We start from the raw sequence: 288,358 nt of genomic DNA on the forward strand, positions 1-288,358 counted from the left end.
GGGGTGACTAATGGCAAATGCTATGTTATGCTATATAAACTGGGTGACTTTAAACCAGAAAATGTATTCCTCCCAGTTATGAAAACAAGAAGTCCTAGAGTAAGGTGCTGCAGCATTAGTTCTTTCTGCACACTCAGAGAGAGAACCTGTTCCATGTCTGTCCCCTTGTTTCTGGTGATGGCCAGCAACCCTTGGCATTCCTTGGCTTGTAGGTGCCTCACTGGAATCTCTGCCTCCATCTTCACGTGGCCTTCTCCCTGTGTCTATGCCTTTACACGGCTATCTTCTTATAAGAATACCAGGCATAATGGAGTAGGGGCCTGTTCTAATTCAGAATGACCTCATATTAGATCAGCGAATTACATCTGCAATGACCCTATTTCCAAATCTGAGGTCCTAGGAGTTAGGATATCAACATATCTTTATTTGGGGGGGGGAGGGGCATAGGAGGAGGGTGGAGAGGAACAGACACAATTCAACATATAATATCTTGTAACCAGCTGCGTTAAGATCTTAAATATCTCATTACTTGAAGTAGTTTAAAGAAGATATTAGACCCTAAAATAGGACATTGGAATCAAAAGTGTAGGATATGTAAATAATGCAGGTGTTTTCTTTAAATCTGTTATTATTTGATTTAAAAATGATGGAAATTCAGAGATACTTGATAGTTGAGGGGAAATGGTTAGTAATTATCTACTGCAAAAGCATTTGCTGTCCGAGTAATATGTGTTCTGTTCAATGTTTTACACTGTTATTGAGTGGGACCCTTATTCTTTATAACTATTCTTCAGAGATAGCAAGGGAGAATGGTATTTTTAAAATCAGAAAGTAAACCTCAGAGAAGCATGCACTTAAATATTTATAACTAGAGACCAAAATTTGTGTTCCATGCTTGCCAGTCCTCCTACTTCCATCCCTTAATTGAACAGATGGATTTTATATTGTGCCTAAAAAAACAGCTAACTTGATTACTTTTTGTTGATTTTTTTAACCTCAAGTGTGGAAATGAATTTAGAAGAATTGGCCCTCTGTGAAATATGTCCTGCTTCTATTAAGATAAACAGAAATTGAGTAACACGACTGTATTCATTTCTTTGGGCTGCGGTAACAAATTACCATAAACTGTGCGGCTTAAAACAACGGATACTTCTTCTCTCACAGTTCTGAAATCTTGAAGTCCAAAATCAAGGTGTTGACAATGCCACACTCCCTCTGAAGGATCTAGAAGAGGATTTATTTTATGCCTCTCTCCTGGATTCTGTTGTTGCTAGCAATTAATGGTGTTCCTTGGCTTGTAGACATTATCATTCCAGTCTGAGTCTCTGTCTCCACATCACTTTCTTCCCTGTGTTTGTACACCTCCCAATCTCCCTGTTTTTATAAAGACACCAGCTATTAGGTATAGGGACCACCCTAATACAATATGATCTTATCTCAATTGCAGCTGCAAAAACCCTATTACCAAATAGGGTAATAGTACGAGGAGTTAGGACATCAATATATCTTTTAGGGGACACAATTTAACTCATTACAATTATTTTACTTTTTTCAATGAGGAAAATAATAGATGTCTGTAAATTTTTAGAGTTCAGTCATTATAATATGCTATAATAAACAAAGCAGTGTCTTTCTCTGTTTCAATATTCTACCTATTGTGTTCTGTTGAGACAAGAATGTTCAATCACTCTTTCTAGTTGTTCCTGGTAATATTTAGCTCCATATTATTAACTCACATCTCAATTTTAGATATCATTTATTAATATTTTACTGTGAAAGATGAAAACTTAGCTTTCTAATACCACCCAAACAAACACACTTTTCATCATCTTCAACCCCACTATATAGTTAGTATAACACCATATTGTTAAATCAATATTCAGGGCCTTTGTTACTGTAAATAAGCAGCTATTTCTAGAATAGCCATATGATGCATGATAATTATATTTATTTTTCTTTTCAACTTTTTTCCTTCATGTTAGTAATTGAATCTTTCTTTGAGCTTAATATTCCATATTGCTATATAAGAAATGTATTATATTACTATATAATTTATTATATTACTACTTAATAAACTTATTCCCAAACTCTGCCAGAGCTTCTCTCACTATGTTCAGTCTCCTCAGGTCATCTCTTAGTTCCACTTTCATCTCAGAGCCCCTACGCTTCTGCTCCCATATGGCCTGGTTTCTCTGCAGGTCTTCTTTGTGGCTCTGACCTAGGGACTATCATTCTGGGGTTTCCCTTTCTCTCTCCCTCTCCTGTGTCAAAGCTTCCATTCACTGGATCCCAATATTTCCCTCGCTTGGTTTCCTCCCTCCTTTTTCTAGAGCACATCCTTTAATAATCATTTCCTGAAAAAAGGTGCGCGAGCTAAATATTTGAGTTCTTCAGTGTATGAAAAATATTTTTATTCTACTCCTCCTACAGTAAATTGACATATGACCAGGTATACAGCTTCCTGAAAAATTAAATTCTTTCACAATTTTGAAAGCTTTATATCATTGTCTCCTGGTTCTAAGTGTTTTCACCATAAATACCTTTTCTGCAAGCATTTTTGCTTCAAACATTTTCACAGTACAGCTAAATGGGCATAAGGCAATTTCTCCATAAAAAATAAAAAAATAATCTGGTTGACAATTTGGTTTACATTTGGCAGGCTTAATGTATTGGTTGTCAGTTTGCTTTTATTTCCCCAATGACAAAGTTCTATCATAAATCTTAGCCCTCATAATGGTCTATACAGTGAGGACTAGACATGGTGATCTTAAAACAGTGGATGATAATAACTACATATAAAGTCAGATTCCAAAGCTACATGTAAAGCTAGGAAATACTAACATATCAGTTTGCAAATCCTTCTCTGAGCACATTCATTCTGCTCTCTATCAAAACCAAAAGTTGACAAAGTTATGGCAAATATAAAATAGTTAGCTACAATCACAACAGTCTTCAAGAGCATTAATTATTGATTCTTTAGTCAGAAACTAATACCTCTTTCAATGAAGAAAGATATTGTAGCAATAAAGAAAAAAAGGGCTATGCCAAAAGGGCTATGAAAAAAATTGAAGGGAAGAAATAACTTAAGAAAATGTAATAGAACTGAAGGGCACACATTTCCAGATAGTTCCAAAACTATTTATTTGCAAATAAATCAAAACAAAGAAAAACTATAATACTATCAACAAAAGACTTCTAAGACAATGTATTTTCAATTTTTGCAATAAAGCCTTTTATTTATTGTTAATTTTTCATGTTTCATTATGTCCTTTTTAAACGTTCCTCTTTTATTTTTTATTATTTTATCTTTTGTGATGAAATTGCCTTCAGGACAATTAGTTATGAGGGAAAAATGCTTGAGGCAAAAGTGGTTGATTGCTATGCAGAGATGCTTATGGAGAAAATACCGGAGATGGGTTTTCTACCTTCTAATTTGTTGTCGAGACTGCCTTTGCCATTCTGATCCACTGTTCTTTATACATGACCTGTGTTTATTTTCACTCTGGCAGATTTTAAGTTCTTATTTTTGTCTCCATTATCCTGAAATTTTATGATATGTCTTGGTTTAGTTCTTTTCTTGCTCCATTATTCTAGGACAAAGTTGGCTATCTCTATCTAGAAATGTGTGACCTTCAGTTCTTTTAAATTTTCTTAAGTTATTTCTTCCCTTCAATTTTTTCCATTTTTTCTTTCTCAAATAATCCTTACTTGGATGTTAAACTGCCTACACCAAAATTCCAATTTTACTATCATTTCTCACATTACCTGTAGCTTTAATTTTTTCATTTTGCTCTTCGGAAGATATCCTCAATTTTCTTTTTTTTATTTTAGAAATTTTTTAAATATTTTATTTATTTATTTTTAGAGAGAGGGGAAAGGGAAGGAGAAAGAGAAGGAGAGAAACATCAGTGTGTGGTTGCTTCTCTTTAGCAGAACCACAGGCATGTGATCCCCTTTACTGGGGACCTGCCCTACAACCCAGGCACGTGCCCTGACTGGAAATCGAACCAGCGACCCTTTGGTTTGCAGGTCAGCACTCAATCCACTGAGCCACACCAGCAAGGGCCTCAATTTTATTTTATAACCCAACCATTAAACATTTAATTTTAGCTATTACAGTTTTACATTTAAAAAACTTTTATTTCTTCTTTTCGTATCATTCTGGTCATCTGTAACTTCTCTTTCTAAGGACATTATTGGACTTTTTGGAAGAGGGTGTTCTCAGTATTTGTTTCTCCTTGTTTTTTCTCTTCCTGTCTTCTCTCATGCTATGAGATTTATTTCATTTATTTTGGTAATGCTCGATTGATTGTTCTTTTATACTTAAGAATGAGATACTGGTATGCTATTTGTGAGCTCTATGTACATGGGTAGGACTTATCTTAGAATTTTGTGGAGACCCACTTATTTGGTTGAAGAAATCCAAACTGATAGCACCTGAAAACTTGACTTGGGCTGGTCCAGTTTGCTAAAAGAGGAATCTTCCAACTTCTTGTCTCAAGGGTATAAACTTGACCATCAACAGTAGTCAGATTCTCATTTATCCCACTACTTTTCATATGGTACTCTAAACCCACCCTGAGCTCTGCCTGGTGAATCCAAGCCAGAGCCTGTTTGCTTCAAACCAGCCAATCTTTTTCTGAGGCAAAGGAAGAGTGAGTCCCCTCTCTGTACCTGGTTGGGAGGAAATCTGGGGTTCTAACCACTTGTTTTAAAAAACTTCAATTAATCCTTTTCTTATTTTGGCCCACTTGCATCCTTGCCTTCCGAAACAGCTGGGATCTCTGATTTCAGAGATTATTCTGAGTCTTTGAAGCAGAAATTGGCCAGAGGTAGTCCTCCCTATTTTTAAGCTTAGGTTTCAGCTTTCTGTTCTGCTAAGACATGTACAACTTGTTCATTCACCTTCAGTTGTAAAAGATGAACTTGTCAGTTTTTGTTTCCCTTCTCTCTTTGTCCTTCTGAGTTTATGCCTTATTTTCTTCTTGCAGTGTCATTTAGTATGGTTTGGGGAGGAGATGTTGATGAATGTCAGTTATGTAATCCATTGTGTTTAGCTGGAAGTCCTCTGGCTGTCAGTGTATCACCATAGAAGGTGCTTGTCAGTTAGTATTGTATTACTAGTCTCAAGCAACCTACCCTCTGGTGAAATTTTCCTTCAATTGCCCTTTATTTCATTAAATATTCATCATTGTCATTGCATTATAAACATTTTACCTTTAGTCATAGTTTATATCTTTAAGATAAATATTGTTATAAAATATGTTCACCTTAAAAAAAGTGGCAAACAGTCCTGATACACCACCGTTGCAGGTTTTACCCTTGGTCAGGGCATATACAGGAAGCAACCAATAATGCATAAGTAAGTGGAACAACAAGTTGGTGTTTCTCCCCCCCAACCCCACCTCTCTCTTCCTCTCTAAAAATCAATAAATAAAACAATAAAAAGAGAAAAAAATGTGGCAAATAGAATAGTATATGCCTATCTTAGAAAAATTGGCAAATTATTTTAGAAGAAAAACTACAATCCCACCACTTCTAACATTTGGGTAATATAATTTAGGGGCTACTTTTGGGGAATATATAGAGCCTACTTGATAAGCTATATATCAAGTAAAAAGGTTGAATTAACATTTTAAAATCTTCCACAAAGAAAAGCCCTAGTCCAGAGAGTTTTACTGGTGAATCCTATCAAACATTTATGGAGGGAAGAATACTACTTTATGCAAACTGTTCCAGAAAATAGAAGTGTAAGGATTATTTCCCAACTCATTTTATGAGACCAATATTACCCTAACACAAAGCCAAACAAAGAAAATTCTTAAAAAGGAAACTATAAGCCAGATGGAGCTAACCAGAGCTTATTTTTCAACATTTTAACCTACCGAGACTGCCTGAAGTCTGTTTTGTCTAACTTGGCTCTCAGTGGGTGCTGCTCTGGAAAATTGAAGGGAGGCTGATTCACAGACACCTGGAGTAAGATTAAGGGTGGAGACTGCAAGGAGAGACACTTTGGGTTATCAAGACCATTAAAAACAGCCACATACACAGGGAAATCAACAAAGACATACACAGACCCAGCAAGATGTGTATTTAGTCAAGATTTAAAAAGACCTTAAAATTTCTTCTTGGGCTGACCCTAAAGTTTAGAACCAAGGCTCAGCTAATTAATAAAGAACTTCCTGGGCACAGGACCATCTAGAAAGACTGGGAAAGGTGGCTGTTTTCTCAAATGCACAATGTTTAATAACAACAACAAAAATCATAAGGTGTACGAAGAAACAGAAAACATGACCCATTCAAAGGAAGAAAACAAAGGGGCAGAAGCCAGCCCAAAGTAACACAGGCATCTCACTTAACAGGCAAAGACTTTAAAACAACTATCTTTATCTTAATCTTTTTATATTAATATATAATATTAATTATTTAGTCACCATCATAATTCCACACAGCATTGCTTTTAACTAACTCATTTTACAGGAAATAAAGGCAGCAATGGATTCATGCTCATGGGATTCACTGGTCTAATTATGTTGCCTGGAACCCTGAAGTAGCTAATCTGACAGGATGATCAAATGGCTTTTTTCTTTTTATTGTGGTAAAAATGTACTTTAAAAATTTTGCATATTCTTTGAGATAGAAGAATTTTATTTTAGTTTTAGCACTCACCAAGAATGAAACTACATGGAAAAATATTGTTTCTTGACTATGAAACGATATGAAAGTCCCTAGCCTCATTTCCTCTGCCTCTGCCATTTTGGCTTCCTGCTTGTTGGGTTCGGGATTTATATTCGCAAGTGTGGTGCCATGACAGTTCCCAGACTGGTCAAGCCTGGAGGCTGAATATGCCAAAGACCCTTAGCATAGGCTGATCCCTCCTTCACTAAACTGAGTATCATGTCACTACCTGTAGGCCGACAGCCATTTTTACATATTCTTTCAATAAGCATCTAATGTGCCAGGTTCTGAGCCACACTATGGGCAGAGGTAGAATCCTGTTTTGTGTGACCTGAAGTGTATAAAATTTGGGATACTCTTTAAGAAAAAAAATGCTAAGTTACAAAAAAATGGGTATGAAAATGAATGGAGAAAAGAAATAATAACAAATTTACATTTTAAAAATCTGATAAATACTGCAGAAGTAATAAAATCTAGAAAAATATAATATTTTTGTTAATTGCCTGATAAAACTCTATATTTTTTAAAAAATTAATTTACTTTTAAGTTATATTTTATTGATTATGTTATTATAGTGGTCCAAATTTTCCCTCTTGGCACCCCTCTACCCAGCACCCCCCACTCCCTCCAATGAACACCACACCATTGTTCATATCCACAGGTCATGTGTACAAGTCCTCTGGCCACTCCATTTCCTATACTGTACTTTACACCCCTATAGATATTTTGTAACTACCTATTTGTACTTCTTAATCCCCTCACCTCTTCACTCATTTCCCCACAACCCCTCCTATCTGACAACCATCAAAACCCTCTCCATATCCATAATTCTGTCTCTATTCTTCTTGTTCATTTAGTTTGTTTTTTAGATTCAATTTAGATACTTATCTATCAATAATGGTCCTAATTGCCATTTTATATTTTGTAGTTTTGATCTTCTTTTTCTTAAATAAGTCCCTTTAACATTTCATATAACAATGGTTTCGTGATGATGAATTTCTTTACTTTTTTCTTATCTGGAAGCTCTTTATCTGCCCTCTGATTATAAATGGTAGCTTTGCTGGGTAGAGCAATATTGGCTGTAGGTCCTTGCTTTTCATGACTTTGAATATTTCTTGCCAATCCCTTCTATCCTGAAAAGTTTGTTTTGAGAAATCGGTTGACAGTCTTATGGGAACTCCTCAGTATGTAATCAATTGCTTTTGTCTTGCTGCTTTTAAGATTCTCTCTTTATCTTTAACCTTTGGCATTTTAATTATGATGTGTCTGAGAAAGGGTCTCTTTGCATCCATCTTGTTTGGGACTTTCTGTGCTTCCTGGACTTCCATGTCTATTTCCTTCACCAAATTAGGGAAGTTTTCCTTCATTATTTTTTCAAATAGATTTCCAATTTCTTGCTCTCTTCTCACCCTGGCACCCTTATGATGTGACTGTTGGAATGTTTGAAGTTGTCACACAGGCTGCTTATACTATCCTTTTCTTTGGATTCTTTTTTCTTCTTGTTTTGTTCTGATTAGTTGTTTTTTGCTTCCTTACATTCCAAACCATTGATTTGATTCTTGGCTTCATCCACTCTACTGTTGCTTCCCTGTAAATTGTTCTTCATTTCAGTTAGTGTATCCTTTGTGTCAGACTGAACCTTTATTAAGCTGTTGAGGTATTCACTAAGTTCCTTGAGCATCCTTATAACCAGTGTTTTGAACTCTGCATCTGATAGATTGCTTATCTCCGTTTTGTTTCATTCTTTTCCTAGAGTTCTGATCTGTTCTTTCATTTGGGCCATGTTTCTTTGTCTCCTCATTTTGACAGCTTCCCTGTGTTTGTTTCTATGTATTAGGTAGAGCTGCTATTACTCCCTGTCTTGGTAGCATGGCCTACTGCAGTAGGCATTTTATAAGGTCCAGTGGCACAGCCTCCCCTCTCTCCCAAGCTGGGAACTCAAGGTACGCCTTTAGTGTGGGCCGAGTACTCCATGCTCTTGTAGTTGAGCCTTGGTTATTGTTGGGGTCATGGGAGGGATTTACCCAGGCCAGTCAGCTGCAAGGATTAGCTGTCCACTGGGTGCACCACCCCTGGGGTTTCCTAGGTGGTGCAGGCCAAAGTCAGCCCCCACTTGTGTTTTGCCCAGGGCCACCCAGCATGAGTTATGGCTGCGATTTGTGCTGAGTTTGGAGATTCCCAGGTGAAGCTACACTGTGGCTGCTGCTAGTGCCCTGCATGGGACCACTTAGCAAGAGGTAGAGTGGTTAGGAGATTACCAAGGCTGGCTGTTGCTTGTTTGGAAGGATTTAGGAATTTGTGAAGCATGAGCTAAGACCAGCCATTCATACGGAAATCCACTGTTAATATCTGTAAGGCGGGTCAGAAGGAGTCTCAGGGGATCTCCAGGGCTGGGTAAACAGTGTCAGCCAGGTTGATAGTCTCAGATAGGGCACATGCCTGCCTGCTCTGTGGCTCTGTGGGAGGAGGGTTCAGAAAAGGGACAATAGCTTCTGCCCACCTTTCTGCATAGGACACAGGTGGCAAACACAAGGCCCGCAGGCTGAACCTGGCCCTCCACCTTGTTTTATCCGGCTCACACCTTGTTTTCACCTGGTGGAAGTGCCGAGCTCCTTACCCCTAGTTAAGGAGTAGTTACATTTAAACAGTCCTAAAATTGTATTTGGCCCTTTGAAGGCAACCTTGAGGCTGATGTGGCCACTGGTGAAAATGAGTTTGACACCCCTGATCTAGGAGACTGCTGTCCATCAGCTCCCACCTTGATGCAGGACACTTCAGTTCCTCCCTGTATGCTACCCCAGTGCTGGAGCTCGGAGGGAATGAGTCTGAGTGAGGTCATATGTAGGTTGTTTAAGGAGAGCTTCTTGGGACTCCAAACGTTTTTAAAAATTTTTCATTTAATTATTGTTCAAGTACAGTTTTCTGTCTCTTACTCCCATCCCAGCCCCCCTCCATCAAAAGTTTCTTCCACTGATACAATTCCTGCTGTTTTTTGCAGCCAGAAGCTGTCCATATGTCCATTTGTTATGGGGACATATCTTTCTGGCATTGGAATGCTAGCCTGGGGGCTCCTGGTGTGTGACTGGGACTTGTCACTCCCAAGATATCCATCTCAAATATTTATCCACCACATGTGGATGTGGGACCAGCCTGTTCCATGCCTCTGCCCCTCCTACCAACCTGAATGGATGCAGTTTCTTTAATTCCATGGTTGTCAAGACTTCATTCAACTCAATTTCTGACAGCTGTGAATGATGGTTGGTCTATAATTTAGCTGTAATTTTGATGTGGTTGTGAGAGGAGGCAAGCCATGTTTACCTGTGCTGCCATTTTGACAGGAAGTAAAAATGTGCTATTTTAACCATTTAAAAGTGTGCACTTCAGTGGCAATAAGTACATTCACAATGTTGTTTAACCATCATCATTATTTAGTTCAAGAAGTTTTTCATTATTTGAAAACGAAACCCTATACTCATTAAGCAGTCATTCCCCATTCTTCCCTCTCCCTTGGCAACCAGTGATTGGCTTATTGTCTCTATGGTTTGCCTATTCTGTATATTTCATATAAACAAAATCATACAGTGTGTAACCTTTTGTATCTGACTTCTTTTACTTAGCTTTTTTTCATGGATCATCCATGTTATAGCATTGGAATGCCCTTTTAAAAATTCAGTAATTGCTCCATCTGGGTGGCAACACCTTGTGTGGCAAGGATAATATTTCCCAAGTTTTGACATAAGTTCTAAATCTAAATATATATCCATACACCTTGATGAGGAATCAAGGTGTATGACTGAGAGTGGATCCTCTCACTTTTACCCCTAGTGAATCCCATGCAAAATTTTGCTTACCATTCCTGCAACTTTGGGCTCTCAAGGTCCAGAGTTCTTAGTCCTCCCAAAGAATGTTTCCACCAGGTTACATTACAAGAGTTCAATTAAACTGGAAGTTGAGACTGCCACTTGGCCATTTGGGGATCCTCCTGCTATTTAACCAACATGCAAAGAAGAGGGCTTCTCTAGTGCCTGGGGTGACTGATCTTGACTATTAAGCATTTTTTGAGCTACTGCAACACAATGGGAGAAGGGAGGAATATGCCTACATTGCAGGAAATAATGTAGGGGCACCCCTTAATACTTAGTACTCACATATTCTGTGATGTGAGTTAATGGAAAACTACAGCCCAACAGAAGTAGAACCTTTAATGGCCCGGATCCTAAAGCAATAAGGGTTTGGGTTGCCCCACAAGGCAAGGAACCACTATCAGCAGAGATGCTTGCTGAAGGCAAAACAGATATGAAACAGGTAATCAAAGAGGAAGTAGTTATAAATAGCAATTGTGATCATGTTGCCATTTGCAGATACAAACATTGTAATAGTTATGAGCATTTTCCCCTCATTTTGCTATGAATATATTTGTGCATTGTATATTAACTAATTATTCCTTTCCTCATTCCCCCAAAATGTGTTAATAGTGGGTAACCTTTTATCTTGGTATTTAAGTTACAGGCCATCGAAAGGGTACAGTGACTCATCAGAAAGAGGAATGAACATCCCTTAAAGACTCTATTGTCTTTTGAGAAGGAGCTGTTTTGGGTTGTATGAGAGAGTTGCCTCATATGGACATAAACATATTTTGCTATGGACTTTTTTGAAAATTAAATACAACTGAAAGAACTCTGTACAGATGTCAAGTTCATAAGAGTTGGACTGGGGTGGTTTTGTACCGTCAACTTAGCTAAGCTGTAACTACATTTCCCAGAATTCTCTTTCTTCTATGATTTTGATTTTTGTTGGCTATGATAGAAATTTTCAGATTTAAATGGAAGTGAAGCACCAGCCATTATACTTGGAAGGTCAATGCAGGGTCCTAGGCACCACTGTAATTTTGTATATGATCTGCTGACTCCTCACTGGCAAGGGGCAGCAGCAGGGCCTATAGATCCTCCAGCAGCTATGTTTTGGACTAGGCATATGTGCAGCAAACCTCTCTCTCTCTCTCTCCCTCTCTCTCTCTCTCTATATATATATATATATATATACACATACATACATATACATATTCATATTCTGTTTTTCTGGACAACACTAGCACTAGTACATTTCCCTGTAAAGAACACTGAAAACAGTTGAAGTTCTGGTCTTGAGATATTTGAGATATCCCATATTGTGGTGGAAATGCATGCCTCTGAGATCACACAGAACAGAGTTTGGTGGCATAAATGATTTATGGTCTTGGAACCTGATTACTCATCTGTGGAATTAGGATCAAATGTATGCTTATGTGGCTGTTATGTAGGGTTAAGTTAAACATTGTATATGAAATACCTATTACAGCTCACAGAGGGTGCACAGCAAATATTCTCTCCCCACTCTGCTGAGGGGAAATACATTGTTTAGTTAGTGCCCTGGATCTTATTAAATGATTTAATTGAACTGAGTCTCTTAGATATTAAATGAGATAGTTATTTAGTATATATTGTCTGATATAACATCAATACTACTCTGGGTTGTTAGTTGTACCACAGAATCCGAACATTATCTGAGGTCAGTTCTGCCACTTACCTGTGTAAGATCTAGAGCAAGGTGTGTTTCCTTGAGCCTAGTTTCAATTTAAGTACTATTGTCTCAGGACTTTCTTGTTTGTTAGAATAAGAGACAGTGCTCAGCTTAATCTTAAGCATACAGTAGATGCTCAATACATCTACTAGAATTGTGGGAGTTATTAGGTTTTCAAAGATGAGCTGGATCAATTGTTGCACTAAAGGAGAGGTTACTATTTAGTGAAGACAAAAATCCATGAAACTATATTGAAAGTTGTATTTCTTTTAATAGTAGAGAGCAAATAGTCAAATACCAACGGAGGAGATAGAAAGTTTTAAGTGATATTCAAAGAATCAAATGCCATGGAAAAATGATAAAACTTCTTGCAGGCGTTTGTTGATTTATGCGATCATGAGGATTTAACACTTGATCTCATTTGTAAGGGCTATGCAGTACTTTCCCCCTTGCCAGTGGCTAGTCATAGCAAATAAGTGGAAGGGTGGGTGCCCTGAGAACAGAACCAAATTAACAATTTTTGCCATCAAGGGAGAGGTTGTTCATGCTGACATCCCTAGAGGCTGGAATGTATTTGGAACAATGGGTTGCCGTTGAAAAGCTTTGACAGTTTAAGGAGAAATGTGACAAAAGGAACCTGCCAACTTACATATCCAGCTTACAAACCAGGTCAAGAGTTCTTTAGATTCTCATGCTTTCTAAAAATCAAAGCCAACAAACACTTTTGGTAAAAGGGCAAGCAGTGTCCTTTTTTCCTTTGTTTTCTTAATATATAATCTTTACTCATTTTTTCCAGTGCACTCTTCATCAGTGTAGGTGTTTTCCCTCCACCTCTTCTCCCCCTCCTCATTCTCAGGTCCCCAATTCTCCACTAAGGCCGGGACTGCCCCGGGGCCCCGCACCTGCCAGGGAAACTCTCCAGCCCCGGCCCCACCGGGGGGCTGGGAGTGACGTAGTCGGGAGCATAGCGCCCGCGCGGCCTGCTGACGTCACTGCCGCAGCGGTCCGGAGCAAAGCTCAGAATGGGAATTCGAGGAGGGAAACACAGTAGTGACTCCGAGGTCTGGGCTGAACGGTGCGACTGCGCTGGATGCTTTGGATGTCGAGTCGCGAGGCTGGAGTCGCGCCTCTCGCACGGGCTGAACCCACCCCACATCCTCAGCTCTCTAGAACGCTAGAGTTTAGTGATAAGGGGAATGTCCCCACTCGGCGGGGCCTCGTGCGCACGCGCCTTGAGTGGGGAGCATATTGGGGAGACAGCTGGAGTAGGTGCGGATTGAGGTTAGTAGGGAAGGAGGGCGGTATGTGCCGCGAGGGAAGGTGACACAGCTCCAAACTGCAGAACAGAAGGAGGACGGTTCCCAACCTCCGCCGCTAACCCGTCTCCACTGGCGCTGCGGCGGCTCGGGGCGCGGGGCTTGCGCCGCGGCGTCGTGACGTCACGGAGGTGGCGGCCGTGGTTGGCGCAGGGTCCGCGGCTGCAAAGTGTGAATTACGCTGGGCTCGCGCCACTGGAGGAGTGAAGCCAGGCTCCAGGGGAGGGGAGGGGCAGAACGGCGGCGGCGGCGACCTGAGCTGGTGCTGCTCTTGATCCTGGCGCACCCTGGATCTTGACGCTGGTTCCAGCTCTCTTTTCTTGCAGCGCTCCCGCTCTACTCCTCCCCGCATTAGAGCCCTGGGGCGGTGGGGTTACCTTTCCGACTTTGCCGGTGCTACCCCCGCGGGCACCCCGGATCCGGGCGTTCGCGGGTCCTGTTAACTGTCGCTGCGACCGCCTAAGCGCACTCCCGCCGGCTGTCCGGGCGCTGTGCTCTGGTGGCGGAGGCGTGAGTGCGGCTTCCTGGCCCGGAGTCGGTACCCTCCAGCCCTGCCCCCGCCTCGGCCCGGTGCCCCGCAGCCGCGGCCCCTTCCCAGCGCAGGGGCCGGCGGCCGGGGCAGGGCGGACGTATTCAATGGAAGTATGTTACCAACTGCCGGTGCTGCCCCTGGACAGGCCGGTCCCCCAGCACGTCCTCAGCCGCCGAGGAGCCATCAGCTTCAGCTCCAGCTCCGCGCTCTTCGGCTGCCCCAATCCCCGGCAGCTTTCACAGGTAAATTGCAGACGCCGTGGGGGCTCACACTTGGGGGTTCTCTCTTTGTTTCCCTTTTCCCACCCGGCTTCACCCCCCGCGACAACCCCTGTCCTCGCCGTTCACCCAGACCTATCGTTGCTCATTGTTTGGGCTTTCTGGGCTTCCCCTTCGATATGATAACTCTTTCTTTTATACTCAGGACTGTCCACTCTCAGTTTCTGGCCTCCACTGGGGTGGGCTCCGGGAACCTTTGATTCTCCCCAGTACCCCCCCTCCCCATCCTTGCTTAGAGGTTTAAGCCTCAGTAATGACTTTGTTTCCCTCCCTTTCTTGATGTCTCGGTCTGGAACTTGGGCCTCTCCTCCTTAGTTGTGGCCCTAGCACACCTGTGTCCCCCTACACGCGCTCACATACACACACACCTGTGCCGAGTTCGCGCCTCACCTCCCCCAACTCCCGCGCGCCCGGTGGTGCTCAATTGGTGCTTCGGTTCTCTGAACAATAGACCGGTTCCCCGTTGCCCTACTCCCGACTCCTTCGATTCTGTAGATGGACCGTAAGTGATATCAGAGAAACAAACATCAAGAGTGTTTCCCTGAAGCTTCGGTTTCTGCAGAGTTGGTAGCCAGGAATCAGTTGTTTTTAATTTGATGAGATTTTAGGAGAGGAACTATGATGAGCACTCACAGACTTTGTTTTGAGTGGTCCAATACCAGTTTCTCCTGAGAATTTCGTGGGTTTTTTTTTCTGTTGGCCCACTTCTTAGTTCTTGCTGCTTTTGATTTCCAGATTTAAAATAGGGAGGCAAAAAGAATTTTGTTTTTGTTTACATTTGAACTGAGTGCTCTCCGTTTCTGCTGCCAGAATGTTACATGTTCATGATCATTTAATTCACATATATTTATTTTTCCTATTGGTTAATATTAATTTCTTTTAATATCTTTTCTCGCTATAATGTAAATGTCTGTGTGTTGGGTTTTTTTTTTTTTTAAACAGGTGGTGCGGAGCACCTGGTAGAGACTTTGCTAATAACAGGTGTGTCTGGTAAATATTTGTCATATGCTTCTCTGCCTAAGTTGCTTGTACAGAGAGCTGGAGCCTATATTTCGGTTTCTCTCTGAATTGTTTTTATTTGAAATCAGACTTCTTTCATAGGTGGTGTACTATTGAGGTCAGTGTCAACTTGTAAAAAGTGCTAAGTGACATTTTGAATAGCAGTACATTGTTATTTTGAAAGTTTTTGCAGTATCTACCTTTATAGTGCTGCTCAAAGCATTTTTAGGTTGCAAAATGAATGTTGAAAAGATACTAACACACTGCTGAAAAAAGTTTTTAATGGTAGTAACTTTTTTCACTTCTAAATATTAATTTTACTTTCTCAGTTCAGCAGGCACATGATTGATACCCATTTTCTGGTCCAGAAAATAAAATAATAAAAGCAATAACTAATAAATTACAAAATCTAAAATGTTAATAGTTACTTATGCTCCCTGAAGAGAATGTGAATGAGAAGGGAGATTTCAGGGGAATGAAAACAAGTAAAGCTGATGCCAGGGGTTTTACCTGATGTCTTAATTAATCCATAGAGACCAATTTTAAGTTGAACTCCTTCTGGACTCATTTCCTAATCTTAGGTTTTAATGGGTAATGGAATGTAAGAAATATGATTGTGGCAGTTAAAGCAAATCATGTAGAGTCATACCATATTTAACCCACTCTTAATTAAAACTTTTAAGAAAAATTTCTGTACCCCTAAGTCAAGTTTATTGGAATTTCTGGAAATTTGGACAGAAACGTTCCTGAATGAACAGTTTTTTTCTAGTTAGTGTTGTTTGACATTAAAATGATGGTAAACTTACTATGATGCTGAAATGGGCATGCTTATCATTACCAAGACTGTCATTTAATATCAAACATATGTTGGTAGTGATTTCTTTAGCTAGATGGGAATTTGTACTAGAAGAGGAAAGGTAAAAAATCTTGGAATCTTATTCAGAGCTCCTTTAACTAAAATATTTAGTTAAAAATTTTCTGCCCTGCCTGGTGTGGCTCAGTGGACTGAGTGCTGGCCTGTGAACCAAAGGGTCTCTGGTTCCATTCCCAGTCAGGGCATGTGCCTGGGTTGCAGGCCAGGCCCCCAGTAGGGGGTGCTTGAGAGGCAACTACACACTGCTATATCCCTTCATCTCTTTCTCTCTCTCTTCCCCTCTCTCTAAAAATAAATAAAATCTTTTTTTAAAAAAAGCTTTCTTTGTCCTTTGTTACTAAGTCTGAAGAAAGCTACAGATATTATAAAAAGTTTAGGTGGGGTGTAGTTTCATTTAAAGGACTTTAAAAAACACTTTTTTTTTTGTTTTTGTAGGCACTAAGTATAAGTGTTTTGTATTAGAGGGGTTTTTTTTTGTTTTAAATATGTTCAAAACTAGTAGTTTTTTCAGTTCACCATGATATTGGAGCCTAGCTCATGGTGATATACTTTAGCAGTTGTTGAATGAGTGAATAGGTAATGGGGTTATCTCTGAGCGTCAGTTTTAAATATGAAACAACGTAAGTTAAGCAACTTTCATCAAGATATAGCAGTAACTTATTTATCTAAAACTTGGTTTGGAACTTGTAACTATAGATTTTAACAGATTCAGGAGTTAGAAGACGATGAGCAACCAAAAATAGATTTGGCAATCTTCTTAAACCTGTGTGTTTTAAGCAGAATTCTGACGAACTTGTTTTCCAAGTAGTAGCAAATTTGAGGTGGGTAGGAGGCTGCTAAAGTCAGGTTCACTAGTAGTAGCAAAACTTGACAGCTGACACACCAAAAGCCAGGGATCAGGGGGAAAAAAGGCAGGAACTTTTACAAAGGCATGCTGGGTGCATATAGTGTCCAACCTTTTGGCATCTCTGGGCCACACTAGAAGAAAAAGAGTTGTCTTGGGCCACACATTAAACACATTGTGACATGTAATTACAAAAAAAAATCTGATAGCATTTTAAGTAAATTTATGATTTTGCGTTGGGCTGCATGCATTGGGCCTCAGGTTGGATGGACTTCCCTGGAGAGGCTTGAGTGTTGTACAATGTAATAATCAAAGTAATGTAAATAGAGCCTATTTCTTAAAATTTAAAGATTTGTACTTTTTTAAAAAAATGAAAGATTTCCATGCTAAACAATTCAAGTGTTGATTACTAAATGGACTAGTGTGAATTATCTGGAAGATTTATTTAAGTGGAACATCAGCTCTCCCAAGGATGCCAGGTAAATGAGGCATTAACTTTTTGTTGTAAACCAGGTCATGTACTACTTTCTCAAATGGTTAATAAGAGTTTTTTAATTATTTGGAAAATAGAGATAATAAAAGAAACTTGTTTTTGCCACTTTGGGATATCTTGTTGATAGCTGGGTTTAAAGATTTATCTTGCAGAATAAAGTTCTTATTTGGAAAAAATGTTGCGAGAACAGAACTTGTGTTGTTCACCATTGTGTCCACAGTGCTTTTCCTACATAGGTGCTTAGCAAAGTGTGGAGGTTGGGTTAGTGTATAATGGCAAACCAATGCGCTGCACCTGGGGTTATTGCGGTCAGATTTTCCATACACAGGAAACAAGTCTTACTTGGGTTAGAAGTTTGGGCTTAATTTTTAAAATTTATTATAAGTCTGCAATATGTATTATTACTGAACAAAATATTGGGATCTAACATGTGTTTACATGTGCATTTAATGCCAGAGTAAGCTAAATTTGACTTCTAATTTAGCATCTATGTGTTTTTTTTCTAATAGCCCGTGATTTTTTTAGAGTAGTTTGAAGCTTACGGCACAAGTGGGTGGAAGGTACAAAGGTTTTCCAGATACCCCAAACATGCATAGCTTCTGTCATAATCAGCATCCTCCACCGGAGTGGCACATCATTACAACTGCTGTACCCACATTGACATGTCGGTATCACCCGCAGTCCAAAGTTTACATTAGGGTTCACCTTCGGTGTCTTTTTAAAGCAAATATTCCACAGGTATTTACTGAACACTGTCTGTAAACGAGGCTCCTTGAGTTAGGTAACTGAGAGAGGTAAAGAATGGGCAGTTTTTTAAAAAATCACTTGTGAGTCCACCAACCTAACCAAGTTTTTTTTTATTCATAAAGATTTTCATGTGTAGTTATAGTGTACATTTGTGTTGTCTTCAGCAGTGTTCTTAGTATATGACAAATCACGAAATTCCTCTATGTGCAGAATAGTTCAAAGCCCCTGGATAAGAGGTGGTTCCTCCTTTAAGAACCTTACAGGATTGTGGTGGGGAAAATGGTATGATCATATGCGATGTAATTATTGTATTGGAGTTATCAAGGTGTGATGAGACTACACAGGTATACCTAAATTTCCTGGGTAAATTAGAGGAAGGTTCACATAGTTGAAGCTGAAGGTTATTGTAAGTGTTTCTGTTGGGTTGGTCAGAAGTCCATTATGTTTTTCCCTGTACTATACGATGGCCTCAGTAGTGCTTAGTACTTCATTTGAAACAAATTTGTTGTTGTATTGTGACAGCTGTCATATCAGTGTGCATTTTAAAAATAAAAGTCAAAATTGATGAATTTTTGTGCAGCTGTTTTAATATTGAAGGTGAAAAAATAACATTTTGAGCATGTTATGCTTCATTATTTCAATAAAGGTAAAAATGCAACTGAAACACACACACACACACACACACACACACAAGATTTGTGCAGTGTTCAAAGTGGTTTGCGAAGTGTCTTGGTACTATTGACTTTTTGGCCATATAATTCTTAGCTGTATGTCTGTTTTATGCATTGAAAGATGTTTAGCAGCATGGCCTCTACCCACTGAAAGCCAATATCGGGGGAAAACTACATTTGTAGATGAGCCTTCTAAGCTTTCAGAGCTTCCTTTTGGCTACTGGCAGGTACCCTTCCTAAGGAACCTGTGCACTGATCTTGTGGTGGACATCAGAAATGTTTCCTGCTTAGTGTTGAATAGGCATTTTGATTTACTGCTCTATGCCTCCACCTACTGGTAGGATGGCTCTTTGTTTTTTGAAGATAATGGCTAGAGGGAGGAGAGGATGAAATAGTACAGGGCAGCATTTGGGGGAAAAATAAGTTGTTAATTGGATAACTTAGTTTCAGAGGAGCCTACTGTGTTCCTCGAAGTTTTGAGCAGACCAGACTCTAGCTCGGGACCATATAGAGTACTTGGCAGAAGATTCTTAGTAAAGATGCAGCAGTCTTGGCTTCAGTAATAATATGTTTCCATTTATTGAGTACCTCCTACATGCCAAATGCTGTAATTGATGTTTTTAACCTTTAAGAAACTCTATAAGTGATATTACTCAACTCTCTCAGTGATACTACACAAGAAAGGCCTCATGTTTCACAGCCTCCCTTTAAAACTGGCTTGCTTCCTCCCTGAAGGTGAGTAGAATACAGTTAGACTTTTAGGTTTATGGGTTATAGATCTTGTTAGCTTATGGGTCTGGATTAAAAATGTAAATTTGATGATTAGAGGTGATTATTTGAAGTGATAACCTTCACTCTGGTCGTTTCAAATTATATTGGAGTACTTGTTTTCAATGTCATGTTCTAGGAGGACCAGCAGCTAAATCATACTCTGAAGAGAGTGACTAGGGTGGGGAGGTGATTTGAAACACATCGTTGATATGTAACTGAAGAAATTGGAAACATTTGTAATCTGGGGAAAAGAAGACTAAGGATTTGGGCCAGGAGGTTTGGGAATGGAGGTGGGGTAGTGGCTGGTGAGAGAGGATAGAGCTTTGCTGTCTTCCAGTATCTGAAGGACTGCCCAGGGAATGAGAGGAAGGAGAGGATTAGTTAAGATTTTGATTGGTTGTGTGTTGTTTTTTTCCTAGCACAAGAGGAGTTTATTAAGCATGTAAAGTGAAAATACAATCTAAGAGAAGATTAGAGTGGGCTGCTCAGAGAGCTGTCTTGGCCTAAATTTTAGAAAGAGTGTCATACAGGCAGAAGAAATGAGCCAGCTGGGCTGCACGGACTCAGGAAACAAGTTACAGAGGCAAAAGCAGGGCCCTTGGAGACAGATGCAGTGGGATAGTCCAGGATGAGCTGTTGCTGCTCCCCTGGTCGCTGCTTCTCCTGAGAACCTTAAAGCTTAGGAAAAAGAGCAAATGCACACACCTGAGGAAAGAAGAGGGGAGGGCACCTGCGAGCTCCAGGGAGAGCATGCCGTTGTGTGTGTTCTCAATTGCTATATCCACTTCCTGTTTTGTGAGGGCAGTTGCTGATGTACAGGAGAAGCTATAAGCTTAAAGTTGTTACTTATCCCAGGTAACACAAGTAGGTAGTAGAAGTGAATTAAACTCGGGTCATTCTCACCTCCAAGCCTGTGCATTCTCTTCTACTTCCTTTTACTGCATGGGAAAAGGATGTTACCTCAGATGATAGTATAAGGACCAATAGGTAGAAACAGTAAAGAAATCGAAAAGGAGATCTTGAGTTTAATTAACCATACTACTAATCAAAGAAATTCATATAAAAGGATGATAATCATTTTTGCTCTCGGCAAAATGATACATTTTTTAAAAGTGTATAGTTTGAAGAGTATACTTATGCAATGCTAGTGGGAATATAAATTGAAAGTTTTCTGAAAAGCAATATGGGAATTGAATAAAAATATTAATACTTAGAAAATTAGTACTTTTGCCTGATAACTTATTTTTGGGAGTTTCCTGAACAAATAACTAGAAATGTAGATAAAGATTAATCTTCAGGGCTATTCATCACTTATTTATCACTGTGAAAAATTAGAAACAATAATTTACAAATGTTTAAATTATAGTTTTATTGTGAGTACATAGTATTTATTTCTATATTAATCACAAAAATGCTTTGAAGAATTTAAAGAATACGTAAGAACATAGTTTACAAGTGACTAAATACATTTTAATATTTCTTAATATTTCTATTTTATATATTCACTAAATACTTTGAAGTATTTGAAGACTAATTGTATGGGGAATTGCTTACAACATAAACAGAAAAACAAAAATTGTGTTTAAAAATGATCACAAATGTGTACATATCTATACATCATATATGCTTGCAAAAAGAAAAAGCCAGATGTAATTCAGAATGCTAACTGAAGCTATCTTTGGATGGTGAAATTACGAGTAACTTTTAACTTTCTGTTTAAAATTTTGTGTAACTTTAGTTTTTTTTGTTTTTTTTTTAACATGAACTTCTTTTTAAGCCACAATAATCCTAGAAAAAGTCAGGCAATTTGATTTTGGGCCCAGATCTCTGACGGAAATGTCCAGAGAGAAAATGGATTTGCATCATGAGATTATAAATTCCTAATCAGTGGTTGAGTCAACAGCTTGAAAGATATTTGGAGAAGGATATTGACAAGGGCATGAACTCTTGTGGTTCCTTCCAACTCCATGATTCTGTAATTGTTTGGACTGAATTACATGCATGAAAGGCATTTTTGTATACCTCTGATAATTATAAAGATGTTGGGAAGTGCATTTAAGTACAGTTGTATTGCAGAAGAGCTATTTGATGACAGCTGGTAAAGAGATTTTGAATAATGGGAGCAGTAGAAGGAAAAGAGAAAGTTAGGAGCGGGTCCTAGGAATTGATTTCATTTGGGAGGGAAAAAATTGTCACTTTAATTTGGGAGACCAGTTAGATCATTAAGCTAGTAACAAAAGTGTATATAGGAAGAGCAGGTGGGTTTTGGTTTTCTTTTTGTGTATGTGGAAGGAGAGGGAGGAGTAGATAATACATTTACTTTAAATATGTTGAGTTCGAGTGTCTGGGGAACATCCAGGTCTGGATGTCCAGTAGCCACTATCTTAGAAGGAAGGTTAGGACTGATGATGTGTTCTGACTTTTACTATAAGGGTTTTCATATATCCTGACTTCTAGTACAAGGGTTCTCAAACATTTTTGCTCATATATCCTTTCCAAGAACTTGAAAACCAAACAAATAGAAAACTATATACTTTCTCATACATCTAGAATTTTTCCTTTCATTTTTAGTATTTGTAAACAGTGTAATGTTTGGTATACAACTTAAATCATGATTTAAAAGATACCCAAGAAAATTTTAACAATGTAATATCTTCCTTTACTTTTTTAAACATGTGAAAAGCTTTTAAGTTTAACAGAATTTTTACATTCCTTGTTTTTCTCGTTGAACTCTTTTTTTCCTATTTTGCTATCTCTATTATCCTAACGTGTCCTAATATGTTATACTGGAAAGCATTTTATCAGTTACACTATCATACTTTTCTATAAAAAATGTGACTTCATGAATTTAATCAATGGGAATAAATAGTGCTTTATTTCAGCAGTGTCACTTAGTTCTTCTGAGTTTGGGACAAAAAACAATTATAATTTAAAGTATTTAAAATTTCTTATGTCCATAAGGCTGTGTCAAATTTATTTTGTACTGAGTTATCAATACAGTGATAAAAATAATTGTCAGTAGACAATCAAAACAACATGTGAGTTATACAATTTAATAAGTATTAGATAAAACTAACACTTTACTGGAAATGCATTTATTGTAAATTATTTTCTAAAGATTTTACTTATAAATATTATTAGAAAATATGGGGTTCTGCATTTTCCTTTTTAACTTTGATAGTGAAAGTATTGAAAAATCTCATTCACAGATTTAGTAGATGGTAATAAAAAGTGTTTTGTTTTAGAAATATCACCCATTCTTCTGAGTTGACAACAAAGTGATCCACAGTTGAAATTATTTTTAAAGCTTTCTCAGGCAGCATTTGGATTTGGTTCTCCCTCAGTTTTCATGGCAGTAAGAGTTGGTGGCTCCTTGATGTGAAAAAAATGTGGTGCCCAGTCTGCAGGATGAACTCTCCTTTCAGCTCCTCAGATGTTAGTAGATCCCAGTTCCCCAGTAACTTTCAAGAATTATTGAGAATTGCAGTTTTCTTTTATGAAGTGCCAGAGGGGGAGAGATGAAATGGGAGAGCAGAGAAATGAAAACTGACTTGTGTCAGCAGAATGGTTTTAGAAAAGTGTGCGTGTGGAAGTTGAGAACCCGTTAATCAATTCTCTTTGAACTCTCCGTTCATGTATGGTTCCCAGGGTACAGACACGTGACCCACTTTGTGGACCATTGGTTTACTGTACCACCTCATGTGTTAAAAGGTAACAAAGTGTTGCTGCAGTTTACCGTTCTCCATACACACACAGAAATGATACCTTATACATCCATTATTTTTCTGGTTTTTGATTGTGTCTAATCCCAGATCTCCATACTGTAGGGCTTCTTTGGGAACATAATGATAATATTAATGCTTGAAAGGGACCTTATCAGTAGTTTAATTCATCTTCAACATTTTAAAGATTTAATGGTTGAGACTCAGTAAGATTAAGTGATTTCTCTAAAATCTCACAGTTAGAAAGTGGTTACAGCTTTAAACCTAGTTCTTCCAACTGTGAATCTGTTGCTTTTTAAAAATATAGTTCCTGCTTCCTTATAAAAGAATTGCTCTAAGGGGCAGTCTTTTCTTTACTGAACATTATGTCTTCGAGTAGCAGATCTTTAATTCTTTTACACATCTTTTTATTTATTTATTTATTTATTTATTTATTTAATATTTATTTTCAGAAAGAGGGGAAGGGAAGGAGAGAGGGAGAGAAACATCAATGTGTGGTTGCCTCTCATGTGTCCCCCACTGGGAACTGGCCTGCAACCTAGGCATGTGCCCTGACTGGGAATCGAACCGCCATCCTTTGCTTCAAAGGCCCGCACTCAATCCACTGAGCTACACCAGCCAGAGCTACACATCTTTTTATAGACTAGTGATCATTTGAACTAGTTAGAGTACATATACACTCAATTTAAAAAATGTCTTGAGTTACTTCTACTTAAAGTATTGCGTTGTCCCAAAAGTCCATTTAGCATTTTCCCTAAAATAAAAGACACATTTTTCACCAGTAACTTCACTGATTTGGATATTTTGAGTATGTTGGCTATCTCCCATGTGGTATAACATGGAGAACTCCCATGTGTTCTCAAAGTCTCTATTTGATTTCTATCAACTTCAGCTGTCTACCCAATCATGGAGCACTGTCCAGTGAGAAATCTCTAGCACAATACTTTGCAATAATACAACATAATATGCCCAAAATGTTGCATATTCTCTTCCATCTTCAACATTAAAATGGCTACAAAAAAATTCACCAATTCTGATAATTTTTTTAATGCATGGTGATCTGACAGCTGTCACAGTACACTAACAAAATTGTTTCGAATGGAGTTAAAGACAACTAAGCACAACTAGAACCATCATATGGGAAAACCAAGTGCACTTTTGGCCAACCCAATAAAATCAGAGATCAAGGAAAACCGTTAATGAAAGTATAATAGGCCAGTTGGGAAGCTACCATTTTATTGGTTAAAATTTGATTTATGTGTAACTTAACAGAAATAACCTTTTATTTCACCTATACTTCAAAACGAACTTTCAGAACTCTCTCTCTCTTGGCCCCGCACCTTCCTCTCTCCTAAACTCCAGGGACCCTTCTTTTGCTTTGTCACTTGTTTCCTGAGCCCATTTCTTCTACCTCTTTGACTTTCTAAATAAACTTTCTCTTATCACTTGGAAAAAAATTAACTTTAAGAATAAAGTTTTTTTCATTTTGGGGAATAAAACAATATTCCTGATATACAAAGAATTTACTCTGTAGCCTTTTATATGTTTTACTAGGTATGAAAGGGCAGGTAGTGAAATTTTTTTGTAACATTTTAAACTTCATTTTACTTCTTGCTTGAATTATTTGTAGTGAACATATTATTTTAAAATATGAAGTTATTCTAAGAAGAAAACTTTTAAAAACTCTAATTTGTGGGAGCAGTTTTAGGGTCACAGCAAAATTTAGAGGAATGTACAGAGATTTCCCATATACCTCCTGCTCCCATAGTGCTCGTGCACAAGTGCACGCCAGACTGGTTTGCTTGTTACAATTGATGAACCTACACTGATACATCATAATCATGCAAACACATACGATACATTAGGCTTCACCCTTGTGTTGGACATTCTATGAGTTTGGATAGATGAATATGCAGCGATTTTCAACCTTTTTTTTTTGTCATGGCACACATAAACTAATTCCTAAGGGAAAAGAGGACAGTGGCCCTCTTTTTCCTTAGTAATTGCATGCTTTAAGAATTCTTGGTGTGCATGTATCTATCATTATAATATGATACAGAATATTTTCACTGCCCTAAAAATGCTCTGTGCTCCACCTAATTATTTCCTCCTTTCCTGCTCATCTCTAGCAACTACTGATTTTTTTTTTTTTACTGTCTCCACAGTTTTGTCTTTTCCAGAATGCCATATACTTGGAACCATACAGTTTATTGACTTTTCAGATTGGCTTCTTTCACTTAGTAATATGCATTGAAGATTCCTCCATGTTTTTTCATGGCTTGATAGCTCATTTGTTTTTAGAACTAAGTAACATTCTATTCTGCTTACCACACTTTATCCATTCACCTACTGAAGAGCATCTTGGTCACTTGCAAGTTTTGACAGTTATGAAAAACTACAACTATCTGCCCACAGGTTTTTGTATGGATGTATGTTTTCAGCTCCTTTGGGTAGATAGCAAAGGAGTGTGATTCTAGGATTGTGTGGGTAAAAGTGTGTTTAGTTTGATAAGAAACCACCACGAGTAAGAAACCACTCTTCCAGAGCAGCTGCATCGTTTTACATCTGCACCAGCGATGAATGAGGATTCCTGTTGGTCTGCGTTCTCACCAGCATTTGTTATTGTCTGTGTTCTGGATTTTAGTCATTCTAACAGGTGTATAGTTGTACCATTGTTTTAATTTGCCTTTACCTGTGACCTCTGATATGGAGCATCTTTTCATATGGTTATTTGCCATCTGTATCATCTTCTTTGAAGAGGTGTGTGTTAAGGTCTGTGGCCCACTTTTTAATTGAGTTGTTTGTATTCTTGTTTGAGAGTTCTTCTTTATATTTTGGATAACGGTGCCTTATCAGATAAGCCTTTTGCAAGTATTTTCTCTCAGCCTGTGGCCTGTCTTCTCATTCTCTTGATGTTGTCTTTCACAGAATGTAAGTTCCTAATCTTAATGAAATCCAGCTTATTATTTTTTTTTCCCATGGACAGCGCCTTTGGTGTTCTATCTAAAAAGTCATTGCCGTATGCCAGGTTATCTATACCTTTTGCTAATTTTTCTTCTAGGAGTTTAATAGTTTTGTATTTTAATTTTTTTTAATGCTCACCTGAGGACATTTCATTTGCTTTTTTTAGAAGAAAAGAGAGAGGAAGGGAGAGTGGAAGGAAGAGAGGAAGGGAGAGAGAAACATCGATGTGAGAGAAGCGTCAGTGGGTTGCCTTTGTGTGCACCCAGACCAGGGATCTGTGCCCAGACCAGGGTCACTTGCTCCTGCACCCAGACCCAGGATGAACCCACAACCTAGGTATGTGCCCTGTCTGGGAACTGACCCTGCAACCCTTCAGTTGCAGGACAGTGCTCCAACCACTTAGCTACACTGGCCTGTGCTAGTTTTGTATTTTAAATTTAGGTCTATGATCCATTTTGAGTTAATTTTTCAGAGGGATATAAGATCTGTTGTTTTAAGCCATCCTTTGCCCTTGGAAACTAACACAAATGGCTTTGATGGTTTAAAATGTATTTGTTCATTCTTTGAATCAGAAGACAGTTTACTGAGTGCTTTTTATGTACGAGATATTCTGCTGGGTACATATCAGAGATAAATAAGATATGTTTCCAGCCTTCATTCTTGAAGTTTGGTCCAGTGGGAAACAGTTATGTAAATTCATAAATTACCATACACTTGATACATGTTCTCATTAGGATAGTTCATCAGTGGCAGGTGGAGCTGGGAAAGCTAGGGGATACCTTTGTGCTTGGTTTCAAAGAACTGAGATGGAACTGGAATTCTGCTTGATTCTGCCACTACCAGTGCTATCGTTACGACCTAGTTACCTGCCATTAGGACTCTTAACAGATTCCACAAAGCAATTTTTAAAATGCAGTAAAGATTATGCCACCCTCTTGGAAACATCAGTGTGTTTTTATCACAGTGAAAATAAAATTCAAACTCCTTTTCATGGTACGATCCCGTGTAGTGTGACCCCTGCTAACTTTCTGGTGGTGTTCCCTTTCACAGTGGTCTTCCTGCCGTCTGTGAACATGCCAGGTTTGGGCCCCTCTTTGACTTGGCACTTGCTTTTCCCTGAGGCTCAAGATTTTTTAAAAAGATTTTATTTATTTATTTTTAGAAAGAGTGGAAGGGAAGGAGAAAGAGAGTTAGAGAAACATCAGTGTGTGGTTGCCTCTCATGTGGCCCCCACTGGGGACCTGGCCTGCAACCTAGGCATGTGCCCTGACTGAGAATCGAACCAGCGACCCTTTGGTTCACAGCCTGCGCTCAATCCACTGAGCTACACCAGCCAGGGTCAGGATTTACCCAAGGCTCCTTGTCCTTCAAGCCTCAGTCCACTCGTTGCAGAGGAACCTTCCTTGACCATCCTATTTATAATAGCGCCCCTCCCCCATCCCTGCTCTTGTTTCGTTTATGGCACCCACCACTAACTTGATTTTGTCGCTTCTGCCCTGCTTGCGCACTCCTTGCCCTCAGCCCTGCAGCCGTAGAATGTATGGTCAGGAAGTGTGGATCATGTTTGTCCTACTCACTGCTGTGTCCCTAGTGTGCATATGTAGGAGGTTTTCCATACCGAAAAATAAAGGAAAACTTACTCTTAGCTCCATGCTTATCACGTCTGATCATGTGTCACCGTAGCTCTTTGTTATGAATCCCAAATTGTTTCCTTATAATTTCATTTTATAGTCCCACTTACTCCCCACCACTGCACCAAAATTCCTCCTTAATCTTCATACCCTTCTGAGCTGCCTTCTGTGCTGTTGGAGCTATCTTAATCTCTAAATTTATGTAATCTTATTTAAGACTGCACTGAGGTTTAGAAAAGTTGCTCAAAGTAACAAAGTAAGTGGTGTTTCAGGGGGTTGCACTCAGATCTCTCTCTCTGACCTGAACTCCTCTCTGTTGTACTGGGGTGTGGGGCTGATGTTTTTGGTGAGTGGGAGGTAAAAATCCAGAATTAGAGTAGGAGCCCTGCCATTTGCAATAAAAATAGCAAACTCTTATTACGTGTTTCTATAAGAAGAACTAGGTGATATTTGTTAAAAGGAATTCTAAAAAGGAACACTTGAATTTTTTGAATTGATGGTAATACGTGTTTGTTAGAAAGTATATGAAATATACAAAAATATAAAGAATGAAAAAGAAAGTAAACACCGTCTGGAGTCCTAATACCCGGAGATAACCAGTTAACGTTTTATAACATCTCATCCAGTATTTTCCTGTGTAGAAATAAAATATTATGGTGTCATTTTCATACATAAATCTTTCTCTAAATTTGCAGGTCATTTTCTAATGTAATTACTAGATCAAAGCATATTATCAGATTTCATATTATCAGATTTCTTGCTAGAAAGGTGATATCAGTTTATATTTCCGGGAACAACATGTGAATGCCTTTTCATTCCTTGCTAATATTTTTAGTTCTATTTCTTTGATTTTTGCTGATACTAAACTTGAAATATGTTTATTGTCAATTATCTACTATCTTTTATGGCTTATCTGTATGCATTGCCTGTTTTTCTGTTGACAACTTAGATATTTTGAATCAGTTTTTTTTTATTGTTTTATACTGATAATGAACATTTTGTCCTATTTGTGGCAAACTTCCATTTTTTTGCCTTCTTTTTAGGGGTCTACCTGCATTGCTAAACCTTTACCCGGCAAGTGTTACCTCTTTAGTGCTGTAACCATGGGAGTAAATAATTTAAAATACTGAAAATTCTATTAATAAAATATTTCACATGTAAACTTTTTGTCTTCAACATACTAATTTGATAAAGATCCCTTTTCATTTTAATAAGTTGTGTGGAATATTGTCAATAACAAATTATCATCTATTATCTCACTATATATTTAATGTAGGGTAAAAGGAAAGCAATGGGGTAAATGTTATTCTAGACTGTAAATGTGGAATTGGAGGAAGAATTTCATGCTGGGAAACCCTGGAAAATGAATGACTTGAGAACCTCTGTGTGTCACCGCTAAACTGCGCTGACCCAGCGGTTGGCCCGGTCTCTCTCCCTCAAGCAAATGTTTTTATTTGTGTAATATTAACTCAAATTTCATAGTGAGAGAACTGGAAAATAGGTCCCATTTTAGACAGTTTTTCTAAAATCTTATTTTTAAAGAGAGTTCATATTTTACAAACATTTAAAAGGGTTTTTCTGGTGGCTTATAGTAACATAGAAGATGACAGTTTGAAGATAAAGGCAAAACATAGTTTACATGAAATGTATAGAGCCAACATTTTCATTTTCATTTGATCTTTAGTGAAAATACTTCAAATTCATTTTCAGAAAAACTTTCGGGAAGTGACTTCAAGGATTTTTGTGGGTGGCCACAGCTCATTTCCATTTGAGGTGACGATTCAGTAACATTGACAAGGCTTTCACCTCTCATTTTCCCATAACCAGTGTTTTTACATTTTGGTTTTTTCTTTTTAAGTGTTAGAATACCTTAGAGCAGGATTCAAGTGGGCTAATCAAGAAAAGCCATTAATGATATGAAAATAAAATTTAAAACTTTTATGTATATTTCTTTTTAACCTTACTGTTTTAGATCCTAGTTTTATCTATGTTGCATTGAGTGCCTAAAAGTTTATGTATGCACTCACCAATAAGACTTCACCAATCCATAGGTTCTTGGAACTGTGGCGAAACATCACATGATGAAATCCGTTCTGCCATAGGCTAATTGAGATAAAATATGGCATCCTGTGAATGTTATAGTGAAATGTTGTTGTTTGAGGACCTGCTATGATTATAAATACATGCATTACAAGTTCTGAGACCACTGCCTCAGAATATGTTGATGGCCGTGAGTGCTTTCACATATACAATGCAGAAACAGATACAGTTTCAAGGGGTTCTTTGTCATACTTCTGAAATTCCTGGAGTCCCATTTAACCTGTCTTGCCTCTTGATTTCAATTAGCTGCAGCATTTTGTCTACTGATTTGACTTTTTTAACCAGCTGTGATTTTGGCCCTTAAGATTACAGCCCAGGATTAACTCTTAGAACAGCTCGCCTTGTACACTGATCTGTCCTGACTTCAGTTTGATTTAGACTATGAGCTTTTAAAAAGTGGACGCTTTATCCGACTGAGCCCAGTGCTTCCTCTATTGGGCCCAGTGCTTCACACAAAGTAGATAATCCACAAGTGTAAAAAGTTCACCAGACCTTTATGAAGTCCTATCTGGGACCCCGTCCTACTGCGTCCCTCACACTCCCTCCGAGATCCTCCTCCTGTAGTGCCACCTCATGCTCTGCGTGGCATCACTTCTGTCTCAAAGTATCTTATGCCATCTAAGGACGGCCACTGCTGATTCTTTGATGACTAAAGGATTTTTGGAGAGCCTGTTGAAGTGGTACATATTTGTATTTAGTTCCCCTCATATGTCGTTGGTTAATGACGTGGTCAGAATGAGGGACAGGTTTCCAACCCTTCAGGACTGTATAACAGGTCTCTGGGTTTCTCCTGGGTGTTAGTTGTCCTAAACTCTGTGGGACATATTACTAGGTCTATGCACCCTCTTTATTTTTTGCAGAAAAATATGCACTTGAGAGCACTAAACCAAAAAAAAAAAAGGTTATAAAATTTTGCTTGATAGAAACTGGACTGGCTTTTCAGCTATAACATCAGTGATACCCAATTGAAATATAGTGGGAGCTACATATGTAACTTAAATTTCATTGTGGCCACATTTTAAGTAGTTAGAATAAAGCAGGTGGAATTAGTTTAAATATATTTTATTTAACTAGCTATATCTGAAATATTTAACATGCAATTAATACTTTAAAAATGTTAATGATATATTTCATATATATTTTTTACCCTCACCTGAGGTTTTTTTTATTGCTTGGGACGGGAGAGCGGGAGAAACATACATAGATGTGAGAGAGACATCAATTGGTTGACTTCTCATAAGTGCCCTGATTAGGGATTGAACCCCTGACCTTTTGGTTATGGGATGACCCACCAACCAACTGAGCCTTACTGGCCAGGACTATTTAATCTGTTTTTGGAGAGCACATCTCCATTCTGACCAGCATCATTTCAAGTACTATGTAGTCATAAGTGGCTAGAGATTCTTTCATTGGACGGCATAGCTCTAGAAATAATGGTACTTTATTAGAGGAGTCACCTCTTATGTGTGTGGGGGGTTTTTTTAAAACATTTTTAGACAGACTTGTAGTTGTATATTATGGGTTCTATATATTTCCTTTCGTCAAACCTCTAATTTCTAAGAGAATTGGAAATATCAGTATACTGTATAAATTAGCTACATTTTTAGAGAGGTTATATGGTTTTGGATATGAGAAAACAGCAAAGGTTTTAGCAGCTCTATTTTTTGTTGTTTTGTTGTTTGGACTGGGCTGTTTTAGTTTCTTGTTTTTTTGTGGGGTGGGAACTTTAATTGTGAAAGCTGTGCTTTTCATTATGGGGCCAGCTCTCATTCTTCTTAAAGATTTTAGAAGGAGGGACGTTTTTGGGTGAGAAAAAGCATAAGGCTTCTTGTTAGGTCAGGTTCTAGTACATGTGCTTGCATTGAGGCTTTCTCTAAAAATACATATTTTTTTTGCATTGAGGCTTTCTCTAAAAATACATATATAACATAAGCAAAAAGGTGTTGTTTTTTTTTTAAGTAGAACAAGTTTATTCAGTTATATGGAACCAGTCTTATTTGCTTAAGGCTGCTGGCTAGTGCCCTTCAGTAACACAAATAGATAATTCTTCGTTTGTTAAAGAAAGAGTACAATTGCCAGATTATAGACTGAGTACTTTGGATTGGCCAGAGGATCCATGTTTTACGCCAGTATGAAAGTGGACTGGATAAAATTCTTAAAGTTGCATTTAATTTAATTCAACAATTTCAACTTTAAACAATAGTATTGAAAGTTTGAAAAGGAGTAATTGTTCATAATCATACAATCATGACAGTGTTTTTATGTATTTGCCATGTTTTATAACATTTTAAGATAGTTGTGATAAATGGGCACATTTAATTTTGCAGCTTTTTGGAATGTGTAACTTAAAACAGGGAATTATAATGTTACTTACAAATTAGATAACATTTTATTTTGTTGTCATACAATGGCCTGGAAACAGGCACCAGCTGGTGAAGTGATTCCATTCTACAGCATGAGACAAAGATCCACCTGCCGTGGCTGTTTGTGAATGCTACCAAGCCATACTCAGCCCATGGGAAGAGGAAAGAGGAAGTTCAGTCTGCTGTTAAGGAGGTGGTGGGAAGTGTGTGGTACCTCTTCACTCTCGTTGAGTTGGTAAGAACGTGGCTCTACCAACTGTAAGGAAGGCTGTAAGAGAGAAGTAACATTATAGGAACATGCCTTATACAGCTTCCTCCATATTTTGGGTTATCTCCTTAGGGTAGTTTTCATAGAACTGAGATTGCTGGTCCAAACAGTAGGAATATTTCAATAGAATTTTTATTTCTACATTATTTTTCTAGAGCAACCATTTCAGTACTCTGGAGATTGACTAAAGGCTGATAGAATAAAACTTGGAAAAGTGTCATGACTTTCTACCCTACTCTGTCCAGGTTTGGTTTGCATGGCGGCTCTGCCAGCAAGAAGTCGGCCATAAAGACCTCGGCTTGAAGATGGCTTAGCTCAGCTCTTTGGGTGGTGATGCCCAGTGGCATTGTCTGTGGATGCAAATTTTCACAGGTGCGAGGGAAGGCCTGTAGCTCATCTCAAGGAGCTTGGGATTGCAGTACAGTTTGGGGCAAACATATTCTTGGATGACATTACACATAAGCACAGGAATGACCCAAGAAGGCCCAAGGTATTTATATAATTTTGCCCTACCCTGGAGTTGTGTGCATGCACCTAGTAGACTTGAAAGGGCCCTGTGGAAAGATAAGCCTGGGGCAAACTTGAAAACAGACTGAAGTTCAAGTGAGCTGGCTCCCCTACCCACATACATATCTGTTGACAGAGGTCAGGGCCTTCCTGGCTTGAGATGTTTGAGCATAACCTTCATCTGATTACAAGTTGATCATTAAGTTATGCAAATGATCTTTAAGCCCTAAGAAGCCAGGCTTAAAAATAAAAACCAGAATATATTTAAAACAAAACTGAGCAGAGATAGTGACTGCATACGACAGGGAGACAGATTTCACATATGTAGCCCAGGCATGATGTTAACCAAAAACAGTGACAGTTATTTTAAGGGGGGAAAGAATAAGAATACAGAGTTGTCACAATACAGTATATAAAATCTATAGATTTAACAACAAAATTACAAGCAAGTAAGGAATTAGGAAAGGAATTAGGGGGGAAAGTAGTTAAAAAAAATTGTTTTTCAGTGTTCCCAAATGTTGGCTTTAGTAAAGACTTCAAATCAACTATTATAAGTATATTAAAAGAGCTAAAGGAAACCATGTTTAAATAATTAAAGGAAAGTGTAACAGCAGTAAGTCAACAAATGGAGATTCATAAAAATGACTAAACACAGTAAAAGAGTAACAACCACCACCAAAAGAACCACCCCTAGATATGATGTCATGAGAGGGTGCTTCACTTCTGCTATAGTATTCTTTCCCAGGACTTAAAACCAGAGTCTGAGCATGAGAAAACAACAAAGTGAAACTCGGGCTTATTCTACAAGAGCTCCCGACCAGTACTCTGGGAAGCTGTCAAGGTCAGGAAAAACAAGGAAGAACTGTGAGATTATTCCGGATCGTAGGAGACCAAGGAGAAATGAGGACTAAATGCAATATGGTATCCTGAATTGGATCCTGGAAAAGAAAAAGGACATTCATGGAGAAACTGATGGAATTTGAATGAAATAAATTATCGTTTTGTACTGAATGTTAATTTCTTTCTTCTGGCAGTTTTGTACCAATGTTAATTTCCTGCTTTTGAGAAATATACTATATAGTTATCTAATAAGATATTAACATTAGTAGAAGCTGGATAAAGTGTATACAGCAACTCTCTATATTGTTTTTGCAACTTTTCTGCAAATCTAAATTCATTCCAAAGTAAAATTAAAAAAATTAAATGGAAATTCTGGACTTGAAGGAAACAATACCTGAAGTGAAAAATACACTGGAATGACTCAACAGCAGTTTTGAGATGCTAATAAAAAGAATCAGTAAATGTAAAGATAGACCAATAGATGTGATTCAGTTTGAAAAACATAGAAAAATGATCGAAGAAAAACGAGCAGAGCCTCAGAGAAAACATCAAGCATATACGTATGTATAATGGGAGTCCCAAAAGAGAGAGAGAGGTAAAGACAGTAGTCTTTTGAGAAACTTTTCAAATTTGATGGAAAACTTTAAACTGCGCATCCAGAAGTTCAGTGAACCTCTGTAGGATAGCACGAAGAAACCCACACCTGCATAGTCTCTCTGTTAAAAGAGAAAATCTCGGATGCAGCAAGAGAAACAGAACTCTGTCCTATGTATAGGGGAGCATCCATGTAATTAATGGCCGCCTTCTCATCAGAGTCACTGGAGGCCAGAATGTAATGGAATGGCATACCCAAAGTTCTGAAAGAAAAACAACTTTGTCTGAATAATTGTGTGTTTACCAAAGCTATCATTCAAAAAAAATGATGGTGAAATAAATACATTTCTATGCAAAGACAGAGAATGTGTAGAAAGCAGACCTGTCTTGCAAGAAATACCAAAAGAAATTCTTAAGGGTGTCAGGAAATGAACCAGATGGTAACTCAGATTCACAGGAAGAAATGAAGATATTGGAAAGTAAATATGTAGGTTAGTCTAAAAACTTTAAATACCACATTTCTTCTCAATTATTAACTTTTATAAAAAGCATGGAATTCTATCCAAAACCAAATTTAGCATCTGTAGCATTTCACTCCCTCCCCACCCTCACCGTGTTACACTTCACTCACCTAGTTGGAAACACATGTTCCCACTGTTTGCCTTTTGGCTTCTAGCATCTCTCAAGTTTTGGTTTTAGGGTTCCTTTCTACTCTAAAATATTTTTGAAGACCCCAAAGAGCTTTTGCTTATATGGTTTATGTATTGCTATTTTTCTGTATTAGAAAATAAAAGAATTCAAATACTATTCATTTAAAAATAATAATACCAAGTCCATGTTACCATAAATTTTTTTAATGAAAAAGTATATGTTACCCAGCAAAAGAGTTAGTGAGGAGAATGTCATTGATTTACCCTTTTCAAGTCTCATTAGTAGAAGACAGCTGGGTTCTCATATAGTTTCCGCATTGACTTTGCTTCCATATTTTGTATGGCTGAAGTATATGAAGTAAATCTGACCTGACTCGGATTTAGTTGAAAAAAGGGAGGTGTATTTTAGTAGCCTTTCCTTATAATTGTGAATATTTTTCTTTGATACCAGAACTCAAGAAGTGGTAGTTTCATAAAGGTTGTTGCAACTTGGAATCTGAAACATATCAGTGAATTTTTAAGTTCATTGTTATATTAAGCCATATATTTTCTTACATTAAAACTCATTGTTCCTGTTTATTCGCCATGGCCAGTGTGGCTCAGTTGGTTGGAGCGTTGTCCTGTAAACCAAAAAGGTCACCAGTTCTGTGCCCAGTCAGGGCATGTCCCTGGTCAGGGTGCGGACAAGAGGCCACCGATTGATGTTTTTCTCCAATATAACCCTCTCTCCCTTCTCCTCACTCTGAAACTCAGTAAGCATATCCTCAGGTGTAAGCATTTAACAAAAACAAAAACATTGTTCCTGTTTATTTCTACAGGATAATGGGATAAACAGAAATTTTCTGTCTGAAGTAATTACATTGGGAAAGAAACTATTAGGGTAATGTCTTTCAAAATGGATTTTTAATTAATTAGTCCTCAAGATTTCTGAATTTAATGCCTCCTATAAATTGGGACTTAGTTTAAATTCCTGGAAGCTAGAATCACAGCTTATCTTTATTTTTACTATGTACTTAATTTAAAACTTAGTTATTTCATCATGATATAGTTGGTCCGAAGGTTGTGGGCTGCTGTTAAGCTCACCATGATCGTTATTATTATAATTGTAAAAGTTATACCTTCTTGTGATAAAATTAAATAATTCAGAGGGATGTAAATTAAAATTAAAGTCATTCTCTCCCTATCAATTCCCCATAGATAATCCATGTTTATAGTTTTTTTAATGCTTTTCCTGAAAGTTTGCTCACATATCGACAGCTTGATCTGTATTGTGCAGTATGTAAACATAATCTTTTTGAAGCAAATTGAGTCATACACGTTCTATAAATATGTATATTTTGAACATCTTTGTATCAGTATAATTCTCTTTTCAATTATTTATGTTACTAGTTTGGTTAGCAGAAGAAAAAATGTTAGTAATAAAGTACCTATTTTAAATTAGTTTCTCCTCAAATAGTGTTCCTGATCCTTTGTTAATAACACTTTCATTAGTCAAATACAATAAAATAAGTTGTAAGCCAAAACTGCATACTGTAGAGTATGCCGGTTTTTGTGAAGTTCATGAGTGTGACATTAGAGAACTCAAAGCTATTGATGGTTAGACTGACATTTGAAGAGAGAAAAGTATCAGGGGTAACGACTACTAGATGCTTTCCTCCCCTACCCGACCTCGTATGCGAGTGTGTTATTCAAAAGAACTTACCATTGTCAAAAACTCCCCTCTTTCCTCATTGGGATTTTTACTGGAATTATTTGAATTTGTAGTTTGGGCAAATTGGCATTATTAGTATTAATCTACATAAAGTGGTTAGAGCAATGCCTGGCACAGAGTAAACAGTCAGAAGAGACAAGCTGCTATGCTGGATATTCTTTTCGCCTCCTCAGATATATTCTTCCTTCTCTCCGTCTTGCTCTGTGCATCAGGAGACTGATGTCTGTGGAATGCGACATCTGGGCTCTCTAGCCTCTGCCTTCTTGTTGGATTTGGTCAGTAGAAGGTCTGGTAGGAGAGAGAAGACTGGGAAGAAAGAGAAGTTAGGGTATATTTCCCAGCTCTTCACCTCGTAGGGCTGTGTTTGTCTACCTAAGGCCACAACTTCTGCCAGATGGTTCTTCCATAGTGAGAGTCCTTGTTACAGGGTCTGGTAGTTAGGTGGGAACAGCTTCCTGCTGTTCCTAGGCCCTGGGAGCTTCACCCACCCAGACCTTAGTAAGTAGTTCTTCATTAATTTCTCTTCAGTTCCTCCTTTGAGTGTGCCATCAGTTTCCTGCTGGGAGCCTGGCTGATAAAGCTGCTCTCATCCTAGTATTGAATCTTGCTATTCAGTATTCTTTGAGATCCTTCAATAGAAATTAAAATTATCTTCATAGAATCCTTTATCAATGTTGTTGTTTATACCCAGGTTTGTTTTTCCCCTAGGTTTATTTTTATTTGGTTGCAATTTCAAGTGGAATCTTTTTTTTTTCAGTATCTTTTCTAATTGTTTGTAGATAAAATATTGATTTTTGTATGTTAATTTTGCAATGGGCTGCATACTGAATTTTCTTATTGTTTCTGATATTTAGTACCTTGTTTATTTCATAATCACCTGCAAATTCATTACTTGCAAATAATAATTTTTCCTTTCTATCTTTATTTTATTAAGAGTATCTACTTGGGTGATAAAAATGCAGACAACTGTAATTGAACAACAATAAAATAATTTTAAAAAAGTATTTGGGAATGGTTAGTTATTTTATTCAAATGCATTTATTCAAAAGTTTTTCACCTTTCATCTACGTATTGAAAATTATCTTAGTGAATATTCTAATATTAAATTACCCTTATATTTCTAGAATGATTCTTACCTGGTTAAGATACATTATTTTCTTAATTGTTTTAATCATTAACATTTTGTTTAGGACTTTTGCAGAAATCTTCCTTCCAGAAAAAGGTCTATAGCTTTCTCTCTCCCCATCCAGTGTCACAGTGTGGTGATAGTACTCTGTTGCTACCATCCTTGTATTTTTCGAAGCAAGTTAATAACAGTTAAGCAGAAAAGAGATTTTTTTTTAAAATACAAAGACTTTTAAAGCAGTGAGGAAATTAACTTGTTACCAGGGAAACTGGCATCATACATTGCTGGTTATAAGGCTGTGTTTTTTAGAAAGTTTAATGAAGTATAGTTGGTAAAAATTTAAGATATGTGTGTAATCTTAAGATGTATTAGGTTGGCTGAAAAGTTTGTTTAGTTTTTTCCCTACTGGCTTTGTGGTACTTAGTTGTCTTTAACTTCATTTGAAACAATTTTATTAGATTGTATTGTGGCAGCTGTCATATCAGTGTGCATTTAAAAAAACCAAAATTGGTGAATTTTTGTGCAGCAATTTTAATATTGAAGATAGAAGATAAGCAACATTTTTGGCATGTTATGCCTTATTATTTCAAGAAAGGTAAAAATGCAACTGAAACGAAAACAAAACTTGTGCAGTATATGGAGAAGGTGCTGTCGCTGATCGAATATGTCAGAAGTGGTTTGTAAAGTTTCTTGGTATTATTGACATTTTGGCCAAGTAAGTCTTTGCTGTGGGGCTGTCTTATGCATTGGAAGATGTTTAGCAGTACCCCTGGCCTCTACCCACTAGAAGCCAATAGTGGGAGATAGCCAAGGTATTCAAAATACTCAAATTAATGAAGTTATTGGTGAAAATGAAAAATGTGTCTTTTATTTTATGGAAAAAAATAAATGGACTTTTTGGCCAACCCAATATATGTCAGATATGAAGTGGTGATATAAAATAACATCTTTCACTCAATAGTCCTTTCATCTGCTTTATCTCATCCTGTGAAAGGAAATGAGTAGGTATTACCCCATTTAACAAATGTCAAGGTTTATGTTTAAAGGGAATGTTACTTGTTAGAGGTTATGTGGCTAAGAGGTTTACCTCTAGCCCTAGAAACCAAATCTTCAGACTGATGGTTAGTGGTCCTTCACTTCATTATCTCTAGTAATAGAGTTAATACAATTTCATGAATGGGATCCCATGTGTATTTCAAAATAGGCTCATTTTTTTCTCTCACAGCGATCATTTGTGAAGTATTCAGCACTCTTCATGTTATGGGTATTATAATTTATTTAATGCCTACAACATCTTCTTAGGTAGAGAACAGGGTTGTAACCTCATGTGAGAGATGGTAGCACAGTTTAAAAACTGGAGCAACTTTCCTATGTACAAAGGATTGTGTAGGCTCTTCCTAGACACAGATGGAAGAGAAGCAGCGTCGTCGTGCTCATGTACAGGAAACGCTAACTTTCTCCTTTTAAAAGCATGAATTGTGGTGAAACATATTCACGATGGAAAATTCAGAGAAAAAATAAACAAAAATATAAGAACCATCTACAACCCTACTACGTAGAGATAACAGTGTGAACATATGGTGTGTAGCTTGACGATCCTAATCTATCCATCTAAATACATTCTCTCTCTCACTACACATAATGTTTTATAATCAGTAGTTTTTAAAATTTACAGTATATTAGTGTTTTCCATATTATGAAATATTTTATGGCAGTATTTTAGATACTGAAGAATTTATAAAGTCTTATTAGAAATCCAAACATATGCAGTATTTTATTGGTAAAAAATTTATATTAACTTATAATTGTGGGAATTAAAAGGTTAGTTTGATGAACAGAAATGTTTTGTCTCAATATATTTTTTTCATTTTTCATTTGTGCTATTATAATTGTCCCAATTTTTCCCCATGTTCCCCTCTACCCTGGCCCCCCCATCCCACAGTCAATCCCTACACCGTTGTTCATGTCTGTGGGGAATGCATATACATTCTTTGTCTAATCCCTTCACCTTTTTTCACCCAGTCCCAACCTCCCCTCTTACAGCTATCAGTTCTGGTGAGCAGAAAAATTTGAAATAGTGTTATCCAGTGGGGTGCTGGTAAATGCTTATAGCAGCTGGATCGCTGAAGAAGAAATCCCTGATTTGTGGTGTTTGCCAGTTTCTGTCGTGTACTTACTATGAAACTGACAATGCATTGTCACTGAGTGAGTTATCGGGAAGAGTTGTACAGAATTGGCTGTCTTGAGCCAGTGTTAGCAGGCTCCACAACACCGCTAGTTATACAGCTAGACTGTTTTTAGTTGCAGGTGGCAAAAAATTTATGCTGATTTCCTCAAACAAGACTTACCAAAAAGACTCAAGTTTGAGTGGCTCCAGGTTTGGTGAATTCTGCAGTGCAGTGTTATCTCTTCCATCTTCGCTGACCAACGTTCTTTCTGTCTTTCTGTTTTGCTGTCATCGGTGTGTTCAAGAGTTGTCCTCATGCTGGCTTTCATCACGGTTGCAGAGTGGCTTTAATGGTTCTGAGTATCCAGACATGACCGCTTCCAGATGAAGAGAAAGGCTGTCTCTTCCATTTTGCATCATTTTAGGTGTAAAGAAATCCATCCCTTGAGTCTCTTCCAGCGGACTTCCCACCACACCCAATTCTTTCACAAGGCCGTTTCTAAATCAGTCTCTGACCAGAAAAATGAAACTATTATGATTGGCTCGGACCAGGCAGGGCCTCCTCTTCAGATGTGAGGCTGCAGCCACGTACCCATGAAGCACATGGCTTGCCCAGACACCTAAACAAAGTTTTGTTTCTTTTAGGAAGGAGACAAGGAGGGGTGGATGTTGCTTATACAACCAGTAGTGTCTTTTGCCTAGGGGTTGTAGATGGCACTTCCAATTATATTATCAGCTTCAATATTTAATTAATTTTTCTATTTTGATTGGTAAAAGTCATCATTCATCTAGAAAAGTTGCAAATGTTAACAGTATTCTTCTAAACTTATACCTTGAGGCTGGTATTACCCTTATACATGCTACATGTTAAATGGAATAGACTAAACACAAGAGGTCATATTGTCTGTGATTCATATGAGATATCCAGGAAATATATTTTCTAAAGGGCGAAGAGCAAACTGGTGGTTGCTCGGGATTGGGAGGAAGGAGAATCGGGAAAACTGCTCTGGGTATGCAGTTTCCTTACTGTTGATGAAAATACAAAATTAACAGTGGTAATGGTTGGACATGTCTGTATTTATGAATATACTACAAAAGATTGTGTGGTTATCTACATGGGTGAATTGTATGGCTTGTGAACTGTTTTTTCCCCCCAAATAAGAAGCTTTATTTTTAAGACCAAATAACAAAAACATATCCAAATGCAAATGAGAAAATTCACTGGATTATTTAAAAAGAGAAAGCTGTACTCAAGTGTCCATTAAAGCCAGAACCATCCAAGAAATGCTCGTTGCTTGTGGCAGCACAGGTGCAGTATCCCTGTCCGAGAAGTCCTTCCGTGGGAACCGTGTCTCAAGCTGTTTAAAAATGTTATCGGTATTTAAGCCTCCCCTTGCAGTTTCAGATACTTCTAAGTTAGTGGCCGATAAGTTTGAAGGAAAATAGTTGAAAATGTAATAAATAATATCTAAAATACTATTTATGTTGTTTGTCATAAATATAAAAGTCAGAAAAGTACTCTGAAGTTAAATTAAGCATTAAAATTGTAGTATCCTGTTGCATTTTTACATGTTCATTTGTACAAAACTACTTTGTTTTAATGAAAATATATATGCTGAACAGATGCATCTGAACTTTATGTTGCATTTGTGTATGGAGCTTAGTTGCTTTAGCAGAGCACAAGGAGTCAGGTACAGATCCCAGTGACAAAAAGAGGTTGTTTTAGAGCCCAGACTTTGCTAATTAGTACACATTTATAAAACATTCAGATATATATACAGACATGCCAGAGGCTGGACTAATTTAAGATTTGAGTAAAAACATGTTAATCTAGCAGTATAAATTAATATTTGGGGAGGAGTCCCCAAAGAGTTCTATTTTTTAAATGTTTGAATATGTGCATTTTTCACACCTTTTAAATGAACAATGTGGTTTTTCGTATACTCCCAAAGTACAGTGTTGCACACCATCACCACCAATTTTGGGGCATTTTCATCACCTAAAAACAAAACCCTGCCCATTAGTAGTCACCCCAACTCCCTCGTCCCCCATCCCTGCAACTAGTAATGTAATTCTATCTCTGTATTTACACATGTGCCTTGTTTTCACCACAAATCTTAAACAGTTAAAAGGATCTAAGAATTAAATCCTAATCATTTGGAAAAGTTTGACCATTTATGTTTTACAGCATTCACTTTTAATGATCGTAGCTATTCCATACTTCTATTTTTATAACCAACTAGTCCCTTATGATAATTTCCTTAAGATTAATTTCTAGAAGTGATATGGCTAGTTAAAATGTTGTGTGGTTTTAAGCCTTTTGTTAAACATTGCCAGATTACCTCCCAGAAAGCTTGTATCTGTTTATACTCAGATAGTAAGTGTGGAACCAAATATCTAAAATGGAGCACTAATCAAATTGGTAGTTACAAAATAGTCACGGGGATATAAAGTACAGCATAGGAAGTATAGTCAATAATATTGCAATAATTATGTGGTGTCAAATGGATACTAGATTTATCCATGTGGTGACTTTGTAAGATATATGAATATCTAATGACTGTGTGTTCACCTGAAACTAATAGAATATTGTATATCACTTGTAATTGAAAAACAAAAAAATGTGAAGTAATAAAATGGGAGTAGTACTTTCAGGGGCCCTGCAGTGATGTTGGGAAATTGTTAGGGTGAAGGGATTAGTGGAAAAATGTACAGGGCCTGGCGCAAATAGCACCCCTCTTTTATTACAAAATCATAAGCATATAATTCTGTAACATCACAATATCACACCCATGCACACCATATGACATTTTAGGTGAAATGTTCAAATTAAAATTATAAATTATTACACCTATGTTATTATCCTACCAACCACACTCAAGCAGGCATTACTTCTGCATCTTGTATATGAAGGACCCGGAGGGCTCATGGACAAGGACAACGGGTGTGGGGATTGACTGTGGAAGTGAGGGACGGGCTCCGTGGAGGAGAGAAAGGGGGAGAACATTGGGACAACTGTAACGCCATAAACAACGATAAAAAGAAGATAGGGAAGTCAGAGTTTTGCAAGTCTGCAGCCAGATGAGGTTTGGCGTTAATGGACTTTAGTCCTTGCCCTGGAAGTACCTCCTGGAACCTCCCCTCACTCCCCCCGCCCCATGCCTGTGCTCTACACCAGAGTTTCAGTATCTGGACCTGACCTGTCCTTTTTCCCATCCAAGTACTAACCAGGCCCGACCCTGCTTAGCTTCCGAGATCAGACAAGATCGGGCGTGTTCAGGGTGGTATGGCCGTAGACCGACCTGTCCTTTTTGAACTAGCCATCACACCATGTTAAGTAGCCAGCAAGAAAGATTTCTTTGTTCCAGTTTGTGGTTTTTGCCTTTATAAGCTCCAGGTTTCTTTGTCTTCCTGGAGCACATTTCAGGTCTTACCCAGAGTCTGCGTCTCCTAGATTCGAATCCTTTAAAACCCCAAATAAACTTTTAATGTGTTTTATAGCCTCAGATCTTTATTTGTTGATACAGAGTCATGTAAATTATAAAATATAACAATAGAATAATAAAATTTTAAAATTATAGAGTGATATCTGCCTCCCAATGAAATGTTCACTTGTCTGATTTTCAAAGTTGTTTTCTGTACAGCACATTAGAAACTTTTCAGTGTACAGGAGCTGTAACTTCAAAATCAGCTATATTTGACAAAAAACATAGCCACTGTTGTTGCAGTTTGTATTTCACGTTCTAAATAAGAAACTCTTTAAATATTGGTTTGGCCAAAAAGTCTGTTTAGTTGTTTTTTAGTAAAGTAAAAGACGCATTTTTTCATCTTCACCAGTAACTTTACTGATTTGGCTATTTTGATCATGACGGCTATCTCCTGCTATTGGTGTCTAGTGGGTAGAGGCCAGGGCGCTGCTAAACATGCCAGTGCGTGAGACGGCCCCACAGCAGAGTTTGACCAAAATGTCAGTAGGACCAAGAAATGCCACAAACCACTTCTGACATGTTCGATCACAGCACCTTCTACATATACTGTACAAATCTGTGTGTTTTTTACCTTTCTTGAAATAATGCACAACACTTTTGCTGTATTATACTTTACCTTCGTCAGTCTTCAACATTAAAATGGCTGCACAAAAGTTGACCAATTTTGATAAGTTTTTTTAAATGCATGCTGATATGACAGCTGTCACAATACAATCTAACAAGATTGTTTTTAATGAAGTATGGAAAAAACCAAACATATTGGCCAACCCAATACCTTTTCTTCATCACTTGTAAATGACCTTTACTTTATCTAAGTGGTTCTAATCCATAGAATGAATTAAAGCTTACAGTTGTATCATGTTGCCTATTTCAGTGTGGTTTTCTTAAGCTGCCCCAGTAAATCTTCAAATAAGCCATTCCGATGACCAAAACTGAAACCAGAAAGCTGGTGTTTGGGCCACCTGTCACCTACCAGACCCAATAAGCAGAGACAGGGATCAAATCTTTATGGGTACCTTATTGAGATGGCCAGTGATCTGAGAAGACTGTGCATTTGTACCCTAACAGACTGTCTTAAATTCCATTTTTAAATGGCCCTTTTTATAAGGAGAACAAAGTGTAGGTAAGAGGTTTGGAATTCAGGGAAAAGTTAATTGGATTAAAAAAGTTCAGCAGTCTCACCCTGGGCAGTGGTCAGTGGCTCAGATAGCAGCCTGATTGCTTGCAGCCCTGCTGAGGCACAGAGGTAGAACTGCTCTTGGTCTCCTGGAGTCAAGGTGGGTCGTACCTTCAGTTCCTGAAACAGTAGCTTTTACATGCATTGACTACTAGGCTTATTAACTATTACCTTAAAATGTTCCTACTTTTGAGTTCTCTCATCAAAATGACTGAATTTTCTTTTTCTTTTTATACAGTCACATGTTGGAACTGTTAAAACTGGCATGACTTTCCCAAGGGGGAGGGAATTCATTTCAGGTTGGGCAGTTGAGTTGGGTACAGCTCTGGCAGTAGTAATGTTCAGGAAATTGTGATTAAAGTCTGGTTGGAATTAGGGTATACATAGGGTGTAAGTGAGATAGGGTTAAATTTGTGCCATGTGCCATAAAGGACAAAAAGTGAATGGTTTTCTATATTTCCTTGGTAATATATATTCCATAGGGTAGGGAAGAATGTACAGTGGGGTACTTTTGATGAGGGTTAAATATTTTGTGCTCTTTGGTGTGTACTTTTAACCTTGGTCTTACAGCTTTTTTCTTATCCTATCAGTTTTTCTTATATCAGCTTCCTCCCACATCCTACCCCCCTGTTTTATCAGCTTTTTAAAAGTGATATGATAGTGTAGAGAGCGGATATATCTCTAACAGAAGGGCGTGTGTGGTGAGGAAGAGGAAGGGTGTGCGAATACACGCATACCTTGCCTTATCCTCTGGCCGGTGGTTCCCAGTTGATAATAGCTAGTCCCAGGAGAACCTAGGAGTTGGGCAAGGGATTCATGAATCCACATGTATTTGTAATGAACTTGGAAAAATAAATCTCATACACGTTACTAGTGTTTTTGAAATACAAGTAGATTTCACTGTGATTGATGAATAAACTATTCATCAATAATTATATTTAAGTATAACTTTTGAACTCACAATGTTGTATTTTGTGTTTTCTTAATCAGTCCACATGATTTGTATTCTTTCATGAGATGGTCAGTCAGGTGAGGCCACAGAGGAGACAAAGGAGAGGCTCAGGAAAAAACCAAAGTTTATTGTACGCACAGGTCCTGGAGACAGGAGGCACGGCACACTGTACAGGGCCATGTGGGAGGACAGCACTGTGGTTGGGAGGCAGAAGACGGAGCCGGGGGGGAAGGCCTTAGGCTGTGACCTTGTTGGGGTTTCAGCAGAAAAGGCAGGGCAGGGTGAATGGTTTGGGGATTGAGTAATTTGAACAATATTGGTGGGTTTTGGGCAATAAAAGTGATCCTAGCTGCCTGGTACTGGGTGCTGGGGTGATTAAGGTTTCTTGGGGTGCCAGGGTCTGATAGAGGTCTGGCTCTAGATGGGTTAGTGTGTGTATCAAGGGTAGGCTCCTGGCTGGGCCCTTGGCTGTCTATAAGAATTGGCTAGCTCCGGAAAGGACAGTGTTTTTCCCAGCAAGAAGTTTTTTTTAAGACCTGGGTGGTGTGGCTCAGTGGATTTAGCCCTGGCCTATGAACCATAGGGTTGCCAGTTTGATTCCCAGTCAGGGCACGTGCCTGGGTTACAAGCCAAGTCATTGGTGGTGGGCGTGCGAGCAGCAACTATACATTGATATTTCCTTCCCTCTCTCTCTCCCCCTTCCTCTTTCTCTCTAAAAATAAGTAAATAAAATCTTTTTTTTAAAAAGAAGTGTTTTTTAAGATGTCAAACATTGTAGTACCATGTGGTAGTAATTTAAAACTACACACACAATACAGGGTATTAGAAGAACACCTCTTATGTGGGGTGTGCAAATTTTTGACACTTAAGGTTATTAACATCACCTATGCCAGCCATATCAGAACTCCTAAAAAAGTAAGATTGTGGTTTAGACCCTGAACCACTCAGGCAAATTTCTGCCTGGTTTAATGCTAAATGCATGCCTGTTATTGATGCAGAGGACTGAAAATAGACTATTACTCATTTGTGTAACAGCTGACAAAAATTTGAGAAGGGAAGCATTCTGGTCCAACTTAATGGGTCAGTTAATGAGTTTTTTGTTTTTAGATGCTGTGACTGTATCATACTGTAACTTAGAGAAACTAGCCATTTAAATGGGAGCTATTAGTGTCTGCTCTGTAGAGGGGGGAAGCCATCTTAAAGAATTTGAAATGTGTCTTTGATATGCCTGAATATATTATCAAAGCACTGCTTAAAAGGAGTTAGATGATTTTTAGAGGTTTGTACATTTTAGTTAATGGCTCTTCATTTAGATTGTGTCAGAAATGGATAAGAGCACATGATGCTGATCCTGGATTAGCTTCACGGGTACCGTCACTGTCTGTTTTAGTTCTCACTGTGTCTTCATGTGCAGCCGCTTCCCCATTATTGAGGTGGAGGAAACTGAGGCTTTTAGAGTGTAACTTGTATAAATATTCCACGGTTTTAAAGAATAAACCTCAGATTTGTTTCCTTGATTACGTGACCCAAAGCCTGTGTTCCCACGGTCCAATTTTAAGAGGATTATTTGTTTGCATGTATTTTAGACTTGAGGGAATTCCAAACTTGAAGGAAAATGAGATGAAAATGTTTTTCCTATGTATTTTTTATTGTGCTAAAGTAAACCTAACATGAATTTACATTGTAACCATTTCTTAGTGTGCAGTTCAGTGGCATTCAGCGCATTTACATTGCTGTACAGCCATCACCACTGTCTCTCAGACTGTTTCACGATGTCACCAGGAACCGGTGTCCTCCCTATCTCTGCCCAGCCTCTGGTCCTTTATTCTGCTTTCTGTCTCTATGAAGAAAATGGGATTTGCGGGGAGAGAGTTTTGTTGATGTAAAGTGATATAAATTAAGTTTTACATTTCTTTGTAGAGTGTTCATTATAAATGAATTTCTTTTGAACAAGAAGTACCATGTACTTCAATGCATATAAAAGGTTATTTTTTGCCTTTTTAATTCTTTGTCTTTTCTATTTTAAACAAAGCATTGTAACTATATATGCTAAGTACAGAATCCTTAATGTTCTCTTCGTTTTATGAAATGCAAACAAATGATGTTGATTTAAGTGAAAATAGTTCTTTTTACCAAACCTTAATAAACTGCTTTTTATACATTGTTCCAGTTAGAGCTCCTTAAAGTAGCATTAGTCTTAATTGCCTTTACGGTTAAGTTCATCAGAATGGTAGTGACTCCAAAAGATGCCAATCTTTTTGCCAGCCTGCATAAATTTGTATCATGTTCTGCTAGCTGATGGTTGTCAAATTGCACATAATTTGACTCAAGCTATTTTTTTCAAATGAGCATGGCATGTAATTATTACTGCTCATTGTATCCCAGTGGCAGGTGCTCTGACTTTGGTCTTTTTTTTGTTGTTGCATGTAACCCTGAGGTTGTGAAAAACTCAAAAGCTTAGGTTTACCCACTTTACTTTGACCTCGAAGTGAAAGACTCTGCTTACCTTTATGCATTCTTGCTTTTACTTAGTTTTTGCCTGAGTGTTCCTTAGTTTCTTACCAGCTCATGGAGTCATTTCAGTAGGTACTTTCCAGAATTTTTCGTTGTTTTCGGTGTAGGATTAGTTTTCTGCATTAGTCCACTGTTGGAAATGCAAGTGGTCTCAGAGTTACTCATGCCACCTAGTGAATAATCATAATAGTAATAGGAACACAGGTTTTGTCTTGGTTAGTTACAGTTTATTCTTCACTTTTTCCAAATCACTATGTGTGTTACAGGACTGGAGGAAAGAATTGTTACTATTATTTGCCATATCTTGCTTTCATCTTTTAAAGGAACTAAAGGAGCTTAGATTGGGGGAGGAGCTGAACCAAAACTTCTTTTCTCTAGGTCTGGAAGGAGCTTTAAGCCTAGAGGGAGATTCAGTTTGAGATTTGTTGAACACTGACCTTTTTATCACTTGCTCACTTGGTTTAAGATCATTACAGCTCTATAAGGGAAAGTAATTTCATTTGTATAAATGTGTGAGAAGGAAAAACAGATAGCATGGGACGTGTGCTGTTTAGTTTGAGTAGTTACCAATTGCGAGTTTTGGCCTTTTGTCCTTCAGACTTTTTCAGTTTGTGAGCCGAAAGATTTTAGTTTTAACCATCTTCTCTTTTCTCTGTGAGTAATCTTACTCACCATACGGTCTTTTATTTTTTCTAATTTTATTTATCTTCATCACCATTTATCCCCCCATACCCTCTTCCACCTCCCCTCTTCACGCTTCAGCAGTCACCACACTGTTGTCCATGTCCACAAGTTCCTTCTCTTTTTTCTTTTTTGTTCAACTCCTCCACCCCCAAGCCCTGCTACCCTGAGCTGTCATCCTGCTGTCTACCTATGAGTATGTCTCTATTTTGCTTGTTAGTTCAGTTTGTTCATTAGATTCCACATATGGTACCTGTCTTTCTCTGACCGGCCTGTTTTACTTTGCATAATGTTCTTTAAACCATCCATGCTGTTGCAAAGGGTACAATTTTCTTCTTTTTTTTTAAACCGAATAGTATTGCATTTTGTAAATGTACCATAGTGCTTTTATGACTCATCTACTGGTGGACACTTTGGCTACTTTTAAATCTTGGCTACTGTAAATCATGCTGCCAATGAACACTGGGGCACATATATTCTGATTAGTGCATCAGGTTTCTTCAGATAAATTTCCAGAAGTGGAATAACTGTATTATAAGGCAGTCATTTTTTATTTTTTTAAAGATTTTATTTATTAATTTTTTTAGGGAGAGGGTAAGAGAGGGAGAAAGAGAGGGAGAGAAACATCAATGTGAAAGAGAAACATCTATTGGTTGCCTTTTGTATGCACACCAGTGTTGGGGGGCTCTGCCTGCAGGGCCCCCCCGGCTGCCATGGATGAGAATAAGTCTACCAAGACATGATCTGCTTGGGGAGGAAAGGTGGCTGATCTCTTAGAGGAGAAGGGCCAAGAGCCTTTTCCTCAATGGGCTTTTATTGGGTTCATTTTGCACAGGAATACAGGTAAAGCTCATCAATCATTGTCAGGCAGTAAGGATCAAACAATAGCATACAAAGAACTACAAGGGCTTATTCTGAGTCAGGGTCTGTTAAAGGGCTACAAAACTTTGGGAAACAAGCTCATTTCCTGTTCAGACCCTTATCATTTAATTGAGGACATTCTTGGCAAAGCAGGTTTCACAGGATTTCATGCTTCTGTCTTAGGCCTGATCTCCTGGAGAACCACCCTTTGCAGCACAGGGCTGCACCACCCTCTATCATTGTTTGGGTTTAAGTCAGGCAGTAGAAGTAAGGCAGCCAAGAGATTAGGAGACTTCTCAAGACAGAATAAGGACTCAGGCTATGTCAAAGCCAAGGGGTGAGGGTCCATCATCCCCTTTTGCTATAGCCCCCCAAATCCTTCCCTGGGGCCTCCACGTGATCATGCCTGTCTTAGGTCCTCCCTCCCTTGAAGAATCTTACCCATCATTGGCTAACCGTTCATGCATTGGGAACCAGAGAGGGTGAAGTAAAAGGGCCCCTGCCAGGGAGATAAGCTTTATCTCCTTAGTGGCTTATGTATAGCTCGAAGGTTTCTCACTCAGCCTTAGCCATGGAGAGGTTACAGCTTCTGAAACCAAGCAGGACGGTTCCCAACACCCCAACTGGGGACCGAACCCGCAACCCAGGCATATGCCCTAAGCGAGAATCAAACCAGTGACCTTTTGCTCTGTGGGACGAGGCCCAACCACTAAGTCAGACTTAGGGCTCCATTTTTAATTTTTTGAAGCAATTCCATACTGCTTTATATAGTGGCTGCACCAATCCATACTAACAACAGAGCTTAAAAGTTCCCCTTTCTCCACATCTTCACCATCACTTGTTATGCGTTGATTTATTGATGATGGCCATTCTAAAAGGTGTGAAGTGTAAGTGGACTAGTTTCATATTTTTGCATGTATCTATCCAGTATTCACAGCACCATTTATTGACTAGACTATCTTTAGCCCCCTGTATAGAGGTTTGGGTTTATTTCTGGGCTCTATATGTCTGTTTTTATGCCATCCCATGCTGTTTTGATTACTATGGCTTTGTAGTATACTTGGACTGTAGGTAACATTGATTCTTCCAACTTTGTCTTTCTCAGTTTCTGTTACTATTTGGGGTATTTTGTGGTTCTGTATAAATTTTTGGAATATTCTAGTTTTGTGAAATATGCAATTGGTATCTTGACAGAAGGAGGCAAAAATATACAGTGGTTTAAAGATTGTTTAGTCAATAAATGGTGTTGGGAAAATTGGACAGATATGTGCAGGAAAATAAAACTATACCTCCTTCTTATACCACACACAAGAGTAAATGTAAAGTGGATTAAAGACTTAAATGTTAGACTCAAAGCCATCAAAATCCTAGAAGAAAACATAAGCAGTAAAATCTTGGACATTTCTTGTAGCAATATTTTCTCTAATATACCTCCTTGGGCAAGGGAAGCAAAAGAAAACATAAATGGGACTACATCAAACTAAAAAGTTTTTGCACAGCAAAGCAAACCGTCAACAAAATGAAAAGACAACCCACTGAATGAGAGGATATATTTATTCACTGATGCATCTGATAAGGGTTAATACCCAAATTTATAAATAACTTATAAACTCAACACCAAGAAAACAATCCAATTAAAAAAATGGGCAGAGGACTTAAAATGACGCCTCTCCATACGGTCTTGATTAGTAAAGGATTACTTCTAAATCCTTTCCAGTCCATCTTGATCTTTCAAGGCCTTGGGGACACAAGCCCAGCTACTGAGTAAACACTTCCTCTTAGTATCCCTGGAGCACTTAACCCTCTCCTGAAACGAAGAAAATCATCTCTTGGATCCCACATCACCTTTTTCCATTCCCATGACCACTAACCCTAATCTGGGCCAGATCTCCTGAAGACTGAAGTTTTCCACTGTGTTAATCTATTCCACCCATTGGGCCCAAAGTATTTCTTCCCAAATATAATTAATGTATCACTTTTCCTAAATAAAATTTCCACTGGTTTTTTTTTTTTTTTTGGTCTATGTATGCAATTCAGACTCGTTAAAACTGCTGACAAAGTCTTGATTACATCTGTAGTCTCAACCCCCTCACTACTCCCAACTTCACTTTACATTCTGTTACATTCTACTTCCTTTGTTGGGTAGAAGAGGATGGGTTTTGCTCTTTGAAATGTAACTTAAGTGTGTCAGTGACATGCCTTTGAGTCAGCTCCAACTCCTGGCAACTCTACGAATGAATGATGGTCCATCATATTCTGTCCTTAGTAGCCCTGCTGAGCTCTTGTAGACTGATGCCTGTGGTGTCTTTTGTGGAGTCGATGTACAGTGGATGTCAATGTACAATGTACAATTGATGAGTTTTAACAAATATGCACACCCTTATACTGTACACAGTTTTTCGGACCATAAGACGCACCTAGATTTTAGTGGGGGGAAATTTTTTTGAAGCAAAAGATGTGGTAAAATATTTAATAACATAAATAACAATATTTCACCACTGTAAATGTAAACAGAACTCAACAGCAGCATTAACAACCATTATTCCTCTCAAATTTGGGGGGTGGGGGGGGAAGACTTGTGTCTTATAGTCCGAAAAGTTACAGATAATTAATACGCCAATCAAGATACCATATTCTACAGTGACCCCAAAAAGTTCTCTGGGACCCGTTTGCAATGAGTTTCCCCCAGCCGCTGCCCCAGGCAACCACTATTGGTTAGTTTGGTCTTTCCCAGAACTTAATATAAATGGAATCATACAGAATGTATTGTTCCTGGTTTTTTTTCACTTAGTACAGTGTTTATTGAGATTATCCATATTGTTGCATGTGTCAGTAGTTTGTTTTATTTTATTGCTGAATTGTGTTTCATTGTAAGGATATACAACAATTTATCAGTTCATGCATGCTTGTCTTGTTTACCAGCTTTGATTATTATGAATAAAGCTGCTATGAACATTCATGTTCAGGTCATTTTTTTTTTTTGGACATGTTCCATTTCAGAGAGTTCTGATTGTACCATGTCCTTGTTAATACTAGATGTTACTGTCAGCCTTTTAAGTGTTATTCATTTTCGTGGGTGCATACTGGTATCTTGTTGTGGTTGTGAACATTTTTTCATATATGTTTAAGTAGATTCTGGGTACAAGTCTTTTGTCAGATTTATGATGCAAATACTTTGAGTCTGTAGGTTTTTTCATTTTAACATCGTCTTTGAAAGAGCAGAATTTTTTTTTTAAATTAATTAATTTATTTTTTAGAGAGAGGGGAAAGGAGGGTGAAAGAGAAAAACATCAATGTGTAGTTGCCTGTCACGGGGCCCCCTCTGGGGACCTGGCCCACAACCCAGACACGTGCCCTGACTGGGAATGGAACTGTTGACCCTTTGGCCTGCGCTTAATCCACTGAGCTACACCAGCCAGGGTGAACAGAAGCTTTGAATTGTAATTAAGTCCAAATAACATTTTTTTTCTTTTTATGATTGATGTTTTTGTATTTAGAAATCTATACTTAACCCAAGATCATGAATATATTCTCATTCTTTTTATTAGAAATTGTGTTATTTTAGCCTTTATGTTTAGATATAAGATCTGTGTTTTTTTGTAATAGTAAGAGATTGCATGTTGAGGTTTTTTTCCCTCCACGTGTTTATTTGTATAGTCTTTCCAGTGCCATTTGTTGAAAAGACTATACTTACCCTTGAATTGCTTTTGTACCTTTGTCAAACACCAATTGACCGCGTAAGTGTGGGTCTGTGTCTGAACTCTATTCAGCTCTACTGATCTGTGTCTGCCTTTATGTAAATGTCTGCCTTTATGTAAATAGCACACCATCTGCATTACTATAGCTTCACAACAAGTCTTGAAATCAGGTAGTATAAGTCCTCTAATCTTGTTTTCTTTTTTCCCCAGAAAAATCTTGGCTATTCTAAATCTTGGCTATTGTGTGTATGTCTTTCTATGTAAATTTAAAATTAATTTTAAACAAAACATGCTGGCATTTTAATTGGAGTTAAAGATTAACTTGGAAAAAAATTTACATCTTAACAGTATTGAACCTCACAGTCTATAATCATGTGTAATTGTTTCCTAGGGCTGCCAAAACAAACGAGGTGGCTTAAAGTACCAGATACTTATTCTCTCACAGTTGTAAAGGCTAGAAGTCAGAAATTAAAGTGTCAGGAGAGCCATGCTGTCTTTGAAAGCTGTAGAGAAGGAATCGTTCATTGTCTTTTCTGTTTTCTGGTGGTTGCCGACCACGTTTGGCATTCCTCGCCTTACAAATAGGTCACTCCAATCTCGGCTTTCATCTTCACACGGCCTTCTCCCCTGGGTAGTTGTGTGTCTGTGTCCGGATTTCCCTCTTCCCATAAGAACACCAGTTATATTGGATTTAGAGCTCATTCTAACCCTGTATACCTTCATCTTTTTTAAAAAATTAGTTAGTGATTTGAGAGAGAGAAAAAGACTGATTTGCTGTTCCACTTATTTATGCATTCATCGGTTGATTCTTGTTATGTGCCCTGGTTTATGCCCAGGAGAATTGAACCTGCTACCTTGGTGTCCTGGGACAATGCTCTAACCAATAAAGTTACCTGGTCATTGTACAAGGTCTGTCCAGAAGGTATCCAGCCATGTACTATGAAAAATAGAGACATTTATTGAAGAAGGTACAAGATACAAGAAACATTGTACATAGGAAAATGACACCTCAGCCCCCTTCAAGTAGGCACTTGAGGACCTCACACAGTTCTCCCAGTCACCATCAGCTGCCCTGCCCTATTTTCCTGAATCTTACTGACGGTCTGAAATCTCTTCCTTTTCAAAGGAGATTTTAGTTTTGAGAAAAGCCAGAAGTCACAGGGCACCAAATATGGGCTGTCAGGGGCTGAGTCCCCTGGGTGATTTGATGTTTCCCCAAAAATGTCTGCATGAGACTTGATGCATGAATGTACACATTGTTGTGATGAAGCCGCCAATCACCAGTTGCTTACAGCTGCAGCCTTCTGAATCATCTGAAAAGTTTCTACAGAGGAATGTTCAAGCTTAACACAAAATTTGATGCAGATTAGTTGCTCTGTTCACTCAGTCACTTTGAATGTAACGGCCACACAGTACATATGCTCATTGAACTGTGTCTGCTGCCGCCTCTGACTAGTACAATGAAGTCATCATCGTTCACTCATGCACATTCCAGTCCACTCTCCTTCGCTGCCAGATGTCACACAGACTGTTCTCTCTCTCTGTTTTTTAAAGATTTTGTTTATTTGTTTTTAGAGAGGGGAAGGGAGGGAGAAAGAGGGAAAGAAACATCAATGTGTGGTTGCCTCTCCCACACTCCCTGGGGATGTGGCCTGCAACCTAGGCGTGTGCCCTGCCTGGGAATTGAGCTGGTGATCCTTTGGTTTGCAGGCCAGCACTCAATCCACTGAGCCACACCAGCCAGGGCACAAAATGTTCTCATTATGTTAACAATGGCTGAAGTTTTTCTGGAGAGACCTTATAGATGTATTTACTTATACTATATCATATGTATCCTATATATGGATTTAATTTGCTAATATTTTCTTTCAAATCTTTGTGTCTGTGTTTATGAAGAATTTGGTCTTTGGTTTCCTTTTTTTTGGTAATACCTTTGCCTGGTTTGATAGCAGTTGGTTTTGAGCAGTTTTTATTGTGATATATTTTGATGTGGTTTTCTTTGTGTTTTTCCTATTTAGGGTTCATTGAGCTTCTTTGACATCTGGATTGATAGTTATCATCAGATTTGGAAAATGTTTAGGTGATATCTGTTGATCTCTTAATCTGTAGTGTTTAGTTTGATGCTAAGCCCAGCTGTGGTTCGTTATTTTAGATGCTGTATTTTTCTTTCTTTTTTTTTTTAATAAAGATTTTCTTTATATATTTTTAGAGAGAGGGAGAGGGAGGGAGAAAGAGAGGGAGAGAAACATCAGTGTGTGGTTGCCTCTCGTGCACCCCTTACTGGGGACCAGGCCTGCAACCCAGGCATGTGCCCTGACTGGGACTGGAACCAGCAACCCTTTGCTTCGCAGTCCAACGAGCAGTCCACTGAGCCACACCAGCCAGGGCTAGGTATTGTATTTTTCAACTGTAGGTGGATTCAAATGTCTTCCAAGTCCTGTATAATCGTTTTTTCTGTGGTAGTTGTTTTTTCCTGGCCTAATGGAATCTCATCCTACACATACCTACCCTTAGTAGTCAGCCTAAGATTCAGGGGACTCACTTTCAGACTTTGGAGCCCATTATCTTCACAGCTCCTCCCTCTCTGGTAACTCAGCCCTGCAGATTAGTGCCTCGGCCTCACTGAACTCCAGTATCTCTGCCCTCTGCTTGTGAAACGCTGTCTTCCTTGGTGTTACTCCACTCTGCTTCTGGGTTTGGAAACTCTTTTCAAGAAGAAACCTGGGCAGTTACAGGACTCACCTTGTTTTTTTCCTCCTCTGAGGGATCACTGTCCTGTACTGCTTACTTGTCTTATATCTGAAAACAGTGTTTCGTGTGTTTCACACATGAAGTCTAGCCTTCTAGTTCATGATGGGGCAGCTAGTCTAGTACCAGTTACCATATCATTTGTTGACCTTGTGTTTATATTTGTAATGGCCATGATTTTGCTTATTTATGATATTTGCACATACTGTTTTTTTTTGCTAGGAGCTCTTTTCCTTGCTCTTGTATGGCAAACTCTTAACACCATTGAAGGGTCGGTCAGATTGCATGTCACTTTCTCCCAGTAGTCTTCCTTGATGCTACCAAATCCTGTGTTAAGTGTCATAGTTGGTGCTCATAACGCCTTACATTTGCCTGTGGTTGTGATTATTTGCTATTGTAGTTGTTTGTGGCCCCCACTAAAACCTGAAATGTGTGAGGAGGGCAAGGACTATCTCAGTTACGTTATATCCCTTTTACCTAATAGAACAGAGATCTCAAAAGCTCTGTCTCTGTCCTTCGCAATACTGTATGTAGAGATGAAATAGTACTGCATGTAGAGATGAAGTAGTACTGTACGAGAAGATGAAATAGTGCTGTTCGATTCAGTGTGCTTCAAGTATACTTCAGAATTATTTTGTGCTTCTCCATCGATTGGTTCGAGAGGGAAGCAGTTATTGACACTTGCCATCCTTATTCAGAATTTTTCTTCCTAAATTTGTTCAGTCTCTTGATGTTATTTTTCTTCTTTAGTATCAATATTGCTGTTATAAATATTTTAGTGTATTTTACCACAAGTGGTGGTCTGTTCATACTATTTTTAGAGGTAAAGTTTTTTTCCTGACCTATAAATAGTTCTCATTTGAAAAGTACCTTTTACCAATGTCACCCCAATAAGAAAATACAAAGTAGAAAGAGAACAAGCAAGCAAAGAAAACTTTGAAGGAGCAGCCATTGGTACAGATGGGAACTCAGGAAAGGATGACGTATTGGAAGCTGTGAGAAGCTTATTCAAGGTGGAGAGAGCTCTTGATACTTCACAAGCTTCTGATACTTCACATCTTGCTGTACAGAAGCAACCAGTTATGCCTTGTGGGCAAAATCCAGAGCAATCAAATAGGAATCGTAGTGAAGATGATATAAAGAAAAATGAAAAATGGAGAGGAGAAAAAGAAGAAAAGGATATAAAAGAGAAACTGGAAGAGAAACAAGAGGAGGAGAAAAAAGAAAAAGTGGAAAATGAGGAAGAACATCCAGAGGAAATGTTAATCAGTAAAGCCCTCACGGACACTCCCTGGGCAAAGTTTAAGTTAAACAAACGCCCCACAAAAAGAGGTAATCTGTTGCTTGCATTTGAATTTAACATGACAGAAAAACAGGTAAATCAATGGTTTTTTGAAAAGAGGGAGAAGTTCAGTGAAGATAGGTATAAGCAGAAATATAAGAGAAATCTCAAGAGAACCTCATGCAATTGAAATTAAGAAAAGAACAGTATTTTTAATAGCACTAAAAAAGCACTAACTGTATATAGAATTTTTACATATTTGTTTATATACACATATTTATTTATTGCCTCACTTGATGATCACTCTAAACCAAAATGAGGAAACTGGATTGTGGAGACATAATGTGATCTCATCAACGAATGCGAGTGTCTAAGCTTGAATTTGTACGTTTCTCTCTCAGGCATTTTGATTCTAGGCTGTGTCAATTTGTGTTTCATATGTCTGTATACTCCTGATTTTCTCTAGTAAAGTTCTCGTGTGAAAATTAAAACTTTCAAAATAAAAAATAGAAAAAAAATCTTGTAAGGTAAACGGCAGTAACCACTTAGTTCTAAAAGCGTTGAGGGGTCAGTTTGCTAGGTCTGGGGAATGGTGGTAGGAGCATTCCCCACTGAAAGCCTCTAATAACAGCAGCGTTCTTAGAAAGACTTCTTTGATTCTTAGTGTTGGTTGTTAGAATTGGCAGAGAACTTGAGGGTCATTTGTTTTAGCTTGCCCCACAACCTCCTAGACAGAGGCTAGTTTGAGGCAGCTCCTTTTAATTTACATGGTTTTGATTGCAACAAAGTTCTTAGAAAATAATATTGAGTCATATTCTGTCAGACTTTTGCCCACTGGTCCTACTTCCAATCTGTAATTTCACAGAATAAAGCTAAACTTCTTGGGTTATTTTATTTTACTGCACTATAAACACCTATTGTGTCCCTCTTTTTATTTCTTTGCCGAAAGCATCTCAGTTTGTAAAACTACTTCTTATGTATTGTCTTTATCTGCATTTTCAAATGTGATGCATCCTCCAGTGTAATATTCAGAACTGAGCTCAGTCTTATAAATGTTGCCTGTATTGAGAACAGCGGAGCATTCTTGATCTGGACACTTCTCTGACTCGGTGCCTCCTAAGATTGCCTTTAGAGTGTAACCATTCTACCTCTCATCTGTTTTTTATTTTTTATTTTTTAAAGAAACTTTAAAGACCCATTTCATTGTTCTTCATGCATGCAGTTTATTTTATATCAAAATGCAGTTTTTACTTTTTATTTTGTAATTAAGCATGTTGGTTTACCCTTTGTGTTTTATGTGCAGATTTGATATGTGTTTGTTAGATCTGCACCTTATAAATGAATTGGAACAAGACAAGGTCAGAAGCAAGGTTCTATGAGTTACCGCTGGAATTCTTCCACTAGTTTGATATCAAGTACTTAATTTTGGGGTATGTTTGCTCAGTCAGCTAGGAGCCTGCCTACCTGTAGTGTGGGGCTCACGTTGCTCTGTGTTGTTCTTAAGGAGGTCACCAGAGACTGTGTGCAGCCTTGCTGAAATTCAGGCGTCCTGTGTCTGTGACATTCTCCTTGTGTATATATAACTAGAGCAGGGGTCCCCAACCTCCAGGCCATGAACCGGTACTGGTCTGGGCATGTTAGGAAGCAGGCCGCACAGCAGGAGGTGAGCTTGAATGTAATGCTCTTGAATCATCCCGAAACCATCCCCCACACCCTGCTCTGTGGAAAAATCGTCTTCCGCAAAACAAGTCCCTGGTGCCAAAAAAGGTTGGGGACTGCTGTGCTAGAGGCCTTTATGCTTACATTACATACAGCGCGTATGCGCTTTTCTAAGTCTGAACTCTCCACTACTGTTATTTTCCTTCTGAACATTGTGACCATTCTACTTTTTCATAATTTTAAAAGTATTATGAACAGTGGTTTTGATAAGCAAGTCTGTAGGTTCTTTTTAATATCACCAGATGTAGTTTTCTGGTCCAGAAGACTTGATCGTAGAATGTTAGGGTGGTTTTATTCTTTCCTTCCTACTAGAACTAACCACATATCTGTTGCCATCAAATACTGGGATGCTGTATAACAGAAAACCTAATTCAGGACTCTAAATCAGTATGACACAAAGATCCTAATTAACTTGTAAAACTCCCATTTTCCTTAGTTTTAAATTAATTTTTTGTTGTCAATTATAAACATTTTTTCAGTTTTATAGCTCTCGAAATTCATACCATCTGAAAAAGAAAAAGCCCTGACATGTGATTTTTAGTAAAAGGAACAAAAGGTCATTTATTATTTGTTATTAAAAGTGGTGGAATTCCGAATGATAAAAGCCCAGTTGGAGGGTTTTGGCTGTAGTGTTCACATTTTCTATTATGAATTTGTTTTCAGTTTTCTCAGGCACTGCATTTGTATAAAGAACTCTGGGATAGGCTGTCTCCGTCAACAAGATTCCAAAATCACAGGCGCTGATGTCAATGCAGATGAGGGCAGCCTAATTTGGCCGACAGAGGGGCATGAGTCTCTATATGGGTAGCTAAAGACTATTGCCAAGATTGACAGGTGTCCTGTGGGTTGCAGAAAGCCCCGGGGATGAAACTTGTGCTTGGATTTCTTCTCTAAGACACAATGATCAAAGTCATACCTTTCCTTTCTATCGATCACGCACACTCCTAAAATAGCGAGGTCTGCCTTTGATGCTTCAATTTTTAGGTATTAGTTTTATAGGCTCCAGAAAGGTAGAAGTTTTGTACTTTCTTCTTACAGTATCGAATTCTGTTTTGGAAAGTTTAGCTGTATCCTGTGCATTAATTTTTTTTAGTATTGTTGAGTGCTTTTTGTTGTTGTTACCCTATTACATATTTCACTAAGGCTTTGACAGGTGAAAAAAGTTAATATAAAAGAATACATTTGCCGTTGGTGTAAAAAGGTAATTATTTCTTGCCCTGGCCAGATTGCTGAGTTGGATAGAGCGTTGTCCTGATACACCAGGGTTGTGGATTTGATCTCTGGTCAGGGCACATACAAGACTCAGCCGATGACTAAGTGGAACAACAAATTGATGTCTTCTCTCTCCCCTCCCCCCTTCCTCTCTCTCTCTCTCTCAAGAAAAAAATCAATAAATTAAAAAAAATAAAATGCATATAAAAAGTTATTTCTTTATGGAATAAAAAATTACATAGATTCAATCTGGAAAGATTAATTTTTAGGAGAATTTTCCAATACACATAATGTTATAAAGTGGTGTTTATACTAATTGAATAACAACTTTTGTTTTTACTTCATCATACAGAATGTTTTTGTTATTCAGAGAAGCCTTGTAATTAATCAAGATAAATTAGTAGTATTTTATATCTCATCATAAGAGAAAGTTTTAAACCCATTAGATTCGTGCCATTAAGAGATTTAGGTCTATTTTTTAAAAACTGCCTGAGCTTTTTGTAAGATTTGAGTGATGGAAATGTGCCATTAGCGGTTAAGAATCTTTGATTTTAGGCATAATAAAATCCAGTAGCTATTTCTAGGATATTTTGTGATCTGGGAGGATTGTGTCTTGATCAGCTCTGTATTTCAAGCCTTAGAAATATAGTAAAAATTGAAGAAGAGGCTGCCCAGGGGGCCTGTTCACCATTGTGAAAAACAAAAGCCAAGACCTGGGCCCCACTGGGGCTCAGGAAAGATTTCTCAGAGCAAATTCCCCTCCTGGACCACCGTGATTGCAATTAAGCCTAGAGTTGGGGTGGAGCTAGTGTGGGTTAGGCCATTATTCTTAAGTTTTCAATATTTAATTGTGATTCAGTTCTAATTTATTGAGAGCTAGGTATTCTTTTATAGCTGTTATTTAACGCCTGTGAAGGGAAAGAAACTAAGGCCCAGAGAGTTGGTAACTTGCATAGGGTTACTCAGCTCTTGGCAGTAAAGCTAGGAAATAAACCCAGGCTCTTGATTGGTGGACACAGTCTCGACAGAAATTAATTTAAAAGAACTTACAGGATTGCTGTTCTTACCTTTTTCCCCTCCACGTCTCAGTTCTTATTCTTTGCCTCTTCTTCTGTTCAATCCTTTTTTTTTTAAACTAAAAGCACAGATTCTTGAGCTCAGCATTAACCAAAAAGTCATTTATAAAAATGTTTAAGTACTGTACCAAAAATAGGAACATTTGTGTTTGCTTCTCAAAACTTGACTTTTTAAGCATCTGAGTGAAAGGAAAATATTTCTGGACTAGGCATCATAGTGTGGTGGGTTAATTTGGAGTGTGCAATGCAGGACAGAGCAGCAGATAATGACCTTGAGCCCATTTTAGCCACTGGCCCAGGCTCCATGCCCCCTTGCACACAAGCCACTAGCATTTCTCCTGAGAACGGGGCTGACGGACACCCTGCCGGTCTGTCCTGTGTGGGGGCATCTTTTGAGTTTGGTTGCTGCAGCTTCACTGGAGTATGGAGAGTAATCACAGACCCTGACAATCTCATTTGTCACACCTAATTTCATGACAAAATTTAAGTTACCTCGATTTGTACAGGATTAACATGAATGGTTTCAATTTTGGAAAATTTTTATTTAGACCTATTAGTTTAATTTATGCTTCATTTTGACAGGTCTAGAATTAACTGTATTTTTAAAATATATTTTACTGATTATACTATTGCAGTTGTCCCATTTTTTCCTCCCCTTTATTCCCCTCTGCCTTGTACCCCCACTTCCACCAGCATTCCTTCTAATTAGTTCATGTACATGGGTCAAGATACATATAAGTTCTTTGGCTTCTACACTTCCTATGTTATTCTTAACCTCCCCCTATTTATTTTCTACCCACCATTTATGCTACTTATTCTCTGTACCTTTTCCCCCTTACTTCTTCCCCTCCCCGCTGACAACCCTCCATGTGATCTCCATTTCTGTGATCCTGTTCCTGTTCTAGTTGTTTGCTTAGTTTGTTGTGTGTGTGTGTGTGTGTGTGTGTGTGTGTGTGTTTTAGGTTTGGTTAATAGCTGTGAGTTTGTTGTCATTTTACTATTCATATTTTTCATGTTCTTTTTCTTAGATAAGTCCCTTTAACATTTCATATAACAAGAGCTGGATGATGATGAACTCCTTTAATTTGACCTTATCTGGGAAGCACTTTATCTGCCCTTCCATTCTAACTGATAGCTTTGCTCAGTAGAGTAATCTTGGATGTGTAGGTCCTTGCCTTTCATTACTTTGAATACTTCTTTCCAGCCCCTTCTTGCCTGCAAGGTTTCTTTTAAGAAATCAACTGATAGTCTAATGGGAACTTCTTTATAGGTAACTGTCTCCTTTTCTCTTGCTGCTTTTAAGATTCTCTCCTTATCCTTAATCTTGGGTAATGTAATTATGGTATGCCTTGGTATGATCCTCCTTGGGTCCAACTTCTTTGGGACTCTCTGAGTTTCCTGGACTTCCTGAAAAATCTATTTCCTTTGCCAGATTGGGGAAGTCCTCCTTTATTATTTGTTCAAATAAGTTTTCCACTTGTTGCTCTTCTTCTTCTCCTTCTGGTACCCCTATGATTCAGATGTTGGGATGTTTAAAGTTGTCCCGGAGGTTCCCTAAACCTTTCCTCATTTTTTTGAATTCTTGTTTCTTCACTATGTTCTGGTCAAATGTTTCTTTCTTCCTTTTGCTCCAGACCATTGATTTGAGTCCTGGTTTCCTTCCCAATACCTCCCTGTACATTTTTCTTTATTTCACTTTTCATAGCCTTCATTGTTTCCTCTAATTTGCAACCATATTCAACCAAATTCTGTGAGCATCCCGATTACCACTGTTTGAACTCCGCATCTGCTAGGTTGGCTAGCTCTTCGTGGCTTCGTTGTATTTTTTCTAAGCTTTGATCTGTTCTTTCACTGGAGCCATTGTTTTTGTCTTGGCACACCTGTTATGTAATAAGGGGTGGAGCAACCCACATGCCTGTATCATGGTGCCGTCTGTGGAAGAGGGATCTGAGAGGGAACAGTGCCGCTTGCTCCACTCCCTGCCAGTTTTCAGTCACTTCCCCTGCTACCCACAATCAAACTTGGCCCTTTTGGTGCTGATTCCGAGGCGGGTAGGCTTGTGTATGTTCTGGGACCCTGTGGGTCTCTCTATCGAACTCTCCTGTGAGGGTGGGAGTTTCTCCCGGCACCTCAACACCCACAGGTTTTTCAGTCAGAGGTTTTGAGGCTGTATTTCCCTTCACTGGAGCCCTGGGTTTCTCATGGTCTGTCTCGCTCCCCACTTGTTCCTCCTGGTTTATCTGCAGACCATTGTGGGACTGCCCGGTCCACAACATGCCGCTTTGCCCACCCTGGCCCTCCAGCTGCCACCTTGCCGAGAGTCCTCTCTACCCAGCTGCTTGCCTCTGCCCCTCCTACCGGTTTGGATGAATGTTTTTTCAAGTTTCTTCTTTAACTCCTTGGTTGTCAGACTTCCATACAGTTCGATTTTCTGTTGGTTTTGGTTGTTTTTCATTTTTAAATTTGTTACTGTCCTTTTTTTGGTTGTGCAAGGAGGCACAGTGTGTCTCTACTTACACCTCCATCTTGGCCAGAAGTGGTAAGTATTCTTTTAAATACTTCATACTGAATATTGGACAGTGAAATACCTTTACACTTGAACTATTTGGGCTATGTTCAGATATTAGAGAACCATCATTTGTGTACCATTGACATGCAGATGGGTTGGTCTTGTCATGGGCTACAGCCCACTTCTCTTCACTGTGCCACGCTGTGTGGGTGACCATCGCCTCTGCCCTGGGCCTCTCACAGCGGACTCCTACCTGCTACCCAGCTCCTAGCCCACAGAGCTGTACTTGACCAAAACCAAGTAAATTTTTCAGCAAGTTGGGATTAGCTTTCAGGGTGAAAACAAATCACCTTTATGGGGCCTCTGCTTCGGCTTTCTACTTTTCTGCATTCTAGTTGCTCTTCTAGTTTCTTCTATTCACTGTACTTGGTTTTGTCTGCTCCTTAGTCATGCCTTGCCCTTTTATTTCAGCTCAGGGGCATTTCAGAGTCCCTCACCTCTTAACTAGGACATAGCCAGGCTTTGTTGGCAGTTCTTTAGGTACTTTGCTGGCAACATCTCAGCTTCATTGCACTTGGTACAGTTGCAGATAATGTAGACTTGACTAAGGTGTAAGCTTCACAAGGGCAGGAGCTGTGTCTGTTTTACACAACTATGCTCCTGGCATCTACATCTGGCACGGGGGGTGGTGCCTAGTAGTGACTTAATAAATATTTGCTGAATACTTGAATAAACGTTTCATGAAAGGCTTTTTCTCTGCATTGTGAACATGAGTGAATATAGACCCACTTTGCTATTACAGAGCTCCCTCACAGCCAAGAGGAGACATGTACCAATAATATTGTAATATAAGCTAGATTGCAGTTAGGGTTTGGAAATAGTGTACTTTTAATTGCTGGAAAATGTACTGTTCAACTGGCCTTTGTTAATAAGTTCCAAATGAGTGAATGGTAATATTAAATAGTGCAGACAGTATTTAGGAAAGCCTCTAACATTCATACAGTAATCCTAGCTCTAAAGGAAATTAAAAAGTTGAACAAATTCAGTAATAAAGTTGAAAAGATAGAATAAAATGCATTAATACCTTTAAATTCCAGGGCATTAAGTCTGTGAAGCTGGTCTATGTGAAAGAAATGAGAAATTTTTTATTACTGCCAAACATTTTTTGAAAGTTGTTTCAAAGCCCTGTCTTAGTGTAGAAGTGTGTGAGGCCGGCCTGAGACCTGTTTTGTCTCCCTTTGTGAGGCTGTTAGGTCTGTCCTTAGCGCGGTTTCCCCCTTTCCTCTTCCACTGCTGCTGACGCTGTTCTCCCCCAGCCCTGGGTTGTGGCATTAAGCACGCGCTGGGTAAGTAGGCTGGCTGGCCGCGCATTCTCAGAGGAGTCAGGTGATTGCCGTTTGAAGGCAGCTGCTTGAGGTTCAAGGCAGTCAGTGTCCCCTCTCTTCTGCCCGAGGACAGCTGGTTATTCTCTAACTCCTGACAAGCCTTTCTTGCTCATTGCTCGCTGGGGGAAGAGGGAGATTATGCTGCCAGCTTTTGATTGACCCAATGGGAATTACATTGATCTGGTGTCTGGCCTTGGTTCTTATCAAGTGGATCACCTCTAAGGTAGGCCATCTTTATTTTAGGATTGTAACATTCAATCACTAGTGTTTATATTTGATAGAAATGAAATTACTAGTTGAGTTTCTTCTCCTTTTGCTTTGGTTTTTATTTCTCGAATTAAAAGAGCTATGAAGATTACTTCTCCACTGAAAAGCTGAAAATTACTGTGTGTGATGTTTATTCTTTTCCACCTTATTTCTCCCTGAGGGCTTTTTAATATGTCTTCCCTTGGTATCATTTCTTTAAAGAAGTTTTTCTGATGAAAGCAGTTCAACTTTTAAGAATAAAATTATTAAACAATTCAGATTCTTAGTGTAATTTTAAACATTCCCTTCCGGAGATAAATAATTTACTAATGTTTATAAATTTAAAGTGTAGTTGTTGAGGATTTCTAAACAATCATAGTTTTAAAACTTTTTAAAAAGTAAATACTGCCCCCTATCATGGTCTCTCTTAAGGTCTTGCTGTTGCTAAAATGTATGCCTTACTTATAATATATTAAAAACAATTAAAATTAATATATATATATATCTGTGTTTTTTTATTTGAAATCTAAATATCAGGCTTGAGTACTGCTTGTTAGCATGCTAGCCATTTACCACCTGGATGAGGGTCTGAAGTAGGATATATTTAAAATTATACTTTTCAAAAAAAATGTACTTGAAAAGTAACTAAATAAAATTTAATATAAAAAAAATTATACTATTCATATTACACTCATAATTTCATATGAAAGTGCGTTATGTCTTTCATCCATCATGCAGCTTTTGTCTTCCTGTATTAAGAAATTGAAGAGATTTAACTTAAAATTTACAGGGAATCACTATTTGCCAAGCAACACAGAAGTTCCTCTATAGTTAAAGGTTTTTTTTTTAGTATATTTTATTCATTATGTTATTACAGTTCTCCCCATATTTTCCCCCATTTGCTCCCCTCCACCAGTATCCTCCTTCCCTCTAGCAATTCCCCCCCTTAGCTCATGTTCATGGGTTGTGCATTTAAGTTCTTTGGCTTCTCCATTTCCTATACTATTCTTAACCTCCCCCTGTTTATTTTGTACCTACCAATTGTGCTTCTTAATCCTGCACTTTTTCCCTTATTCTCCCCTCTTCCCCTCCCCACTTGATATCCCTCCAAATGATCTCGATATCTATGATTCTGTTCCTGTTCTGGTTGTTTGTGTAGTTTGTTGGGTTTTATTTGTTTTTTAGGTTCAATTGTCGATAGTTGTGAATTTGTTGCCTTTTTTTAATGTTCATAGTTGTGATCTTTTCCTTAAATAAGACCCTATAACATGTCATGGCTTTAACATTTATAATGGCTTGGTGATGATGAACTCCTTTAGCTTTACCTTGTCTGAGAAGTACTCTTATCCTCCCTTCAATTCTAAATAATAGCTTTGCTGGATAGAGTAATCTAGGTTGTAGGTCCTTGCTTTTCATCACTTTGAATACTTCTTGCCAGTCCTTTCTAGCCTGCAAAACTTCTTTTGAGAAATCAGCTGATAGTCTTATGGGTACTCTGTTGTAGGTAACACTCTGCTTTTCTGTTGGTGCTTTTCAGATTATCTGTCTTTAACCTTTGGCATTTTAATTATGATGTGTCTTGGTGTGGTCCTCTTTGGTTCCAGCTTCTTTGGGACTTTGTGTGCTTCCTAAACTTGTATGTCTATTTTCTTTGCTAAATCAGGGAAGTTTTCTTTCATTATATTTTTCAAATAAGTTTTCAAATTCTTACTCTTCCTTTTCTCCTTCTGGCCCCCCTGCGATTTGGATGTTGGCACGTTTGAAGAAGTCTCAGAGTCTTATACTATCCTTGTTTTTTTGAATTCTAGTTTCTTCTTTCTGTTCTGGTTGAATGTTTATTTCTTCTTTATGTTCCAAATTATTGATTTGTATCCTGGTTTCCTTCCCTTTATTGTTAATACCCTGTAAGGTTTTTATTTCACTTAGTGTAACCTTCATTTCTTCCTTTATGTTGTTTTCATACTCAATGAGTTCTTTGAGCATCCTGATCACCAGTGTTTTGAACTCTGCATCTGGTAGGTTGGCACTCTCTGTTTTGTTTAGTTCTTTTGGGGGGCATATTCTGTTCTTTCATTTGGGCCATATTGCTTTGTCTCCTCAACTTGGCAGCTTCCTGGGGTTTGCCTTTGTATATTAGGTAGAGGTGCTTTGACTCCCTGTCTTAATAGCGTGGCCTATTGTAGAAAAGGCACCCATCTGCATGAATGTAGTTCTTTAAATTGTTGGTTGCCAGACTTCCATTCAGTTCAATTTTCTGACAGTTCTGGGTTTTGAGATTTGTTTTGAGATTGAGTTACTGAAGAACTTTCTTAAAGAAAAACAACATACTAATTTTTTAAAAATTCATATGTGTTCTAAATTAAGAATTGATTTTGTTGCACTGACAGCTATTTACTCATTGTTTGTAGGGGATTAGCTTACCAAGGTATTAAATAAAGGTTAAAATTAACTTAATTAAATTGTGGAGACTTTACTTTTTTTGTAACCATCAACAAATTAAAATTTTAAGTAAAATGAATGGTAATATTGTGATTTTTTAAAAGTATATTGTAAGGGATGAGAGTGGGTGAAGGATACTATTCAGTGGATCAGTGCAATCTTTGACTAGGTACTCAAACGTGAGCATGTTTTTTCTTGCATATATAAAATGCATATACTCTGAAAAAGCTCATTTTACTATGTCAGAGAAAACTGCTTTTGGAACTTCGGCTAGGCTTCATCCTTTGTAATATGTTACTATTTTTTGGTAATGCTACCAAAAAAGTTAATTTTGTGCTACTGCGTCTAAAGCTCTCTGACCTTCAGTTTACTGACCAGCAAATCTAGGGCAATATAACTGACATCAGAGGTTTTATGTGCATTGTGAGATTTTGTATGAATACAGCTGTAATTCTTTCTGGCACAGAGTAGGAGGGAGCTCAGCAAGTGTTAGGTAATGTTTTCTGTTTTTACCATGTAAGGGAAATGCACATGCTTTTTCACAATACATCATTTTAGGGGGAACTTGAACAAGATGAAAACAATAGCACTTAAAATACCTTTAATCAATTTTAAAACATGTTTGTCTTTAAAAGTTATTTATTAACTAAGCCCAGGACCAACTTTTATACCTTTTGCCATTTATCTTATAAGTCAGGTCTTGTGGAAGAGTGACTCACCCTGACTCAAGGTAGCTTAGAGTCTTCCTGGGGCCACTCAAAACTCCTGTTAGTGGCAGTGGATCATTTGGAACCTTAGTTTACTTTGTGCTGCGGCTGTCAGTTTCTGATTAGCTCAGCCTTGCCCGTGTTTTGACCTGGACTAATTTGCTTTACAAGTTGTTCCCGGGATGGCTAAATTAGAAAAGTCACGAGTAGAAGCCTCTCAGTTATTTCCATTCACTGGTGAGGTGGAGTGGGAATGTGGATGATAACTCGGAGTGTTTTATGACTGACAGTGTGACAGAGGAATTTGGTTAAGTTTGTTTTACTATTTGTATTAAAAAAGTATTAAAAATAGGATTTTACTAGAATAAGGCATTTAAAATGGTAACATTAAAGATTATGTTAAGTCTATGCTGCAGTGTTGGTGTATAAAGCACATACAAAGTTTTTTTAAAATACTAACATGGAAATCAAATTTTTATTGTTACAATTATAATTTATAGTATTTTTTCCAAAATTAGTTACTTTAGAATATTCTTAGATTGCTTAGAGAGAGTTTAATACTCATTTTAATCTTGGTCCATGAGGTGACGAATGAATGAACTGAATCATCACTCAGGATTTATTCATTAATGTGTTCGGATACATACCCTTTAAATCCATTCTTAAAAAAATATTTTTTCTCATTTGGATTTATTTTATAAGACTTGTGTCTTGTCGTTTAGTATATAGCATTTAAGCTAGGTATTTGCAGACCATAATTACTCAAATCAGTAATAAATAGAATAGTTTGAATATTTTGCAATCTCTGTATAACTTGTTGATATATGTTTAAAATTCTACCCTTTTTACCAAGTTTTTATTATGATTAATGCCAACCCTATCATTTTAATATCCAGATTAATGCCTCTATAAATAGACTAAAGTGATTATCCTAAAATAAATTTAGTATGTCATAGTTATAATCTATACTATGTTCATTACTCATTTTTTTTTTTACTTATAGTATTTTATTTAACAGAGCTGATGTTAGTCTTTCTCAAGCTGTAATACATGAAGTGATAAATAAGGCTTTACCTTCCTAATTTGTGGCTGTTTTAGTAAGTACCTATCTTCCATTAAAAAAATAATGTCAACTCATTTCTTAGGGAACGCTATTAGAGATAACAGGTTAAAATTTGTTTTAACAAGCTATTATCCAAGTTATTATTGGGCACTAGCAGGTTGATAGATGTTGACATGACAAGGTATTTATTACATAATACTATCTGTAGCCTTAGTAGTATGACCTAGCTGATAGAAATATTTGTTTCCACATAATATGCTTTCCAGGCTTCAAGGTTTTCCACTAATATGGTAGTATTAAGGGAGGCCTGTAATACAATATGCTAAATATCTTCGGAGTGAGGATTGGAACAGCAGGTGTGAGTGGTGTCTTTCCATACCAGTGATTAAAATGGCTGTTTGCTGCAGAGTAAATAGTTCACCATGAAACACTGCAGGAGGCTTCCTTAGGACATGGTGTTGGGGAAAGACGTGTTATGCACGATGCTGCCAGGAGTGTGTTCTGTATTGTTTAATCCCTTGGGGTTTGAGACCATGCTTTTCTTTGTATTTTTTGTAGTACATCCTTATTCGACTTTTTAATTTGATTTATTTAGTGAATATGTAACTATACATGCTGCAAAGTTCAAAAGCTACACACTGGAAAGTCCTCCTACCTCTGTGTCTCTTTGCTTCCTTCTTAGAGGCAGCCAATGTTAAAAATCAGATTTTTTTTTGAAACTTTTGTTTCTTTTTTATTTCATAAACTTTTTTGTGTATTTTTGTTTTAAGGATACATGGAATCCTATAAGAATTTAATTGGTAGTTTTCATTTAAATGATAAGAATTAAAGAGATAATAATGATTTGGGAGTTGTTTTGCATACTAAATCCAAGCAAGAGCTTTAAGTAAATTTTCTAGATGAACACTGACAAATTGTAAGTCTTACACCAGAGTTTTGTGAGTGAAGAAGTTCATTAGTCTAATATGTAAACTGCGATCTCACTGCTTTAATGTGTATTTCTTTTGTTAATAAAGTCAAACATTTTTTCTTGTTTACTGGCTATTCATTATTTACTAATTGATTTATGAGGCACTTTTTAGGCTATACTGAAGTTGGGGGAAATTAGCCCATTGCCATCTGTTGAACTCATTTTTCTTTTTTTTTTTAAAGATCTTATTTATTTGTTTATTTTTAAAGAGGTGAAGGGAAGTAGAAAGAGATGGAGAGAAACATTAATGTGTGGGTGCCTGTGGCACGCCCCCACTGGGGACCAGGTCTGCAACCCAGGCATGTGCCGTGACTGGGAATTGAACTGGTGATCCTTTGGTTTGCAGGCCGGTGCTCAATCCATTGAGACATACCAGCCAGGGCTGAATTTATTTTTCTTGGTTTGAGATTTGCCACTTTGTTTATGATACATTTTACCATATATAATTTAACTTTTTTTAAACCCCTCACCCAAAGATAAGGGGGGGGAGGAAAGAGAGGGAGAGAGAGAGAGACATAGAGAGAGAGAGAGACATTGCTGTGAGAGAGAAACATTAATCACTTACCTCCAGTTATGTGCTCCAACCCGGGATTGAATCCACAACCTAGGTACGTGCCCCAACCAGGGATTGAACCTGAAACCTTTTGGTATACAGGACCACACTCCAACCACGCCACCCAGCAAGGGCTAATTTAACTTGTAAGTGGCCAGAGTGATCCACTCTCACGACTTCTGGATTTTATAGGACAGTTAGCCTTTCCTATTTAAGAATTTTTAATGTGGTCATTTTTCTCTTTTTTAATATTAAAAAAATTTATTTACTGATTTAAGAGAGAGAGGAAATGGGGAGAGAGACAGAGACAGAGACAGACATTGATTTGTTGTTCTACTTGTTTATCCATTCATTGGTTGATTCTTGTATGTGCCCTGACTGGGCCTTGAACCTGAAACCTTGGTGTATTGGAATGGCACTCCAAACTGAGCTACCTGGTCAGGTCCATATATTTTTCTAATATTTTTATGCATTAATTTTTACATATAAGTTTTTATTCCATATATAATTTATTTTAGTGGGAGGGTAATAATAGAGCTTTATATTTTTCCAGGTAGCAACTACTTAATCTAACATTTTTTAAAATTAAATAATATTTTCCCCACAGACTTTAAATCCTATACGTATCATATGCAGAATTACTGTATATTTTTTTATTTGATCCTCGATTTTGTATCAACTGTTTTGTATATTTCTTTGTAGTGTCCACACTACTTTATTAATAGCACTTGGCACTAGTTCTGTTTATTACTATTTTTTAAAGAACTTGCTAACCTGTTTATTCAACAGTACTATCACTATTGGTGCACTAGACACTATCCTGAATGTTGGCATCTCTTCTAGGTCTGGGGCTGTGGCAGTGAACAAGGTCTCTGCCTCTACAGTGTGTAGTGGCTAGTGGGTGATTAGGTTAATTTTATCTTCTAGGTTTTTAATTTGTCTTTATATCAGTGCTGTTCATTAATTTGTTTGCAATGAAATCATTTAATCATTTACCAGATATTTATCCGATATTTATTTAGAATGTACTAAATAATTGCTAGTGTTTTGTGGGACCAGGAGTACAGTGGTGAATAATTCTTGCTCTTGTGGAGTTTTTAGTTTTGGAACAAAGAGACAAAGTAACATCAGCTCGGTGTATGAAGGTGTGCAGCTGTGGAAGAGGGTGACTCTTAGGTGACTTCAGATTTGGTCGTCTGGGCGTGCTGCTGTTGAAGAGATGACACCTCATGTAGAACCTGAGAGATGAGAAGAACAGGGATGTAGTGATCCCGGACAGGGGAAAGGACGAGTGCAGTGGCAGGACATTTGGTGAGGTTGGGGAAGAGCAGGAGGCCGAGGAGGCTGGGTGGTGGTGGTGAGAAGACCGTGAGAGGCGGGCAGACCGTGGAGGCCTTTGGAAGTCAGAGCTTGGTGTTGCCCTTATTCCAAGTGTAGCGGAGAGCCATCGGGGGGGTTTTGAGCAGTAGTTCAAATGGTCACGTTTGCTTCCGTGTACAGAGTGGACTAGGGACCAGGAGATGCATTAGGAAAACCAAGAGCAACCCACTGCAGGCGACCAGGTGAAGAAGGGTGATAAATGTGAAGATAGAGTTGGCAGAAGTTGCTGAGGGTGTTTCAGCTCCTATAACTTTTGGTTTTAGTAATTATATCTTAAATTTGCAGTATTCGCTTTTAGTTATAGTAGCTTCATTGATTTATAATTCTCGTACTATACAATTCACCCATCTAAAGTGTACAATTCAGTGATTTTGAGTATATTCAGATTTATGCAGTCATGACCACAATTAATTTTAGAATATTTTCATCACTGCAGATAGAAACCCTGTACCCATTCACTCTCCGTTTCCTGCCAGTTCTTCCAACTCTAGGCAACCATCAGTGTGCTTTCTGTTAGTATGGATTTGCCCGTTTTGGACATCTCATGTAAATGGAACCATATACTGTATGGTGGTTTGTGGCTGGCTCCTTATACTCAGCATAATGTTCTTAAGGCTCATCCGTGTTGTATCATGTATCAGCACTTCATCCCTTTTTATGTGTGGATAATACTCCAGTGTGTGGCTATACTACATTTTATCTATCCATTCATTAGTTCATGGACATTTGGTTGTTTCCAGTATGGAGCTGTTATGAATAATGTTGCAAGATACATTTTTATACCTGTTTATTTTTAAACATAAAATATATTTTAAAGTCTTTCTATCAGTGGCAACTTGTTTTTATTTTTTAATAAATTCAGTGTCTTTACAAATGTCTTTGAGTACAGACATTACTTTTTTAAATTCTCTTATTTCTTGCTAGCTTCTGGGCCATTTGGTTTTTTATTTTATTCCATTTATTTTTATCTAGTAACTTTCTTCAGATAACTGATGATTCTTATTCATCTGCTTATTCATTCATATTTAAAGGAAGGGAATGGTAAAGCAGTTGAGCCATATCTCTTCTTTAGTGCTGTTTACCTCTGAAGATCTCCCACCAAGCGGGCTTATCTGACATACTTTGCAGGGAATTTCCACCTACTGCGTGTTCCTCCCTCTGAATCCACTTCTATGGTAGTGCTTAACCATATTGTATTAGGGTTGTCTGTCTACCTTATGACTATAGGTTTCAGGAACAGATGCTATATCTAATTTCATTTTACCTATCCAGCTTTTTTTTCCACTATGCTTCACAAATAGTAAATACGTATTTGTTGAAATGAATTTTATGTACTGTGTGTTATACATTAAAATGTGTGTGTCTTTTTTTTAGAGACGTGGAGCTATTTCCTATGACAGTTCTGATCAGACTGCATTGTATATTCGTATGCTAGGTAAGCATTTTTATTTTGTGCCATTATCAGTTAATTTTATTATCATCTACTATTAATTGAAATAGAAAGGTATTTCATTAGGTAGCTTTTTACCACTGTTTGCAGCAGAACTAATCTATGACTGAAATTGAGTCTAGAAATGAATATTGAATGTGATGTTAATAAGACAGCATTTTAGTTATAGGTAATTGAGAAATCTGGCTTAATACCTGGGACTCCGTCACTAGTATCCAATTTTAAATTGCATCCTGAGTGTTCCTCATAAGGCACCCTTAGATTTGTAGAGATACTCAGTACCAAATAGATGTTCATGCTGGCATAGACACAGATGAGGCCATGAAGTACCCGATCAGATAGTCCTGTCACTGGGTGTACTTTGTTCTAAGTTGGTTAGTGAGGAAGACCGTTTGTCTTCTAATCTCACGTCTTAAATTTTTAACATATTAAGTCCAGAAAGTAAAATGAATTTTCACATATGAGGTCTGTCCAGAAGGTATCCAGCCATGTAATATGAAAAATAGAGACAATTCTTGCAGAAGATAACTTTGGACATAGGACAGTGATGCCTCAGTCCCCTTCAAAGTAGGCACCTTGGGACCTCACACAGTTCTCCCAGCATCTCTTCCACTGTTCAAAACACTGCAAAATCCTTTGTTGGACTCACCATCAGCTGCTCCATCATATTTTCCTGAATATCTCATCAGCAGTCTGAAATCTCTTCCTTTCAAAGGTCATTTTAGTTTTGGGAAAAGCCGGAAGTCATAGGGTGCCGAATCTGGGCTGTAGTGGGGCCGAGTCACCTGGGTGATTTGATGTTTCACCAAAAGACTCTGCATGAGCTGTAAGGCATGAGCAGGAGAGTTGTCGTGATGAAGCTGCCAATCACCAGTTGTGCATAGCTGTGTCTTCTGAATCATCCTTAATAGCTTCTACAGAGGAATGTTCAAGCTTAATGCAAAATTTGATGCAGATTTGTTGCTCTACTCACTCAGTCATTTTGAATCTGACAACCACACAGTACACATGCTCACTCAATGGCATCTACTGCCCCCACTGACTAGTCACAGTGAAGTTGTCATTGTTCACACATGTGCATTCCAGTCCACTCTCCTTGGCTACATCAGCGGCATACAAACTGTTCTTGTTATATTAACAATAGTTGGACTTTTTCTGGATAAACCTCATTTATGTGTATAATTTTCTTTCTTTTTTTCTCTCTTTTCTATATTATGTCTTTACCCACACACTCTTCATCCCTTTTGTGTTAAAAACTTACCATTAAGATCCAATAGGCAGATTTGTTCATCTTTTCCTAGAGGTATCTTCCATGATGACTTTCCTCATGCTTAGCATTCTTCCCTCAGTTCTATGATATTGAACATTTCTTATTCTTTGCCTACTTTTTTTGCCTTTTTCACTAATTTCTTATACTCTTAAGCCTAAATGTTCCCTAGTTCTGTTTTTGCTTTTATCCTTGTTTTCCTTTTTAATTTACCTTGTATATCCAGTCTTCCTCAGTTTTATTCTACTCTAGCACACATTTTATCACCATGAATGTTCACCCCTTTCCTCTTCACTGTCTCCATCTCTCTCGAATCCTATTCAGGATTATGCTCTCCTTAAAACAGAGCTTTAGACTCATATTTAAAAACTCTCTTGAACATCTCCACATGGGTATATGATAGGTACTTCCCATTTAATATGTCTGTTAAACAAAAGATTTGTGTTCCCAAGGCTGTTCATTTTGTAGTCTTGCTATCCCAAGAAGTAACTCCATTCTTTTGCAGTCATTCTTGACTCTTATTTCTTAAATACTCTGTGTTTTAGCAGCATGTCGTCTTATCTGATACCTCCAAAATAGAACCATAATTCTGCCACCCCAGTGGTGTTACCATCCGATCTCAGCCATAGATGATTTTTGACTCTAGTCACATTGCTGCACATGAGAGCTCCAGAACTTACCTTGCGTAACTGAAATGTTGTACCATTGACCAACATCTCCCCATAGCCTGTCCCTGCAAGTCATAGTTACTGCCTTTTGTTCATTGCACTCATGCCACTGGTCTCTTCATCTACCTATGATTCTACTCAAGTCTAGTCTACCCTGCCAGAGTGAGTCTTTAAGACATAAGTTAAATCACTCTCATTAGAATGTTCAGAATTCTTGAATGGTTTCGTGTGTTTTCTATTGTAGAGTAGCAGCCACAGCTTTTATAATGGCCCAGGAAGTCCCAGGGTGATTTGGCCCCGCTACCTCTCCAACCTCACGTCACTGGTCCTCTTCTCTCACCTCACTCCAGCCAATGTGACCTCTTTGCATGACCTTAAACGTGCTCCCATCTAAGGATATTTATACTTGCTCTTTTTTTTTTAAGAAGAGAAGGCGGCAGAGGTCGGAGGGTGGGAAAGAGAGAAATATTGATATGAGTGAGAAACAGCTATCAGTTGCTTCCCATATGTGCCCTGACTGAGGATCGAACCTAGGTATGTGCCCTGACCAGGAATCAAACCCATGACCTTTTGGTGCACAGGCTGATGCTTAAACCAGTTGAGCCACACAGCCCTGGGCAACACTTGATCTTTCTTACACCTGGAAACCTTTTCCTCCAGACAGCCACGTGGCTCACGGCCTCACTTCCTTCAGGTCTCTTCTGAAAGGCCTCCTTTCGGTTATGAGAGGCCTTTGAGAAGGCCTCTTCTCTGACCAGAACTATGAATCACCCTTCTTCTGCTTCTCCCTTCTGTCCATCTTGCCTTGCTTTAATTTTCTCCATGTTACTTATTGCCATCATTCATAGAATGAAATTGTTTGTTTTAGTATTTGCCTCACTCCATGAAAGGATAAGCTTCGTGAAGACAGGGACTTTATGTATTTGCTTACTGCTGTATTTCCTGAGCCTAAAGTGTGGTTGGGTGCTCAGTAAACATTTATTGTAGAGTGAAAGAATCACCATGTGAGAGAAGTGATTTATAGTTGTGGGATAGACTCGTGTAGATGACATGAACCTTGAAAGAAATGACGGCCTTACTGAGAGAAACAAAGAGTAGGCAGAAAGGCCTTTGACGCATGTAGAGTTGCGTGTAGGGATAGGCACTGATAGACTCAAAGGTTTTGAACCTGGAGGCTATGGAAGTATAGCGGGGCCCACAGAGTGAGGCTTAGATCCTGACTCACCCTTTATACTAGCTTTGTGGCATGGACTTGCTACTTCTCAAAATGTCAAGTTTCTGCATCTATAAAATAAGATAGAAATTCAGTCAGAGTTGGTTAGAGAATTAAGTAGAATAATGCCTATAAGGCACAAACAAGAGTACCAGACCTCTGGTTTGCACTGGTGCTGTGTAGAGAAAGTACATCTAAACGCCATAGGTCACATGTAGAAAAAGCACTGAGCTTGTAAAGGTCCAACTGTAAGAGCCAGGCAAAGGCCTTGGGAGGAGATTGATCCAATTAAACAAAGCAAAATCTTTAACATCTTAATTTTCTATATCTTTAAAGAAAATTGTAGGCTGCTTGACAATAGGTAATATATTTTGTCTTTGTTCATATTCCCTATAGCTATAGTATAGTGCCAGGTACAAAGTAGACACCTCCTAAATATTTGCTGCTTCTTGTGGCTTTTTAATATTTTGTGATGAGGATTCTTTTAACTCCTTGTGAGTAATAAGATACCAGGTTGAATTATCATATACTTGAGTCATCTTTCAAAAGGCTAACTTTAAAATATAGATCATAATCATCATTACCGTAGGAGTAGATTTAAAAAACTTCATGTAGCCTTACAACTCAGTACTGAAAATTTAGATAAATCAGCTTTTAACCACTTATTCCAGATATATTAATTGTGGACCATTACTTATGAATATGATACCACATAGACCCTTCTTGCATATGGGAGCGTCTACCCAGATGGCATTCTTCTAAACTTAAGTTTTTTTCTTATTCTGTCCAGGAGATGTACGTGTAAGGAGTCGAGCAGGATTTGAATCAGAAAGAAGAGGTTCTCATCCATATATTGATTTTCGTATTTTTCACAGTAAGTGTTGGCAGACATGATATTTTTCAGATGTTGAGTAGACTTCGGATCTTTATAAAATCTCATAATTTACCAAGGGAAAAAGAATATAAGAAAAAAACTATCATATTTGACATGTTTTAAAAACACTAGATCATGATAAATGACCCTTTATTTCATAATTAGAAATATAGAAATATGGAAGCTGATGTACTTTTTCTTCTTTTGAATTGAAATGTGAAATTACTTTGGTACTTTTTTCTTCTAAAAATACATTTTTTCTGATTTTTCAGAATTTTATTTTTCAATTACAGTTTACATTTAAATGATCTTGTATTAGTTTCAGCTGTACAGCGTAGTGGTTAAATAGTCATATACTTTACAACGTGATCCACCCTGTATTTCAAGCACCCCCCTGGAACCATACATAGTTATTACAGTATCATTGACTATATTCCCTATGTTGTATTTTACATCCCCGTGACTATTTGCTGTCTCTCAATTTGTACTTCTTAATCCCTTCTCCTGTTTCACTAAGTACCCAACTTCCCCCCCCGCTGTCAACCATCAGTCTGTTCTCTGTATCTGTGAGTCTGTTTCTAAAAAAATATATTTTTAAATTTTTCACTCCAAATGTTATGTCTTCATTACTACAGATGTTTTTGCGCAAATGACATTGTGTAAAGGTATTGCTTTTTTGTTTTGTTTTTTAATTATATTTTATTAATTCTACTATTACAGTTGTCCCAGTGTTGCCCCCTTTGCACCCCCTCCACCCAGCACCCCCCACTCCCTCAGGCAGTCCTCACACCTTGTTCATGTTTATGGGTCATGTGTATAATAAGTTCTTTGGCTACTCTGTTTCTGATACTGTACTTCCTATGGCTGTTCTCTAACTACCTATTTGTACTTCTTAATCCTCTTCTCTCTTCACCCATTTCCCCACACCCCCTCCCATGTGACACCATCAAAACTCTCTCTGTATTTATGACTGTTTCTGTTCTTGTTTGCATAAATTTTTTTAAGATTTAATTATTGATAGATATGTATTTTTGCCATTTTATGGTTCATAGTTTTGATCTTTTTATTAAATAAGTCCCTGAATGGTTCGATGATGATTAACTCCTAGTTTTTTCTTGTTTGGGAAGCTCTTTATCTGCTTTTCAATTCTAAATGCTATCTTTGCTAGGTAGAGCAATCTTGGCTGTAGGTCCCTGCTTTTCATGGCTTTGAATATGTCTTGCCAGTCCCTTCTATCCTGCAAAGTTTCTTTTGAGAAACCAACTAACTGCTCTTCGCTTGCTGCTTTTGAGATTCTCTCTTTATCTTTAACCTTTGGCATTTTAATGATGATGGTCGTGGTGTGGGCCTTTCTGGGTTCATCTTGTTTGGGACTTTCTGTGCTTCCTGGATTTTCATGTCTATTTCCTTCACCAAATTAGGGAAGCTTTCTTTCATTATATTTTCAAATAGATTTCCAATTTCTTGCTGTTTCTCTTCCCCTTCTGGCACCCCTTTGATGTGAATCTGGGACCTCTTGAAGTTGTCCCAGAGGCTGCTTATACTCTCCTCATTTTTGGGGACTCTCTTTTCTTCATGTTGCTTTGATTGGTTGTTTTTTGCTTTCTTATGGCCCAAATCATTGATTCCATTCTCACCTTCATCCACTGTACTGCTATTTCCCTATAAATTGTTCTTTATTTCAGTTAGAGTATCCTTAATTTCTGACTGGGTCTATTTTATACTGTTGACATCCTCGCTAAGTAAGTCCCTTGAGCATTCTTATAGCCAATGTTTTGAACTCAGCATCTGATAGATTGCTTATCTCCATTTTGTTTTGTTCTTTTTCTAGACTTTTGATCTGTTCTTTCTTTTGGGCCACGTTTCTTTGTCTCCTCATTTTGGCAGCCTCCCTGTGTTGTTTCTGTGTATTAGGTAGAGCTGCTTTGACTCTGGATCTTGGTAGTGAGGCCTAGTGTAGTAGGTGTCCCATAGGGTCCAGTGGCACAGCCTCCCCTCTTACCCAAGCTGGGTACTTGAGGTGTGCCCTCCTCTTGTTGTTGAGCCTTGGTTACAATTAGCAAGTAAATGAGAGGGATTTACCTTGGCCTGATAGCTGCAAGGATTGGCTGTGATCACTGACCACCAACCACCATTGTTTGTGGAGGGTCAGCTGTGCAGGGGCAGGGTGGTTATGCTCCACTGTGTTCTGTAGCTATCCATTGGGTAGCTTAGGGTTACCCACCAGCCTTAGGGTTTCCTGGGTGGTGCAGGCCAAGGTCAGCCTCCACCTGCATTTTGCCTTGGGCCTCTTTGCCTGAGCTATGAAGCAGTCTGAGATGGCTGCTACTCATGCTTAGCTTGGAGATTCCAGGCAAAGCGAATTTGTGAATCTGAGCTAGCTGCTGCTAGTGCTGTGCCTGGTACCACTTAATGAGAGGTTCAAGGGCTAGGGGCTCACTGAGGCCAGCTCTTGCTTGTTTGAAAGGATATATAGGAAGTTGTGAAGCAAAAGCCAAGACCATTCATTCCACTGGTCTTGGAAAAGTCACTGTTAACAGTTTGGATAGGACCATAAGGTAGGTGGGACGCGGGTTCAGGGGATCTCTAGGGCAGGGCAAACTGTGTTAGTCATGTTGATGGAATCTCAGATATACCACCTGCCTGCCTACTGGCTCTGTGGGGAGAGGGTTCAGAAAAGGGACAATGTCCTCTTGCTGGGACAAAGCTGTCTCCCATCTCTCTACCTGATGCCAAGACACTTCAGTTCCTCCCTGTATGTCACTGGTGCCTTTCAAGCTTCTGTGCCAGTGCTGGAACTCAGAAAGAGTGAGTTTTTTGCAGCCAGAAGTTACGGCTACTTACCATCCTTGCACTGTAACCCTTGGCAGGAGGGCCTGGTGTGGGGCTGGGACTCCTCGCTCCCGAGATATCCTTCCCAAATATTTATCCACCACACATGGATGTAGGACTACCCTTCCTACCAGTTCAGATGGATGTGGTTTCTTTTTCCATTGTTGTCAGATTTCCATTCAACTCAATTTCTGGAGGCTCTATAATTTAGTTTTAATTTTGATGTGGTTGTGCAAGGAGACAAGCCATGTTTACATAAACTGTTGCACAATTAACTAAAAGTATATCCTTTTGGTTTACTTGATAATACACGTCATCTTTAAAAATGTTTGGTAGAATGCTTATTTTAAAAGGAAGCATGTTATGTCTGGCCCAAATGGAGAAAATGAAAACACAGAATTTCTAAAACCTTTAAATATTAATCACATTAAATCTGTTTTTGGAGAAGTTCTACTTTTGTTAATGTTTGATAAGTTTGGATTAATAATCCAAATAAAAAACATTATAAATACTGGCAGAAGATGAAAGATGTGTTTGAGTATATCATAATGCTATTAAAACAGTTAGGTAAGTTGCTTTTTCAGGCAACTTTTCTGCTTAGCATCTGTTGATTCTGAGAAGGGTAGATGATAAGCTGAGCAGAAATTTTGATGAACACTTAAGGCTAGAAAAACAAAACAGGTGTTTATAGCCCACCAAGGTTTGGAGATTGTCAGTTCTTAAGTTGGGAACCCCAAGGTGCTGTACCTTAGAAATGAATCCCAGCATGGGAATATCTCCGTTGGTGATTAGATTAAGGTGATCTGTGACTTTAGTGCCTCCAGTCGCCTGCTAGAAGTAAATATTAGTCCTCTTTGGAGGAAAGTGACATGACCCTAAGTCTCAAATTACCTCTAAATTTTTCATATGCAGTATCAAACACTGAATTAAAAATAAAAAGGCATATGAGGGGAAGACAATGATCAAAAATGAATAGGGAATAATATAATAGAAATATCCTCAAGGGACCCTAATAATAGAATTATTATGCATGGATTTTAAAATAAATGTAATTACACTGCTAAAAAGAAAGATAGGATTGAGAACATCATTGGAGAACTGAAAATTTAAAAGAAGAACCAGATGGAAATTCTTAAACTGAAAAACATCATACCTTAAAAATGAACACATTAGAGACGGTTTAGCAGCAAATAAGACCAAAATGAAGAATTAGTGAATTGGAATACAGGTCAGAAGAAAATATTTAGAATGACACTCAATGAGGCAAAAAGTAAACACAGAAAAGACATGTGGTATATGTTCTAATTATGTATTGCTCTGTGCTGTCAAAATTGTGAAGGATCTGGAATTTTACCTTCCACGCTCACAAGTTTGCCTGTTACTACTTCATGGAGCTTGCAGAAGACAAGATTCCTGGGTCAGAGACTAAGGACTTAATATTATTCATGATGCAGCCACATGAACATCATATTATGTCACTTCCTCCAGCCTCTGCCTTATTTGTCTTACAGCGGCAACAGGGAAGGTTTTATTGTGGATATTTTATTGAGTTGGCCAAAAATTCCATTAATTTTTTCCTATAAAATAAAGGATATACTTTTCATTTTCACTAATAACTTTATTGATTTGGATATTTTGAGTATGTCAGCTATCTCCCACTAGTGGGTAGAGGCCAGGGGTGCTGCTAAATATCTTCCAATGCATAAGACAGCCCCACAGCAAAGAATTCTTTGGTCAGAATGTCAATAGTATCAGGAAACTTCGCAAACCACTTTTGACACATTCGGTGAGTCGCAGCACCTTCTCCATACACTGCACAAACCTTTTTTTTGCATTTCAGTTGTGTTTTTAACTTTCAGATAATAAAGCATAGCATGCCGAAAATGTTGCATATCTTCTTCCACCTTCAATATTAAAATGGCTGCACAAAAATTCACCAATTTTTATAAGTTTTTTTAATGCATTCTGATATGACAACTGTCACAATACAGTCTAACAAAATTGTTTTGGATGAAGTTAAAGACAACTAAGCACTACTAGAGCCATCATTCTGAGAAAACGTAATGGACTTTTTGGCTAACCCAATACAAATGATGAGTTTGCATCACATCTGAGGAATAATGAGCTTGAGGAGTTTACCCCTTTTACAGAGAAAGATACTACTCATCTCTCAAGGATCCTAGCTGCAAACAAAGCCCTGAGAAACGAGCCAGGTAAAGATTGGTCAGGGCTTGGCATTCTTGGTGTGCCCACCCAAAATGTGAACTGACATTTGGGGCCTTGGTGGAGGATTACCTCTTCCAATAGTAACAACAACTTTTCTGTTTATGATCGTGAGTCTGAGGGTTAATTATTCATTCTAGATTAGATTTGTCCTTGCTTCGCTATATCTTTATCTTTAGCTGGGGTAATTCAAACAGCTAGATGGCTGGGGTAGCTCTATTGGGTCCATATGTCAGGGGTCTTGGTTCTTCTTTACATGTTACCTGCTGGGGCAAGAACATCCAGGATGGTTTCTGCACGCTCATATCTTGTGCCAGGGCTCCGATGGCTAGAATTTCTGGGGCTGGCCAGGAATTCTCTTCCTCTATAAATGGTAGTCTCAGGGTAGTTAGTTGGCAGTTGCCTGCCCACTGGTGCAAGCATTCTAAGAGAGAGGAAGTATGAGAGCTTCTAGTCTCTAGCAGTTGGGCCCTGGACACTGGTACAATATCATGTTCTTATATTCTGTTGATCACTTATGTCACACAGCTTGCTCAGATTCATGCAGAGAGAACATAGACCCCACTTGTCAATAGGAGTAAGGTTAAAAAAACTGTCTTCTGTCTTTGTCAACACAAAATGTGCTGAAACGTGATCTGGGTCACAGGAGGGGAAAAGGAGAATATAGAAGAAGAATCTTTAAGAGGATAATGCCTGAACAATCTCTAAGGCTTAATGAAAGACATTGAAGTACAGATCCCAGAGGCACTGTGAATTTCAAGTACAGTAACATTCAAAGAAAACCACACTCAGGGACTTCCGGTCAAGATGGAGGCATAGGTTAATATAGCCTGCTTCCATACACAACCACAGAAAAAAACTGCAACAAAACTACAAAACAACGATCACATAGAATCAAAAGAAAATCAAGCTGCGGACATCCAGCAAGCAAGGAATTAAAGATGTCGTATTCATCCAGAAGGAAAGGAGGGGTGGAGATGTGGAATGGGTGGTCCCACACCCACCTGTGGTAGATAAAAATTGGGAGGGATACCTCGGGATCAAGGATTCCAGCCACACACCAGGCCACCCATCCCAGGGTTCCAATGACATGAAGATAAATCCCATAACTTCTGGCTGTTAAAACCAGTGGGGTTTGGGGTAGCAGAAGAAACTGCAGGATTCTCAGGAGTTTCCTCTTAAGGGGCCCACAACAGACTTAGAGTTTACACAGACTCACTCTCTCTGGGCTCTTGCCCAGGGGCGTATGAGGAGAAACTGAAGTGTCTGGCATCAGGGTGGGTGCCAGAGACAGCTTCCTCCTGGACCAAACTCCAGAGGCCAGGCAGTGGCCAGGGTCCCTTTTCTGAGCCCTCCACCATATAGAGCCACAGAGTGGCGACACCATATCTGAGACTCCCGTCAGCCTGGTACAGTCAGGTTACCTGGGCCTTGTGATTACTGAAGGCTCCACCGCATCCAGTGTATGGATGCATTTTTCTACAGTAGGTCATGCTACTAAGACAGGGAATCAAAGCAGCTTTACCTAATACATAGAAACAAAACAGGAAAAGTGCCAAAATGAGACAAAAAAAATATGGTTCAAATGAGAGAATAGAACAAAGCTCCAGAAAAAGGTCTAAACAAAATAGAGATAAGCAATCAGATGCAGAGTTTAAAACACTAATTATAAGGATGGTCAAGGAACTTAGTGCGGACCTCAACAGCATAAAAAAGATCCAATCAGAAATAAATGATACAGTAATTGATATAAAGGACAATTTGCAGGGAAACAACAGCAGAGTGGATGAAGCTGAGAATCAAATCAATGATTTGAAACACAAGGAAGCAAAAAACAACCAATCAAAACAACATGACAAAGAATCCCAAAAAACAAGGACAATATAAGCAGCTTCCGGAACAGCTTTAAGTGTTCCAACGTTCACATTGGCAGGGGGTGGGGTGGGGGGGGGGGGGGGGGGGGGGGGGGGGGAGGAGAAAAGAGCAAGAAATTAGAAATCTATTTGAAAAAATAATGAAAGAAAACTTTCCTAATTTGGTGAAGGAAATAGACATGCAAGTCCAGGAAGCAAAGAGAATCCCAAACAAGATGGGTGCAAAGAGGCCTGCTTCAAGACACATCATAATTAAAAGCCAAAGGTTAAAGATAAAGAGAGAATCTTAAAAGCAGCAAGACAAAAGCAGTTAGTTATCTACAGGGAAGTTTCCATAAGACTGTCAGCTAATTTCTCAAAAGAAACTTTGCAGGATAGAAGGGACTGGCAAGAAATATTCAAAGTGTTAAAAAGCAGGGATCTACAACATACCAGTAGATTATTCAGCAAAGCTATCATTTAGAATCAAAGATAAAGTACTTCCCACACATGAAATAAGGGGGGGGGGGCGATTGCCAGAGGGAATGGGGGATACCAGGTGGAAGGGAACAAACGGGGATAAACTGGGACAACTGTAATAGCATACTCAGTAAAATATATTTAAAGAAAGGACACCAGGTAAGAGCCTGACAATAGGAACTGGAATTTAGAATACACAAGATGGGGGAAGAGGTGCTGAAGGAAGAACGAGATGCTTGGTTTGAGCCTGGATGGAAAATGCTCTTACGAAATAGTACATTCTAGAAGATCAAAGAAGTTTGTTTTGACTACAAAACTGACTAGACAACTCACTATATTGCTTCAAAATGTATGAACCAAGAGAAAGCAAAGGGCCACCTAATGAATTAGGTGAAAACTCATCATTCTTTTTGTATGCATTTATTGAGATGACATTAGTTAATGAAATTATATAGGTTTCAAATATAAAAACACACCTAGATATAGCAAAGAATAACTTTAAACCAGAATCATAGAGAAAACATTTAAAAGGTAGTGAGAGAAAAAGAAAACTATCACCTTCTAAGGGGCAACTGTGACATTGCCTGAAACAGGTTGTTTCATTTTCAGCCACTAAAACTAGGGTATAATTTCAAAATGTTGGGAAAAAATTGTTATACTAAAATTTCATCATCAGATTCTCTTGAGGATGAGAGAGAAAAGAACACAACTATATAAGGCCAGCAGAATATAACAACAGAACATTTATAGCCATTATCACTGACCAATATAGATGAAACATCCTAGATAACATGCTATTAAATTAAATCAAGTCTGCAGTTTGTAGGAAGAATAATATATTTTGACTCAGTTTATTTTTTCAGAAATAGTTATTTTAACATTCAAAAATCAGTCATTGTAATTCACCACATTAATAAAATAATGGAGAAAAGTCATGGATCAAACTATGTATACCACAAAAGTGTTTGATAGCTAAAATTCAACATTCATTTCTTTTAAAAAAATTTGAGCAAGCTGGGAATGCAGAAAAACTGATTTAATGTGGAAAAGAGTTTTTACAGGACCTACAGCCAATGTGGAAAAGAGTTTTTACAGGACCTACAGCCTTTCTCAAATTTCTGCTTTCACTGAACTCTATAGGGATATCCTGGCAAATTACTCAATTTCCTTTCCTGCTTTTGAGTAGTTTGGCTCACTTTAAGTAGGCTGGGCTGGATTAAGAGCTCCAAATATATTACTACGCATACTTTCCTACATTTAATCGGTCATATACCTGGTGTCTTGAAATGTAATATTTTGAGTCTTAAAGTAAATAGGCTTTTAAATGAATTCCACATCAACTTTTTATCAAAACTCATGTTTGCTTAAATTTATGTCACTAAATTTATAAGTCATGTACATGACTTATCGTTACATGTTACTTTGAGCTTATATAATAATAAGTACTAATAGCTTTAAATATAGTAGAATTATTATAGTTCTAGTCCACACGTACATGTACAAAATATGCTGTGTGTTCTTTTGAAAGTTTCTGGCATAATTATTGAATAGTAATGGCACCGCCAGCGGGACAGTTACTTCTTTTGGTGGAATTCTCCAGAGCTCATTGACATCTCGCAGGCTGGAAGGCGTATGCTCTGTGCCAACAGTGGACAATACAGGGAATACGATTCTTTTTTAGTTTTTTTTTCATTCGACACAAATGCATTCCTGGCACATGGTAATGTTCCCTTACACATAAATGTATTTTGTCTATTATCTGGAGCTTTTTATTCATTTTAGCACATTATTTCATGCCATACTAGGGCAGGAAGAGAATCTTTTGGGCAGTTTACATTATAACTTAAAAGCACTTAACTTTAGGCTTTTGTCTTAGTCATCTTTTTGTTCCTGTTCTCTGGCAGTCTGTGGGTCATAGAGATTTAATATTCTTGTTGTATCAAATTGACTAAAACTGTATCTTCTGTAAGTTAGATTTTATAGGGTCCCATTTGTGCTTCTCTAAGTATAAGCTGTATTAACTATTAACCAAATTCGGTCTGGTTGCTGCCTTCCTGTTGAATCTCTCATATTTTTTATTATAATGTCTCACTATGAACACATACAAACTCTCCCTCAGCTATTTAATAAGGGAATTAGGAATATAATAAATAAGGAGCAATATTCAAGTCCTGAGTTTAACCATAAGAGGGGCTCAACATAACACATAACCCATAACTGAAGAGTGGAAATGTCTAATCCATAACAATAATGAGATTAATCCTTTAAAAGGGTTTTATATCAACTGTTTTATTAAATCCTGTCAAAATGAACATTGAATTCTGCAAACTAAGGTTATTAGAATTACTTAAGGGAAAGAATATCATTTTACAGTTTATTCTTATGTTAACATTGATCTAATTTTAGATTATGAATAACTCATTTATTTCTTTGATTTAAAATAAAGCTTAGACTGTCTGTATATTCATTTTAAAGTAATGAGTTTGTGCCCTGGCTGGTGTAGCTCAGTGGATTGAATGCTGGCCTGAACTTAAGTGTCACTGGTTCGATTCCCAGTTAGGGCACATGCTTGGGTTGTGGGCCAGGTCCCCAGTATGGGGAGAGTGAGAGGTGGCCACTCATTGATGTTCTTCTCCTTCTCTTTCTTCCTCCCTTCCCCTCTCTAAAAATAAATAAATAAAGTCGTTAAAAATAAACAAACAATGAGTTTATATGCACATTTTGAAAATTTTTAAATTTCTGCATTTATTTCTGTAGTACTTAAAAGTATGCAGTGGTCTTCATGTTGAAATTATGTTTCCATGAATAATAAATCTGGTTTTGTTAAATAATGTGAAGCTATGTGCATAAAAATATTTGAATCCAAAGTTAATTATGTCAGTTATACCTTATAAAAATGTTTAATATCTATAATGACTATAGCATTAAAGTTAAGTGTTTATTTTTTTACCCCCAAAGATATATTGCTATATTGCTTGTATTACCTCATTTAATTTTTACAGCAGCCCTCTGAGACTTATTTGATATAATGAGGAAACTGAGGGTCAGAACTAGTAAAAAAAATAGCAGAGCTTGGATTCATACTCAGCTGCATGACTCCAAGCCCAGGTCAGTATTCACTCCGCTGTGCTGCTTGTCCAGGCCAGCGTGGCTCCTCTGCCGGAAACTGCTGCTCCAGGCACCTTGCTACCCTCCCACCCACTTATCCATACATGGTAAATGTAAAACCCTTCCAAGAAAACTTATAAATAGGGATAAATGTACTTATTCCTTATTAACAATAGGCTTTCATTATGGCTCCTGTTATTGTTAAGGAAAATTAAAGGGGAGATTAGAAAGAAGGTCTTCAGATTTTTTATTCAGTTATTATTTAACATGACTTTACCCTAGGCTAGAGTTAAAACCTCATCAGAACAACAAGAGAAAAGAATCCAAATAAACAAAGATAGTGTAAGCAGCCTCTTTGACAATTTCAAGCGTTTCAACTTTGGCATCAGAGGGGCGCCAGAGGAGGAGAGAAAGAGCAAGAGATTGGAAGTCTATTTGAAAAAATAATGAAAACTTCCCTAATTTGGTGAAGGAAATAGACATGCAAGACCAGGAAGCACAGACAGTGCCAAACAAGGTGGATGCAAAGAGGTCAACTCCAAGACATGTCATAATTAAAATGCCAAAGGTTAAAGATAAAGAGAGAATCTTAAAAGCAGCAAGACAAAAGCAGGTAATTACCTACAGGGGAGTTTCCATAAGACTGTCCGCTGATTTCTCAAAAGAAACAGGCTGGAAGGGATTGGTAAGAAATATTCAAAGTCATGAAAAGCAAGGACCTACAGTGAAGATTGCTCTCCAGAAAAGTTACCATTTAGAATTGGAGGGCAGATAAAGAGCTTCCCAGACAAAAAAAAAAACTGAAGGAGTTCATCATAACCAAACCATTATTATATGAAATGTTAAAGGGACTTAATTAAGAAAAAGAAGATCAAAACTATGATCAATATAATGGCAAAAATAGGTATCTATCAACAATTTAATTTAAAAAACAAACTAAACAAGTAAGAAGAACAGAGACAGAATTGTGGGTAGAGAGCATTTTGATGGTTGCCAGATGGGATGGGGGTCTAGGGGAATGGATAAATTGATGAGGGGATTAAAAAGGACCAATAGGTAGTTACAGAATAGCCATGGGGATGTCAAGTACAGCATAGGGAACAGAGTAGCCAAAGAATGTATATGCATGACCCATGGACCTGAACAATGGTTTGGAGGTTGCCAGAGGGAGTGGGGCGTACAGGGTAGAGTAGGCAATTGTGGAAAGTTTGGACAGCTATAATAGAATAATAACATATAAATAAAGTAAGTAGGATATGTCCAGGAAAACAAAGGGATCATCCCTGGGAGAAAAAAAAAATCTGCAAGGGTAATTCTTGATTGTATTCATCTAAATGATTTTCATGGTTTTAAGGTGGCAGATACAGTGACCAGAGGGCTCCCTCTTCTGGACCATTAGAGCAAGTAACGTCAAGTCTCAAGACCCAAAGACTTATTGTTACAACCCTCTTTTGTCTAATAACTAACTGTTAGTGACATTTTCTGCCATGCCATTTGGATGATCAAGGAGACAGTGTGTGGGAGAGTTGGGAGGAATGCTACCTGAGATGTGTTGATTCTCTGGTCCTTTTGTTTTCTTAACCTATTGCCTGTGTTTCCTGTCCACTAATATGAGGGAAAAGCAAGAGAAAAACATTGCTTCTGAATTTGTGTGCTAGCCTACATTTCTTTTTTTCTTTTGGTCTTCTTTTTCTTTTTTCCTCAGAAGCTAAGAATGGGCAACTGGAAGTAATTCCCATGATCACTGAGTAACACCGCTCACTTAGTTTTGGTGGAGGCTGGTTAGTTTGTTCATGGTCACAGTGAGATACTGTGATATTTTTGAAGAGAACTAGCAGAGCCATCAGCTCTTTAATAGTAACTTGACTGATTCACTGAGCCCGTTGGCTTTCTAAGCTGGATTGGAATGTCAGTAACCATGTAAACTAGAACAAGCCTGGGACTTAAATAGTCCTAGCCTGTCAGAGGTGGGCTTTAATAAAGACAATTTTTATCTATTGTGTATTATGCTATGAAATAAAAAATGGTGTGTCTTGTGTTTTGAATTAACTCATGAGAATATTGGTAATATGGTCAGATTTTATGTATTATGGTCAGACAGTGAAGTTTCTAGTAACTGTCTAAATGAAAATACTAGTTAAGTTCTTGTAGTCACTGTTTTTTGTTTCAAGTTCCCTCTTTTTATGTACCTAATTCTTTACTCAACTTGATGCTCTTCTCCGTAGTGGCCTCTACTTGGCTTGTTACAATGCAAGGATTTTCTTTTCATCGTTACGGGTGTGTGTGTGTAGAGGGAAAGCATTGGGGTGAGGGACAAACTTGAAGGACCTAAAAATTTCCATCTTAAATGATCTTATGCTTCATCCTTGATTTATAGTCCTTGATTCCTTTTTCTTATATTTTGGGAGCTCTTCTAGAACAGTTCTAATTTTCTTTAGAAAAGTTAGCCTCCAATTTGGCATTGTCTGAGAAGTCATTGAAATGTGCTCCTATGTGCTTATTCTGCTTCTGAGGGTTTGTTTTGAAGGAATCCACTAAGATGTGTTCAAGGATTTAGTTACAAGAATGTCTGTTATAGAACTGTTTTTAAGGAGAATGAAGGTTAGAAACAGCCTAAGAGCACCATACAAACCCCATCAGTCCAATACAAAGGTAAATATTACTTGCCATACTTGGCCTCTGATATGGGCTGAGAGGAGAGGCGGGTGCAGCCCCCCTGGGCCCGGTGTGGAGAAATAGCAGTGGTGTATTTGTAAGAGGCAGTCTGCCTCTTTGGCAGAGCAGAGGAGAAGCCTTTTGGGTAGTAAAGCCCAGAGGACTCACCTGCCCTCTCCTAAGACTTCACTTTCATCCCAGTTAAGAACTTGGTACAAAAGGGTAGTGCAGCAAAATTCAGCCCATTCAATAATGCCACATCGGTTAATTGGGCAGAACAGTAGACAAGAGCAGCAGAACTTGACAGTGATTGAAAAACACTTCACAGAAAAATGTTACCATCATACTGATAAAAATTCTGGCCAAGTTTTCTCTCTTTAAAAACTAAATGAAGCAAATAACTTCATCGTAAAGTACAACTTCAAGAAATCAGGGAAAAGATAAGTACGACAACAAAAGTAGTTGAGACATGTGAATTCAGAATCAGGAAATAGTAGGAGCAAACATTTAATGTGTCTCAGAAATGAGGACATTTGGTAGGAATACAGCGTAGAACATACACTGAAGATAGTGAGCATAGTGGACAGAAACAGGAAAACAAATATAGTCAAACTTCGATTCTTGAACACCTTGGTTCTTGGACAATTTGGTTCTTAAATAATATGGTTCTCGACCAAGTTGCTTATGGATAAAATGTCCCCATTGTGTAACAAAGCTTCAGATCTCGATTTTCTGCCTGATGACCCTTCCCTGCTGACACCTGTATGATCAGTCACATGTCAGGTGACAAGCAAAGGAGATTCTGTTTTCAAACAAATTACTACTCAGTTTTCAGAACCAATTAAGTTCAAGAACCAAAGTTCCACTGCGTTGAACAGATTTGGGGAGAACATATGTGAGATATAGCGGACAGAGATGTGTCAGGATTACATTTTAGAGTCTCTGAATAGCACAGCCAAAATAGTAGAATAGAGTGAATATTTACAGATATAATTCAAGAAAACTTTTCAGAAATAACAGGAGATTTAAATGTACATGTTGAAAGAGCATACCATGTACCATGGGATAATGACCCACAATGTTTAACACGAGGTCTATCCTAGCAAAGTCATTGGACTTGAAAGAGTAAGAGATACAGTGTGGGTGTCCAGGCAAAAAGACCAAGTCATTTACGAGGGGGAAATAATGGGTTTGCCTCAGACTTTGCAACCTCAGGAAGAGAAGACAATGAACCAATACCTTCAAAATAAATTCAGGAAGAAAAATGGAAGCCATGAATTCTGTATTAAAGATCACATTCAGTCTGTCCTTCAAGTACAAAGATTACCAAGAAAAGTTTTAAACATTCAAGAATATATTGTTTATGAGTTATGTTGTTTGAGGAACAACATAACTCTTGATTGAAACTACGAGATTGCATGTCATTGAACTTTTTGAGGAAACTATTGAAAGATGAACCTGAACCTCAGCAAACAAAAGATAACTGGGGAAGCCACAGTAAAAGAATTCATATATTGAATATATTTAATTCTGGAGCCGAACCTGAAATTAAGGGGGGGGATTGGTGTGAAAGAAAAGGAAATTGCTCTGATAATTAACAAATGTTGGAAGAGGAAAAGAGAAAGAAGATGGAATATAAGGTGATTTCCTCATGCGTAGTAACAAAATTAAAGGATGATATCTAAACCTGTTGAACAATAGTAGAAATATACACATATTTAACAAAATGAAGGTACTTTTGCAAATTGTAAAATAGCAGTGCCCTTCGGTAGAGGTCTATTCGGTTGAATAGATTATGGTTTATCCATATGATGAAATATTTTAGACTTATAAGGAGGAAGGTACTAATAGGGAAATAGCTCCAACATAAATTAAAAAGCGAGATGCAGAACAGGTTGTACACTCTGCTGCCATTTATGTAAAATAAGTAGAAGAAGAATATATAATGGTGTTCCCATATATTTTATCCAAAAGCTGAGGGAGCATACACTAGAAACTTTAAGAAAAGATTGTCATTTTAGGGGTGTGCTTACAGTGAGTTGGGTGAGGGACCTGGTAGGGTGAGGTTTTTTATTGTGTCCTTTTCTTCCTCCCTCCTTCCCTTCTTGCTTTCATTTTATAAACATGTGAGTGCATTCTGTACTCAAAGATTAAAGTGGCAAAAAACATCAACTATACCTCCCTCCCCTCCAGGTTCTGGTCCTGTATTAAGTCTTAGGCAGTGCTTTGAGGTAATTTTAGTTGCCATCTCTGCAAAGCCTCATGGGATTTTCCACTTTTTCCAGAATGTAATCTTTTTAGGTGTAGGCTCCTCAGGCCATCTGGGTGAAGAAAACACTTCTCTAGATGATTTGCAGTTTCATCTGGACAGGTTCTCTTAGATTTCTTAGAGAAATCTAGAAACCTTTCTTAGATTGTGAAATAACCAGTAGTTGTTAAGGCTGGTTCTATCTTTGAGTGAAAGCCTGTCTGTTATCCTGTTGTGCGGGTTACTTTTTGAATTAGTCTTGTTGGAAGGATTGGGCTCCTATGATGACTTAGCATTTTCCTTTAGGTTGATGTCTAGTATTCATTCTCAAAACAGAGCCTTTAATAATGAGTTCCAACTTCAGGGTTCTGTGAAACAAGAAAAAGACATGAATTATGCTTGTTTGTTTTTTTTTTTCAGTGAAGGAAAATGAGACAGTAGGAAGTTGTGACTTGTCAGAGTCACCCAGAAAATAGGAGTAAGGCAGAGAGAGGGCACAGCCATGATCTTGTGGGAAGAGCTCCGTCTTCCAGACCGTGCCAGCTGTCTTAACCCCTGACAGGGTGGGTCCTGCCATGTTGGTACAGGGACTTGGCACCATGGACGAAGTCGTTGGGGTTTTCCCCTCAAATGAGGCTCATTCATTTTATGGATCTTATGCAGTTATCCTCCCAAAGAGATTTTCAAGTTTACTTGAGGATGCATTAGCTTGAACATATAATTCGAAAGCAGTGATCCTACTATTAGTTAATATGCACGTGTGTGATATAATTGCTAGTGATAAAATTCTTCTGTAAGATAAATCGAAGGGTTGCTCACGAAATCATGCTCATGACTTTGAGTTCTTTGAGGTTACTCTTCCGTGTGAGTAGACAGTGTATCCTCTGCAACATTTTGCGAAACTGTGAAGTCCCTTATAGATTCAGAGATGGTGGTGCTAGAATTATATACATTAGATCTCATCTGCTCCCCAAATATTCATGTCATTCCACACTGTCCCTTCCAGATCTGTTCTTTTCTTTCTTTTTTTCCAAAAGATTTTGTTTGTTTATTTTTAGAGAGGGAAAAGGAGAAAGAGAAGGAAACATCCATGTATGTCTGCCTCTTGAGCGCCCCCTACTGGGGACCTGGCCCACAACCCAGGCATGTGGCCCTTTTGACTGCATCCTGGCACTCAGTCCACTGAGCCACAGCAGCCAGGGCCAGATCTACTCTTTTCTTACGAGTGAGACTAAAAGGGTCACATTAAATATTTACATTCCTGTACATTAGCTTTTTCTGTTTCTTTTTATACATACTTTCATCTACGTAAGTACAATTTTAAAAGCATACACAGAATTTTTGTAATAAGCAGTTAAACAATACTGTAGGGATATAATAAAAATACTTATGAGTAATACTGTGGACACAGGCTTTGTAAACAGATCTGTGTTCTGAAATGTAGTTGTCATCCTATATGGGCTCCGTGATATTGGGCAGGTTTATTAACTTCTTGTAGAGTCAGCATTCTCATGTATTATGTGGAAGATAATATTTTGAGATTGTTGAGGGCTAAATGAGATACTGCTTTCATTTCCTCAGACATACTAATTCTAGTTCAAACATAATTGCTTGATATTAATAGCTTTATGTGTCTGTTCCAGACCTTTTAATGTGAGTTACATTGTTAAAGATCAAAATTTCACTCAGCAATTTTTCTAGATACTTTCAGTTTTAAACTCACTGGAATGAAGAATGAAGGAAGTAAACCATGTAACAGTGTGCATTCTTTTATTTTTGGCTTACGTTGAGTATACAGGAACCTCAGAACTCATCAGACATTTGAAAAATAGTATACATTTATTTAATATTTATTCAGTATATGTTACATATACCTACTTGGCACTGTTATTCAGCTTTGGAATACAGAGATGAAAAAAATAGCTTGTGCCTATATTGGAGGTCATCATTTGTTAAAGGAGACGTGTGAATAATCAATATGATATCCAAAGCACTTTGGTAAGGTGTGAGCACAGGGAACTTCGAGAATCCAGAGGAGGTTCTTCCCGTCTCTCTTAGGAGGGGAGTGCTTATGGGTAGGCGTTCAGGTGTGCTTCCCAAGTAAGGTGACACATGAGTCAAGTCTGGAGCAAGCCAGACCCTGGAACATGTATTCTGTTCTTCCAGGCTAAAATGGAGTTCATTTTCAGATAATTAGGAGCCAAGGGATAATTTTATTTAGAGCAACGGGGTCAGATTTGGAACTCAGTCTGGTTACTTAGAAGCATAGCCGGCAGCAGTGGTATCGGCACCTGTTTTATCACCTGCATTGCCCCTGAATTCAATACCTACTGTACATCTGACTGTGTACACATTATCTCACTTAATCCAGCACCTTTTGAGTTAGATAGTATCACCACTATTTTCTAGATAAGAAAACATAGGGTAATAGAAGAGTTAGTAACTGGACACACAAGAGAGAGTGTTTGATTACCTGACATTTTGAAAGATTATGATTCGCTCATCTTTGGTTTTTATGTAATTTAAAGATAACATATGTTCCCTACAAGATGGCTTTTAATGTAAGTCTGTTATTTAATCTGTAGCTCGAGGAAGCTTTGGTTTATGCTAACACTGGGGGAAATGGCTGTTAGACTTACTGACAGAACGAATCAGTCTTCACCGTGGAACCACGGCGTTTCTAGAGCTTCTCACCTTACAGAGTTTTTATTCCTCTTCTTCAGAGCTCTTACAGGATGTAAACTGCTTTATTTTTCTGTTGCATTTCCTTTTCTTCTAAGTAAAACTACCTTCCTTAAGGAAATGTTTGAAATGATACCTCATCAGGATTTGAGATGTTTTAGTTATGTCATTGCTAAATTCTCAAATGTAATGTGGGACTTGGCTCTTCAGTATGAAGTGTTCCATGCTCTAGAATGGCACAATAGATTTCACAGTAGATTCACAATAGATTGTGTCTTTCTGTTCCATAATGTGTACATAGTGTATTGCAACAATAGAGTGAGAAATGATCATTCTTTGCAAGTTAAAAAAAAAAAAAAGCTGGTCAAAATTGGCAATTTATCTCTTCATTTTTAGTTCTTTAATAGCAATACAAATGAAGTGCTTCTTCTCTCTTAGAAATGTGGTATCATTGTTAATTTAAAGACCTATTTGTATATAACTAGAAAGGGGTGTTACAAGCTAGTATCTGCACAGTTTGACCTGCTGCACTCACCTTTTACTCCTTTTGTTTCAGCTCCATCAGAAGTTGAAGTTTCTGTGTCTGCTCGGAACATCAGAAGGTTGCTCAGTTTCCAGCGGTATCTTAGATCATCACGCTTTTTCCGTGGTACTGCTGTTTCAAATTCTCTAAACATTTTAGATGATGATTATAATGGACAAGCCAAGGTGTGTATAGCTTTTTCAAGAAATGTTAACTTTTGATAAGTTTAACGAAGGCTTCTTTTCCCATCTGATACTGATTTATAGTCTTTTTATACACGAAAGTCAGTTGAGCTCATTTTTCAGGTTTTTCTTTAGACTGGTTATTTATTTTATAACTAGGTATTATAGATGAAGGGAAATTTACGAAGTAACTAAATAAATGAAAATGTTATATATTATAACATTAAGTAACACGTAGAACAATAGAACATTAAACTATGAAGACCACAAGACTTAATGCTGGGAAGAGTATTATGGATCATCTGATCTAACTTCTGTTTTTAAAAGAAAAGGAAACTGGCTTAAGGAGCAAAAGGTACTAGTTTGAGCTCTAATTAGAGGTAAACCAGTGCACCAGGTTAGGTCTTAGGACTTGCAGTCAAATGATTTTCATAGCCTCTTGCATCCGTGTGGCATTTTGAGGATTTAGTCATTTCTTAATTAAGCCCAGTGATTGTGAGCATTATTTTCTCTGTGTAGATTAAGAGAAATGCCTTAATAAAGGTGGAAGTTAGATGATTTTGTTTTGACCAAATGAGGATTTTTAATAATCTTATATTTCCACGTTTTAAAAAATATTCTTTGACTTAATATTTATAGACCACATTTTGTAAGTTTGTGTACATAGGGCTAGAGTACTTTTATGATGACATTTAAGTGAACAAACTTGCTTCCCTGTTTGGTGAAAGAAATCAATGGAAACTGTTCGTGATTTAAATTTTAAAGATTTTACAAGGTCTTGCCTTTAGAATGAGAATATTGATTTGTGGTGCTCGCTTGGCGGCACATGTACCAACATTGGAACAACACGGAGATTAGCATGGCCCCTGCGCAGGGGCGACGTGCAAATTCGTGAAGCGTTCCATGTTAAAAAGAAAAGAGAGAGAATGTTGATTTGCATGTGATCGATTGTTGGTACTGTCATAGTTAATCTCTACTAGTAGTGTCTTAGTATTGCTTATGTCCATCTTTATATAAATTTATACAACAATGAACTTCAGGAAAGAGATTTTTTTCTTAAAAAAATAAAGTCCACAGAATTTTTAAGTTACAAATATATAGTGTAGAAATACAATCAATCTATTTGGTTTTTTTGGGTCATTGTGGGATTTATTTACTTGGCTGAAATATACATCAATCTAAAAATTAATGTAGTAAGTAAATGCTGTTATTTTAAGGGTATTTTTAAAATACAAATACCCATAAGTTGAGAGTGTTTTTTGTTGAGAGTTAACAAAAAAAATTGAATAACATAACTTAAGCACAGCACAGTACAGGCATCAGGTGCCTGGGGCCCAGAGTCAGAGCAGCTGGTTTAAGACCCTGGCTCTGTTATGCTCTGCCAAGTTAGTTACTTTGTCTTTGTTTGCCCGTCTGTAACCGAGGATCGAAAGCAGTGCCTACTTGACAGTGTTGATGTCAATAGTAAGAGTGAATAAGCACTTTTAACAGTACCTGGAATATAGTAAGTACTTAGTATTATAAGTGTTTCTACTAGATTTTTAAAATCTAGTTTCTAGACCATGCAACATATGAACACACGTCTGTGATTTTAAATTATGTTAGAATTATTGAAAGTTTGTCGGAATATAAGAATAAGTTTGAAAAAAACTAATTTTACCTGTACATTTATTAATTAGAAAACAAAATAATATTTGGCTTTTCAAATGGAGTTTATCCCTTTAGACATTTTTTTTGAGCCAGTTGGAAAGGTCATAAAAGGACAATGGTATATAGCATTTCTTACAGTAGATCACTTTTCATTTTCATTAACTTCTCTATGAACCATCTACAAAATCTAGTGTTATTGAAATTAAATTACAGTAGGAATGTTTGGTTTTCATTTCAGTGTATGCTGGGAAAAGTTGGAAATTGGAATTTTGATATCTTTCTATTTGATAGACTAACAAATGGTAAGTGAAGAATTTGACTTACTCCAATTAATGTATTCTGTAGATGCTGCATTGGTGGTACAACCACTGGTGGGTTGCTGCTTCATTCACTTAGGGTAGGCGCCCTCTGCTGGCAGGGGAGCATTGTCTTGTCCTTTCTTTACGACTGATCCATCCAGAGGCCTGGAGAGTCAGTCTCAAATTTAGTTTTGCATTAGTACTCTTAGCAGTAATCAAAAAATCAGTTGCTGACACTTGGCTATCCCTCATTAAGGCTACTATTATTGATCACCCCAAGTGAACATTACTATCTCATGTTCTTGATTTTTCTTTTTTGGTTTCTTTTGGATTATGGCCCTTTCTAGTGACATCTTCTCATACTCTGTTCCAGTTTTGATAGGTACAGATATGTGGTAGATTACCGACCTTCTGAGAGGTATCACTTCTTCAAGGTTTGGGTTCTCAGGCTTTCCTTTCTCTGCACACGTGAGAGACATGGTGTGTTGTAATCAGCCGCAGTGGTTCCCCGCACTGCTCCTCGTGGCGGGTGGGGGGGCAGCAGGAGCTTCTTTAGGGGCCTTACCAGAAACGACAGTGTTTGGGTGGTTTGAAACAAGCAGGTGACTCTTTCACCCTTTCCTGAGTATTTTGTTTTGGGGGAGGGTTCATGTTTCCTTACTCTGTTTGAACAGAGTCCTTTTGGGAATCAGTTTCATTTAGGGTAAATTCTTTAGCATAAACAATTGGTGCTACATGTAGTTCAACTAGACTTTGTCCCTTGTGTCTAACTATCTTTTAATAAATGAAGCAGAGGGGAGAGTACACTCAGGAAGAAGCGGGTCCTGCCTGTTCAGAGTGAAGTGACTACGTGGTTGGGTCCCTGCTAGATTCTGAAGTCACCCTCCTTTTTTTTACTCCACTTTGGAATGAAGGTCCTTGCATTAAAAAGCCAAGTATGGAAAATGGACAAGCAAATACCACTTTATTCCTGTTGCGGATCAGTGCAGGTCTAGCTTTTTGCTGTCACTACATTGTTCCCTCTGAGCCGTGCTGTGTGCACAGCACACACACCTTTGTGATTGTCTTCCATTTACCCAGCGACTGTTGATAGGAAATAGCAAAACTGCAAAGACAGTGAAATTTGCCTTATCAGCAAGACCTCCCTCCCACTCCCCTGACTTTTTGTTTTTCCCTTTTGCTGTTTCTCTCCCACCTCTCCTTGTCCTGCACATTCTGTCCACACAGAAAAGGCTTGTATCCCTTCCCAGTAGTCTTTCCCTTCAGCCTCCCCTTTGTGAAAATGCAGGTAATGAAGTACCAAGTGGCTCAGCTGCTTCTAGATGCGGAAAACACCCCTTTCCTGAGTCCGCACTGGTTATCTCAAGATAATATGGAGAAAAATAATGCCATGCTTTAACACCTTCGAGGTTTAGCCTTACAAAACTGTAAGTTCTAACAGTTCACAGATTATTTTTAGTCTGTGGAGACATTTTTCACTCGTTGAAATAGTTGACTGTTCTCTAAATTTTATTTTTTGAAAGTGCTGGTCACGGGGCTTGGTGATGAACGTGGAATGAGGTTAAGAGAGCGTGGGGTAGCAGGAGAACAAGCCCACAAGTCCACATTAGCTAGTTTAGCATTTTGCTCCCCATTTAATCTCCTCACTCCCATTGCGGAGAAGATGGCTTAATGTTTTTTTTCCTTAGGATTAATTATTAGGAGTTAGTAGAAACCATGCCTGGTTAGCTACCCACTTACGATTTTACAGATGGTGATATGAGGTCTGCCCAGAAGGTATCCAGTCATGTAATGTGAAAGAGACCTTTACTGAACAAGATAAAAGATACAAGAAACACTGTACATAGGACATGATGCTTCAGTCCCCTTCAAAGTACGCACCTTGGGACCTCAGATAATCGTCCCAGTAGCCATCAGCTGCCCCATCATATTTTGCTGAATCTCATTAAAGCTCTGAAATCTCTTCTCTTTCAAAGGTGATTTTAGTTTTGGGAAAAGCCAGAAATTGTGGGATGCCAAATCTGGGCTGTAGGGGAGCTGAGTCATCTGTGTGATTCAATTTTTTGCCGAGAAGCTGCACCAGACGTGAGGCATGAGCAGGTGCATTGTTGTGATGAAGCTGCCAATCACCAGTTGTCCATAGCTGCGGACTTCTGAATCATCCAAATAGTTTCTAGGAGGAATGTTCAAGCTTAAAGCAAAATTTGATGCAGATTTGTTGCTGCGCTCGCTCAGTCATTTTGAATGTGAAGGCCACATAGTACACATGCTCACCCAATGTCATCTACTGTCCCCACTGAGTAGTACAGTGAAGTTGTCACTGTTCACACATGTGCATTCCAGTTGACTCTCCTTGGTTGCCAACTTACATTGATGTCATGCAAACCATTCTTATTATATTAACAATGGCTGAACTTTTTCCAGACAGACTTTGTTATATACTCAGCTAACTACAGCTACCCAAACATTACAGGAATTCTATACATTAGGAGAGATTATTGGGAAACAAATCAGAAGAAAACTTCTTTAACTTGCATTACTTGACTAGCACTGCTTTCCTTTCCAAATTGCTTAGCCCGACATGAATTCTGGGTGATACATGCACACAGTAATCAAGTGTATAGTTTTCCCTTCCTGCATTGATCCCGTGCTTTCTGTATTTCTTACTCTGGTGATGCCCCAGGTAATTTTGCAAGGAAGGCAGGGAGAAGGCAAAACTCAGCGATTGCCTCCAAGACACATGGTCCCTGACTTATCCGCTGCAAGGAGAAAAGTGGTTGTTGTCTGGTAGGACACATTCGATATTCCCTTTACAGGTCTGAGAGTTAGGTGATCTGAGGCAGCCCACATGCCTTGTCATCCCCGAAAGCACCTGGCCCGTGAGGACTTCCATCACCAGGCCTGTGTCCTGGAGGCAGCCTAACCCTGTCTGCTCCATCTGAATCACAAGTGAAAAACTGTCGGGGCCACTGTACCTTTGGCAGCTCTGTCCTTTGATGTATTTTTATAAGGGTAGTTTTTATAAATAAGTACAGTTTTTTCCCACGAAAGTGTTTCTATTTTCACATAAAATAAGGTGTTCTGTGCCTGTTTCTTGTTTGACACACCAGCTAAGCACCACTTGTTTTGAGTAATTCATTTTTATTAAAATAGTTGCTATCTTATGAACTGAAACTGAGGAAAAAAATGTTCCATGAAGTTTTTCAGTTCAGTGTGAGGAGCAGATTTAACAGATTGGTTCGTCCGCGTCCCGTGCAGGTCTCAGCAGGAGGCATTACGCACGTGTCTGACCACAGCGTGCGGAACTCCGGGAGAGGGTGTTCGACCGGCAGAGTGCGGCTTCCCCGAAACTTCTAGACTGTAGAAACTGGCAATTTGTCTCATTAGCTCAGGAGAGTGGTTTTGGGAGAACAGTATCATGACCTAAATATACAGAATAAATATACATTTTAAAAAATTGAGGTATAACTGACATATAACTTATTAGCTTCAGGTATACAGTATAATGATATATTTGTATATATTATGAAGTAATCACCACAGTAAGTCTAGTTAACATCTGCTGCCATACATTGTTATAATCTTTTTTTTCTGTGACAAGAACTTTTAAGATCTATTCTCTTAGCAACTTTAAGATATTCAGTACAGTATTAACTGTGGTCACCATGCTGTATATTACATCCCAGGACTTATTTATATGTTTATTTGACAACCAGAAATTTGTACCTTTGGACCCCCTGCACCCCTTTCCGTCCACCCCCAGCTCTGCCTCCGACAAGCGCGGTCTGTTCTTTGTATCTGTGAGCTCAGCTCTTGTTTTTAGATTCCTCATATAACTGAGGTTGTATCTTTTGTCTTTCTCTGACTTACTTAACATGCTCTCAAAGTTCATGTTGTGACAAATGGCAGCATTTTCTTCTTTTTGTTTTATTTCTTAATTGGGTTTATTGAGGTGACATTATTTAATCAAGTGATGTAGGTTTCAGGTGTACAGTTCTATAATACATGTGTATATTATGTATTCACCACGCCAAGTTAAGTCTCCTTCCATCACCATTTATCCCCTCTTTACCCTTCCTACCTTTCCCTCCGGTAATCCCCATACTGTTGTTCATGTCTGTTGCTTTTTTTTGTTGTTTGTTTTTTGCTTAATCCCTTCATGTTTTCGCCCAGCCTCCCGGCCTCCCTCCCCTCTGACAGCTGTCAGTCTGTTCTCTGTGTCTGTGAGGCTGTTTCTGTTGTTTGTTCCTTTATTTTGTTCATAAGAGTTCACATATGAGTAAAATCATACGGTACTTGTCTTTCTCTCACTGGCTTATTTCACTTAGCATAATACTCTCCAGATCCACCCATGCTGTCATAAAAGGTAAGATTTCCTTCTTTTTAAACCAAGTAATATTCCATTGTGTAAATGTACCACAGCTTTTGTATTCTCTCATCTATTGATGGGCACTTGGGCTGCTCCCAAATCTTGGTTATTGCAAATAACGCTGCTATATTCTTTTAACCAGTGTTTTGGGTTTCTTTGGATATATTCCCAGAAGTGGAATCACCGGGTCACAGGCAGTTTCATTTTTAATTTTTCGAGGTAACTCCATACTGCTTTCCACAGTGGCTGCACCAGTCTGCATTCCCACCAACAGTGCACTAGGGTTCCCTTTTCTCCACATCCTCACCAACACTTGTTGTTTATTGACATATAGATCAGTGAAACAGAATAGTAAGCCTAGAGGTAAACCCATGCCTTTATATTCCATTCATATTTGACAAAAGAGGCAAGAACATGCAATGGGGTAAATATGGTCTCTTCAATAAATGATGTTGGGGAAAATTGGGCAGATATGTGCAAAAAATGAAAAAAGACTACCTTTTACACCATGCACGAGAATAAACTCAGAGTGGATTAAAGACTTAAGTGTTTAAGTCTTTAAAGTCTTTAAAGCCATGGCTAAAAAGCCATAAAAACCTTAGAAGAAAACCTAGTAAATTTTGGACATTTTTTTGTAGCCATAATTTTACTGACATAGCTCCTTGGGCAAGGGAAACAGAAAATAAACAAATAGGACTACATCAAATTAAAAAATATTTGCATGGCAGAGGAAACCATTAACAAAATAAAAAGACAACTCACTAAATGGGAGAACATATTCACCAATGATACATCTGATAAGGGGTTAATATCCAAGATTTATAATGAACTTACAAACTTAGCACCAAAAAAATGAACAATTAAGTTTAAAAAAATGTGCAGAGGACTTGAATAGACACTTCTCCAAAGAGGACATACAGGTGGTCAGCAGACACATGGAAAGGTGTTCAGTGTCACTGCGCATTTGTGAAGTAAAACCATGTGAGAGAATCACCTTGCACCTGTCAGAATGACTGTCATCAATAAATCAACTGTTCCTTTTTATGGCTGACTAGTTTTCCGTTTTTCATGTTATTTCAGTGATACTCCACACACGCATGTATCACATCTTTATCCATTCGTTTCACTGTAGATGGATCCTCAGGTTGCTTCCATATCTTGGCTGTTGTAAATAATGCCACAGTGAACACTGCAGTACCTGTGTCTTTTCAAATTTAGTGCTTTGAATTTCTTCAGGTAAATAACCAGATGTAGGATGGTTGAATCTAATGGTAATTTTATTCTTAGTTTTTTAAGGCACTTTCCTACTGTTCTTCATAGTGGCTGCACCAATTTACATTTCCAAAGTAGTGTCCAAGGGTTCACTTTTCTCCATGTTCTCATCAGCACTTCTTTCTTGTCCTTTGGATCATTGCCATTCTAACTGGTGTGAGGTGATGTCTCGTTATGATTTGCATCCCTGATGATTAGTGATGTTGAACATCTTTTCATGTATCTACTGGGTATTTGTATGTCAGATGGAAAAATGTCTGTTCAGATCGTCTGCCCACTTTTTAATTGGATAGTTTGTTTGAATATACATTCTGAAATATTTATGAATATACCCAGAGAAAAGTTGGTTGTTACAACAGTAATAAAAGAAATACAGCTCACTCTTTCACAAATGTTTCCAAATCACACTGGCTCATGTCGGCATGATAGAGTGTTACTAGGGTTTGAATGCATTTTAACATTTAATTTCACAAAAATAAAGATTTGAAATTTTTCCCCTCTTGAAGGTGATATGTCTGGTAGTTTTTAAAAAGAATCTCTTTTTTGGCAACCACATTCTTTACAGTGTTCTCCATACAAATATTCTTCTAATTTACTTTTTTCCTCCGCCATGGGCTTCAGTTGACAGTTGTTTAGGCAGTTTTAGGTAATGAGTTTATCCCATAGTCCTTTATAATTCTTCATAAATATTACTAAAAGTTTTCACTGTGGGACTGGTTAGGTCTTTTACCCACTTTTTTTGTAAGACTCGCGGATTGTTTTGAGAGACTGTTAGAACCACATTCATGTCGTCGTCATCCAGACGTTGGCAGTATCGTGTGCTCGTCCCCCTTTAAAACACAGAGTCTTTTAATTGTTAAAATACTGTAGCCTGTGGGAAATCTCCAAAATGCTGGGAAATAGAGTGGAAGGTATCAAAAATGGAGAGAGAAAGCTGTGTCTTAGAAGGAAAAACTAAACATTATAAAAATGGTCGTTTTTCCAAATTCAATTTCTGTGCGTGGTGTGACCCCAGTTCTCAGTGACGAAGGAGTGGGAGCTGAGGAGGAAGGTAATCCCCATTGCACGTGGCAGTGCTTCCAGAAAACTGCTGTGTAGGAGCATAGAGGGGGCAACTGGCGGGGGCCGGAGAGTCGGAGATTCCTTACTGTTCCAAAGATAAGAGAATCTGGAGCAGGTCTGAGGGCTGGTCTTATTGGGACAACATGGGGAGGGGGAGGGATATTTTGATGCATTGGGACTGCGGGTGGTGGTGGGGCATTGGTAGCTGTGTGTGATGGACCAAGGAAGGCTCCTGGGGAGCCGTGGAGAGGTAGAGGAGTTGGCTTTTGAGAGAAGGGGGAATTTGAGGGCTTGTACATTTTCCTGTGAAGTCTGAGGCTGTTGAGGATGAGGACTGAATAGAATGTGGGTATGTCGATAGTTTGGATAGAGAAAGCTTGAAAATGGGCATTTTAAAAAGTGAAAGAACCATTTCACTAGAAAAACATAATAAGATTACTAGATGGTATTGTCTATAAACTTACAGTGATAGAATTCTGCCTAGTGTTGTGGTTTTCCTCACCCCTTCCCTTCCAGCAACTCTCAGATTTTCTGCTGCAAGTATGGGACAGGCAGGATTCAGTTCCGAGTTTTGATCTTGAGGGAGGAGCTCATTGATCCCTCCCACTGGCCTGTAGAATAAACAGCCTCCACCTAACAAGGTTGCAGCCACAGCGCCCTGCTCCAGGATGTCCCTGTTCTGCTACAGCAGGGTGAGAGAGGGGATGTTTAGAATGTGGTTAAATGCGGCCATGTGTAAGGTGCTTTGGGAAGTTGACTTAAACTTAGTGCGGGGCAATTTTCGAAGTTTTCTGTTGATTCTGATTGTTTTGGTGTCCTTTTTTAAAAAGTAAGTCTATTCAAAAATGTTTATCTTCCAGTTATTTGGTTGTAGAAATAAAACAACAAAAAAGTTTTTTTTTCTTAAAATGGAAAAAAAATGTGGTATTTGAAGTTCATAACTGGTCTAATAAGATGTAAATTTTAGACAAAAAGTAGGGATTAGTATATTGAGCATCCATGTTTGGAAAAAACAGTACAGTCATGTTAGCTACTAATCCCTGTCTCTCTCTCTCTCTCTTTTTTTTTAGGAAATAGTCTAGTAAGTTTAACCTTTCATTTATTTAATCTTCATGGATTAATTGAGTACTTCCATTTAGATATGATGAAACTTCGTAGATTTTTAGGTAAGTGATTCTAACACATTTAGCAGTAGTAAGATTTATATAAGAACTTTAAAATTTTTGGTATCAGTTAGCTACTGCTCTCAGACAAAACACTCCAGACTTGATGGCTCCATTCATTCAGCTCCTGAGTCTGTGGGACTGTCACATGCTGCTTCTAGCCGAACTCATTGATGTAGCTGCAGTTGACAACCAGTTTGTTGCAAGGTGGCTTTGCAGGCCTTGCCTCTCTGGGACCCTGTCCGGGACCACGCTGGGAGCACTGGGCTCAACTGCGCATGGTCTGTTAAATCAGAAAAAGGCAGAGGAGTTTGGCACCATTACATTCACATGAAGAGGAAAGAAATAGTTATTTACTTTAAAATATGAGAGGGACACGAAAAAAACCCCCAGAATTTGTTTATAAAAAAATTGTATATTCTCACATGTTTTTAAACTTCAGTAGCCTTCAGAATATGTTCCATTTGATGCAATACACCTATCGGGGCTTTTTTCCCACTGCTCAGAACAGTTTTTGAACTAATTGAGTTTGATGCCTTTTAGTGCTTCTGCCATTTTTTTTTTGTTTGTTTGTTTTGTTTCACCTCTTCCATTTTGGCAAAATGATTCCCTTTGACGACTTTTTTCATCCGGGGAAACAAACAAGTAGTCACTTGGAGTGAGATTGGTTGAACAGGGAGGGTGGGCACTGGGGTCCTGTGGTTTTTTGTCAAAAATTGCTGAAAACTTAGCGTAGTGTGGGCAGGTGTGCTTGTAAAGCACCCATCATGAGATGGGCAAACGCGTTGAGTCTTCAAAGAAAATTCACTGAAGCCAAACGCAGCCTTTCACAGCAAAGCCAGCTGGTGTACTGATACAGATGGGTTCCTAGAACACTCACCTAGTGTGAGAAGCCTGTAGTACAAGGCACCCTCCTTCCAGAAGATAATTCTGTTTTTTTTATGGGTCCCCCCTCCTAAGCTGAGTTTGTTCAAAGAGCAGGGGCCAGTTTCCTAGAGAGAGCTGGTGAGCCCAGACCCCTGGTTCGTCACTGGCCCCCTTCACTTCTGACCTGCCCTGTACAGGGCAAGTCCAGTGGAGATGAACTGCAGCTGAAGGTGGGAAGCTGCCGTGAAGGCTCAGAGCCCTCGGTGGAGGGCGTGGGGAAGAACTGGGACGACTTTGCTGTTGGGCTCTTACATCGGCCACAGCTCTCTGACAAAGAGGACTCAATATCTGTCCTTCTCTAAATTTTCAAAGGCTAGCACTTTAAACAGTTGGGTAGGTTGCAATAGGTCTCCTATTTGAAAGATTATGTTGAACATGTGTAAATGTGGAAAGTGATATTTATTTAAGACTGCTTTGCTAGGAGAAAAGTTGAAGTTTTTCACTGAATAAAGAAATACATTAGACAGAAATTGGTAGCATGAGGATTCTTTGTTATTTTTTTAAAGAAAAGTAGTGTTTTCTTTCCTCTTAAGTACCAAACTAAGATAAATTTATTACCTAGCAGTTTTGAAAAACTTTTGTTTAAATTTTATTTATTTATTTTTTATAGAGGGGAAGGGAGGGAGAAAGAGAGGGAGAGAAACATCAGTGTGTGGTTGCCTCTCTCATGCCCCCGACTGGGGGCCTGGCCCGCATGTGCCGTGACTGGGAATCGAACTGGCGACCCTTTAGTTTGCAAGCCAGCTCTCAATCCACTGAGCCACACCAGCTAGGGTGGTTTTGAGAAACCTTTAATGCACATTTATTTATAAATTGTGTGGCTGTGATACTGTACTAATCTATTACCTTATATAAATTATAAAACATACAAAAATAGGTATTACAAGGTTATAGAAAAGGCCATTTTAAATGATAAGATCAAAGTAAATAGAGAATTCAGATCTCTTTTCCTGTCACCAGTGGGTGGTAGTGCTGCCTTGGCCCATGTGAGTTGGAGGTCACTAGTTTTTTAGCTTGTCCTGCGGTTTGGGGCCACAGCTCCACCTCTAATCCTGGTCCACTTTGTCATGACGGCATAACAGACACTAAGTGAGAAAAGAAAAGATTAACAGAAGATCCATCCCTACAAACTGAAAAATGAATTCCAGATCCAGAACGTACCCCATAGGTAGATCATTTTTGTGTTCCCTAATACTTAAGCTGTTGCTGCATCATAAATATTTTCACTCACTGATGAAATTCTAGTACCACCAAGAACAGTACCTGGCACAGTAAATATTTGTTGCATGAGTTGGACTGTGGGTATTAAACTAAGAGACTCTTTTGTCCTCTCAGTTTAATAGATTCACATTTTAAAAGAGAAAGAAAATTATTTTATAATTTTGTCATGAATACCTTCTCATTTAAAAGTTTCAGACAGGTTGTGAATGAAAGTGGTATTGATTCGTTAGATATGCACGTGAGTTGTGAGGTGGTCACCACCTCTGAGTCTGAACAGTTAGCTGACAGCCGCCTGGAAAGTGTAAGTGGAGCACTTGGGATTACCAGCTTTTGTACTTGCACGTGCCTCCCACTCCCGATATAATTGGGGGTCTTTCCCTGTGTTGCAGTGATGATTCAGGAAGACTACCACAGTCAGAACCCGTACCACAACGCCGTGCACGCTGCGGACGTCACTCAGGCCATGCACTGTTACCTAAGAGAACCTAAGGTGAGGTGTGGACTTTTGCAGCAGGCGAAAATCCTAAGAAAGTTTCTTTGCTTTGCTTTCAAATATTTTTCCCTAAGTTAGTGATTTGGCTAAAAATCAGAAGTTTCCTTCACAAGGAAGAGATCTTCACATTCAAGTCTAGCTGGATTATGTTTCCAATATGCCTGTACCAGGTCTGTCCAGAAGGTATCCAACCATGTAATACGACAAAATAAAAACATTCATTAAAGAAGATATAAGAAACATTGTGCATAGGACAGTGAGGCCTCAGTCCCCTTCAAAGTACACACCTTGGGACCTCACACAGTTCTGCAAATCACCATCAGCTGCCCCGTTGTGTTTTCCTGAGTCTCAGTGAGGGTCTGTAATCTCTTCCCTTTGAAAGGTGATTTTAGTTTTGGGAAAAGCCAGAAGTCACAGGGTGCCAAATCTAGGCTATAGGGGGAGCTGAGTCACCTGGGTGATTTGATGTTTTGCAAAAAAATTTTGCATGAGATGTGAGGTGTGAGCAGGCACATTGTCATGATGAACCTGCCAATCATCAGTTGTCTATAGCTGCAGCCTTCTGAATTATCCAAATAGTTTCCACGAGGGATGAACACAGAATTTGATGCAGATTTGCTGCTGTATTTGCTCAGTCATTTTGAATGCTATGGCCACACAGTACACATACTTACTTAGTGGTGTCTGCTGCCCCCACAGACGCATTCCAGTCCACTCTCCTTGGCTGCCAGTTTACTTCGATATTGCGCAAACCAATTTCATTACATTGACAATGGCTGGACTTTTTCTGGACAGACTTTGTAAGTGCGCACCTGGAGAATGGGTGACCGCCGAGAGACCAGGCGGATAAGGCCAAGCGAGGGCCAGGTCACAGAACTTCAAGCACTGTCAGGATACTTGGCCCTTACACTAAGCTCTTGAGGACAGGGACAGACCAGTCAGCTCAGTGCATGAAGAAGGAGCCACAGAAGGGAAAACCATTCTGGCTGTTGTATAAAAGTCAATCAGGCAAGAGCAGGAACATGAACACCAGTCCATGGTGGCTGTTTCAGCTTCCTTGAGAGAGCGTGGTGCCCTGAGCAAGGCAAACGCTTCGGGGAAGGAGGAAGGTAGGTGGTTTGTAAGATCTCTTGGGCATCAGAATGACTAGGACATGGTGTCCTGGTGCATTTGGGGAATGAAGCAGGAGTCGAAGACTCTGTTGGGCAGTTGAGTAGAAGGCGGAAGTCTTGTTGAGAGAGTGCAAGAAAAGGAGCCAGTTTGCGAGCAGGGCTGGCAAAGATGGTGACTTCCGTTTTGAATGTGTGGAGTTAAATGTGTTTGTGCGATAGCCGTGTAGATGTCTGTCTAGCAGAGAGTTGGGTAAAAGAGTCTGAAGTATAGGAAGAAATCAACTTTCCCTTCACAGAACTTTAAAAAATTCATTTGTTTCTTTTCATGTTTCTATGTTAATAATTCACTTCAATCTGTCTGAGATTATTTGATGTCACCTGTGATCATCTCTTTTTAAAGTCTAGTTCTGGACTGTTTGATTCTCCCAGGATGGTACATGTCTGTTCTCCTACCACATCCTCTCTGTTTTAGCTTTGATCAGAATATGACACTCTCGTGTATTGCTTAATACATTACTCGTTCAAACATATCCACAGCCCTGCCCACACGTTTGCGTGTTGGGGAGAGAGGTGGCTTCATGTGCAGCGAGCTCGTACTGCATGTCTCTGTTCTCCAGAGCAGTAAGCAGTGCTTCAAAAATCTGTATTTTTAAAATACTTCCCAAATCCTAAAGAGGAAATTACTTTCTTCACCAACTTTTCCCTCATTCATTGAGCTTCTCCATATATCAATTACAGGCAATACAAATATAAATAATAAATATTCGGTGCCTTCAGGCAGCTCACAGTTTTCTGGGGCATTCAAGCCCTTACACAGTGATTTTTGTTGTTGTTGTTTTGTTTTTTTTGTTTTTCAGACTAAGAAACACTTGACACATGGGATGGGAAAAGATTCATTCTGGCCTAGAAAGAAAACATTAAAATTTGAATCTAAATTTATTTATCTCACTTAAAAATTTTTCAATTTTCATGTTTGTTTATGTGCTGTATACGCTAGTTCAATGTCACAGTCTGTAAGTGTACTGATACTGGTGATACATGCTCACGTTTCTTTTTACTGCTAGGGCACAGGACCGTACAAGTTTAGAGGGCATTGACCCAGCGTGAGCTAAGTAAAAGCATGTTCTCCCGACTTTTATTATGGCCAGACCTGTGAAGAGCAGTAAGAACATAGTCATTGCTGGGGAAGGGGCTGCAGGTCAAGACTGGGGGTAAGCGGGTAGTCAGTGGAGTTGGGCCTCGGAAGATGAGAAGAAGCTGGCCAGGAAATGAGAAGTGATTCATGAAAAGCAGGCGATAGATATATCAAGGTGATCATTTCTTATCATTCAAGTGAAAGTAATAATGAGTATTGGGAGTAAAAGATATAATTAACCTCACTTTTTCTGACGTGAACATATCGTGTACACTGTTCTGAATGTACCCATCCACTGGGAGAGGATTTTATTAGACTCGACATTGACTTCTGCTCCGTGCTTACTCAGTAGAATCCTTAAACATTAGGACCTCAGAAATAGCGTTGCATTTTAGATTCTTAATTGAAATCCAATAAACAATTTGTGGTAAACACCCTCATTTGCAGGTCTTCTCCTGTATTGCACGCTTAAAAATTTAAGAGCACTTAACATGAGGTCTACCCTTGTATTACAATAAAATATCTTTTTAAATTCTCATAGGTCTTCTCTGTTTGGTAATGGGTAGGGAAATAAAAATACACAAACCTGTGTTTATTGTTTTAAAAAACGGTGTTTCTCAAAAAGATGGCTTATACTTTAACTGCCCTTGTAACTGGGCTTGTTGTTTAAAATGAAGCGGGGTAAGGCTGAGCTCTGTAAACTCCCTGTGGGCAGGGCCACCGTCACATGGTGCCCATCCCCAGTGCTGGCAGCGGCTTGGTGGCCTTAATGAACAGTCTGAAAACACAACGGGGGAGATACTGTCAGCACTGCCATTTGGGGCTAATTCAAAACTATTGCCATGGCATAGAGTCGATTTCAAATGCGTGTGTGACTAATTAGTCTTTCGTCAACTTCAGCTTGCCAACTCTGTGACTCCTTGGGATGTCTTGCTGAGCTTAATTGCAGCTGCAACTCATGATCTGGATCATCCCGGTGTTAATCAACCTTTCCTTATTAAAACTAACCATTACCTGGCAACTTTATACAAGGTCAGTGCAGTTTTATCATCACAGTTTAATATTTCATTTCTGAAAATGTTTCATGTTTTTAGGAAGTGAAAATGGTTAGCAAATTCTCAATGAATGTTAGAATTCTAACCATATTAATATTACTCCCAAATAATTCTTTATGTTCAAAAAAGAGATTTATTGCCATTAGATAACTCAGATATGCGTCTTTTTTTCTTTTTCTTTTTCTTTTGGTAGAATACCTCAGTACTGGAAAATCACCACTGGAGATCTGCAGTGGGATTATTGAGAGAGTCTGGTTTATTCTCACATATGTCATTAGAAAGCAGGTAGGTTGGATCCAGACAAATTTAATCTGTGAACTGTGAAAATTAAGTTGACAAAACAGTTTTATAAAGTTTTAAAGTTAAGATGTTTGGGTGTTCCACAATTTTCAGTTTTAAATTCAATGGGTAAATTATTTTATTTTATAAATTTATATCAAAATTTTAGTGATTTAAACCTATAGTACAGTTAGTAGTATATTTTTTAGTGAATTATTATGAAAGATCATCCCATGGATTTGAGTACTATAAAATTCACTCCAAATACACAATGGTTCAGTCACAGTTTGCTGCTTATTATATAAATAATATTACATATTTCCATTTTATGTTAATTCAAATAAAACCCTAAGTTCTAGGTATAAATGAGATAGAAAGTAAACATTTTCTATAAGAAATAGAGTCATTAAAAAACCTGTTTTGGGCCTGTGCCATTGTGGTTCGGGTAGTTGGAGCGTCAGCCCATACACCAAAGGCCTGTGGCTTTGATCCTGGCCAGGGCGTTTATGGGAAGCGGCCAGTGGATGTTTCCGTCCCACATCGATCTCTGTCTCTCTCTCAAATCAATAAACACATTTAAAAAACAAACGGAAGCTATTTTAGAAAGTTTCAGAACTGATAAATAAAAATAATGCTTTGTATCTTTGATAGCGTAGTTCTGAAGTCACTTCTAGAGCTCCAGGGAAGAAGAGAAAATACTAATTTTGTGGAGTAGATCATTTATTGTTAAGCAGGCCATTTGAGAGCCTAATAAAAAGCTTTAATGTAAATGAGTCCATTGTCTATAAACAGGCTTTAATAGTGAATGTCTCACAGAGAGAAGATGCACTTAAGAAAACCATGAAAATGGTTACATAACCCAAGTAATTCTAGGAAAAAGGTGAGGAATAAAAATGTTCGGGTGGCCCCGCCAGATGATAGCTCAGGTGGTTAGAAAGTTGTCCAGATCCCCCAAGGTTGTGGGTTCGATCTCTGGTCAGGGCACTTACAAGGATCAATCAACGAATGCATAAGTAAGTGGAACAACAAATCGATGTTTCTCTCTCTGTCTCTGTCAAATCAATAAATAAAAACTAAAAAATAGGTTTGGGTGTTAAAATTTAAGTTACTGTCATGGTTCTCTCCTTTTTCCCATTCATGAGTTAAAAATTTACATGTTTTGTGTAATGACCATAAGAAAAAAGCAGGACTTTTTAATTTTTAAAAAATCTTTATTCATGGATACCATATGAGATTATGACAATACTTCTGGTATGTAAACTTGTTCTTTGCTGAGTAGAAATATAAAAATTGCTTAAGCCATACAGTGTTTGTACATAGACATTATCTTGTTCTTGATTAACATAGATTAAAATGTTGGCTTTGTTATTCCCTTTATATCATGTTTTGCATTTGATGATTAACCCTGTTAAATTCTCAGATTTAATGTAAGTAAAAACTGAAAATAAGGACTACATAACAGCATTCTTTTGTTTTCTTATGTTTTTCCCAAAATATTCCATATTGTGAGCCTTTCTACCTATTGACAGCTCTTTACCTATCATTGTTCAAAGATGTTTTCTGTGGCCCACTGGAACAAAAGGCAGGGATTTTTTTTTATGTTTATTTCTGTTGTTACTTGTATCGAGACAGTTTTTTAAATTATCATGTTTTTATTTATATGAGTACCTTACCTTTTACCTTTCAGAAAATTTGGGTAGTCATTTAGAAAGTTGATTGATTCTTAAATATACATATACAACTATTCCACTACATATACAGCTATATACAACTATTGAACTATATATATTTGAATCTAAACTTTCTTAAACCATTTGGTAGAATTTTATCAGGATTTAATAAGGCATCTTAGTCAAAAGGTCTATAGGAATTAGTCGTTGGCTCTTTTTCCTCCATTTGAAACTTCCTTCCACCTTTCAGATCTCAGGCACCAAAAAGGAAAGCAAAGTCGTTTGCCTCTAACACATCCCAGCAAAGAATTTTCTCAAAAATTATACCAATTTTATGGTTTTTTTTAAAATTTTAGGCAAATAATTACACCTCAGCTAGAAAAATAAAGGCACTCTAACCTTCACCTGAGGACATGATTACTGATTTTAGAGACAAGGGGAAGGAGAAAGGCAGGGAGAGAAACAGCGATTGTGTGCCCCTCTCACGGGCCCTGACTGGGGACCGAACCCATGACCTAGATATGAGTCCTACCCAGGGACCAAACCTGCAACCTTTTGGTTTACGGGGGGACAGTCCAACCAACCGAGCCACACTGGCCAGGGCTATAAAGGTATTTTTTGGAGATGTTTGCATATTGGTATTTTTCTACAAACTTTCTTGGTCTTAGTTTTGATTATTATAGAGGGTTTTTTGACACATTCTTTAAAATTAATTTGTGATTAAAAGTTGAATGGCAGTTAGAATATATTAGGGCTCTATGAAGCTTCTGAATATTAAATTTAAGGGAAAAATCAAGAAATAACTGCTTAATTGAAAGTCTTGTATTTTCTCTTGTATATTTTTCCAACTCCAGGAAACAAATGGAGACTCAGATAGGTGCTTTGATACTAGCCACAGACATCAGTCGCCAAAACGAGTATCTGTCATTGTTTAGGTCCCATTTGGATAGAGGTGACTTATGCCTGGAAGATGCCAGACATAGGCATTTGGTTTTACAGGTAAAATGGGTTCTATTTCTAGGGTAAATTTTATGCAACTAGTAGAGTAAAAATGAAATATTCTAGTGTAGCGATGGGAGTGGTTAAACCTTGAGAAAGCTGGGGTCTCCTTCCTGGAAGAAGAGCCCGCCCCCGAGGAGAGCACCGTTGCTTTTGCATTACTCATACTTGAGATTTCTAACAAAAACCATGTTTGCAAATTAGGGTACCATCAGCTAGCAGCATTTTATTTTAATAAGTACTCACATCGTAAAAAATGACAGAATTGGCTGATTTCTTTGTAGCTTTATGGTTAATCCAGGACTTGTGCTCGGCTATACAGTCAGGTTCCCAGTCTTGCGGCATTTCTGGAGAAATCATGGTAGACCTAGTAGAATCATGAAATTAATATAGAAAATGAATTTTCTATTGCATAATTTTCTTTTTTATAAAGGTATTCTTTTTGCCACTGTTGGAGTAGATTTAAACTTAGTACAGTTGAAATTTTACTTTTTTTCTTAAAATAATTGTAATGTTTTGCTTGCTAGATGGCTTTAAAATGTGCTGATATTTGTAACCCGTGTCGGACCTGGGAACTGAGCAAGCAGTGGAGTGAGAAAGTAACAGAGGAATTCTTCCATCAAGGCAAGTTCCAGGACTGGGTGCTGATGAATCTGCCCAGTCCATATTTTAAGCAGTAACTCACACATTTATAGGAGTCCAGTGTTAGATATTGATATCTCTAGTGGCAGTTTACTATAGATGTACATGCACCCAGTGATGTATACATGGAGCATCTGTTCTGAAAATTAGTTTCTTGAAATCATCAGGTGTGCGTGCACGCATGTATGAGTGGACATGGGTCAGCTCGGACATTTCGCTGACCAGAAACATTTCCCTGACCTCACCCCTTTGTCCTGTGTGGAGGGCACGACCACATGAACACCTAAGACATTTTTGCGACTTAAAGCCAGCAGCCAAGGATCTTCATTTTATGCACCTTCTTTTTTAAGATTTAAATTAAAATGCTGACAGTGTTGAGGTAAAACACCTAGTAAAAGTTTTCCACCTCCTCCATTTAAAATAGGGTATCAGCTTGGCAACTTTTTCTGTATGTGAATAACGTAAAGAACTACCTTAGAAAATTTCCTCTCATGACAAATGTACCTTTTTCCTAAGGAATCCACAGGTGAGATGAAGGCTTTGATTATATACTTAACCAGTAGGCATGTTCCATGTTAATGGTTCCGTCTCTCCTTGTTTTTACGTCCAGGAGATATAGAGAAGAAGTATCAGCTGGGTGTGAGTCCATTTTGTGATCGTCAGACTGAGTCTGTCGCCAACATCCAGATCGGTAACTATATGTAGTTATAGCCTGGCTAACGACGTGCCACTGATTTCAACTTTGTCGAGAAAGAGAGATACACATTTGAAATACAAAGTATTAAAATTATGCTCATTTCTATTTTTTAAGTAATTAAAAATTTTTAACCTTGTTTTTCCCATTTTTGGCTCTTACAACTTATTCTCATTTGACTTTAGGTTGTAAAAAGCATAATTCTTTCAGAGGATGTAACAATAACTTTGTTTTTGTGGTAAAACTGGAATAATACAGTATTTGCCCATGTGGGAGCTTTTATGCATAATTCTAGGACTGCCATTTGAACGTGAAAAATGTGATCACTGAGCATGAATATGTATGAAGACCAGTTTGCACTGCTGCTTACTCGTATCACTGCCTCTCGGCTGAGTGTGGTTCCTGCACACCTTGCACAGGCCTCTTGAAATCTAGCCTCCACTTGTCTCCCCAGCAACTTGCCCTCATTTACCTAGGGCAGCGTGGGACCCCTCGGTGTCCTGCAAGTCCGCGCTGCTCCTTCACTCTCTGTGCCTCGCCAGTCCTCCCCTTCGGCCCCATAGACTCCTTTTGCTTGTCATGCCTCCAAAAGCCGCCTTCACTTAGTCCTCTCCTGGCTCCCAGGTCCTTTCTGGCCCCAGCAATGTATCCCTGAAGTCAGCGCTGCACCTGGGAGCAGCAGGCGCTTGAGAACCACTTGTTGAGTGAACGGTACTGGGGAGAGAAAGCATAATGAAGTTGCTATGAAGGGACACTGTGCAGCTTATTACAGAAGAGCCCAGGAAAGACTGACAAGGGTCGAGTGCGTGGGGGCTTGAGTGTAAAGTGGGGGAGAGTGGGGAGTAACTCGGCAGGGTATCGAGTGATGACTGTTACTTCGAGTAGATGGTGTTGAGCAGAGAGCCTTTGAAAATTGGGTGGAACATAGTGAGATGTGCACACAAACTTCAGAGATAAAGTTTCTAGAAATTCAATATCATGCCACACAATACTGTGGCATGATACTCTGAAAAGAGGCCTGTGCTGTAGGTTCAGAAATTCAGAAACGTAACTCTTACTGTAATCGCAAAAGCGATGCATGTGGAAAATATGGTGATCACTGCCCTGGCTGCAGAGGGGAACGTGGGGAAGTGTCGGGTGGGAAGAGTGTGACACAGACGTGGTTTGGAGCCCAGAATCCCCCTGGACTGGCTGGGAAAGCTGCCGAGGTTCACAGAAGGATAAGACACGACGAGATGTGCTCTGCCCTGATTCTCAAGTAGAATATATTCAAATGTCAAAGAATGGATTAAGTACAGGCAGAAGGGGATTGAAGCTAGGCGAAAGAGTAGTAAACCCATTCCAGCTACTTTAAATGTCTTTGCCTGAGCAAACTGCTGCCTAGATTAATGGACCTGCAAGTGAGGTTTTTTTAATTGCAGTATTTAAAATGGAAATGTAGAAGCTAGATGCCTTAAACTGTTCACCTCGGTCTGTGTATCTTGTCAGTGTTGGAAAGTTCTAGAATGGATTATCAGAAGGACATGATCATAGTTGACATGTACTGATTCCTCACAACCAAGTACTGCTGGTATTCTCTTTTTCAGATAGTTTTTTGGCCAGTTACGGTTAACGGGTGTTGGTCTTTCTGATATCAAATCGCAGGTAAAAGGGGGCTGGAAAGGTTCTATTTCTAAGGTAAATCAGGCGATAGAGTAACGTCGTGCTGAGCAGTGATTACTCAGAACCAGCAGAGTAAGTAGAAGTCATGTTTATTGGTTGATTTTTTAGAAAAGAAGGGAAGGAGAGAAATGTCGGTTTGTTGTTGTTCATATTCATTCATTCATTGGTTGATTCTTGCATGTGCCCTGAGCGGCAGTGGGACCCGCAACCCTGGCATAACAGACACCGCTCTGACCAACTGAGCTACTTGGCCGGAGCAAAGTCATGTTTCCTTCTTTGATAGGAGTACTAGTTTTGTTGAACAGGAGTATCACACATTGGTAAGAGCAAGGCGCTTGGCAGCGTTTGGCAAGGTGCTGGGACCTGTGGCGGGGAGCTCGAGCACAGGGGCTGGTGCGGCTCAGCGGATCCACTGGGGGCTGGGCAGCCGTTGGAGTCTGTGTGGCTCTGACCATGGCCCTGGCCTAGTCACTTTTTCAGGTACTTAAGACCTAAAAGAAATCTTAGGTTAACATAGAGCCAGAAGTGATAGTTAATTTGTTAGATGTTAGATGGGAGAATCAAATAAAAGGAGTCACATAAAACTTACTGATAGTGAGGTTCTACATTTGGGTACAAAACTCCCACTGCTCATGCTTTAGTTGTGGCACCTAGAAAAGCCAGGACTTTGGGTGGCTGCTCCAGCCTGGCATTGGTATGGGGATGGCTTCCAAGGAGCTGCTGCATTTGACTGCCCTGGCGACATTTTTCTGTTTGTCCTCCGCCGAACGTGGATCTGTCCCAGGCCACCCTAGAACAGTGCTGGTTCTCAGCTAATGCCTGTGGAGGGAATGGAAGAGATGAAAGAAAGCATTGCTTCTGATACCCTGACTACTATTTCAGGTTCCGTAGTTTGTACACTTAAAAACCCTGGCCGTCAGACCGGGGTGACCCGACCGCAAGGAGCGGGCGCCTGCTGCTTTCATCGAAGCGGGTCTGTCGGCCGAGTGGAAGCTGTGTCGTCTGTGGTCACCAGAGCTTCTGCTGCAAAGAAAAGGTTTTGGAGATGAAGAAATTCGAGTTTATACAACCAGTGATAGAATTTGAATGTACATTTTTCCTGTCTTTGACAGATCAAAAGTTAGGAAGATAACATCGTTTCTCCTAATGTATACAATTTCATTGGTGAGGTGTTGTCTGTGAGGCTTCTGTCCACTCTGTGTAAGGTACTTTGTGATGTTAGATCAGATGTAATGTGCCTTGAGGGCTGCGTAAAGGTGCACGCAGTCCTGAAATTACTCCTTTTTCTTTTCTGTGAATTAAGGGAGATCAATGTGTGAGTTGTTTACAAAGTGGGACCCTGGTACACTTATGCTGTTCACATTAATAGTTGTTTTAACTAATTTCTGGTCTGTCGAAACTCATATTTTTGTCAAGAGTTTTGGCTTATAAATTTTCAATTAAATACTGAAAATTACTGTGGTCCTGACCAGGTGTGAAGATTACGATCCCTGACGTACAGAGAGGGACATCACCCCAGCTTCTCTTCAATTCACATGTGCCCCCACAGTTCTGGGGTAGACCCCCTTTTAGCCTCCAGCTGTCTCTCAAATTCTGTTACGCGCCACTGTCCTCAGAGTGGGTACGGCCGCTCTGTGTTTGCTGAAATAAAGGACCTGGTTGTGCAGCAAAGAGGGATGATGAGAAAAGATTTGATGTGTTTGTCAGTACACCTGTGAGTAATTTGAGAAATAGCATCTTCAGAGATTTGTTCACGTACACCCACATTAGAATCTTTAGAAAACTAAGGTTTAGGTAATTTTGGAATAGGACTTGAGAGTAAACACTGTAGAGCCATTGTAAAGATAAAGAGAACATACGTTGATACCGTTTTTCTGATTTCCTTAAGGTTTCATGACTTACCTAGTGGAGCCTTTGTTCACCGAATGGGCCAGGTTTTCCGACAGCAGGCTGTCGCAGACGATGCTGGGCCACGTGGGGCTGAATAAAGCCAGCTGGAAGGGGCTGCAGAGAGAGCAGTCCAGCGGCGAGGACACGGAAGCTGCGTTCGAGGAGTTGAACTCACAGTTATTACCTCAGGAAAACCGGTTGTCCTGACCGCAGTCAGTGCGGCAGCCTGCCTCCGGAGGCTCTCGGAAATGTGAAATGGGGGCTTGAGGTGAGAGAACTTACTCCCGACCGCCAAGGTTTCCGAGTGAATGACGCCAGCATTATTTATGTCCAGGATCTCCTGTTGGATCATTTGAACCCACTTTTTAATCATAAGACCTGAACATACAGCAATATGGATTTGGCTCTCACGTGAAACCTTGCGTCTGCAAAGCCCGGCAGGAGTGAATCTGGAAGGAATAACAAAGGAAGTTGTGAGGAGTGCCACGTGCTTCTCGAAGCATATATTCTTCGAACCATGAAACTTGAACTGAATCTTTCAGCAGAAATCTCTTGGAATTTAACCAGTCCGATGCCACATTGTGTATCTGCACCTTCCACTAAGTTCTCGCTGACAGATGGGGAATGTGAAGTGCCCAGCCTCTGCTGCCTCCGGCAAGACTCGATGTTTACAAACCAACTCTGAGATACTGCTTCTGAATTTGCCTTGGAGCACAATAGTGAAGGAACCACTAAGAATTTTGTAGATCAAACTTTCAACTGCAGCTCCTTCCCCCCCAGTTTGCCTTTTTTCTTCTTTGGATGCCACCAAAGCCTCCCCTTTGCTATAGTTTGATTTTGTGCACTGGAAACTGTGCATTATCCCAGAATACCGCCAAGCTTTCCCTCCAGTGCTGTTTGGCAGTGCGATTTTTTTAAACTCTTGGTTTTTAATTTGGGGCGGGAGGGGAAGAACACCAATGTCCTAGCTGTATTATGATTCTGCAGTGAAGACATTGCATGTTGTTTTCACTACTGTACACTTGACCTGCACATGCAAGAAAAGGTGGAATGTTTAAAACACCATAATCAGCTCAGGGTATTTGCCAATCTGAAATAAAGTGGGATGGGGAAGTGTGTCCTTCAGAGCAAGGGTCCTAAAGTCCCTTTCGCTGCAGTGAGTGAGAGGTATGTTGTGTGTGAGTGGCCGGATGTATGTTTGTGTGCATGTTTGTGCATGTGTGACTGTGCATGTGTTCTATTTATCCATGTGGGAAAGGATTGGATATGTAAGCTTTTATTTATTATTTTGGAATGTGACGTAATGAGCAGCCACACTTGGGGGAGGGGAAGGTGGGGAAGCTGTACAGATGCTCCAGTTGCCTTAAACTATGCACAAAGCTAAGTGACCAAACTTACTGTTTTGATTTGAAAAAAGTACATTGTTTTCTTGTCTCCCTCCCTCCCCATCCCCTGCCTTTGGATGAAATGATACCCTCTGATGGGCCTTTTGATGTGAACAGATGTTTTGTAGGACAAAATCTAAGGACTAATTTTAAACTTAAAACATTCCACTTTTGTAATTCGTTTTAAATTGTTTTATGTATAGTAAGCACAACTGTAATCTAGTTTTAAGAGAAACCAGTGCTTTCCTTTTAGTTCAATTGTATTTCCCTTGTTACTGTAAAAGACTGTTTATTAATTATGTTTACAGTTTGTTGCAACAGCCATTTTCTTGGGAGAAAGCTTGAGTGTAAAGCCATTTGTAAAAGGCTTTGCCATACTCATTTTAATATGTGCCTGTTGCTGTTAACTTTTGATAAATAAAAACCTATCTTTTCACATTTTTATCTTTGATATTTACCTTATAATTAACCGTTTGGAAATCATAATGCTAAATTTCTAGGAAATCAAAGATGTAGCTTTTTGACTGTAGCATTCACTTACCAGATATGTATTTGGGCAAAGCTGGGTGCAGGCACAGTGCTTTGGGGTGACCTGCACCTCACCAGCCAGCAGGCCGACCCCCTGGTTACGTAGTTTGCTCAAAGGTCAGCTGTGAGCCCAGGCCTCTCGACCCCACAGCCTTTTGTCCCCACAGATGTAAATTGCGCAAGACTCAGCACCTCTTGCAAGTACTAGGGTATTATTTGTATTGGCCTTTTTTAAGTAATAAGAAACAGCCACTTAATTCTACTTGATTGATACTGATATAAGAAAGGTACCACTGGGCCTCTTCTGTATCTTCCCAACTCCAATTCATTAGAAGGGATGCAGTGCAGACTTTAAAATCAAACATTGTCAGTGCTGGCATAGAAGAGTGACGTCCAGTAGAAATGTAATGCTAGCCACGAAAGTGATTTTCAAGTTACTAGTAGCCACATTTAAAAAAGGAAAATTCCATTTATTCTGATTATATATATATATATATATATATATATATATGCTTCCTCATTTCAATATGTAGTCATTGTAAAAAGCAATTGAGATGTTTTTTTTTTTGGTACAAGTCTTTGGAATGTGGTATGCATTTTACACTTAACAGCTCATCTCAAGTTATACTGGCCACATTTCAACTGCCAGTGTCCACATGTGGCTCGTGGCTACCATACTGGACGGTGTGGGTACATTAGTCTGATGGTAGCAGAGCTGAGTGTTCCTGGGGAAAGTCAGCTGCCCCTTATATGAGGTGGCTTCACTTTGGCAAATTGGATGCATCCAAAGTCTGATAAAAATTTTTGCATAGACCAAGTGAGCTTCATAGACCAAGGGTGTCAGCCCATGGAGTGTGGAACGATATCATAGGAAACTCACATTAACAGGGCTCACAGTAACTGATGTGTTTAAAAAGTTAATGTTTAGATTTACAATGGGTAATATAACTGTCAATCATTCTCTCCCTTTAGGCAGATCTTGGCAGATCTTCAGCTGGTTACTTGGTGAGCATGGAGTCTGAGCAAGGGAAGCAAGTTGCCTCATGCGTCCATTTCCCCGTGGGCCATACCTGCTGATATTCATGTTTATGGAGCAGGGCTCCCTCTGCCCATGGACGATGCTAGAGGGTCTCTGCCGGTAGCTGCTTCTCCACGTCAGCTTCTGAGTGGCACTTCCAGTAGATATGTCAGTACCTTCATCCTTGTCTTGACTGAACTGGCCTGGGCTCCATCTGCCTCGGTCTGGTTGATTGCTTCTGCTCTGATCTACTATTTCTTATTGATAGTCAAAGGATTGTCTTATTTCCATTCTCAGGGGGGAGACTCCTCAGGTTGCTCCCATTTCCTGCCTAACACATAGAACACACCCATTGAACTGTTTTGTTTTGTTTTTTTGTTACGTATATGTGGGAATCACTGTCTATAGCTCTGCTTTTTGACTATATGAGGGGGGGACCCAAAAAAAACCAGAATTTATAAAAATTATGTATTTATTCTTCTATGTTTAAACCTCAGTCACCTTCAAAGTACTCTCCATGTGATGCAATACACCTATCAAGACTTTTTCCCCACTGCTCAAAACTTTTTGAACTTGTCAATTTTGATGCCTTTTTGTGCTTTTGCCATTTTTTGTTTTATTTCTTCCATATTGGCAAAACATTTCCCTTTGAGGGCTTTCTTCATCTGGGGAAACAAAGTCACTCGGGATGAGAGTGGGTGAATAAAGAGGGTGGGGAACTGGGGTCAAGTAGTTTTTAGTCACAAACTGAATTTATCACCCATCATGAAACAGGCTAACACTGTGAAAGTCTTCAAAAAAAATCCAGTGAAGCTGAATGCATCCTCTCACAACACCACCAGCTCGTACATTGACACAGACGGGTTCCTAGGACACTCACCGAGCAGGGGAAGCCTGTGCTACAAGGGGCCTGCCCTGCAGAGATAATTCCAGTTTTTGTTGGGTCCCCCACCTCATATTCCTTGAACTTTAATTTTCTAGAAATAATTGAGGAAACAGTGAAATAATTTAGAAGACCGCATTTAAAATAAGTAATTAGATATGGAACAGAATGCCAAATTTTGAAGATACAACAGGAGACTTCAAAGAATTGTTGAGCATGAGCAGCCCATTGGAGCTGTAGCCCCAACTCTTCAGTCGTAGGGGGTTATCTCCTCTGCTTGGGGGTAAAGGTCCTTGGGGAGAAAATTTTGGCAAGCCTTAATGAAAAAAATCTGATTCCTGGTCAATATTTGTACCTTTGTAAATGTGATGGTTCACAATGACTCTATGTATAAAATAAGTAAATATTTTATGTCCTTTGCAAACCTGGGAAATATATCTGTACCTGACATACAGGTTTAGAGGTGCTAGTAATTCTTTGAAGATTCCTATAACAGTCTTTTTCCAAAATGTTTTCTTGGCTCTTAAAGCTTTCAGTTTTCTTAAAACTTTTACATTAGAGGTTTACAATGTTTTCATGTATATTTTTTAAAATGTATATTTTGTTTAAATCCCCACCCAATCAGTATCTTCTGCTTGGGAAAATAGATATGACTGACAGCCACTATGCATTCAGTAATCATTTTAAACAAAGGTGCGTATTAAAACACCATAGTATAAGCATACATTTGAAGCATAAGAAGATTGTATGGATATGCGTAAAAGTTAGTCTGAGCCATTTCTTACTTGCTAAGGATCTACAGACAACCTGTGTCTTTTGGAAGGCCCCCTAACGGTCCATGGTGGAATGGCCATTCTTGGGGGCGAGCTGACTGGTGGGGTGGGGTGGGGAGGGGACACAGGTCTCCTTGTCTCATTTTCAGCATAGACTAGCATAAACTGGGCCATCAATATGTGGTTGTTGAACAAGTAACTTGGTGTTTTAATTTTATGTTTTCCTTTTTAGCTATTTATCATAAGAGAAATTATACTGAAACTAGTCTGTTTATGCTGAAGTTATGTGGTAAGCAATACCCGAGTTCCTGTTGTGTGCAGAGCACTGCGCTGGATGTAATAAAGGTATTAAAAATTTCAAGACATGGCCTCTGTTTTCAAAATGTTTGGGTGACCAAATGATGTGTGAAGTGTTATTCAATATGGCAGGCTTCTGTATTGTACACAATGAATGTAAGGTGTTGGGGTGTTTAGAATGAATGATTTAGTTCATTAATTTGCTTCCATGTTGTCAGCTGTTCCCAATGCTTTTTAATGCATTTTTCATTTACTGAATTCTTCAGCTCGATTTTACTGCTTTGTTTCAGTCTCTTTAGTAAAGTGCTCCTGTTCCTTAATTTTATCCCTGAGCCATTGAACTGCCTAAAGTTTCTTGGATCTCATTTTTTCATGATTTTGAGTTTATGAATTGTTTTCCTTGTGTTACTTTGGTTGTTCATGTGATTGAGGTGTTGGTGCGTTTGAAGTAGTGAGCACCTTATTTCAAGATGACAGAGGTCTTTCATCTGTTTTTGCGCTGTGTGGAGCACGAGCTTGTTTTCTCTTACCTGTGCTACTTGTGCCCCGGCAGTGATGGCGTGGTGTCCCTACTGTGGTGGGGTTGCCTGGGTCTCAGGGCACTGCCGCTGTAGTGGGAGAATATGGCGGGTGGGGGGAGCCAGGTTTCCCCTACTCACCCTCCCCGGGCCATGGTGTGGGCACTGTGCCCTTCCTTCCCACCATCCTGCCTCCCCTGTGCAGTAATGTGTGGACCTCTCAGGCTTGCTAGTGTTGAGCAGAGGAAACTTTGTTGGGTTACAGATGTCCAAATGGTGTAAATTTAAGGGGATACAAAGGGCTCTTCTCCACCATGATGCTAAGATTGTATGAGATTCTTGAGCATAAATTTCAAGCGCTTATTGTTGAGCCATAATCAGAAGGCTGCATGATATTCCTTTATTCTACCTGAAATTCATGTTATTTATCTGAACTTTTCAAAGGAAGTAGTATCCTTGGCTGCCGGAAGCAGAACCTGCAGTTTGGTCATTCTGTGATGCAGCTCATTACTGCATCTGCTTACTTTACCCACACTCCTCCTTTTTAGTCGTGGGTCCTTGGGCAAGCTACCTAATCTTTTGAGGGGCTTCCTAAACTGTAAAATGTGTTTCTTAAAAGTAAAATAATGTATTGACACACAGGCACATGCCAAATCAATGCCCTAATTCATTTCCTCATAATCCGTTGAGTATAAACTCTTCAGGGACACAGTTGTACTTCCCACCATCCTTAGTTGAGCTCCAGGTACCAGCTGCTCCCCTTTGTTCGGGTTTCCTGTTCAAATTCTGAGGGAAACTCTCATGGGACCAGCTTATCAAGGCTGTGTCCCTGGTCAAACACCAGTCTGAGCATTACCAGGTGTTCCTTGTAGAAGGGAAGGCAGAAGTTCAGATGCTGCTGTTTGCCTTAGAGTTGGGTTAAGAAGTATTCAGATAACTAACCCTGAGATCAGTCTCTTGTACCCCCCCCACCCGTGTTGCCAACACCCACATTTCAGATGACAACCCAACCACAGTAGTTCTCACCCTTTGATAAAAAGCACACCTGACCAATGAATAGGGACGGCCATTAGGCAACATCAACAGCAGGCTTTTCATAACCTCCAGTAAAAATCTTGTTATGAAGAGTTTGGCCTTTCTCCCCAAATTAAGGCTTCTCCAGCCAGGAAGAAAGCAATTATGAGGGACAGCCCTATAATAGCCATGGTGCTTTTTTTTATTATTTACCTTCCCTGAGGAGGTCTGATTTACACTTGACTCTTATGGAAGGAGCGCTTTGTGACCTTTAGAACAGGCTGCAGAAGCTACCAGAGGAGAAGTTTAGAAAGCTCCAGCTGTAGGAACACTGAGGCATCTGGCACAGGGGAAGTGTGCTCGACAGTCTCACAGGGAGACATGGGTGATTTCTGGGTCCTGATTTGGTCAGGCTGTTTTTATCATCCTATGTGTTCTCTAGTGACTTCACTAGTACCAGGGAAGAACTAGCCTGCTTACGGGTTTTATCAGGAAAAACTAAAAAGAATGTTAAAAAATAGGGTTAGTGAGATAGCTCAGAAGAATGCTGAATCTCTAGGATGAGAAAGGGAAAGGACTCAAGAATGGCTGGAAGTTCATGAGAAATGAACTGTGACAACAGGCATAACTGATACTGTCATTAAACCAAGTGTCTCATTCTGCCTGGACAATCCCAGAGCTGACTTTATCGGGTTAACGCCTCAAAGTCTAAACTTCCACCGGCCAGATTCTCACCTAGAGAGAACATCTATTTTTGGTAAGTTATCAGGAGAGATGGTTTTTCCCAAGTATTTGTTTTTGGTAGTTGTCCCCTAATGTTATCTTCTTTACCACTTACATATAGGAATTCTTAATACAGCAAAAAGAATAAGTTCGTCTGCAGAAGAGCTTGTGACTAGGGAGACAACCAGAACTAAAGACGGCAAGTCCTACTGCTCTACCCTAAGCCTGTGCAGGTGCCAGGGACCAACCACATATAGGAGAAATCCACCGACTGGAAACTACAGTGACCACATATGAAATGATGTAAGAAATAACTCATTTACCACTCTACTTACTGTTCACAGAATGTGTTCAAAATCATTATTTCATTTAATCTTCAACACTTTTTTGAGCTGAGCATTCTTCCATTTTAAAAACAGGTGTGACTTGGCCAGGATCACATAAACGGATTGTGTATAACTCCCAAGTCCAGTGTCCTCTGACTCATACTAGGTATATATATACAGTAAGTCCCTGGATTAGTCAGAATCACAGTAGGCAAAACATTACATTAGCTCTTTAACTTTTTAAACCTCAGCTATAAAATGCAGAGTTAAACTGTTTTTAAGATCTTGCACTTCTGGTGTATTGTGTTGGAAAGAGAGAACCAGAAACTGAATGAGATGGGTATAGGGGAAGAGAAAAGATTTCACCAGTCCCAGTAGTAGAGTGAGTACAGGCTTCCAGACTTGGCAAAGTCATCCCAAGTGACCACCCTTCTGTTTTAACGCCGAAGTCCCATGAAGAGAAAGGTGAATGAGAGGCAATATAATTTATTTTAAGGAATACATTTCCATTTGAAAACTGTAGAAAGCAAGTTACTCTTAAGTTATGTGAGCAATAAAAAAACCCCACATACAGGCTTTATGGTCCAAGGATAATTAAAGTTTGCTTTATTTCTAAATAGTAACTTCCTTATATTGGAGTACTGATCAGAATTCAATACAAATGTAAATTTCTTAGGCAGTCAAAATATGTCTGGTAACTTCAAAGGCAGAATTTTTTAAACCATGTAAAACAATTATAAACAATGTACATCAACAGCATGTGTAAAATAAGCCACAGTTCAAATTTAAGCTGAACAACTAAACCATGTAAAGTACCTCAACTAATATTTGCTAACATCTAGAACATTGCACGTATTTTCAATAACTTAAAAGGTCTGCCTATTATTCTCCCATTCACCAGAGGAAACAACTTTTTAAAATTAGATTTAAATAATAAATCCTACCATTTACTCATGGAAGGAGATTCTGGCTTTAACTAGAGTTGAGGTTAACAGAAATGAAGATCATGAAGGTTTATCAAGTATTTAAAAATTATCTCAGCAATTCATCAGAGGCCCTGGCTAGAGAAGAAAGGCAGTTTTCCGCTTTTTAATAATAGCTAAGGTTTATGTTGCATAATATGATTCAACAAAACAGCATTCTGGCCAATGATCAACACCTGATAGGAAAATTTTCACCTATTCGGTGTTCCATTTTAAAGCTACTATTTTTGACCAATATTAAAACAGTTTAAACTCCATTATGCCTACAATTTCCAGAAGTATTAACTTAGCAAACAAGTCATTTTTATGATGCCATTTATTAAATTGAAAGAAAAACATGTTACTTTCTGATTTTTCCTTACAAACAGATTTAATTCAATTCTTTGATTCCTCCCTATTTGAAAACTACATTTTCTTCCTCAGACTGGATGGCACTGAGGTGACTTCCCTTTTTAAAGGAAAGCCTTACGGAATTTTAGCAAACCCCATCTCCGAGGAAATGTGAGAGAAAAATCTAAGATAAAAGTTCTGTTCAAGGTAAGACGATTCCAATCTCAAATATTTCATTCCAACAACTGTGTTAGGCCAGCTCTTCCGTCATTGAATAGTAAACGAATTGCTGAAAACAAGTAACAGTGCCCTCATTATACAATTTTACATAGACTGCTTTATGTCCAAATATACGCATATAGAAAGAACACTTGTACAAATTAGTGTTAAGAGTTAAAAACGCCTATCTACAAATGTCCTTTCTTCATTGTAAGATCTATATAATTATTTTCAAAACTGGGAATCTAAACATCCTGACTACACATTAAAAACATGTCAGAATAAAGTATGTTCTGGAAAACTTCAGAACTGACCTTCGGATAAAAAGCAAACAAACTTAAGAGTGCTTTTGCTATTGCTTAATCCTGTGTTATATTTAAAAGGAAACTACTGAATACTAAATTCAGATATTTACTAGATAGTGTTGATTTCCACTAGCCAAACAGCCCTAACGAACCAACAGGGGAATCAGGTTTCTCAGGTCCTTGTCTATTAGGAATCTGAAACATTTTCAATTAAAGCCTTCATTTTTCCTGTAGACTTCAACATGTGTGGCCCAAACTAGAAAAGAAACAAACAAAAGATATTGGTTTTATATCATATAACAGCAATGATATATCCCTTCCCAAACATGCATCAAAGGGCTCTTATGTCCTATATGAAATATAAAAAAAAATCAAGAAGCCAGATATTAAAGATTTTAATGGATGGACAGGTTGTTGTAAGTATAATAATAGAACAAAAGGCAGAGGTAACCAAATTGCTTCCTAGAAAACTACAGTCACCTTAACTTGGTCATTTTACTTCTGTGAGTAAAAGAAGAAAGTACCACAAAGTTTCCTTTTCAGTATCTAAAGAGTTTCAAAGATGCTAGAATTTCTAAGATACATGGCACTCTGGAATAGATAAGCACATGTCCCCCACGACAGTAAATTGAATAAAAGGAATGTAGGAAGTAAGAACTGAGATTTCATGGAAGCCCCTATCTCCATCTGAGACAGCACACACACCCTGCAAAAGCCCAGGTCAATTCTCACCCTCTTCAGAAGACTTTCAGAGGGCGCCCCAAGCGAAAATGATCTTTTGTTCACTTTAAATTTCTGTATCACAACATATAGTCAAGTCCTAAGATAAATTACCATTGGAGATGTTAAATACTGAAATTAGGGGTCAACTTTTACTTCCTTCTTTATGCTCGTCTGTAAGTTATCTGCTTGTAAATCCTGTGGCACATCCCATTCAAATCTTAACAGAGGACACAGCTGATCACTGGTAAAATGGAAGTGCTCAGCAAAGAAGTCTGAGGCAATACTCACCAACACTGTTTCTGAAGTAGCCTCTGATGCAGACTTTGAAATTCCTTTTTCAGCCTCATCTTGGCTATCACTTCGATACCGGTAAGCAAATTTCTTTTTCAGAGCCTCTGCTATGAGGGCAGCAGGGTCAGCAGCATCCACGGGTTTGGGCTTTATATCTTGTTCTGACCTTAGAGAAATGAACAGAAACCGGGGACACTTCAGTGTGTTAGCGTGCCTCTCGACACCTGACAGCACTTCTCTATCCCCACTAGTACGCAATGAAGACACTGCTGGCAGTGGGATGAAAGTCTAGATTTAAGGCTCAAGAAAAAAGCACAAAGGTGCCCAGTGAATAACCACTCAGTTCATCGCAACAGCACTGATTATGCTCTTTCAGGGCAAGTCCAGTTTCATTCTTCTTTGGAAGCCTAGTGACTACCATAGTGGGTACACAGCAAGGCTTTATTGACTGAATTGACTGACAATGAAGACTTTACATGAAATGCAATGGGAAAAAAACTGAAAAGTAACCTTTTCAGTTTCCTCTGCTAATCTTTTAGTTAACTATGCATAGGAGCTACCAGGGGCCCATTCTTTATAAATTGAAAACTTAGAACAAGTTCTTAAGAAGCCCAGTACTTTGTTTTACAAGACATTTAAAAATGAGGGAAGTGAGAAAGAAGGTAAATATAGCCTCACCTTTTTACTGACCGAAGTTTTACACTGTTCATGTCTTTAAGGATCTCTAGCATATTTGGCATATCAGGTTTCTTTGGACTGTGCTTATCCAGTGTCTTCCCAGCACAGGCTTTTTTCTCTCTGCGCTCTCTGATCAGATCAATAGCAGATGTACTTTGGTGGAGCGTTGAGGGAGGGAGGGGCGGCGGAGGAGGTGGTGGTGGAGGGACAGAGGGTGGTGGGACAGAGGGCGGTACTGTGGCAACAAGGCAAATAAAAATTTTAATTATGTTGGAGACTTCTGTATACCTGAAAACAGTATCTTTAAAGAATCTCAGTTACGTAAGTAGAAAGGAAGTTTCACTTACTTGGTTAGAATCTAAATGCTTGAATCTCAGTCACTGTATCATTTAATACCAAACTCTCCAGATGGAAAAGTTCCATTTAACTTAACAGGAGTTTTTTTGTGATATCAAATGTTCAAGCCTGACTGTGGCACAGTTTGTAACTACTTTTAGATGAAATATAAAGTAGTCTGTACTGCATAAATACCTATCTTTATTATATACAATTAGATAATTTAGTATATGAAAACTTTCTAAAAACTGTTGAATAAATTTTTATTCACTTACAAGATTTCCTAAACATTACATACCTGCACTGACTAGACTGTGTTTGAAAGAAAAGATTTAAGATTACTGAATAATTTCTGGGTGAAAAAAAGTGTTCATAAAATAAGGACCTAAAACTCAGCTTTCTGCATAATTAGAGGTTAGAGAGTCTTCTGTTGGGTGAACTACATTGCCTACGGGGTGCAAAAAAGTTTTACTTGAGGGTTTAGACCATAAACAGACCACCGACTGCAAATCCCCAAATTATCTCACTATTTAAGGCACTTTTCCTAGTCTGCCAGGACAAGGACGTAAAGCAAAAGAGAACTGCAATTTAAAGTTAGAAGAAAAGGGCAGGACTTCTGGTTTTTAAAGTCACACACAAATTTCATTTAACACTGAATGCTACTCAAGTATTGGTGCCTATGGTGCTTTCACCCTCCATCCCCCTTGGCAGTACCCAGGTCGCATGAGGTTTCCATGTGGGATTACAGTAAACTCCAGGAGCACTAGCAAAGTCCAGAGGCAGAGTAACCACCCTTCTCCTTTAGACAGAATTGGTTAATCCTTAATCTAGCCAGGACTGGGGAACAACAGGAGGAAAAACAACTACTACTGCCAACAGGTTAATGGACTAGGATTTCAATCCTGTGGTTTCTTCTCCAAAGTGACAATGCCACACAAATGAAAGCAGCGGTATGAGACCAGGAGTCAGAGGACCTGAAAGCAGTTTCTACTCTGAACAAGAGAAAATGACTGAAGTAGCTACAATGTGTTAAAGGCATTTTGTGTGATTACCATTTTCTCCTACAGTACCTCCACAGCATAGGTACTGTTACTGTATTTTGCCATGTATATGCACCCACATTCTTGGACCAAACTAAGTAAAAAAATCTGTAAACGTTTTTAGTTCAATTTTTTATTTATATAAAACCAATGATCATAATTCCAGGGTATTTTGCATATCATTGCTTTCTAGGGTTACATTTTTAATGCATAAGCATAAATAAAAGAAAAATATTTACATAGATATGGAATTAGCACTACTGATGTATAATGTACATCCTTATTTTTCCCTCAAAAATTTGGGCAAAATGCACATTACACATGGCAAAATACGGTAGTCCCATTCTAAAGCAGGAAAGGGAGGGAGGCAGAAAGGCTAAGTACTTGCAGGTCAGTAAATAGCACTCAACCCTGGCAAACTGTTTTGAGATGACCCCATGTCTGACAGGACCGGTGCCATGAAGTTTCCCACAGCGTTCACCTAGTTAGTAATTCAAGTGCAGGACTTTGAGTGTTTTCCAAATATACCCACGTGTCAACCTCTCTGATGGCACCAAGTTTGTTCAAAACCAACAAACAACCACTTATACATGACTGGGTCCTAGACTACACTATGCAAAGAGGACTGACTCTTGTTTTTTGTTTTTTTTTAGCAACCCCATTGGCTATTACTTGCTAATAAATTTTGAAATTAGAGACATTCTTCTGATTTCCAGTTTGCTGGTTAAAACAAAAAACAGGATTTACAAACCTGCAGTAAGATTTTGCTGTTCTTGCAGGGTCACGATTTTGGCAATCTGAGCTCTGAGAGCAGCAAGTTCATTTTCAAGAGCACAGATCTTCTGCAGTGCTTCCTCATTTGCCAGTGGTGTCTTCAGTTGAGGCTCTTCCGGAGACAGGTTTGGTAAGGAAAACTGCCTGCTTGGGGGCTTCTCAAAGAAGGGAAGGTCATCATGAAGGGGCTGCCTTGACCTGACCTCTGTCCTGCAAGGAAGACATTAAGTCTGGCTGTCATAAGCTTTGTAAGAAAATATTAAAAACATTGCCAATTAACCATACAATAACACCTGAGAACCTTTTAGGCTGATCTTACATAAATTCTCTAAGTTTCGAAGCAACAAAGTACTTGTCAACTTAATGTAGGCACATACATACCAGGCCCGGGTTTCTTGTCACCATCATTCTTTTGAATCTCTGGATAATGTGTACAAGGCATCAAAGACTCCAATTGGTATTCTGTGTTGATTTGAACTAAGACACATTTTAATGCTCCTAAAAATGGTAAACTAATTACTAGTTGTAATGACAACAAAATCAAATCAGTAATGCATTAGCCCTTCCACAGGGTCTTGGCTTCTGCATTTCAATGTCTGTATTAATCAAATTGCAAGACAAATTGGGCCTAATACAGCACCAGAAACCTAAAAGAAAAAAAAATTGTAATTGAACCCATTTAGTAACTACATGGTAACTAAGTAATCACTTGGGTGTAAAAAATGTAGTGTTCACTGCTCCACAGCTCCAAATGGAAGTCTTTTGGGGTTGAGAATAAAATTCAGATTTCTTCTGAACTGTGCATTTGTATACTTATCCATCTCTTCCTATTTTCCACAATTAGGATTTCCTGGTCTCTGAGCGCCCCCTACCTCTATTTTCCTTCCAGCTTTAATGTAGATATAATTGACAATTAAATAGTGTACGTATTTAAGGTGATTTGATATGTGTATATATTTTGAAATAATCACCACAATCAAGTTTATTAACATATTTCAGCTTCCCTCAGTTTCATGTGGTCATGTTCTGGTTAACAAGATGCCTGCAGACTGTTGTGAGACACCTAGGAAGGCTGCTTAAAGGGAAATGACTCCATGAAAACATCCTCTCATCTCCAGCTTCACAACCCTTCTTCTCCTGAGAGCAGCGAGTGCCACATGATGTCTGAGTTTGAGAGTTGTAGAAGGCCAGGCACTAACCTTGACATGAAGCCAACACTAAGGACGGCAGAGCCTTGGCTGGGTCCCTGAGGACTGTGGAGTCACTGTCAGCTCCAGACTATCTACTTTGGTTGTTTTTAAGAGAGAAATAAACTAGATGGAGAGAAAAATAAACTCACATCCTGTTAAAGTCACCATTATTTTGGGCTTCTCTGTTCCATACAGTCAAACTTAATTCTAATGTTATAATAATATTAAATTCTATTTTATTTTTCCTTTAACTGGATATTGGTATTTTACTTTCACTTGAGAGTTGTGATAATTCTTCATTATATCTATGTTTTGAATGGGGAATTTTTGGATTCTTAGCTTTTTGGTATTAAGCATTGATTTCAGGTGTTTATATTTAATCTGTTTATCCCCTGTTAATTGACCTACCATACACAGAGGATGCTTGCAAATAGTTTTTTTTTAATCTGTAACATTATCAAACAATAATGATGTCTTAGTTCTTGCCTAGCAACTAACTTTAATAATACTAACTTTATTAATTTTATTTGGAATATGTGTGGGTTAAGGAAATGTGTTTGACCTGCAGAGCTTTAATTACTACTTTTATACTCACAAGGGGAAGGAACAGGTGATGAAATTTCTAGAAAAGTGCAAGCTTAAACATAAAGGTAAAATCATCTATAAGGAACAGTATCAATGCTTTGATTAAATACATGCTTTTTGAAACATGTTATATATGTTAGAGATTAGATGCACCACTCTAATCAATCTACAATAAAGAAATAATTTTAATAAGACATTAAATATAAAATCTTGGGAAAAATCACTGTGGCTCTGTTGATACAATAGGCTAAATTCTGATTTCTAATTACCTTTCAGAGATAGGAATGGGTCAAATTTGTTACACAGCTCTATAATTTAAAGAGATACTTCAAATCACAAGTGGACAGAAATTAATCTGTTGAAGTCTTGGGGGCTTTTACAGAGTCTTTAATACCAAATATTTAAATTTTTTTAAAAATTAATTTTAGAGAGAAAGAAACATCTATTTGCTGTTCCACTTATTTGTGCATTCACTGGTTGATTCTTGTATGTGCCCTGACTGGGAACTGAACCTGCAACCTTGGTGTATTGGAATAATGCTTTAACCAACTGAGCTACTCAGCCAGGGCCCACAACTATATTCGTGATAACTTTTTATGTTTTTAACAAAACTGAACACAAGAAAAATTTATTGAAAACTACATCTTGAAAGAACTAGGGGACCTGTGGGACAGGACAGTGGTAATGACAGAATTCTAGCCTTAGGAACAATCTGAGTAAAATATAAAAATCTCAAATGTAGAACTGAGTATGCTTGTTCAAAACAAGTGTCAAGAAAGTTGACACTGGAATAGTTGTAACTGAGACTGAATTTATACGAAACTGGTCAGAAGCAGTGTGTTCTCAGGACAGGATGGACACCACCACCATGGGAACCTGGAGGATGACAACTTGGATGGATGGGAGAGGAGAGAAACACAGAACAGGTGGATAAAGACTGATCCCTGTCCCCACTGTCTTTCACTTCACATACCTAAAATAATATATTTACATCTGAGTGTGGAAGTGAGGGTGCAGGTTTGTTCTTAACAACAAATACAGTGAAATTTTGGATACTGGAATCTTTAGTGCTACTGAACAAAAGTTATAGTTCTGTTTATACAACAACCAGTGGTCCCTTCAGTAGATAGCATTTCTTTACCTAATATTCTCAACGTCAGAGATACCGAAGGTATTGAAAGTTTGTAAATTTGTTTTTAAGTTAATTGTTATTATTCAAGTAAGGTGATCTTCAAATCCCATGAACATTTACTCTAACATATCCAAAACTGGAAGGAGAGAATTTGGCTTAAGATCAACTACAAGGCATGTCTAAACATCTTACTTTCTTTAAACTATCTTCTACCCAAAAAACTGTAAACAGAAATTAGTGAATACTGAACAGCAATTATAATAAAAAAAATTAATCTAGGGGAACTTCCACCAAGGTGGAGGTGTAGGTGGAAATTCTGTGCCTTCTCACACAACCAAGTTTAAGGACAACAAAGTTTTAGTCACAAAAAACGCAGCCAAAACACAGAAAAGTGAACTGTACCAAAGTCTGACAACAATGAACCCTTCAGCCAGACTGGTAAGAGGGGCGGAGTCAGCAACTGGTGGAACAGGGTTGCGCAGGAAAAGTCGACCAGACTGACACAGGTGCTCCGTGGCAGTTGGCAGATCCCAGGCGTGGGGTTGCAATGGGCAGACCCAGTGAGGGCTGAAGGTGGCAGGCTGACCACGGTCACACATTCGCACGCAGATAAACCAGCAAAAGAGTGAGCAGTGAGACAGACCGTGCAGGCCCCAGCAGCAGGAAGCATCAGAGGGGATCACCATTGCTCCTTTTTGACCCCACCCTCACATACAGTATCACAAACCAGGGACCTGGGTGGCCCCGCCCAGGTGAACACTTAAGGCTCCGCTCCTCATATGTAACAGGCACAAACAGACCAAAGAAGGACTCAAAACCCCAGAGCCCATTAACTCTAAGCAACAAAGAAATAGCCAAACTTTCAGATGCACAGTTCAAAACACTGGTGATCAGGATACTCACAGAACTGGTTGATTTTAGTCACAAATTAGAGGAACATATGAAAGCTAAACTAATTGAAACGAAGGGCAATGCACAGGGAACCAATAGTGATGGAAAGGAAACTGGGACTCAAATCAATGGAGTGGACCAGAAGAAAGCAAATAATGGCCAAACAGAAAAGAGTCAAGAAGCAAGAATGCAAAAAAAGGAGCACAGGCTAAGGAACCTCCAGGACATCTTTAAATGCTCCAACATCTGAATTATAGGGGTACCAGAAGGGGAAGAGGAACAGCCATGAGTGGAAAATTTATCTGAACAAATAATAAAGGAGAATTTCCCCAATCTGGCAACGGAAATAGACTTCCAGGAAATCCAGGAAGCTCAGAGAGTCCCAAAGAAGTTGGATCCAAGAAGAAACACACCAAGCCACATTATAATTACATTAGCCAAGATTAAAATGAAGGAGAGAATCCTAGAAGCAGCAAGAGCTAAGGGGACAGTCACCTACAAAGGAGTTCCCATCAGACTGTCAGTGGATTTCTGAAAAGAGACCTTACAGGCAAGGAGGGGCTGGAAAGAAGTATTCCAAGTCATGAAATCCAAAGACCTACAACCAAGATTACTCTATCCAGCAAAACTTTCATTTAGAATGGAAGGGCAGATAAAGTGCTTCTCAGATAAGATCAAATTCAAGGAGTTCATCATCATCAAGCCCTTATTATATGAAATGTTAAAGGGACTTATCTAAGAAAAAGAAGATAAAAAAGATCAACAGTGAAAGGACAGCAAACTCAGTTATTAAGAACCACACCTAAAACAAAAGGAAATTAAGAGGACAGCTAGATCAGGAGTGGAACCATAGAAATGAAGATCTCATGGAGGGGTAGCAACAGGGGCATGGGAGGAGAAGAATGGGGGGGAGAAAGTACAGAAAATAAATAGCATAGACAGTAGGCAGAAAATAGGGGGGAGGGCAAGAATAGTGTGGGAAATACAGAATCTAAAGAATTTGAGAGATGGTCATAAACTAAAGGCAGGGGGATGGTGGGGGGGGGAATGGTGGGGGACGGGGGGGTGGAGGGGAATGAAGGGGGGGAATAGAACAACTCTAATGGCATAATCAATAAAATAAAATTAAATAATCTAACATCTCCCATAACTCTTACAGGTGACTTTTATCCTTTTGTTTTTAGATCTACTGAAAATGAAGGACCAAGCACTCATTAATCTTGAATGTCAGTATGCCTGAGTAAGATTTAAAAGAAAAAAGCTTAGGGCCATTAGCAAAACGATTTAGGCAACAGTGTCAGATCCACATATATTTTACATCTATGCTATTTTTATAATTATTCTGCATTTCTCTATGAGATAATTTTGATGGCTATAGGTTTAAACAAAGTAATTATTAAAAATGTGTAAATTTAAATGTGGATTTTTATAAGCTGAAAAAGGAAAGTAATCCTTATATGATCACGTCTTAGAGAGATAAAAAGATCAACATCTACTGGAGCTCAAGAACAAAAAACGAACAGAAATAAGAGTTGCACTATAATATTCTTCCTTGTATATACAAAAAGTTTAGATTTTATGAAATTCTAACACATGCTCTTTGCTTTAACAACACACACATCCTTTTCTCACAGACATCTGTTTTGTAAGACAGTGAACAAATAAATCATTCTTAGAACCAGTCTGTTTTGCCATCCTTCCAAAAGCTATTAAGAACCAGAATTAAGGTAGGCCTAATGTAAACTAAGGGAAGTGCTCTTTAGATTTTTTGTGTGTATAATTCAGAGAGATTTTAAGGAACAAAAACCAACTATGGATGTCCCCAAAGCAGAATACAAACAGCTAAAATATGATTATGATTATTTTTTTGCACAGCCGGCTTAAGAAGAGATGAGGATACAGGGGACTTCTGGGCATCCTTTTGGCTTATAGCCCAGTGGGGAGCAAGGGAAGTGCTGGTCTTGTGGGAGAATAGAGCTCTGAGCAGGAGTGTTCTTAGCCACCCCACCCCAAAGTTGAAATCCTGTAAATGAAAACCTGTTTCCTTCTACATTAATTGCTGGCTTATGTATCAAGGCGATATATGGATGGGCCCATTTGCTTGGTTACACCACAGTGACAGATAAAGCACAGTAAGAGGGTTTACCTTCTTACAACAACTATTCCATCTTTCTTGACACTGTTGTTTTGAACAAGCATCCACGCAAACACCAGTGGATGCAGGTTAGGGTGAGTCCCAATAAAAACCTGTACTCTAAGCTAAAGGACCAAGAAAGGAACAGCCTCCCAAGACAGATAACTCCAGCCCACACCACATAAAATATTGTGGGCCCACCTCAACCATGCAGCAAAGGTCAACTTCCTGGTAAGCGCTATAATGAGGTAACTCAAACCCTGAAAAGTCTCAGAGAAGACAGGGAACAAGGACTTTTAAACAAGGCACCTCACCGCCCTGTGTACCAGCGGACACAATCTGGGGAGCCTGTTATTCCACAGAACGGTAACATGGCACACTACCCTACTGGTTGGTATGGTATCACAGGTGGCCTTGTGAGGAGCCAGAGGTCCCACCCACCCAGCAGTAATAAGGAGCCTGCCCTTGGAGGTGAACAGAAGCTATGTGAGAAACCTGGACTTTGCTCCCACAAGGCAATAACGTGGTGGCACCCATTCTTCTCCTACCAGAGTGCGATCAGAGAAAGCCGGCTGAAAGAAAGGTCCAGTTTCCTATATCCAAAATATCTAGAGTTCAATGAAAGAAAGAGAAAGAAAGAAAGAGGGAGGGAGGGAGGAAGGAAAACCCTCCTACCAAGAAACAGAACATGAATAGGACTTCTGGTTAAAATGGGAGATGAGGTAAACTCTGAACTACCCTATGACCAGGCAGTTCCACTTCCAGGTATCCATCTAAAGAAATCTGAAACACTAATTTTAAAAAAGACATATGTCCACTGAAGTTTATTTACCGCAGCCAAGATACGGAAGTCACACAAAGGCCCATCAACCGACAAATGGATAAAGGTGTGGCACGTGTATATACAATAGAATATTATTACTCAACCATAAAAAAGAATGAAATCTTACCATTTACAACAATATGGATGGACCCAGCGGGTATTATGCTAAGTGAAATAAGTCAGAGAAGGATTAATACCATATGATTTTACTTATATGTGACAAATAAAACAGAAAAACTCATAAATACAGAGAAAAACTGATGGTCACCAGATGGGAGGGGGATGGGTGAAAAAGTGGAAAGAATTAAAGAAGTACAAATTAATTGCCAGTTATAAAAATGGCCATGAGGATGTAACAGACAATCAGTATATGACAATTCTGGGATAACATGTTCAAATTATCTGGCAAGTTATAGAGCAGCTATGATAAAATGATTTCAATAAGCAATATCTATCACTTTGTGAACTAGTGAAAAAATAAGAATCTCAGCAAAGAAACAGCCACTATAAAGGAGAACCAAAACAATTTAAAACTAAAAAGTACAATAACTGCAATAAACACAATGGATGGGATAAAAACCAGAATAGAGAAGAAAGAATCAGCAAATCTGGAGCTAGAACAACAGAATTTATCCAATCTGAAAACCAGAAAGCAAAGAGACTAGGCGGGGAAATAGTCTTAGTGACCTAGGGAACTACAGTGGAAGATCTAATATTTTTGTCATCAAGATGCCAAAGGGAAGGAGAAAGAGGGCAAGGATAAAAAATACAGACAGAATCAACCCCAAGAAATCCATGCCAAGACACAATTTATTCAGATTTTTGAAAACTGAAAACAAGAAAATTTTAAAGAATCTAGATAAAGAGAAAGGATACCTTATATGTAAGGTATCCATTCAAAAAGTGGAAAGCTTTTTGAAAGGTTTCTCATGTGAAACATAGAGGCTTGCAGAAACTGGTATTTTTGAAGTGCTGTAGGAAATAAACTATGAATCAACAACCTTTATATTCAGCAAAAATACCATTTAAACTTGGGAAAGTCAAGAATTCTCAAATGAAGGAAAACTAAAATAATTTGTCACCAGCAAATCCACTGTAAGACAGATGACTAAAGGAAACTCTATAAACAGAAAGAAAACAAAAGAAGGAACTTTATTTACCTCTGGCAGACAGAAAAACACAATTAGCAAAAATATGAATAAACAGACTTAATATTCTTGAGTTTTCTAAGTTGTCTGATGGTTGACGCAAATATTCTATTGTTTGATATGATTTTAAATGTCTGTAGAAAATTATTAAGGATATTATAACAAAAGGAGGGTACAGGGACATAAAGGAAGATCCAAACTGCTCAAATTACACCAACAACAGAATGTGGTGAGGTACCAGTTATGTATACACAATGCAACACAGTAAGTCCCCATGTGTGATTTTAAGTGAAATGACATATAATGAAACCATTATTACTATAGGCTAATGGATATAAAGTTCATACAGCATCCCACCAACTAATGAAACAATGTACAAAACCATGCTATTTTGAGGACCTGTTCCTAAATCAACCACACCTACACACCCACACACATACACACACAATACAAAGAAAGATACATCAAAATAGACATGAAATTTCAAAAAAAAAATGTTTATCCCACAGGAAGGTAGAAAACAAAAAAAAAACCGAAAGAAAAAATGGGAAAAACAGACAATAATAATTACAAACATGTAAATAGTTTACATATACCAATTAAAAGATAAGACTGCCAGAGTGTTTAAAAAATATGACTGAACAATGTGCTATCTACAAGAAACTCAGTGTAAATGTAGTGACACAGGTAGAGTAAAAGTAAAGGAATTAAAAAGATATATTATGCTGACATTAACCAAAAGAAAATAGCCATGACTAATTATTTAGAGAAAGTAGACTTAAGAGCAAAGAAAATTATCACGGACAGAGAGAGACATTATATAACAGTAAAATGATAAAATACATAGCAACCCTAAGTGTATATGCAACAAACTACAGACCTCCAAAACAGGAAAAGCAAAAACTGTTAGAATACACAAATCTACATAATATAATTCAAGACTTCAACACCCTCCTTTAAACAATTTTTCTAGCATAGAAAATCAGAAAGATTGTAGAAAAATTCAACAACAGCATCAACCAACAGGATGTAATTGGTATTTATAAAACATTTCATTAACAGAAAATACATTCTTTTCAATTATCCATATAATATATACCAAAATGGCCCATATCCTAGGCCAATAAAAACACCTCAACAAATTTTAAAAAATGGAAATATACACTGTGTGTTCTCTGACCACAACCCAATCAAACTGGAAATCAGTAATAGAAAGATAACAGGAAATTATCTAGAGACTAAACCATAAACTTCTAAATTATTCATGGGTCAAAGAAGATGTCAAGGGAAACAAAATCACAACTGGATCAAAATTAAAATATAACAAATCAAAACCTGTGGTACACAGCTAAAATAGTGTTGAGAGGGCAATTTACAGCACTAAGTGTTTTTAGTAGAAAAGGGAAAAGTCTCAAATGTTATATATAGCTGCCACCTAAAAAGACCTAAAACAAAATAAACTTTACATGAGCAAAAGGAAGAAATACAAAGGGCAGAAATCAATACAATTGAAATGAAAAATAGAGAAAAAAGATGAGATAGAGGTGGTTCTTCAAAAAGATTAATAAAGCTGACATAAAAAGCAAAAAAAGGGAGGAAAATCACTAATATCAGGGATAAAACAGGCATCACTATACCCCTTGTAATCATCAAAAGGATAATAAAGGAATACAGTAAGTTCTCAATGTGCTCTATGGATTTTTGGAAACTAGATTTAAATGAAAGACTATATAATGAAACCGATTTCCTTAGGCAAATTGATATAAATGAATTAAATTCCTATGGCATATTTTGGGTCACAAAAACATCACCACACTTCTAATATTAAACACTGAAATAATTGTGAGGTATATATTATTTAAGGAAGATTGATAAAAACAAGTAAAATAATTATTTTCTAATGTGTTTATTATAGTTCAAGGTCAAGGAGGGCAGGAGCTTATCTCTGCAGCTCAGGTGCAAGATAGAAACCAACCCCGGACAGGATGCCATGCCCATTGCAGGGCCCATTCACAGATAAACCCACATACTCTCCCCACTCGTTCTGGTACAATTTAGACATGCTAACCTAACATTCACATTTTTGGGATGTGTGAGAAAAGCTGAGTACCCGGAAGAAACACAGGCAGACACGGGGAAGATGTGTAAACTCCACAGAGCGTGGCCCTGCAAGGAACTGATTTTTTCCCCCATCAACATTTTAACAAGACAACATTACTCGCAGTACTACTAAAAACAGTAAAACACACATAAATCTCACCATATAGAAGAAATGGGCCAATCCCCCAAAAAGGAGAAGGTAAATCTTTTCCAATAGAACACTGATAAAAATTGTCCAAAAACTTTATTAAGAAAACTGAACTCATAACTTTAAAACTCCCCCAAAGAAATCTCCAGGCCCAGATCGTTTTTCACTGGAGAATTTTACCAAATATTTAAAGAAGTAATACCAGATCTACACAATCTGTTTAGAAAATGGAAAAGGGATTCCAATTCATTTTATGAAGCTAATATTACTCTGACACAAAAAACAGAAAAAAGACCACATGCTAAAAACAGCACCACCGGGAGACTGGAATCTAAGGATGGGCACAGGGTTCTTACACTGACAGCAAAACCATTATCCATTAAAGGAAAAATTGATGAAGTGGACTTTATCAAAAACTCTTGCTCTGTGACAACCCTGTTAAATAGGGGAAAAAAGATACAAAGTGGGAGAAAGTGTTTACAAACCACATATTTGAAAAGGACTCATATCTAGAATATATATAAAGGACTCTAAGGTAAAAGAAAGAGTGACACTACCAAAAGCTGGTGAGAACGCAGAGAAGCCAGATCAGCCATACACTGCTGCTGGAGATGTAAAATGGTACAGCCATTCTGGAAAATAGTTTGTCAGTTTCTTAAAAATCTAAACATGCAACTCTTATGACTCATCTGACCCAGAAAATGCATTTAGTCCAGAAAAATGAAAATGTATGTTCACACAAAAACCTGCACATAAATGTTTCTAACAACTTTATTCCAAAAACTAGAAACAAACCAGATGTCCATCAACTTTGTGCATGGTTAACAAACTGGTCCATCCATACCCAGGAATACTGAGTTCTGGTTCAAGATGGCAACACAGAAAGAATAATGAGATCCTAAACTCACCTTCTGCCATGAACACTCCAAATCTACAGCTACGTATGGGAACTACATCCTTTGTAAAAAAAAAAAAAAAAAAAACTAGCTAAGCAAGGATGAGACATCAAACAAGGAAGCTGGAGAGGCTGAGACACAATCTTGTCAAACGCCACACCCCAAGCACAGAGACCTATACTTGGGAAGGAACTCAAAACCCAGAGCTTCTTCCTGTGGAGCGGAGTCTGAACACCACATCAGGTGCCCCAACTTTTAAGATCAGAGATTGAGATGGGAAACTTTGAAGAACCTTTGTTTACCCAAACCCTAAGCACCCTAGGAAGTGCCAATAGGGTCATTTGGGAAAGCAAACAGCAGGATATTCGCAAGAGCTAGGACTAGCACCCCCCGCGGTTAGAACTAATTTCCGCATTTAGCTTTTATACTCTGCTTCTGCCACATAGCTAGAACTTCAGCATTCTGCTTCTGTATCTCGCTTTGCTATGTAGACAGGAAGACCCCGTAGAGTATATAAACCCCAAGAATCCTTTGTTCGGGGCTCAGAATTTGGAGACTGTCTCCTCTGGGCCAGTGCACATTAATAAACCTCGTACTCCAGAATTCCTCGTGTCTGGTTGCTTCATTTTCCTGTAACAAGATGAGTACCCAAAACATCTAACCATGAAAACAAACAGGGCTCGTATCTAACAGACCCGCAGAAGGGTATAGTAATCTGAGAAAAGGCTCTTCCAAGAGTGCTGGGACTCACTCACCCCAGCATCCAGCACAGAAACAGCTGATCCTGTCCAGACTTTTTTTTTAAGAGTCTCATTTGCTAATCTTAAAGCATCGGCCTGAGGAAACAGTAATCTAATTTACGTATCTAGGGGCCTGCTGGAATATATTCTGGGGATGGAGGCGTCAGGTGCCATCTCCCCCTCCACCCCCAAAACCCTAGTGTAGTAGACCGCTCTGCCTAGTTTTAGGAATTGTATCTCTACCCCTTGTGGCTAAGGGCAAGAGACGACCTTTGTAATGCCAGCCACAGAAGACAAAGCCTGCATCTGGTAGCAAACGCTGCCTCAGTTCCTCTCTCTGTCCCCAGAGCTTGGTCAGAAGTCAATGAAAGGTAAGACCCCTCACAGTGGGGGGCAACCTAAGACAGACTAGATCACTTGGGAGGCCTTCATGGAAGGACTGGGGTGGGGGCTGCAACAAAGAGCAATGGACTCTCGCCACCCTCCCCCCTTGGCTTTGTCAAAGCCCGAGTCCCCACGTTCTCTGGGAGAAGCGCTTCCTGGCTCTAATCCCCTTTAGCCTGATTACCTGTTAGGGGAGAGGTGCAGCTCCTTGCCGTGCTAGAGCATGTCCTGGGGAAAAATCTGGCACCTCAAAGACTTGCTGATAAACCTGTGAAATCTGCTCTGCTAAGAGTGCTTTCATTCATACGATAAGGGTCGGAGAGGAAATGAGTATGTCTCCCAAAGTTTCTGCAACTCTCTTCCTGACAGACACTCACTCAGACTGAAGCCCTCAGATCTCTTTGAAATGTTATCTACTGTTTGATCCTTGCCGCCCTGTATTCCTGTGTATTACAACCCAATAAAAAGCTATGGAGAAAGGTGCTTGGGGCCTTTTTCTCCTCGGAGAAACTAGACGCTGCTGGCCTTTGTCTCCCCTGAGAAACTGGCCAAAGCCCACTCCTCTATCCCTAAACAGATCCAGCATGTCCCGGCCATATTTATTCATTCACACATGTCTGTGGCACCGGGGGGACCTCCCGAAGTAGTCGCCCCCACACCCTAGGTCTTCTGACCTCCTCCACCCCCTGCAGGTATTATTATTACCCTCCCCTTCTGTCTTGCTGGTCCACAGCACCAGTATCTACCTACTTTTGTGGCTCTCACCCAGGGGACAGCCCTTGATCACCTGGCTCTGAAGGCAAGAAAGTCTTGCATCCCTGGTTCCCACGGGACTGACTAACAATCAAAGAGATAGTTCTCAGCGGACTACCACCCCCAGGGCACTGCACAGACAGCAAACTTGAAACATCCCCAACTTTCTGAGAAGGCCTATTTCCTCATCCAGGAGCTTTGGCCTGAATGGCAGGCTTCGGGTTTGTCACACTTCTAGGGGCCTACAGAGAAACTCTCAGGAAACAGAGGTCGGTAGACACAGTCTTTGCACTCTTCCTTTGCTTCGCTCCAGCTAGTTGATATTTCCTCCAAAAGATGCTTACACCCTTGTCAGGTACCCTGATTTTTGAGCTGCCACCAGACTACAATGCCTGGCTCTGTTGGCAATGACACTTACACTAATGGGTTCCAAAGTAGTATAACCAAGGGAGAAAGAGCTCTTAAACAGTGACTGCCCCCAGGGCACAGCAAGAGGTAACAGACCCAGGAACTCAAACTTTCTGTGAAAAGAGACCTATTAGTTTATCGTGATAGGTAGAGCCTTGGGGGGCAGGCTTCTAAATATAATCCTCTTACAATTCTGCCTTTGCTACACCCCAGAGCACCAGTATCTCTTAGAGGGGAGCTTTTACAAGTATTTGGTGCTCTGTTTTTGATGCTGCTGCCCCTTGATTCCCTGACTCTGGTGGCCAGAGAGGTTTGCATTACAGGATCCCACAGGAATGTAATCATCTGAAAGACAGTTCTAGACAGGCTACTACCCCCAGCACATGGCATAGACAGCAGACTGAAACACAGTCCCAGGCTGTCTGTGAAAAAGGCCTATATTTGCCCTGGCTGGTGTAGCTCAATGGATTGACCGTGGGCCTGCGAACCAGAGGATCGCAGTTCGATTCCCAGTCAGGGCACATGCCTGGGTTGCAGGCCAGTTCCCAGCTGGGGACACACAAGAGGCAACCACACATTGATATTTCTTTCCTTCTCTCCTTCCCTTCCCCTCTAAAGATAAATAAATAAAATTTAGAAAAAGAAAAAGGCCTATATTTCCTCATTCTGGAACTTCAACCTATGGGGAAGACTTCAGGTTTGTCACACATCTAGAAGCCTCTAGAGGTGCTCTCAGAGACAGTGTCTTTGCATTCTCCCTTTGTCTCACCACAACTCACTGGTATCTCCCAGAAAGTTACACACTCACCTGAAGCCCCAATTTCTGCAACTGCTGCCCGACAGATACTTCCAGATTGCCTGGCTCTGGTGGCCAGCAAGACTTCACTTGGGGTCCCACAGGACTGTATATATTTGCATACTTTAAAAGTGCTGCCTTAAAGTCAGGCTACTACTAATCAGCCTGAATCTAGATGCTGACCACGATCTTCCTCTATGGAACCCTGAGAGGTCTTGAGACATCCTCAATTACTGGAACTATTAAAAATAAAATAGGTTGCTTGGACAATCACGTAAGTTTGAAGGGCAACCAAGAGCTAGGCAAGAGTTAAGTGAGAAGATTCATCTCCCACACGAGACCACTCCTTCAAAAATGGGAGAGGTGGCTATTTCATCTAATGAACAGAAACCAACACAGTCAAGCAAAATGAAGAAACAAAGGAATATGTTCCAAAAAAAAGAACAAGATAAACCTTAGAAAAAATCTTAACAAAAAGAATTAAGTTAGTTGAAAAATACTTAAAGTTCAAAGTAATGGTCATGAAGATGCTCACTGAACTCAAGAGAAGAATGAATGAACACAAGGAGAAATTCAATAGAGATAAAAATGTAAGTATCGTACGTCTATTTGTCAAAGAACTAAAGAATACAATAACAGACCTAAAAAAATACTCTAGAGGGATTCAACAACAAACAGATAAAGCAAAAGAAAGTATCAGTAAACTCCAAGATAGGGCAATGGAACTCACCCAAATCAGAGCAGCAAAAAAAAAAAAAAAAAAAAAAAAAAAAAAAGGCACAGAAAACTTATTTGAAAAAATAATGGCTAAAAACTACCCTAACCTGGGAAGGAAAAGACATCCAGATCCAGGAAGCCCAGGTAGTTCCAAATAGAAATCCAGAGACCCACACCAAAACAAAGAATCCACCCTGGCTGGTATAGCTCAGTGGATTGAGCATGGGCCTGTGAGGCAAAGGGTTGCTGGTTCGATTCCCAGTCAGGGCACATGCCTGGGTTGCAGGCCAGGTCCCCAGTAGGGGACATGTGAGAGGCAACCACACACTGATGTTTCTCTCCCACTCTTTCTCCTTCCCTTCCCCTCGCTCTAAAAATAAATAAGATATTTAAAAAAAAAACAATAAAAAACAAAAACACGGAATCCTAGAAAAAGTGCTCCAACACTGAAGAAGTAAATAGTTCTTATAAAGGCAGAAAAATGAGAAATACATCTGATACTTCAGAAGTTTAAATTAGGATACCTATGTTTCAATGATTAACAGTTTTCCATAGAGCAGAACAGAAGAAATATGTACAAAGATAAGGTTGAATTGCAGGTGCCAGGGAAAAAGAACCAAACTGCCTTGAAGCTCTTCAAGGTGATTTTTATCTAAATGTAGAATGGGCACTGTTTTTCTGTAATCGCTGACCTTTTGTGTTGAAACCCTGTAAGATGTACACTTAGCTAGCCTCCGTGATTTTGCTTCAATGAGTAATTTTAGGGAGGGTCCTTCTTAACTACTGATTTAGTCAGGAGCATATGCACCCTCTGCTTTCCTCACTGTCATGTCAAGGAATACTACTCTGTAATAAAAAGAAACTATTAATATGTATAACAATCTAGATGAATCATAACAGAAATAGGCTTAGTGAAACTGTCCCAAAAGGTTGTATATTGTATGATTCAATTTATAAGACATTTCTTGGAATGACAAAAATGTGAAAATGGAAAACAGATAGGTGATTGTCATCAATTAAGGAGGGGCCAGAGATGGAAGAAAAGTGGGTGTGACCATACAAGGCAATGTGAGGGAAACCTGTGGTATGGAAATGTTCTGCATTTTGTCTTTATCAGTGTAAATATCCTGGTTGTGATATATTTGCAATAGGTTTTGTTTTGGGGAGATTTTTAATTGAATTTATTGGGGTAACACTGGTTAATAAAACTGTATAGGTTTCAGGTATACAATTCTATACTACATCATCTGTTTATTGTATTGTGTGTTCACTACTCCAAGTTAAATGTCCTGTCACCATTTATCCCCCCCTCGCCCTCTCTCACCTCCCCTCTAACCACCTTTTTATCATCGTTTTGCCATTACTGTCAGAGAATATTGGGTAAAGGCTACGGGCAGTGTCTTGGTATCATTTTTTACAACTACAATTATCTCAAAAAGTTTAATTAAAAAAATAATCATCTTAAAAAAAGAAAGGCTCTTTACCCGCTAATTCTACAATACCTGGTCTGTGTTCATCTACTGTTATGTCCTCACTTCTACTTGTCATTCAAACCAGATTCTTTCTATTCTCTTAGATCATTTGATTCTTATTTTATCCAGCTAATACCACTAAATGAAATTACTCTTGCTAAAGTCAATAATCGTCCAACTGCGACAGAAAATCGAAACTTGCCTTTTTTAAATTTACCTAGCTTTGAGGTTATTTGACACAGATGACTAGTTTGATCCCCCTTCCATGAGTCTTCTCTATCTCTGCTTCCATGGCAATACCTTCCATCAGTTCTCCTTCTGCCTCGAGCTGCTTATTCCTGGTGCTGGGGTGCTGGGGTACTGGGGTAGGGGTGAAGGTGGATGAAATGATTTTTTTTTTCTTTTCCTGTTTAACTCTCAAATGCTGCCCTTGTCCAGAACACAAATGCTCTTCATGTCATATACATGCTCTTATGAATACACTGATTATCAGCCATTCTATCTATATGTCAAAGTGCAAGCATTCCTTATCAATATCTAGCTATGGTTCTAGAGCAATATGAATGACCAACGGGAAACTCAAATACAACATATTCCAGATTGGAATACCTCTATTCTCACCCACCAAAAAAATACATATTTTCTATATTCCTATTGTTTCATTATTCTCATAATTATCCTAGCCAGAAACCTGGGATTATACTATTCTTCCTTTCTTAACCCCAATATCTAAAACATTTATTCTGTCTTTATAATTCTTCTGAGTATCTCAACTTTGTCCCTGTGCTTCATTTCTTCTGCCAGTTTCTTCATTTAGTCAAATTCTGATCATTTCTCTCTGGACTATTTCCTGGCCAGGCTTCCTTCTATTCTTTACATTGTTTGCAGGGAAATTTTACTAAAATACAAATTTGATAATAATACCATGGTGCTTAAAATCCTCCATGGCTCCATACTACTTTCAGAAAAAAAGTCTATAATTATTTAGCCTAACATGTATAACCTTTACACCTCTATCTACTTTCTATAATTGTCTCCTATAGCTTACCCTTCTCTGCTACTCCCTAGCCTCACTGAGCCATTTGGAGTTTCCTAAATATGCCATGTAGCCTCCTAATTAGTACTTTTAAACATATTTTTCACTTTTCTTGAAATACAGCCTTCCTATTTAATTGGCTCCTACTGCCCTCTATCACTCAGCTCTAACATCCTCTTCTTTGAGAAGCCTTGCCGAACTTCTCTCACTCAACATTGGCCTTCTGTATTTACTTATTAGACTTCACAGTATCATTATTGATTTTCTCTTTAATCTCTCTCCTCTAGCACACCAAGTAGGCCTATAAAGCTGGGACCATATCTTAGTTTACCTCCGTATCTTCAATGTCTAATAAGAATGAAGAGTTAAAATATGCTGAATAACTTTATGAAATTGAAGCATAATAATTTACTAAGGCTTTTACAAATAAATGGAAGTTCCTCTCCAACTCCTACATTATTGTTTCCTTTGAATCAGAACTTGCCTTGACTCAGAATTTTTAGGAATCATTCTCCAATTATTACACCAATTCCCTAATAAAACACACACTGATTCTACCCTAATAAGACCCTTTAATACTATACTCACATAACATATTTATGGCAGTTCTTTCTGATCTGTCACATCAGAACATCTAAAAGGCAGGGAATTCTGTAATCCTTAAGGAGGCAGTAGTTACGTGTGCCTACAAACTATAATGCTGAGTGTTTAAAATGAGCAGAAAAGAAAGACTGCTAAAAAAAAAACCCCACTGGGTTAGTTATTAGAGATCAAATTCAGCTATTAAAAGGAAATATTGCAAAGGTATCATCTTTTAAAATAATAAATACCATATCTCAGCTCCTATAAGCTTCTGGACTAACCTTCGTCTTGTAGAGGAGTCTCCTTCTTCTTTGGCTATCCATCCAACATCAGCAAAAGATGCCACTGAATCCTCTCCTAGGTAACTGGGGCTCCATTCTGTTGTCGGGCTGGTAAGCTGTAAGTTACATACAGGGTAAGTTTGTCATCTGACACCAAAAATATTAGAATAAAACTTTTAAAAGATGTTATTTATTTATTTTTAGACAGAGGGGAAGGGAAGGAGAGGGAGAGAAACATCAATGTGTGGTTGCAATTGGGTGCCCCCCAAACTGGGGACCTGGCCTGCAACCCAGGCATGTACCCTGACTAGGAATCAAACTGGCGACCCTTTGGTTTGCATGCCAGCACTCAATCCACTAAGCCACACCAGACAAGGCAGAATAAAACGTTTCAATCATCTAAATAAAAATCATCATCTTTAGTATTACAAACATAGACAGCTTCATTTTCATGAAAGGGACCATTTAGTTACAGCATATGTTGCCAAATAATGTATGACAATCACTGAATTAAAATTTAAATTTATTCAATTTTTTAATATACAAGTCAAATGAGACAGTTTGCTTTTTTAAAAACCTCTGGTCATCCTAAAACATTAGGAAAATATTTAGAATTTAAGTATTAAAAACAATTTTTGAAGAGGTCTGGTGTTTTAAAAAGGTATAGGAACAGAAAACAGAACAAGAAAAAGCAAGTGACAAATCTGCTAAATCTGGCAATATTTTAAAATGGATATTTATAGATATACTGCTATAATGCTAAAAATACATTTTTAAAAATCCTTAAACTTCTTGACTTTTAAATAAAAGTATTAACTGTTAAAGAATTAGCAGAACAGAATTCACTAGCTAACCTTAAACATATAAAGAACAGAATATTTTGAAATAAATACAACAGAGAACTTCCGCCAAGACGGAGGCGTAGGTGGAAACACTGTGCCTTTTCGCACAACCAAGTTTAAAAACAACAAAGTTTGAGCAACAAAAACGCAGCCACACCACAGAAAATTGAACTATATGGAAATCTGACAACAAAGAACCCTTCAGCCAAACTGGTAAGAGTGGCAGAGCCAGCAGCAGAGCTGGGTCGGGCAGGTCCCAGGTGTGGAGTAGCAACGGGCAGACCCACTGAGGGCTGACCGCAATCACACATTTGAGTGCAAATAAACCAGCAAAGGAGCAAGCAGTGAGACCAAGCAGGCCCCAGCAGCTTGCGGTAAGCAGCAGAGGGGACTGCCATTGTCCCTCTCTGACCCCGCCCCCACATACAGTGTCACAAACCAGGGACCTGGGTGGCCCTGCCCTGTTGAACACCTAAGGTTCCGCTCCTCATACTTAACAGGTGTGTACAGAGCAAAACATTATAGCACAAGAACAACTCAAAGCCCCAGAGCCCATAACTCTAAGCAACAAAGAAATAGCCAAACTTTCAGATGCACAGTTCAAAACACTGGTGATCAGGATCCTCACAGAACTGGTTGATTTTAGTCACAAATTAGACAAATATATGAAGGCTAAACTAATTGAAATGAAGGGCAATGCACAGGAAACCAATAGTGATGAAAAGGAAACTGGGACTCAAATCAATGGAGTGGACCAGAAGAAAGCAAATAATGGCCAAACAGAAAAGAGTGAAGAAGCAAGAATTTTTAAAAATGAGGAGAGGCTTAGGAACCTCCGGGACATCTTTAAACGTTCCAACATCCGAATTATAGGGTACCAGAAGGGGGAAAGGAACAACCACAAGTGGAAAACTTATTTGAACAAATAATAAAGGAGAGTTTCCCCAATCTGGCAAAGGAAATAGACTTCCAGGAAATCCAGGAAGCTCAGAGAATCCCAAAGAAGTTGGACCCAAGAAGAAACACACCAAGGCACATCATAATCACATTAGCCAAGATTAAAATGAAGGAGAGAATCCTAGAAGCAGCAAGAGATAAGGGGACAGTCACCTACAAAGGAGTCCCCATCAGACTGTCAGTAGATTTCTCAAAAGAGACCTTACAGGCAAGAAGGGGCTGGAAAGAAGTATTCCAAGTCATGAAATCTAAAGACCTACAGCCAAGATTGCTCTATCCAGCAAAGCTTTCATTTAGAATGGAAGGACAGATAAGGTGCTTCTCAGATAAGATCAAATTCAAGGAGTTCATCATCACCAAGCCCTTATTATATGAAATGTTAAAGGGACTTACCTAAGAAAAAGAAGATAAAAAAACATGAACAGTGAAAGGACAGCAAACTCAGTTATTAAGAAGCACACCTAAAACAAAAGCAAACTAAGAGGACAGCTAGATCAGGAGTGGAACCATAGAAATGAAGATCACATGGAGGGTTAGCAACAGAGGAGTGGGAGGCGGAGAAGTGGGGAGAATGTACACAGAATAAGTAGCATAGACAATAGGTAGAAAATAGATAGGGGGAGGGCAAGAATAGTGGGGGAAATATAGAATCTGAAGAACTTGAGACACGTGGTCATAAACTAAAGGGGGGAATAGTGGGGGAGGGGTGTGCAGGGTGGAGGGGAATGAAGGGGAGGAAGAGAGCAACTGTAATGGCATAATCAATAAAATATATTTAAAAAAATAAAAATAAATACAATGAAGCATAAAAGTTCTGAAATTTACTGTAAAAAATGGAAATACAATTTAATTGAATTAAATTTAAGTTTTGTTATAGTATAATGTCTCAAGTCAGAGTCATGAATAATAATTTAAAAAAATTATCAGAGCACTTCCAACAAATTGGAATAGGGTTTAAGTGAAAAAGAAAATGAAAACTTGTAAATGAAAAAAATGATTTAAAAGGCCAAAGAGATTTATTAATGTATTTATCAGAAAGGTTGTACCATAACCCATTCTTTTTTTTGAACCTTAATATTATCATTGCCAGATCAAACTTTTGGAATACACATTAAATAGTGCTTCTCCCTAAAATGTAAAACACCATACAAACATGTAATACTAATATAGTTATATGAGGGGGGCCCCCCAAAACCTGGAGTACCTTCAAAGTACTCTCCATTTGATGCAATACACCTGTCGAGATGTTTTTTCCATTGCTAAAAAACAGTTTTGAACTCATCAATTTCAATCTTTCTGTGTTTCTGCCATTTTCTATTTCACCTCTTTTACATGACCAAAATATTTCCCTTCGAGGCACTTTTTCGTCCAGGGAAACAAAAAAAGCAGGGGGATGAGATCAGGTGAATAGGGGAGGGTAAGGCATGGGGTTCAAGCAGTTTTTGATAAAAAAAATTGCTGGACACTCAGCACAGTGTGGCCAGGTGCACTTGTAAATCACCCATCATGAAATGGGCAAACACGTTCAAAGAGTCTTCAAAAGAATTCTGAAGCCAAATACAGCCTCACACAATGCCAGACGGTACGCTGATACAGACGGCTTTCTAGAACACTCACCTAGAGGGGGAAGCCCTCACGTACTCTTAAGAGGCCTGCCCTCCAGAAGATAATTCCAGTTGTTTTCTTGGGGGGGTCCCCCATCATAAGTTTAAAATAAACATATCAGCTGGTGGTATGTGTAACCATTATGTATCATTATTACCCAACATCAACTTAATAAAGTACCATTAGAAAACTGACATTTTAACAATAACATACTAAAAATATCAAGTATTTAAAATGCCTTAAATTGGCTTTTAAGGAGGACAGACAAGAGAGAAAACTAGTATTAAAAAGAGATTTAAGAGGAATCCTGAGCAAAAGAAAAAACAAAAACAATAATGGAATTAAGTTGAAAAGGCTTTCAAAATACCATCTTTTTCCCATGTAGTGGAATAATCATGGTCACATGATAAAAAAAAGTACAAGCACCAGGAAGTACATGTCAAGGGATATGGTCAAAGAAAAATAAAAAATTATGCCTTGGCTTGTGTGGCTCAGTGGATTGAACACCAGCCAGCGAGCTAAAAAAATCAGCAGTTCAATTCCCTGTCAGAGCACATGCCTGGATTGCAGGCCAGGTCCCCAGCTGGGCGTGCGAGAGGCAACCAATCATGTTTCTCTGGCACATCAGTGTTTCCCTCTTTTGCTCCCTCCCTTCCCCTCTCTCTGAAAACAAAATCTTTAAATAAAAGAAAAATCAAAAATTAGATTTTTGCTTCTCCATTACATGTTTTAGAAATTTAGCCATGTGTCAATAAACAGATATTTAGTAAAATGAGTATCTTACACAACTTAAATGTTATTTAAGTAGGCATCACGGCTGATCTCCAGAGCCTGAGAGACCTAATATTCTATTCCTAACCATTACTGAAAACAGAATGCTATAATGATATTCCTATAACTTATAATAGGGAGATTCTAAATGGATAATGTGGAAATTCCTGAACAGGAAGATCCCCAAATCCAGAAGATGCTCCTATAACACAGAGTATTTTGTACAAGCTAGAGATTATAAAAGTAAAATCTGGATGATGTCTTCCTAAGGTGTGAGTTCATGAAGATCTGATTATAATTCTTTGTTTAGAAAGTAAAAATCTGTTCCAATACAGTTACTACTCTCCAGTTTGACCTTAAAACTTACTTTCCCGTAAGCTATAAAAACTGGTGTTTTCTTATTTTTATAAGCAGCAAAATAATACTTTAAATATAATAACCACTATGCTGTACACCTGAAACTAATCCAAAAATAATACTGAATGTGGCCCTGACTGGTGTGGCTCAGTTGTTTAGGCCTTGTCCCACAAAGCACAGGGTTACCTGTTCATTCCCAGTCAGAGCATGTGCTTGGCTTGCAGCCTGGCACTCAATGCCACACCAACCAGGGCTAGGGCTAGGGCATGTGCCTGGGCTGTAGGGTTGGTCCCAGGGCACATATGAGAAGCAACCAATGTTGATGTTTCTCCCTGACATCCATGTTTCTTTCCCTCTCTTTCTCCCTTCCTTTCCCCTCTCTCTAAAAATAAATAAATAAAATCTTAAAAAATAATATTAATATAAAATATAGTTGAAAAATTAAATTTAAATGAAAAATAATAAGCACTCAAAAACATAAAAGTTAAACCCATTTTGTGGCAGCTTTTCTGAGTGTTTTATAGCATAATTGGAGATCAAACATTTCTAAAATTGTTATTTGTAATACTTCATATAACATGTAAACACGAAAAGTTGCTTTTCTCATAAACTTTAAAAAGTAAACCAAATTATTCCATGGTCTTAGTCTGCATTCATACTAGGCATTCATTACATTTTTAAAAAGATTTCATTTATTTATCTTTAGAGGGGAAGGGAAGGAGAGAGGGAGAGAAATATCAATGTGTGGTTGCCTCTTGTGCATCCCCCCTGCTGGGAACTGGCCTGCAACCCAGGCATATGCCCTGACCAGGAACCAAACCACTAACCTCTCAACTCGTAGGAAGATGCCCAACCCACTGAGCCACACCAGTCAGGGCTCATTGACTTTTTTTTTAAATAATGAAATTTAGTTCCCAAAATGAACTATGGAAATGATAAAGTAGTTTTTGCTTTTGTAAACATCTGAATTTAATCCGAGACTCTGAGTTGTATGATTTTCCAATTTGGTAACATATTCTATTGATCTCTCTATAATAAAGTTATTGCTTATAAATAGAATATTAAAACTACTTTAATAAAATAATATTCTATTAAATGTGAACTTTTCAAGCATGGAACAATGTTATGTGTGGCACGGTACAAGTGACCATATAAAATTATGTTATCTCTGTGGTCATTCACACTGTGACAAATATCACATGGGAGTGTACAAATTGTTGTAAATAGTATTTCCTCATATAGTTATATTATTTTGAAAAGGATGTGACAATTATAGTGGTAACATAAAATTGTTAGAGAGCTAATATAAAATATAATTAGTTTAAAATACACTGATGGCTGATTTTAATACATTTGTAAATGAATATAACCTGACCAAAACAATAATTACAAATATTTCTACAAGATACAATGTTTAGAACTTGTGTTAAAATATGTCATTAAATATATACATGCTTCATAAACCTATGGAGCCGATAAACCCCATCATCAATTGGTTTGTCCCTGTGGTATATGCTATGGCTTCTATTAAGAGAGATTAATAACTTGCGAAGAATAAAACAACAAAGGCCATTTCAGTTGTTGCTGAAATGTATGAAATGTACAGTGAGTAACATAAGCATGGGATGGGAAGGGCAACTCAGTTAAGTACCAGTTAAGGTGAAGTCAGCACAGGCAAGGGGACTGACAATGTGGAATTCTTGAGATACAATTTAGATGCTGCTATTGCCATGCATGGATGACTAATGGGAAGTTTGAAAAAGAAAAGACCAACTTACTGAAGGTTCCAGCAAGGTCCTCTCCTACCATGGCTATTTTTAGTAGAGGGAAAAAAACAGTGAAAGGAATAAACTTTTTAAAAAATCATGGCCATTATGAAATTTAAAAAGAAAATTAGTGCTTAATGATTTATAAGTATCCAAATTCCTTTTGGGAAGTGTGGGAAAGCATTTCATTCAGAGCAAAAATTCAGCAGTAGTAGAGTATTTTTACTATTTTAAGTAGTTCAACTAAACATTTTATACAAGTTAAATCATCTAAAATTCAATTATATTTCAAGAATTTTACTAAAGTAACTTCAGATAATTTAAAATACTCTGATAATGTAAAACTATACTAAGGAAATTGATTCATTTAATAAAGTAAATAGAAGAAAAATACATAGCATGTACAAAACTTAAAATACTTAGAATGGAATATTAAAAGAGGTAACTGTTCTCATGTGACTTTTCATAAAATAAACACACTGGTACTAGGATGTTCTCAGTTTCTTGACAAAAAGGGGTTAATAGTAAATAGATGCAGTTTCTTTTACCACCATTTGTTTATAAGCAAATACAAAACATGCATTCTTAAAAATTAACACAGGAAAATAATAACCTCTAGCTTTTTTCCTCAGACTTAATTATTCCTCTTCTACCAATTCCTACCATAGTAAAAAAAATTGAAAACAGAATTTCTGTATTTTATTATGATTTAATACTCAGAAACACAATGACACCAGCAAGCCAAGAGGTGTGCCTGTGTAAACAATACTAATCTAAAAAAAATAACACTTAATTAAAATATTCTAGCCAACACTCAAGCCACTAATGTTTCTGAGTATTAATGCTTTCTATTCATGAAATACCTAGAATGGGGGGTTGTTGAGGGAGAGTCAATGAAGAAGAAAAGGGAAAAGGGACCAGAGAGACAGAGGGAAGAAAATATGTGTATGTGCCTCTCTCTAGAAATAACCTAGGAAGGTAAGAAACAGTATCCCTTGGTCCAATAGTGGTTCACCAGTTCTAGACTTTCTACAGTAGTATTTACTCATGTTGGACTCTTAGTTCAAATATATTCCATACCAATCAACTCCACCCCGACCCCAAAATGAGCCAGGAAAAAAAAAAGCAAAAATGCATTTTCAGTTTTATTACTCTAAACTGCATCCTTTAGATTTTCTGAAAACTACATTTTTCATATTTCTGATAGATGTATTAAAAAATAAAAGATACAGAGTAAAAATAGCAGATTTAAAATATCTAAGTAGCAGATAAAATACCCACTTTATAGACTCAGTACACTACAAAACTGCCTGGAAGTAAGTCTCACTATAAACAAATGTTTCCTGTCTTCCGCTATAATATCTCTCTTTACTCCACTTCATAGGTTAATTGATCTCTTTTCAAATGCAGCTCCTAAACTAAATCTAATAGTCTTTTTCTACTCATTAATTGTTTACGTGACCAGAGAGAGAGAATCCTTCCAAGGAAATGTACTTGGCTCTAGTACTTCAGCCTACTGACTGTCAGGGCAGATTTGGGTTGCTATCAAAAATTGCTAGATTACCTACATGTCCTATTACATGTCTCTAACTATATGAATACAAGTGTTGAAGCAAGTTATTCTGCCACTAGTTTAAGTCGATAAAAAGAAAATTTTAATAGAACTGAGAAAATCAGAAAAAATTTAATTAGCCTTAGTTACAACAGTTATTTAAAAGAAGTTGGCAAATCAATAATTTTTTCTAAATAAACTGAATTCTCAGAAATTATGCTAGAGACTCACTACCACAGATCTCATTTTCATTACTTTTTTGAAAGTCTATAGTTTGATAATAATTAATCCTTAGAAAGTTCTAACCTGTCAGTTTCTAGACTGATGCACAAAGGTTTTGCCAGTCAATTTGTAAGCAGGACTATTAGCACAACAATGAGCAACTTTTTAGTCAAATTGAATAAACATTAATTGCTACCACTTACTTAGAAACAGACTTTTCTCTTTTACCTCTCTCTGACAAGAAGAGTGATTTATGAATATGACATAATATCAAATGTATCATCCACATTTTATATGCTAATTTATTATTTAAAACTGACACAGATATCTGCTGAACTTTATATTCTTAAATGTTGAACTAAAAAGTTTTGTGTATAACTGTTACACAGAATTAATGAAAAACAAGAACAAAGCTATGGGATACATGTCTAACACTGTATCAGTAATAAGGAACAAAAGCCCAAAGCAAGAAAATAGTTTATCTCCAAGCAAAAAGTAGAGTTGCCCCTGATTTGGTGCTAGTAGAGGCTACTAAGACCTGAGCATTCAAAAGTATTCCTAATTTCAGGTTTCACTATCACCTCATTCAAAGACCCACAATTACCTCTTTGTCTTAACACTGTTGTTGCCAAGGCAGTAGTTCCCACAATTAATGATTTGCCTTAAACCACAGGTGGAAAAAGCAAGTTACATGGCATGCACAGAGACATCTAAGAATAAACTAGGGGAACAGAGCTATTATCCAAAGAGGAAGGTGTAACAACTAAAGAAAAGAATGGTAATACAAGGGCTACCTACATTCAAGGTCACCTGGGAATTAACTGCTTGGCTTATTATGTGCTTCCAAATCCTCACATATGTACTCTTAAGAAGGATAAATGTCTTAAAGATCCTGAATAATCACTTCACAAAGGAACTAAGACTTCTAGAAAGATTTTAGTGTGGTTTTTATCATCTCTTATTTTATTGATAGTGGCATTAATGGGAGGGAAGATTAAAAATACTACTAAAGTTGTTTTATGTAATTATATATTTAATACATTAATATAATACATTGAAATATATATACCTGAAACTGAACTCTTGGACACTGGATCAGAGATAAATTAGTACCAATTTTCCTTACGATACTTCGCGATGACCCATATGGCTTCCTAGACCAAAGTACCTGAGGAAGGAGAAAAACACAAAAGTTTAATTACATAATTTATATTACTCTAATACAAAGAAGTGGACAATTACTTGCATAACATGCTGACACATTAATTACGGGATCAGAATGTCTAAATGTTATGGGAAATGAGCTAATATTTCTTATTTAAAAAAATAAATAATATATATGGCTAATGACCATTTATGCAATAAAGTTTAATGTAGGTCTATAGAGAATAACTAGCAATTGTAAAATAATTCTATATTTGAAGTAAAAACATTATATATTTTTATTAGGTTTTCCCACTATTCTGCAAGGAAACACCTTTATCTCTTCTACTATATTTTTAGTTTTAGAATTTTAGATACATATACATTTTTTAAAACTATGACTACTTTTCCTATAATGGGCTTTTCAAAACAAATCCAAATCAGTATAAAGTTCCGAATCTGAATTTGTACCACCCATTTTGTTTGCTACACAAGAACACCTGGCCAAGGGTGAGTAGGGGCCAAAATCCAGTTGCACTACATTTTCTTGTGAGGCCTTGTCCCCAGGGCAAATGTCCCTTTTCCTACTTTAAAAAAAGGAACTAAAATGCACCAGTGGTGGCCCTAATGAGCAAAATTTCCCAGATGAAATCATAATACACAGAGGACATTATGCTATGCTTAAAGCAAAAACAGAAACAAACCCCCAAAGCAAAAAACAAAGGAAAAGCACACACGTAGAGTGTTAAATCATTACAAGCTGTACCTTGAAACTTCTCCCCAAGTATATCTTTCTTTAAAGAGAAAAACTATCCATCTGTTTTGAGTGCTACACTTGAAAGCCTAGACAGAAGCAGAGGTAAAGAGAGGTAGTGTGCTATTAAAAGCAATTTTAAAATAAAGGAATGAGATTGATATACTATTACATTGCATTCATTAGACTTTAACATTTAATTATATTGTAAAACTAAATAAGTACCAAACCAGATTAAATGTATTCTAAGCAATGGACACCAACCCCTTCTTAAAGTCACTCCATGGACATTCTAATTTAAAGAATGGAATTAATTACAAACAGTATGATGAATGGAATTACTCTAATATAAACAGTATGACCAAGTAATAATTGTTATTGTAAACAGTTGATGCCTCCAATACATAACCCAAAGTAAACCTTTAGACCATTTAAAAAGCATGAACGACTCATAAAATGAAGATAGATGCAATCTAACTTCTTATATTTTAGCAACCAAATCCAATTTAGGGATAACAGTATGAGTTAAAGTGACGATCATGGGGAAACATAGATGATACTTCTGGCATCTGCCTCAGCTGTTACATTAATTCCCCTCATGATGTTACAAGTTTTACTGACTGTTACCTGGGAGAGTTCCTATAACCTGTAGCTGGCTACTATAACCAACAAAACAGTAACCCTTGTTTTGGAAACATAAGAAGATGGTAATGGAAAATTGGGCAGTAGAAAGACATCAGTATTGAAATATGTATTAAACTAAGAATACATCTCTGATGCCTCAAAAGGAATTATTTGAGTTCAGGAACTCAAATTATGCCTACCAATGTTCATACAGAGGATTATCACATGTATATGGTTAATAACACATGAGGATTAAGAGAAGTAAAAACATCTCTCACTCAAGGACACTAAAGGACAATGGGAAGCATCACAGTTTTACAAAGTTCACATAAGAGGTCAAGAAAAAAAAAACATGGGCAAGCACTGTATTTTCCTGTGTAATGAGCACTCCCATGTATAATGTGCACCCAAGTTTTTGGCCCAAACATTCTGGAAAAAACCTTTTGTTTTCATTTTTTAATTCATTTTTATTTATTTATATTTACAAAAAGATTATCATATTCCAGAGTACTATTTTGCACACGAATAACAATACTTTCTGTAAATAAAAGAATTAAAAACATCTACATAGATGCAGCATTAGTACCACCCATATGTAACGTGCATCCTCAAAATTTGGGGCAAAAAAGTACGCGTCATACAAGGCAAAATATGGTGATTCTAAAACAGTATTTAAGCAGTCTTTAGCTTATACACGTTAATAGGTCTTGATCTTTTAAAAACAGATCCATAGAGAGCCATGACCTGCATGGCTCAGGGGGCTGAGTATCATCCAGCAAAGTGAAGAGTTGTCAGTTCAATTCCTGGTCAGGGCACATGCTTGGGCTGCAGGCCAGCTCCCCAGCTGAGGGTGAGCGAGGGACAACAGTTCATTTCTCTCTCACACTGCTGTTTCTCTGTCTCTCTTTTTCTCCCTCCTTTTCTCTCTAAAAATAAATAAAATCTTTAAAAATATAGATCCATAGGGCAATAGTATGTATACCTTTCAGTTATTTCTCTCTCTGAGTCTTCCATTTAGTCGCAAATCAAAACTCAAGGACACAGGTGTATTGGAACACTATTTATGCATCACAATATGACAACTACATAGTCTGAAGGGAACCTCCTGTTCCTCCAGTAAACAAAGATCTTAACTGGAGATGAAGATAGTAAAAAAAAAAAAAAAAAAAGCTCACAAACAAAAATTTACAAAGCATTTGCCAAGATCAGGAACTAACGTTTATGCCAGCTTTTAGAAGTCCTTGCTATTCATGCTTCAGGGCTGTTTTCAACTATTACCTTCTCATCTGCTTATCAGAAGAAAAGTTTTCCAGCTGAGCACAAGAGAAAGTGAACACAGACTGAGCTTTTAAATATAAGGAGTAAGTAGACTATTTGGAATTACACAAAATTTAAGGAAGTAAAAGACAGATTGCTTTATGTGATTGTTTTTCCAAGTATACATAGTAGACTGACATAATATTATTCTTCTGTTACTTATAAATTGCATAGCAGTTAGCACCAAAAAATATAAAGTGTCTATGTAAGCTAATGACTGGAATATTTAGAAAGAAGAAGAGCCATAACCTTTACTGGATTACAGAAAAAAAGTGAGCAGCTAACTTCCAGGAACTCTATAACTTGGTCTTTACTTTTTTCTTTTCAGCCCTCGTGGAGGGGAAGAAATTATAAATGGCTGTGAGGAAATAATGAACAGATGGTACTGAATAGTCACCATCTGTACACTGGGAGGCTATATGACTCAAGTGCATCTCCTACCCTAATGATGGCTGAACTGTGACTTGTCAGTCAGTATACTTGTTTGGAGAAGTAAAGATTTCCTCTAAAGATAAACTCTTCTTAATAATTTTTCAGATGTAAGAGGGAAGAAAAATGTCATTTCCAGACAATCCGATGTCATTAATAAGAATTCAATTCCATTAAGAAGCAGTGAAATAATAACTTATGTATAAGAACTACTGATAATCTCATAATGAATCTGTGTATCTCTGTGTGCATGTCTGTGGTCTGTGTCTAGTAGTGACGGTCCAAAACGTTTAGCGTGTTTGAAAGTGATGACAGCAAGGAGGAGGATGACAAAAGGATGACTTCTAGTAAAGATGGCAGCGTAGGCAGACATGCTTTGCTTCTTCATACAACCACATCAAAATTACAACTAAAATATAAAACAACCATCACTCAGAACCATAAACTGAATGGAAGTCAGACAACTACAGAATTAAAGAAACCACATCCATCCAGACTGGGAGGTGGAGCACAGACTCAAAATAGGTTGGTCCCTCACCCATGTGTGGTACGTAAAAATTCAGGAGGGGTATCCCAGGAGCAGGGAGGCCCAGCCCCATACCAGGTTCCTCAGCCTGGGGTTCCAAAGCCAGGAAGTTAATTGCCACAACTTCTGGCTGCAAAAACCAGCAGAACTCAGTCAGTGGAAGAAAATTCCAGAGTCCCAAGCAGTTCCTCTTAAAGAACCCACACAGAGACTCACCTACTTAGAGTCACTCCCTCTAAGCTACAGCACTGGTGTAGCAGTTTGAAAGGTACCGGTGGTACATAGAGAGAAACTGAAGTGTCTGGAATCAAGGTGAATGGACGCCATTGTCCCTTTTCTAAACCTTCCTGCTTTAGAGCCAGCAAGCTGGTGCTACATATACATGACTCCATCAACCTAACACTATTGACCTGCCTTGGAGATCCCCAAGACTCTGCCCCACCCAATTTACTGGCCCACCCAAGCTGCCTTTCCATAAAAATGGCAATGTTGGCTCATGCCTTACAACTTTCTAAATCCTCTCAAACAAGCAACAACATCTGGCCTCAGTGAGCTCCAGGCCCGGCACTAGCAGCAACCAGCCTAGATTCACACCTTGGCTTCACCTGGGATTCTCCAAGCCCAGCACAAGCAGCAGCCATCTCAGATTGCATTATATCTCAGGTTGGTTTCCCTGGGCAACACATAAGTTGGGGCTGACCTTAGCCTGCACCACCTGGGAAACCCTAGTGCCAGCGCACACACTGGACAGCTACAGACCACATCACAGCACCCCCATCCTGCCTGTACACAGCTGATATTCCCATGGGGGGCACCGGCTGGTGGTCAGTTTTGCTCCTTGCAGGTGACTGACCTGGGTAAGTTCCTCCCATTGATCTGCCAATAGCAACCAAAGCTCAACTACAAGAGGATGGTGTACTGAGCCCACACAAAGGTGTACCTCGAGCTCCCAGCTTGAATGAGAGGGGAGGCTGGGTGACTGGATCAACCCTATAGGACACCTACTACATTAGGACATGCTACCAAGACACAGAGCTCTACCTAATAGAGAAACAAACCCAGAGAGGTAGCCAAAATGAGGAGACAAGGAAACGGACCAAATGAAAGAACAGATTGAAGCTTCAGAAATATAGTTAAACAAAATGGAGATAAGCAATCTATCGGATGCAGAGTTCAAAATACTGTTTACGAGGATGCTCAAGGAACTCAATCCTATAACAGCGTAAAAAAGATCCAGTAAGAATGAAGGATATGCTAATTGAAATAAAGAACAATTGACAGGGAAATCAGAGTAGAGTGGGTGGATGAAACCAAGATTCAAACCAATTATATGGAATAGAAAGAAGCAAAAAACAACCAATCAGAACAAAAAGAAGAGAGTCCAGACTTCTGGCCAAGATAGAAGCAAAGGTAGATATACTTTGCCTCTTCCCACAACCAAAAGAAGGACAACAACAAATTTAAAAAACAAAGAACTAACTGAACTGCCAGAAAATTGAACTATATAGAAGTCTAACCACCAAGGAGTTAAAGAAAAAACATTCGTCCAGACCAGTAGGAGGAGCGGAGATGAGCAACCAGGGTGAAGAGGGCTTGCAGCAAGGCCGTGGCTAGTGGACCAGGAAAGGTGGTGGCTGGAGGACAGGGTGAATCCACATTTGTGTGCGCATAAACCAGGAGGAACAACTGGGGAGGAGCAGGATAGACTGCCCAACCCAGGGTTCCAGTGTGGGGAAATAAAACCTCAAAATCTTTGACTGAAAACAACTGTAGGGTTGCAGCAGCAGGAGAAACTCCCAGCCTCAAAGGAGAGTTCACTGAAGAGACCCAGAGTCCTAGAATGTACATAAACCCATCCACCTGGGAATCAGCACCAGAAGGGCCCCCAATTTACTTGTGTGGGTGGGTAGCAGAGCAAGTGGCTGAAGCCAACCAAGAGCCAAGCAAGTGACAATGTTCCCTCTCCGAACCCTCCCCGACATACACGCCACAACACAGCCACATGGATTGCCCAGCCCTGGTGAATACCTAAGGCTCTGCCCCTTACTACGTAACAGGTGCACTGAAATAAAAAATATGGCCCAAATGAAAGAACACATCAAAGCTCCAGAAAATATAGAACTAAGCGATGAAGAGATAGCCAACCTATCAGACACAGAGTACAAAATACTGGTAATCAGATGCTCACAAAAATGGTTGAGTATAGTTGCAAAATAGAAAAAGTGAAATCAAGGGAACCAACAGTGAAGGGAAGGAAACTGGGACTCAAATCAAAATTTAGACCAGAAGAAAGAAATAAACATTCAACCAGAACAGAAGGAAGAAACAAGAATTTAACAAAATGAGGAGAGGCTTAGGAATCTTCAGGACAACTTAAAATGTTCCACCATCCAAATCATAGGGGTGCCCGAAGGAAAAGAGGAAGAAAAAGAAATTGAAATTTTATTTAAAAACACAATAAAGGAGAACTTCCCCATCTGGTGAAGGAAAAAGAATTCCAGGAATTCCAGGAAGCCCAGAGAGTCCCAAAGAAATTGGACCCAAGGAGGAAGACACCAAGGCACATCATAGTTATATTACCCAAGATCAAAGATAAGGAGACAACCTTAAAAGCAGCAAGAAAAAAGGAGAGTTACCTACAAAGGAGTTCCCAAAAGACTATCAGCTAATTTCTCAAAAGAAACCTTGCAGGCAAGAAAGGACGAGAAAGTAAAATATGAAGTCATGAAAGGCAAGGTCCTACATCCAAGATGACTCTATCCAGCAAAGTTTTCATTCAGAATGGAAGGGCAGATAAAGTGCTTCCCAGATAAGGTCAATTTAAAGGAGTTCATCATCACCAAGCCCTTCTTACATGAAATGTTAAATGAACTTATCTAAGAAAAAGATGATGATCAAAAATATAAACAGTAATGACAACAAACTCACAACCATCAACAAGTGAACCTAAAAAAAAACCCCAAAAACAAAAATGAAGTAAGCAAACAACTAGAACAGGAACAGATCACAGAAATAGAGATCATATGGAGGGTTATCAGCAGAGAGGAGGTGGGGGGGTAGATGTGGGAAAAGCTACAGGGAATAAGAAACATAAATGTTAGGTACAAAATAGAGAGGAGGAAGTTAAGAATAGTATGGGAAATGGAGAAGCCAAAGAACTTATATGTATGACCCATGTACATCAACTAACTGGAGGGAATGCTGGTGGAAGTGGGGGTAGAGGGGAATAAAGAGGATGAAAAATGGGACAACTGTAATAGCATAATCAATAAAATATATTTTAAACAAAGGGAGAATCCAAGAAAATTAGTATAGTATAAGCAGCCTCTGGGACAACATTTGCCTCACTGGGGTACCAGAAGGAGAAGAGAAAAAGCAAGAAATTGGAAATCTATTTGAAAAATAATGAAAGAAAACTTCCCTAATTTGGTGAAGAAAATAGACATGCAAATCCAAGAAGCAAAGAGGCCCACTCCAAAACACATCATAATTAAAATGCCAAAGGTTAAAGATAAAGAGAGAATCTTAAAAGCAGCAAAAGGAAAGCAGTTACCTTACAGGGGAGTTCCCATAAAACTGTCAGTTGATTTCTCAAAGAAGCTTTTCAAGCCAGAAGAGATTGGCAAGAAATATGCAAAGTCATTAAAACCAGGGACCTATAGCCAAGATTGCTCTACCCAGCAAAGCTATAATTTAGAATCAAAGGGCAACTAAAGAGCTTCCCAAAGAAGAAAAACTGAAGGAGTTCATCATCAACAAACCATTATTATATGAAATGTTAAAGAGACTTATTTAAGAAAAACAAGCGATCCAGTCATCCCACTGCTGGGATTATACCCTAAGAATCCTGAAACAACAATTCAAAGGAACCTATGCAACCCAATGTTCATAGCAGCATTATTTACAATAGCAAAGTGCTGGAAACAACCTAAGTGCTCATCAGTAAATAAGTGGATCAAAAAATTGTGGTACACTTATAAAATGGAATACTATGTCACAGAAAAAAAGAACTCATACTATTTGTGACAGCATGTATGGAAACAGAGAGTATTTGCTAAGTGAAATAAATCAGGCAGCAAAAGACAAATACCATATGATCTCACCTGTAAGTGGAACCTAATGAATAAAACAAACTAACAAGTAAAATAGCAGCAAAGACATGGAAATAAAAAACAAACTGACAGCAACCAGGGGGAGAGAGCAGAGGGATAATGGGAGAAAGAGGGGAAAGAGTATAGTCAAGGAACATATATAAAGGACCCATGGTAAGAGACAACAGGGTAGGGATTGATTGTGGGGTGGGGGAGCTGAGCAGGGAAGAGAAATAGGGAAAAAATGGGACAACTGTAACTGAACAATAAAAAAAAAAGATCAAAACTATGAACAATAAAACAACAGTAAATACAGTATGTCAACAATTCAACTTAAAAAACTAAGCAAGCAAGCAAGCAAGAACAGAAATAGAAACATGGATTTTGATGGCTGCCAGATGGAAGGGCAGTGTAGGAGAATGGGTGAAGTGGTAAGGGGATTTTAAAAGAACCGATAGGTAGCTAGAGAATAGCCATGGAAATGTAAAGTACAGTATAGGAAATGGAATAGCCAAAGAACTTATATGCATGACCCATGGACACAAATAATGGTAGGGGCATTGCCTCAGGGAGTGGGAGATGCTGGGTGGAGGAAGGGGGCAAAGGGGAAAGATCAGGACAATTGTAATAGCACAATCAATAAAATATATTATAAATATATTTTTGCTTAAGGACATAAATATAGTAATAGACTGAGGAAAAGTTTGGATAGATGTGAATACATGGTTTTAAATTCAAACAAATGTTGAGCCAAGTGGAAGGCAGTGAAGAGAAAACAGAGAGGCCATGAGGCATATAGACCTGGCTTTGAAAGTAGGCTCTATCACTTATTGCCTGTATAAACTGGCCAAATAATTGATCCCTCTCTGCAATGCTTCCATTCCCTCAGCTATGAAATGGGGTCAGTAACTACTTCATGAGCCTATGAGCATTAAATGAGTTAATGTGTTTATATATAATGTCTTTAATTAATGTAGCAAAGTATACAAAAATGAGAAGAAAGTTTAGAATCAGAATTGGGTTATTACATCTCTGCCACTTACAAGTAACTTTGGTCAAGTCAGTTAAACACTCTGAACGTCTGGTTCTAGTGAACATACATAACACAAATAAAAGAACTGGGCATACATAGTAAGCCAGTCTGTGATAGCTAGTATGGTGGTGCTGATGTGTAGATTAAAATACAAAGTAATCATCATCACTTGTCATGATGGAAATAACAGAGCCCTGATTTCAAAGCTCGGACTTTTTTTAAGGCAGTTAAAATATGTAAAGAACAAAGGTAGTTTCTTCTCTTGGAATACTTTCAAAACATAGTATTAAGTTACTTATTAAACCACTGAGAAAATCCAAAAGGTGAAGTTAAAGATTTTTTTTTAATTTCTGATGCTCAAAGGTAAAATATTGGTACACTATACCTTTTTAATCTTTGACAGCAGACTAAGAGAACTTGCAAACTAAGGTAGAAAATGACTCCAAAGGAGTAAATTGCTTTGTTACAAGAAAACTTGTTCTACATAGATCTTCAGTTAACTGATTCAAGTTAATTACATGTTACAGGAAAAAATGATCTTCTTCATCTATTAGTGGAAAGAGCCCTCAGTTGTAATTACAGTATCAGGAACAAGTTATTGCTCTCTTACCTAGTCCATTCTTTGATAAAAGGCATCCATTTTACAGCTCAAAATGAACAAAGCTAAATAAATGAATAAGCTAATTTGTATACTCTGTTCCTGAAATAGTATTTTTTTACTTTAGCCTCAATCAGCACCAGTCACATTTATCTGACTTGGGGCAGGGAATGACAGAGCAAAACCACAGGACACTAACATTTTAATGTACCTACACCATATAGAAAACACTGTGCTAGGTGTTTCACATACGCTGTCATTGAATCTACAGGCTAATCCTGCAATAGTTCTTACTTGTAATTTGTAGATAAAGAAAATAACTGGCAAAGATAAATACCAGAGCCAGGTTTGTCTGAGTCCAAGACCTACAAACTTTCTACCAAATATATTTCTTATTAAAACTGCAAATAAATAGGAAATTATAAATTGGAAAGTTTCACTTTGAGGGAGTCATAAATGAAAAATGATTCACATCTTTCTGAAAGCAAAAGAAATTCTTTTGCTGTCAGTACTAAAATGTTAACCAACCCTACGTAGCCAGATAGTAACAAAAAACAAGTGTATACCTAAATTAAGTCCAAAACATAGAAAGATGCAACTAAAAAAGATGAAAACACTATTACCTTTTAAAAGGATTTTATTTATTTATTCTTAGCAAAAGGGGAAAGGAGGGAAAAAGGGAGGGAGAGAATCACTGATGTGTGAGAGAAACATCATTGAAGGGTTGACTCTCTCGTCTTACGCAGGCTCACAAGCCAGGCATATGCTCTGACTAGGAAGCAAACGGGTGACCCTTTGCTTTGCAGGACTATGCCCAACCAACTGAGCACACCAGTCAGGGCAAAATACTACTAACTTTACAAACCATTTTCCTATGGCTGATCCTCAAGCCAATAATCTCAAAATTATACAGTTATAAAAAAAGGTGAAGACTTCCGCCAAGATGGAGGCATAGGTGGAGATGCCCTGCTTTCTCACGTAACCAAGTTTAGAGACAACTAAATATTATCAACAGAAAACGCAGCCAGAACACAGAAAATTGAACTTTTCGGAAGTCTGATAACAACAAATTCTTCAGCCTGACCGGTAAGAGGGGCAAAACCAGCAGCTGGCGGAGCAGGGTTGCACAGAAAAACTCAGTCAGACGGACTCAGGCTCGTGGAATCCAGGCGCAGGGTTGGACCTGGTGGGCAACTCAGCAAGCGACCGAGGGAGCAGAGCTGCAGGTTGACTGAGGTCGCGCATTCGTGTGTGGATAGACAAGCAAGGGAGTGGGCGATTGGACGAGAGCCAGAAGCTCCAGCAGCGAGCAGCAGCGGAGGGCACCACCATTTCCCCACTCTGACCCCGCCTCCACATACAGCGTCATAACCCAGCGACCTAAGTGGCCCTGCCCTGGTGAACCACCTAAGGTTCTGCTCCTCACCCAGCAGCGCAAAACAGCAGAGGAGGTCGCCATTTCTCCACTCTGACCACGCCCCCACATACAGAGTCACAACCCAGCGACCTGGGAGTCCAAGGCTCCCCTCCTTGTACTTAACGGGCGTGAACAGAACAAAAATGGCTCAAGAAGATCTCAAAGCCCCAGAGCCTATAAATCTAAGTGATGAAGAAATAGCAAAACTCTCAGATGCACAGTTTAAAACACTGGTGATCAGGATCCTCACAGAACTGGTTGATTTTAGTCACAAATTAGACAAATATATGAAGGCTAAACTAATTGAAATGAATGGAATTGCACAGGAAACCAATAGCGATGAAAAGGAAACTGGGACTCAAATCGATGGAGTGGACCAGAAGAAAGCAAATAATGGCCAAACAGAAAAGAGTGAAGAAGCAAGAATTTTAAAAAATGAGGAGAGGCTTAGGAACCTCCAGGACATCTTTAAATGCTCAAACATCCGAATCATAGGGGTACCAAAAGGGGAAGAGGAACAGCCACAAGTGGAAAACTTATTTGAACAAATAATAAAGGAGAATTTCCCCAATCTGGCAAAGGAAATAGACTTCCAGGAAATCCAGGAAGCTCAGAGAGTCCCAAAGAAGTTGGACCCAAGAAGGAACACACCAAGGCACATCATCATTACATTAGCCAAGATTAAAATGAAGGAGAGAATCCCAGAAGCAGCAAGAGCTAAGGGGACAGTCACCTACAAAGGAGTCCCCATCAGACTGTCAGCAGATTTCTCAAAAGAGACCTTACAGGTAAGAAGGGGCTAGAAAGAGGTATTCCAAGTCATGAAATCCAAAGACCTACAACCAAGACTGCTCTATCCAGCAAAACTTTCATTTAGAATGGAAGGACAAATAAAGTGCTTCTCAGATAAGATCAAATTCAAGGAGTTCATCATCACCAAGCCCTTATTACATGAAATGTTAAAGGGACTTAGAAAAAGAAGTTAAAGAAACATGAACAGTGAAAGGACAGCAAACTCAGTTATTAACAACCACACCTAAAACAAAAGCAAACTAAAAGGACAGCTAGATCAGGAATGGAAACATAGAAATGAAGATCTCAAGGAGGGTTAGCAACAGGGGAGTGGGAGGAGGAGAAGTTGGGGAGAAGGTACAGAAAATAAGTAGCATAGACAGTAGATAGAAAATAGATGGGGGGGCAAGAATAGTATGGGAAATATAGAATCTGAAGAACTTGAGACACATGGTCATAAACTAAAGGGGGGGTAATGGTAGGGACGGGGGGTAGGGTGAAGGGGAATGAAGGGGGGGAATAGAACAACTGTAATAGCATAATCAATAAAAAAATAAATAAATTTTAAAAAGGTGAGTTAATCTGGTTCTTTGCATTTTATCTCCAAAGACAATAGATGTAAGTAACATTCAGGGAGGGAATGGTTACGGGGATTTCAAGTTCAACTTTCTTTTAAGAAGTTATGAAAAGACACAAAATAAAAAGTAAAGTAGTGCATTAAATAGTCAAAGTAGTGCATTAAAAAGTATACACATATTCAAATTATGTCCCTTGCCTATGCCTTTAATAAATAAAGCTAATTCCATGTCATCTATAACAAAACATTAAGTTTGAAAATGAAAATAAAAACTCCACAAAATATGCTTGGCACAACTATTGCTCTAATAACTTTATATTGGATCTGGAATAAATTAGGGAAAAAAATACTTTTGAAAATGTCAAGATTATCTTTGGTATGAAATAACCATATATTAATTTTTCTTCATATCTATAGTTCTTATTTTACAGAAGACATGACTTACCTTTGCTTTAAACAGTTGTGTGCTAAGCCAATTATAGAAATATTGAATATAATTCTACAATGGTGAGTTATATTATTAGTCAAGCATATTTTATTCAATCATTTCCATATATATTTAACACTTTTCCTCCCTAATAACAAACACATTAATTTTTTCTTTTATTGTTTACACTATTAGAGATGTCCCCATTTCTCCCCCTTTGCTAACCTCCATCCAGCCCTCGCTGTGCCTTCCCTGTGGCCATCCCACAGTGTTGTTGGTGTCTGTAGGTTATGCACATGTGTTCTTTGGCTAATCCCTTCACCTTTTTTCATTTGGTCCCCACTCCTACATCCGAACAGCTGTCAGTCTGTTGCATGTATCCAAGCTTCTGTTTCTATTTTATTCAGTCTATTTTGTTCATTAAATTCCACAGATAAGTGGGATCGTGGTATTTGTCTATCACTGGATGACTTATTTCACTTAGCACAATAATCTCCAATTCCATCCACGCTGTCATGAAAGAGTTTCTTCCTTTTTATAGCCATGTAGTATTCCACTGAGTAAATGTATCACTGATTTTTTAACCATTCATCAGCTGATGGGCACTTCGGCTGTTTCCAGATTTTGGCTATTGTAAATAACATTGCTATGAACATAGGGGTGCGCACATTCTTTTGAATTGGTGTTTGGGGATTCTTAGGATATATTCCCAGAAGTGAAACTGCTAGGTCATAAGGCAGTTCCATGTGTAATTTTTTTGAGGAAACTCCATACTGTTTTTCACAGCAGCTGCAAAGTAAGTCTCTATTCCCACTAACACTGCAGTAGGGTTCCCTTTTCTCTGTATCTTCCCCAGCACTTGCTCTTTGTTGACAAATGCATTGCTTTTCACAGTCAGATGAATATTAGTAAGTTTTCAGTGTAACCCCAAAAGTTATTCCCTTGCTTAGATGCTAGGGAAAAATTCTCTTCTATCATTTAAATAGTAAACAAATTAAATAGTATATAAGCATATTAATATCAAAATGTTGGTCATATATAGATGCATTTTACTTTCTGAGAAAAAAAAATCCTAAAAGGTCTAAATGCCTGGAACTTAAAATGAGTTTTGAGCACTTACCGATTCCATTTTTACTCCAACCTGTTGAATAACCATCCTAATTAGGCGTTTAATCCAGCCAAGCATTTAGATGGCAGTCTCTCCAAACTTGCATTTCAAGTACTTCAGGCATACACAGCAGCACATGGTCCATAAAACATACTGAAATTTTAAAATACAAATATTAAAATGAAATAATAATAATACTTATTATTAGTTTTAGTCCTCACCTGAGGATGTTTTTATTGACTTTAGAGAGGTGGGGAGAGAAAGAAAAACACTGATTAACTAGTTCCCTCCCATACATGCCCTGACCAGGGACTAAACCCACAATGTAGGTATGTGTCCTGACCAAGGATCAAACCCACAACCTTTCTGTGTATGGGGCAACACCCCAGCCAACTGACCCATGTGGCCAGGGCTGAAATAATTATTTTAGAATTTTTACTGTCTGCAACATGTCTCACAAAATAAGTACAGTTTAAAACATTTTAAGACTGTAAATTTTTTACTTAAGAAAAAATATATTTTGCTTATAATCAACTTTGAGTAAACTAACGGTACAAACTTTTTTTAAGTACGTATATTTTTTCTAGTTAGGGTTTTTAGCTGGAAACAACAAAAACCCATTTGTTGGGTTTGCAGGAACTACATTTAAGAAAAGATAGGTAGTAGATAACAATTGTACCAGAACCTGACTTATAAGCTATGTAGCCAGGAAACACATCCAGAACTGCAATAGAATTGGTCCTGGAAAGACACTAACTACTGCTACTGCCACCCCTGACAGGACAGAATCTACCTCATCCCATTTTTCAGTCTTACTGGCTCTGCTGCTGTCCATACTGGTGGCGTTTGCTTGGCTAAATCTACCCAACTGTAGTTATAAGAAGGTTCTGCCACTCACCCCCCAAAATAAAGGAGTTCTAGAAATATGGAGAAGGAATTCAGATGCTAGAAAGACAAAAGTCCTTTCATACTCATTTGAGTACTATAACTCCTGCCGCTCACCCCCTCCTTGTCAATATACTGTATATTTGATAAATTAAATTGTTAATTCGTAAGATATAAACTAGTTTACTGAAGCAATTGGTCTCCAATGGAACAAGGAGTTCACACCAGACTATAAATCAGTGCACCACTTACCTGTCAAGGCAGTCTTGCTTAAACAATAACAACAACAACAACAACAACAACAAAATCTAGCTGAACAAGAGTGTACTTAGTGATATAAAGCTTATAATCTATCCCTGACCAGTTTGACTCAGTCGGTTGGGCACTGTCCTGCAAAGTAAAAGGTAACCATTCAATTTCCAGTCAGAGCACAGGCTTGGGTTGCTAGTTTGGTCCCCAGTCAGGGTATGTGTGAGGGGCAACAGATAGATGTTTCTCTCTCACATATGTTTCTCATCCTTTCTTCCTCCCTTCTCTGCTCCCTAAAAATAAATAAATAAAATATTTTTAAAGATAGTGTGATTTACACTTTGAGAAGAATTTTATGAACTACAGAGGATGCAGGGAAAAAATAAAGGTGCCACAAATATACTAGATACTGGGTGAAACATGTAAAAAGTGCCAGGCCCTAATGACAGACGACAGTATGTAATAGATTCTAAGTGTTGCCAGGCATATATAATTTATTGATAACTATAAAACGGTCATTACTAGCATTTTGGTGACACATATATTTTAATGTTACCAACATCTATTATCGCCTGTAAGAATGCTTTTGTGAGTTAATGGGAATAAAAAAGAATAAAGAGCAAAAATAATATCAAACCTGAAAACGACTGACAAAAAAAAACTGGTCAGAGAAAAAGGATAATTTTATGTAAAATTTAAAAACCTATAGCTTTAAAAAAAGAGATACAACTTAAGGTACGCAAACTTTAGGTGTCTAGCTTGATGAATTTTTATGTGTATATATCTGTATAGCCACCACCCACATCAAGATAATAAACTTTTGCAGAATCTCAAAAGCTCTTTTGGACCTCTACACAGCAGATGTTCATTCCTCCCCTATCTAACCACTATTTTAACTTTACAAGCACATATTAAATTCTGTTGTAGGTCTGGTAAACTATAAATCAGAAACAAGGAAAGTTCTTCAACTAGCACCAAAACATGAGAATTAAACTTTTAATCACCTAAATTAGGGAAGTCATCAGATCTTAAAGGGTTCACACACAAACCTACTCACTTGCTCCAAGCTCCTGCATAGGCAGCAGATTAAAAAGTGCCTGGGGCATATGAGGACTTAAAGGGAATAACGTCAAGATAGGGCAGCAGGGGCAAAGACTGGTGGGAACTCTCTCAGGAGACAGAGGTGCTGGCGGATGCCATTATCCCTTTGTTGAGATTTTCTCTCACTTTGCAGGCCCAGTGCAGGCAGGTACAAAATCTGTTACTCTTTATTAACCTGGCTAACACCTGTTGCCCTGCCCTGTAGTTTCCCTGAGACCCCTCACCAACCTATTCTAGTCGCTGGGTTGACATTCTTCCAGCATCTCGAAACATTATGACAAGTAGCAGCCAACCTTGGGTGCACACTGCATTTTCTCCCAAACACCCTCAAGCCTAGCACAGCAGTTACCAACTTCTGCTTGCCGTGTAGTGCTAATCAAGTGGCCCCAAGCCTGGCACAACCAGTGACCAGCTTCGACTTGAATCATAGCTCCTACAAAGAGGCCATAAGCCTGGCAAAAGTGGTAACTGGCCTTGGCTTCCATCATAGCCTCTCCCAGCACCTACATGCCCTGCATAAGCAGTGACCAGCCAAAGCTTGCACAATCACTACTATTAAGCAGCCCCAAGAGTTGCACAGCAGTGACTGATCTCAGACATCATTGGCTGGCCTCAGCCTACCCCAGAGCCCCTCCCATGTCCAGCACAGCCACAGCAGGCCAAGGCCAGCTTCAGCCACACCATAGACCCTCCTAAGAGGCTCCAGTTCAGACACGACTGGCCTGCAACCACACCAGACTCCACCTAAAAATTCCACAACCCAGAAACCTGACAGGCTGCTGTGGCTGGCACCAGAGCTCTGTTAAGCAACTCCCACACAACAGCCTATCCACTATAGTTTTGGTCCATACTCACAACCAGTTGGCCTAAGGGACAACTCCACCCAACAATGTGCCTGCAGCAATCTCAGTACAACTATAAAAGAAGGGCACATACAACCCACATGGGAACTTCCCTGGAGCTCTGGTGAACAGGGGAACTGCACCCCAGGGCCCCATAAGACACTTTCTACATAAGACCTCCCTTTTGATACTGAGACACATAACAGATATACTTAATACATAAAAACTAACAGATACAGCCAAAATGAGGAGACACAGAAGTCCCCAATGAAATGGACAAAACTCCAAAACAGAATAAGACAAAATGGAAAACAAGCTATTTACCAGACAGAGTTCAAACAATGGTTATAAGGATGCTTAACAAACTCAGGACAAAAATAGGTGAATTGAGTGAGAACAGAGAAATAGAAAATATAAAAATAAATGTATACATTAACTGAAATGAAAAAGATACTATAGGGAATTAATAGCAGATTAGAAGAACAACTTCGTGAAATGGAAGACAAGGTAGTAGAAATCACCCAATGGGAACAGCAAAAAGAAAAAAAGAATCCAAAGAAATGAGAACAGTCTAAGGACCACCTAGGACATCAAATGCAGCAACATTTACATCATACGGGTCACAGAAGGAGAAGAGACAGTAGGGGATAAAAACCTATTTCAAGGGGAAAAAAATGATGGAAAAGTTCTCTAATCTGGAAAAGAAATAAACATATGAGTCCAGGAAGCACAGAGCTCCACATAAAATGAATCCAGAGAGGTCCACATCAACATCATATTTAAAATGCCAAAAGTTAAAGAGGAAATGATAAAAATAGCAAGAGAAATGCAGCTAGTTAAGAACAAGGACGACCACATAAAGATATCAGCAGATTCATCAACAAACACTTGACAGTCCAGAAGGGAATGGCACATATATTCAAAGTAATGAAATGAAAATACTTTTTTTTTTTAACTATTTACTTTTTTTTATTGATTATGCTGTTAGTTGTTCTATTCCCCCTTTATTCCCCTCCACCCTACCCCCCATCCCCACCATCACCCCCCTTTAGTTTATGACCATGTGTCTCAAGTCCTTTAGATTCTATATTTCCCATGCTATTCTTGCCCCCCCATCTATTTTCTATCTACTGTCTATGCTACTTATTTTCTGTACCTTCTCCCCCCCTTCTCCTCCTCCCACTCCCCTGTTGCTAACCCTCCTTGAGATCTTCATTTCTATGTTTCCACTCCTGATCTAGCTGTCCTTTTAGTTTGCTTTCGTTTTAGGTGTGGTTGTTAATAACTGTGAGTTTGTTGTCCTTTCACTGTTCATGTTTCTTTAACTTCTTTTTCTTAGATAAGTCCCTTTAACATTTCATATAATAAGGGCTTGGTGATGATGAACTCCTTGAATTTGATCTTATCTGAGAAGCACCTTATCTGTCCTTCCATTTTAAATGAAAGTTTTGCTGGATAGAGCAATCTTGGTTGTAGGTCTTTAGATTTCATGACTTGGAATACCTCTTTCCAGCCCCTTCTTGCCTGTAAGGTCTCTTTTGAGAAATCCGCTGACAGTCTGATGGGGACTCCTTTGTAGGTGACTGTCCCCTTATGTCTTGCTGCTTCTAGGATTCTCTCCTTCATTTGAATCTTGGCTAATGTAATTACGATGTGCCTTGGTGTGTTTCTTCTTGGGTCCAACTTCTTTGGTACTCTCTGAGCTTCCTGGATTTCCTGGAAGTCTATTTCCTTTGCCAGATTGGGGAAATTCTCCCTTTATTATTTGTTCAAATAAGTTTTCCACTGGTGGCTGTGCCTTTCCCCCTTCTGGTACCCCTATAATTCGGATGTTGGAGCGTTTTAAAGATGTCCTGGAGGTTCCTAAGACTCTCCTCATTTCTTTGAATTCTTGCTTCTTGACTCTTTTCTGTTTGGCCATTATTTGCTTTCTTCTGATCCACTCCATTGATTTGAGTCCCAGTTTCCTTTTCATTGCTATTGGTGTCCTGTGCAATTCCATTCATTTCAATGAGTTTCGCCTTCATATATTTGTCTAATTTGTCCGTATAATCAACCAGTTCTGTGAGGATCCTGATCACCAATTTTTTAAACTGTGCGTCTGTGAGTTTTGCTATTTCTTCATCGCTTAGATTTATTTCTGGGGCTCTGAGATCCTCCTGCGCCATTCTTGGTCTGTTCTGGCCCTTTAAGTGTGAGAAGCCGGCGGCTTGGATTCCCAGGTCGCTGGGTTGTGACGCTGTATGTGGGGGCGTGGCCAGAGCGGGGAAATGGCGACCCCCTCTGCCGCTTCTCACAGCTGGGTGCGGAGGAGCAGTGCCTTAGGTGGTTCACCTGGGCCGGGCCACTCAGAGTCGCTGGGTTATGACGCTGTATGTGGAGGTGGGGTCAGAGCAGGGAAATGGCGGCGCCCTCCACTGCCGCTTGCCGTGGGGACCTGCCGGCCTGGTCCAACCGCCCACTTCCTCGCCTGTCCACCCTCGCACAAATGCGCGACCTCAGTCAACACGCAGCCCCGGCCCGGCTGTCTCCCCCCGAGGTCGCTCACCTGGTTGCTCGCTGGGTCGCTCACTAGGTCTGACCCTGCGTCTGGATTCCGCGGGCCTGAGTGTGTCTGGCCGAGTCCTCCTGTGCAACCCTGCTCCGCCAGCCGCTGGTTTCGCCCCTTACCGGTCAGGCTGAAGAATTTGTTGTTAACGGACTTCCGAAAAGTTCAATTTTCCATGTTCTGGCTGTGTTTTCTGTTGCTAATATTTAGTTTTCTCTAATCTTGGTTGTGGGAGAAGGCACGGCACATCCACCTATGCCTCCATCTTGGCGGAAGTCCCGAAAATACTTACATCTAATAATATCTCTACCCAGCAAGGTTATTATTCAGAATTTCAGGAGAGACAGAGTTTCCCAAGACAAAAAGAGTTTATCACCACAAAGCGAACATGTCTAGAAGTCTCCTTTAAGGGGGAAAGAAAGGGTAAAAACTAAAAATAAGATAGGAAAGATAAAATCTTACTGATAAAAACAAACAGTAAAACTAGTGTATTAATCATAAGGCTAGTTTGAAGGTTAAAATACAGAAAAGCAGTGATCATGTGCAAATACGGTAATAAACTAAGGGATATATTACACACACACATAAGATGTACAATATGACAAAAATGAGAGAAGAATGAGTATAAAAAAGGTAGACTTTAAGAATGTGTTCAAACATAACCAACTTAAAACAGACCGCCAAAACACATAATTTTGGTACATATGAATCTCATGGTAACCACAAAACAGATATGCCTTTGACATTGATGTACTCATCAATGTCAATGGGCAGATCATCCAGACAGAAAATAAACATGGAAACAATGGCCTCAAATAACACATTAGATCAGATGCACTTAACAGACACTTGCAGAACATTCCACCACAAAACAGCAGAATGTACATTCTTCTTGACTGCAAATGAAACATTTTCAGAAGACAACACATTAGGCTGCATAACAGTCTCAATAAATTTAAGAAGACTGAAATCATATCAAGCGTCTTCTTTGATAACAAAGATATGAAAAGGGAAATCAATTCAAAGACTCCTGGAAAAAACAGGGGCATGTGAAATGTGAACAATACGCTACTAAAGTCTATGAGTTAACAAGTTCAAGGATAACATCAAGAGAGATCCAGAGAATAATAAAAATAAAACACAACAATCCAAAATCTATGGAAATGGTAAGAGTAATTCTAAAAAGAAAATTCATAGTGCTGCAGGCCAGCCTCAAGAAAAAGAAAAATCTCAAAAAATCAACCTGATCTTACACCTAAGGGAACTAGAAAAAGAACAAAGCTAAAATGAGTAAAAGAAAGAAAATAATAAAGATGGGCATCGTTCCAATATGCCAAGGTTGCGCGTTTGATCACCCAGGTCAGTGCACATACAAGAATCAAACAATGAATGCATAAATAAGTAGAACCACAAATCAATATTTCTCTCTCTTCTTTCCCTTCTCTAAAATCAGCTTTTTAAAATTTCTTTAATATAATAGATAAGATCAATGTAATCAAGAGCTGGTTCCTTGAAAAGACAAAGAATAATGACAAAGCTTTAGCCAGACTAATGAACAGAAAAAAAAGAGGCAAAAAAAAATCAAAAACAAAAATGTGATGACAGCACAAAAGGCAAAAATTATAAAAAACATACCATGCATTATTATTTCAAGAAACTAAACAATGTAGAAAAAACAGATAAATTCCTATATACACACAATCTTCTGAGACTTAACAAGGAAGGAACAAAAATCTGAAGAGACAGAATCAGTAATCAAAAGACTGCCTAGCCCTGACCAGTATGGTTCCGTTGGTTGGGTGTTATCACTCAAAGAAAAAGGTCATGTCTGATTCCTGGTCAGGGTGCATGTCTGGGATGTAGGTTCAGTTTGTGTTCAGGGTGTCTACAAGAGGAACTTTATTGGTTTCTCTCTCACATCCATGATTCCCTTCCTCTGCTTCTCCTTCTCCTTCTCTAGCTCTAGCTCTAGCTCTAGCTCTAAAAAGAAGTAAAAAAACTAAATTCCTGGGCCAAATGGCTTCACTGGTGAACCACCAAACATTCTATCTTTTAAACTATTACTACCAAAAAAAAAAAAAAAAAAAAGAAACTGAAGAAGAAATTTCCCATACTCATTCTAAGAGTCCAGCACTACTCTGATACCAGCATTAGACAAAGACACTTCAAAGCAATAAAATTAACTTTTGGCCAAGATGGAGGCATAGGTACATACATTTTGCCTCCTCCCACAACCAAAAGAAGGACAACAACTAATTTAAAAACAAAAAAATAACCAGAAATGTCAGGAAATCAAATTGTATGGAAGTCTGACATCCAGACTGGTAGGAGGGAGGTAGGAAGGGCAGAGACAGGAAGCAGTGGCAGAGAGGATACACAGTAAGGTGGTGGCTGGCGGAGTAGGCAGGCAAAATAGCAGCTAGCGGACAGGGCAGTCCCACATTTGCAAGTGGATAAACTGAGAGAAACAACTGGGGAGAGTGACAGATTGCGTAACTCAGGGTGCCAGTGTGGGGAAATAAAGCCTCAAAACCTTTGGTTGTAAAAACCTGTGTGGGTTGAGGTCAAGGGAGAAACTCCTAGCCTCACAGCAGAGTTCACTGGAGACACCCACAGGAGAAACCCACCTATCTGAGATTAAACACCAGAAGGGCCCAATTGGTTTGTGGGTAGTGGGGGAAGTGACTGAAAGCCAGCAGAGAGCCAAGTAAGCGGCACTGTTCTCTCTCTGAACCCTCCCCCACATATAGAACCTCAATGCAGCCATGTGGGTTGCCCAGCCCTGGTAAATACCTAAGGCTCTGCTCCTTACTACGTAACAGGCCCACCTAAAAAACAAGAAAAAGAAAAAAAAAGACTGAAATAAAAGAACAGATCAAAGCTCCAAAAATAGAACTAAGTGATGAAGAGATAACCAACCTATCAAATACAGAGTACAAAACACTGGTAATCAGGATACTCACAGAAATGGTTGATTATGGTCGCTCAATAGAGAAAAAATTAAGGCTATGCAAAGTAAATAAAGGAAAATGGGGATACAAAGGATACCAACAGTGAAGGGAAGGAAACCATGGGACTCAAATCAAGGAGATGGACCAGAAGGAAGAAAAAAACATTCGACCAAACAGAAAGGAATGAAGAAACAATAATTCAAAAAAATGAGGAGAGGCTTAGGAACCTCCAGGAAAACTTTAAACGTTCCAACATCCGAATTAGAGGGGTATCAGAAGGGGAAGGCACAACAAAAAATGGAAAAATTATTTGAAAACATAATGAAGGAGAACTTCCCCAAGCTGGCCAAGGAAATAGACTTCTGAGAAATCCAGGAAGCTCAGAGAGTCCCAAAGAAGTTGGACTCAAGAGGGACACACACCAAGGCACATCATAATTACATTAGCCAAGATTAAAATGAAGGAGAGAATCCTAAAAGCAGCAAGAGATAAGGGGACAGTCACCTACAAAGGAGTTCCCATCAGACTGTCAGCTGATTTCTCAAAAGAGACCTTACAGGCAAGAAGGGGCTGGAAAGAGGTATTCCAAGTCATGAAAGCCAAGGATCTACAACCAAGATTGCTTTACCCAGCAGACCTATCATTTAGAATGGAAGGACAGATAAAGTGCTTCTCAGATAAGACCAAATTAAAGGAGTTCACCATCACCAAGCCCTTCTTATATGAAATGTTAAATGGACTTATCTAAGAAAAAGAAGATAAAAAATACGAACAGTGAAATGACAGCAAACTCACATTTATCAACAACCACACCTAAAACAAAACAAACTAAGAGACAGCTAGAACAGGAGCAGAACCACAGAATGGAGATCATATGGAGGGTTATCAACAGAGGGAGGTGGGAGGGGGAAGGGGGAGAAGCTACAGGGAATAAGTAGCATAGACATGTAGGTAGAAAATACATAGGGGGAGGGTAAAAATAGTAGGGGAAATACAGAATCTAAAGAACTTTGCAGACCCATGTACATGAACTAATGGGGGAAATGCTGGTAGAAGTAGGGGTACAGGGCAGAGGGGGGTAAAGGGGAGGAAAAATTGGACAACTGTAATAGCATAATCAATAAAATATATTTGAAAGAAAATTACAGGCCAACATCCCCAATGAACATAGGTGCAGAAATTAAAATTGGAGCAGATGAAGCAGAGGATCAAGGCAGAGATCTGGAAAATAAGGAAGCAGAAAACCAATAGAATAGCAAAATGAAAAAAGAACCCATAAAAGTGAGGATAGTATGAAGAGCCTGTGGGACAACTTCAAGCACACCAACATTCACATCATAGAGGTACCAGAAGAGGAAGAGAGAAAGCAAGGAATTGAAAACCTATGTGAAAAAACGACAGAAAACTTCCCTAAACCAGTGAAGGAAATAGACATACAACTCCAGGAAGTGCAGAGAGGCCCACAACAAGACATGTCATAATTACAAGATAAAAGATTAAAACAAAGAGAGAATATTAAAAGCAGCAAGTGAAAAGCAGTTAGTTACCTACGAGAGAGTTCCCATAGGACTGTCAGCCGATTTTCCAACAGGAACCTTGCAGGCTAGAGGGAGTGGCAAGAAATATTTAAATTAAAAGCAAGGAGCTACAATCAAGATTACTTTACATAGCAAAGCTATCACTTAGAATCGAAGGACATATGAAGAGCTTCCCAGACAAGAAAAAGTTAAAAAGAAACCACCAAACCAGTATAACATAAAATGTTAAAAAGGGTCTTCTTTGAAGAGAAAAAGTTGAAAAAATATGAATGGCAATAAATACATATGAATAAACAATTGAATCTAAAAATCAAAATAAATGAAGAAGCAGAACAGAAACAGATTTACAAATACCAAGAACCTTTTGATATTTGCCAGATGGAAAAAAAGTGGGAGAATGGGTGAAAAAGGTAAACATAATTGAAAAATTAAAAAAATATATACATATATAAATAAATAATAAAATGTCTATATTACCCCCAAAAATCTGGAGTCAATGCAATCTCTGTTAAAATACTAATGGCATTTTCCAGAGAACTAAAACAAATAATCCTCACATTTATATGGAATCACAAGACCTTGAATAGCAAAGCAATCCTGAGAAAGAACAATGAAGTTGGAAGTATCATAATACCTGCTTTCAAACTATACTACAAAGCTATAGTACCCAAACAGCATAACTCTAGCACACACACACACACACACACAGACACATTGATTAATGGTACAGATGAGAGAGAGCACAGAAGTAAACTCAGGCTTATATGCTCAATTAATCTATGACAAAAGAGGCAAGAATATACAATGGAATAAAGACAGTCTCATCAATGAACAGTGTTGGGAAAATGAACTGATACATACAAATGTACAAATGATACTTGACTACTTTCTTACACAATATATAAAATGAAAGTCAAATTGGATTAAAGCGTCTTTGCAGTACACAAACAACAGTATGGCGATTACCAAAGTAAAAGGGTGGGGGGGTAGGGGAGGTAGAAGAGTAGGATAAATTGTTATGGAAAGAGAACTGACTTTGAGTGGTGAAAACAATACAATACAAAAATGATATATTATAGAATTGTACATCTGAAACCTTTAAAATTTTATTAACCAATGTCATAACAAATTCAATACATTTTTAAGTAACTCTTTGCAGTATTGTTTTAGATATCTCTCTTAAGTTAAAGACAACAAAAACAAAAATAAACAAACGGGACCACATCAAACTAAAAAGCTTTTGCACCAGAAAGGAAACCAACAAAACAAAAAGGCAACCTACCGAATGGGAGAACACATTTGCAAATGATATATCCCATAACAGGTTAGTGTCCAAAATACACTAAAAACTCATATAGCATAGCATTAAAAAAAGAACAAAAAATAATTCAATTAGTAAATAGGCAAAGGACCTTAACACACACATTCCTCCAAAGAGGAGGACATAGAGATGGCCAACAAACATGAGAAGATGCTCAATATCAATAATCATCAAGGAAATGCAAATCAAAACCACATTATCACATGAGATAATACTGAGATTTACATCTCACACCTGACAGAATGACTATTATCAAGAAGACAACAAAGAATAAGTGTTGGCAAGGAATGTTGAAACAAAAACCCTGGTGCAACATAAACTGGTATAGCCTCTATGGAAAAACAGTATGAAGCTTCCTCAAAAAGTTAAAATCAGAACTATCATTTGTCCCAGCAACCCCACTTCTCGGTATCTATTTGAAGAAACTGAAAACACTACAAAAGATATAAAGCCTCTTATGTTCACTGCAGCATTATTTACAGTGGCCAATATATTGATGCAACCTAGGTGTCCATCAATAGAGTAATGAATAAAGAGGATACATGCAATGAAATATTACTCAGCCATGAAAAAATGAGATCAGAGAAAAAGACAAATACCATTATTTCATTTATATGTAAAGTAAAAAATACATGAACAAAGCAAAACAAAACTCATAAATACAGCAAACAAACATTTCGGTTGCCAGAGTGGAGGTCAGTGGAAAGGTTGATGAAAAAGATAGAGAGGACTAAGTACAAACAGTTATAAAATTAGTCACAGAAATGCAGAGTATAACATGGGTAATATAGTCAATAATATTGTAATAACTATGTATAGTGACAGATGGTTACAAGACTTAATGTGGTAATCACTTCATAAAGTCTACATATGTGCAATTACTATGTTGTACACCCAAACCTATTATAATACTGTGTATCAACTATAATTTTAAAATATATATTTTTTAAAGTGGTTCCTGCCCTGGCTGGTGTGGCTTAGTGCATTGAGTGCTAGCCTGAGAAACAAAGGGTCGCCAGTTTGATTCCTGATCAGCACACATGCCTGGGTTGTGGACCAGATTCCTGATGGGGGTTGCTCCAGAGGCAACCACACACTGTTTCTCTCCCTCTCTTCCCCTCCCTCTAAAAATAAATAAATAAAATCTTTAAATAATAGAGAAGATTAAAATAATACAATACAATACAATACAATACAATACAATACAATACAATACAATACAATAAAAACCATTCCTCAAAGGTAAAACTAAAGGGCACAAAAACAGATCAGTATTTGCCAGGGGTTGCAGTGCAGGAAAGGGCTAACTACAAACACAAGGAAAGTTTTGAGAAATTGGAACTATTAATATATCTTGAATGTGGTGGTAGTTACATGATTGTTCATCAAAGGAGTGTTTGCCAAACTATGTGAATCTTGCTGTATTATACCTTCATTAAAAAAATAACAACAAAAAACCCTTCTTTGAAAGTACTTGCCAGTGTGCTAGGTGATTTCAATACTTTCAGAGATGGTATGTACTCAGTAGAGTATTGTAAAAGTCCATTCATATAAAGATCTAACACAGGCAAAACTAAAGCCTGAGGGATTTCTGAGGGCGCCTGCAATGTTCTAGTTTTTGAGATAAACACTTGAGTGTGTTTACTCTTTGAAAACTTAAAAAATGTACCTTACATATTTTTCTTAATGTAAGTTACGCTTTAAGTTTTAAAAAAACACATAGCAAGTTATGCAAGTTTCAGAAATTTCTTTATATGGTTTGTACTGCTTTAGCCAATGCTACGAAGCATGTTTTATTTTCACTTAAAACCCAATCCAGAAGTTAAGAAAAATATTTCACCTTCTAGCTTTCACTCAGACACTCTTCTGATCCACTCCTTGATCATATATTGAGACCTTCAGCCTTCTCTCCCCTGTAATTTTCATGAACCTAATCAATCCCTTCCTACCTTTACTTTCTTCTATCCCATACAGCCAAAAATTACCGTATTTCTTGGACCATAAGACTCACCTAGGTTTTAGAGGAAGAAAATAGAAAAAAAATTTCTGAAGCAAAAAATGTGATAAAATATTTAATAATATAAATAACATATTTCACCAATGTAAATGTAAACAGAACTCAACAGCAGCATTAACAACCATTATTCCTCCCAAATTTGGGGGGTCGCTGAGTGGGTCTTTATAATCCAAAAAATACAGTGCTTGAACAACTGCTTGCCAATATTTTCAATTCCTTGTTCTACTGTCTTATTTAATCTGAAAGTCTTAACCTGATGAATCCAGCAGCCTACATTTCCTCCAATTGCACTACAGGAAAATTACTGACTTTGATGTTGCCACAAATGTACTACCCCCAATTTCAACTGTGCCCTCACTGCTGCAAAATCTCTGTCCTACCCGAATATCTCCAACCCCTCCTTCCACCATTTCTCAGCAAACAACCAAGCATACTACTCCAAATAAAAGAAGTCATCTGAGAGGAAATCCCTCAACATCCTAACCACTCCACCTGCCATATACACTCATCTGCATCTTTTCTGACCCCCATTTTCTATTGTCCCTCCTTCCACTAAAGTGCTTAGGATACACCCCCTCACCTCACAGATCTCAATACATGGGCTTCACCCTCTAACAGGGGTGTCAAACTCATTTTCACCATGGGACACATTAGCCTCGCAGTTGCCTTCAAAGGGCTGAATGTAATTTCAGGACTGTATAAATGTAACTATTCCTTAACAGTTAAGCAAGAGCTCAGCACGGCCACCTGGGTAGAAACAAGGTGCCCTGCCAGATAAAACAAGGTGGAGGGCTGGAATCGGCCCGTGAGACTTGTGTTTGCCACCTGTGAACTGTTATATAAATTCTCTTTTTTCCTCTCTCTTGTTAACTTGAATCATATGCCATCTCTGGTTTCTACCATCGATACTTAAAAGAAATAAAAAATGGAACTCTTTAATGTTCCTCCTAAATCTTTTGCTCAAATGTGTTCCCCACCTCAGAAAATGGCATCCACATTGTCAGTTATTCCTTCTTTCTCCTTAATTTTCTACACTGAGTCAAGTTGTTTTCCCCTCTAAATATATCAGATTCCATTGCCCTTACTGATATCCTAATACTGCGCTATTATAAAAAAAAATATTAACTACTGCTCCCTGCCCATACCTTAATTTCACTCTCCATTTTCTATTCATTCCCAATATTGAAGTAGGTCTTCTATGATCTGGTCTCTCTGTTCTTTCCTATTTTCCACATCTTTCACGCTCTATTTTTTGATCCAGTCATACAAATAATTTTAGAAATTCAACATGTTGTCTGGACTTTTATCTAGTATTCTACCTCCCCACTGTACCTACACCAGGCTAGCCCCTACAAAGCCTTGGTCTCAGCTTAGCTATCACCCCCTCCAAGAGGTTTTTCCTGATCAATCAGGATCAGGGCCATCCAGCATGTTTTCCCCTACATAGTACATTAAATGTATCAGGTTTTCAAACCCTCTTAATGTGAGTGATCTCTTGGGCTCAATAAATGAAGAGAGTTGCACAACATAGTTCTCACCTTCATGGTTAAAAAAGGAATAATGTCAATAATTATTATAGTTATATAATCAGATTGTAGAGTGCAAAAAGCTTCCTTCCATAAATTATTTTTTAATGGATTCAAATGTACAGATAACCTTTTTAAATGTATGCTAGGTATACTTTCCAAGAGCATTAAAATATTTTAAATACTCTGTCAAAAAATAAAGAACAAAAAAACAAAGTACCTAAACTGCTTACCTCCTCTATTGCATTTTAATCACCTTAAAAACAAAAACTCTCATTCATCACAGTGATCCCAGCACTTAGTACAGTATATGGTATATAACAGTTGCTCAAGTAATATTTGAATATTAAATGAAAGGTGCCTAAACCTTTTTTTACACTATTTCAACTACAAGAAAATACATAAGAATTTTGCTTCCACTTACTTATAGGTGATCTAGGTAATTTCAAACAAACCTTCCTCTCACTGAGGACAAATGAACTAGCTAGACAAATTCATCTATTTGAAAGCATCCAAGAACTACCAAGACGAGAAAGTATAAACAGGCCAAAAGTTGGTTCTTGGAAAAGACTAATAAAAAGGACTGATCTCTAATGGACTTCATCTAATAAAAAGAGAAGGCACATACTACCAGTACCAGGAATGAAAAAGGTCAATCACTACAGATCCTACAGGCATTAAGGAAAGCATAAAAGGCAAAACAAGATGGCAATGGAGTAGGTAGGAGTTACACTCACCTCCTCCCACCAAACTGAAATCGGAACTAAAAGATTGAAAAATTGACCCAAGTAATCAACTGAAGACTAGCTGCACTGAAATCTTACCACTAAGAAGCCACACTGAGAATGGAAGAAAGGGTGGAGATGCAAAAAAAAAAAGAAAGAAAAAGAAAAAAAAAACTGGCCCAGCACCCACCTGTAGCAGCTGAGAATCCCTAGGTATATGTCAGCTGCAAAGGTTCCCCTGAGGAGTGAGGTGTCTAAATCCCACACCAGGCTCCCCAGGTGAAGCACCAGAGCCAGGAAGAGGAGCCCACAAAACATCTAGCTGTGAAAAATCATTCAGGATGGGATTCTGTCCTGTCCACTAGGGAGAGATGGGAGTCAGCTAGAAACCCAGATACCCTCTTAAAATACCCAGATACCCAGCACACAAAATATTCATAGCCACTCTCCCTGAGCTCCAGTGGAGGGAGTATGGCTCAGAGTGGAACAGAGTTGTATAAGGAGAGATGGGGTTGTGTGGCTCCACAGAGAAAGATGAAGAGAGAGCTGCCAGAATTCTGGGGCTGGGTACCTCTCCCACATCACAGATGCAATCTTTTTTTAAATGGAGCACTACCCTCCATATGGCATCAGCCTAAGGGAATACAATAGTCCCACCACCCTACCCTGCAAAATGCTCCGCCCACCATTCTTGCTCTGCAGAGGAGTGGCTGTTTGAGTCTGGAGTGTAGAGATCTGTGCAGACTATGGGGGTGCCAGTGATTGAGTTGTCTGGAGCCAGACTCCCCTCCTTCTGCAACCTTGAACAGCACCACTTCATTATGCAGGATCCTCTAGCCCCACCCTCCTGTCTCCCAGTGGACCTGCATTGCTGAGAGCTTAGGCACTCCAGGTCTGAGCAGAATCCTGTACAAACTGAGTTGCATGGCTCTAGGACAAGGGATATTTTTTCCTCACATACTCAACTGGTATAGAGCCTTCTTTCCACATGGCCAAATCTTAGTCTGTTTGGGCCTAATAAACTGCTGACTGCACCCTGATGACTCCCGGAGATCCCACTCTACCACAACGGTCTGTGGGAACTAGGCAGGTGTCTACTCACTCTGGTACACCTGTGACTTTTGATGAATGGACTCAGACCCAACACTGGCATCAAGTTTAAATCTGTATCAGTCTGCTGAATACCACTCGCCCCTATCTGGTGACTCACTGAGAATCTACCCTACAAAACTCACATACCACCAAAAAGCTCTTTCAGTGACTGAGCCTAACAGGTAGCTGACAGGCAGAGGCAAATGGAAGTGGATCTCAGGGTGCCTTGGGCCTTTTGCTGACTTGCCTCCAGGTTTACCGCTCATGTAAACCAGCCTTGATGCACAGCTTGACCTTTCCCACACATACCCAGGCCCACCAGAGGAAGCCACAAACCGTGGATCACTGTGTAGTTACAAATAGGTTGCACAGGGCCAGTCATAGGCAGCATCTAAAATTGACCTACACTGGAGTCCCTCCCAGGAGGCCCCAGGACCAATATACCCAGTAGAAAGCTTAGGACAACATCAGAGCAAAATTCAACTAAGCCCCACAAGCAGCAAATTGAAAGGGAAATCTTAGCAGGCACCAGACCCTGCTGAGGCAAATCCCACTTTGTGTGACCAGCACCCACACAGTACCTCGTAAATTGTGGTTGAGGTCGATCCTCATAGTAATCTAGCCTGAGGGCTGACTGGAAGCATGGGCAGGACAGCAGGGATCATACTCAACCACAACAGGAAGGCTCACACGAGGCACAGTTCTGGAGCACCCAGCTTAGGTGATCAAGAGACTTCGTCACTGAGTCCTAAAAGACAACAGCTACACACGGCCACCCTTACCAGGACTGGGAGACATAACAGATCTACCTAACACACAAAAACAAACATAGGCAGCCAAAATGAGGAGACAAAGATACATGCCCCAAATAAAAGAATAGGAGAAATTACTGGAAGAAATAAAACAGAGGCAAGCGATCTAGCAGATATAAAATTCAAAATAATAATTATAAGGATGCTTAAGGAACTTAGGAGGGATGGATAAACTCAATGAGAACTTAAACAAAAGATAGTAAGCACAAAAGACACAGAGACCAAAAAAAAAAAAGAACCAGTCAGAAACGAAGAATACAATATCTGAAATGAAGACTACACTAGAAAGAAATAGGTTAGATGAAGCTGAAGACTGGATCAGGAATTTGGGAGGTAAAGTAGTTGAAAATACCCAATGAGAGCACAAAAAGAAAAAAAAAGTGAAAATGAGCATAGTTTAACAGACTGTAGGGACAACATCAAACGTAACAGCCACATCATAGAGATACAGAAGAAGAGAGAGAGCAAAGTACTGAGAGCCTCTCTGAAGAAATATGGCTGAAAACTTCTCTAATCTGGTGGGAAAAAAAGATACACAAGTTCAAGAAGAGCACAGAGTGTTAAAAATGATGAGCCTAAAGAGGCCCCCCACCAAGATATATTATAATTAAAATGGCAAAAGTTAACAACAAAGAATCTTAAAAGCAGTAAGAAAAAGACAATTACTTTCTCTCATTAGACTGTCAGCTGATGGACTCTCAACAAACATTTCAGACCAGAAGGGATTGGCATGAAATACTTAAAGTGATGAAAATCAAGGACCTACAACCAAGACTACTTTACCCAGCAAAGCTATCATTTAAAGTTGAAAGAGAAGAAAGAGCTTCTCAGAAAAGAAAAGGCTAAAGGAGTTCATTAACACCAAGCCAGTATAACAAGAAATGTTAAAGGGTCTTCTTTAAGGGGTGGTGGGGGGACGCAAAGGACATGGTTATAAAAAGTAAAATGTCAATGAATACATTCCTATCAATAATCACTTTAAATGCAAATGGCTTAGCCCTGGCTGCAGTGGCTCAGTGGATTTAGGGCCAGCCTGAAAACAGAAGGTTCAATTCCCAGTTAGGGCACTACTGCGTTGCTGGCCAGGTTCCTGGTTGCGGGTGTTCCAATCACTGTTTCTCTCCCTTTGTTTCTCCCTCTCTTCTCCTCTAATAAAATCTTTAAAAAGGGTTCCCAGTCAGCTTCTGTTGGTTTGCACCTTCCCACAGACAAAAAGCATACATTGATCCCCTCTCCCCTCCCAAATAAATAAATAAAATCTTTAAAAAAAAAAAAAGATATAGGGTAGCTGAATAGTACAAGAAAATAAGACCCATAGCCCTGGCTGGGTAGGTCAGTTGGTTAGAACATCATCCTGTCCATGAAAAGGTTGTAGGTTCAATTCTTGGTCAAAGCACATAGCTAGGTTGCAAGTTTGATCCCTAGTCCGGCACATACGGGAGGCAACCAATTAATGTCTCTCTCTCTCATCAATAATCATATCCTTGGGCAAAGGAAAAAAGAAAACAAGACCCATATGTAGGCTGTCTACAAGAGAACCACCTCTATATGAAAGACACACACAAACTAATACTAAAGGGATTAAAAAAGATGTTTTATGCATATAGAAATGAAAAAAAGCTGGGGTTGCAACACTTATATGAGAAAAAGCAGATTTTAAAACAAAGACTACAATAGGAGATCAAGAAGAATACTACATAATGGTAACAGAAGCAATCCAACAAAAGGATTTAACCCTCGTAAACATGCATGCAGCCAACACAGGAACACCTCAATATACAAAGCAAATTGTAACGGACATAAAGGGAGAGAGCTATAGTAATGCAGTCACTGTAGTGGATTTTAGCAGCCCTTTGACATTAATGGATAGATCTTCCAAACAGAAAATCAACAAGGAAACAGCAGCCTTAAATGACACACATCAGATGGATTTGATTGATATTTTCAGAGAATTTTACCACAATGCAGAATACAGTCTTTTCAAGTGCACATGGAACATATTCTAGTTGAGACAACATGCCAAAACACAAACAAGTCTCAAGAAATTTAACAAGACTGAAATCATATCAAGCATCTCCTCTGACATAATGGTATCAAATAGAAATCAATTACAAGAAAAAAAAAAACTAGGAAACACATAAACCATGAAGGGTAAATAACCTGTTAACTAAAACTATGACTAGGTTAGCAATGAGATTAAGGAAGAAACCAAAAGATACCTTGAGACAAATGAAAACACAAAACCTAAAATCTTTGGGACACAGTGAAAGCTGTCCTAAGGAAATTCATAGCATTACAGGCCTACCAGAAGAAGCTAGAAAAACCTCAAATAAACAATCTAACCCTACATCTAAAAGAATTAGAAAAAGAACAACAAGAAAAGGCCAAAGTGAGCAGAAGGAAATAATAAGAATCAGGAGAAAGAAAATAGAACCTTAAAAAACATATATATATATATATATAAAAGATTAATGAAACTAAAAGCTAGTTCTTTAAAAAGATGAACAAGATTAATAAACTTTTAACCAGACTTACCAAAAAAAAGGAGAGGACCTAAATAAATATCAGAAATAAAAAAGAAGAACTGACACCACATAAATAAAAAGGATTTTAAGAAAATATTATGAACAACTGTATGCCAAGAAATTGAACAAACTGGACAAAATGGGGAAACTCCTAGAAACCTAACATCTCAGAGTGAATCAAGAAAAATCAGAAAAATCTGAAGAGAAAAATCACTAATAAAATCACAGCAGTAGTCTAAAAAACTCCCAACAAACAAAAGCCCTGGACCAGATGGCATCACAGGTGAATTTTACCAAGCATTACAAGAACTAACGCCTCTCTTCCTCAAACTATTCCAAAAAATTCAAGAGAAAGGAAGACTCCCAAGTTCATTTTACTAGGCCAACATTATCCTAATTCCAAAACCAGATAAAGACACTACAAAAAAAAGAAAATTACAGGGCAATATCACTGATGAACATAGATGCTAAAATCCCCAACACAATATTTGCAAACTAAATTCAGCAATATATAAAAGATCATACACCATGATCAATAGGATTTGTTCCTGGGATGCAAGATTGGTACAATATTCACAAATCAATTAATGTGATACACCATATAAACAAAATGAAGGCTAAAAGTCATATGATCATATCAATAGATGCAGAAAAAGCATTTGACAAAATCTAGCACCCATTTATAATAATAAACTTTCAGCAATGTGGGAATAGACAGAACATATCTCAAAATAATAAAGACCATATATGAAAAACCCACAGCCAACATCATACTCAATGGAAAAAAGTAAAAGCATTTTTCTTAAGTAAGGGCACAGACAGGGATGTCTGCTTTCACCACTCTTATTCATCATACTACTGAAAATCCTAGCCACAACAATCAGAAAAGAAATAAAGGTATCCTAACTGGAAAGGAAAAAGTAACACTATCCTTATTTCTAGATGAGACAATGCTGTATATAATGAACACTAAAGATTCCACTAGCCCTGGCTGGTGTGGCTCAGTGGATTGAGTGCTGCTGGCCTGTGAACCAAAGAATCACTGGTTCGATTCTCAGTCAGGGCACATGCCTGGGTTATAGGCCAGGTCCCCAGTGGGGGGCGTGCAAGATGCAACCACACACCGATGTTTTTCTCCCTCTCTTTCTCCTTTCCTTCTTCTCTTTCTAAAAAATAAATAAATAACATCTTTAAAAAAAAAAGATTCCACCAAACAACTTCTGGAACTGAAAAATGAATTCGGTAAAGAAGCAGGATACAAAATAAATATCCAGAAATCAGTTGCATTTTTATACAACAATAATGAACTATCAGAAAGGGAACTGAGCCATTTACAATTGCACTAAGAAATACCCAGGAATACCCTGGCTGGTGTGGCTCAATGTATTGAGTGTGAGCCTGAGAACCAAAGCATTACTGGCTTAGGACTTCCGCCAAAATGGAGGCATAGGTGGAAACACTGTGCCTTCTCGCACAACCAAGTTTAAAGACAACAAAGTTATAGTAACAAAATACACAACCAAAACACAGAACATTGAACTATACGCTAGTCTGACAACAATGAACCTTTCAGCCAGACTGGTATGAGGGGCGGAGCCAGCAGCGGAGTGGGGTCAGGCAGGAAAGATCCACTGGACTGACCCAGGCACGTGACACAGGCACCAGGCAGCCGTGGGTGGATCCCAGGTGTGGAGTAGCAAGGAGCGGACCCACTGAGGGTGCAAGGCGGCAGGCTGACCACGGTCACACATTCACACAGATAAACCAGCAAAGGAGCAAGCAGTGAGACAGACCGCGCAGGCCCCAGCGGCGGGAAGCAGCGGAGGGGCGGGAAGCAGCGGAGGGGACTGTCACTGCCCCCTTTGACCCCACCCCCACATACAGTATCACAACCCAGCGACCTGGGTGGCCCCACCCAGGTGAACAACTAAGGCTCCACTCCTCATACCTAACAGGTGCGAACAGAGCAAAACATGCCTCAAGAAGGACTCAAAGCCCCAGAGCCCATAACTCTAAGCAACAAAGAAATAGCCAAACTTTCAGATGCACAGTTCAAAACACTGGTGATCAGGATCCTCACAGAACTGGTTGATTTTAGTCACAAATTAGAGGAACAAATGAAGGCTAAACTAATTGAAATGAAGGGAAATGCACAGGAAACCAATAGTGATGGAAAGGAAACTGGGACTCAAATCAATGGAGTAGACCAGAAGAAAGAAAAAAATGACCAAACACAAAAGGATGAAGAAATAAGAATTCAAAAAAAGGAGGACAGGCTAAGGAACCTCCAGGACATCTTTAAATGCTCCAACATCCGAATTATTGGGGTACCAGAAGGGGAAGAGGAACAGCCACCAGTGGAAAATTTATCTGAACAAGTAATAAAGGAGAATTTCCCCAATGTGGCAAAGGAAATAGACTACCAGAAAATCCAGGAAGCTCAGAGAGTCCCAAAGAAGTTGGACCCAAGAAGGAACACACCAAGGCACACCATCATTACATTAGCCAAGATTAAAATGAAGAAGAGAATCCTAGAAGCAGCAAGAAATAAGGGGACAGTCACCTACAAAGGAGTTCCCATCAGAAAGTCAGTGGATTTCTCAAAAGAGACCTTACAGGCAAGAAGGGGCTGGAAAGAAGTATTCCAAGTCATGAAATCCAAAGACCTACATCCAAGATTGCTCTATCCAGCAAAGCTTTCATTTAGAATGGAAGGGCAGATAAAGTGCTTCTCAGATAAGATCAAATTCAAGGAGTTCATCATCACCAAGCCCTTACTATATGAAATGTTAAAGGGACCTACCTAAGAAGAAGAAGATAAAAAAGATGAACAGTGAAAGGACAGCAAACTCAGTTATTAACAACCACACCTAAAACAAAGCAAACCAGGAGGACAGCTAGATCAGGAGTGAAACCATAGAAATGAAGATCACATGTAGGGTTAGCAACAGGAGTGGGAGGAGGATAAGTGGGGAGAAGATACAGAAAATATGTAGCATAGACGGTAGGTAGAAAATAGATAGGGGGGAGGGTAGGAATAGGGGAAATATAGAAGCTGAAGAACTTGAGACATGTAGTCATAAACTAAAGGGGGGAAATGGTGGAGGAGGGGGTGTGCAGGGTGGAGGGGAATGAACGGGGGAATAGAACAACTGTAATGGCATAATCAATAAAAAAATAATTAAAAAAAAAGAAAAAAAAGAATTACCGGCTCAATTTCCAGTCAGGGCACATGCCTGAGTTGCAGGCCAGGTCCCCAGTAAGGGGTGTGCAAGAGGCAAACACACATTGATGTTTCTTTCCCTCTCTTTCTCCCTCCTGTCCCCTCTCTAAAAATAAATAAATAAAAATACCCAGAAATAAATTTAACCCAAAAGGTATAAGAAAAGTATAAGACTCTGAGGAAAAGTATGAGTCAGAGGAAAGAAATTAAAGATACAAATAAATGAAAGCATGTATCATGCACATGGATACAAAGAATTATTATTGTCCATTCTACCCAAAGCAATCTACAGAGTCAACACAATTCCTATCAAATACTATTGGCATATCTCACAAAGCTAAAACAAATAACCCCTAAATTTATATGGATCCACAAAAGACCCCCAAATAGCCACAGCAAAGTTGGAGGTATCATACTATCTGATATCAAACTACACTACAATGTCATAGTAATCAAAAGAGCATGGTACTAGCATAAAAACAGACATAGAGATCAATGGAACAGAATATAGATAGGTCGGAAATAAATCCATGCCTATATGGTCAATTAATATTTGACAAAGGAGGCAAGAATATACAATGGGGTAAAGATGGTCTATTTAATAAATGGTGTAGGGAAAATTGGACCATTTTCCCTACAAAATTAGAAAATTAAATAAATGGTGTAGGAAAAAGAAGCATGCAGAAAACTGCAAATAGACCACCTTCTTATACCATATACATAAACTGCTACGAGACTTAAATGTTAGACTTGAGACCATAAAATTCCTAGGGGAAAACTTGGACATTTCTTTCTTTCTTTTTTAAAATTTTATTTACTTATTTTTAGAGAGAGGGGAAGGGGGGAAGAGAGAGAAACATCAATGTGTGGTTGCCTCTTGCATGGCACGCCAATGGGAACCTGGCCCTCAACCAAGGTACACACCCCAACTGAGAATCAAACCAGAGACCCTTTGGCTTGCAGACCAGCACTCAATCCACTAAGCCACACCAGCCAAGACTTGGACATTTCTTATTAATATTTTTTCTTATCCATCTTGTCATGCAAGGGAAAAAAGAAGAAAAAATAGACAAATGGGCCTATATCAGACTAAAATGATTTTGCACAGCAAAAGAAACCATCAACAAAATGAAAAGACAATTCTTTGAATGGGAAAACATATTTGCCAATAATATATCTACCTGATAAGGGGTTAATATAAAAATTTATATACAGCTCATTCTTTCAACTCAACAACAAAAAAATATTAAAAAATTGGCAAAGGACCTGAATAGATACTTTTCCAAAGAGGACATACAGATAGCCAATAGATATGAAAAGATGCTCAACCTTACTAATCATCAGAGAAATGCAAATTAAAACTAAAATAAGATATCATCTCACATCTATCAGAATGGCTATCAATAAATCAACAAACGAGTGTTGGCAAGGACGTGGACAAGGAATGCTTGTGCATGTTGGTGGGAATGCAGACTGGTGCAACCACTGAAGAGCAATATGGAGTTACCTCAAAAAAATTAAAAATGGAACTGTCTATGACTCAGTGATTCCACTTCTGGAAATACCGTATTTTGCCATGTATACAGCACACCCATGTTTTTGGCCCAAACTTCCAGGAAAAAAAATCTCTTGTTTTAGTTTTTTAATTCAATTCAGTTTTTTGATTGATTGTTTGATATTTAGAAACAAAACTATCATATTCCAGGGTATTATTTTGCAGACAGATACTGTTATTGTTTTCTAGAGTTACTCCTTTAACACATAAGCATAAATAAAAAAATTAAACACATTTAATTTAAAAAAATTAAAAACATTTAGATAGATATGAAATTAGTACTACCCATGTATAATGTGCATCTTTATTTTTCCCTCAAAAATTTTGGGGAAAAAGTGCATATTATACCCAGCAAAATGCAGTATATCCAAAGAAACCTGAAACTAATTAAAAAGAATATATGCATTCCTATGTTCATTGCAGCATTATTTACAACAGCCACACTATGGAAGCTACCCATGTGCCTGCTCATCAATAGACAAGTAGACAAAAAAGGTGTGGTACATATATACAATGGAGTATTATTCAGCCATAAAACAGAATGAAATCTTACCATTTGCCACAGCATTGATAGACATAGAGGAGGGTATTGCGCTAACTGAAATTAGTCAGAGGAAGACAAATACATATGATTTCAATTATATGTGAAATCTAAGCAACAATATAAACAAACAAAAGAGAAATAAACATATAGAGAACAGACTGATGGTTGTCAGGGGAGGACGGGCTTGGCGAGACGTAAAAATTAGTAATTACAAAATAGTCATGGGGAGAACTTCCGCCAAGATGGAGGCATAGGTGGAGACGCTGTGCTTCCTCACACAACCAAGTTCAGAGACAACTAAATATGAGCAACAGAAAACACAGCCAGAACACAGAAAATTGAACTTTTCGGAAGTCTGATAACAACAAATTCTTCAGCCTGACCGGTAAGAGGGGCGAAACCAACAGCTAGAGGAGCGAGGTTGCACAGGAAAACTCCATCAGACGGACTCAGGCTCGTGGAATCCAGGCGCAGGGTTGGACCTGGTGGGCAACTCAGCAAGCGCGGGGAAACAGCAAGGGAGCAGGGCTGCAGGTTGACTGTGGTCTCACATCCATGCGTAGATAGACAAACGAGGGAGTGGGCGATTGAACGGGACCCAGCAGGCCCCAGTGGTGAGTGGCTGCAGAGGGCGCCGCCATTTCCCCACTCTGACCCCGCCTCCACATACAGCGTCATAACCCAGTGACCTAAGTGGCCCTGCCCTGATGAACAACCTGAGGCTCTGCTCCTCACCCAGCGGCAATAAACAGTAGAGGGGGCCGCCATTTCCCTGCTCTGACCACGCCCCCACATACAAGTCACAACCCAGCGACCTGGGAGTCCAAGGGTCCCCTCCTTGTACTTAATGGGCATGAACAGAACAAAAATGGCTCAAGAAGATCTCAAAGCCCCAGAGCCTATAAATCTAAGTGATGAAGAAATAGCAAAACTCTCAGATGCACAGTTTAAAACACTGGTGATCAGGATCCTCACAGAACTGGTTGATTATAGCCACAAATTAGATATACATATGAAGGCGAAACTAATTGAAATGAATGGAATTACACAGGAAATCAATAGCAATGAAAAGGAAACTGGGACTCAAATCAATGGAGTGGACCAGAAGAAAGCAAATAATGGCCAAACAGAAAAGAGTGAAGAAGCAAGAATTTTAAAAAATGAGGAGAGGCTTAGGAACCTCCAGGACATCTTTAAACATTCCAACATCCGAATTATAGGGTACCAGAAGGGGGAAAGGAACAACCACAAGTGGAAAACTTATTTGAACAAATAATGAAGGAGAGTTTCCCCAATCTGGCAAAGGAAATAGACTTCCGGGAAATCCAGGAAGCTCAGAGAGTCCCAAAGAAGTTGGACCCAAGAAGGAACACACCAAGGCACATCATCATTACACTAGCCAAGATTAAAATGAAGGAGAGAAACCTAGAAGCAGCAAGAGCTAAGGGGACAGTCACCTACAAAGGAGTTCCCATCAGAAAGTCAGTGGATTTCTCAAAAGAGACCTTACAGGCAAGGAGGGGCTGGAAAGAAGTATTCCAAGTCATGAAATCTAAAGACCTACAGCCAAGATTGCTCTATCCAGCAAAGCTTTCATTTAGAATGGAAGGGCAGATAAAGTGCTTCTCAGATAAGATCAAATTCAAGGAGTTCATCATCACCAAGCCCTTATTACATGAAATGTTAAAGGGACTTATCTAAGAAAAAGAAGTTAAAGAAACATGAACAGTGAAAGGACAGCAAAATCACAGTTATTAACAACCACACCTAAAACAAAAGCAAACTAAAAGGACAGCTAGATCAGGAGTGGAAACATAGAAATGAAGATCTCAAGGAGGGTTAGCAACAGGGGAGTGGGAGGAGGAGAAGGGGGGAGAAGGTACAGAAAATAAGTAGCATAAACAGTAGATAAAAAATAGATGGGGGGGGCAAGAATAGTATGGGAAATACAGAATCTAAAGAACTTGAGACACATGGTCATAAACTAAAGGGGGGTAATGGTGGGGATGGGGGGGTAGGTTGGAGGGGAATGAAGGGGGGAATAAAACAACTGTAATGGCATAATCAATAAAAATAAATAAATAATTTAAAAAAATAGCCATGGGGATGTAAAGTATAGCATAGGAAATACAAATACAGTCAATAATATTCTAACCACTATATGTATGGTGCCAGGTAGTTACTAAAAATATCAGGGGAACACTTTGTAACCAAATATGCTGTACACCAATATGCTGTCTAACCAATACGCTGTATACCTGAAACTAAAATAATACTGAATATAATCTATAATTGAAAAATATTTAAAATTAAAATTTTTAAAAAGAAGTTCTTACAGTGGTGATTACCTTTGGATGGGCATGGGTAACAGATGGAAGAAAGCATGAAATAATTTTGTGATGTGAAGAACTATTCCTTTAAAAAAATTTTTTAAATTTGATTTTAGAGAGAGTGAAAAAAGAGAGAAACATTGATTTGTTATTCCACTTATTTATGCATTCATCAGTTGTTTCTTATATGTGCCCTGACCAGGAATCAAACCCACCATCTTGGCATCAATGCTCTAACCAACTGAAGTACCTGGCCAAGGCAAACAACTATTTCTTAACTTTGGATGTCATTAAAAAGATGTTTGCTTTGTGATGTTATTGTGCTGTACATCTGTTTGTGTATTTTTCTTTTATATACTTTGTGTGTTTTACTTCAAAATAAAAAAGGTTTAAAAAAAAGATGGTTAACAACTAGGCTGCATTTTGTTTCCTAGATTTTTGTAAGACTATATATGTATAATTTAACTTCTAGAAATTTTATAATGGCCTAGGCTTATAATTTAGTCCACTCTAGCATATACTATAAGAAATAGTGAATTATTTTTTGTGGGGAGGAGTGGTTGGCAGGGCAGAAAAGAAAACCAATACTAAGTGAGAAATTGATCAACTTCGAAAACAGACTTTCTCTTCACTCCACAAATACCCTGAAAATATGTACTACTGTAGCATTAGAACAATTCAAGTTTAGAGCAATCAAATCAAAGATAATATAAAATACAGAGCCCTCCCCTATCCGTGGTTTTGCTTTCTACAATTTTTTACCCACAGTAAACTATGGTCAAAAATTATTAAATGGAAAGTTCCAGAAATGAACAATTCATTAGTCCTTCTAAGTAGTGTGACAAAATCTTGCATTGATACATTCCAACCCATTACAGTCTCAAATCATCCCTTTGTTTAGTGTTAACTCATGCTGTATACACTAACCCACCCAATTGCCATATTACAGTGCTTGTGTCCAAGTAAGCTTAGTAGTAGCCTAATGCTACACCACAATGCCTTCGTCATTCACCTTACTTCATTTCATTATGCAGGTACTACATTATCTCACAACACAAGAAAGAGAGTAGTTATAATACAATATGTTAAGAGACTACCTTCATATAACTTCTATTACAGTATACTGTTATAATTGTTCTAGTTTATTATTAGATCTTGTTAGCCTTTTACTGTGCTTAATTTAGAAATTAAACTTTACCATAGGTATGTATGTTGAGGGGGAAAAAGTACATGTAGGGTTCAGTACTATCAGTGGTTCCTGGCACCCTCAGGAAAATCTTGGAATATAACCCCCAAGGATAAGGGAAAACTATTGCAATACTACTTACAACTAATGCAATGTATGTTTTTGAGGTAGTTGTAATAATTTAAATCAGTATAATTCCACAATAACCCTGTTAAGCGGTAATAATGTTGTCATTAAATTTAAAGTGTCAAAAACTTTAAAAGCTACAACACTATTTGGGGGTTTATTTTCAGGAGGTATTTGGGAACTTTTTGAGGAAATGGCCATTTAATTATCTTCATAATGAGTGAGGAGGAGTACCACCTATATGGGAATCCGAGATTAATAGAACATTCTTAGTTATTCAGTTGGCTTAATTATTAGAATAGTTTCCTGTTCTCAGAACAGTATGAGATTAGATAACACCACACTGGTATACCAAATGACAGTCTTCATTTTGGTGACAGTCTACAATGAAAAAGAAAAATAAGGACCATGAAGTAAAAAACAAAAATTTATTCAATTTAAAGTTACTATAGTTTATTTTGAGAACATTTCCTTACTTTTTGGAGTAAAATGCCTTTTCTTTTAGGATATTTTCTTTTAGTAGATGGATGTTACTTGATTTTTTTTTAAATGTCCTTACTGGTCGGTCACAATGGAAAGTTATCAACCCCATGTCAACACCCTACGTTACTTTTTGGAAATTAAACTTGAAATGCAATTCTAATGGCCACTGCTACACTTCACATCAGTCTACTTGAGACTTTAGAAGTAAGAACACTTTACCATACTATTGGAGATACAAAACAATAATACAGTAGTCAACCTATGGGTAAAATTTACTGGTAATAACTTAGAATTGATATTCTATACTGTTCATGCAAAATCAAGTACACTGATACATTTTCCCGCCACCTAGCACAGAATCTGACACATGTCATTTTTTCAGTCCACAGATGAATATATCTTACGACCTATACTACATCTGTCAACAAAAATCTGTTTAATTAGTCTAAGAAATGAAGCTAATTAAAATTTGATGAAAATTCACTCAAGATGTGTCTTTGATATGAAACTAAACTGAAGAACATTTTCTGTATTTTGTTTTTAACGTAACAACATACTACTTATGCAATTTTTATTATTTTTTAAAATGTTATTTATTTTTAGAGGCAAAGGGAAAAAGATAGAGAAATATCTCTATCAGTTCTCTCATGTGCACCCAGACCAGGGACCAAATCCACAACCCAGGCATGCACCCTGACTAGGAATTGAACTGGTGACCTTCACTCTGTGTGATGATGCCCAACCAACTGAGCCACTCTGGTCAGGGCTACTTGTACAATTTTCGAACACCAATAACATTTTTTAAAGTAAGTAAATGAAATTTAAAAAGTAGAGGTATAAAAATTATTCAAACTTTGTACAATAATAAAATTAGCAAAAATTAACTTTGGGAAATTAATATTTCTCAATTTCTGACATTATGAGTTGATTTTTAAAAAAGATTTTATTTATTTATTTATTTATTTAAATTTTTATTCATTTATCTTTAGAGGAGAGGGGAAGGAGAGAGGGAGAGAAATATTAATGTACGGTTGCCTCTCTTGTGTCCCCTACTGGGAACTGGCCTGCAATCCAGGCATGTGCCCTGACTGGGAATCAAACTGCAATCCCTTAGTTTGCAGGCCCGCTCTCAATCCACTGAGCTACACCAGCCAGGGCTATTTATTTTGAGAGAGAGGGGAAGGGAAGGAGGAAAGAGGGGAGAAACATCAGTGTGTGGTTGCCTTTTGAATGCCCCCTACTGGGGACCTGGCCCACAACCCAGGCATGTGCCCGACTGGGAATCAAATGAGTGACCCTTTGGTTCACAGGCCAGCAGCACTCAATCCACTGAGCCACACCAGCCAGGGCCACTGGTTGATTCTTGTATGTGACCTGACCAGGGATCAAAGCCACAACCTTGGTGTAAGGGGATGACTCTCTAACCAAATGAGCTACCAGGCCAGGGCCTATAATCTCATTTTTGTAAAAATAAATATATAGATAGATACACACACACCTTCACAGGCACATTCAATAAAGTCCAATAGGCTTCTTTCTACCCATCCTCCTATGCAAAAGACTAACACAAAGATCAAGAGGAGAGAGACGCACCCACTCTAGGCCTTTTAGAAAATATGGGAGTTGATTCTCTGGCCACATATATACAAACTGGCCACATATATACAAAGGTGATATTGTAGACATTGAGGGAATGGGCTCTGGTCAAAAAGAAATGCCCCACAAATGTTACCGTGGCAAAACTGGAAGAATCTACAGCTCTGGCTGATGGGGCTCAATTGGTTGGAGCGTGGCCCCCGTTGACTGAGGGGTCTTGGGTTCTGCTTTTGGGTTCAGGGTGTGTTCATTCCATTACTTATATCCATAAATTCACTAGTTATCCAGTTATTTTTTTTATATTCATCAGGTCAACTCACTAATCTTGTCATGTCTCAGGGGAGATGGCTGTGACCACATTGTTTCTTTGTTCAAGTTCCTAACCTTCTAGACTTCTCAATTATTCCCCTACAGTAGGAATTCTAAACTCCAAGCGGTCTTCCCTACCGTCCGCTCAATAAGCCCAGCTGTCTCTAGTTCCTTACTCTCCTAATACTGTTTGGGTGAAGATTCTGTCTTAGCAGGAGATTGGAAAAATGAGGGATACAGATGAAAGTATTCAGGATAAATAGCCAATATAGATAAATAGCTAAGTCCCAAGGAGATACAGACTATTCACTGATGTATATTTTTTTACCCCTTGAACTGGTATATACTATAAAAAAATAATATTTTGTACTTATTGAACTACAATTATACACATTGCTCATAAGCTTAAATTACATTGTATTAACTGCTTACAGTTTCAAAGAAACAAAATACCTATATGGCCATTGTATATGTAAACTTCCAGCGTTTCCCCCATTATGGATCTGTAGCTCAGTAGAAATAATTTTCCAAACTTACATTTACTCCACAATTCTTAAGACATTCAATTATGGTTAAAAGAGCAAGGATTTTGCAGTGAACTAGGGTTAGCATCCTAGATCCCAGGTGTGCCCCTCCACCCTTTTTATCACTGTGACCTTAAGGAAATTGCTCAACTCCTCTATGCCTCTTTTCCCTCAACTGTAAAATGGGATATCACACAACTGCTGAAAAAAATTAAATGAACAGGTGGAAACAAAGTGCTTCAAACATATTAGGAGCTCCGTAAACAGAAATTACCAGTACTATTATTGCTGCTCAAAACCAGTAACGCTACCTCCAATACTGAATTATTGGGTACCTTTGTTTTCAGTGATTTTGAAAACCTGAGCAGAGGATAGGTAAACTGCCCGGTGGGAGAACTGCCCACTTTCTTGCAGCATAAACTAGGTCAGCGATGTAGAAACCTCCACGTGTGCCTTATTTTTCAAAACCCCTCTAAAAAGCAAACAACTGGGGGGGGGGGGGAGCATGATGGCTGGTCACGGCAAAGCCGCAGAAAAACGTAGAATGAAATGATATGGCTAGGCTGTTCTTCAAATTAACCCGGGAGCAGGAGCAAGCCCGGCCACGAATTGGTAACTGATGAAACTGAGTGACGGGTACTGAGTTCTTTACACCAGCCTCTCACCGCCTCCGCAGGTCTTAAAATTTCCATAATAAAACATGCTTTTACATGTCCAAAGGTCGATCATTTCTTTGGGGTTTAATGAAAATTTGGTCCTGGTCAGAAAGATATTTTGGGAAGTTCTGGGAGGCGAAAAAGTGAACCAGCAACACAAGCCAGGCGAGGCTGCAAAGCTACCAGGCGGACCAGCAGGCTGCTCCTCCTCCCCGAATGCCCGAGGGCCGGCCGGGAGGTGCAGCCTCGGAGTCCCGTTCGCCCAGTCCCGGGAAAGCGCTCAACACCCGAGGGAACCGCCGCCTGACGTGGGAGCGCGAACGGCGGACTCGGAAGGAGGGAGGGGGAGAGGGCAGATACCGGGTACTTGGGTGGCTGGGAGAGCCCCAGCCTTCACGGCAACTCTGCTAACTTCGCTCCCCTCCACCAGAACTCCGACCCCACCAGGGCCGACCTCAACCGTCCCGGCTCGCCCGAGAACCTCGCCGCCTCCCTTCAGCCGCGGCGCAGCCACCCAACCAGCCCACAAAGCCCGCCAGCCTCCCCGCAAATACGAACCGGTCCCTTCAACTCCTGCCCTGTTACTAGGGCTTCCCACTGCCGCCAAGCCCAGGGGCGCCTTCTCGACCCCACGCCAACCACCTTCCCGAGTACCCAGCCCCAGTTACCTCAGCCGCGAGGCCGCGAGGCGTCTTCGTCAGCCACCCCGGCTTCCAGCTTGGCGGTCCCGAGGCGTTGCTGCCAATCACCCAATCCCCTGGCCACGGCCAGACTGCCCAATCAGCGGCTTCCTCTGGCCTGGAGGCGGGCCCAGAGCCCACGGCTGATGGCTAAAAGACCGCCCCAAGCTCCGGCTACCCGCTCACGTGGGCTGTAGCCAGTGTGCGCACGCGCGTTGTTAAGCGCGTGCGTGCGCTTTTCTCTGGGACTTGGCTTTGTGTCCTCACAGCACCGCCGGGGCAAGTACCAGTACTTTGTTAGTACACCTCAGACAGACGACCCACGTTCTGAATGTAGGCTAAAATGTATTACCTTGAAAGAATTTGTGAGTTTTCATACCGTTTTCAACCAAACATATGTTGATCCCATTCATCCCACGCTTTAGAGACGGGTGTTCACACCGCAGATCTTTTGCCGCCGCGGGCCTACCATGTGGGGTGTGTTTGTGTTTAGGGGGGTGCGGGGGTCCTACAAAGTGCCTGGTGAGTGAGGATTTTACTTTACCCTCTTCAGTTCCAGCATCTTGTACTCCGGTTCATAGGGACACGTGCTTTTTAATAATTGACTATTCTAGAATGCTGGATTTCAAATAATTCTGTCATGAAAATATAGCTAACATATTCAGCATGGTAGTGTGTGAAGGCCTGATAAAACATTCAGACGTAGGGTGAGAAGCTGTTAGCATTTTTGTATGGCCTTTCAAGAGGCTGTTGCTGGTTGGCTGTGTCACTTACCTTCCCATTGTAATTGATCCCAGAGGTGACCCCAGCTGTGATGTTCTGATACTGGCTCCCAAGCCTCTCCCTGGCGAGCTTTCCTCCTCCCGCAAAAGCATTAATTCATTTACTCAACAAAGGCTTTTGGGGACCCATTATGACAGTACAAAGATTTTTTTTTTGAAGGCTTGAACCACAACTTCAGTGGGCCTATAGGCTAACAGGGAGCTAGAAATACAAATTTAAATGTTTTATTTTTTTTAGAGAGGGGAAGGGACAAGGAAAGAGGCAGAGAAACATAGATAGGTTTGCTTCTCACATACCCATAAATAGGGACCTGGCCTGAAATACAGGCATGCGCCCTGACTGGGAATCAAACTTGTGATTTTCTGGTTCATAAGCCAGTACTCAATCCACTGAGCCACACCAGCCAGGGTTACAAATAAAAATTTAATATATAGTATAACCAATGTTATAATGAAGGTATGGAGAGAGCCTACAGAAAGGAGTGAATGAAAAAAAACCAAAACAAAACAAAAACCAGAAAGGCATGTGCACTTGTTGCTACTGTAAGGGAACAAAATGGAAGTTTGGATGCCTGCCACAAGGAAAGCCAAACTCATGAGGCAGGTGCTGGTGCAAAAAGAAAGAGGTTTTATCTGTGTGCTGTAGAATCTGGGAAAATGATGGACTCCCCTCTTCCTGCTTAGGTCCAAGGTTCTTACAGGTCTAGGGAGGGGAAAGCTTTTTTCCTATCCAATTATCTTTCTAGCTTTTGGCAGCTGGGGGCCCTATCCATTAATATTTCTAGCTTTCCTTGCCCTGAGTGTAAGAATCTCCCTCTGCCACCATCTTGGCCAATGGGCAAGAATCCCCAGCTCAGCTGACCACCTATGGTAACACTACTGAAGGTCATCAAATCTAGCCTCTCAGCAGACAGGACTAGGAAATATATTACCAACTCATTTTTTAGTTCTTTGTATCTCTGTAATAGGTAACCTCTAAGATAAGCCACCAATGATCCCTGCCTTCTGGTATTCACACCCTTGTGTAATCCCCTCTTGTTGAGGGAGGGTTGGACCAGTGATTTCCTTCTAATGAATAGAATACTGCAAGCATTATGGTCGTCATTTCCAAGATTATGTTACAAAATGATTGTGGCTTCCATCTTGCTTGCTCTTTTTTGATCCCTTCTTCACTTGCTCTGGGAGTTGCCAGCCATGATAATTGTGAGCTGCCCACGTGGTAGGAAACTAGGGGAGACCTCTGGCCAATAGCCAGCAAGGAACTAAGACCTTGTGTCCACCAGCCAGTGAGAAACTGAATCCTGCTGACAGCTATGTGAGTGAACTTGGAAAAAGACCCACTCCCTCTTGAACCTTGGGATGACTGCAGCCCCACTGACATCTTGATTTGCAGCCTTGTGAAAGACCCTGAGCAAGACATACCCAGTTAAACTGTACATGGAGTCCTCATACACACAAGATTTGAGATAAATGATTGAAATAAATGTTGTGGTAAGCTTACGTTTTTTAGCAATTTGTTAGGAAACAATGGATAGCTAATATGATTTCTGTCTCCACAAAAATCAATTGTTCTTCAATTTACTTTGGAGCATGTTTAAAAATACACATGCCTCTGCTTTTCTTTGGAGGCTCTAAGAGAGGCCTTCAAAGTGAGCTGGCTGAATCTGAACCAGCAGGAGGTGGGACACATAAATGGCTGGCTTCTCAGGAGCCTGGCCTCGTCGAAAATCACATCAGCAGAAGGGAGCTTTGAAATAAATAAATAAATAAATAAATAAACAAATAAAAATACATATACCCAGGGCCCCTTCCCAGAATCTTAGGTGATTGTTCTACATAGCTAACTTTGGAAACTAATGTAGAAGTTTACAGGCAAACCATTGGGGATTTTAGAAGAAAATAGTGTTTTTTTTCTTTTTAGTGTATCTGATCCTGGAGTTCTTTATCCAAATTAATGGCTCAGCTTTCTTGGCAGAATCCAGAATGACTGTAACTTCATCTGTTAATTGGAGTATTTATTGACTAGAGGAAAAGAATCAGAGCTTTCACTCATTTTGTGGCCTTGAAAAAAATCCGTTGACCTTTCTAAACTTCCAGATTGCTAACAGGAAATTAAAGGATTATAATGCCATTATTTAAGCAAGAGATTTATCCATTCTTAAGTGTATATTAGGCTGGTATATTAGGCGATCAAGGTCCTTTGTGGGCCAGCTACCTTGTAGAGATTTAACAAAAGGTCCGGTTCCCATTTCTTCTTGTTGGTAGACAGTGAAGCTTAATTCTGTTGTAGAAAGAATGTGAGTTTCCAGGTCAGATAGGCACATATTCAAAATATGCCTCCTCAACCTAACCAGCTGTGTGGCCTTGGGCAAACCAATCAGCCTCTCTTGGTCTCAATTTCCTGCTGTGCACAGTGGGGAAAATAGTCACCTCAGAGAGTAGCCCTGAGAACTGATACAAAATACTAAAGGCAAACCTGACTTATCACAAGGACCTTATAAATAATAGCTATGAAGGACTACAGTTCATATGGTTGTGATCCAGTGATAGTAAAGGACAGACAAAAGTCCACGTGTGTCCATCCATCAGCCTATTTCCCATATTTGGTTTAATGATAATCCCATTTGGCAAGGTGGGTAATAATCTTCAAGTTTTACACAATATCTTCCTGGGCAATCTAGACCCTTTCTCTCTAGTTCTGCTTTTTCTCCAGCTCTGACTGCCTTTCTATAGAAAATATGATACATTGGAATGGGCCTCTAGTGGTCCCAAGTTAGAATCTGCCCCCCCCCCAAAAAAAAACCCTAGCTGGTAAAAGACCATTGGGTAGAACAGTGAACTGCCTATTTGAGAAGTATTCTAAAACAAGGTGGGCCTGGATGTGTCTGGGAGAGGCTCAGGTGTTATCTCACAGGAGGTGAAAAGTTCAAAGATGAAGCTAAATGTATAAGAGTTCAGATCCACTGGCTTAAAGCTCTGATCACTATTAAAGGCAGATATTGTTGGGAGAGATGATGTTTAAATCCACTTCACTCATAAATCTCAGTGCAAATGAATGTTTTTACCATGATGCCAGTGAAGAATCATTGAGCTATTTTTATTTAATTATACATTATTGGTTATATTTGGTTTTTCTGAGCCTGGCAACTATTTTTTTCTTTTTAGATCAGTGCACACAGTGATCTGATGTTTAATCAAAAAGGTGTATATCCAAACAGATGAAAAGATCACTGCCTTCCAGAAACTATGATATTTCTCTCAATAAACTATTTCTTGGGATACACCCTAAACTGTAGAACTCTTTTTAAAAATGTTTTTAAATTAGGTTTTATTTTTTCATTGTAATTATGAAAAACATCAAACATACACAAATGTAAAGTATTTACAATGAATATTAATGTACTCATCATACAACTTTAATAATTAGCAACTCATAGCTGCTGGTTTCATCCATACCTTTTCCAGGTGTCTTTTTTAATAATTAATATTTTATTTACTTATTTTTAAAGAGGGGAGGGAGGGAGGGAGAAAGACAGGGAGAGAAATATTGACCAGTTGACTCTTGCATGCCCCTAACTGGGGACCTGGCCAGGGCAACCCAGGCATGTGCCCTGACCAAAAATTGAACCAGCAACCTTTAGGTTCGTAGGCTGGCAATCAGTCCCTGAGCTGATTCTTTTTGTTTGTTTTGGAGGTACTGGGGAAAGAACAGCAGGGCCTCATACAGCTTGATTCTTGTGAAGCTATTCTCAGGTGTGTCATTTCAACCATAAATATTTCAGCGTGTGTCACTAAAAGTTAAGGTGGCTTTTTAAAAAAGCAAAACCATAATGCCATTATGAGGCCTAAAACACTGATTGTTGTTTTTTTTTTTCTTTAATCCTCACCTGGGGATATGTTTATTGATTTTAGATAGGAAGGAAGGAAGAAAGAGAGAGAAACATCAGTTGGTTGACTCTTGTATGTGTCCCAACCAGGGACTGAACCTATAACCTAGGTATATGCCCTGACTGGGCATCAAACCGGCAACCATTTGGTGTATGGGAGTATGCTTCAACCAACTGAGACACCCAGCCAGAGCTAATCATTGTTTCTTAATATTATCAATTCAGTAGTCAAATTTACCTAGGTGTCTCATTTATTTTTTAATTTTTTACAGTTGGTTTCTTTACATCAGGATCTTAAAAAGAGCCACACATTACATCTGGTGAATATGTCTCTGAAATAGATTTTAATTAACATAACCCCCTCCTCCACCTTTTTTTAAGTTTTGTTTTGAGGGAGAAACTGAGATTTTTGTCTGTAGAAATTCCCCACATTCAGGATTTCACTGATTATACATTCCTATGGTGACATTTCACAAATTCCTTTGTCTCCTTTTGTTTTCTGTAAACTGGTAATTAAGTATAAATGCTTGATTTGATTCAGGTTCAGTTTTTAGCTAGACTACTTCATAGGTAGTGGTGTGCACTTCCATCAAAAGCTACATAATGTTCATGTGTTTCTCTTCTTTGTAACATTAATGGCTATTGGTGATCATTACCTATATTCATGATGTCATTGAGGGTTTGCAAAATGGTGATACTTGTCATTCCTATTAGCTAATTGGTTATCTTGAGGAATGTTTGTAAAGAAAAGCAGATTGAATGCTTGTTTCTTAATATTTACCAGTTTTGGGCGTAATTATCCCACATCAACTATTTTGTTACCCCAAAGTACAGTACATTTAAGAAAGATAAGTGTAATGCTTCGTTTGATTCTATTTAAGACTTTTCAGGAAAATTAGCTGGTTCATTCATATTCTCTAATGATGTTTCTTTTCTTACCTGTTCCCACCACCTCCCCAAGATAAGTAAGCAGTTATGAATTTTATCATTATAAATTAGCTTTTACCAGATTTTTTCTGAATAGCAGATTCTTATACAGAGAGAACTGGGACTAAATGTACACTTATGGAACATTCTCTAGACACTGGGCTAGGTGCTCAGACACTATTTTATTTAATTCCCTCAGCAGTCTGGGGAGGCAGGTGCCTTGGTCTCGGTGTATTAGAGGACTTTGAGGTCCTCAGTAGCAAAGTGGCTAGTACAAAATCATATAGCCAGCAAGTGGTCAGATTCAGATTTGTCTAACTCACATGGCACTACATAGCTTTTTTGAATGTGGTTCTACAGACACTGAGTCTGTTAATAATGAGTAGGGCTTACTGATGGGGTAACCTGTCTTATTTCATATTTCCTCTTTAGACGTTATCATTTTGTGACTCCGAGTTTGTCACTCTCATACTTGAAAGGCAGTTCCCTAGTGCTGGTAAATACCCTTCTTCTGCCTTATAACCTAACACAAAGATTTTTGTTGAATACATTTTATCACATTTACATACCTGATTTCAATTAATGTAAAGTTATCACATTTATATATCAAACTATATTTATACCACCCACTAAAAGTAGTTTATGTATTTTTAACTTTTCTTTGTGCGGTGGATTCCTAGTCTCTCAGATTCGATCCTACCCATTCAGATAATATGCCGAAAATTGTATCTTTATATTTTTATACTCATACAATACCATATAAAGATACATACTTATATAAACATGGGTAGGATATGAATTACTTTAAAAAAATCAGATCATAACATACATACTTTTTTTTTCAAATAAAGAAAAACTTTATTTAGAAAGTAACAGAGAAGAAATAACCTCTGGAAAAAGTGAGCCAGCTGGGCTGTGTGGGCTCAGGAATAAGTTACAGAGGCAAAAGGAGCTTAGGAAAAGCTCCTTGGAGCTTAGGAAAAAGAAAGACAAAGAAAACCAGGTCAGGGGAGGCTGGGGTGAAGGGGATATAAGAAGACTAAATGGTAATAGAAATAATGCAATAAAATTTTTAAAAAACAAGAAAATGGGTCTGGGGGAAGGGAGGAAAAGGTGCAGACATGCTCAAGAGAAAGAAAGAGCACGCCAACATACTTTTAAACATCTTTTATCACTTAATGCTGTGGAAATTCTTCAATGTCTCTTCCTACAGCTCTAATTCTCTTTTCTTCATGGCTAGTATATTTTTCATAATGGTCTGTGGCCTCTAGCTATATCTGCCATCATTTACTAAAACATTCCACTATTGACATGGATTCATTTGATATTGGGGGGTTTTGTTTGTTTGTTCATTTGCCAACATAAATAACCCTACAATAAAAATATTTATCCTTATGTCTTATATAAACTGGTGCTTTTTATTATTTTTAAAATGTTTACTTAATTGATTTTAGAGAAAGATAAAGTAGCGGGGTGGGGCAGAGAGAGAGAGAGAAAAATATAGATTTGTTGTTCCACTTATTTTATGCATACATTGGTTGATTCTTTTATGTGCCCTGACTGAGGATTGAACCAGCGAACTTGGCATATCCAGACAATGCTCTGAGTCACCCAGTCTGGTCAGGTGCTTTTTATTTCTATGGTTTAGATTCTTGAGAACATGATTGCTGGGTTAAAAGATATCTTATTTAAAAATATTTTTAATTTATTGATTTTAGAGAGAAAGGAATGGAGAGATAGAAACATTGACCTATTGTTCCACTTATTGATACATTACATTTGTTGATTCTTGTATGTGCCCTAACCTGGGATCGAACCTGCAATCCTGGCATATCAGGATGATGCACTAACTCAGCCAAGTCCTATATTATTTTTATGATGCATTTTTGCTGGATGGCTTTCTAAAAGCCTGTAGTAATTTACATTCCACAGCAGTATCTGAGAATCCTCTTCCTACAAGTTATCTTTGCCAGCAACTTTGTGCCATTTTGATTATTGCTAGTCTGAGCAGCATCAAGTGATTATTCTCAATTTTATATCAATTTGTATTACTTATTACAAATGAGTTTATTTTTATATTTTAAAATATTTTATTGACTTGAGACAGAGAGATTAATTTCTTGATTTGCTGTTCCACTTATTCATTCATTCGTTGGTTGATTCTTGTAAGTGCCCTGACATTGGCATATTGGAACATTGCTCTAACCATGTGAACTACCTGCACAGAGCAGGTACATTTTATTTTTCACACTTGAGTTTTTAATCTATCTGGAATTTATTTATTTATAAAGGCACAGGAGAAGGGAGCGGGGGAGAAAGGGAGAGAAACATTGATGAGAAAAAAACATTGATTGGTTGCCTCTTGTCTACACTCTGTCCAGGGACCAAACCCACAACCTAGGTATGTGCCCTGACCAGGAATCTAATCAGTCACCTTTTGCTTTGCAGCATGATGCCCAACGAACTAAGCCACACTAGTTAGGCCTGGAATTTATTTTTGGGGTAAATGAAGGATATGGATACAATTTTATTTTCATCTAGGTAGATAGCCATGGCTTCTATTTATAACCATTTCTCATCCTTTAAAAATTTCTATTGCAACATGCTTTTAAGTATTAATGATAGTATATATGTAGAATTTATGAATACATATAAACATATCAGAGCTAGATGCTCAAACATTTTTTAAGCTTAAAGAGGTAATTGATTAAAATGTTTTGGAAACCATTGCACTAGACCATGAGCTCCTTGAGGGCAGTATTTATGGTTTTCCATATCTTTGAATTCATTTGTAAGACTATCTCTGGCACATTGTATGTATTTCAAAAATGGTTGTTAAATAATGGAGTGAATGAAACTGCCATTACCTGATTCATGTATCTGAAGCAACACAGCCATTGAGAAACTTGACATTCCTGCTGTGTTCTGTGGCAAGATATTTGAGGCTAAGAACAAGTAGTGACTCATAATGGCAAGTATAATGGATGGATAACTTCTCTGGTGTCAAGTTCATCTGTTTTTGATATGAGAATATAAACTATTAAAACCTTAAAGTATTCCTTATGGCTTGTAATTCATGGATGCTCATGAAACTGGTAATTATTTTTGTTGTGTGACTAAATGTCCTCCTTTTCTTTTTTAAGATTTTATTTATTTTATTTTTAGACAGGGGAAGGAAGAGAGATGTGTGGTTGCCTTTTACTCACACTCTACTGGGGACCTGACCCACAACCCAGTCCTGTGCCCTGACTGGGAATTGAACCAGTGACCTTTTGCTTTGCAGGCTGGGGCTCAATCCACACATCCCTTATTTTTAGTGTCAGTCATCTACTCTCAATAATGATAGTTTGCTAGGAAAAATGTGTCTATACTTTAATGTCAGAAGTGTGACTATATTTAATTTTAGACTGTGAACTTTTAAAAGAGACTCTACTGAACTTTTATTCAGGACAGTGCCACAAATCTAAGTCATCAATTATTTTTTGGGAAAATCCCAAATGTCTTTTCTTTCTCTAATATACGAAGTAACCTTAACAAAAATAAAAAGCATACTTTCCTGGGTTGATGAGTTATTTTTTCATTTACTCAATCAAATGCCTTTTGCTTCACCTGACTGACTACCCTTCGGACTTTTTATAGCTTTCCACACTTACAATTTCCTTGTTGATTTCTTTTGTTCCATCAGTTAATTGGTCTGGACGATTGTTAACAAACGAGACTGGTATTTCTACCACTGGACATTATGTATCATCTTTTTTCTTTGTATTTTAGAATCAAAGTTCGTTTACAACCACTCCCCTCTTGTGACTTTGGGAAACAGAAACCATGCCAGACTTTCTTTTGCTGTGGGTCAAACAGCGCTAAAGAGACCTTTTCAACAATCCTGGTTGGTGCGGCTCCAACCAGGGTTTAGTGCGGCCTGTGAACCAAAAGAGAACTTTCTTACTCTGCTCCTATTTACTTTCAATGTTTTTCAGAAGGAAGAGGATAATCAAGAACTATATGGAAAGCGGGTACATATGAACAAAAATAAACGTTTGGTTTTTAAATTCATTTACAGATGAATCAAAGTGCTTTGCTGACTGCGCTCCTGGGAAGAAGTGAACGAATTCCAAGAAATGCCTAATACAGAGCTAATGTTCTCGCAAAAACGAAAAAAAAAATTATAGATTATGAATTAAGACTTACAGAAACGAATGAAACATTATGAAACTATTAGAACTGAGAAAGTTGCTAGAGAAAACAAAACAGAACACAACAACACACGTGCAGTTTGAATTTCTGAACACAGGAGCTAGTTCCTCCGGCGCTGGAATGCTGGGAGTTGTAGTTGAGAAAATGGCGAAGATTTCTCCGCTGGAATTGTTTCTTCGCTTATTGCTTAGTGGACGGAAAGGCGTTTAGTCTAATACAGGTTTCTGAGTTATCATTGGATCCTTCCATTCAACCCTTAGTGCATTTCCCTATGTCACCAATGAACGCTTTAGTACAAGAAGGCCTTCATGAATTGGGTAGTTTGTCTCGCGTTGCAATAGTATCAGCCAATCAGAGGACAGAACTGATGGAGGTTTCAGGGTCATGGGGGAGAGTCTGTAGAACCTTTTTCCGCTGGCGCCCTGGGTCTTTGGCTTTTTGAGTAAGTGCAGTTTGGTGTTTATGAGGCCGTGCCTCCGGGTCCCTGTATCTCATCCGTTGGCGTGGCCCTGATGGTGCGGCAGGCTCCGGACTCCTAAAGCGCTGGAACGGTACGTAGGGTCACGGGGTGGCAGACAAAGCGGTGGATACGGGAAGGCCGCGGAAAGCAGACTGCACCAAGTCGGCTGCCGGGGCGCTGTGTGTGCTTTCTTATAAGGACCCAGCAGTGCGTCCCACGATCTCATTAAAGCGCCTTGCTCCCACGTGTCCTGTGAAAATGTTAGCTTTATTCACTTCTCCTTCCCCCGCAGGTCAGATCTTTACGAAGCCTCTGATTGTTAGTGGATGTTATCTCACTTCATCTCTCCAGGTGGTTCTTTGGTAACTGTTAGTTTTGTGCAGCCGCATGCCTACACTGAATAATGACAAGGTTGTGTTTGGCTTCATTTACGTCTCTATTTTAAAAGCTGTTCTTGGGGTGTTGGTGCTGTTAGGAACTCGTTCAAGGTAGTATAATGATATGTTAGGGTGGTGCAGGACATACCCCAGAATCTGGCGGAATAGAAGTCCCCAGGTGATCAGGTGTTCTTGTTTGGTAATTGCCGGTACTCATATCATCTTAAGTTTTACTTTTCTTTGATTTGGACAACCACTCAGGTTTATTATGTGAGGAAAGAGAGGCTCGGAGGAGGTAACCTAACTTCTCAAAAGTTACTGTTAGTTGCTAGTGAGGGGAAAGCCAGATGCAATCCCAATGCTTATGCTAGTTTTAAAAACTCACTTAACTGACTAGATTGTGTATGTCCTCTATTGCTCCTAGTAGATGAGAGCTTCATAATTTGAATTAAGTCGTGAATCTTGGCTGACAGAAAAAAATCTTTCAGACATCTGCCCAGTTATAAGGGTCTCATATCTACCACCTACACTCCTGCCTTCTCACAGTGTGGTTCCCTGAGCAGCATAGCCTCCCTGGAAGTTTATTGGAAATGCAGGATTTCAGTCCTCCCCCGACTTACTAAATTAAATTAGAACCTGCTTTTTAACAAGATCTCTAAGATGATCAGGTTGCTTGTTTAAGTTTGGAGAGTATGCATTGTCTTATAGTGATTTGTCCAAATTGAGCCAAACAAAAAAGAGAAAATAAAAGGCATATAGTATGTCTGTTTGGATTCTGATAAGACTGGAATTGTAAAGACAAAGTTTTTTGTTTTTTTTTTTACTTTTTTTATTTGCGAGTGAGGATATGATTTTTTTTGTTGAATATGTCTGTATTGGCAATTTAAGCTTTACATCCAAAAATCTTAAAATATACATGAATACTTATATATCGAGTGCAATCTTACAATATACATGAATACTTATATAGTATTTCAAAACTACTTGTAAGATAGCAATTGCTGGTCTTAAAAAAGGTGAAACAAAAGAAATGTTAAGTACCACTGCTGACAGTTAAATAAAATTTCAAGAACTTTCTGTTACCCACAGTCTGTGCACAAATTTCCCACCGTAATTTCTTCCCACAATCTTGTTCCAGTTGCTTTGGAAGAAGGGGGTAGATACTACTGGTGGTTTTTCCAAGTTATTAATTTGATTATCTGCTAATAAGACAAACCTAGTTCCAAATTCACTTACCCTCATGTTGCTAGGTACTTAAAGAGTCTTGAAGAATTTTTAATGTTCAGGATTTTATCCAGATGTTCATAGCCATGTTAAAAAGATATGGCATTTATAAAGTTTTAATGGTTTTTATTTGTGCTAGGAATCACCTGGTGTGCTTACTAAAAAAAGTCTTGGGCTTTACCCCCCACAATTCCATTTTAGGTCTGGGGTTGGACCTTGGAATCTGTATTTTAATAACAATCCCACTTTATTCTGTTGGGTGCTACCCAGGTCCACACCTTGGCGTTAGTATTTTAGGTGAAAAATGCAACTAGAAAGGAAGCTTATTTTCTTTTTGTTGCTATAAAATTGCTTAGTTTAGTGAGTTTAAAAATTATTTTGAGATCTGCTAATTTTGGGAATAAGAGGGTAGGATTGGCCCTGGCCAGAGAGCTCAGTTAGTTAGAGTCTTATCCCGGTACTCCAAGGTTGTTGGTTCCATTTCTGGTCAAGACAGGAACAAGAAATAACCAATGGATGCATAAATAATAGGAACGACAGATCATTGTTTCTCTGTCTTGTTTTCCCTCCTTCCATCCCACCTTACCTCCATTCCTCTCTTTTCGCTTAAAAATAAAATTTTTAAAGATTTTATTTATTGCACTGGCTGGTGTGGCTCAGTGAATTGAGTGTGGGCCTGCGAACTGAAAGGTTGCCAGTTCAGTTTCCATTCAGGGCACATGCTTGGGTTGCAGGCCTGGTTCCCCAGGTGGGGGCGTGTGAGGGGCAGCTGATTGATGTATGAAAAATAAATAAAATCTTTATTTTTAGAGAGAGGGGAAAGGAGAGAGAAAGAGAGAGAAACATCAGTGTGTGGTTGCCTCTCACACGCCCACTACTGAGGGCCTGGCCCACCCTTTGGTTCACAGGCCGACACTCAATCCACTGAGCCACACCAGCCAGGGTCAAAAATCAATTTTAAAAAAAGAGGGTAGAGTAGAATGAATGCTAAAACACATAGCTCAGAAACATTTTTCCTGTGAAGGCTAACATTTTTATCAAACAACTTGAGTATTTGTTGTGAAGTTGATAGAATTAATACAGAAACACGAATACATGTATTGGGATTAAAGTTCTAACTTTTTGCATACTTGTTCCATTTTCTTAGCTGTTCTTAAGCTATATAAAAATCAGCTCTGCGAACTCTGCAGTCCACAGATACCAAAAATATTAAAGTAAGAAACAGGAACTTTAATGTTCAGAAGTTCTCTCCTCAAATTTTACACAAGAACTCATCTAATTTAGGGAAGCAAATCACGCTTCTGCCTGCCTTTCTTGCCTTCATTTTAAAAAATATATATATTTTTATTGGATTAGTTTTAGAGAGAGTGGAAGGGAAGGAGAAAGAGAGGGAGAAAAATATCAATCAGCTGCTGCTTGTAGGCAAGCCCACAACCCAGGCACACCCGGTTGACCAGAACCGAACCCGTGACCTCTTGCCTTTCAGTTGACAACCAACTGAGCCTTACCAGTCAGAGCTCTTACCTTTATTTAAGTGGCATAGGAAATGCAGTGCTTGACCACAGCTTTGGCTTCTGCTTGTTATGTTTGGATATGAGATGCCTTATTGTATTACGTACCCTTTCCTATGCATATCCTTATTTGAGCCCTCTCCTTATCACTGGGCTTTGAAGATTGATAGTTCTTTTTTTAATTGGGCATTTTAAAAAGATTTTATTCATTTATTTTTAGAGGGGAAGGGAAGGAGAGAGGGAGAGAAATATCAATGTAATGGTTGCCTCTTGTGTGTCCCCCGCTGGGAAGTGGCCTGCAACCCAGGCATGTGCCCTGACTGGGAATCGAACCGTGATTGTCTGCTTCACAGGCCCATCCTCAATCCACTGAGCTATACCAGCCAGGGCTGAAGATTGATAGTTTTAACTATTTTGACTTTTGTTCATCTCAAAGCAACAGGAAGGCTGTAAGTTTTCAAAGTCTTCCCGCTGATTAGTTTGTTTTCTAAGGACTCTTTAGATGAGAATGGAGCTCTCCAGTTCCAAGGCCAATGTTGTATGTAAAAAGCCATCGCCTATAGTATTTAGTTCTTAACTGTGACTTGGCTCTTGGACATTTGAGCCACTAATTGGTTTCATAGGTTCCATTTTGGATAGGGTTTGTGTTGGTGATAGTACATACAGCTGATAGGTAGCTGGTTTGTGAACAGGGATATTTAGCCTCTTGATAATAGAAGCACCTAAGAGACAACATGCCCCCAATTTTGTCTTACCCTTTGTATTCAGTATACTGTTTTTCTTATTCATTGATTTTTTTTTGAGAGAGAGAGAGAAATACTGGTGTTGTTCTAGTTACTTATGCATTTATTGGTTGCTTCTTGTATATATCCTGACTGGAGATCGAATCCTCAACCTTAGTATATTGGGACGGCGCTCTAACCAACTGAGCTACCTGGCCAGGGGTACTGTTTTTCCTTAAATCTTTTTTTAAATTGCCACAGTAACTAACATTTTCATTTTCAGAAAATTACCTGCCAAATACTACTGTGATAAAGCTCTGTTATCTGAGTCCTTTATTTTGCATTTGCTTGCAGACTTAAAAACTTTACAAATTTAATTTATCTGGAATGAGTTTTTTGAATGTGGTATGGGTTAAAGATCCTTAGTAGTGGTGTTAAAATTCCTTAGAAGTTATTCCAATTTATTGAATAATCTTAGTGGTTTTTATTGATTTTTGGTGCCATGTAACTTAACTTCATTTATTGAGAATATACTGTGTGTCAGGCACCACTCTAAGCCTTTTACATGTATTTTTATTTAATTTGGACAAGACACCATTTAGTACCTGCTGTAACTATCTCCATTTTACAGATTAACAAATAGACAAAGAGTTTAAGTGAGTTGCCTAAAATCAGTTACCAAGTAGTGGAGCCTGCGTCTAACTTACTGAGAGCCTGCTTTCTTATACTAAATGTGTAAATAACTTTCCTGGGTGTAGTATCTTTCCCTCTCTCTACCCCCACCCTAGTCTAGCTGCTTTGCTTGTAATGACCGTACATTTTAATACATGATAAAGCCAGTTCTACTTTATTGTCTTTTTCCTTCACAATAACTTGAATTGCCTTTCCAGAGGTATAATTTTGTATCCATCATCCTTTCTTAGTTGGTAGTGTTATTGAAATTAGCATTAAACTTAGTAATTTGTGGAAAGTATTTGCACCTTTATATTCTTCCTAATGAGGAGTGTGTTGTGTGACTTAGTTAATTGAAATTACTGTTTTTAATGTTCATAGGTGAAGATTATTTTGAAATATTTTGTTTCTTAGACTTTTGTATGTTTAGCATGCTATGTTTTCTAAAATAGTCTCTTCACTTTCATTGGAAAAAGGTATGCTGAATTTAAAATAATTGTATGGCAAGTGGAAAGTCTACTGACCAATTTAGGAGATGGTAAATAAAATTTTAGCCCATTTCTATACTATAGTAACTTTTGTCACCCAGAGCAAATTATTTAACTTCTCTGTAACTGTGACTGTTTGACTGTTTACTTAACTGTTAAATGAATCAACCTTCATTCTTCTGAAGGTGGTACACTCAGAGATAGACTGGTGTGCTTAGATTTAGTTCAGATTCACTGTGACCTCCTTAACTCCACTGGCATGAGGCCCAGGGTGAGATAGCCTTCTTGGTTTCTTGGTTCACAGCCTTCTTTGACTCTTTCCTTTTCCTTGTGGATTTTATCTTTTGTAGACTTGATTTGCTGGGTTTTGTTCATAGATGAATAAGAAAGAAAGCTGTCAGCCAGCCCCTTTTCCCTGAGGTGGGACTTAGGCTCCAGAAATGTTCTAGGGGAAGAAAAGCACTTGGCAGTGAACAGTTTGAGAAGTGTGGCGAAGGTTACCAGATTGAACTGTAAAGGTCTTGTTTGTTGTGGTATGTACTAGTGTTAAAATATGTATTGCTAAAATAATTTATTAGAGTATTGAAGATGACATATGTTCTTTAAACATTGTGCACACATAAAAAAAACTTGACTTTTATTTTGGTCATCTCTTTATGTTCATTTTACTTTAAACCAGGGGTGTCACACTCATTTTCACTGGGGACCACCTCAGCCTTGCAGTTGCCTTTGAAGGGCTGAATGTAATTTCAATTCCTTAACATTTAAGGAGTAGTTACAGTTATATAGTCCTAAAATTATTTCAGCCCTTTGAAGGCAACTGTGAGGCTGATGTGGCCCCCGGTGAAAATGAGTTTGACACCCCTGCTTTAAGCTATGGAATTGCCCATTCTTTTTTGTGATTTAGATTTACCTGTTTCTTTTTAAAGGTGTTGTAATCCTGATTACTTACTAAATGCCATAATATACTTCAGCCTAGAACTAATTTTGCAAACTGTTTCTACAGAATTTAAGAAGATTTTGTCCATGTGTATGGCATAGAAGATGAATTCTTCTTCCTCCACCATGAATGAAGAACCCGATGCTCTATCGGTAGTTAACCAGCTGCGGGATCTAGCTGCGGATCCATTAAATAGAAGAGCCATTGTCCAGGACCAGGGATGTCTGCCTGGCCTTATTTTATTTATGGACCATCCCAACCCCCCTGTTGTCCACTCAGCTTTGCTGGTAAGTCACCTTTAGTAGTTTCAATCTCAGAAACTCTCAGTGTTGTAATTTTGTAGTTAAGGAGAATATGAAGAAGTGTTAGGTGACATGCTAAAAAATTAAGTGACTGTAGAGCAAATAGTAGTAAGTCTATTTCTGTATATGCAAATATATACGTGTGTGACTAGCCCTTTTACAGAAATGATAGCATGCTACATGGAGACATTACAACAAGGCAGTTAATTGTTTTGTTTTTGTTTTGTAACAGCTGTAGTAAGATCTAAATTGCACCATACAATTCACCTATTTAAAGTGTACAATTCACTGGTTTTTAGTATATTTGTAGAGTTGTACAGCCATCACCACAATCAGTTTTACAACATTTTCATCACCTCAGAGACTCTACTCTTCACATATTCCTCATTTTTCCACCCTGCTTCCCCAAGTGGCCACTACTTTCTGTCTTTCTCTGTTTCAGCAAAAATGTCTATATATTTTTAATATACATATACATAAAACCTTATATGTGGTCTTTGTGACTGTTTTTTTCACTGAGTATAATGTTTACCACACTGCAAAATAAATCAGTACCTTATTCCTGTTAATGGCTGAATAATATTTCATATAGGGATATGCCACATTCTGTTGGCATAAATGATGAAAGGATAAATTTTTCGGTGGGCGAATTATATTGTTTTGATACACAGTGGGAAAGAAAGATAAAGGAAAAGAAAATTATAAGGATCATAACTAATAATACAGAAGGAACTCCCCTGTTATGAGAAACTTGGGGGCTAGAGAAACATGTTAAAGAACAATAGCTGACAATCAGGCAAATACAGAATGTGGTCATTTCTGGAGTACAGATAATCTGGTTCTATAAATAATAAATAGCTTTAAAAAGAAAGCCATTTGGGGTGGAGCAGGGGGATAGCAGTAACTTATAAATTAAAAGAGACTTAGGGGACATATCATCTAGGTGTAATATGTGAACCTGATTTTGATCCTGATTTGAATCAACCATAAACATACTTTTAGATTGCTTGAAATGAATATAGATCAGATAGTAGATGATATTAGAGAACCATTAATACCTTTGCAGGGTAATGATAATAGTATGATAACATTAAGTTAATAAAAAACCCATTAACTTCTCAGGGATGTACTGAAGTATTTACAAATGAAAGTATGTGTTCTCTGAGATTTGCAATAAAATATTCCAGTGTGGTTTCGGGCAAGGGACATAGATGACAAGATTGCCAAGTGGCTGATACTTGTTGCATCTGAATGATGGGTACATGAAGGTCACCACACATTTTCCTCTCTACTTTTCTAAAATTTTCATATCAAAATGTCTAAAAGAAAATTAGTGTAGAACATTTTAAAGTCATCGTCCTTAACAACCCATGATAAATTCCCATTTAGTCTTAATTTTACAAGTTCATAGAAAAAATACAGGCTTTTCCTTTTTGAAATTCAAACGACATAATACATATTTCCTATTTTACCTTCATAAAATGAAGTTTAACGGGCAAAACACATTATATAATGAATAGTAGTAATGGAAAATGTTATGGTCCCTAGTCTTGGTCCTTTTTCAATAAGAATTGCAGTAAGAATGAGAAGAGAGTGTTGGTTTCTATGTAGGGACTTGGGGTGAAGGAATTTTTTTTTTTTTTTTGAAAAGCAAACTAGACTCGAACCTTTCAATCCAGAAAGCAAGGGGTCTCAAGAATGGGAGAAGTCTCATAATTACATAAAATGGGAAAGGTTACCAACCAGGGAGAATGGTGGGACTGTTCACAGGGGTTGAGGGGCTGATTAGTTTGGTAGTGCTGAGTTGATAAAATACTTATGGCTTATGAAACTCCTTTCTCACACCCCTTCAGTTCTACTATAGGCCCCGAGAGCCAAATAGTTGGATTTGTTTAGGGTTGTTCTCGCTTCTGTAAGTTGGACAGAACAACTATGGGAGAGAGTGGAGGATTTTTGGCAAGGGAATGGTTGAAATGATAGGCCGTAGCTGTTAGGCTGAATAGGAAGGTAAATCAAATCATGAGGGGACAGAGCTAAAGAGAAAGTAAGAGGAATCAGTGGTGGGTGCAAGTTCCTAAGGAGATTGAGAAACAGGTGTGGTGTTTTTATAATTTCATCCTCAGGGCTTATTAGCTGTACCCTTTTTATTAAATAAAAGGTTTTTGTGATCACTCTAGGTTTATAATATGCATCATTAACTTAACCAAAATCTGCCTTTGAATAAATCACACACTTCTGTATGTTGTTAGAAGCATACAACAGTGTATTTCCATCTCCTCCCCTTGTCCTTTGTGCTGTTTTTTGTTATACACTTTACATATGTTAAAAAATCTACAGCCCTGGCTGGTGTTGCTCAGTGGATTGAGTGCCCGCCTGTGAACTGAAAGGTCACTGGTTCCATTCCGGGTCAGAGCACATGTGCGGGTTGTGAGCTAGGTCCGGGGCTGGGGCCACGCAAGAGGCAGCTAATCCGTGTATTTCTCGAACATTGCTCTTTTTCTCCCTCTCATGCTCTCTCTCTTCCGCCCTCTCTAAAAGTAAATAAATTAAATCTTTTAAAAAAAAAATCTACAGTACATTTTGCTTTAAACAGTTATCTTTTAAGGAGATTAAAATTTTAAATCAAACATATTTTATATTTATCCTCATATTTACCATTTCTAGTGTTCTTCAGTCCTTTCATATTGATTCACATTTCCATTGGTGTCCTTTTTATTCTGCCTGGGGAATTTCAACATGTTTTGTATTGCGGGTTTGCTTTTTCTAAAGGTGCTTCTTGTCTGGCCCATATGATTTCTAATAAGACTTTTGTAATTCTTTTGTTTGTCCCAATCTATACAATGCTTTTTCCTGGCTTTTGTGAGTTTATTGCTGGTTTTCAGTAAATGATTATGATGTGCCTGAAATGGATGGCTGTCTTTTTATTTTTTTCTGCTTGGGATTTGTTGAGCTTCTTGGGTCTGTGGGTTAATAGTTTGAATAAATATGGGGAAATTGTCATTTATTACTTTTTCAAGTGTTCCCCATCTCCTTCCTCTTACTCCTCTGAAACTTCAGTTATATGTCTTTCATGTCAACCCACAGGTCACTGTTGCAATGCTTCTTTTTTCTTTTGTCTTTCCCCCTCCTCAGTGCTTCATCTTGGGTAGTTTTCATTGCCTTTTAAAGCTCACTGATCTTTTTTTCTGTACTGTCTAATATGCTATTAATCTTATCCAGTGTGCTTTTTATTTCAGATAGTATGTTCTTGTCCTCTAGAAGTTACCGTTGGGTCTTTTAAATATCTACCAGTTTTTCCTCGCTGTGCTCCTATTTTCTTACTCATCCTTGAGCATATGGAGCATAATTAATTAATTAATTTAAAGGTTTATTATAATTTCATTTGACAGAAGGGGGGAGAGGGAGGAGAGAGAGAAACTTCAATGTGAGAAACACTGACTGGCTGCCTTTTGCATGTGCTCCAACTGGGGATTGAGTCTGCAATCTGGGCATGCACCCTGACCAAGAATCGAACTGGTGACCTTCTGGTTATGGGACTACGCTTCAGCCAACTGACCCATGTTGGTCAGGGCTGGAGCATATTATGATATGCTGTTTTGTTTTCTAATTTTCTCTTATTTTTCTAATTCCCTTTTTGTCATATGTAGGTCTGTTTTTATTGATTATTTTTCTCCTGGTTATGGATCATATTTTCATGCTTTTTATACCTCGTAATTTTTTAAAAGATTTTATTTATTTACTTTTAGAGAGAGGGGAAGGGAAGGAGAAACACCAGTGTGTGGTTGCTCTTGTGTGCCCCCAACTGGGGACCTGGCCTACAACCCAGGCATGTGCCCTGACTGGGAATCGAACCAGCAACCGTTTGGTTTGCAGGCCCTTACTCAATCCACTGCTACACCAGCCTGGGCCACTAGGTAATTTTTAATCAGATGTCAGACATTACAAATTTTATAGGTTTGGGTTTTTGTGGGCATTTTTGTATTTCTATAAATACTCTTGTACTTTGTTCTGGGTTACAGTTAAGTTACTTGGAATGAGTTTGATCCTTTCCAGACTTGTTTTGAAGCTTTGCTGAGTGAGTCCAAAGCAGCCCGTATTCTATGACATCACTAGTAAGGGGAGGCTCTTCTGAGAATTCCCCCTGACACTTCAGTACATATGAGGTCTTTTCACCCCTGGCAGGCAGTATCACAAACTCTTCCCAGCCAGTGTGAGCTTCAGGCATTGTTTTCCCTGTTTTCTGGTGGCCTTTTACCCCCCAAGCATGTGCAAGCCAGTATTCAACCAAAGATTCTTAAAGACCCTCAGGAGATCTGTGGAGGGAGTGCTGTTGCTGTGGAGGTCCCTCCTCTTTGTTATTCTGCTTTGCAAGTTCTAGCCTCCTGGGGTGTTTTCTGACACCAGCCAATTCTCCATCTTCTGTGGACACCAGCTGGTGTTCAACAGTTCATTTTAATTTTGACACTACCTGGAGCTGCTAAACTCCCCAGGTTTAAGGTTCAGACCCACAAGACTGCCTTCCCTTCAAAGGTCAGTTGCAAGTATTCAGTCACCCATATTTCTTACTGAGCAGCTATAAATTGGGTATTAGATTTTACCCTCTCCTCAGGCTCAAGAACTCATGGAGTCACTTTATTTATGTTTACTAGTTTATTTTAAAGGATACACATGAACATGTACATAGGTCAAAGTTAGGAAGGGTGCTGAGTACAGGACCTTTTGTCCCTGTGGAGTTGGGAATCTACCACCCTCCTGGCAGGTGGATGTAGTTACCAATTCAGAGACTCATCTCCTGTTCAGTAAGACACCTCTGCCACCCAGAAAATTCCAAGGGTTTTAGACGTTTTGTGGCAGGAACTAGACAGAAACCAAATATTTACTTCTTAGTATAGTGTACCACGCCAACCTCCCCAACTCTGATCTCTGACCTCCTAACTCAACAAGACCAGTGGGCTACATTCGGGCTCCCGCTCCCTGTGCTACACTCTTGAAACTGCCTCCAAAGCAGTAGATGAAGCAGTTGTAGAGCCCACTTTGTCATTTCCCTTCTCAGGGATTATAATTCTGTGCTGCCTCTTGTCCTGGTTCTTAGTTTATTATGGAAGGACAGCAGTTCCCATGGCAGTTAATCCTCTAAGGACTGAAGTGAAAATCAAGGTAGAAGTTGCAGAAAGGAAAGGAGATTGTAGTCAGAGAGGTTGTTGGATTTGTGGTTGCATAGATGGTATCATCTTTGGTAAAGAACCAGCATTGTGGAGTTGAAGGGTAGAGGACCAGTAGAAAAGGTGGAGGTCAGTGAACTGAGATGGCTGAGTTGTAGATGGTGTAGTTCACAAAGGTATTGTTCTGGAAATCGAGCACCAAAGTCTTTGGTGAATGTGAGAGATTAGGAAGGAGGTCTGTAAACCAGCTAATGAAATCCATAAAGAATCAGCATGTGAAGGAAATACTTGCAAAATGTACTTTACAAGGAGAGCACCCTAGAATAAATGAACTTAGAAAGTAGAAATTTGTGAGGTGAATTCATCTTTTTGCTCCTCAGTTAAAAAAGAAAAAGACATTTTAAAGGTGAATTGTAAAACAAGAAGCATTTGATTCCATAAAGGTGGTTGTGTGGTTTGTTCCCCTCAGCAGTTTATTTTAATTTAAATGTGAAAAGCACCAAGGGAAATGATGGCTATAGGGACTACTTCCTGAAATTAATAAATGAAATATTGTTCCTTGTATCCTTCACAAGATGAAGTGGTGAAGATAAAGCCAGAAACAAACTAAATTTGACCTTGCAGATAAGTTAGGAACCTTCATTTCAAAGAGCAGAATCAGCTACTTCAGCTCAAAGGATCATTTCTCCCGTAGGGGACTGCTCTGATTATCACGTTTAAAGAAGAGTTTCTAAACACTTCAAAGCCAGTTGATTCTAAAAACAAAAGGCTATTTTTTCTCTGTTTTTTTTTTTTCTCTTGCAGTAAGTTACTAGTGGGTTTACTTTTGAATAGTCTGGACATGTGAATTAATGTGTTACTGTTTCTGCTGTAGGCGCTCCGGTACTTGGCAGAATGCCGTGCTAACAGAGAAAAGATGCAGGGAGAACTTGGTATGATGTTAAGCTTGCAAAACGTTATACAGAAGTAAGTACAATGGTGTCTCCCAATGCTGTAGAAACATGGATCTTCTTGTGAAATGTGTCATGATGTTTAACATATAATTTCATTGAAATTTTTATTCTGATACGGGTTTCATGTCCAAACATGTTGTATTGGTCAATATTCTTATTATTCTTAAAAATGTTTTCATAATAGTCCTTATGAAAATGTCCAAATTTTAATTAAAATGTTGGTGAACACTGTACTTAACAAATATTTTTTAAAAAGAGAAAATCTTACATTGTGTGAGGGTTTATAAAGTAAATTGAATTGCTAGCACAGCCACACAGGTGAGTAATCACATTTGGAAATAGGCAGCACAAAATTTTGTTACTTCCTCCCAGTCCGACTGAGAAGATCAGTATCATGGCAAAAAGGGCCTCTGGCGAGATTTCCCTGACTGTCCTTCACTGCCTCTCACTTAGAACTGTTTAATTTGAATTTTAGCTAATGGGCGGTTTATAATTGTATCTTAAATCTTACAAAGATTTTAATAACATTTATTGTCTCATTTTGTTACGTACAACTTTTTGAGGTTGATTAGACAGGTAGCAGTTTTATGGGTGAGGAAAATACTGAGAGGCTGTTACTTGTCTGTGGGCCTTCAGCTGTGTGGCCTCTGGGGGTATATGGTTTGCTCCTTTCTTAGTCCTTGCTGATTTCTTTGTAGAGGCTAGAAATTGAAGACTTAGTGTTTTGATATTTCCACTGTGTCTGGAAGGAAAAAGGTAAGCTTTCTGAGGCTTTATTTTTAGTTTACTCTGTATCTCAATTGAATATGATGAGATGACTGCCTTTAAAACTTAAGTAATTACTTAACTTGATGTTTTAAAACTTACCTTGCAGTTTCTTTGTCTTGAGTGACTGTTCTTTGTCTTCGTCTTAAGAACAGTTAGTTCTTATTTGTACTTGCCAAATGCTACAAACTAAATTGTATCAGTGAAGAATCATTTAAACTGACCTCCAAGGCAGTGTTTTTTGGTTTTGTCTTTTTTTCTTTTGAGTGTTTTTGGCTTCTAGATAAATTTTATTTTGTTTACAGATCACTTAAATATTTGTTTTCATGAATTCAGCTACCTGATAGACTAGTTCTTTGGTCCTTTGATCTTTGATAATGACAAGATAGAGACTGAAGGTTTTTTTGTTTTTATTTAGGCAACCATTAGGAATAAATAAACTATTGACTGCCATCAAATGTGTTAATCATTCCAATGGTTTGAAGCCAGTTCCATTAGTAAAGATTTGGATTCTGGTTCTGATTTGAGGCAAATAATTTTTTTGCCCACCAGTTTCCTCATCTCTAAGCCACAAGTAACACTTGCAAAGTAATTGAGACTCCAGTGGGATAATATATGTAGAAATGCTTTGTAAATTCTAAAGTGTTATATAAAATAGAATGTTGCATTATTCTTATTTGTAGTATACTTAAATGCCCTATAGTTAACAATTTTGAACTGGCACATTTAGTGCTATTGGATACAGTGAAAGGTTTAAACATAATATGGATGTTTCTTTAGTGCTATTTTATCCATATGATGAACTTGGAAGGTTATGTATTCCTATAATAGGTATAGTTATTAAAGTTGAAAATATGTGGTAAAAATTTGAAATGTTAAGAGATTAGATAAGTCCTGGCTAGTATGGCTCAGTGGATTGAGCTCCAGCCTACAAACTGAAAGATCACTGGTTTCATTCCCTGTCAGGGCATGAGCCTGGGTTGTGGGCCGGGTCCCCATTTGGGGGCAAACAGGAGGCAACTAATTGATGTTTCTCTCACATATTGATGTTTCTCTCCCTTTCTTTTTCTGTCCCTTATCCTCCCTCTGAAAATAAATAAATTTCTTCTTCTCTCTCCCTCCCTTTCCTTCTGTCTAAGAATAAATAAGTAAAATCTTAAAAAAAAAAAGAAAAAGAAACTAAGCAGGTAAGAAGAACAGAGACAGAATTGTAGATAGGGAGAATTTTTATGATGGTTGCTACATGGGAGGGGTTGCGGGAGAATGGGTAAAGAGGTGAGGGGATTAAGAAGTACAAATAGGTGGTTACAGAATAGCTATGGGGGAGGGATGTAAAGTACAGTATAGGAAATGGAAAAGTCAGAGAACTTATACACATGTCCCATGGACATGAATAGTGGTGTGAGGCTTGCCTGACAAAGTGGGGGGTGGTGGTTGAAGGGGTGCAAAGGGGGAAAACTTGGGACCACTGAAACAGCCTAATGTATAAAATACAAATATAAAAGGAAAAAATAGGAGGAAGTCTGCTTGTATCCTTATAAGAGAAGTGGGTTGTCAGTGTAGGTTATTGTGGGCAGGAGAGATGCATTAAGAAATGGAAGTGGTTTATTGAGGGGTGAGGTCTGTAAGTAAATGAGGATGAATAAGGTTGGACTACAGTCTTCAGATTACAGTGCACATTGACATCTGTAAAAGAAGGTAGAGAGGACTGAATGAGATGAGGAGGGTCTCAGATTGCAATGCAAGTTGGACCGCTAACACAGTGGGGAGCTCCAAAGCAAGGTTTACCCTGTAGGTGAGTTCTCATTAGACAGAAATAGCCACACCCTGGTGCCCCCATGATTCAGTCTTTGGCTTGGGCCTGCCCTGGAAGAGCTAGGCCTTGGAATGAAGGATTGAAAGGTGGGTTGATGAATACAAAGCCACCACATTTGGTGGCTCTACTGGTGGACTTCTGCAGCTGCAAGGCATATATCTTTGTTAAAGGAAAATCCAAGCATTGTATCTTCATGGCTAACACTAGTGGCTTATCTTTTCAATTGAAATAAGGTATTTTTGTTAGGACAGTGTGGTAATTGTTGTTGGCTCCTCCAGTAGTAAAAACAGATGTACCTCTGTTATACTCTCCATTATTATAATTGGTCCTGTAGCCCTTTCAAAAGTGGAGATATGATGTAATAGTTTTCATGTACATTTTACAGATCATTTGGCTATTAGAGATCTCAGATTTGAAGGTTGCCTTTCAAGCTTTTAAAAAGTCACCTCTGTTTACCATAATTACCATTTTAGAAGTTTGTATGTTTAAATGTTAAAAGTATGTATTTTGGCTTGTAAACATTAAGACTGGATTTGGCATCCCATTTTTATATGGGTCACCTTGACAGGCTGTAGCACAAATGATGAGTGTTCTGTACTCTTAATTGTTTTCCTTGGTGTGACAGCCAGCCAGTGATGCGGCAATTCGTACAGGATCTCTCTGTTTAAGAGTACTGACTTAGGGGGAGATTTAGCTGTGACTGCTTGGAATTATGCAACTAAGGAAGTATAAAATAGATCTCCCCATATCCCAGAAAGAGCCACAGAACAAGGAAAATCTGTTGCGAAGGGATGCTGCTTTGAAGAGAAACTTTCTATTTGACAATGATCAAAGGGGAGACTAAAAAGCTGAAGTAGGTAGGGAGAGTGGAGGTTATTCTTCACATAGGAAGCAGAGAACAACGTTTTATAAAATAGGAGAAATTCTGCATACTAAGAGTTTCATGCCCTTTAATCACCGTATTATGTTTTGCTGCAGAATGTTGCTGAGATTTTTAATGGGTTATTCAACAGCAGATTTTACTTGTGTTGAGTGGTGCTTATAGATCAACAGTTGGACTGTTGCTTTTGGTTCTTTAATTGTGAAGAGAATTTGAAGTTCTCTGTTACTCAGAATGAATCTGGCTTTATGTCCTAATTTTAATCTCTTCCATAAATAAAATCTTGTCATTAGAGATAAGAACCTTTTTACATTTTATTTTTAGTCCTGGATCCCTAGGTAAAGAGAATTTTCAAAATGTCAACATAGAACATAAGCTAGTTTAAGACATTTGTTCATTAGTATTTCAGGAGTAATACTTCTGATATAAGATGCATTTTATATAAGTACTTGTGAATATCTAACATTAAGTATACTATAAATAAAAACCACTTTAATAAAATATGGCATCACAACTTTAAAATCTCATTTAACCTGGAGAACTTTCTAAAATTCTAGATTTTGAAAAAATAAATGGTGGTCTATTCCTTTTGTTAAAATCTTGGATAATAAGCATGTGCTTTCATTTCTTTTTTTCTGTGTTCCTTTTTAGAATATCATTTTAAAATCTTATTGCAAGTATATAGTATGTGGTTTATTTGTAAAAACTAAAAATTACAAAAAGGAAGAAAACCCATCATGCCAATTATTTTCATTTACATATATGATGTCAGACTTACAGAAAAGCTATAAAAGAGTACAACTATGCCTTAGTACCCTACATTTGATTCCCCAAATTTGAACATCTTAACATGTGCTCTACCATTTAACTTTATCGTTCTTTCTCCATATATATTTAGTTCGTGTATATTCATAATTTTTATATTTATATATATATATCTTTTCATTGTGAAGTCTGTGTTTTAAGATTAAACAAAAGTATGCTTTGTCGTGTTTGCTGCTTGGATTTGGGGTTGGAATTCTACTTTGTTTGATATCAGCACACAACCTCTGTTTCCATTATTTCTACATTTGCCTATTCCTTTATTTCTGAATTAGTTTAACTGTGCCTTGTTTTATGAGCCAAATTGAAAATCTTTTTTAAAGTGCATTTATAGTTGTTGACCAATGTATTTCATTTTAATTCATTTTTGTAGCATTTAACCTTGTATATTAAGTGATAATAGTTTTTCTCTGCATGATGTTTTATTTTGAAAATTCCTTCTGATAGAAATATTTTTCTTACTGTTATAGTGGTTGCTTTTGTTGCTTTTTAACAGTGTAACTGTTAAAAAATGTTTTCAGTTGACTGTTTTAATTAAACTTCCACTGTCTTGCTTTTTAGTTTTTAATGGTAATCTTTTGACTTCCACCTATTATGTGTTCCATAGTCATTGAGTTTTTTTATGTTTTCCTCTTTTCTTCTCCCATCTCCCTTCTTTAAGTTGCATTATTCTACTGTCAGAACATTTAGATATTCTTTCATTCTCTTTTCCACCTTTGACTTAAACTTAGATTTACAGTTAAATATGTAAAATGTTCATCATCAGTCCTTTTGCTCAAGTTCTCCCACTCATTTCTTGGTTGGTTGAAGTTCACTCTCAAGTAGATTGCTCAAGAAAGGCTCAAATTTTTTTTCATGTTGAAAACTCTTTTCGCATAACTTTGATACTTAAAGGATAACTATGTTGGATCTGTGGTTCACCTTTTGTTTTTTTGAGATTCTTGAAAATAATGTCCCATTTTGCCTTGATTTTTGTGTTTTTGAAAAGTCAGATGTCAATCTATCATATAAAATATAGAAACAATAGCAGTATAGTAAGTCAGTAAGAACTCTTTGAACATCCACGTATAACAACCAATTTTACCGTAGGTTAATTGGTATAAACAAGAGTTCCTACAACATCTCATTGACATTATAGCAAAAGAACATTGAATGATACGATGTTGTTTGAGAGCCTGCTATAGTGTTCTTAATATATTGGGAGCATTCTTCCATCTAACTATTTTTCTGCAACTTCATTCTAAATGGCTGCAGTTATATTCCACATCCTTTGTAGTTTTTTCAGTGTCTTTTTTTATTTTTATAATTATTTAAAACAGATGTTGGCAATTTTTGTTTCTCTTTAACAGCAGATAGTAAATCATTTTTGGCATTGCCAGACAGACGATCTCTGTTGCAGACTGCTAAAGCAGCCACAGATAATGTGTGAATTAAAGGGCTCTGGCTCAACTATCATAATTTCCCTCCCTTAAGCTTCATTGTTACCTAAACAGAGCGGGTTAACTTCCGTCTTAGAACCCTTTTTAAGTAGGATTGTTTTGGGTTAACAGATGAAGGTTGATTTTTGGGGTTGCATAAATGTTACAAAAACACTTTTTCTTAGCAAATAACACAGGAAAAAAATGAAAGCTAGTTTTTAAAGGAAACATTCTGAAGTTTTTCAAAAGATGATAGCAAGTCACTGACGGTAAGATAGTGTGTACATTCATTGCTTTCACAAAGTATATGGAAGTCTTAACTGGCTTTTATAGGCAATATAAAAGGTTACTAGCAGCATCTAGAACTAGAGTGAATTGCTGTGTATGACCTATAGGAAATATTGTGCTAATATTTAGCATGATTATTTTTGCTGTATAATAAAGATCAGAGTTCACCTTTTAGTCGTACTTTATGAATGACATTTTGAACCTTTTCAATACAGAAAACTAATTAGAAAAGTGGTGAGAAGTCAGTATACTTCATTATGGAATAGTAAATTACTGAGAGAAAAATTCCAATTACTAGATGAAGGAGTCTTTCAAGATTTTTTTTTTTTTTCCTAATGTCAGATTTTAAAGACTGAACTAAATCCAGGGCATTAATCAGCTCTCAATTTTCACTTGCCTAGGAAGATTAGGGCAATTAATACTTGTTTAATTATACATTCTCTGTAACACTTATGGCCAGATGTACCATATAACAAACACTAGACATTTTCTACTTGAATGTTTTGAATCATAGTATTTTAACAGTAATTTTGTTTTATTAATAAAAGACTAAGATAGCTTTTGAATCTAAATGCTCTTGGATTTTTTTGGCTTTAAAAGCATATTTTTAAAATAAGGGAATAATTATTTATAATTGATTTGTTGATCAGCATAGTGTATAGATATTTGGGATACTTCAGATAGTGTGCAGATCAAGAAATAACTTGGTTTGTAATTTATTTTTGCTTATATGATTTTGTAAATCCCATTTTGACTAAGATAAAGTTTAACATAGTTTTAAGAGAGATCTGGGTCTATAAATAGAGGTATTCTCCTCACTGTTTCATAGAAATGGTAGCAATAAAATTGAGCCCACGAGGTACACCAGAAAAACATACTTAAAATAATAACGAGACTGTCATTTTGATTTGGTTATGTTATTCTTTAAAATCTTTTGGTTTTAAACAGAAATTGGAAGTCATTCAGAAAGAATTTTATTACTGTATGGAAATGATGAAACTTTGGAACTGTGAAATAAGGAAGTTGAAATGGCGGTGGTGGGAGTATTTATTTCATTAAATTATTTTTGCTAGTTTCTCATTTGTAAGTGTTTTGCTTATCTAAATAGGCATAGCATATAGGACTCTATAGATGAACTATATTTTTGTGTACATTTTCAGCTTTCTAATTGAAAGCGTGAGTAGCCTCCATAGCTATACAGGCAATCATAAGTGCACATGTATCACCTTTGCCAGTTGTTTTTATTAACAAATGGCAGTTTCTGTCCTCACTCTGTTGCTATTAATAAGGAAGCCACTAGAACAGGTTTATGAGAGAAGTAAGCCCCGAAGCCCAAGGAATCCATCAGATGTACAGGTTATCCTCTCTCCTGTGACTCTGGAATGGTTCTGTCCCTATACCATCCTTGGGAGAATTGAGAAAAGAGTCACGCAGGTAGTTTTTTTCCTCTTAAATTCGTGAGTGCCTCTAGCCTGTGTCCCCATAATCTTTACAACTATATGGTTGGCTAGTATTTAAACCAACTCAGAACTGCAGTAACCTTTTCAATAAACTGTAAATCAGCTATCTGAAAAGTGCTGAGACATGTCCTAAAAAAATAGTGTTTTTCATAGCTTCCTGTAATACAGAGCCAAACTCATTCAAAGTAATTGATCTCTGTGGTCAACGGTGGCTCAGAAAAGCACCTGATATAATAAATTGAGGGTCCGGAAATTGCCAGATTAGCACCCCTAGAATTGAAAGTCTTTATACTTAGAGTGTGTACAGGCTGAGTAGCAGAAATTGAAGTAATTCCTATTCGTTCAATAAACAAATAGATTGCAAAAAGTTCTATTAAGGCTTTGTAGAAGGTACAGAGAGAATACACCCCTATTCTTGAAGAGAAAGAAGTAGAAAATTAAAATCAGTAGTCAAGTACAAGCATAGTACTTTGAATGCAGAGGGATGAGTAGGGTGAGGAGGCTTCATAAGGAAGATGGTGGTGGAGCTGATGGAAAGGCATTTATAAAAGATCACAATCAGTTGGTGTTGATAGAGGACAGATTTTAAAGGCCTTGACTGTATGTTAAAGGATTTGGATTTAATTGAGCCCTCTTATAGATGAAATGAGGAATATTTTTTACAGTTATGTATACTTATTGTTCATTCACCTAATTTATAATTTTTAGATCTGTGCTGTCCAATATGGTAGCCACTTGCCTATGCGGCTATTTAAATTTAATTTAAATTAAATTCAAGTCTTTAGTTGCACTTGACAGAAACATTTCAAGTACTCAATAGCCATATGTGAGTGGACAGTGCGGGTATGGACGATTTCTTCAGTGTAGAAAGTTCTGTTGGATAGCATGGCACTACATGTTTATGTGAGGAGCGATAGCAGGACTGGAAAGTTTCAGAATGAAAACTCTTGTCTGAATTGTGGTTTTATGATACACACATGCTTTGTGAAAGATATGCAGAAATGTAAATTAAACCATCAGTTTGAATTTGCTAAGAAATCTCTATTGAAACAACTAATATGAATGATCTAATTTGTTTTTTCCTTTTGGATTTTTATGTTGTCTTCTTTTTTTTTTAAGTATACTGTATCGATTATGCTATTACAGTTTTCCCAATATTCCCTGCTCCACCCTGTATTCCCCTCCTCCAGCTTTCTCTGCTCTTAGTTCATGTTTGTGGGTTGTACATATAACTTGTCTGAGTTCTGTTTCCTGTACCATTTTTTACCTCTCCCCATCTATTTAATGCCTACCAGTTATGCTGCTTCTTTCCTGTACTTTATCTTCCTTACTCCTCCCTTTCCCCTCCCCACTGCAAACCCTCCATGTGATGTCCATTTCTCTGATTCTGTTATTGTTCTAATTGTTTGCTTAGTTTTTGTTTTCATTGGTGTTTTTTTTTTAGGTTCATTTGTTGATAGGTGTGAGTTCATTGTCACTTCACTGTTCATAGTTTTTATCTTCCTTTTTTTAGATAAGTCCCTTTAACATTGGGCAGGGTGATGATGAACTCCTTTAACTTGACCTTATCTGGGAAGCACTTTATCTGTCCTTCTATTCCAAATGAAAGCTTTGCTGGATAGAGCAATCTTGGATATAGATCCTTGCCTTTCATAACTTCAGATACTTCTTTCCAGCCCCTTCTTGCCTGCAAAGTTTCTTTTGAGAAATCAGCTGATAGCCATATGGACACTCCTTTGTAGGTAACTTTTTTTTCTTCTTGCTGCTTTTAAGATTCTCTCCTTATCTTTAATCTTGGATAATTTAATGATGGTGTGCCTTGGTGTGTTCCTCTTTGGTTCCAGCTTCTTTGGGGCTCTCTGAGCTTCCTGGACTTCCTGAAAGTCTTACTTCCTTTGCCAGATTGGGGGAGTTCTTCATTATCTGTTCAAATAAGTTTTCAATTTCTTGCTTTTGTTCTTCTACTTCTGGCACCCCTATCATTCAGATACTGGAATATTTGAAGTTGTCAAAGAGGTTCAGAAGTTTCCCTTCATTTTTTTACATTCTTGTTTCTTCATTCTGTTCCATTTGGATGTTTATTTCTTCCTTTTGTTCCAAACTGTTGATCTTAGTCCTGGTTTTCTTCCTGTCACTTGTTGGTTCCCTGAATATTTTGCTTTATTTCATTTTGGCTATTTTTCATTTCTTCTTTCATTTGTTGACCAAGCTCAATCAGTTCTGTAAGCATTTTGATTACCAGGGCTCTAAATTCTCCATCAGCCCTGGCTAGTGTAGCTCAGTGGATTGAGCGTGGGCCTGCCAACTAAGGGATCGCGGTTTGATTCCCAGTCAGGGCACATGCCTAGTGGCAGGCCAGTTGCCAGCGGGGGACGCACTAGAGGCAACCATACACTGATATTTCTCTCTCTCTCTCTCCTTCCCTTCCCCTCTAAAGATAAATGAATAAAATCTTTAAAAAAATTCTCCATCAGATAGGTTGGCCATCTGCTCATCAGTTAGCTCTCTTTCTGAAGTGTTGTTCTGTTCTTTAATTTTAGCCCTATTTCTTTGTTCGGGACCCTGGTAAGTTGTAAAGGGGCAGGGCCTTAGGTGTTCACCTGGGCAGGGCAACCCTTCTTGCTGTGCTAAGGCACTGCTTGTGGGGGAGGAGCCAGAGAGGGAACAATGCAGCTCATCTGCTCACTTTTCACCCAGCTCTCCTGTGAGACTGGGAGTTTCCCTTTCACAGCAGCCGCCCCGCCCAGGCATCCCGCTGTGTCTCTGCTGCAGCCCAGCCCACACAGTCACTGCCCTGGGGAGGTTTCTCAGCAAGCCCTGCCTGTGTGGTCTGCCACCTTGCCATCATGCCACCATTTCTGTCCATCTGCCATCTTACTGGTTTGATTGTTCTGTTTGACTGTTTCTTTAATTCTGTGGTTGTTGGAGTTCCATGTAGTTTGGTTTTCTGGCACTTCTGGTTGTTTACTGATTGTAGATTGGTTATTATCCTCCTTTTGGTTGTGCAAGAAAGTGAAGGGTTTTTTTTACCTACACCTCCATCTTGGCTGGAACTCTGTTGTATTTTCTTGAAGGTCAGACACTTTCAAATTGCAAGTTAAATTTTAGTGTTAATCCAGGGACTTGTTATATCCTGCTCTAGTCGATTTCATACTTAATTAATGATTTCGATTAAATGTGCTTTTATACTACTGTAGTGATGAGTTTTGAATCTCAATGAACCATGGGTATAAAATGAAATGAAATGACTTTATTATAGACTAGATGCTTTTTGTACATTACTGATTAGTCCAGGATTTACTGGTATTTTAAATTGAACAAAGCAGGATGAAGAAAACAAGGCTTTGCAAACTTGAATAAAATTATAGAGTCAGTAAAAGTGACAATACTAATTTATTAATTTATATGTTTCTTTTCAAGGACTACAACTCCAGGAGAAACGAAACTGTTGGCCTCTGAAATCTATGACATTCTTCAGTCTTCCAATATGGCAGATAGTGATAGTTTCAATGAAATGAACTCACGTCGAAGGAAAGCTCAGTTTTTTCTGGGGACTACAAACAAACGTGCCAAAACAGTGGTTTTGCATATAGATGGTCTTGATGATACGGTAAGGTGTTTGGAAACAACATGGTTTATCAGATGGGGAGAGGAATCAGGTTAACTAAATAGTTTTCTCAGTGGCACCTGCTAACAGTCTTTAAGAATAAGTCCTAATATTAGTATTTTATACTGATAAACGGGAGCATTTTGTGCTAAACAGATTTGTTAATCAGGGGATGTTAAAAATTTAAATATTTGTGCTCTAATACTAGCATTTCAAAATACACAAAGCAAAACCCGACAGAAACGCAAAGAGAAATAAACAGATCTACAGTTAGAGCTAGAGATTTGAATACTACTCTCTCAGTTAATAGAACAAATATACAGAAAATCAGTAAAGGGTATAGGAGACTCAACACTAATAATCAACTTGACTTAACTGATATTTATAGAATATCCCACCCAACAGCAAGACAGTAATTCTTTTCAAGTACACATGGAACATTTACCAAGATTGCCCTCCTCGTTTTCTTTCCCTCCTTGCCTCCCTCCCTCCCTTCTTTGTTGGATGATTTAGGGCTTATTATATTACAATAGTTCTTCCTTATCCACGGGGAATAAGTTCCAGGACCCTGCCAGTGGATGCCCTAAAACCATGAATAGTACCAAATCCTATATATGCTGTGTTTTTTCCTATACATACACACCTTTTCACTTATTGAAAGCACTTCATGGCCCCTCTTTGGCATATCCAAATTGTCAGCCTCACTACTCTTGTGTTTTGGGGCCATTATTGAGTAAAATAAGTATTGTTGGAACACAAGCACTGTGATCCTATGGCAGTTGATCCGATAACTGAGAGCACTACTGCGTGACTGACAGGCAGGCAAGCACTTACAGAGTGGAAATACTGGACGAAGGGATGAATTAGATGTATGTGTGGGGGGAGGGGTGGCACAGAATTTCATCACGCTACTCAGGATGGTGTACAATTTATGGATTGTTCATTCTGGAGTTTTCCATTTAACATTTTTGAACCACAGTTGACTGCGGGTAATTGAAATTGCAGAAAGCAAAATTGCAATAAGGGGAGGCCTATTCTAGGTCACTTCATGCATAGTATAAGACATAGCACTGTATTTCATTTCCCTTATCTCTGCCTTAGTGCTGTTGGTATCATCTTTTATTTCTGCATGTGCTATAAGCCCCAAAATACATTGTTATTGCATTAAATATTCTTTAAATTTTTTTCAATATTTTATTGTGATAAAATATACATAGCATAAAATTTACTATTTTAACCATATTTTTTTAAAGACTTTATTTATTTTTATTTTTAGAGAAAGGAAAAGAGAGGGAGAGAAACATCGATTGATCGTTTGCCTTTTGTGCATCCCCAACTGGGGACCTAGTCCATAACCCAGGCATGTGTCCTGACTGGGAATCGAACCAGCGATCCTTTGGTTCACAGGCTGGCTGGCGTTCAATCCACTGAGCCATACCAGCTAGGGTATAAAATAAGTTTTAATACCTATCCTAGTAGCTCAGAAGTAGTATATTACTGTGCTTTTGACTGGCATTTTCCTAATGACTAATGATGTTTAGTATCTTTTCATGTTGTTATTGGCCATTTTGTAGTGGTTGATTTCGAGTTTATTGCATAAATCTTTATCACAGATTTTCTCTTTGGGAGAAATTTCTGTTCGTGTTTTTTTTTTTTAAGTCCTCACCCAAAGACATGTTTACTGATTTTAGGGGGAGAGGTGATAGGGGCATGGGGAGAGAGATCGATCCGTTGGTTGCCTTCTGTACACACCTGATGGGATTGAACCTGCAACCTAGGTATGAGCCCTGACTGGGAACTTAACCTGCAGTCTTTTGATGTATGGGATGATGTTCCAGCCAACTGAGCCATCTGGCCAGGGCATCTCTTCATTCTTTCTTCATTTTTAAGTTGCTTGTTATTTGTCTTTTTATTGTTGAGTTGATAATACCATGTGAACCAATCTTTCATTCCTAGGATAAATTTCAACTGATCATAATGTATAATCTTTTAATATGCCCTGGATTCAGTTTGCTGATACATTATTGACGCATTTGGCATTTGTATTCTCATAAGATATTTATCATTTGTTTTCCTGTTTTTTTTTTCTGGTTTTGGTATCAGGGTCATACTATCTTCATAAAATGAGGTGGAAAGTACCTGGATGAGTTTGTGAAGGATTGGTGTTAATTCTCTTAATCATTTGGTAAAAGTCACCAGTGAAGCCATTTGGCCCTGAGCTTTTTTTTGTGGGAAGTTTTCTGATTATTAATTCAGTCTCTCGTTATAGGTCTGTTTACATTTTTTTTCTTGAGTCAGTTTTAGTAGTATTGTCTTTCTAGGTACTTGTCCATTTCATTGAGGTTATCTAATGGTTGGCATATAATTATTCATAGTGTTAGCTTATAATCCTTTTGTTTTTGTAAGGTTAGTCATAATATACCCTCTTTAATTCCAGATTTAGTAATTTGAGTTATGTTTCTCTTTCTCTTGGTCAGTCTAGCTAAAGGTTTACCAATTGTGTTGATCTTTTCAAAGAGCCAATATGTGCTGTTTTCATTTCATTCTTTAATTTTTCTTGTGAGCTCCTTGGTTATTTAGGAGTTTGTTGTTTAATTTCCATGTATTTCTGAATTTTCCAAATCTTCTAATGATTTCTAATTTCATTTCATATAGTGTATGATTTCGACCCTTTTAAATGTATTGAGGCTTGCACATACCACAGATACCCTCTTCTATTCATTGCCAGAGTTAGCCTTGACTCATCTATTTTTTTGCCCAAATTCTCACTTCGTCTATTTAAGATTCTCTCAACCTAATCTTGACCCTGTTTTCAATCTAGAGGTTATTCATCCTTCCTGGCTAATTCTGGATTCTCTTTGCTCTGTGGAAGTACTCATGTTTACTTGAAAATAGCCTATCCTTGAGATCAAATGTTGAAATTGGATTTTCTACTCCTCTGCAAACCCCCAGGCTTTGCCTGTTGCAAATGTGTTAATTTGTGTGAAAATAAAGATGAATGGGCCTTATGTATCTGTTTTCTCACTGTCGCGTATAGTTGGGATTTAATGTCAGACTGTTGCTGCAAGCTAGGCAAGTTGCTTAACTTTTCTGTTTTGCTTTCCTCACATTTAAAATAAGGAGTCAGGTTAGTCTTGTAGTATTTTAACTTTGCTGTTGTATGTGCTATGCAAACTTTTCTTTACTTTTAAATTTACCTGGTATTGAATATGTGGCAGCGATAAACATGGATCTTTGATGACCAGTCCCCTACAGGGGACTTACAGAACCTGGGATGCGGCAGAGCAGAGCCAGAAACAGTGCAGCAGATGAGCCCCTGTGGGTCTGTACCCTGCCGTGCACCTCTGTATCCCAGATCGTTGCCTGAGCGGTGTTGAAATGTAGTAATGAGTAGTGAAAAAGTGGTTTACATAGAGAGATTGCAAGGGCTTGGGTTGTTTTGAAGGATGTGGGAATAAGTGTGAAGACTGGTTTTATTTAATAGAAGAGAAGAATGAATCAGGTAATTTGAAGGCAGTGCTTCTTAAGACATGATTCAGAGACTAGGGCTCAATTGCAGATTCCTGCCCCCTCAGAAGTACTGAATGAGAACCTGGTCTCAGTACACAAACAGGGAAGTTCAAGTGGTGACTTGATGTCTGGGCTGGAGTTGGAGGGAGGGATGAGGGGAAACTAGTTATTTTTCATTCTATTTTCTTTTTGGATTTTGTCTTTGGGTTCTGCTTGGTATCTAAGTGGGTATACCTGTAGACAAATGAAAATTAAATCATACGAAAGCACATGTCTATGCTTACATGGAAGTGATGAGTATAGTCTACTAAGGACAAAGTAGAAAGAAAATCTCTTGGTTTTAAACATTGGACCTTGAAGTAAGATGAGACAGAGATGGAATAATCAGTGGTATAAGTAGAAGACCAGGGGTAGTGTATTATTAGGAGTCAAAGAAGCATTGAAAGTTGTATGTTAGTTATATTGGAAATGAGAGGAAAATGAAAACCAAAAGGAGGATATTGATAACCCTTGAGAATGCACTGGGTGCCCATTAAGAATGCCATTAATGAGAAATACACTGATATTTATAAATACCAAGTACTTTAGAAAATAGTGAGTCAAACACTGAATGCTCACTAATACTAACTTTAGTTTATTAGAATTTGTCCCTAGGGGTTTTTAAGCTACAGCAGAGGTCAGGAAACCTGTTCTTTAAAAGGCCAGATAGTAAATATTTTAGGTTTTGCAGGGCATATGGTCTCTTACAACTACTGACTTTGCTGTAGAATGAAACCTAGCCTCAGATGTTGTGGTCCAGTAGAACTTTATTTACAAAAACAGCTGGTGAACTGTCGTTTGCCCACTCTTGAGCAGGAGGAGTCTCCGCTTCTCAGCGCTATTTCCTTTTGCTTTAAGATTTAAATTAACATCAGCTAACTTCTTGTTAAAATAATTAAAACTAAATATTAGTAATGAAGCTTGGAAAAAATCTAGCAGGGATTACTCTTCTGTTGATCTTATAAAATGTAGTGAACTTGACTGAGCACCACTCTCCCATGGCCTCACGTATGAGATGGTAGAACTGAAATAGGGACGTCTGTTCCCCATGGCGCCCCCCCTGCCCACATGTGATAACCAGTTCAGTGTGGTTTCAGTTGACTTATTCCCTTTTATTATTTTGCCAATTTTAATACCAATTTGCTTTTACTTTTTCAGTCTCGGAGAAATCTATGTGAAGAGGCTTTGTTAAAAATTAAAGGCGTTATTAGCTTTACTTTTCAAATGGCTGTTCAAAGATGCGTGGTACGAATCCGTTCAGATTTGAAAGCAGAGGTTAGTATTTTAAATGCCTGAATGTGTTTGAGGTTTCAGGTAACAAATCAGTTTTCAAATTTGTCTCTTTTTATTCTGGCCTAGGCTTTGGCATCAGCAATAGCATCAACCAAGGTTATGAAGGCTCAGCAAGTTGTGAAAAGTGAAAGTGGAGAAGAGGTAAAAGCCTTACATAGTTTTCTGTTTTTAAAAAAAATCTTTTTTTAGCTCTACCTGAGGACATACTTACTGATTTTAGAGAGAGGAGAAGGGAGGGAGTGAAACATCAGTGTGAGAAACATCACTCGGTTGCCTCTCCACACCCCAACCAGGACCAGACTCACAGCCCAGGTATATCCCCTAACCAGGAACGGGACCTGGGACCTTAGGTTTACGGGATGACGCTCCAACCTCCAGCCAAGTGAGCCACACCAGGGCTATGTAGTTTCCTTACATTTAACTATGACTCCTGGGGGCTCTTTATGGCTAGCAGATTGCCAGTATTTCTAGACTAGTAGTTGCAAAGTATATAGGAATGTGGTTGGATCACATTATCTTGGTGTTTCTTGGTTAATAGTTAACTCTTTTAGAAATACAGGAAGAGCTTTTGTGGATTTCAGTCTGTTTTTATATCTTATATTTTCTGAATTTCAGACTCTTCTTTTTTTCACTGGTGATGTTTTGCTGATATGTGGAAATGGAGGAGATGTGGCTTCTTTGCTTTGGTTTTTTAAATACTTTCTAACCTTAGTTTTGCCAGTCCAAAAAATAAAGTCTAGTCCTACTCCTGGGCAAATACATATATTGGGAATCTTTGCCCCTTGCTGTCCATGAGCTTTGTGATAAGGGAATGAACCTGTATGGTGTCAGCCCATTGGGGTTCATAGATAAGGAGGTTTGCTGGCCCTCCAGAAGTCCACCCAGTAGCTAGATAATGTGCTTTTGTCTTGTTTATTTTTAAATTTTTATAATTTATTTTTAATCATAGTTGATACACCATATTATGTTAGTGCCAGGTGTACAACACAGTGATCAGTGTTCATATAGTTCACAAAGTGGTCCTCACAATAAGTCTGATGACTATTTGTCACCATGCATAGTCATTAAGATATTACTGACTCTGTTCCCTAAGCTATACATTACCTCCCCATGACTTACTTTGTACCTGGAAGTTTGTACTTCTTAATCTCCTTTCCCTTTTCAGCTTAATCCCATCATCTTGAAATACAAGTTGCACATTTATTCTTGTGTGGTGCTGTCTATATGTGCCTACACAGTGCTCAGCAGTTGGGCCTGCCTTCATGTAAGAAGAACGTTGTCAAAGGAATATAGCCCGTGGACATAAATACTGGGATGATTGGAATGAGAAGAAAGTTGACTTTTTACATCTGACATATATCTATCAGTTATGTTGATTTTGCAGTAACTCTTCATGTGTTCTTTGTGTCAGATGCTGGTCCCGTTCCAGGATATGGCTGTGGAAGTGGAACAGAACACAGAGCTGCCCGACTATCTGCCTGAGGATGAGAGCCCCACGAAGGAGCAGGACAAAGCAGTGTCCCGGGTCGGCTCCCACCCAGAGGGCGGGGCTAGCTGGCTGAGCACAGCTGCAAACTTTTTATCCAGATCGTTTTACTGGTGACTTCACTTTGGGGTGCAAGGACTGTGCGAATGAACAAGGGGCCAGTTTTCCATTGTTGTGGTGAACTGTCAAGTGCAATTTGCAATAAGTTATCATGAAAAGTTTTTAGATTACATGATTGCGTATGCTGCATTTTACATTTTATTGGACAATTTGCCCCACTAAGTGGTAAAAATGACAGGCTACAGGTGGAGTTGCTCTGTTTATGAAGGTGTTTTGGTTTTGTTTTCCTTTGTTTAATTGCCTCACTTTTAAAAAACATGGGTCCACAATTAAACCAAACATAAATATGTGCAGCTTCACATTTTATTTTGTATGAAGCACTTGATTAGGAAAACTCATTTTCTCCTGAAGCCTCAGGACCTATCTGAAGAGAAGTTTTTGTTTTAGCTCAAGTGGTGCATGAATTACTGAATATTTTCTGTGCTTTTCTTCATGAAAGATACTTGTTTTTGGTACTCTTTACTGAGAGTTGAAAACATTTCTAATTATCCCCCTTTTGTGCCTTTTTTTAATTTTGCCAACCATGTATATGGAAAGGTCATCATTACTGATGACATTTTGTGAATTAAACTATATTCATTTGAATGTAGCAGTCCCCTAAAAATACAATTCTACAAAATCTTTGCAATCTTATTTGTTGTCATTTTAATAAAAGTAACACAAAATCGTTCGGAAAAAGGGAAACGTGTATGCGGCAAAGTGCCAGTGAGACTGAGTATGACCAAATGTAGTTTGACTGCTGTTCTGGTTGGTTTGTACCAGCTCTTGAGAGTTACATCCACGAGATAATGGGAACAGCTGTTGGTAGGCCTTATTTTGTGAATAAACACTATCTTCTGTTAGAAAAGAAAATAGTAAAGAACTGACAAACTTGAAAAAGAAAACAAAAATTGGATGCCTACAATGCCATAGTGCCATTCGGTAGAGTCGAACTGTAACACATGGATTGCTTGGTAGGTGCCTGTTCAGTACGTGTTTCCTTACATTGCCTTTGTGAATTTATTATGAATTTGCAGTCATATTAAATGAAAAAAGACTCGATACTTATAAAGAAATAAATCCAGCATTGGTCTACTTAATCTTGTTTCTCATGTCCAGCCAGAAAAAAAGAACTTCAGTGAAGGTAAGGTAAATAAATATAAATATAAATATAAATACATATACATATATATTTTTTGTAGATAACTGCTAATTACATAAATGTAATGCTTTATTGTATTGCTGAAATATTTGGCAACTAAAAATGTTCCTTTTGGAAATCCAACGAAATCCACATTAATTTTAATGCCCATATGATTAAAAACTAATGGGAAGAAATTGAAATTCTTTTTCATCCACATGTAGAGCTGCTATTTTACTCCTTGGAGAATGTGAAGTGAAAATTGGACCCCGGAGGGTTTTCTTGCATTTTCATTGCTTCTCTTTTAGAGAAAATTAAAAGCATCCAGTGTTACTGGAGAAAAAAATATTGTAAAATGCTTCACCAACAAGAATCTTGAGTTCATGAACATTGTGACCTTCTGGAGGGAGGCATATTGAGGGTGTTGAGAATGACATTTCTTTCACGCGTCTGGGCTCTGATTCAGGTGACACGCACAAATGAAAATACAAGCTTTCAGGGCATGTATTGCTTTAAATGCATAATACAACTTGCTGCCAGAACCAGACATGTTGAAAAAAGGAAACAAAACCACCTCCTTTCTATAGCCATTAAAACAAAGTTTACTGTTCTGTTCTAACAGGCTAGTGTTTTATTTTGCATTGCCACACATCTGCTTATTTAAAAAACGACATCGCTTTGGTAGCAATGGTTCGATACAAGTAGGTATTATAGCCTGGTGTTTGTGTGTTCTAATTATATGTGTTCTTTTGTTTCCAGGTCTTATAGAGCAGTTAAGCCAACTGTTACAGCATTTTTTGAATTATGTTGTAAAATAATAAAAGGTAACAATTAAAATTGAATGGATATCGCATTTTTGTGCTATAAGCATTATTGATTACTCTTAAGTCTGTTTGTACCTACACTGCCTGGCCCCTTCTCCTAGCTCCCAGTAGGTGCGTTACCCAACTAATTCCCATGTATCTTTTATTTATCTTCTTGGCAGCACTATACCTGCGTCTCCCTACCCCCTGGTTTTGGATCAGCTGTCCCCTTACATGTACTCATTGGAGCATTTTTCACATTAGATTGAAATTATATTCACCAGTGAGTCTCCCCTCCTCAGCTCTTTGACAACCGAGATGGTCTGTGGTTATACCTGACTAGTGGCAAGCACTCAGATATTTTTTAGGAGAATGAAGAATTTGTTTTTAATCACTAAAAATAAATAGAAGGTAGTAATTAATGTGGGCACATAGGAAAAATGTCAGATTACCCCCTTTTTTATTTTTGATTTATTCAATTTATTGCTTTTTCATTTGGTTTATATTTTTAGAGTGGCAGAAGATCATAATGCTTACTGCATTGAATGAAGTTAAGACTTAACTTTAAAAAATTTTTGTACTTATCTTTAGAGATGGGGAGGGAGGGAGAGAAACATCCATGTGTGAGAGAAACATTGGTCGCCTCTTGCACACGCCAGCTGGGGGACCCGGCCCACAACCTGGGTGTGTGCCCTGACTGTGAAACAAACTGGTACTCAATCCACAGAGCCACACCAGCCAGGACAAGATTAACTTATAATATCTTGATTCTTATAGAATTGTTATAGGAGAATATTTTATATGTATAGTAGTGGTTTCGATTTCCTATTTTATAATTTACTAGCTATTTAATCTTAGGTAATAATTTATCTCTAAGGTTTTTCTTCATTAGTAAAATGAAGACAGTTCCTCTACTTCATGGGTCATTATTAGAATCCATCATGAGTAACTTGAAAACTAAAAACTTACGAGTGTAAGATGGGATTATTGTTACTGAAAATTTGACATGATTCTCTTTTTACCTTCGATTCTCAAGTGAGGCACTGTACCTTTCTAATCACACTTTATTTGACTCCTCTTTTTATATCCAATCAGAGGGACTTTTTGAGGCTTAGTTCTCAGCTGTTTGATTTTAATCTGAATGTTGTCCATTGAAGAACGCATCCATTGTGAGGATTTTGGTTATGTAACTTCTAAATCTTTATTGTACTGTTGTCATCTTTCATTGCTCCCTTATCTTTGCTGTATGAAATGTAAAGTCTGATTTTTTATTTCTCTTAGAACCAAGCTCATGGTAGGCATGCTTATATTAAAAGCAAACCACTAATCCTGTACCAGGCACTGTGCTAATATTTACTCATTTAGTCCTGACCCACTATGATGGGCCATTGTATGGATGGGGGAAAATGAGACAGAAATTAAGTAACTCGTTAGTCCCAGATGATAGAGCTCGTCAGTGGTGGAACCAAGAGTCAGACCTGGCAGTCTGGCTTCTGAGATTCCCTCGCAGGGCGTCCTGTGTCTTAGGTCCCTTGGCTGTGCATCCTCTTATCTGAATCATGTCTAGTGTCTTAACTAAGTAGAGTCTGTTAGCAATCAGAAACTCCATCTGGGGACCAGAAAAGTTAGGTACATGAAAGAATTAAGGCTGGTTAGGCCGTAACATAGGAAAGCACATGGAGAACACCTGGCCAGTCTAAAGGGGAAAACTGCCTTTTCCTCACATGGATTGTGGGCTTTTCACAGTGCAGAGCTTCTGGACTTTGTGACCATTCCAGACCCTTGAAACACTACTTGGGCCACATAAACTTGTCTATCGGCCAGAAATTGGCTACAGTTAACTTCTAGAGTAGGCACATTCTAATCTACCAGATTAATCTTAACAGTATTTTTGTCATTTTCTGCTGTAATGTCAAGAGAGGCATTTGGATTAGTTTGGACTGCTTTGTCTGGCACCTCAAACAGGCTAGTTTAGCCCCCAACCTAGTCTTTCATACATTCTGTAGCATTATTGCAGAGTTTACATGTGAGGCATAGTTATATATTTCATTGTTACCAAAATAGTCTGCTTATCAAGCTTGTCTATTTATTATAACCTAAATATTCTGTGTTCGTTCCATCTTCTAGATTTTTGCTCATATTCTTTCTTACCTGGAATTTCCTCCTTTAAAATATTGAAAAAAGCTCAATATATTACAGAGATGCATAAAGAAAACTTGTTGTCTGTCATCTTACAACATAGACAATATCCATAACTAAACACTTTGATTTAGTTCTAATTTTTTTTCTTTAAAGTTTTTTTTACTAGTAAGAAATAGACACCATATTAAACTTTTTTTTTATAATTTATTTATCTTTAGAAGGGGAGGGAAGAAGAGAGGGAGAGAAATGTCAATGTATGGTTGCCTCTCATGTGTCCCCTACTGGGAACTGTCCTGCAACCCAGGCATGCGCCCTGACTGGGAATCGAACCGTGATCCTCTGATTCACAGGCCTGTGCTCAATCCACTGAGCTACACCAGCCAGGGCAACACCAAATTTTTAACATGTTCAACATATGTTTCCAATGAATAGTGATTCTCCCTTTAAAAAAAAAAAGACTTTACTTTGTTTAGAGAGGGGAAGAGAGGAAGAGGGAGAGAAACATTGATCAGTTGCCTCTCATTATGCACCCTGGCCGGGGACTGAAACTGCAACCCAGGTGCATGCCCTTGACTAGGAATCAACCCAGCGGCCTTCCACTGTGGGACAGCGCCCAGCCAGCTGAGCCACACCAGTAGGCATGGGACTCTCCCTTTGAACCTTAGCCGTTGTTAGTAATTTTGTGTGCCCATCAGGAATATTGTATAAATTTATCAATTTTTTCATACAAGTGGTACTATAATGGCCTGCACCTTACTTTTTTCTTACTTCAAGTGTATATTAGAAGTTACGTATTTCCTTATGTAAAGCAGCTTCCTTTCACAGCCTCACAGTATTGTTACACATATTAATAATCCAAATATTATACTTATCTAACCAGCATTTTGATTGTGATCCTTTGCTCTATTTCCTGTTTCCCAATTCTTCAAACTCTTCCAGCACTTACATGATCCACTGTATTTTTGAGTACTTAGTGTGTCATTTGTGTCTTCATTCCTAAATGTGTTCATTTTCTAGGCTGTGACAGCTGAGGTCATATTTGAAGCTCATGCTTCCTTTTTTGCACCTTTCTCTTTCTTATCCAGTCCATACTGAAGCCTGATTCCCAGCCTCCTTATACTGGTGGCTTCAGGACCAGCCTGTTTCATGAGAGTTTCTTTTTTATTCCCCCTGCCTTGAATGTCTTTGAAGTCCTCTTCCCTTCTGATGACTTGAATGTGAAAAACATAAGTTGTGTAAATATCCATTTTCTCATGTTTAAATATTAGGTGGAAGGATAATCCATTAGGATGCAAAAATAATGCTCAATAAGTAGTCTGCAAACAAATATTCCAGCTATTCAGTGGAAGCAAAATTAGGCAGTGGGAAATAGTCTTTCAGAGGATAGAGGGAAATTTTAGTGTGAGATGAATGAATCAGAAGACTGGTAGTTAAATAAACTATAGAATGAATCAAAATGTGAGGAATGAAGAGGAAAAAGGACATAGATGGAAGGGAAGTCAGCCATACCAGCTTACCAGTGAATGAGAAAGTAGTGTGAAAGCAAATGTAGGTGAAGACTGAAGCAGATCAAAAGAGTTGAACCAGAAGTCAGGACCCAGTTTTAGGAGGTAAACTTACAGGGAAAAGGGAGTCATTACCTCTCTGCAGAAATTCAGAGCAAAGATGTACTGCTTTAAGAAAATGGATATGCTAAAATAAAGCTTTGTAAGACAAACTATATGGACATTTATGCTTTTAGCTTTGATTTTTTTTAATGGATCAAGTTCTTCCAGGCACTATAAGGTCTATTTTTTAAAAATTAGATTCACGTGACATTTATGAATATCATGTGACATTCACATTAAGTAAAGCAGGATGAACCTAATGGGGACAAAAGCAAGTGTTTCTGGTCTTAATCAAGATGGGGAGATTAGTTTAAATAATTAAATTTGATAAACTAGCTTAGGGATGATTAACAATGTATAAAGACACTTCTGGGTGAAGGTACTTACAGTGGTTGGTATAGGGACTATAGTCTTACTAAACTTTTTCTCAAAGTGTTGTAGCAAATCTCTTGGAGACGACAATGTATGGGAATCTTTTCGCCGTTATTGGGTAGAAAGTAGCAAGAGTTAGCTGGTATAAGGTAATGAGTTAAAGGAAAATGTACATATTTTAAAGTAAGACCTTGGTCCCTGAGCTATTGTATAATCCAGGATGGGAAAGCAGAGCAGCCTTTTTCCTTTAGTGCGTGATTTCTTAGTGATGTCATAGCAAAATCGGCCAAGCAGGTGTTTGCTCACTTCCATAAAAGTTATGCCAGAAATATAACACTAGCAAAGCTATAAAAGAAATTTAAAAACTGATATTTTCCTGTTTATGTTATAGCATTTCTGCTTGATGAAACTGAAGGGACACCAGGCACTAGAGAAATGCCAACATTACCAACTCACAATGAGGGTCACAGGCTTCTGTCAGAGTGTAGCTCTTAAGGGTGTTTTTCAGTTACATCATTAAAGTCAGGTACTAAAGGTTTGAGAACCTGTATTGTCACCATCACGGTGCTAATTGCTGGAATTATGGACACAATCCTCCATGGTACTTGGCCTAGTGAGAGGGAAGATCTTGAAACAATTACAAATGTGTTGTACGGGAAAGTAGTAGAGGGGGGTTGGGAGACTTGATGTTGGTTGGGAACAGGGTTCAGGGAGTCAGGGCAGCCTTCTTAGAGACACTGGAGATTAAAGTAGAATTTGAATGATGAGTAGAAGTTAGCTGGCCAGGTGGGGCAATAGTCCAGGCAAAGGGAATAGCCTTGAGACGGCTCATACATGAGAGTGAGGCTGGAATGTTGGTGGAGGCCAGATAAGGCTCTGTGGCCCTTTGATTTAGTCCCTGAATGTTATATTATTTCCTTTCCTAACATAAGTAGTTCAGTTGCTATTATTTATACTTTAATAAACTGATAATAGCTACCTTTTATTGTGTCACAGCTAATTACTTTAGTATTTTCACAACAATCTAAAAAAAAGTAGACTTCACATATTAAAAAAGTACTGAAATATGGGTTTGATAATTTGCCTAAAGTGCCGTTATGTAGGCTGCAACATGCAGAATGGACCTGAGAGGAGAAAAGGGGATCTGAGGACACCAGATTATGTATCAGGCTCTTACTATACTTGTCACACAGGGGCAATGGTGGCTTGGACTCGCGTAAGTAGCAGTAGGCCTGGAGAGAGGTGACATGTTTGAGAGATTTTTAGGCTGTATCACAGAAGAATGGTGATTCATTCTCTGGGGAGACTCCCAGGATGCTTAGCTGCACCGATGGGCCTGTTGGACATGGTGCTAGGGAACATTGGAAGGACAGGGTTGTGGACAAGGATGTTGATGTGGGATCCAGGGTTGGGTGTGTTAAGATGGGAGAGACTGAAATGCCTAAACTTTGGTGGGAAGGATCCAAGAGAAAGATCAGATACAGAAAAGGGATCATTCATGTAGAATGAGGCTCAAAAGCAAGTGAAATCCAGAGTAGGGTTAGGACTGGCCTTTGATCAATGAACTCTCCTGGGCCCTTCCCTAAGGCTAAACTAAGACTTGCTGGATTGACCTGTTAGGACATTTCTTATTACTATTAAATTCCTAGCAGATTAAGAAAGAAAATTGAATTAGTTTTATGTTAGGTTATTTGAAATTCACCAGAGAGAATGTGCTCAGTCTTAATAAGTTAGACAGTTCCATTTTTTACATTTAGCATGGATGGGTTTATTTTCATGAATGATCGGCAGACTCCTAGATTACCATCTGCTTCCTCTGATCTTTTCATGTGATCCTTGGCATCTCATTCAGTAGGTCTCAGATAAATAGCATCGAGCATGGTGCCATTTATTTGGTGGTAGATATTCTTTATAGATTTCGAGTTTTTTAACTTTGAAGTTCTCCTTTATTTAGCCCCAAATAGTATACCTATTCTAAAATACTTTGACATTACCCCAAAGTGTTTGGATTCTCCAAGTATCAAGAATACAGACCATAGTCAAAGTAAAAAGAGACCAAAAGGCAATATACTAGTTCAAAAATTTCTGAAGGCCCTGGTGGGCAGAAAGCAATTGAATATTTAAAATGAATATGAAAAATTTAAAGCTGGCAAGTACTCAAAAGCATAAATGTTTTAGGATGAAGAAACCTCTGATAGTTGTAATGAGCTTGTACTGTTACTTGGTATCTTATAAATTACAGTTGCTGCTGTTACATAAACATAGAATTATGTTGTTCTGTGAGTCTTGTTTAATGGGTGTCACATTTCCTGTATATTTATAAATTCTCCAAATTAAAAATATTAATCTAAAACTCTAGAAGCAAAAATGTCATCAGTAGAAAGGCAGCTAGTTTACATGACTTAGCAAGTTATGACTGTAATAAGTGTGTTTATGTATAACATACCTATTAGTGTGTACTGGAGAGGAATGGTATTGACTTTAATTTCCGTTGTCTACATTCTCAAAACAATGAAGACACATCACTGACCATAAAATCGAAATAGCAGCCATTCAAAATAGTTGAGCGTTTATTGTATCACTTACTCTACAGAGGCAATCTCATTATTAAAATAAATACAGTCAGTTTATGTGCAGGTGCAGGGATCTATCATGTGCATTACAGTTTGTAATACCAAATACAGTTCGTTAGGATATATTTTGGGTTATTTTCAGTATACACTTGTATAAAACAGATTCTCTACCAATGTGCTCTCTAAGGAGTGGTTTTAATTTCCACTGGATATTTGAAAGTTTTTTTAAAAATGAAATCACACCCCTGCCCTTTTCTGGTAGATGAACCATTGAAGAAAAAGTATGAAAGAAGGGTGATTCTGTACCCAGTTTTGAGATTTCAGATTGACATTCATTTTAATTTGACACCATGCAGTCTTGTACCAGTTAAAGTTTTATGGTTTGTAATTCTTAAGATTGTGCAAGGGCTCTGCAGTGTAATATCTTTGTGCTATGTATAAATATAACAATTTCCCAGAAATAAGTCTAAAACTAATATATGTGTGCTCTATAAAAATTAATATCAATAAATGAGTTGCTTTAAAGAAAAATCTTTCATGATAATGTGAAATCTGTAGACATACCCCGATTTTCCATTATATTATTTCAAATTAGAAGTCCGTCCTATATGGTGATTGGGGGTAGGGTGGGAAACATGATAGGGAGAGAGGTGCAACTCCTAAATTTATAGTTCTGATTCAGAATCCTTCAAATTAATTGACCAAAAACTCTTATAAGAATACACAATGCTCAAAATTCAAAATTAATATTATATGGATGTATTACTCTAAAATTAAATCCAGCTAGCCCTACCTGTTTGGCTAAGTTGGTTGGGTGATGGCCCACAAACAGAAAAGTTGCTGGTTTGATTCTGGTCAGAGCACATACCTGGATTGCAGGTTCAGTCCCCAGTCAGGGTGCATACAGAAGACAGACAATCAGTGTTCTCACATCAATGTTTTCCCTTTCTCCCTCCCTTCCCTTTTGTCTAAAATAAAAACAAAAAATGGAGTTAACCCAGCTCAATAATAAATCAGCAAGTCAAACTATGAATTACAGAAAAATTTCCCCCTAAATCTTACACTGAATCTATGCAGTCTCCTAAAAAACCATTCCAGGGAACTGGCTATCTGCCAACCTTGCCACAACCTACTATGATGCCCATCACTGGTTCCTGAAGGGGTTGAGGCAGGTGGTATAGTTTTCACAATGACTGGGGGCATGTTCATGCTTTGTGCCCACACATTGTGATGGTCATAGTAAGGGAATGAACTATTGGCACTTAGCGTGCTGGACCCGGGGCTGCTAAAACATCTTCCAGTGCTAAGGACAGTCCCAAGTGTGGAGGATCGTCCTCCCAAAGTGCGAGTAGAGGAGCACTGGTAATACACAGAGTGCGTGGAAGTCGTGATGCCATAAATTTACTGATTAGTAAAAACTATGTAATTTTAGATCAGATATTTTACATTTTTATTTATATATAAATCAATGGGGGGCTCAGATTTTAATACAAAGTGGGACAGAAGATAATTTGTGTGATATATTCATTAAATTTCAAAGGGTAAGTATGGTAGTCATCGGGAAATCTAGAAGTCCTCAATCACTAAAGGAGGGTTGCCTCTAATCATCTACAGATGCTCTAGTGCAAGATGGTTTGATCAGTCTAAAAAATCTCATAAGAACTAAATGTAAGAAACAGTTACATTTTAGGAAACACTCAAACAGCCCTGGCTGGGCAACTCAGTTGGATAAAGCCTCATCTCCAATACAACAGGGTTGTGGACTTGATCCCAGGTCAGGGCACATACAAGGAATGCAATGAATTGCAAAAATAAGCATAACAACAAATAGATGTTTCTCCCTCCCTCCCTTCCTCTCTCTAAATCAATAAAAACATTTTAAAAACTGAGTCAAACAATGATTTTTGAGTAAATGAATTCCTTAATTTTGAAAATTTTAATCGTTTTCTCATCCATCTTAAGCTTCCTTACAACTATATTTCTGATTTTTCCTTTTTATCCTCACCTGAGGATATGCTTACTGATTTTAGAGAGAGAGGGAGAAAAACATCGATCAGTAGCCTCTTACATATCCCAAACCCACAACCTAGGTAGTGTCCCAACTGGGAATCAACCCACGACCCTTTGGTTTGCCAGATGACACTCCAAACAACTGAGCCATGCCAGCCAGGGCCATTTCTGACTTTTTAAAAATTATATTTTATTGATTATTCTAGTACAGTTGTCCAGATTTTCCCCTTTTGCTCCCCTCCACCCAGCACCTTCCAATATCAAGCAATCCCCACTCCTTTGTTTATGTCCAAGGATTGGCTATTCCATTTCCTATACTACACATCCCCGTGGCTATTTTGTAACTACTAATTTATACTTCTTAATCCCCTCACCTCCTCACCCATTCCCCTACACACCCCTCCTGTGGGGCAACCAGCAAAACGCCTGCTGTATCCATGATTCTGTATCTGTTCTTGACTGCTTAGTTCGTTTTTTAGATTCAATTGATAGTTATATGTTTTTTGTCATTTTGTTCATACTTGTAATCTTTTTCTTAAATAAGTCCTTTTAACTGTTCATGTAATAGTTTCTTAATGATGAACTCCTTTAGTATTTTCTCGTCTGGGAAGCTGTTTATCTTGCCCATTGCTTCCAAATGATATCTGCTGGATAGAGCAGTCTTGGCTGTACATCCCTGCTTTTCTTTATTTTTTTAAATACAATTCATACCCTATTTCAGGTATTTTATGCGTAGTTCTCAATTGAAACCTAATTGATTAAATATGTGTATGTATTTTTTTTAAAGATTTTTTAATTTATTTATCTTTAGAGGGGAAGGAAAGAAGAGGGGGAAAGAAACATCAATGTATGGTTGCCTTTCGTGGGTCCCCTGCTGGGAAGTGGCCTGCAGGGAACTAGCCTGCAACCCAGGCATGTGCCCTGGCTGGGAATCGAACCTTGATTGTCTGGTTCTGAGGCCCGCGCTCAATCCACTGAGCTACACCAGCCAGGGGTGTATGTATTTTTTTTATTGTTGTCCAAGTATGGGTTCTCTCTATTTTCAACCCACCTTGACCCCCCCCCCACCTCACCCATCCCCACCTCCCATTCTCAAACCTACCCTTTTTGGCTTTTTCCATGTGTCCTTTATACATGTTCCTTGATGGACCATCCCCTATTTTCCCCCATTATCCTTCTTCCCCACCCCTCTGGTTACTCCCCGTTTGTTCTTTAATTCATTGTCTCTGGTTATATTTTGCTTGCTTGTTTGTTTCGTTGATTAGGTTCCACTTATAGGCAAGATCATATGGTATTTGTTTTTTACCACCTGGCTTATCTTTTCATGACTTTGAATATTTCTTGCCAATCCCTTCTAGCCTTCAAAGTTTTTTTTTGAGGAACCAGCTGACAGTCTTATGGGAACTCCCCTGTAGGTAACTAACTTCTTTTCTCTTGCTGCTTTAAGATTCAAACCTTATCTTTAACTTTTGGCATTTTAATTAATGATGTGTCTTGGAGTGGGTCTCTTTGAGGCCATCTTATTGGGGACACACTGTGTGTCCTAGACTTGCATGTCTATTTCCTTCACCAAATTAGGGAAGTTTTCTTTCATAATTTTTTTTAAAAAATATTTTATTGATTAAACTATTACAGTTGTCCCAATTTTTTTCCCTTTGCCCCCCTCCACCCGGTACCACCATTCTCTCCAGCAATCCCACCACCTTAGTTCATGTCCATGGGTTGTGCATGTATTTTGAAAGTTCTTGGGTTCTACATTTCCTATAGTATTCTTAACACCCGCCCTGTCTATTTTGTACCTACAAATTTAGTTTCTTAATCCCTGCACCTTTGCCCCCTTTCTTCCCCTTCCTCTTCCCAGCTAATAACCCTCCAAATGATCTTCATATCTATGATTCTATTCCTGTTCTCGTTTGTTTTTTTTTAGATTCAGTTGTTGGTAGTTGTGAATTTGTTGCCTTTTTAATGTTTATAGTTTTAATCATCTTCTTTTCTTAAGTTCCTTTAACATTTTATGTAATAATGGCTTGGTGATGATGAACTCCTTTAGCTTTACCTTTTCTGGGAAGCACTTTATCTGCCCTTTTATTGTAAAAGATAGCTTTGCTGGATAGAGTAATCTAGGTGGTAGGTCCTTGCTTTTCATCACTTTGAATACATCTTGCCAATCTTTTTAGATTGCAAAGTTTCTTGAGAAATCAACTGACATTTTTATGGGAACTCTTTGTAGGTAACTCTCTACTTTTTTCTTGCTGCTTTTAAGATTCTCTATCTTTAATCTCTGGCATTTTAATTATGATGTGTCTTGGTGTGGTCCTCTTTGGGTCCAACTTGTTTGGGACTCTGTACTTTCTGGTCTTTCATGTCTATTTTCTTTGCTAAATTAGGGAAGTTTTCTTTCATTATTTTTTCAAGTAACTTTTCAATTTCTTACTCTTCCTCTTCTTCTGGCACCTCTGGGATTCGGATGTTGGTGCATTTGGAGATGTTCTAGAAGCTCCTTATACTATCCTAGTTCTTTTTTAATTCTTTTTTCTTTTTGCTGTTCTGGTTGAATGCTTTTTTCTTCATTATGCTCCAAATTGTTGACTTGAATCTCAGCTTCATCCTCTCCACTGTTGGATCCCTGTAGATTTTTCTTTGTTTTACTTAGTGTAACCATCACTTCTTCCTGGGTCTTTTTTATGTTGTTGCCACACTCAATGAGTTCTTTGAGCATCTTGATCATCAGTGTTTTGAACCCTGCATCTGATGGGTTGGTTATCTCCATTTTGGTTCTTTTTCTGGGGTTTTATTCTGTTCTTTCATTTAAGCCATATGTCTTTGTCTCCTCAATTTGGTAGCTTCCCTGTTTGTTTTGGTGTATTAGGTAGACCTGCTTTGACTCCCTATCTTACTAGAACGCCTGTTGTAGAAAAGGCACTCCCTGTATGCGACTAACTCCTTTCCAGCTGTTGCTGTGGTGTAGAATCCCAGATGGGGTGGGTCTGTGTATGTTCTAAGTCCATGCAGTCCCTTAAATGGAATCTCTTGAAACTTTGGCAGTTTGTTTTACTCTCCCAACCCCCACTGGTGTGTACACCCAGAATTCATGGGGATTTATCTTCCTGGTGCTGGAACTCTGGGCTGTGCAGTCTGGCTTGGGGCTGGGATTGCTCCCTCCAAGGTATCCCTCCCAGTTTTTACCCACCACACATGAATGGGGCTGCCCGTTCCACTGCCACTGCCTCCCTGCACCACACTGTATGCCTTTCCACCTGTCTTCACGTCCTGTCCTGTCCCTCCTACCCATCTGGATGAATGTGGCTTCTTTAAGTCCTTGGTTGTCAGACTTCAACACAGCTTGATTTTTCTGACTGTTCTGAGTGTTATTTGTTTTAAGGTCTAGTTGTATTTTTTTTCCTGTGGTTGCACTAGGGGGTGAAGCATGTTTTCCTATGCCTCCATCTTGACTTGAAGTCTCTTTTGTTATTTTTTCAAATAGATGTTCAGTTCTATTTGAAAAGAATTGAAGAGAGGAGAATAAATGCTCATTCTCTTCTCCTTCTGGTGCCCCTGTGAAATGAATATTTGACCTCTTAAAGTTGTGCCAGAGGCTGCTTATATAGTCTTCACTTTTTTGGATTATTTTTTCTTCTTACTCTTCTGATTGGTTGTTTTTTCCTTCCTTATGTTCCAAATCATTGATTTGATTCTGTTTTATCCATTCTACTGTTGTTTTCCTGAAAATTGTTCTTTATTTCAATTAGTGTATCCTTTGTGTCAGACTGGATCTTTTTTATGCAGCTGAAGCCGTCACTAAGTTCCTTGAGCATCCTTATAACCAGTGTTTTGAGCTCTGTATCTGATAGATTGCTTATCTCCATTTCATTTAGCTTTTTTCCTGGAGTTTTGATCTGTTGTTTCATCTGGGCCATGTTTCTTTGTCTCCTCATTTTGGCAGCCTCCCTGAGTTTGTTTGTATGTGTTAGGTAGAGCTACTTTGACTCCATGTCTTGGTAGTGTGGCCTAATGTAGTAGGTGTCCTGCAGAGTCCAGAGGCACAGCCTCCCCTATCACTTAAGCTGGGTACTCACAGTGCGCCTTACGTGTAGGTTGAATACACCCTCCATTGAGCCTTGATTGCTGTTGGCGGATCAATGGGAGAGATTTACCCAGGCCAGTCTGCTGCAAGGATTGGCTGTGAAGACTTACCGCCGATTTCTGCCCTCTGAGGAGGATCAGCTGTGGGGGGGCAGGGTGTTGGTGCTCTGTTGCAATCTGTAGCTGTCCATTGGTTGTACTGGCCCTTGGGTTTCCCAAGTGATACAGGACAAGGTCATCCCCCACCTGTGTCCCTGGGTCCACCCTGCCTGAACTATAAAGCAATCTGAGATGATTGCCACTTGTGCTGGACTTGGAGATTCCCAGGTGAAGCCAAGCTGTGAATCCAGGCTGACTGCTGCTAGTGCCGGGTCTGGAGCCTACTGAGGCCAGCTGTTGCTTGTTTGATAGAATTTAGGAAGTGGTGAAGCAGGAGCCAAGACCAGGCATGCATATGGAAAAGCAGATTCTGTAGGCCTTTAAGTTGGGCAGAGTCTCTGGGCATCTCCAAGGCAAGTCAAATAGTGTTAGCTGGGTTGATGGGATCTCAGATATGGCACCAGCTTGCCAGCTCAGTCTGGATGGATATAGTTTTTAAAATTCCGTTGTTGTCAGATTTCCATTCAACTTGGTATCTGATGCTTCTGAGTGATGGTGGTTCTGTGTTTTAATTGTAATTTTGATGTGGCTGTGTGAACATGTGAGCCATATGTGCCTATGCCACCATCTTGACTGAAGTTCCATGATTTTCTTTTAATGCAGAAGTAGGAGAATTGAAATTCAGATAGTTTACCTGGCCTTCTTGCTTTAGTTAGAGAAAGGCAGTTTTACCAGGAAGGAAATGTTTTAAGCTTTGTTATCTTCTTTCAGCAAGATAGATCTAGATAGTATTCCTAGTTTTTACTGATCCTATAATGCCAGTTGTTAAAGTGTGAAATTTATATTTCCTGGCTGCTATTGAGGTCACGGACTTTACTATATCCTTGTGATGATTTTGAAGATATTTGTTTTAAATAAGGATGTGGCCAAAAAGTGATAGCCTGTTCAGTTGCCTTTGTCTGAAGAAAGTAGCCCAAGGCAACTTTGTGTGGAAATAGGAGTGTTTATATATTTGTTATCGTGAGGATTCAGCCATGTGCATAACTTCAGGAGTCAGAGCTAGATGGTGATGAAATGACCTAGTCAGCTTTCATTATCAGTATCTTCATGAACATAGGGGAGTCCTGACAGAGGCACATTTTTTATGAATCCAATTGTGTATGCTGGGGGAGAGAGAGAGAATTTAAGTCATGCGGTCCCTTCTGCCTACCATTTCTCATGAGTATTCCCCAGATTAAGTGTTAAAAGGGAGACATTAATTTAAAGCTCCTTCAATTGGTCATAGATTCTCTGTGCCTTGTAATGTGAGCTTCTCACTGTGTGGAGTGTGATTCTAGTGTTTAAAGATAAGTAGTTTTTTATATACAAGATGGCCTCAAATGCAAGCCAACTACTTCATCTGGTGCTCACCCAAAGAATGAGCCATCTGTTTGAACACTGAAGGAGAAATTGACTGTGTTGGACATATTGAGAGTCTGCTTCCAACATGGTCTGTAAATGTTGTATACTGTATTTTAAAGGTGACTTAGATTTCCAAGCATAATTTTGACTCCATGGGGTTTTTTTCCCCTTGTGTATATATCTCAGTGTGAAATGCAACTCCACTAAAATAAATGCTGCATCCTTCCAACTTTCCTTTGTTACTAGATAACATAGATATCTGCAACAATTCTTTCATTTCCAGAGTATATGGAGATCCTTTTGAAAAAATATTTTCATTAAAGGAATGAAAAATAAGGACTTGAATATAAAGCAAGGTTTTGAACAAATATTTTTAAAGTTTATATATAGTTACAGATGACCCATATAAAGTCAGGGCTATTATAAAATTTTATCAAAATGTATATTTAGTGAAAGAAGCACTAATCATGGCAGTGACCTTACAGGTTTATCCTCTATAATCATCCATTGCCCTGTCTAAGAAGCTGTGCGCACAGTTGACTATGGGCTAGAAGTTGATGCTCTAGACGAGAGATTAGCATTTTTTTCCTGCAAAGGACCAAGCAATAAATATTCTGCAAAGGACCAAAAAAGGTTTCACAGGCTGTAAAGTCTGTTGCAACTATTCACCTCTGCAGTTGTACCAAGAGAGCAGCCATGAGCGACATATAAATACACGAGTGTGGCTGTGTTACAACAGAACTACTTACTGTGTTTTGCCGTGTATAATGCGTACTTTTCTGCCAGAATTTTTGAGGGAAAAATAAGGATGTGCATTCTACATGGGTAGTACTAATTCTGTATCCATATAAATGTTTTTAATTCTCGTATTTATGCTTACTCGTTAAAAGTATAACTCTAGAAAGCCATAACAATATCCACATGCAAAACAAAATGATACAAAAACCAAGTATCTAAATATAAATAAATAAAATATGGAATTAAAAAATTAAAATAAAAGATTTTCGTCCTGAAAGTTCGGGCCCAAAATGTGGGTACCCATTATACACAATATAGTTTATAAAGAATTGACAGGTTGAGTTGAGCCCACTGGGTGCTCTGGGCAAAAACAATGATGCCCTAGGCAGAGATTCTCAAAGTGTGGCTCCCAGACCAGCAGCACTGCCATCATTGGGAACCTGTTAGCAGTGCAGATTCTCCACCCCCACCCAACAGAAGTGGCTGAGTCAGAAAGGCTGAGGCCCAGCAATTCCTGGTTTGACAAAACCTCCAGGGGATTCTGAGGCATGCATGCTGTTGTTTGAGAACCATTGCCCTGAAGTTTGAAACTGTACTAGGAGATATTTCTGGCAGGGTTACTATTGGTACAACAAGGCAGTAGAGTAATTTGAAAATCTGAAGTAACTGTAAACATTGTATTGAGTCAGACAGTAGTTTTATAATTCTAGTAAGAAAATAATTTTCCAATTTCTGAAGTTGTCATTTCTGTTTAATATGGTTGAAAATTTTTTTTCCTATTGCCATATATACTAAAACCTATAAAAATAGTATAGTTTCCCATTGTGGGGCTCAGTTTAGAGTGGCCTAACAATGATGCAAAGTTGTTGCTTATTGTTGGGAACTGCCCTGCCTGGTTTCAGAAACTGTAACCCCCCCCCATGGCTAAGGCTGAGTGAGAGACCTTGGGACCATAGGCCACTAAAGAGACAAAGCTTATCTTCCTGGAAGGGGCTCTGCTTCTGCCCCCCCTTTACTTCACCCTGCTAGTCCCAGGATGGAAGACTGGTTAGCCAATGACAGGTAAGATTTCTCAAGGCAGGGATGACTTAAGACAGGCATGGTCATGAAGGGGCCCTGAGGGAAGGACTTGGGGGCTATAGAAAAAGGGGATGATGGACCCTTGCTCCTTGGTTTTGACACAGCCTGAGTCCTCATTCTGTCTGTGAGAAGTTTCCTAATCTCTTGGCTGCCTTACTTCCCCTGCTCCATTTAAGCCTGAAACAATGCTGGAGGTGGGTGTGGCCCTGTGCTGGAAAGGGTGGGTTCCCTGGGGGTGATCAGGCCTAAGAAAGAATGCATAAAGTCCTGTGAAACTTGCTTTGCTTAGAATGTCCTCAATTTTCCGTCTTTTTTTTTAATGGCTTAACTCTTGCAAGTGTGAGGGTTTCTCACTTTATTTTTTATTTATTTATAGAGGGGAAGGGAGGGAGAAAGAGAGAAAAACACTAATGTGTGGTTGTCTCTCATGTGCCCCCCCCCCCCCACTGGGGACCTGGCCTGCAACCCAGGCATGTGCCCTGACTGGGAATCGAACTGGCGACCCTTTGGCTCACTGCCCATGCTCAATCCACTGAGCTACACCAGCCAGGGCCTCAATATTCTGATAAGGGTCCAAGCATGAAAGGAGTTTGTTTCCCAAAGTTTTATAGCTCTTTAGCTGACCCTGACTCAGAATAAGCCCTCATAGTTCTATGCATATTATCTATTACTTGATTATTACCGCTTGACAATGATTGGTGAACTTTACCTGTGTTCCCATGCAAATTGAACCCAATAAAAGGCCATTGAGGAACAGGCTCCTGACCCTTCTTCTTTGAGAGATTGGCCACCTTCCATCCAGTGGTGGACTGGAGGGCAGGTAGGTGGCACCCTGTAGGCAGAGCCCTCCTCCCCCCACAGCTCCTGATTGTTTTATTTTTTTAATATATTTTTAATTTTTTTAATTGATTGTTAGAAGGAAAGGTGGATGAGGGGAGAGAGAGAGAAGGGGGCTGGAGGGAGTGAGGGAGAGAGAGAGAGAGAGACATCAGTTTGTTGTCCCATTTATTTGTGCATTCTTTGGTTGATTCTTGTATGTGACCTGAGCAGGGATCAAACCCACAACCATGGCCTAGTAGGATGATGCTCTAACCAACTGAGCTACCCAGCCAGGGCCACCTATTATTATTTTTTTTTAATGTGGTTTTAAAAGGCCCATGTCTCACAAATACCTGTGTCAGAATCTTCAATAGGGACTTTCCTATTATTCTGGAATTGTTGGCGAGGCCCAAAGTTGAGAACATAGGGTAGTAAGTGGTGTTAAGTTCTCCCACGTTCCACTGCCCAACACTGACAGTTTTGGATATATTTTATCAACCACCTCCTTTACTCACAAGTTTAGGTAAGGAGAGGCTTGAGGAGTGGGAATGAAGCATAGACCTTAAGGGGAAACTGTTTGTAGAAGGTGGCCGCTTCTCCTCCTCCGGGAAAGGGGCTAGATTCTTCTAAGTCAAGAGAGAGGAGTTGGTGGCTTTATGAGAATCAATCTGAAGCCAGAAGTTCCCATTGGTCCTTCTTGTATTGTCAAAAGATGTATCCATAGAATTTGGATCAGTGTGTGTACCTAGAAATGAATACCTGTTTCTGACTGGAAGTTTCTGAAGGTGAGAAATCTACAAAGCTTGCGCCACAGAGTTTGAATGGACCCTGCTATGGAGTGTCTATGTAGAGGGGGTGGTAACTGCTCCCCTGTTCTAGGTTTCACAGCCCTCAGAGGCTATGGAAGAATGATCTGAAGGTTCTTTGAGAAGGAACTTGAAAGTTAAAGGAAGAACAGGAATTGAATAATTATCCGGGTCAAGTAAAAAGACAAGCTACCTCAAGAAGGGCTTGAGGACATTTACCACATCTGGGTGAAAGGGACTAGGTTCCTCCTCCCTGAGGGCCCTTCAGCAACTGAAGGAGCTGGGGAGAAGCTGACAGTCCCCAAGAAAAACTACACATAGCCTCTTTGGAGATCACCAGGAGCTGACGGAACCAAGTCCAGTCAAGTTGAAAATGAGGGACCTTTGTACCATGACCGCCACAACCACCATCAGGCAGCAGTTACATATTTCTAGCTCCCCGATCCTTCCTCCTTGCCCTCAAGTCTAGCCTTATGAAGGAAAGGGAGAAGGTATCACAAAGACAGGCAATACAAGTCCTAGAGCTGCCATCCAGCCTGTGGTTGAGGTGGACATAGGGATGGGCAATGAGTTTTGCATCACATATGAGTGTTAAGAGCTGTGAAGGGTTTGATTTCACCTTGCAAGCTAACAATTTAGCCTGATAGGTTTCGTGTCTGCTGGTAGAAGACATGAGTCTCCAGGGTCAGAGACAAATGAATGGCTTTTCACCACACAATAAAAACATGAGCCTCAGCATATTTGTGTTGGTTCCCTTTCTCCCAAGTCCCATGGGGGAAGTTTCATGGGCTAAGATAATATGAATACATGCACTGGGTTATGTTCCAGTAGAAGAAGCTAAGGCTGAAAGCTCACTACTTAAAAAATTTTTTTTTAAAATTCTTGTTGACATGATATTATATTAGTTTCACATATATAGTACCCCACATTTATATATTTTAGAAAGTGATCTCCAGAAGTCTAGTAGCCATCTACCACTACACAGTTATTTCTATATTCCCCGTGCTGTAACATCCCCATGACATTTTATGACCAGAAGTGTGTGCCTAATAATCTCCTTTCTTTTTTCTGCCCATCCCTTCATCTCCTTTCCTTCTGCCAACCATAATTTTTTTCTCTATATATATTAGTTTCAGTTTAGTTTTGTTTGTGTTTCTTTTAGATTCCATATGTAAATGAAACCATAGTGCATTTGTCTTTTTCTGACTTATTTCATTTAATAATTTCCAGGTCCATCCATTTTGTCACAAATGACAAGATTTCATCCTTTTTATGGCTGAGTAATATTCTATTCTATTTATATGTCATGTCTCCTTTATTCATGCATCTGTTGATGGACTGATGGACGCCTAGTTTGCTTCCATATCTTGGCCATTGTAAATAATGCCTCGATGAACATAGGGGTGCATATATCTTTTTGAATTATTGTTTTTGTTTTTGATAGATACTCGGAAGTAGAATTTATGGATTGTGCAGTAGTTCTAATTTTAATTTCTAAAGAGTCTACAGCCCTGGCTGGTGTAGCTCAGTGGATTGAGTGTGGACCTGCAAACCAAAGGATTACAGTTCGATTCCCAGTTAGAGCATATGCCTGGGTTGCAGGCCAGTTCCCAACAGGGAATGCATGAGAGGCAACCATACATTGATATTTCTCTCCCTCACTCCTTCCCTTACCCTCTAAAGATAAATAAAAAAATTTTTAAAAGTCTACATATTGTTTTCCATAGTGGCTCAGAGCTTTTTGAGTAGATAGCAAACATTGTGGCAAAAACCAAGTTCCCTTCCTCTTGAAAATGAGAAGTTAGGTGGTGGTCATCGGGGTGGGAGAAGAGCAAGCGATGGCATCCACAGTGCCAACTTTAGGAAAGCACTCAATCTGAGGCTTGTGCGAATGCAGGATTAGCACATAAGCCTGGCAGCCTCCTTGGATTTTTGTGCCCCTGGGCACCTTGCTTACCTCACCCTCATCCTGGCTCAGTAGGCGCGTTGGGCTACCTGGCAGTCACCTTGGCTTAGTGGTCTAGGTGACCAGCTACAGAATTTGCTGTTAGAGGGTGCAGTCTAGCACATTAAGCAGGAATGTGTGGGGGATACTCATGGACCAATATGACTCTTTATGCAATGAAACCGAAGCTCAAAACGGAAGTGTTTTATTAACCTACTGGCCAAATCCGGCTCCAGCCCCTGGTTTTGACATTTTTAAAAACAGAACTGGAAAAGAATATGCAACAGATCACATGTGACCCACAAAGCCTAAAATACTCTCTGGCTCTTTACAGAGAAGCTCTTTGAGCCCTATAAAAATGGAAAGATTTTTAATTTGCACATATTTTTAGAAGATGAGACTGGGAGATTCAATGTAGTATGGCTTGAGGCAATAATTTTTTTAAAATTTGTTTTATGAGTGTTCCCCCAAAGAGCTGTGTCTCTCTAAAATCTGGTTGCACATATAATAGACATTATGCCCCTTTCAAGTGAAAGAAATCAAACTGTAAAGCCCAAAAGAATGCATTGGTTCATATAGACAAACCAGAGAAAGGCCAGGCATGAAACCAGCCCGAGGGCTGGCTGGGTCTAGAGATTGGAATACCACTGAGACCTGTACCCACGCAGGCTGCATTGTCTCCACAGGTCTGTGGAGCCCTCATTAGGGCTTTTCCAGAATGGTAGGGAACAAGGCTCAGGCCACCAGAAGGCTCCCCATCCAGTGCTGCAATCAGAGAGGCAAAAAGGAGCCTCCTTTCCGGTTACAGGTCTGGCCATTGACGAGCCCTGGACCAGCATCATGGCCAGGGAGGGAGAGGTACCCTGTGACTCACCTGGCCACGGGCAAGCTCTGGGGCCAGGGAGAGGCAAGATCTATTACCAGAGACAGTGAGGAGCAACTATAGCACAGCTGTGACCTTGATTCATCATTGACACCTGCCCCAGTTGTGTCTACCTCAATATACTTTTCAAAATAGTTTTACAACTTTATTTGACAATCAGTAGTTAATTTTCATCCACATGTACTGTTTGTAGATTTTTTAAAGTACATAGGTGATGAATGTATAGAGTTTTTTTGTGAATCTTCATCCTCATTATATTTTCTGGACCACTGCACCCACATTCCTTCCTCATTTGGCCCAGACAGCTTTGTTGAGTCTGGTGTCATTGGCTACATCTGGAGTTCCCATCTCTTTCATGGCCAATTTCTGGATCTCTGTGAGTGCCCGAGGGCACGCTTCCTGAAACCCACTCCATGGATGCGCTTGCGAATGTTGCTGGTGGTCTCTCTGGTCACTACCCCATTGATGGCCGAACAGCCCCTCTTCTCACCACCCTTCTTCATGGGAACCACTATGCAGGACTCACGTTGGAAAAGCTTCCTTGGGGTCCTTTAGTTTGGAATCACGTGGGATTTTCCAGCCCTTCCATGTCTGCAGATGAAGCTTTTAGCCTATGCAATTTTCATGGGTTTAAAATTAACTGCTTTTTTCTGATTGATGTATCAGATTGGCCCCTCTACCCGTGTTTCTACAGTTTTATCACATTGTTTGGAGCTGTGCTTTACTGGGCAGCTCTTCCTGTGCTGCGGGCTTACCATGGAAGAGCTGCTGGGGGAACTTTGATTAATCCTCCCCGATGGCCGGGCACCGCTCCTGGGTTTCTGGCCTGGCCAGAGAGCCCTGTGGCAAGCATTACATTTCCGAGTCTAGACTCTCCGAGTCCTGTAATGGCAGGAATGATTCTGTCTTGCTAATTAATTTTTAGTGTGGCTTGTAGATGATGCTCATGAAACAAGTGAAATGTGACAGGCTTACAATCCGTAAAGAAGCCTGAGTAAAAGCAGCCATTCCCTAGCTGGTTAACTCTATTTGGGGCTTACTGCCAGATTGAGCCTCCGGCCTTAAAACACTTGCTAGGAGAACTCGTTCTCCGCCGTTTTGTCTGACAGTTTGTCGTAATTTCCACCATCCATCAAGGGTCAAGTAGTGTATCAAAAATATTTCCCAAGTGTTTATTTTCCCAGCATACATTTTTTTCTTTTTTTAAAAATTTTATTTAGTTATTTTTCAAGTACAGTTTTTTTGTCCATTTCTCCAATCCCAGCCTCCCCTGCCCCTTGCTCCCCACCTCCCTCCCATTCCCACCCCCCTTAATTCTCGTCCCTGTGTCCTTCCTATTTGTTCCTCCAAATCCCTCCCCCTTTTTCCCCTTAAATTCCCTTCCCTCTCCCCTCTGGTCACTGTCCCCTTGTTCTCTATTTCAGTGTCTTTGTTTTTATTCTGCTTGCTTGTTTGTTTTGTTGTTTAGCTTCCTGTTAAAGGTGAGATCCAGCGTAAATTTTGGAGGCAGCATCCGCAGTTTGGAAGGAATTGTAGTAATTCGGTTCTGCTTTGTCACCCGATTGCTTTGAGGGCCTTCAGCTTAGCCTCTTGTAGGTCACCCTCTGGGTCTTCCCACAGCTCTGGTCATGAGAAAGCTTCCTTGCTGGTGCTCTGGCGTCTGCTTTCCTGTCGGCGCTGGTTCGGTTCTGCGAGGGCGGGGCACAGCAAACGGCCGCTGTATCCTGATTCCTCCTACCCAGTTGTCTTCGCTCCAGATGAATTTTAAAGGCATGTTAGACAAGGAAATGTCTATTGGGTGATACATTTTCATTGTTTTTCTGCAATAAACTAGTTTCTACTTTTTGAAGCTTCTTTTTAGGGTCCTGAAATGGTCAGTGGTGCCTAGACACACAAACTCAAAAATATCACCTTTCAGTAAAAGCTTTCCCTTTTTTTAAATTGAATTTATTGGCATGGCATTGGTAAATAAAATTATATAGGTTTCAGGTGTACAATTCTACAATACACCATTTGTATATTGATCGTATTGTGTGTGTAATGCCCTAAGTCAAGTATCCTTCCATCACCAGTTACTTCTCCAACTCCCTCCTCTCCCTCCCTCCCCTCCCCTCCCCTCCTGTAACCAGCATACCATTGTCTGTGTCCATGAGTCCTTCTTCTTTTTTTCTTGGCTTAATCCCTTCATCCTTCTCAACTAGCCCCCAACCCCCTCCCCTCGGACAGCTGTCAGTCTGTTCTCTGTATCTGAGAGTCTATTTCCACTTTGTTAGTCTCTTTTGTTCATTAAAGTCCACATATAAGTGAAATCATATGGCACTTATCTTTCTCTGACTGGTTTATTTCACTTTGCACAATACTCTCCAGATCTATCCTTGCTGTCTCAAAAGGTAAGATCTCCTTTTTATGGCCAAGTAGTATTCCATTGTGTAAATGTACCACAGCTTTTTTTAAAAAATATTTTATTTATTTATCTTTAGAGGGGAAGGGAAGGAGAGAGGGAGAGAAACATCAATGTATGGTTGCCTTTCATGCATCCCCTGCTGGGAACTGTCCTGCAGGGAACCAGCCTGCAACCCCGGTATGTGCCCTGACTGGGTATCGAACCGTGATTGTCTGGTTCGGAGGCCCGCGCTCAATCCACTGAGCCATACCAGCCAGGGCCCTGTACCACAGCTTTTTTTATTCTCTCATCCACTGATGGGCACTGGGCTGTTTCCTAATCTTGGCTATTGTAAATAACACTGCTCTGGACATAGGGGTGCTTACATTCTTTCAAATTAGTGTTTCAATTACATTTAATGACTCTTGGTGAAACATGAAAAAGAACAACTCTTAAAGAAAGAGAATGTGAATTTGTGAAAATTAAGGAAATTCTTAACTACTAAAATAAATCGTTGTAAGGGTTGTATTATTAGAACGTAAAAAAGGCCAGACAAGTTCACTGTTGGAACAATGGTTTGCTTTAAACCATTGAAGCTGTGTTAGGCACATGTGAGTGTTACCAGGTGACCACTTAGCTGTGGGTAGTGCAAGTATATTAATAGCTGTTGGACATCAGTCTATTGCTCCTGGGTTAATCCCAGCATATGTCATAGAAAAGCATAATTTTGTCCTGAAGATAAAATTATACTTTAAGTTATTAAAGTAACATATACAATTGGTTAAAAAATCAACTGACATAAAATGGTTTTAAATAAGAAGTTAAAATCTGCCCTGGTTGGTATGGCTCAGTGGTTTGAGTGCCGGCCTGCAAACCAAAGAGTCACCAGTTTGATTCCCAGTCAGGGCACATGTCTGGGTTGGGGCCCATGTCTCTGGTGGGGAGGTGTGCAAGAGGCAACCACACATTCATGTTTCTCTTCCTCTCTTTCTCCTTCTCCCTCTTTCTCTAAGAAATAAAAATGAAAAAAGAAGTAAAAACCTCCCATTCTATCCTTAGTACTTCTCCAGAGGTAGTCACTTCTTGACTGTTCTAGTTTTAATTCTAAAATGGTGGCTACTTCCAGACCAAATAATATTCTTATTTCTCTGTTTTTTTATGTATCAGATTTAGACTGTATTAGTCAATTTTCTAATATAAAAGATGACTCCCACCTTTTGGTCCTGCCTCTTTCATTGAGTTTGTTAATTATATTATTACTTTGCTTCTTTTGGAGGTGGTTACTTTTACAACTCTAAATAATATACTTAAACATCTATTTTTATTTCATCAACCTTAGACAGAATGTATCTATTAATACCCAATGGAACCAGCCTTCTTTTCTCCCAGTGAATTTTGCCTCCTTGTATTAATGACCCTCTCACTGGGATAGGGATGAACTGTGTACCTGATAGAGTGTTGCAGAAATGATGGTGTATGACTTTCAAGGTTAAGTCATAAAAAGTGTTGTGGCTTCTGCCTTGCTCCCTCTTGAATCATTCGCTCTGGGGGAAGTGTGCTGTCCTGTCAGGAGGATACTCCAGCAGCCCCAAGTGGAAGTGCGTGTGGCAAAGAACAAAGACTTCCTTGCAGTAGCTGGCACCGAATTTGCCAGCTATCTAATGAACCATTTAAAAAGCAGATTATCCAGCCCCAGTCAAGCCCACAGATGCTTGCAGCTTGAAGCCAACTTTTTTTAATTGCCCTTTTAAAAAATGGATTCTTTTCTCCTCACTAGAGGATATGCTTATTGATTTCAGAAAGAGGGGAAGGGAGAGAGAGAGACAAGGAGAGAAACATCAATGTGAGAAAGAAACATCGATCAGTGGCTTCTTGGACATACCCCAACTGGGGACGGAACCCACAACCTGGGCATGTGCCCTGACTAGAATAGAACCTGTGACCTTTCCATTTCCAGGACAATGCTCCAAGTGAGCCACACTGGCCAGGGCTGAAGCCAACTTCTTGACAGCAACCTCACAAGAAATCTGAGTTTGAAGCACTACACTAATTGGCTCCTGAATTCATTTTTTGTTTCTTTTTATTATTGTTATTTGTTTGTTTCCTCCATTGCCTCAAATGAAGAGACAGGAGTTTGTTTTTTAATACTCACCTGAGGACATTACTTTCATTGCTTTTAGAGAGAGAAGAAGGAAGAGAGAGAGAGAAACCTTGATTCGTTGCCTTCTCATACATGACCTGACCAAGGAATGAACCCATAACCTGGATATGTGCCCTGAGTGGGAATTGAACCTATGACCTTTCGGTTCACAGGATGATTCTCTAATCAACTGAGCCACACCTGCCAGGGCTGGCTCCTGAATTCCTGACCCCAAAATTCTGTGCAATAAGAAATGCTTATTGGTCAATGTCTGGTGAAGATGGTGGCAGAGATAAACACGGATTGCCTCTTCACACAACCCATCAAAATTACAACTAAAATATAGAACAATCATCACTCAGAACCACTAGAAAAAAGAGTTGAATGGAAGTCTGACAACTATGGAATTAAAGAAACCACACCTATCCTTAAAGACTGGTAGGAGGGATGGAGACACAGGACTGGCTGGTCCCACATTTATATGTGGTAGATAAAAATTCGGGAGGGATTTCTCAGGAGCAAGGATTCTCAGCTCCACACCAGGTACCTCAGCCCAGGGTTCTGGTGCTAGTAAGACAGTCACCACAACTTCTGGCTGCAAAAACCAGCAGGATGGAATCAGTGGGAGAAACTTCTAGAGTCCCAAGCAGTTCCCCTTAAAGAACCCACACACAGACTTACTCAGACTCATTCCCTCTGAGCTCCAGCACTGGGGTAGCAGCTTGAAAGGCACCAGTGGCATACAGGGAGGACCTGAAGTGTCTGGCATCACAGTGGGTGCTGGGGGACAGCTTTCTCCCAGAAAGACAGGCAGAGGCCATTGTTTCTTTTCTGAGCTCTCCCTCCACAGAGCTGGCAGACTGGTACAATAGCTGACACTCCATCAACCTGGCTAACACTGCTTGTCCTGTCCTGGAGGTCCCCTGAGACTCCACCCCATCCAACTTATAGGCCCTGCCAAACTGTCAAGCATGACTTTTCTGTATGAATGGCTGGTCTTGACTCACGCTTCACCACTTCCTAAATCCTGTCAAACAAGCAACAGCTGGCCTCAGTGAGCCCCAGGCCCAGCATGAGCAGCAGCCAGCCAAGATTCACAGATTAACCTTCACCTGGAAATCTCCAGGCCCAGGACAAGTAGCAGCCACCTCAGAGTGCTTTATAGCTCAGGCAGGGTGGTCCTGGGAAGAACACAGGAGGGTGCTGACCATGGCTTGAACCACCTGGGAAATCCCAGAGCCTGTGCACCCACTGGGCAGCTGAAGACAATATTGGAGCTCTACCACCCTGCCCCTGCACAGCTGATCCTCCAGGGAGGGCAGAGATTGGTAGTAAGTGGTCATAGCTAGTCCTTGCAGCTGACTGGCCTGGGTAAATCTCTCCCATTGACCTGCCAACAGCAGCCAAGGCTCTGGAGGGAGTGGGGGGTGCTGGGTGGAGGAGGGCAAAGGGGGAAAAATTGGGACAACTGTAATAGCAAAATCCATAAAATATAATTAAAACGAAGGAGGAAATACTTATTGGTCTTTTGGTTACTGTTCATTTTTGCGGGGGCTACAATACTGTTTTGTGCAGCGATATATAACTAATGCATACCTTCTAGTAAAATGATGCGATTTCCCCCTTCCAAGTAGCCTCCCCCGTTTCCGAACCCCTTCTCTTCTCTTCCAGTTTCTGTGCTAGTTTATGATATTTATATTCTGTATTTTAGCTATAATTACAAAATGTAACCACCCATGCTTAATTTGTCTGTTCTCAAGTTGGAAATAAAAGTAGCCTTTAAATCATAATGCTGAAGTGGAAACCAGGGACCGGCCAGTGTACACCATAGAAATGGTCTGTCTAGCAGCGTCTGTGTCTCACCTTTACAGATCATGGCGGGGGGCATGGGAAGAAACCCTTATTGACCAAAAGTATCTCTGTGTTTATTCCTGAAGTTTCTTTAATTTTGTTAGAACAGGGATGTTGCTAAGGGGGGAGGCTAATAGTTTATTAGCAAGGTTATAAACTATTTAAAATCATTTACATTTTAGTAGGAATTGTCCTAATTAGCTTTCCAGTTTCTAGAAGAGATTGGCCAATACTTGCATATATAGTATATGGGTGAAAGGGGGGCTCTTTGATAAAGCTGCTAAATCCAGTGACTGAAAATAACCTCGCAGGGTGATCTGACCGTAATTTCCTAAATGGGCAGGTCACACACCGCAGGTGTGTAACATCTTTAGTAAAAGGCTTGCCTCTGCCTTGAGCAAGCCCTGTTCATTGCTCTGTGCATCCAGGTTAACAGACCTTTGAAATATCTCTTTTTCAGACCCCCCAGAAGCTTAGCTACTCTCAAGAGAGTACATGACCTTGGGGACGATCCTATTGTCGCATCTCTGCCTTGCTTCCTTTCACTTTCATGTAATCTTCCTGACATTCCCTCCTTAATTCCCAAGTGGATAAAACACACTGCAAAACTGTCATTCTCAGGAGTGGTTAGATCTGATTGGTTCAAATAAACTATTATAAAAAAATCCCTACAGGTTTGGATGTTTCTTATGTCGAAAACAGGAGCATGGGCAGTTATGGGGAAGACGGAAACAAGGCTTTTCCAACGTGATGTCAAGGACTTGCCAGAGGAAGACGTCTAAATACAAAAGGACTTCAAGTAAGGGAAGTCAGAGCTAAGTGAAGAAAAATGTTCCACTATTTTGATGTCATTTTACTCATCTCTCCCAGAGACTGAATCTCAGTTCTCTTCTTTTTCTTCCCTCTCTTTCACACTGCATGTGTGTCATCTCCTCTGTCTCTTCCTGCTTCTAGACCGGGGCTGCTTGGGAACTGGGCTGCGTCTGGTTGAACTTGCTCTTCCCAGTGTGGAGTATGGTGCCTGCACGCAGTGTGGTTCTTACTAAACACCTGAACCACTACTGAGCTGCATAATTCTACCCGACTTTCAATTTTACCTTAAATTATAACCTTCCTGTAATTTGCCTTACTTTTTTTTCATATTCGGGAAAACTTGTTATTCAGAGTATTCTTATGCTATTTTATTTTAATAATCAAAAGTAGCTTTGAGTCGATAAGAAACTATCAGTCTGTTTCTTTTTCTCTAGCTGAGATGTTAACTTTCTTTAATACTGTCTCTGGGGAAGGGGGAGATTAAGCTTGCTAGATAAAATTCAGGATGCTCATTAGAAAAACTTTAGATCAACAATGAATACATTTTTCATATATGTATGTCCCAATTGTTTTTTTTTACCTCAAATTTTAATATGACTGGGTATCCTCAAATTTTTTCCTCTTTTTTCTGAATCTAGCAACCCCAGGAGCTCCTCCTGGTCAATCTAATATTCTATCTAAAAGGGCCTGAAGCTTAGGTTCTACAGAATCTGATGGAGAGGGAGCGTTGTTGATGCCAGGATCTGACTCAGATGTGATCTACGAGGTTAGTGCTCCTCTCTTCCCATAGAACCAACTAAATACAACCAGAAGCCAAAGTCTATCCAGCCGAGAGTGCATGTTAGTAGCCTGCTTTCTTTCCCACCTTTCTTTCAAACTGATAGGCTGTGTACAGACAGTACTGACCTGCTAAAAGATGCCGGTGTGGACAGGAGTGTGGAAGTACAAGTTCCTAGGTCTTGTTCATGGGATTCTGAAGAACAAATATAAAGGGTCTTATAAAGTTTCTTCTAATACTGTACCCTTTGAAATCCTTCTCAAGTGAGGAAATTCTACACTTTTTCATATTTACTGGGGACATAAGTGGGGAGTAGAAAGCAAAATGTTTTTTCTAGTTTCTTCTTCAGGTCTCCAAAACATACATTATGACTAATGATTTCTATTTTCCCCCCTGTATCCCTTTTCTGGGTTTATTGCTGACCCTAAAACTTGGGTACTGCATGGAATTCCTGTGAGTCCAGACGTGTTGCCGGATATAAGTGTGAGGTAGCGTGCCCTTGACAGTGAGGTTGGTAGCCATGCATAAAATGTATCCCCAAATTTTATAGCAGCCCTTGCCCACCAGGACCATGTCGAGCATCTGAGCAGCAATGAGGCTACTTAGGATTCTGACACCAATTCCAAGGTATTTTCCAGCACCACCAAGCAATTCTCTGACATCAACTGGGTGTCCTACAGTTCATTGTGATTCTGACACCATTTGGAGAGAGCATCAGCTCCCACAGGTTAAAGGCTCATTTCCACAAGACCCCCATAACCCCCACCACTTCAGATGTCAATGCCAGTCCAGGTTGTCACCTGCGCATCTGACTACCCAGAGATAGGTTGGAAGTTTTAAAGACTTCTTCTCTGGGTTAGACTGATTTGGAAGAGCAGGTCACAGAACTCAGAAACACTTTGCTTACTAGCTTACCTGTTTATCATAAAAGGATGTAGAACTCAGGAAGAGCCAAGTGGAGGAGATGCATTAGGGCAACATACGGGAAAACGTGCAGAAATTCCCTGCCCTCTCCAAGACCACCCACTATTCTCCCAACACCTCTACTCGATCACCAGCCTGGAAGCTCACTGAACCTCATCCTTTGGGTTGTTAAGGAGGCTTCATTACATTGGCATGATTGATTCAGTCATTGGCCATTGGAGACTGATTCAACCACCAGCTCCTCTCACTGAAAGTTCTAAACCTCAGAACTCTGAGGTTCTAATCACATGATTGGCTCCTCTGGCATCTACACATCCCTAGATGTTTTCCAAAAGTCACCCAATTAACATAAAAGACACATTTATGCTCTCATCACCTAGGAAATGCCAAGGATTTTAGGAGCTCTGTGCCAGAACAGATGAAGAACAAATATATATTTCATTTATGAGTCACCATATCACAATACTGGTTCCCCTTTCCCTGCCCTACCCTTCCCCGCTCCCAGTCTTTGTGGTGGAGGCAGCTCTGTAGTGATCACACTCCTAGTTCACCGAGTAGAAAGCAGGCTGGCCAGGACACTTTTGGTGGGTGTTCTGGGTTCCGTGGCACAGCCACCTCACCAGGTGAGCTCACATGTCCTCCTCAGGGGTTCATGCTTTGGAGATGGCTGCAGTTCACAGATGTTGGGGCAGGGTGCTGGGACAGAGCCCAGGCCATGGAGAGGGGGTGGAGGCCATCTTTCGCCTGACCACCCTCTCCCCCTGCCTTGTTCAAGACCATAAATTAATTCTTGCCATGTATTTTGGAGTCATTTCCCAATGACGTGTGGGTTTGGAGGGACTGGGCTTGGAGTTAGACTGACATTCTATGTATATTATCTTTTAGGTAGGGGATTTTTAAACTTTCCTTCCTAGGTTTTAGTACTTGGTGGTAGAGATAATGCCAACAGTGTGAATGAAAAGCTAGTTTTTTTTTAGTGATCGTTGCTTTACATAGGAATTTTATGACAGCTTCAGTATTAATTACTGCCTTACTAAGCAGTGGCAAAGCACTTTGTGTCTCTATTGAGGTAACAACATTTAACAGTTAAAAGACCTTAAACTTAAAAATAAACCTAGTTCTTAGTAACGAGTTTAATATGTTAAAAGTAGAATGCCATATACATTAAATTATATTTTGTTCTGTCAAATAACTGGCTTTTAGGAATCAGTCTTTTCATATCTGGCATAATTTGGGGGCGGAAGACTAGATTTGTCTGTTCCTGAGCTTTGACTGCATTACTGAAATAATCCACAAGATGGCAGCAGAGAAATATTTATTTAAATTTATCATCCACAGAGAGAGAGAGGTTGTTAGAAGTCCAGTTTAACAAAAAAGAGGCTAATCTGTAATTTGGACCTTTCTAGCATAAAGTAGTCAGTGAGAATTTTCAAACAATTTCTCAGGTCTATTACAGCAGAGGTAATGAGTATTTAATTTTCTTTATCCATCTAAAAATTGTTTTCCTTACCACATTTTGCAGTGAAAGTCAGATCTTTATAAAAGTGATACAGTGTACACGGCAGTCTATGTGTTTCTGTCATAAGTAATCTTAGAAAATATGGGAAGGGTAAACTTTGGAATCTTACTAAGTGTGTTCTGTGTGGTGAGACTCCATCACTTAGGAACAAGCAAGAAAGTGTTCCCAGGTCTTGGGGCCTGAGCTTATGGGGGAAACGATGGTGGGTAGAGTCGGAAGAGAGGGAGTTCAGGGGAACAAGGACGTTTCTATAGAGACTGCAGTTTTCACTTAAATTTATATTATCTTTACATTATTGGCTTCGTGTGGATTACTGGAGTTAATAGGTATTTAGTTACAGGTGCTTTTGAGTCAAAAGAAAATAAATTGTTTTTTCTGTGAACCACCTTAGTTTTCTAATTTTAGGGGTCCATATTTCTTATGAAGTGATAAAGAGCATAATATAAGTCTCTTCTATAGATATAATTAATTACAAATTAATTACCATTACTCTGACATTTATTACTTTGGATTTCATTATGCCTGAAGCTCGGAGAACTTAATTATATACACAGATGCATGCACACACACATGTGAACATGGTTTTTGTTTATAGACATAGTAGCGCCCTGGCTGGTGTGTCTTAGTGGATCGATTGCTGGCCTGAGAGCCAAAGGGTCACCAGTTCCCAGTCAGGGCACATGCTTGGGTTGCAGGCCAGGTCCCCAGTAGGGGGCGCACAAGAGGTAACCACATATCGATGTTTCCCTCTTTTTCTCCCTCCTTTCCCCTTTCTCTAAAAATACATAAATAAAATCTTCAAAAAAAAATAGATACTTGTCACAAACTTAAAAAACTTACAGGAATATATGAAGTAGGAGGTGAAGTCCCCCATAGTTTCCTGAAGCAGTCTGTTAATATCTTCCTAAATATTTCTCTATGTAAAGACATTTACATTTTTAATGAAGTGAGAAGGTACGTAAGTTTTACATTTATCATGGACATCTTTCCATGTGCAATTTTTATAAGCTATGTATTATTCCATTTTGTGTTTGTGTGACAATTTCTTTAACTGCATCTATTTATGTATGCTGCTTTCCATGTTACTTTTTGTTGCTATAACAACAATACTGTACCAAACAACTTTGTGTGTTTATCCCTGTGTACGTAAAATCTCAACTTTTGACCAAATAACATTTTCAAAACCTGAACACCTACCACTGAAATGAGTAATAACATACTACAATTGTGTTAGGGGCAGAGTGAGCAGAGCTTGTACGTTAAACATAGGAACATGTTGATAAATTCTTTCTCTTTTAAAACCATTAGAGTGAAGACTGCGCTTGAACCGTGGCAACAAAGGACAGAAGACACGCTTTCTCGAGTTTGCAGAGCGGTGATAATTATCCAAGCCCTCCTCCCCTTTCCTCACAATGTCTTTACACCTGCGCCGCTCTGACAGCGCAGGCTCACGGTGCACCTGGCCCAGCAGGTTCGGGTGCTGGCTGGCTTCTATCTGGACAGCCAGGCAGCACTGTGATGCGTTGGGATTCTTCCCCGCCTGGGAGATCAAGGAGCTGGAGGTTTGAAGTCGGGGAACTCAGGGACAGCGTATTCTCAAGCAGGGACACAGGACCCTGGAATGCACTCCCTCCCCCGGTCCAGCAGAGCCAGGTCTGTTTGCCTTCAGGGCACTGCGAAGACCCATCTGTTTACTGGAGCGTGTTTCTGAGTGGTCGCCTTATGGCAGCTCCCCTCACCCACTAGCCAGCCGGGGCGGCAGCAGCATCATCTTATCATCTTTGCCACTTCAAGTGGAGGGGCTGATGCTGGCAAAGAATTGTTTTATAATAAGGCTCCACAGCCAAAGGATTCAGACTCTTATTTATTCTGTGTGGCCAGTGGTGAACATTTTATATGAATGGTAGCAATTAAATCCAAGACAACAAAGCATCACGTTTCAAATTCAGAACTCTTTATCTAGCCCATCATTATTTTATTATGTATTGAATGTTATAGCTCACTGTTTATATAAACTGAGGATCTGGTGCCTTTTTTTTTCCTTCTGGCATTGTGTGAACTGGGGAAAAAGATCTGACACCTTAATAAAATCCTAATATTTGCAAGTAAAATGATTAGAGACAACTTCTTCCGAGTACTGTATGTATCTTCTCATTATTCTCACAAGGTAACTTCTCTTTTTGTCCCACTTTTGAATTGTATCTAGTGTTCTAGTCTGGGTTCCCAGCTGAGGGCCTGGTGGCTCAGGGACCCTTTTCAGCTTCTGTATGCACTGAGTGTATTGTTATTTATGACTTTACAAGCCAAATAGCATGGCTCTGTCACTTATAAATAACACTCCAAAGTGTGAAACTACTGAATCTGTACTTCTGCACTGTAGACACTGTGTTTTATGTGTTCTGTATCTCTATGAAGTTTTAACAATAACGAGAACAAAATATAAAACTTTGAGTAACGTGATTTCATTCATTGGACGAGTTTGTATTGTGCCAGGTGCTATTCTTGTCACCGTTTCATAAAAAAAATATAGACACAAATTCTTGTCTTCAGGGTACTGGATTTTCAGTGGGTGGAGACAAATAATAAGCAAATAAATCGATCTTAGCCTATTAGATGGTGATCAATGCCAAGGAGAAAAGCAAAGCCAAGAAAGGGTGCAACTGCATTTTTAAGTGGGGCACTCTATGTAGGCCCTGCTACCAGGATGGATAAGACGATATTTAAACAGTGACTTGAAGAAATAGGTAAATGGGGAGATTGTGACCCAAGTAGGAGGGATAGCAAATGCCAGGACCCCCAGAGAGCAGACGGCCCTGCCAGTGTGTGGTTGGAGGGCAGTGGACAAGGGGGAGAGGCAAGGGGGAGGGAGAAGGGGAGGTACAAGGAGGAGGTGTAAGGGGGAGAGCCATGAGAGCTCAGAGGGCAGAGGTGGGACTTCGGAGGCCCTTGTAGGCCATGCAGGACTTGGCCTTTTCTAGTACTGACTTGGGAGCCATTTAGGATTCTAAGAAGGGAAGGAAAGTGAGTTGATTAGATTTTAAAAGGATTAATGCAGCCCTGGCTGGGTGGCTCAATTGGTTGGACCATGTCCCATATACACTGAAAGGTTGCAGGTTTGATTCCCAGTCAGGGCACAAACCTAGGTTGTAGGTTTAATCCTGGTCGGGGTGCGTTTGGGAGATACCCGATCGATGTTTCTCACATGGATGTCTCTCCCTTTCTTTCTCTTCCTCTTTCTAGAATCAGTAAGCATACCCTCAGGTGAGGATTGTAAAAAAAGGGTCAGTGGAGCGTTGTGTTGAGAGCAGACAGTGTGGCAGGCAGGGAGCTCTGCAGGGGCAGCGGCTGCAGCAGTGGAGGGGACGCCGGCTGACCGAGGCAGAAGCACTGGACGTGGACATGTTGCACGTATTTTGAGGATCTTGCTCACAGGATTTCCAGGTAGAATGGGATCTACCTAATTAATGAGACTCCACTGGAGGAGAGAATTTCCGAAATAATTTAAATGAACGGAGAAGCAAATCCCTGGCAATGGGCGAGACACACCTGACTGTGGTGTTGCTCATACCAGTCAGGGCAGGTGCACAGTCCTTAGTTCATCCTGGCTTGTTGCCTGGGCTGGTGGCTAGAGCTGGCTCATGGCTGGGGCACATTAAATCAATCAATCAATCAATCAATCAATCAGTAAATGGAGAAGCAGAAGAGAGAGGCTTAAAGTGCAGAGTTGAGTGAAATCATCAAGGGGGGGACTTTGGGACATGGGAGGAAGCTAAAGAATTCAGGTAGTTTGTAGCATCTTGATCAAGAGCAAAACTCATTATTTTCCTATTTATTAAATTTATTGGGGTAACATTGATTAATAAAATCACACAAGTTTCAGGTGTACACTTCTGTAATACATTGTCTGTATATTATATTTTGTATTCATCGCTGCAAGTCATTTTTTATTTTTTAATTACAGTTGACATATGGCATTACATTAGTTTCAGGTGTACATCCTTGGGAGTAGATATTATGTAATTTACTAACTGATCATCCTGATAAATCTTGTGCCCATCTGACACCATACATAGTTGTTAGAATATTATTGATAATATTCTCTATACTGTATTCCGTGACTACTCTGTCACAACCAATTTGTACTTCTTAATCCCTTCACCTTTTTCACCCATCTACCCACACCCTACCAATCTGGCAACTGTCAAAAAGTTCTCTGTATCTATAAGTCTTTTTCTGTTCTAATTGTTTATTTTGTTTTATAGATTTAGTTATTGATAGATATGTATTTGTTCACATTTTATTGTTCATATTTTTATTTCTTTTTCTTCTTTTTAAAGAAGACCCTTTAACATTTCATGTAATACTGGTTTGGTGGTGATGAACTCCTTTAGCTTTTTCTTGTTTGGGAAGCTCTTTATCTATCCTTTAAATCTAAAAGATAGCTTTGCTGGGTAGGATAATCTTGGTTGCAGGTCCTTGCTTTTCATCACTCTGAATGTTTCTTGCTGACCCCTTCTGGCTTGCAAAGTTTCTTTTGAGAAATCAGCTAACAATTTTATGGGAACTCTCTTGTAGGTAACTAACTGCTTTTCTCTTACTGCTTTTAAGATTTTCTCTTTGTTTTTAACTTTTGCCTTTTAATTATGATGTGTCTGTGTGTGGGCCTCTTTGGGTTCATCTTGTTTGGGACTTTCTGTGCTTCCTGTACTTGCACGTCTATCTCCTTCACCAAGTTAGGGGAGTTTTCCATAATTTTTTCACATAGGTTTTCAATTTTTTGCTCTCACACTTCTGGTACCCTCTATGATGTGAATGTTGGTACACTTAAAGTTGTTGTAGAGGCTATTTATACTAATCCTATTTTATTTTTATTTTTATTTTTATTTTTTGCTGGCCTATCTTCCATTTGTATGGAAATGCCACTGGAAACAGCTTGGGTGGGCCTGCAATTGGTTGAGGTGGGGTCTCAGGGAATCACCACAGTTGAGGGGGTGAACAGTGTGAACCAGATTGATGGAGTCTCAGATATGGCACCCACTTCCCTGCTATGAAGGGAGAGGGCTCAGGAAAGGGACAATGGCTTCTGCTAGCACTTCTGCCTGGGAGAAAGCTGCCCCTCTAGCTCTTGCCATGATGCCAGACAATTCAGTTCCTCCCTATATGTCTCTGGTCCCTTTCAAGCTGCTGCCCCTGAGCTGGAGCTCAGAGGGAGTGAGTCTAAGTCCATGCACAGGCCCTTTAAGAGGAACTGCCTGGGATTCCAGAAGCCCCCCATCTCACTCAGCCACAATCCCTGCTGGTATTTACAGCCAGAAGTTACAGGGTCTTCTCTTTCTGGTGCAGAACCCTGGGCTGGGGGGGTCTGGTGTGGGGCTGGCACCCCTTGTTCCTCAGTAGGGACCTATGTAGTAGGATATCATCATTTTTATCTGCCACACGTGGGTGTGGGGTCAGCCTGTTCTGCATCTCTGCCCCTCCCACCAGCCTTGCCGTGGCTCCTTATTTATATCCTCAGTTGTAGGACTTCTCTTTAGCTAGATTTTAGGTCGTTCTGAATGATGGTTGTTCTGTTGTTTAGTTGTAATTTTCATGTGGTGTGAGTATCACATGTACCTACGCAGCCATCTTGATGGGAAGCCTGAAGACTTGTGATGTGATCAAAAGGTGTGTGAGATTCCATTATGGTTTAGAGTGAAATTGCCCCATTTAAAGAATACAAAGAGAACACCTTTGTCAGTAGTAACATGGTTAGCATAAAGGCAAAGATGTTTGAAAAATTCAATAAGCCCAGCAAACCTACAGTGAGTGAGAGACAGAAGGGAAGGGAGGGTTAAGAAAAAATTGGTGTAGAAGACATTGGCAGAATTTGGCAACCAGTTTAGCATTCAGAATATGAGACAGAAGACAAATTCACTACCACTCCAAAATATGTACTTAGTAGTTTTGAAGAGATGCTGGCGATCTTTTCAATACTTGAAAACTAGAACCAGGGTAGAGTCATGCATGAAGAGTAAATAACTTGTCTCCTCAGAAATGTTTAATATCACAGATCTCGTAGAAAGGCACTAGTCAGAGCCCATAAACTCAGAGGAAGAAAACTCAGGGTTAAAGTCTCTTGGGAGGCTTCCTAAGGTTGGGTGGAGTCACAGACAAAGAGCAAATGAATGTCTCTTATTGTAATTAGAAAAAAGAAAGGATCATTGCAGTGTCCGTAGATGATTAAAAAAAAAAACAACAAAAAAACCTTCCAGAAAAGGAGGGACAGAAGGAAGCCAGAGCCTTTCTGGAAGCCTGTTCAAATAGGACTCTGAGAAGTCAGTGGTGCCCTATGGTATCGGGTTATATTCAAGTTTTAGGTGAGGTCCCTAAACCACAGGACATAAAAACCCAGTTGGTGAGTGTGCTAGAATGACCTCTTCCAAAGACACCAGCACGGTTGGAGAACATGTTTTGGGCAGAACTGAAGGGAGGGGGAAAAGCATAAATGAAGATGAGAGAAGGGACATCCCTGAAGTTCATATCAATTTTTTAAAATTATTATAAATAAGCAGTTGATGAATAAAGCCCATCAAGTTTTGCAGTAACGGGGCATACAATTGATACCATTGGTCAATGGAAAAAGGCTTTATCTTCACAGGGAAATGTTGCCTTCAGTTTTTGCTTGCCTAAAATTTATTTACTCACTCATACAACAAAACTTAGGTCCTTCTGTGTGTGTTCATTATTGAATTAGATTTTGAGGATACAAAAGTGAGGAAGGTATGAACCTTATACATAAGATACTCACAGGTCAATTGTGGGGTGAACCATTCAAACAAGAAATTGCAATACAAAG

At 38.8% G+C, this 288,358-nt stretch overlaps 3 protein-coding genes and 2 non-coding genes across 16 annotated transcripts; 4 read left to right on the plus strand and 1 right to left on the minus strand.

The window, feature by feature from the left end:
* The first annotated feature begins 13,465 nt into the window (after positions 1-13,465).
* On the plus strand, positions 13,466-135,415 carry PDE7A (phosphodiesterase 7A). 11 transcript variants are annotated; one of them, XR_008390820.1, is made up of 19 exons: positions 13,467-14,327; positions 74,440-74,500; positions 78,454-78,537; positions 97,175-97,326; positions 99,212-99,275; positions 107,046-107,141; positions 109,676-109,776; positions 112,927-113,058; positions 113,275-113,366; positions 115,885-116,029; positions 116,557-116,653; positions 117,282-117,362; positions 120,916-122,084; positions 123,803-128,090; positions 128,178-128,359; positions 129,789-129,902; positions 131,168-131,311; positions 134,067-134,191; positions 135,061-135,415. XR_008390820.1 is itself a non-coding variant. In XM_037148949.2 (13 exons), exons 1-13 carry the CDS (start codon positions 14,190-14,192, stop codon positions 121,122-121,124), a joined length of 1,452 nt encoding a protein of 483 aa, XP_037004844.2. In that variant the 5' UTR covers positions 13,467-14,189; the 3' UTR covers positions 121,125-122,738. The 11 variants fall into 11 exon arrangements, 1 of the variants encoding a protein (XP_037004844.2); XR_008390821.1 differs by having other exon boundaries at positions 128,193-128,359; XR_008390817.1 differs by having other exon boundaries at positions 123,803-125,849.
* On the plus strand, positions 98,132-98,234 carry LOC119051989 (U6 spliceosomal RNA). Its single transcript, XR_005083044.2, has one exon. It is a non-coding gene; the product is annotated as a U6 spliceosomal RNA (small nuclear RNA).
* Positions 128,853-208,600, minus strand: MTFR1 (mitochondrial fission regulator 1). The gene is made up of 8 exons (XM_037148952.2): positions 208,518-208,600; positions 175,198-175,338; positions 161,419-161,517; positions 152,278-152,393; positions 134,039-134,271; positions 131,912-132,146; positions 131,231-131,399; positions 128,853-130,475 (listed from the first exon to the last, which is right to left on the minus strand). The coding sequence occupies exons 2-8, from the start codon at positions 175,261-175,263 to the stop codon at positions 130,407-130,409; spliced, it is 987 nt and encodes a 328-aa protein (XP_037004847.1). The 5' UTR covers positions 175,264-175,338; positions 208,518-208,600; the 3' UTR covers positions 128,853-130,406.
* Positions 208,601-218,693: 10,093 nt separating this feature from the next.
* On the plus strand, positions 218,694-249,267 carry ARMC1 (armadillo repeat containing 1). Of its 2 annotated transcripts, none has more exons than XM_037148939.2 (7): positions 218,694-218,870; positions 224,780-225,000; positions 231,052-231,143; positions 242,000-242,189; positions 246,894-247,010; positions 247,095-247,169; positions 248,440-249,267. In XM_037148939.2, the coding sequence occupies exons 2-7, from the start codon at positions 224,818-224,820 to the stop codon at positions 248,629-248,631; spliced, it is 849 nt and encodes a 282-aa protein (XP_037004834.1). In that variant the 5' UTR covers positions 218,694-218,870; positions 224,780-224,817; the 3' UTR covers positions 248,632-249,267. The 2 variants fall into 2 exon arrangements, with proteins under 2 accessions (XP_037004834.1, XP_037004835.1); XM_037148940.2 differs by having other exon boundaries at positions 218,698-218,761.
* A 35,776-nt stretch (positions 249,268-285,043) lies between these two features.
* Positions 285,044-285,178, plus strand: LOC128626766 (small nucleolar RNA SNORA48). The gene has a single exon (XR_008390834.1). It is a non-coding gene; the product is annotated as a small nucleolar RNA SNORA48 (small nucleolar RNA).
* Positions 285,179-288,358: the final 3,180 nt, after the last annotated feature.

This window comes from Artibeus jamaicensis, unplaced genomic scaffold (assembly GCF_021234435.1).
Source record: "Artibeus jamaicensis isolate MK-2021 breed Jamaican fruit bat unplaced genomic scaffold, CSHL_Jam_final scaffold_916, whole genome shotgun sequence".
NCBI classification, from domain to species: domain Eukaryota; kingdom Metazoa; phylum Chordata; class Mammalia; order Chiroptera; family Phyllostomidae; genus Artibeus; species Artibeus jamaicensis.

Bases quoted from the DNA above. Each gene is read 5' to 3' on its own strand.
- PDE7A (XM_037148949.2), top strand. From the start codon at position 14,190: ATGGAAGTATGTTACCAACTGCCGGTGCTGCCCCTGGACAGGCCGGTC. The intron at 113,367-115,884 runs GTAGGTTGGATC...TTCCAACTCCAG, and splicing joins CATATGTCATTAGAAAGCAG to GAAACAAATGGAGACTCAGA. The intron at 116,030-116,556 runs GTAAAATGGGTT...TTTGCTTGCTAG, and splicing joins ATAGGCATTTGGTTTTACAG to ATGGCTTTAAAATGTGCTGA.
- ARMC1 (XM_037148939.2), top strand. From the start codon at position 224,818: ATGAATTCTTCTTCCTCCACCATGAATGAAGAACCCGATGCTCTATCG. The intron at 247,011-247,094 runs GTTAGTATTTTA...ATTCTGGCCTAG, and splicing joins GTTCAGATTTGAAAGCAGAG to GCTTTGGCATCAGCAATAGC. The intron at 247,170-248,439 runs GTAAAAGCCTTA...TCTTTGTGTCAG, and splicing joins AAAGTGAAAGTGGAGAAGAG to ATGCTGGTCCCGTTCCAGGA.
- MTFR1 (XM_037148952.2), bottom strand. From the start codon at position 175,263: ATGCTTGGCTGGATTAAACGCCTAATTAGGATGGTTATTCAACAGGTT. The intron at 134,272-152,277 runs GTTAGTCCAGAA...TCTTCCTTGCAG, and splicing joins GACTCCTCTACAAGACGAAG to GACAGAGGTCAGGTCAAGGC. The intron at 130,476-131,230 runs GTGAGTATTGCC...TTTCTTTTCTAG, and splicing joins CTACTTCAGAAACAGTGTTG to TTTGGGCCACACATGTTGAA.